At 39.0% G+C, this 288,358-nt stretch overlaps 2 protein-coding genes and 1 non-coding gene across 9 annotated transcripts; all 3 read right to left on the reverse strand.

Annotated features, from left to right (window-relative positions):
* Positions 1-14,422: 14,422 nt before the first annotated feature.
* TRNAT-AGU (transfer RNA threonine (anticodon AGU)) lies at positions 14,423-14,494 on the reverse strand. The gene has a single exon. It is a non-coding gene; the product is annotated as a tRNA-Thr (tRNA).
* Positions 14,495-16,571: 2,077 nt separating this feature from the next.
* On the reverse strand, positions 16,572-186,765 carry LOC131041905 (uncharacterized). Of its 7 annotated transcripts, none has more exons than XM_057975140.2 (14): positions 186,672-186,765; positions 186,349-186,451; positions 186,188-186,249; positions 186,040-186,090; positions 164,161-164,244; positions 97,142-97,216; positions 92,396-92,500; positions 92,002-92,109; positions 91,809-91,880; positions 91,601-91,651; positions 91,035-91,097; positions 90,687-90,811; positions 90,311-90,539; positions 16,572-17,351 (listed from the first exon to the last, which is right to left on the reverse strand). In XM_057975140.2, exons 2-14 carry the CDS (start codon positions 186,425-186,427, stop codon positions 16,650-16,652), a joined length of 1,806 nt encoding a protein of 601 aa, XP_057831123.2. In that variant the 5' UTR covers positions 186,428-186,451; positions 186,672-186,765; the 3' UTR covers positions 16,572-16,649. The 7 variants fall into 7 exon arrangements, with proteins under 7 accessions (XP_057831123.2, XP_057831122.2, XP_057831125.2 ...); XM_057975139.2 differs by lacking the exon at positions 186,672-186,765 and adding an exon at positions 186,534-186,665; XM_057975142.2 differs by lacking the exon at positions 164,161-164,244 and having other exon boundaries at positions 186,534-186,676.
* A 4,330-nt stretch (positions 186,766-191,095) lies between these two features.
* On the reverse strand, positions 191,096-191,521 carry LOC131856523 (uncharacterized mitochondrial protein AtMg00860-like). The gene has a single exon (XM_059208345.1). The coding sequence runs from the start codon at positions 191,519-191,521 to the stop codon at positions 191,096-191,098; it is 426 nt and encodes a 141-aa protein (XP_059064328.1).
* Between the last annotated feature and the right edge of the window lie 96,837 nt (positions 191,522-288,358).

Below are 288,358 nucleotides of genomic sequence, written 5' to 3' on the forward strand. Positions count from 1 at the left end.
TTTTTGATTAAATAAGAAACAAATAAAGGTGTTGACCTTGTTGCAATCAAATCCCTAGGAGAAGAATTACATAGGCCAAAAACATACCACTTAAAAAAACACAAGCCATTAACTAACCACTTATAGCACACAAACAACACTAGAAAAAATATCACATCAAGAGTGGGTTTAAACTTTCAACCACAACTCAAAGATGACTTTGGAAATGGGAGGAATAAAGACCTTTTCTCTGTCAACTAGCAACAGTCCAATAAATACTGTCATCTAAAATAGCATTACAATGGGAAGCATGTGGGGACACCCACACAATAGTCATGTCAACACATAGGGAGCAAAAAGGTTGACAAAGTGATAGGAAGGCATCCTCCATCAATGATAGGGGATGAACAAGACCAACCGGTAAAGTAGGTTGCAACCATAAGGTAGGAGGTTCCCCAACAATGTCCACATGGCCCAAGTCCACATGAGGCTCATCCTCATCCTATAAGGAGTCATCATCATCCTAGGAGTAATTATCAAACCTAGAAGCCTAGACAATCAATTTATTACCACTAGCATCCTTCCACCAAGTAGTATCACCTTAACTACACAAGAGAGAACAATCTTGTGTCCAAATGACCAACTGAGAAGCAATGATGACATAAAAAAGGGAGGTCTTCATAATTTGAGCACACAACCTATCCCTAACCATCAAAACCACATCCTCATGAAAAGGTTTGGAGTTGTCAATATCTACCAATATGAAAGAAAAATTAGAATGTCCCATGAAGTGGAATCATCAACCTCTAAGAAGTGACCAATAGAGTTGCTAATGACCTTGTAACAAGAAACCTCCCAAAATTGGAGGGGGAGATTAGGAATTCAGACCCACACCAAACACACATTGAGTGGTTCGGTGAGAAGTTTAAAGGAAGTAGTCAAAGATTTGACCGAGAGGGAGTGTACTCCCTAGCCCACAACTTATTCAAAATTGATTTTCTATCTTTAGAAAAAGCAATGAGAAAACCCTTAGCACGAGGGAAGAGCTCGATATTACTGGACACTAAGGGATTTTTATAATCTAAAACCTACCAGAGAACCGACACACCAAACCACAACATTGGTAAAAGTCCTTATTATCCACCACATCGTGGTTGTACACCACAATAGGGGAGGTTTTGGTGCAAATAAGACAGGTTTTCCCCTAGGAGGATCAACAACAACAACAATGATCACACAAGAAAATATTCAAACGCCAACAAAAAAAAAGGTTTTAGGGGGGCACCACCACCACCAACCCCAACAAAAGTATTAGGAGAGGATGTCCTTTTATAAAAAATAGGACCATGAGAATCAATAAGGGATGACTCAAACCCACCCACACACGCCCCCCCCCGCCTCCCCATTGGCAACTCCAAATGACTAGGGGGCATGAGTACTAGAACCCATGAATAGCACAATAGGAGGAAAAGACTCTTATATGCACTAAAACATTGCGATAAAGGTGGAAAGAACAAGAGACAACTGGTGTTCGGGATAGAGGAAGACCTATGTGGGAGGGTAAATTTTGAAACCAACCTATGCAGGAGGGAGGAAATCGTTGTCCTTGCTATAGGAAAGGTAAGATAGGTTCTTCGTTGTTGAAATTATTTTGAACATTTTTAATTGTAATCATCATTATGAATTTTGAATATAATATTAATTTCAAATTTGAATTTTAATTGTCTTTTATTAAGGAAAAACTAGGTTTTGAAGGGGTCCTCGAAACCCTTTACATAGGAGATTCTAAAAGAATTAGAATCAACAAAACTCAAAAGAGAAGTTGTCTTACAGATGAAGCATTAGATAAACAAACAACCAAAAGACAAGAGGCTCCCAAAGCCAGAAACAAAAACCAGCAGCCAACCCATCAAGAATTACATTTAGCTTTTCTCTTGTGGGAGCAAAGAGTCATATCAAAAGAGGGCAAAGAACGCTTAGCTTTCTTTCCTTGAATAGTGACCAAACCCTCCTCCACTTGTACAACCATACTATGCCAATCAATAGAACCACCCCCCACCTGAGAGGAAAAACCAGTAGGAGAAGCACCCACCAACATATTGACAGAATCTCTCCCAGCAGACGAGCCAATATCACCTGACATCGACGCAGGGAGTGGACGCCTGGGGCCTATTCCCCTGATCATTAGAGGACTCAGACAGAGTATTCGTCTAAAGCCTGCAAAGCCCATTAGCACTAGCAACCCCAGTAGAAAACTCCTGCACAACTGGAGAATCACGTTGGGAATCCAACACAACCTCTTGAGAAACCAAACAATGCTCAGTTTTTTTATGAATAGTGTAGTGCTGAACTGATGCCCCTTTCCACCACGAATCCACAAAAGATTTATTCTCAGAACCATAGTGAGAAGCCGCATGACCAGTTTTGAAGTATCTCCTGCATCTGAAAGGGATCCCCTCATAGTCTAATGGTTGAACCCAGCAACCCTTAGAAGTATTGAGCGAAATCTCAGCAGGCAACCCTTTAGAAATATCTATCTCAACCAAGATATGGGCAAAAGTGGAATGATAGATATGATTAGAATCATTATCAACCATCAAAAAATCCCCAAGCGCATCACCCACCTCCTCAAATAGAGGATCCACCCAAAAATGAAGGGGGAGATTAGGGAGCCGCACCCAGATTAGAATCTTATTAAACGTTTCCAAAGATGGATTGAAATCAACATGCCACGGTTTAATCATCAATACAAATTTATCTTCCCAACTAAAAAAAATATCACATAAAATCGTTCTTCTATCCTCTACATTCTCAAACTTAGCTATAAAAAATCCTTTACCCATAGGGTAAATATGTACCTTATCGGAAATGAGTGGCCCCCAATGCTCATAAATCCAAGCATGCAGATTAGGCAAACTGGGCCAAAAACCCTTGAACCTACAGATCACTCCACGAGAAGAGAGGATATAATCATTCAAATCTATCTCTCTCTCAGACTCCTTGGACAACTTAATCGACATGGAGCACAAGATCGAGACTTAGCTATAAAAAAGCCTTTTCCCATAGGGTAAATATGTACCTTATCGGAAATGAGCGGCCCCCAATGCTCATAAATCCAAGCATGCAGATTAGGCAAACTGGGCCAAAAACCCTTGAACCTACAGATCACTCCACGAGAAGAGAGGATATAATCATTCAAATCTCTCTCTCTCTCAGACTCCTCGGACAACTTAATCGACATGGAGCACAAGACCGAGACAAACCTCTCCCCAGACCGTCTTTGCACCTTATGACCAGGGGTGACAATGGAAGGGCTGGAAAAACAAACAACTGTATTTTCCCCTCCCCTGCAAGCCTCCAACAAATTTCGCAAACCATTTGCAACATTACCCCCCTTGGCAGCCACAACAAACACAATGCGTTTTTCATTGTCCACTGCAGGCACAAAAGGGGCCACCCCATCGCGCGAGATTCTTGCGGCAGCCGACCCAACAATAGCTGCACCATCCAGAGAAACCCTATCGGCAGTGGAAGCATCGTGAGCGGGAAGCATGATTTCTGTTTAATATTGGCTCATCAATGTTAAGAATCAAATGTATTCAACAAAAAGTTTGTTAGGAGGAGCAAATCAATTTCTCCATCAATAATTGTTAATATTCACTTCAAAATTCAAATGTTTAATGCAATCATGCAATGTGTTTAATTACAACTTTAGTTTAAACCTTAAAAATTTATTGTTCAATATATCTTTTTATAACTATTTTTTTAAGTACTACATGTATTTCAACACTAGCCAATGTTGCAATTCCTATGTTGTCACCTTGTCATCCCCAAAATTGGTCCCCCTGTCCCTTAACACATCCACTTGTCCCCTTTTCCCTAGTCAATAAAATTCGTGGAACTACGATTCAACTAATATTTTTTCTAGTAGGGTCACAAATATGATTTAGATAACTTTGTAGAATAATATTTGGTTTATCAAGGGAACAAAGGTTTGTGAATGTTATCAAAAGATATTGAAAGTTAGAAGGGAAAAATGTCAACATGGGAGTGGTGTAAAGAATCAAATAATATGCTAATTTTTGCACACTATCTCATCAATTTATAGCCATCACAATGGTTGTGGTATTTAGGGAGACAATTCAAAAGTTGAATAATAGTCCACAGGTGAGTGGGCACAACACTATATTTTCTAATCATATCTAGATTGATTTATTATCTTTTTTTGGTACCTAGCGATTTATAGCTTCTCTTACCAACCTCTATCTAATTCTAAGTGGTAGTCTATCTAATTGGGATCACGAGATCTCCATTTCCTCATTATCCTATATATAGGTGTTAGTTAGATTTTTTCTATATCATTCTATTTTTTTTTCTGTAAGAATTATGAAGGTTTCCCTTACCAATTGGTTTAGTCTTGTAATCAATGTTATATTTCATTTTTCTATTTTTTGTGCACTCATTCCATTATTTTACTTTTATATTTTGTTTTTGATAAATACATCAGCATTAAATAGGGCGCCGACCCTTTACAAAGCCAACAGGCTATCGAATTTAAACAGACCAAGCAAGGGTGCAACCCCAAACAAACAAGGTTAGATAGGCCAAACAAACCAACCTGTCAAACCATCAACAACCCAACCCAACTCAAGAGTGGGGAGAATCTAAAACTTGACGAAGGGGGGCTAAGGAAGGGGGGTAGATTTTCCCTTTCGCCTACAATAGACAACCGTCCGGGCAACACTATCATTAGGAATATTAAAAAAAAAATCAAGCGGGGGAGACCCCACAAAGTCATAGCCAGACTGCTGTTGTAGAACACCACCATACTGCTGTTGTAGAACACCACCATACTGCTGTTGTAGAACACCACCATATTGCTGCAAAAGAAGAACAAAATCGCCAGGAGAAGAGCGAAGATGAGGAGAAGGAGCAACGGATGTAGGAGCCAAGGGGATGGAAGAGTCTACAACAGTAGTAACATCAACAAAGGCATCATCAGCAGTAAGGGGCACCTCATCTCGAGAGGATTCAACCGAGACAGAGTCGGAAGCATTAATTGTCGAGTGATCTTCAGTAGCGTCCTTCCACCAAGTAGCAACGCCTCTGTGGTGAGAGATAGAGTAGTTTGAAGCTAAGTGGCCCGTTGAGAAGCACCTTCAACAGCGAAAGGGCAGGCCCTTATAATCCAGCGGTTGAGCCCATGGCCTATCCCCAACCATAAGAACTACATCCTTGGGGAGGGCCAGAGATATGTCAACATCAATTAATAGGCAAGCAAAGGTAGAATGACCCATGAAGATCGTGGCATCATCTACCTTCAAGAAGTTGCCAATGGAGTTATCGATGGGTCAAAGCAAGAAGGCTCCCAAAAATGAAGGGGGAGATTGGGGAGGCGGACCCAAACCAGATGAATAGAGAGAGAATCAATAAGGGGGTTGAAGGAAGAAGACCAAGGCTTAATAGAGAGAGAGTGATCCCCCCAAGACCACAAATTTCCCAGAACCAATCACGGTCAAGAGTAGAGGTAAAAGAAGCAATGAAAAAGCCTTTAGCACAAGGGAAAAGCTCAATGCCATGAGCAACTAAAGGCTTCCAAGAATCACTCACCCAATGATGAAGGTCTGGAAGAGAAGGCCAAAACCCAACAAATATGCAGACCAAAGCACTGCATTGGTAGAAATCGATATTCTCCATAACCTCCTAGCCACATACCACAACAAGGGAAGTCTTGGCACAAGGAAGAGGACGAACCCCCTTGGAAGGATGGGCAACAAATCTGGCCACACGAGAAAAGCTACGGTTCCCAACAAAAGAAGGTCTGGGCAGAGCATTAGCACCCGTAGGAGGGTCGTTAGGAGCACCAATAATTTGAGGAGAGTCCCTATTAATCTGAGCATCAGCAGCAGCAACAAGGGCATCCAAATCCAAAACCGGATCAGGGACGCCAGCCATGGGGGAACCAGCACAACCCACCACCAGGGGAGCATCACGCACAAACTGATCACCAGAACAGGGAGGGAAGGCAACGGTAAAGGGCACAGAGAAGCAGCCCCCACCACTACCCACAACAACAACGACACCACTAGCAACTGCACCATTCACAACAGTAGGGTCACGGGAGTCGTTTGAAAATGCTTGGGCAGGAGACATGACGGGAGAATATGTTTTCTAAACTTTTATATTTTGTTAATCTATAATATATTGATGTTATTATACTCTAAAAAAAAAAATTCATTTCATGTGTCGGTATATGTATGCATTTATTACACCTTATGGTATTAAAATTACTTAGTAGAATATTGATTCTTTTATAGGTAAATATCTTTAGATAATCCATGCTTCTATTTTTGGAGAATGAATTGTTACCTTCAGATCCTTACTATTTCTTTTACGTTTTTATTATAATTATTGTTACCTTCTATCTACTAAATTTATCAATTACTAGCCTTATTTCATTACATTTTTATAAATAATTTTACATTCATATAAAATATTATAATGATATTAGAGCTAATTTATACATAAACTAATTTTCTTTTTCGTTCTATAAAATTTGTTCTTTTAATGTTATGTTGGTAAGTTTCAGCATGAAGCTCCCAAATGGAAAATAGACCTCATCAGTGAGTCCAAAGCAGCCAAAAACTAAAAGATCACTTAATCATTTATGTTCAAATTTTAACTTGAGCAAGGAAGATATGTGTTGTAGAGGTTATGATTATGATAATCCACTATGTGAGGAAGCATCTCTTCTTGGTGCTACAATGCATTTGACCTATAGAGAGATGTCTTCTAATGTGTCCCCTAGATTTCCTCTTGTCCTGTCGTTATTACAAAATGTTGTTGCCTCATAGTTTGATGAGTCATTTGAGGATCGTTTGGTTGATCCTAAGATGGGTGGTTTTCCTTCTATGGAACCTTTTCTTGGTGTGGTTGTTCCTAATCCTTACTTTGATGCCCTTGTTTGTGTTGGTTGTTGCTTCTCACTTCAAATTTCATGTCTTGGTTGAAAAAAATGTTCCTTCTACAAAGAATGCTCCCATTGGAAGGTTCTCAAGCTCTCATCCGAATATAGTTTGTTTGTAGTTGGGCTTCAAGGCGATGGAGTGCCATTGGTTGGTTGTAGGTGGTTGCTATGCTTAACATGTTCTTCATTTTCTCATTCCAAAACCTTGAGGAGAGAAATTGAATTATGCTTGGTCGGACTTGGTTCTCTAGAAAATCTAGGATCTTTTTGAAAATATGAACTATTAGATTTGATGCATCCAAGGAAAAAATTGTCTAGGTCCCTATTTGGGTAAGGCTCCTAGTGCTTCCTCTCAAATACTGGCATGAAGAGATCTTTAAAGGTATTGCTAATGATCATGGTTCTTTTTCAGCCATAGACAAGGTAGGGAAAGACATGAAATGTTTAGTTTTTGCAAGATTTTGTGTTTGTGTTGAGATTGATAAGCTTCTAGCAAACATTATTAAGTTACATTTTGAGTTGGTTGTTTCAAAGTAAATCATTCGCTTTGAGACTTCGTCTTTGGTGTGCTCTTACTATCATAGAGTTGGACATTTTTCCCACTTATGCTAGGTTTACAAGGATACCCTTCCTTCTTCTAGGTAGATTTGTTTTGAAGGGAATGATTTAAGCCTCTCTGGCGTAAGCCCCACAAAAAATTCTAAGGGGTCACCCTAAGAGACAAGCAAGATGTTTTGAGCCCTTTGGTTCATGATTTCTCTTTGACTTCATAAGGGTTTGGATTTTGAGGTCTTAGGGGAGCCAAGCTACCATAACATCTAAATAAGAAACTTCAAGTAGAAGCAAGGATGATTGTGATTCAAAAATTGGTCATCTCGCATCCCTCATGAAAAGAAAGCTAAGGGAAATACTTGACACCCCAAGTACAACTTCTTTGCCTTCTATATTTTTCTCTACCTCCTCTTTCCGCAGGACTATTATTCATGTCTTTACTTCCCTATTGTTTTCTTCCCTCATAAGTATTTTGCCTTATTTCTCCTCCTTTTCTACAAGTATTGTGTGTAGGTGTTATCCCATTCTCCACCATTAATACCTTTAATCCATCCTTTGTACAAAACCCTTCAATTTTTTTCACCAACGTCTCTCTTACTATTGGTACACCTTGTTTAACCTTCACTACCTCCCTCATCCTCCCTTCTACCATGTCTATTATTGCTTTCACATCTCCCCAATCTATCGTGATGTTTCCCCTCTTCCCATATCTTCTTCCACTAACTCTAGTACTTCTAGCCTCCTCTTGTGCCAATCATCCACATAAGTTTTCTCTCAATCCCATCAAATGGTCTTGAAATAGCTTCCTGCTTCCATGCATCCACCTCACACTTTTTCTCTATTCTTTGCCTATCTTTCACCACCTCTCTCAATCTTTGACCCAAACCAATATGCAACACGACAAATTATAATTCAAACCCTTGATATGACTTCCCTTTTTACCTAAATGGAGAGCAAGATAATTATGTTAACAAAAGAAATAACATGAAACAATGGTTGTTCAAGCCTCCTAGATAACGAGCCAAAAAAATTAGCTCATTTTGATGCAAAGATGTGTGAATTTAATGTTGGGAAATGGTGTTAATAGTTTCAAAGCCAAAGGTATAAATGATGCCCTTAACATAAGAATCACAAACATAGGGACCAACTACAAACATACAAGCAACGACATAAAATTGCAAATTGTGGAACAAAACAATGAAATTACCAACTTGGAAGAAATTTAAGCTTAAAATGAGAAGGATTTGATAACTAATCTAGGAAAATAGCTAAAAGATCTCCAACATAAACTAAAGAACATATTCTCCTAGTGGACCTATGAAACAAGTATGTCAAACACAGTAGGACAAAATACAAAAGTTCATAAAAAGCTTTACAACTTTGTTTAGCTACATTGACAATTATTGTGACATGACAAGAAAAGGTTATAACTAACCTTACAAATTCAAACAATAAGATCATAAGATAACTTAAAGATTTGCTCCTCTCCTTCCTTGACCAAATTTTATCTATTGGAAATATTTTTGATAGGTTTGCTATTGTGGGTTTTCCTTTTTGTGTTTTGAATAAGGTTGATGTTGGACAATGGTGCTCTTCTCCTTGCCTACAAAAAAAAAATGATCCTAAGATTTTTTAATACGTTTTCTACTACTAGTTTGATTTATTGCATTCTAAATGAAGTTGAAGTTGGACAAAGCTTCTTAAGACTTGTCTATTTAACCTAATCCATTCAAAAATTCAAAAATATGCGCCTTGAAAAAAAGGCCTCCTACTCTTTTAAGTAAAAAGATTATGGCCACTAGATTTTTTAAATGATTGAGAACTATGAAGTGTTAAGAAGATGTGCTCCCAAAATTGATAAGAAAAATATATAAATTTAAGAAGTGTTAAGAAGATGTGCCATTTAAATTTGTAAATCATTTCGAAGTTTTTAACATTTAAATATTGGATTGAATTGATTCAGCTTGTTTAAATTTGTGGATTGACTTTAATTTAATTGATTCACGTTGATTTGAATTAAAAATATATATTTTTAATTTTTTTTTGAATATATATCATTTACATTTAAGAGTTAAAAGTTAATATTTATATCAAATTTTAATTCAATTAACATACTACCATATTACAATAAAACAATTTAAATGCATTTAAATTTAATATAATTTAAAAAAACATGTCCAAATTGTTATATTTTTTAATCACTATTGCAAATTAATATATAACCACAATAGCATTTGGTCTACATCTAGTTCAAACTCAACGTGTGGAAAGCATCCCATTGGAATTAGACCCTCTTGAAGTTGTGATCCCACACTTTAAAATATGTTGTAATGAGACGAATAGCAATGTTTGTGATTTCTAACTAGTGCACAAATAAGGTTAATGGAGGTATCAATCATCTCAAATACTATCTTGTAGACATTCCTATTTGCAATTCCAAGCCATGTCCTACAACTCTAGATGAGTAGAAATGAGAGATAATGGCCCTTCTTGCATCACTAGATGAAAAAAATTGTGAGTCAAAGCACAAGTAGCCATCACTCCTAATTTAGCAACTAAATTCAATGTAGATATGTAAGCCATTGTAGCCTATAATGGTAATCCATGCTTATGTGACACATTTACCTCATTAGCACAAGTAGAAATCAATCACAAGGGTTTTTTATACTTAGAGATATACCAAAAGAACAACCTTCATTGAAAGATGTAAGGTGGAACGAGGAGGCAAACAAAGAAGCAAACAACAATTTTTTGGTATTACAACAACTTTCCTTCAATATGGCAAGGTGTCCATACAGGAAGTACTTGGTGATAGTATTGACAATTGTAGAGAAAGGGTACAAGGCACCCTCTCCAAAAGAGTTAAAGTGGCATATTTCTCTAAAATCCTTTTGTAGATGTAGAACAAATTATGGAAGATTAAAATAAACAATGCTCAAAATTTGGATGTGCCATTTATTCAAATGAGTGGATAGATGGAAGGAATTGCACCTCGCCAATTTTTTAGTTGCTTAAAATAGCGAGTTCATTCTTTTGAAACCAGATGATGGCTTTAACAAAATAAAGAAAGCAAAAAATTTGGGCTTGATGTTGGAGGAGATTGTTTTAGAGGTGGGAATACAAAATGTTATCCAATTGTTACAAACAATGAAATGGCATATATGTAATAGCTGGAAGATTGCTTCAAGAGAGACATCCAACTCTTTTGTACCTGTTGTGTAACTAATTGCTTTGACCTTCCTCTAATTTTTTAAACTCATGTAATACATTTTATAATTGAATTTTACAACAAAAAACAAAGTGGTTTTTAAAGAAATTTAAGTATTTTTTTAAGTTGTTGAGTTTCCTTGAGTTTTTGTTAAGCCAAAAAATTTCAGCTTGCCAAATACTTTCCAAGTCCAAGTCTGCAAACTATGCCTTCTAACCATTCTCAAGATCTTTGAAACAACTTTCAAATACAGTTCAAAGTGGTTTTTAAAGAAATTTAAGTATTTTTTTAAGTTGTTGAGTTTCATTGAGTTTTTGTTAAGCCAAAAAATTTCAGCTTGCCAAATACTTTCCAAGTCCAAGCCTGCAAACTATGCCTTCTAACCATTCTCAAGATCTTTGAAACAACTTTCAAATACAGTTCATAAAAACAAACTCCTTTATATCACACATAATAAGACAAAAATGCCTCTAAAATGGTGCTTACTAATAGTGTAGTCTTCAAAGCAGATTGTAATCCTATTTTGCTTACATAAGAGGGAAAGCACCAATGGAAAAGAGTTTCCGAAGACGCCAAAGGATGCAACCAATTTGGGGAGGAATTTCTTACTCTTTGTGGCACTTTTGATTTAATCATTTGCAATGGTTTGATTAGATGGGCAAAGTCAATTAGTTTCACTTGCAACACTTACAATGGGACAAGTGTGGTTGACTATGCAATTTGCTCATATAACTTATGCGAGAAAAATGAAATTGTAATTGGTGAGTATCTATGGGATCTAAAATCAAATCATAGATTAATTTATTTAAGTCTTTTGTGGGTAGAAAAGAAACGGATGAGGCGAAAATTCAATGCTCTCGGCAACCACATTCAAAGGGCAAAATTCTTTTGACTCAAAGAAAATGGTAGAATCTTCATGGCTACGCTTGAGAGGCTTTTTAAGGAGGAGAAAATTCCATTTCATGGACTCAATAGTCACGAGTTAACAAATTTGATCCATGAAGCTCTTACAAAGTGCAAAAGAAAATAAAATAAAATTTGAGAACAGTTAATGCATTGTTTGATGAGAAATGCAAACTGGCCAAGAGAATTTTAAGAGAAAAAAAAAAAGATAGACATCAAATCTTACAAGCAAATTTTAAAAGAAAAATAAATAAATTGATTTTATGATCACAAGGAGAGAAGCGCTAATTTTTCTTGGCAAAAATAACACCAAGTTATTCTGAAAAGAACTTTAGCCAAGAAAGAAACAAACTGAAAATAATATCACAACTACTTAACGGTGGTTTGATTATTCAAAGCGACTTTATGAGCAAGATTTTGAGTTGGACCCCCTACCCTTGGTCAACATTACTACAAATCACACCATGCAAGAGATCGATATGGGTATTAAGAAGTTGGGTGTTGGTAAAGCTAAAGACTTGGTCAAGCTTCAAGCAGAGTATCTCAAGTGGGGCATGAAAACCCTTGCACCTCACATTATGAAAATCTTCAACATCATTCATCAAGGGTTCCCTAAAAATTGGACTAGTCTAGCTATACCTCTTTTAAAAGCATTGATGTCAATAACCTCTCCAATTATAGGACAGTAATTATTAATCATTTGTTTGCAAAATTATTTGGTAGCATGATAGAAAATTGAATCAGCAAATGGACAAAATAAAATCACAAACGTACAAAAAGTCAAGTTGGTTTTAGACCTAAACATTCCACAATTGACCGTGGTATTACTTTGAGACGCGTCATTGAAAAAATTTGGGAGAAAAAGGAAGAAGTGTTTTGTTGCTTTGTTGATTTCAAAAAAGCTTTTGAGATGGTCCCTAAGGATAATCTTTGGCACAATATGGAAGAACTTGGGATTCCTATGTATCTCAAAGCAGCTATTCATAGGCTACATGAGGAGGATAAAGTCAAAATCAGAACTTCAACGAACATTTCAAATAGCTTTAGGAGCAACATTGGGATCAAACAAGGGTGCCCTCTATCTCCTACCTTGTTTGACTTATATATTGATAAGCTTGAAGAGTCATTAAGCACGCAAAATGGCGAGGGTATTTAGTTGAGTGAATTTGTGATAAGGCTGCTCTTCAATATGGATGATCTCATTTTGATTGCTAAATCTACCCTTGGTTTGCAAGAGCATTTATTTGCTCGATTATTTTTGCAACATGGTGGGAATGCAAGTTAACATCGACAAAACAGAAGTCATGGTTTTCTCCAATAGAAGAAAACAAAATCAACATAAGTTTTACTCTAAAGGCAACATTCTTGAAGAAGTTAGAGATTACAAATATCTTGGAATTGACTTTAACAAAAAACTAAGTTGGGAAGGTTGCAAGAAGAAAAGAACTTTAGGAGGTTGGAAATCATTTTATGTTGTTCAAAATATATGCAGAGGGGCAAAGAGGTTGGAAATCATTTTATGTTGTTCAAAATATATGTAGAGGGGCAAAGCTATGGAATTGGAAAACCATCCAAACTCTTTTTTGTTGAGATATGGACCAGCTAGGACTCGAACCTAGGACCTTCCATATGCTGCTGGAGTGCTCTACCATTGAGCTACTGGCCCCTCTTGGACCAGTCCATTGTCGGTCCGGGTGTGGCTTACTTCCAACACCAACACCCCCCCTTAAGCCACACCTCTCGTGTGCTTGGGGCTCCTAGCCTGGACCTGGCTCTGATACCATGTTAATTTTGTGGATCATTATTAAAATTTATCTTGTTCTATGTATTATCTATCATTGAATTGTTGTATAAATCTGATCGTCTTCTTTTATGTTGCAGGAGAGGAGGAGCATTTTTTTATTTCAATGTCTATTCTCACACATTTCATTTGGTATATGTAGTGGGCTGGGTACGGTCAAGCGATGCCTTGACCGGCCATGTCTTTTGGACATAACCGATCAAGACATCACTTGATCGTGCCCCCTCGCGATAATACATGTTTGAATGAAAGACTTCATTTATCTCTAATTCAATCATTTATCTTACTGAGGCTATCATGCATTAACACTCCCTCTTAGCTAGGTAAGATAAATGTAAAAGGTATTGGGAGCAATATTCATAAATCGTATGATGCTTATCTTGGGACCATAGTTTCAAGATGTGAATTGCCTCTGTCGGCGATTCTATTCACAAACTCTTGAGTGGATTGCCTCAGTCGGCGATTCTATCCATAAGCTCTTGTGTGGATTGCCTCAGTCGGCGATTCTATCCACAAGCTCTTATGTGGATTGCCTCAGTCGGCGATTCTATCCATGAGCTCGTGTGGATTGCCTTTGTCGACGATTCTATCCACAATCTTGAGTTATTGTAAGATCGTCACCTTCCAATAACCTCAAAAATACAAGTGTAAATCATTTGGAAGTCGTCACTTCCTTATGATTTACACAGGGCCCATAAAATAATTATTAGTATTAATAATAATAATCAATATTTACAATTTTTACCTCATAAGTGCTTAATCTTGATTAGTAAGCTCCCTCTTAATCACAAGGTATCTTGAGTTTCTTCTAGAGAACATATTTTTCTGAACATACGTCTGAATTTCTAACTTCAACAAGGGACGCTTGTAGTTTATGTTTGAGAGGACAAATTCTTGCAATGTGACCATATTTGAGACTTTCAAGGAGATATCAATCTGATCTTAATCAGATCTTCCTTCAGGCGGTTAGGCTTTATAGAAGGAAACCTAGCTCTGATACCATGTTGAGACATGGACCAGCTAGGACTCGAACCTAGGACCTTCCATACACTACTGGAGTGCTCTACCACTGAGCTACTGGCCCCTCTTGGACCAGTCCATCATCGGTCCGGGTGTGGCTTATTTCCAACACCAACATTTTCGAGCTTTTAGTGCTACTGTTTGTCCTCTATGGGTGTGAAATATGGACCAACAATACCTCAATCTCACAATGAATGCAAATTGAAAGAATTCAAAAACATTTAATCACAAGCAAATTCAAAATTAAAAGTACAATTCCTAGTGATATCATGTTAAGTGAAACATGAGCTGCCCCTATTGAAGCAATTGCTATGGTATGCCTCATTAGCTATTTAAAAAGAATTGAGAAAATGGAAGAAGGTAGATGGCCTAAGGTTGTCTTTAATGACATATTGTGCAAAAGAAAGAAGATTTGGATATGCCAAAACATCAAATGGATGAGTAAATGGTACATTTATTTGAACGTGTGCCTGACAAATGACAGAGATAAAGGCCTTCGTTATGGATAGTTCTACAAGAGAATTTGGAGTATCGGGCTACGAAGAAAGAAACAATATTATATCAATGAGTTCAATCCCACATGTGATCATCTTCAAAAAGTTTACATAGGGGCTAATATCTCATGGAGAGCTAAAATTCTTATTGCTCAGCTTAGAACTAACTCTCATCAACTTTGTTGTGAGACAGAGTAGTAGAAAAGGCCAAAAGAGGCTTGGGAAGAAAGAGTTTGCACTTTTTGCACCTTTGGGAAAGTGGAAACTGAAAAGCATATAATCTTAGAGTGTGATACCCAAAAGACAGCAAGGATAAGTTTATTAACATCTTAACCGCTAGCTCATGGTATAATTTATTCAACAAGTATATTGAGAAGTTGGGAGCACTCATCATCAACTTGCATAGGCAAAGAACTAATCTACAAAAGTCAGTTTTGATTGGACAGGCTATCCTTAGCTTTATGGACATTAAAATTGTCTTCTTCTTCTTCAAAAAAAAAAAGAAAATTAATAGGTAGCTCTTAAAAGCTTCATTTATGCTGACTTAGCAAAATGTGTCAATTGGGCACATAAAAATAAGTTTTGTTAAATGAATTGACTGCATGTCAAGCCATGCATCTTTGTGAAATCATTTCTAATAACCGTACTTTCTACTGGCATCAGCTTTGGCATTTGAGTATGCCATCCTCCTAATTTTTGGAAAGGTAGTCACTGAAGGCAAATAATTTGCACTGCCTACTTTCTTTAATTCCCTAAGTTATCTTAAGGGAAATGTTGGGTATTGGTTATATTTAAATCGGTGTAATTTGAACTAAGTGAATCTTAGTTGTCCATATTCGTCTTCGCGCATCATATTGCATGTATGTTCTAGTGAGAACTTGCTCATCTACAATCTCCTACGTGTTATAAAATAACAAATGGCATTATACAATATTCAATTTGTTAAATAATGTGTGTTTAAGTTTGTAAGCAATTAGTTTATAGATTTTGTCTATGTCAAAGCTCTAGCTCAATCTGAAGTGCGAGAGTTTTCAGTCAAGTCAGATCCTGGTGAATCCTTACAAATTTGTGCAAGAGTTCAAAACATAAAATTAGAAAAACCATGGGTCGTGTACTTTGAATGTCAGGTACAGTAAAATTTTCATAGTTTTGAACAAATACACAAATGCATTAGTGAGTTGCTTAGAATTGGAGAAAACAAAATAATAAAAGTCTTGTATGGTGTACAACAAAAAGTGTTCTTATAATTATGACACCCATTGATAAAAATTAAAATGTTGCACTATTAACCAATCTATTAAACGTATGTGTTGCAATAGCAAAATTTTGCTGGATTTGGTGTTTGTGCATATTCTATGATGTCTTCAACAAAATATGAAACCTCAATGAAGCATCTGATATTTGAAAAACAGAATGGGCACTTCAAAACTGCTTCCGTTACAGAATCCATCAATGCAAACCTCAAAGATGATTTAGAACAGTCTCCAATTTCGTGCTCACTTTGAGCAGCAAATAAAATACAAGTAACAATTTTCAAATCATTTTAGGTGCACATTTTTCTAATACTATGGTTCAAGGTAATCAAAGAAAATTAGATGCTCACTTCAGAAGGCATCTCAATCATAGGGAGCATCAGACTTACCAAGAGAACCAAAAATCTAACTGAAAAATAAATATTAAATAAGAATTTCATATATGAAACAAGGCTAGAAAAATTGACCTTATCTAATTAAAATACATAATTCTCAATGCGCTTTGTAAAAAGAGATCTCTACAGCTATCATCAGGGAACCATGATGCAATGAGACTATTTTTCATACATTCATCATTATCTGAAGGCCATTTATCTTCAAGATGGAAACCGTATTGACTTGCGGCTGAAATGATGTATCCTTCATGCACTCGTCGAATTACATGGCAAAGAATGACAGCAGGTCTTAACATACCAATTTCCCCTGTAGAAACCAGCGCCTTAGCAGTTTCAAATAAGGGGATAATAGCATCCTCCACATAGACCACATCTGTTCCTATGATCACATCAAAACCTTGTGGACATAGACTTCTGGCTGCATCTATATGTGCCTTGTTTCCCCATTCTAATCTCTCACAAAGCAATTTGCTGGGACTCCAGTGTTGGGAATTTGCCTTTATGTTTTCAGTTAACAAATCCATCACTGCTAGATCACCGTCAGTAGCAACCACAAGTTTGGAAGATTTAGCTGCAACCATGGAGCAGATTCCAGCAGAACCACAACCTAACTCCAGAACATTTTTCCCTGAAAAAATATCTGGATTTGTGGCTAGCAGTGGTGACAACATACGAGCTGATTCCCAAAGCATAAAGCCTGTGGACTTGCATGTATGTTGATACTCTTTTGATAGACATTTCAAATTGTATGCTTGACCGCCAATCAAAATATCAAAAACCTAATAAATATTAAATAATAGAAAAAGTCAATTAGGACTTTACGGTAATGTCAAGGTAAGTTTCATAAATAAAGTTTATGAGATGTTTATCTTATCACTATTGCTCCATCCATTCAAGCATGTTAAACCCTAACTGCTAAATTAACTGTGTATATTAAATAATAGAAAAAGTCAATTAGGACTTTACGGTAATGTCAAGGTAAGTTTTATAAATAAATTTTATATGATGTTCATCTTATCACTATTGCTCCATCTATTCAAGCATGTTAAACCTAACTGATGAATTGAACAAAGTAAACTGTGCAGTAACTTCTAACCTAGATGTATGTATAAGGCTATTGTGTAATATTAACAGCGTGATTTCAATTAGACCAGCTAATAAAATGCTTATGATGCAATATTTTCATGAAGTGAAATCTATCATACTTATCAGTCTGAAACACTCCATGGTTGCCATCGTTTGTACAACCACCTTCTCTATATAGTACATAATATTTTACATTTTTCTGAAAACAATAAAGCTCCCTTAACTCATATTCTTCCATAAACAAAAAAACTCTCAACATATATGTATATCGACCTAGTGATCACCTATATTTCTCTGAAATATAGCTCATTCTACAGCTGTTAAGGCAAATTAACCAGTTTACTCTATTTTAGTGACATCCATTTGCAATTTCATGAACCATATATTTAGGGAAGTGCTCTGAGTCCAAAACGTGCTTGGAAACACAAGGCGTGTTTTGATCTATTAAGGTTACTATCTGTTTCTCGGATGTAGTATCATCCTAAAAATGTTGATCAAAATTATCTAGTCCATCTATTATTGGTGACAGACATTCTAGAATTTTACGAGCCATTTTTGGAGGAAAGTGCTCAGAAACCCATCTTTTTCAGCTTGTTTTAAAAAATAATTATATATTTTGAAGCAATAAATTTACCTCTCATATTGATAAATGCAAAGATTACAAGAACACTTCAAAAGGTCAGATATTAGATTCACAGAAATTCAGTAGAATGGAAAACAGATGTATACTATAATTATTAAAATTTAATAATTATGTTATACATAGCCATGTAAATATCAATGAACATTTTCCCAAGGTTGGTCTATTTTCTGCTTAACAGCATATATCTTTTGACATTGTACATAAGAATCATGAAGAGGAAGGAAAGCCCTTCAGTTCGTGAACAGCAATGCCAATCCAGTTTGTCATCTTGCTTCTGAGCAGGTCAAGAGAATTACACAGGTAAACCCAGAACACGATGGATGGAGCAGCTAGAAAATTCTCTTACACAGGGATGGGCTTCGGGGACAGGGAGACGGGGGGACGCAGGGATGGGCTTCGGGGACGGGGGGACAAAGGTAAAATGTTTTGGGGATAGGTTTCGGGGACGGGGGGACTTGGGCTTGGGAGGGGGAAACACGTTTCCGTGGAACACTGCCTGAGTTACACGTCATATATGTATACAGAAAATTAAGGTCCAACATATTTATAGCAAATCTTTATGTTAGGTGGAAAATGTGGCATAATTAAGGATTGACAAATTCACTATTATTGTTATAAAGTATTTTCAAATGTCAAAATGCTGGGCATGTAAACAGAAAAAATGCATTGAAGATGCTTCTGTTTGGATTGAAGAATTTAAGCATCCTTATATCCATCTTATCTCCCAACAATGGAGTGGGTGAAACTAAAAATTTGATTATTAAATTTCATTCCTGCCTCTCCCCCTTCCCTTCCTCCCTCATCCTCAGACCATCCTACCACTATCTCCCAACAAAATGGCCCAAACTGGAAAATGATGGGGGCCCTGAGTCCTGGGCTGTGAGGTGTTGGTGGAAAATGTTGAGATCCTAACAGGACCCCCATATCCTGGTTTTCTGATAGGCTTGGAGTCTCTGGAAAAACATAACTGAAGCTTATGACACAGAAATCTAGAAGAACCACATCAGACTCAATTCTTGGCATTGACTCCCAAATGTTGCCAAATTTTCTTTTAAAAGTTCCCTTCAAATCAGTCAGAATCAGACAATTAAATGTAATTGTTGTATGGAATCCGTTGCCTCATGAGATCTTTCTTTAAAGTTTGAATGGTTTAGAAATATTGGGAACAAAAGAGAACAGAAGAACTTATCCAAGTTGGCCTTGTCCTTGGTAGAAAATAATCTTCTGGATCAGAAAAATTAGCACACACCAGAGATAGGTAGATCAGTTCTGGAGGATATGATAAACAGAGGTGCAGGAGGCATCACTGTGATTGAAGGATGCATAATTTTCAATTTAAAAGATAGAAGGTTCTAGAAAGCAAAATTAGAACACCAAATCTTTATAAAATAATAATAAACCCCCAAGCTTAGATTTGCTTGGCTTTCAATTATCACCATCTCGAACTACAAGCATGCATGGAAGGATGTGTTAAGGGGACAATAGGACAGACAATTATGAGGCTGACGGATTATCTACTGAGGATTTCCTACTTTGGCTCACACCTCTTTTTTTGACAGGTGGTGCAGAGTTGGACACGTGGGTTTTTGTAGCTATTTAAGTGGGAAGTATTCTGTGCTAATATACTTCAGAAGAGTTATTGAAAGGTGAACACAGGCTACTGGGCGTGGGCATCTGTTCTTGTGTTCATGCTTCCTCTCTGTTTAGTTGCTGTCTCCTCTGCAAGACAATTTATGCTGGATTTGCATGGAACCAAGTCACAGTTGATCACACCTCCATCCCCAACAGCTAAAATATACAATGTTCTATCCACATCTTTGTTTGACAATAATACAAGGGACAGATGATTGTTTCCATTGCTAGATTTGTTTTAAACTTTTATGTATGTGTTATTCCATTGTATGCAGCTCACTCTCCCCACATTTACATGATATGGCACCTATTTTCAATAAGAATCCTATGTGCTACAAGCCTCCCACTTATGAAAAACTCCACAACACCCTTTTTGACCAAGAGAAATCAAACGCAGAGATATCTATTTCTCCTAATTAAAAGATTAGAGGAAAAGATGGATGTTCAATAATTATATATGAATGGATAGATACAAAGAACATGCCTTTATTGATCATTGTTTCTATACTGTCTGCCCTCAGTGACAAGCTGATTTGTTCTATAACTTCTGATTTTTTTTGGTTTGTTTGAGTTTGCAAATGCTTGGGGAGTTGTGAATAGTATTGACAAGTACCAATGAATAGAACACAAGAACTATATTGCTACTAACTATTTTAATTCAGCAATATGGAATCAAATACACACATGAATCTTCTATTTTATCACTGTCAACACTAAGAGACTTTAACAGCAAATAGATACATTGATCAATATCAGTCTTCGCATACCAAGAAATCGCTGTGCTAACCACTATATTGTCTTCAGAATACATCATCAGCAAAGTATACTCCTTCAAACCCCCTTCTTGGTCTTGTATGGCACTCCTAATGCTGGTACGGCACCCTCAGCTGCTGGCTCAGCTCACACAATGCTGATACAACAGATTTTACTCTACTACATCCTTATACAGTTCAGCTCTGCTTTGTTTATGACTGCTACATCACCCTCACTGAGAACACGGACCTGTATAGCAGCTTCCAGTCATGCATGGCACCCTAGCTGGAAGTCCGATATGGTACGGCATTCCAACATGTAGTTCTGGGCATGTATGGCAGCCTCGGTTTCACTGTGATGGCTGGAAATGTTCAACTTGCACAGCAGATCAGCCTCGCTGCTTCCCACTTCAATCCTCAGGCTCAAGCTCTCAAATCAAACCTTCCCTGGTTAACTACAATATTGATAAATGAATGTAACAGCTTCTCAACAATCTGATTTTACCTTAATGCACAAGCAAATCCCCAGACTGTCTTTCAACAGTGTGAAGATTGTCAGCGAAGAGGGATTTCATCCTCCAAGCCCTTGAGAAAACTCTCCAAATAATTTCATCAATTTCTTGTATTATCCAGCATGCCTGAAAGTGAGCTCTTGGAAATCTTTTACAATGCTCTCATAAGAGCTCATTCACTCATTTTACCAATGTGGGATAAATAAACATTACTCCCCATTTACATTTTATGTCTTCAATGTGTTATTAAATAAGGGGACCTTTAATATTTAAATATTTCCCACTTGACTATAGTCCTCGCATTAATAAAGTTAAATATTTATATTTACTTAAGAACATAACTTTATCAATGCATAAATAAATCATATCAATGATATTAAAATCTCCAATCGATATTGAGCATTTACCATTAACATGATACTGCCACTGATGACCCAGACCTAACTCAACTGACTTACTATAAATAGTAAGTATCCCAAAAACACATCAAAACATCTCAAAATTGCCTGCAACTAAAACTTAGGCCAAATATCCTCAAGGTCCCTTAAATGTCCTGGTTAGCCTATAGGACCATGGAAAAATAGACTAACGACAACATCATCATACGTGTGCTAGAAAGGGGACATTACAATTTCTTCTCCAGCAAGTCCATATATCTTGGGAGCTATTGATTGCACTTTTAAAGAGAAGAATGCAATCTACCAAGCAGATTTGTTGCATGTTGCTAAAGGAGAGGTTGGCCCATCACAGGCCATTATAGATGTTATTCCTGTATTGAAAGTTGGAGGTCTGGTGGTTCAACAGAGATACAGAGACATCTTTGTTGGAAGCCATTTTACTTTATGCAATAAACAATTTTTTGAGGGACATCTCAAAGCTTCCTTGCACTTCTCCCTACATTGCAAAAGGGAGGCAAATGCAAATATTCTTATGTAACCACTGACAACCATGAACCATGTATCAAGCCTATGCAAATGTTGCGCTACTAAAACCTTGTGCAACACTACCGATTTTGAATTCTTAAGAAATCACTTCAAGTGTGCACTGTGCTATGCAACATGGCAATTAGTGGTATGTGTTCAAAGTAGAGGATTCCTTGCTGTGAGTGCCAACAAAGCCAAGATTTATGCTGAGCATTGCATTTTCATTTCAAGTGAAATACATTACCAATATTTTGTAAACCATTGAAAGTGTCGTCTGTTTTGCAGACACATATTCAGGGAGAAATTAATTAGAAAACATTCCATGTGTTAGCGAATAAAAAAACTTGCAAACAACTGGAAATCTAAACCTACCCAACAGATGCAGGAAAAGTTACTTGTTAGTTATTATCGTCACAACATACCTTTACAAATGGCTGTACATGCCTTGAATCCAAAATCAGTATTACATTAAAAGATTTTAGAGAGACAACCATCTTCCAATTATATTGCAGGTTTCACCCTAAAAAGTGGCATAAATCAAATTGTATGTAGGATGGAAAAGTGTAACAGCCATAAATCACTTGAAATATCATCTGAATCAGCAATATGGTGGCTGAAATGAATGTCTTAGTAGCCTGAATAGTTGAAACCTCCTACAAAAAGCACAAAACAAGGAATTTCTCTCAAAATTTGTAAACCTATTGTAGGCATCTAAAAACGGTCAACGCATGCGGTGTCATGCTTTAACATGTTCGTGTGACCTTATTTTAGGGTTGTCGCAATTACTAACACTTCTTCTATGTCATGCATTCGATCTTTATCATTTGTCAACATTGTGTCATTCCTCTGCATTCTTTTCCTATTCGGTTCCAATTCTCGCAATTTGAATTAGGTATTGTCAATATCACTCTCAAATCTCAATCAATGATCGTGATCATCTTGTCATATCAATTGGGCATTGTTGTAACCCTAATCGGTGTCGATTAGGGTTTTGTCCTAATCTCTTGTCATTTGCAATATCAATCATCAATTATCAATGGATTTGAATCATTTTGGATCTTTGTCAATCTTCATCATAAATCATTATCAATCTCTTTGTCAATTTTGATCGATTAGTCATGGGTCTTTGTCAATCTTTTTGTCAAATCAATCTTCATCAAATCAACCTTTTTAAATCTTTGATTGATTCGTCATTGGTCTCAATCAGTCATCAAATCAACCTTTTTTTAAGCTCTTTCCCCTTGGTCTAATCTTCCATCAAGTTAGAAACCATAGGAGAACATAAATATTTTGTTATGTTCTTTGTATCTTCTACAATCAATCTCACCCAATCAATTTTGTCCAGGTCCTCTAGAAAATTGTCAAGGCAATGGGTTGCACAAGGGATCCAAAAGAGTGTTGAATGCTTCTCTTGGAACAATCTTCCAACCACCATGTATGCCATTGCATTGTCAGCAACAACTTGCGCAACATTTTGTATCCCCACCTCTAAACAACCTCCTCCAACATCAAGCTCAAAGTTTCTATGTTCTCTATTTTGTTGGAGGCATTAATAGACTTTAAAAAATCAGCTCACCATTTAAAGCCACTAAAAATTTAAGGATGTAGTTCTTTCCATTCATCCACCCATCTAAAATAGTTGTGCATCCAAATTTTTGCCACTTCTTTTGATCTTCCATTATTTTTTCTGCATCTTGAAACAACTTGCCACTTAACTCTGTTGGAGAGGGCGTCTTGTATACTCTTTCCCTACAAACATGGAATTATTGTCACAATGAAGGGATGGTTGTTGCAATACTAAAAAATGTGCATGTTTTATTTGCTTCTTTGTGTGTATTTCAGCTCATCTATTCTCGGAATGGGGTACCTATTCTTGATTGTCTTTTTGTTGAGAACCCTGTAATCTATGCACATATGCATTGTCCCATCTTTTTTCTTTACTAGGACCACTGCTGAAGCAAATGGACTTTTCCTAGGCCTAATGTGCCCCATCTCCAACAACTCCTTTATTGCCTTCTCGATCTCATCCTTATGCACCTTAGGATGATGATAGGGGGTAGTAATCACAAGATTCACCCCCTCCTCCAGTTCAATCACATGCTCTATTCCTCTCTCTGGAGGAACACCTGGTGGAATGCTTCCAAACACCTTTGTATGTTTGGATATGACCTCCTGAATGTCTGGATGGTACTCCTTAAGCTGTTGCTCTGTAGCTGTAGGCATGATCATACATTTTTCTGCCCACTCCGCCTAGTCATGACTAAACAAAAGTTCCATCCTCTTAAGTGAGACTAGTCTAAGTCACCCATCTGAAAATCCTCTAAGGACCACTTTCCAACCTTGGTGCTAAATCTCATTTCCAATTTTTCCAGATTGAAGGTGAACTCCACTAGAGATCTCATCCATTTCATGTCTAGGATAACATCATAATCTCCCATATCAACAACATAGAACTTGCCTACCATGTCATAGTCTCCCATCCACATATGAAGATTAGGAATCATCTGAGTACTGAGAATCTTCTGTCCATTATGTAATATTCCCCTTAATTTTTTCCACAATTACATTCAACACAACACTTGTTATGGTTAGGAAATGAAAACCAAATGCTACTGAAAGTAACCCTCCACTTTCTAATCACCGAGAGCCCAATCTGGGAGGGTGAGAGCATATAGTGTCGAGGGGATCGTTAGATGCCAATAACTGAAAATGATTACAATCTTTGGGCGGCAAGCCAGCCCCTTCCGCTTATACAGCGGGATAATGAAAACGATGCAATCACTTGGCAGTAAACCAACCAAGGACAAGCTAAAGAACTGAAGAATGCAATCACTCAACCGCTTGTTCAGCGGGAGGACTAGAAATGAAATTACAATCAACTCTACTGCTTATGCGGCGTGAGGACAGTATTACAATATTCAAAATAGGCGGCAAAGCCAACCTCTTCCACTTATGCAGTGGGACTAAGAGCAATAATCCAATTAGATAGTTGTTAGTACTACTAACCATCTTTACAATGCACAATATGGATTACAATTTAAGGGAAATCACTATTCCAAATGTGAGACTTTGCCAAGATCAAGAGGCAATGGAAAGCACAAATAAGAGAGAACAAAATGTTGATAGGAATAAACTGTATTCTATCAAGATGAAGATACTTATCAACTGGATCATCAATCGTTGTTCAATAGTTGTTCATACAATGAATATGAGCCTATATATAGGCAAGGCAAAATGGATATGTGAACACACAAACATGACATGTGGCTCAATAAGAAACAATAAAATATTCCACATGAGGTGGATCACCCACCGCAGGTGGAATTATCACTCCACAATAAGTGGATATGATAGAGTAGTAACAAGATCAACACCATAAAAAGTGGAAATTCTCCTACACACACTATCCCAATGTGGCACAAACACCCAAGTGTTTCATACCCAAACTACTATGAAATGCATTTCCTAAGTAAACTTAAGTAAGGTGTAATAAAATCCATGATGAATAATTATTTACACCAACACCCCCCTTAAATGCAACTTAGGGGAATGCACTTAAGTCTACAATGCAACTAAGCAATGCAATATAGGTCCCAGCTACTAGGCCATGTTAGGTACCCATGTACAAATGCAAATGCATGCAAACCAATACAATGAGATCTCTCAAAAAGCAGGGAAAGAGAGAAAAACCCAATGGGAAAAAACCCTCCCCCAAAAGAGAGATGAAAGCTATAGAAGAGAACTCTCATAGAAGTATGTGAGGAACAAAACCACATGTGAGGAAAAAGTCCCCCCCATATGAGAGAAGAAGAGAAGCTAGGTAGCCCCCCCCCTTAATGTGGAATCATCACTAATGATAGAAGCTCGATGATGTATGAAGAAACTGCTCCATGAACGTCAAACAACATTCCTCCCCTTAGGAAGAAACAAAACCAAAGGTGTACCATGAAGTCTCCCCAATCATGAAGGGAAGATGTATGAAAAAAACTCATGATGAATGGAATATCTAAAAACTGCTCAAGTGTCCCCATGTCGATGCTGAAAGATACCCCCTCCAAAGGTGGTAAACTGCTCCACACTGCTGAAAAAGGCACTCCAAGATCTAGTGGAGATGAAAGTAGAACACGTCCGAAAGACTCACATGTCTTCTCTAAACATAAAGAGACCTCCTCTAACTGTTGTACACAAGTATCCACAATCATGTCAACCTCGAAAGAATGATCATGTAGAGAATGAACAAGAGGGTCAGAGTGTTCCCTCGCAACAATCGAAGAAGGATCATCTCCATCAAAGAGAAGACAATTATCATCAATGACAAGATCTAGAGGCAATGAAAAGCACAAATAAGAGAGACAAAATAGATGATAGGATTCCACAAACCTGCAATGTTTGTCAAGTACTCATCCCAAGAAACTAAAGTTGGAAGACATGAAATATCTTGTTGCACTGAATCACAAGAAGGCAAAATTGTCGCACTATCTGCATCATCAGGTGCAATAGCTAATGTGATATCAATAGGAAGAGATGAAACACAAGGCTCAAGAACGGGGTCACATGTGAGAATCCCCAAGTTCAAGTACCCAAAGTTCTCCTCAAAATCTGAACCATCACAAGAAGTGTGATCATCATGTGAAGAATCATCATATGTGAAATCATTATCATCAACAAAATCTGAAAAGGAATATAACCGAGATGCATGATCAACCACCCCAGTTGCAATGATAGCTCTAGTCTCCAAGTCTCTAATGAAAACTAACTCAGGTGTGAACTCCACAATTCTCTTAGTTGCGCCATGTGTGATTTGATAGATGGAAAGGAGATTGTTTGTCAAATGGGGTACAAACAACACATCATTGAAGGAGTTATCCCCGATGGCAATAGATCCTTTCCCAATCACATCCATGTATGTATGATTGCCCATCAAAATCTACGGCATGGTGCAAGGCTCAAATGTAGACAACATAGACTGCGAAGATGCCATATGATGAGAAGCCCCTGAATCTAGAAGCCATCTCCCTGAATCATGACTTGTAATAGCACAAAGAGCTTTTCCTTTTCTTGTCCCAAAAGAGTGAGTCTTCCCACTTGTAGAAGCCATGGATGCTTGCCCTTTCCCTTTTGATTGTGAGGAAGTGGAAGTTGATGAATCATCCTTCTTGTAGACATTAGGCAAATCAATGTTATGCTTTTTGAGGATATGCGTGAGCTCATCAATCTTCTTAGAATGGCAACGACGCTCCTCATGACCAAACTTTTTACAATAGGCACAAGTAGGTCTCTCCCTCTTTGGTGAATTGTCCCTCTTGGAAGAGGATGAATCTCCTTGTTGTGGAGAAGGTGATGCTTTGTCCTTAGGCTTTGATTGCCATTTCTTCTTGTTTGGGTTGTGTTGTGACCATTTCACACATCGCCCCATTTAAATGGGGACCCCCCCTTTTTTTGCTCGTTGTTGCTCGCCTTTCGCTCTGCTTTTTAGGGTTTTGGTAGTTTGTCAATTGTCTGGATTTAGGGTCAAGCCTTAGGGTTTCTGTTTTGTCGTTTTCAGGCCAAAGTCCAGTCAGTCTTGAGAGTTTTTTTTGAGCTTCCTCTCGCAGGGTGCAATTTTGAATAAAGTGAATTCACCTGGGGCTAAGTGAGTTGGTCTATTTTCAATTGGATTTTTGAATGAAGAGTCTAAATTTGTCTAAGTATGAATGATGAAATTGTGAATTTTGTCCAATTGAGTGATTTTGACCAAATTTTGAAAATTTTGATATTTGACCCCGGGCATTGGAAATGACTTGTTTTTTGCCTTGTGAAGTGATTAAAATCCCGAAATCATGATATTTTGGCCTGTAGGAGCAAAATCGCTCCTGTCCCTCAGTGAAGGACCAGAGCTCGTTTCCAAAAATCTTACTGTCTTTGCAGGATCAAGATGATTTTTCAGTTGGAAGTAGTAAAGAGAGGCGTGATCTTCCTGTTGAATATAATTTGAAGAATTTCATGAGCACAGAAATGCCCCAGGAGTGAAAATCGCTCCTGTCCCTCAGTGGAGGACCGGAGCTCAAAATCAAACATCACCTTGTCCTTGCAGGATTTAAACAACTTGATGATTTGAAGAGGTCAAAGGAGATACATTTCATCAATTGAATATAATTTGGAAACGCGAACAAGAGGAAAAATGAACCAAAATGTAAAATCGCTCCTGTACCTCAGTCAGGGACCAGGGCGAAATTCAGTATAGCTCCCGTCCCTCTCCCAGTGACCAGAGCGAAATTCCTCATAAGGCAAAATTTGGGTAAAGATTGAGCAAGTTTTAGGTTTGAGGCAAGAAAGGAGGGTGAAATGAACCTGTTGAATACAAATTGAAGATTACAAGACATCAATAGGAGACTCAAATTGGCCTAGGCGCTCCTGTCCCTCAGTCAGGGACCAGAGCGATTTTTGCCTTAGGTCAATTCCCTACCAAGTTTGAATGAATTCTAAGCCATGAATGAATGAAAGGATGCATTACAAGACCGTTGAAGATAAATTTTGAAGTTAGCAAAGTGTGATGGAGCCTACAATTACAAATTCGCTCCTGTCCCTCAGCCAGGGACCAGGGCGATATGATGGTTATGTTGCCTTTCCTCTAAGTTTTAACCTCTCCAAGTCAAGGTGAAGGGTGGCAAGGACATTTTGAAGCGTCTCAATGAAGAACGAGGTATCAAAGGTCGCCAATATTGAAAGAATTGCACCGAATATCCTAGTTCGCTCCTGTCCCTCAGGCAGGGACCAGAGCGAAAGTGTTCAAATGAGGCCAAGTTTGGATTGCTATCCACATGTTGAATGTTTGAAAGGGAGTAAAGGACATCGTTTTGCACTTTGAAGACAATTACAAGTTAAGATGATGGAAAATTTTCATTATATACCCAAGTTCGCTCCTGTCCCTCAGTCAGGGACCAGAGCGAAATTTTCATGAAGGCCTAAATTTTGAAGGTTTATCAAGTATCAAGTGGCCAAGAGGGATCAAGGGACTTCATTTTACGCGATGAAAGCAATGGCAAGTTGATGAAAGCAAGCATGAGCCCAGGGCATTGAAGTTCGCTCCTGTCCCTCAGTCAGGGACCAGGGCGATATTTACTATATTTGCTAATTCATTCAAAATTCACGCCAAGTCAAGGTTGTACAAGGTTGCACAGGGTCTAGGGCGTTTTAAGAAGATGGTATGCAAAGGTTTCAAACATCAAAGGGTCATTAATTGAGCCAAGGAACCTATATCGCTCCTGTCCTTGAGCCAAGGACCAGGGCGATTTGCACAAGATCATTTATTTTCCTTCAAAATCAAGACAAGGCGAGGATACACAAGATCAAGGACATCTTTTGGGAAGCAATGAACAAAGAACAAAGTTTGAAAGATAGCAAATTTTGGCTAGAACTTCAGGATCGCTCCTGTCCCTCACCAAGGGACCAGGGCGATAATCCATTTAAGCATCAAAGTGCCTTGTAAAGACCAAGTGAAGTAAAAGTGGAATGAAGAAACAATGTTATTACTCGCCATATAGTGAAGATTGGAGATCGAACAAGCAAGATCAAGGAGAAAACACCAAAATCGCTCCTGTCCCTCTCCAAGGGACCAGGGCGATATCACCTCAAGAGGCACTAATTCGCACAAGCAAGTCAATCAAGCTTGAAATTCCTAGCAAAAATGCCAATTTCAACGTAAGGATGGAGATTTTGAACGTCAAAAACACGAGATTCCAGGCTAAAATGGTAGATCGCTCCTGTCCCTCAGTCAGGGACCAGGGCGATGAGGTTTGTACTTTTCCACCTTCAAATTTTGGCGCTAACAAACATTTTTTGAATTTTCATTAAATGCTAAAAATCGACAAAATTAAAAATTCAATTATATAGCATTTAAAAATTGCGCTTGGACATTAATTAATTGATTTTGCCTTTCAAAAAAAATCGAGTTTATTAATTAAAAAACGATGGCAATTAATTAATTAATTATTATTTTTAATGAAAAATGGAGCGCTTGGGTTTATTTTACAAAAGTCAGCCTTGTTTTTTTTTATTTAATTTTTGTTATTATTTGCTTTATTTCCAAGTCGGCCTAGAGGCAATTAAGGAGGTAAGCGCTTATATAAAGGGGGTGTGATATGGCATTTTAAAACATCATTCAATCATCCCTTTGCATGCGATTTGGAGAAGACAATTACAAGGTGCGAATTTCATCAAGGAGAGGTGCGAAATTCCATTCAAAGGGAGAAGTGCGAATTGTGTTTAGAGAGTGCGAATTTAGCAAAGGAAGGTGCGAGCATCATCAAAGGAGGTGCGAACCTTAGTTTCCATATTGAGCGAACTTGCCAAGGACATTGAAGATCACGTCAAAGACATCCGCAAGGGTGGCGAATTGATAAAGAGGACGTTCATTTGAAGGAGATCACGTCAAAGCCATCTAATTTCAAATTTTGCCTAGGCGATTTTCTTCATTTTGCATTTTAGTGTTAGCTCTCAAGTGAGGTATGGCGATGTGGTCCCTTGTTTTAAATTTTGAATTGTGATCGTCATTGCTTCAAGTTTTGAATTTTGAAATTTTGAATTTCAATAGCTTAATCGTTATTTAGGAAATGATAACTCAAAGACTTATCATGAAGTTTCCTAAAATTAATCTAATCTATGTTATGCATTGCAATATCTAGTTACTTATTATGAAATGTTGTGTAGGTATGGCGACCCCGAAGGCGGGAGCATCCACCAGTCGTCCAGTTCTCATGAAGGAAGATCAAAAGACCGAAGAAGTGGAGACCAAGATCGTGTCGAAGTGGAGCAACATTGGAGATACCAACTTGGGCAACTTCAGTACAAAGAAATTTCGAGAGGTCCCTTACATTGGCAAGCCATCACCTGTCGCCTGGAGGATAATTGAAAGTGGCATCATTAAGGCGGCCGGCTTCCCTCCAGCAGTACAGTGTCATGAGTTGATGATCGAGTGTGCTCGTCATTATGATCCTCAATCCAGAACGATCGTGTCCAAGGAAGGGAACACTTTAGCTTATCTTTCAGAGGAAGCTATAAGTGAGGCTTTCCATCTTCCAGAGCACAGAGATATGGTCTACAAGAGCATAGAAGGAGCCAGGTCAATGTATGAAGATGATCCAGATACTTGCCTAAGCATCATTAACAAGAACTGGTTACTCAAGAGTCGTCCTCGCCTGAGCAAGGTACCGAACACACCACACAGGATTGATTTCCAAGAGGAGTACAGAGATTTGATTACAATGCTCAACCGAGTCACAGGAGCCCCTCAGGCCTTCTACTTTGAGAAGTGGATGTTCTACTTCATTCAGGTGATAGTTTAGGGTAAAGGAACAATTCATTGGGCTAGAATGATTAGCCATTGCTTGGACGTACAGTTGAGGAGACTCAAAGCTACCAAGTCCTTCCACATGAGTTCATACGTCATCTATGCCTTGATCAGGAGCTTCGAGTATGCAGGACTACCTCACAGAGGAGTAATTGGAAGAGGACCCGGCAAGGTCAGAGTTTGTGATTCCTATGTTCACTTGCATCATCCGCCAGGAAGCAACTACAAGTTAGTTAATGATACCTTCACTATGAACATCACAAGGACGTTGCAAGGCGGAATTCACAACAGATTATCTCAGGATGCACAAGAACTAGTAAAGAGGTACGGTGCTTGGTTTATCCAATTTCCGAAGTTTACTTATATCAGAGTTCATGGATGTCCTTCACCTCCATACATGTTGCCGAGATATCCGACAGACAGAATAGTGTTACTTGAGGTAACAAGACAGTTGGCAGCTTATGTGAAGGCATTCAGACACAGACATGGAAATGGAGTTCCGGTACCTATCATATTGGGCAATTCAGTTGAGGTATGTCCTAATGCTTTAGCCATGGATGACGCAGAGAAGGAGTTAGCTTTGTATTCTTTTCCATTCTTTGCTTTGAGGGAAAGCTTTGATCCACATGGATATATGGAGGAGACAGTCGGTAGGAAGTTTAAGCATGAGTTTCAGATTGAAGATTTTATGATGAATCTCTTAGACGATCTTGAAGTGAAAAGAAAGATGCATTCTAGATTGCCTTTGGATTTCATCAGGAAATGCAAGATTTACAGAGTGGCCGACCAAGCTTAGGATAGTGGCAGACATCTCCAGTCATCCTATGATCAAGAAAGCAAATCAATAAGGTTAGATTGGAATGCGCCCGAGGTCGTGGATCTAGATGTTGTGATGGCTCCAGTCTTGTCTTGTACTCGCAAATGGGTTGATGTGCAGCATCAGAAGTTGAGAGAGCAAGGCATAGCTATGACTTTCACTTTGGAAGAGAAGCCAGCCGAAGGTGGAGCTAGTGTGAGCGAAGGTAATCCTAATCCCAGAAATGCAAGTGAGGGCAACCTTCGAAGTGCAAGTGAAGGCGATCTCCATCCAAGAGGCTCGAAGAGGAAAGAGAGACCTAGAAAGAGAGAATCTTCCAAGAAGAAACAAGAGGCCAGCCGAGATCGTTCATCCGGTACATCTTCTCGACAAGAGAAAAGGACACTTGAAGTGGAGGAGTCTATGGAGTCGATGGTTCAGAATGATAAAGAAGGACAGGTACCTCAAGGGTCGCCAAGTGGATCTCTCCAAGATTATGAGTTACATGAAGACAAGAATAATGACGAAGTAACATCTCCTCACAGAGAAGAAGAAATATTGCATAAGGAAATACAGGTCAAAGAGACAAGATCAGCTATCCCAGATTGGTTGAAGGAAAGATTAACCAAGGTGATCGTAATAGAGGACGAAGACAATGTGATTGATTTAGAGAGCCTTGTTGGGCATTCCCAGGAAGTGACAGAGAAGAGAAAGGCTACCAAGATGTCCAAGATGATTAGAGATGAGACTGGATCCAGAAAATTACGGATAGCTACACCGGCAGTAGACAAGTATGAAGGTGAGATCCTAGCAGAGGAATATGATGTAGAGACATTTGAGCTAGGTCCATCCACAGCCGAGCAGACACTAGATGATGCCACAGATTCCTTTGAGGCATTGAAGGACAAGCTTAGAGAAGAAATGGAGAAGAGTAGAAAGCTCGAGAGAGAGGTCGGTGCATGGAGAACATATTTCAGCCATCTCAATCAGCCTTTAGGACGTCAGGATCCAGCAAGATCACCTATACAGGCACTTCCCCTTCAATCAATTGGTGAGGCAGAGAGATTCAGGAGTATGGTCCAGCGTATGAGTACTTGGATGGATAAATCTCATACAGTTGCCGTAGAATTTGCAACAAGGATGATGAAGACTATTCATAGGGCTATTCAGGTTCTTGAGATCATCCACAATTTGATGATAACGGTAGCCGCTTTTGCTCATACCAAGGATGTTATCATTCCTGTCTTGAAAGTAATTAGACAAACATCGAGGAAGGTCTTAGCGCAGGAAAAGATTATGGATGGAGGACCTCACAGTTTACTTCAGTGGTCAACCTTACTCCAGATGAAGGAGGTTCTCTTCGAGGACATCAGTACTAGATGCAATCATGTTGAGGAGGTGATCAACCCAATCCAGGACAGAGTATTTGAGGTACTACGTACCATTCTTGGCAGGAGGATCGAAGTTGAGACAGATGTGGATTTGCAGGAATTGGAGGATAGGATTAAGGTCATCTTTTGCAAGGACGCCAATATCACGGATGAGCAACAGGACCAGATGTTTGCTACCATGCTCCTGATCGAAAAGACTAAGGAACTTGAACTTACATGGGACGCAGCACTTCTAGATGCATTTGATCAGGTCATCCACTTGGAAGAAAGAATGAAGAATCTTCCCGAGATTCCAATTGCTGAGATCGAGGGAATCATATCAGATTCATTGCATATGCTAAAAAGGAGCATTGGAAAGGGAATAAGATTCTAGAAGAGAGGTTGTTATAGATGACATGGCACCTTAATTGTCATTGGTCTATGTCTCCTAGATTTTCGTGCCAAATTTAATAATTGGCTATGCATTTAATGTTGTGCAATAAAAGGAGGCTATTTGTAACAAACCCTAATTAGGGTTTAGGTGTCATGATCTTGACCGTTGATTTGCTTTCGATCTGGACCATTCATTGTAATTGAGGATGCTATTTATACCCTCATTTCATTTCATTTTGATAATAGTTAGATGTGAGAAGAAGATTAGATTATTGATGTATTAGAGAGATTAGAGTTTAGAAGCAATTTACTTTTGTAGCAAGATTGAGTTTTGAAGAAAGAATTCAAACAATTGTTGTACATGATGACTTTGGAATCAATGAAATATTGAAGTTATGGTGTTTTGTTGCAATTCTCTTGGTTATCTTCATGGTTGTTCAATTTTCTTGAATCATTTCTCGATCAAAGTAGTGTGTTAATTCGAAGGACAAAATGTTGGACTTGATCTTTGGTAGGATTCGCTTTCCAAACCACTAGCTTCTTGCTGATTGTAGGAACGCCTTGCGTGGTCGACTGGAGAATACTCGAATCACTTAACCTTCAATCGTTATTGTATCTTGGATATGTACCTTCGTGGTAGTGTCTTTGATCTTTGATGTATTGAAAAAACCATTTGTTACCTTAGAAGATCGCATCAATTTCAATTGAGTTGTTATTTTATGGCAAAATTGAAGTTGGTTGAATCTTGCCAAGTCTTGTCCACATGAAGTCATTCTTAGGGTTAGACTAGATTAGACCTCTTGCAACCCTATCCTTTTGTTATTTTTTGGAAAGCTTGTTTAGTTTAGCAAAATCTTCGGCAACGTAAGGCCCCTTGAGGACACAGCAAATCACAACGACCACTGGTGCTTATCCACATGTAGAGACCCTACTTACAAGAACATTGGAGTCATCCTAACTGATCCTTCTTGCGAAATCTTCAGCAGTTAGCGACTTTATTCAAGAGAGGATAAGATGCCTTTGGGTATTTTATTCTGTGTATGATTGTGTACAAAATACATGTCAACAGGTTGTTCTTTCCTTGATTTCCTTTGTTCCCTTGATTTGCCACTAATGCTTGAGACTTAGAAGCCTTAAGAATGCCCATGCTTATCAACTTAGTTTGTTCCATCATCAACATTTCAGCGAAAGCATCAAATGTAGACATTGTGTAGCTTGAACCCATTGTCATCCTATGGGTTTGGAAACTAGAAACAAATGTTGCATATTCTTGTGGAAGTCTGCCCATCAAATTGAAGATCAATTGAGTATCCTTCTTATCAATGCCACAATCTTTGAGTTGTGCCCTCAACTCTTTTGCCTTAGCGACATAATCTTGTATAGTATCAAAGTTCTTGGGATCTAACATGGTGAGATCACTATCAATTTGATATCCCCTAATCTCATCAACTTGACCATACAAGTCTTGAAACTTTTGCCAAGCATCCTTGATTAGAGTACATTTCTCAATATGAAAAATGAGATCCTTTGATACATACTTTCTTAAGGTACCAATTGCCATGATATTTTTAGTGAGCCAATCTAAGTGACCAACAGGATCAGCCTTAGGATCGACGGGAGCAACAATAGTTCCATCAATATAATGAGTTAGTCCTTTTTCCATAAGTTTACTCCATGCATCAATTTTCCAAGTAGCATAATTATGAGGAGTTAAGAGAGGAAATTTAGGAGAACCCATAGCAGCAAAAAGGAAAAAACACAAGATAGAAAGAGGCACAAGAGACACCCCCTCAAATTACTCAATCAAGAACACCCCCCCCCCCCCCAAAAAAAAAAATCAAGATTTGGCACTTTATACTTAGTGCGTGTACAATGGGCCACTTGCAAAACAAGGCAAAGTGGACTTCCGATTTCAATTTTACAACTTCTCAAAAGGCGATATAAGAGACTTCAACAAATATTGCTAGTGATCTAAAACTGAGATCCAAGCAAAATACAAGTACTAAATAGGCCAAAAAATGACCAAATACTGAAAGTACAATTTCTACTCAAAATCACTGCAAACAAATGGCAGATTATGAAAGTAGACAAAACATTATGCACTTTCAAAAAAAACGGCACCTAAAAAGGAGTCCATATGAGCCCAAACGAAGCCTCCAAAGTTGTAAAAATCAGGATTTCAAAATTTTAATAAAACCTATATCCGAAAATCAGAAACCTCCTGCACCACTATACAGATCACGAAATTCTACCCCAAAACAAAAAAATTGCTTGAAAAAAGGAGTCCAGATGAGTGAGATATCGCTATTTGAAAATTGCCTGCAAAATTATAATTTCTAGAAAATTTTCGTCGCAGCTTCAAACTTCAAATGCCTCTAGATTTGGCCTCCGAAGTCCGATTTGGATGAAACAAAAGGCAAAACTGACTTTCTTGGACCTCCTCAATCCAATGGTAACCTCAGATTTGACCCATCAAGCTTCAATAATAACCTACAATAGAAAGCTCCAAAACACACAACCCCAAATAGCATCAAATTTCTCTCAATTGGCAAACCAATGACACTCTAATGGCTCTGATGCCATGTGAGATTTTGCCAAGATCAAGAGGCAATGGAAAGCACAAATAAGAGAGAACAAAATGTTGATAGGAATAAACTGTATTCTATCAAGATGAAAATACTGATCAACTGGATCATCAATCGTTGTTCAATAGTTGTTCATACAATGAATATGAGCCTGTATATATAGGCAAGGCAAAATGGATATGTGAGCACGCAAACATGACATGTGGCTCAATAAGAAACAATAAAATATTCCACATGAGGTGGATCACCTACCGAAGGTGGAATTATCACTCCACAATAAGTGGATATGATAGAGTAGTAACAAGATCAACACCATAAAAGGTGGAAATTCTCTTACACACACTATCCCAATGTGGCACAAACACCCAAGTGTCTCATATCCAAACTACTATGAAATGCATTTCCTAAGTAAACTTAAGGTGTAATAATATCCATGATGAATAATTATTTACACCAACACCAAAGATAGACGGCAAGGCCAACCTCTTTCACTTATGCAGTGGGACAAGAAAGAACAATAGAAACTGTTGTTAGTACTACTACCGGCATTACAATATGAATCATAGCATATAAGAGTAATGAACCAAGTGCAATAACATAACCAACAACTGCAAATGAAACCAAGTCCTTTCTCTTCACACACCCCAAAACCAACTCCAAAGACCAAAAACTCTAATTCTGATATACCCCCAACACGCTGAAAACACACAAACTAGCAACACCAATTCCCACACAAACACTCACAACTCACCCAATTCTTAATCAAATGACACAAAACTGATAGCAAATGATCACTAGGAGGTAGGCGATCATTCCTAGGACAACAAAACATGGCAAACCGACCCCAATAATTTATGCACGCATTCCAAAGCGCTCAGCCACATGGTACGGCCAGCTAAGGTACGATTTTGCAAAAATAAAATCCAAAACACCATTTTAAGCTCTATAAACTTGCAAAATGAATCGCCTAAACCATAAATAAAGATAGATGAAATACCCAGAACGAGGAGAATGACACACTGAGACCTGCGACCCAAAATCCACTTCAACACACTTCGCAACTAGCAACAAGAACACACTACAGCACTCCCAAAACTCAGAAATCTAATATATATATCTGCAACATTATCTTCAATCCACTCCTCTGAATGAAGAGCAATCTCTGGCTCGACTAGTTGTTGTATTGCAAGCAAGAAATCAAGCTATGCTAAGAGATAAGCGTTCCCCGAAGCTTTCACTCTGCATTTCGGCAACATTTCATTATTAAAATTCTTGGATACCAAAAACAAGAGCCCAACACTTTTATTTATAGACCTTGTGTCTCCAAATTCAAATTCACATTCCCTCCAAATGAATGCCAAACCCAAATGCACATTCACTTCACATTATTTTGAAATTACATTTCATTTCTCCTTTCTCCAAATCGACCTTCTCATAGGAGCAAATATACTTTATAAAAATCACAATAAAATCATAATGTGGCATCCAAGGTAGATAAGTGAAATATATTATAAAATTAACTTATTTCTTCATAAGGCGTCCATCTTGCCTTGTTAATATTTCACTTTATAAAGTATTTTTCCTCAACAATAAATCGCCCAATATATAATTAAGGAAATGAATTAGATATCAATATAACTTAAGCAATCCCTTCAAAATAAATCGTCCAACCTTTGCCTAAAGTTATAATTTAATTTAAAACACCATTTTTCATCAAATACTGAACCAGCCAAAACAAGCTCCAAGGATATGGGGAAACAAGCTGAGAGAATTGCCCTACCAGAAATAGTCACTGAACTAAGCTGAAGAATCCTTGCCAAGAATAGCACCAAAAAATGCTTGGAAGACCAACTCCTCAAATTGACCTGCCGGAAATAGCCATCTGAATAGGCCTATTGACATGCTGCTAAAAATGGTGCTTACTAAAAATAGTAAGTGTTTCCAAAGTGATTTTAACCACATTCTAAGCAGCCATCGCACTTACTAAAAATAGTAAGTCCGGAAAAAGTCACCCGATGCAAATGCATGTTGAACCATCTTGAAGCTCTCTGAAAACCCAAAAGGAATCCAGAATCCAAACTATCAAACTCCCACATACACCCCCTAAAAACACCAAAGAATCCTCCTAGAAAATGGGAAACCCTAATTTTGGCTCCCGACTAGCCTATGGGCCTCCGAAATAGGCTAATGGCCAACTGAACTAATCACTGCGGAGAAGAGGACATTACACATTAGCTACCATCACTCTGAGCCCCTCATGCTCCTCTATCAGAAGTCCTCGCTTCTTCACAAATCTTTCATCGATGAAATTGTGGGTGGCTCCTGTGTCTATCAGCAAAACCACTCGTTGCCCCTATATCACACCTCTTACCTTCAAGGTTATTGACAGTTCAATACTAGTAAGTTGTGCAATGGTCTTATCTTCTCCAACCTCCTCTGTCGTTGTATCTTCTTAATCACTACTTTCTGAATTTGACTGTTGTTCTGACTCTTCTGAAGCTGATTCTTTAGTAGAGAAATTGTCTAACTGTTTTGCCTTCGCTTTAACAGTACACTTATGCGAAGGGTCCCATGGCTCTCTGCAATGAAAACAAAGTTTCGTTCTTCTGAGCTCATTCAACTGATCACTGTCTAGTCTCCCTGTATCTGTTCATGGTAGGTGTGAGTCACTCTGTTTCTTGTCCTTCTCTTTTTTTTTGTGGGAAACTCTTAGATTGAAATTGGCTTTTTGAGCTAGAAGCCTCCATGTCGTTGGCCTTCTTAATGGCCTCCTGTAGCGTAGTGGATTGAGGGCCTTAATCCACCCTCTCAATGGATCAGCCAATCCATCCATAAAAAGCACCATGAGCCTCCTCTGTGATATATTTGTGACTAATACTGAGAGTCTTCGGAACTCTGAGATATAGTTCTCCAGTGGTCCCCATTGTTTCAACTGTGCCAACTCCTTGAAATGTAGTTTTGGATCCTTCCTATCAAATCTCTCTATCAATCGTTTTGTAAACTCAACGTAGGAAATGATTCGATCAACTATTGCATATGTGCAATGATACACCAGCTACTGCACAACCAACCCCTTACAATGAACAAACTAAACTTGTTGCAAGCATTGTTCACGCATTGTAGCAACAGTGTTCATGGCATTGTAGCGATTTTACTATTCATGACACTATAGCAAAAACAGTTTTCATGGCACTGTAGCAAAAACACTATTCACGACATTGTACCAAAATCAATATTTACTACATTGTAGCAAAATCACAAATTTGCTCTTCTCCATTATAAAATCCAATAAGCTCAATGTGTTTCCTAAGATGAAAACACCATTAATCCTCCTGACTGTGTCTTCCAACAACGAAGAGAATGCTAGCAAAGAGTGATTTCGTCCTCCAAGCCTGATAATCAGATTTCCAGGAAATCCAGCAGCATAACATTAATCTCCATCCAAGCATGCTAAATGGAAGCTCTTCCATCTCTTTTATAGTGTTCTCACAAGAGCCCATTCCTTCGTTTTGCCAATGTGGGATAAAACATAACTCTCTTTATGTAACTTATGTCTCCAATGTATTATAAAATAAAGGGCTCTTTTATTTAAATATTTTCCACAAACTATAGTCTATGCATTAATAAAGTTAAATATTTAATTTTAACTTTATAAAAAAGCTTTATTAATGCACAATAAATCATATCAATGATAAATAAATCTTCTTGTCAATTTTAAACAATTACCATCAACATGTCACTGCCACTGGATGTCCAGCCATGTCCAAAACGACTTACTATAAATAGTAAGTATGCCCAAAACCACTTGCAACTGAAACTGTCTAGGCCAAACGGCCTCTAAGTCCCTTTCATGTCTTGGTTAGCGTACAGGACCATGGGGAAATAAGCTAACGACGACATCATGCTATGAATGCTAGAAAGGGGGCATTACATGCGTCTCCTTGTTCCACTCTATAGCTTCCAATGAAGGTTGTGCTCCATGTACATTTCTAGGTACAAAAAAAACTTACAACCAAAGTTGCATGGACACAAATACGGTATTGGATACGGCTATTTTTTAAGACCCCTAATATGTATAAGGCTGGACACGTAATTCATAAAAAACACATACACATATATTTAACACAATTTTCTAAGTTATTCGAGGAGATTTTCATTACTTCAAAAGCAATATAGACACATAATTTCTACATAAATAATGATAAGTAGATTTAAAGTTTTACAATATGCAAAAATAGAAGAGTTGCATTGGAAGATAACCCAAAAAATGGGTCATTGAAATAGACAAACATTTCATTTGTCTTTTTCATTTGGTGTAGGTTTTATTAATACCATTTTTTTTTAAAAATGCATTAATGAAGTTTTTTAAAATTAAACTTAGGAAGATTTACGTCAATCTTGTTTAAAAATCAAATCACATTAGTATTTAGCATGGTTGGAAATCAAGTATTTTTGGGCATGCGTGGGTACAATTTCAATTTCAGAAATGGGAACAGATACGGGGAAACGCGTTCCCGGGGAGGGACAAAGGAGTTTCCGGCAACTTTGCTTACAACTAAGCTCTACTTAAGTTGGATGGGGTGGACATGCCACATATCAATTTCGACGTGTATCTGGGTTGTATCGGATACGTATCAATTTCAGAAATGGGAACAGATACGGGGAAACGCGTTCCTGAGGAGGGACAAAGGAGTTTCCGGCAACTTTGCTTACAACTAAGCTCTACTTAAGTTGGATGGGGTGGACATGCCACATATGAGTGAACTACAACTACTGCCCACAATGCATGTCATATCTATATTGGATTATGTTGGGAAATTAGGAGAAATCCTACTTCTATAGCTACTTGTGCCCTACTAGTTTCCAATTCCATTTCATCTCTATTGGGACCATTGCATATGGCTTGGAATCATGAATAGGAATGTTTGATAGATGGTATTTGAGGCAATTGATACATCCACTAAATTTCTTTGAACATCAGACACAAATCACAATCCCCACCACTAGTCCCATTACGACATTTCCAAGCAAGATACAACTTTTAAGAGGTTTAGTTCCAACCAAACTACTTTTACTTGCCAATTCCAAACCTAATGTTACGCTAGATGCCATTGTATATTAACTTGCAATATTGATTAAACAAAAAGAAAATGTTAAAAAAATACAACAATTTAAACATGATTTTTTTTAAATAATGTTAAATTTATATGCATTTGAAAAATTTAAAACATAATGCAGTAATATGGTAAATGAATTAACAAATTTGACAAAATAACATCTTTTAACCCTTAAGTATAAACCCTATATTAAAAATATGATTAAAAATTGATTCAAATTGGTGTAAATCATTTAGATTTTAATCAACAAACACATTTGCATAAATTGAATCAATTCAATGTAATAAAATATGTAAATTTTACATGCTTAAAAAATTAGGAATGATTTATAAATTTATATGCTTTAAAAAAACGAAAAAAATGATCTTGATACAAATCTGAAATTCCAAAATATTGTTCTTCAAATCCCCTAAAAAGGCATTCCAATTTCATGCAGAATGCTCTAATACTATTGTGTTTAAAATCAGCAAACGAGGATTTTAAATGCAAAAAATCATGTATTTTCTGAATCTAGCACGTGTTTTGTTGCACAACAAACTAATTAGTTTGACTCATTGATTTTTTGACAAGTTTTCATAAAACTCAACGTCAAAATGTTGCGAGTTAACAATGCAATTACTCAGCATCAAGAAAAACTCATGAGTACTTGATGACTAGCCAAGTTTGCAAACTATACTTAAAACAACCATGCTATAGCAACAACGAAATGAAAATTACTCCCTTCAATGACATAAAACACTTCTATGGCAGCATATGATGCAATGTGGTGGCTGAAAATGTTGATGGAAACAATCCTAGGGCTGGAAACTATGATCACCGCAATCTCTAGCATGTTTCCTTTGTAACATGATGACATGCTATTATCATTCATTCCCCTTATGTCTTATTGATAGTCTTCTGCAAAACTATCCAAATTTTTCAAGTTACTCCAAGCTTATATTGGGCTACTCTAATATTCATGTGAACTCCTTGAGATCTTTTTATGGTGCCCATAGCTTCTTCACTAGGAAGGATGTCTCCAACACTTCTTCCTTGACTCTCAATGATACTCATTGCTTGGTGGCAACCTTAGAACATCAAACACTATGTTATGCCAATCCATAATAGACCAAATACCATCATAGAATGATGTCTTACCTATCAATGAAGTTGTGATTTGGTGCTCCATCCTTTTAGTTATGACAAATCTTGGGGCTCCATCTTTATGCCCCAAAGCACTGCCTCTTTCTCTTCCAATTTGAATTTCAGATCCATAGTTTGATAGTTTAGGGTGAACTCTCCAAAAGAATACAACCATTGCACACCCAAAACCATAGCAATCTCTTATAATCTAACATAAAAAATCATTACATATTTTGTGTCCCTTAAGGTGTTGTCAAGTTTTTGTATCTTCTTGGTACAAAGATTGGTGAAGTCATATGCAACTATGGCATTAAACTCCTAAAATCCCATGTCTAGTCCTCTCCTAGATATTTTCAAATTCTCATCTTTGAAATCATGGGTGGCTCCACTCAATCAATATTGTAATCTTTTGCCCACACAAATGCCCACTAACTTTGAATGGATGATATTCAAATGCACTTAAAAGTGAGGCAAGAGTGTGTCCCAAAAATTCCTCTTCTTTGGTTCCAATCTTCTCTATCTCTTCAACTCTAGGCTCAAGATCCTCTCCTTTTGATTTTTCCTCCAATACTAGCTCTCTGTATTGAACCTGTCCACTACTAAGACATTGGCGACCAAGCTACCATGGTTCCTTGCAAAAGAAATACAACTTCTTCCCCGTAAGCTTATTCTTTGATTCCTCTTCCTTGCTTGTTCTTCATGGCACTCCTTTTATTGTGACACTTCCTTCTAAAATGGTTTCTTCCATGGTGCTAGAGATGGTACCTTGTGTTTAAATTTGTTCTTAGGGATCAAAATCTCCAAGATTAGAGCTCTCCTAATAGCCTCTAATAATGATGGTGGATCAAATACTTTAACCCAAAACCTCCGTAAAAAGGACCATGAGTCTCCTTTCTGAAACACTTAGAACCATAACCAACAATCTATGAAATTCTTCTACATAGCTGTCCATAATGCCACTCTATCTCAATTGAGCCAACTCTCTAAAATAGACCTTTGAATCCTTCATGTCAAACATGTCAATCAATCTCTCGCCGAACTCATCATAACTGCTAATCAAACTATACCCTTGAATAACCAATCCATGATACCACAACTTGTGTACTATGCCATCCTAATGAAGTGTAACAACTTTGATAGCTTCCTCCTCATTTATGGGGTCAAGTGAAAATTAGGTATCTAGCTTCTAGATCCAAGCATGGGCAATACTTCTATTTGAGCAATCAAAAGTAGGAAAGGTTAGCTTGTCCAATCTATTTTGTAGATCCTTATGAGGCTGATGTACATTTTCCTTCTCCCTCTTCTTCCCATGCTTTAACTTCACGTTGTAGAAATCATTGAGTGACATTTGGCCATAAAACTTTGGTCCAAGAGCTCCCTACTTTGCAAAATTATCTTCCTCCAAATTTGACTCCTTCCTCATGTGGACATCAAAATGTGTTGTATCAATCGCAAGAAAAACAGTTGCAACAACACTGAAACTACACTTACAAATTATACAAGCTTGAGGGAGTTGCACTTGCAACTTTGAAAGCTCATTCACAACCTCTAAGTGAGATTCTTCTTAAAGGCCAAAAGGGTTTCATCCTCTAACTCTTGAAACCAAAAGGTTTTCATCCTCTAATCTCCAATAAATCCAAGGGTCATCGTCCTTAGCTTTGATTACTTGAACACAAGTGCTCAAAACAAATTTTAGCAAAAATTTTCTATGTAGAATGAAACTTCTCTACAATGTATACATCCACTCTTTAAATCACTCAAATCTATTGTTGGTCATGAATCTAACCCAAAAAAGTGGATTAGGTCATGCAGGGCTCATAGGTCGATGATGAGTAGCCAATTGCATTAACAAAAGAATCGTCCTCTTCATCCTCCAAGGTCCAAGTACATGTGAATTTGTGCCCATAATTAAATAATGTTTTTTGCAAGGGAGAATCAAATATAGTGGTTGAAAGGCCATATTGAATCATTAATGATGATTTAGGCCATGCAAGGAGGTAAGTGGGAGTGAAGAGTGTTGGCCTGTTGTCATTGATGTAATCTAGTCTAGCATATATAGTTTTTGGTGTGGTCTGGTTGTTTGCTCTGGCATATGTTTTTGGTCCAGTTTTGCTCCATTAAATATGCAAAGTATGGACACTTGTTTTAGTATTTATCTCTCACAGTTTTGTGTTCCCCTAAGGCATCTTAGGTCCGGTCCCATCCAGAAATGTTGAAGGCATGCTCTACAAGGCAGTTTTGGCTCCGGTCCTATCCGAATATGAAGGCGTATTCTACAAGGTATTTTGGATTTAAGATGGTAGTCGACACCGTATGAAGCTATTTTGCAGTAGCATGTGTATCTCGGTCTCATCCCATCTCCGGTTGAGCCGACTTAATAGAGTTTTTGGTGCGGATATATAAACAACAGTTTTTGCAAGGTATGAGCAGAGTTGTTTTTAAGAACAACTAATGTGTACATATTGTATATGCGAAATTTTTTGCGCATGTGAATGTTGTTTAGGCAATAGATGTACAGTGGATGTAAAAGCATTTTGTGTACTTCAACAGAACTGTATCTCATGCATATGTCAAATGCAATTTTAGCAGTTCAATTTTGTATTCCGGCTATAAGCCTACTCCCCAGCAATGAGCCTTTTGTATTTGGGCAATGAGCCTTCCGAGCAATGGGCCCCATCAGCAGTGAGCCACCTTTGTACTATGTAACCAGTTACATATTGCACTATACTTGAGAGTTCATCCTCTCCGTGGTTTTTCCCATATTGGGTTTTCCACATATAAATCCGGTGTTATGTATTTTATGTTGATTTTTGTTTACGGTATTTAAATTACGTTATGTGATTGGTTAGTTAGAAGTTTTAATAAGTTCAAGGGAATACTGATTCACCCCTCCCCTCTCAATATTCTAGATATTCAACAAACAGTGCAAAAGACAAGAGTTTCGAAGTTTGAGGGTCATGGATACTTCATGACTCTTACCACTTGTTGAGGGTCAAGATTCAAAAGTGAGGCATATAGGATACCTTGGACAAAAGGATGGCCGAAACTTAAGCTCAGAAAGGAAACTTAGTGTAAGGATCAAGGAGTTGGGGCTTGGACAAAAAGCATGCAAACACAATAAAGTGCAAAACTCTGACATATCAAATCAACTATTTCCTATTTTCATACCTTAGCTCACAAAATGGGCTACTATTAGCTGCTACTGGAAATAATTAGAAAACGAGCATTACAATTCCTTCGTCCTCAAGATTGCTTGTCCTCAAACAATTTGGATACTCCAATAATTCTAGTCTCTCCCATACAACATCTTCAACTGATAAGTTATTCCTACAAACTTTTTGTGATACTCCTCAAATTCTTCACTCTAATATCTAACACTTCTTCAGGCATCAAAATCAACTTGCCCTCATCATCCAAGGGTAGGAGGTTTCTTGAAGGTACAAAATGCTGAAAAAGAGCCCTTTTGGACAAGAGAAATGGAAGACATTATGAATTCAACTATTTTATGGAAGTTCCAACTAGTAAGCCATTTCACCTATTCTCCTCAATATCTAGTAAGGTCCATAGCATCTGGGCTTGAGTTTTTCTGCCTCGTTTCTCTTTATGTAAGATTGCCTCTATGGCTGCAATCTCAAAAAAACCATATCACCTACCACAAAAGTTCTTTCTATACATCTCCAATCTGCGTATACCACTTAATTAATGCATATTGCTGATTTGAAACATAATTTCTCAAAGACCCCTTATCCACTTGTTCACTATCTCCGTTCATCCATCTATTTGTGGATAATAGCTAGTACTTGGACTAGGTTTACTACTTGTTAGGAGGAAAAGCTCCTACCAAAACTAAGGAACTAGCTATCCCTATCACTAATGATGTTCTTTTGGACAAGCAATGCAATCTATATATTTCTCTAAAAAACAAATCTGCCACTTGGGGTGCCCTATATTTTGAAGTGATAACAAAGAAATGTGCATACTTAGTCAAATTTATCAACAAAATAAATATTGGAAATGGTATAGCATAGAAATAATTTTGTAGATCAAACATAACTATATATAAAATAACACCAAATAATATATGTTGATTTCATATTGATTTTTGCATTACGTTTCATTGGCATATAAAGCCATTAATTGACCACGCAAGGCGAGTATGCAATCAACAAACTACTAGTGGTCTGGGTAATGGAGCTTCACCATCAATCATGCACATGTATCTTTCACTCATCTAAATACTCAAAGCAAATATATTCTAATTTTTTTTTGTTTTTTGATTATAAGCTTTCACAAAAGGAAATGAAGAAACAAGCAAATGCTCCAAAAATCAATAAGTCACCAACACTTCAATGATTTTATTAATTTCTGAAACATCGAGCAACAATTATTCATAGTCTTCTGATTGATCTCCTAATTTCTGCTTCTAGTGTCTATTTTTTCTAATCTAATTAGATAAAAATGAAATGAATTGAGCTTATATAGAGCTCTCAATTACAATGGATGGCCAAGATTAAATCAATATCAAGGGCCCAAATTTTGCCACCTAAACCCTAATTAGGGTTTCTTATTACAAAATACCTAACTTATTGCAAAGCATTAAATGACATTCAATGGGAATGACATCCATTTGGCACAAAATACAAGGAAAATCCTCCAATAGGAAAAATGATGCCACATAGGATCATAACAAACTTTCTTCTAGAATCTTGTTGCCCTTATACTTTTCTCTTTTTGCAAATTAAACGAATCTAGACCTCATAGATTCTATCTTGGTTATTCAGACTGCAGGCAGGTTCTTCAATTGCTCTTCCAGGTAGCTGACCTCATCAAGGCTTGGAGTGAAAGTCATTTCCCAATCTGGTCCAAAGTCTCTTGTCTTGCTGGTAGTACGGTGAATGAATGGATAGCATCTAGTTGCTTCTCAAAAGGTGCTCCATTTGGTTCAAAAAAGATAATCTTCACTTTCTCCATCAATTCTTTGACAACAATGTCAATTCCTTCATTCTTTCTTTTCTCAAGAATAATCTCAGCCACTTCCAAGATCTTATCATGTATTGAATTGATTGCTTGATCAACTTGTGTGCACCCACCATTGATGTCTTTAAATATGAGCCTCCTCATGCGAAGCAGGTTACTCCACAGCTGAAAATCTGGTGATTGCCCATCCTTCAATATCCCTTCACTTATCAATATTTGTCTAGGAGTAGCCTTCATTACTTGCAATATAGGGATGGTGAAGTCTCTTGTGTAGACAAAGGTGTTATATTCTACCTTGAGTATCTAAGTCGTCTCAAGAATCATCATGGCTCTATCAAATATCTTCACTAACTCCCTTATGAATGCCTTTGCCCTTCTAAATGTCTTGGTGATCCAAGCATCCATCAATCGTGTCGATGCCTTTAGCTTTTCAAAATCATCATCTGCATCCGGAGGAGGTCATGATGATAGTGAAGCTGACGGATCATGTTGCCTTAGTGGAACCTTGAGTTGTTGGAGGTAGCCTCTCAATATGTTGTTCTCTTTCTCTAACCTCTTTTCTACTTCCAGCTTGAGCATGTCATGAACTACCTTCACCGTATCATTCATATCTTCTAATGCTTGATCAGCGGTGGGAGGACCTAGATTGATGGTCTCCAAATCAAACTCTTCAGCTTTAATCTCCTCTTCGGGTTTATCTACCCTTGCAATGGCAATCTGTATTATCCTGGATCCCTCTTCGTCTCTTGTCATCTTTGACATCCTAGTGGTTGTCCTCTTCTCATGTTCTTGATTTCTATCTAGGTAGCTTCCTAGATCGAATGGATCATGTTCTTCTTCTACAATCACCTTCTTTGACAATCTTTCCCTTAGGCAAGTAGGTATAGCTGATCTCTCCTCTTCAACCTGTATCTCATTCAATTGTTGTCCTTCTCGTGGAGGGGATGTGACTTCCTATTCATCATCTTCAATGTTCACATATGTATCACTGCCCGCTTTGTCATTGACTGGCTTGGGTGAAGCTATCTTTTCCTGGACAACTTTTTGTTTCCCTTTATCTATATATTCTTTAGGCTCGTTCATAGCACTTGTCTTGACTATTTGATTCATCTCTACTTGGTGTACGGATGAAGTGCTAGAGGAAGGTCAAGGTGCTGAACTTGACTTTCTGTTTTTTCATCGGATGTTCTTCCTTATTAACTTCCTTTTGTTGGGATCCCTTGGAATGAGCTAATCGATTTGCACTCTCATTATGACTTTCACTTTCCATTTCATCATCAGAACATTTGATTTCTCCAATCATTTGAAATGTCACTTGGATGCCCTTATCTTGCAACACATATGTTTGTGTACCCATCGCTTGGTGTTGATCAAGATTGGCCTTATGAGTTCTCTCAAATCTGTAACCTCAACATCAACCCAATTGACCTTTACTTCCTTGTCCTTTTCTTTCTCATAGCCTGGCAAGAGGCGTCTTCCACTATCATGTGCTTGATCAGCAACATTGAAAATCTTAGTTGCTCAAATAATCTCAATAGGTTATCTTGAACACATTTTCCTTCTGATCTCCAAATCATCCGGTGCATTCATGAAATGATCTTCTAACTGCAACCAATGCCCATGCCTTTTTCCACTTGTCTTTCGGATGATGTCATGAGGATCAAAGTTATCTATTGGAATGTATGGTTGAAGGGAGAAAGAAATCAATTCTTCATCTATTTTCTCTGCTGCTTGCAAAGATGGACAAACCTCCAAAGACTTTCCTAACAAAATAGGAAAAGAAGTCTTTATTTTCAACTTGTTCTTTTGTACTTTATTGTATGCTATCAATTGTCTCACCAATTCAAGTAGTATTAGTTTGTCTGTGGGATATCTTGGTAGCATAAGAGGTGGGCAAGAGCATCCTTGAACTCTTATATAAGTGAATTTAGGAACCAAGCACAGAACTTCTCTACCAAAGCCTACACTTCTGGGGATAACCTCTGATTAATACCACCTTGCAATGTTCTTGTGATGTGCACAGTAAAGGCGTCATTTGCCCTCCTGAAATGTGTCTAATTGAGGTAATGTAATCGTGTGTATGAATCACATGCTCTTATTTGTTCTGATCTAGTACCAATCGGTACTCTGTATGTTAGTCCTACATACTGATAAGCCCAGGCGAGTGAGTATATGATGTATGAGCCCATGTAGAACGTTTTCGTTTGCTCAAGTCTCCTGAGTTGCAAATCAATTTTGTTACTGATGATTTTTGCCCAATTGACCCTCTCTTTTCCCAATGACATGATCTCCATGAAGTAGAACATCCAAACCTCGAAGTGGAAGGCCTGTGGGATCCTGAAGACTTGGCTAAGGAGTGTGATTAGATCACCAAATTCCTCCTTGAAGTCAACCCTGTGAAGCTTTCCTGGAAGCTTAGATATGTGTGGCCTGCTCTTCAATAGCCAATACTTGTTAACTATGTCTTGACATTTGTCTGGATCATCATCATAAACTATCTTTGCACCATCACTGCTCTTGTATATCATGTTCTTGAATTGAGGTCTATGAAAGGCCTCGCTGATTACTTCTTTGGAAAGGTAAGCAATCTCTCTTCCATCAGGTGTCACAATCACTCTCCTATTCAGATCATAGTGTCTGGCACATTCAACAATGAGTTCATTGCATTGTACTGCTAAAGGAAAGCCTGCCGCCTTCACAATGTCGCTATCCATCATCGTCCTGGCGTATCCCGTTGGTTTGGTGGTGTAGAGTGAGCTTTGAAACTTCATATCAATCTAGCCTAGATTGGGATCGCCTATATTGCCCCAATACGATGTGATCTTGGACTCCACAATGACATTCTTTGAATCTTCCTTGATGAGGGCTTGTCCTGCTCTGGCCATCTTGCACCTGTGAGAATTGACTAAGTTAGTTTTCATGAAATGACATTTGCTTGCAAATAAGAATTGATCAGTTAGGCTAGGAATCCTAATCTAGAATGATAAGCCTAAAACCATAGATTACATTAATCTTGGATTGAACATGCTCATCCTCAATAATAATTTCTTACAAAAGCTCTAAGATGATCAAAATGTATTAGAACAAAGCATTCTAAGACAAAATCGTGCGAAAGCAATACATAAGAAATTGGATGAGTCACAAGGATAGGCTTAGTTTTTCACAAGAATGACGAAATAAGCTTTATGCTAGACTTGCGAACTTGTTCTAAAGCAAACCGATATATCAATGTTTCTGCACTTAATCAAATAACCTCTATAGCTGAATGTACCTTTGATACCAGCCTCTGATTTTGTCAGATCGCTGATGTAGATTTGATAATCTCCCTCTAATTCGATTTTATACCAGGGCCTTAACTTCTGTGTCAAAACCACCAACTCATAAGGTAATTGGCTGTGATGTTGAATGGTCAAAAGGGTGACAATATTTGTGTCACTGATCTCTGAAATGAATTCGCTGTGATGCAACCCTTGAATACTGTCTGAGACACAAATCAATGCTCTTAATGAATGGGCATCAATAACCAAATCGCCAATAAGGTTGAGTTGCTGATTAAAATGTAGTCTCTTTGCTGTGGACAAGGTATGAATTCGCTGTCAAGAAGCTCGAATTCGCCACCTCCAAATGAAGTCACTGTGTGTATGCAAAAAAAATTGAGACTCACTGTACACCCTAAGTTGCTACCCATGGATAAGATGGTGTCGATAAAGTTGATGCATATGAGAATGAATTCGCTGTCTTCAAATGAGATCGCTGTGTGCATAATCAGAATTGCTTTCATTTACAAATTTATCACTGAATATCGCCTTATTACATGAATCTCTGTTTGAATGATGATTGCATATCAATCGCACCAATTCATAATGAAAATCATAGCCACAGATGGAGGAATTGCACTGATCACAAAGGCGGAAGCAATATCGATTCTAAGTGCTGATCAAATGCAATGATCAACACGAAATTATAGTTGCTTACAAGGGTTCGATACTCCATCACAGGCGATTTGGTGATTTCATTTAATGGACTGTATTAAAAATGATGAACATACTGGTTGCTTTCATTCAATGTAGTGTAATCATCATTTTCAAAAAGCGTTCTATTTTAAAAGGATGGTTTGTTTCCAATCGAAACATGTCTTCCATTAAATGCATATAAGGGGCCATTTTAAATGCATTACCATCAATCCTCAAAAGGTCTTCAGGTTTTGTAACTTCATTACATGAAATCGCTTAGTTCTTTTGCCTTTAATCAATTGCCTGATCAAATTGACTCAGCATCGTAGATATCAAATGCATTGTTATTATTCATAAGGCGCACCCCATTCATTAAATATTGTTTGATCAATCTTGGGGAAACAACATCAAACTTTGCATCCCAATTCACAATTATCATTAATAGCACAGCTTAGAACTTTAAAAACTTTTGATTCTTGATTATGACTAAGCTGGCCACATTGAATTTAATGATCCATATCGATTTTTACAACGTCATACGCAATAGATCTTAAATATTTTCATTTGTGCGACAACTCTTATCAAATGCCTTTCATTTAAATCACTCCTCAAACTTTAGAATTCGCATTGAATGTAGCGTGGGAGCTCAAGTGCCGACGTGGCATCATCAAATGTTCATAGTTCGCTCTTGCATTCATTTGCCCTTGTTCTTCATTCATCGCATTTACCAAATGATTCGCATCGTTCAGAGTTCAATGCATTGCTTCTCTTCTTGCCAAATCGAACTAGGCTTGATCATAAAAGACACTCTTGCCTGTAGATCATCACAATCAAAGACACGGTGTTTGTTATCGGGAAAAAGTGTATAATTTAGTAATGTTAATTATTGATAGTTAGTTAGCCGACGGGTAGGTAGTTGGAGTCGCGACGGTTGTGTCGCACCCCTTCGGCTGTCATATATTGTACCACCTCCGGGTGTTAGAAGAGATGGAAGATGTACGACAGATATAATATGAACATCCTTTGACATTAATGGAAAGCTTATTCGGGTACTTCTTTTGTATTTGCATTGTGCATTGCTGTTCGATTTCTGTATTCTTCCTGTTTACCCAGTGAGGTAAACATTTGGCGCCGTTGCCTAAACGAACTCGGAACGGAAGACACGGATGGCGCACAAACCCAATGGGCCTACCCGTTGGTGAAATAAACCCAGAAGTCGACGATGCCCAAACAAAACTCTATGTAGGAGAAGACACTGCGACGAGAGAATTTTCAATTCTACTCCAAGTAGCCATTCAGACCTACGTTCGACGAGAGGCGGCGGGAGCGGAAGTCCCACCAAGTGCCGTGTGGACAGCGTTGGAAGTGAGTCCGGAGGTAAATCGGTTGATGAACCATCTCCCCCGATTGCTAGCACAAGCATCGTTGGCACAACAAGCTCGCCTGGAGGAGATTGCCCGGGAAGAGCGACGTCAACAAATTTTGCAACAATACGAGGAACAGGAAGCAAAACGAGATGGCGCCAGGTCAGGGGCATTTGAATCGTGAGCCATACGGGGCGGAATAAAGAACACTTATTGTAATGATTATGTCATATTGTTGGCATAAACTTGTCTTCCACATTATGAATGAATAAAAGTGTTCTACTTTTTATGCCATTAAGTATATAGAAAGCTGTCTGGGAATTAATGCCCAATACATTGAATAAAGACAAAAATAAGCCACAATATATAGATGAACGTGCAGTAGCCCAACATGCCTTGATCCTTGAACAGCAAGCGGAAAGGCGACAGAGGTATAAGCGAAGAGAGGAGGAACGCTCCGAAGGGGACGGTGAGGCCAGCGGCCACCCACGGAGTCGGGAGGAGTTACTTGCGGAAACCCGCCGTAGGATAGAGTGTACCAAAACTCAGTTGAGGGATTTGAGGGACTTGCCACACACACCAGAGGCTAGGAAAACTCCAAGGAGTGGGGAGGAGGCAGGAGAGGGAGAAGACACCGGGGCTGCTAGGAGTGTCGGAGGGACACCGGGGCACGGCGGTCAAGCACCCCTTATAGGATCTGACCCATCCGGAGTAGGACAACAGCCACCAGTAGTAAAAAGACAAGGCATGGCACAAAAACAAAAACTTCCAAAGTTCCATGGGGATGGGAAAGAAGACCCTGTCCGCCACTGTCGCACTTGTGAAACAATTTGGGGAGCGAATGGTGTTACCGATGAGGACGAGTGGGTAACACAGTTTCCTGCAACCCTGAGGGGCGTAGCCATCGACTGGTTTTCGGATACGGATAAGGCTAAAATTGGCACATGGCCAGACTTGAAAAAGGAATTTCAAGCAGAGTTTCGTCTCCTAAGAGACGATAATGAGATCGTAGCCGAAATCTACGGCACGAAACAGAGAAAGGACGAGACTGTTCGAACCTACAGCCAGCGGCTCAAAGAGCTGCTAGGAAAGATGGAGAACCAGCCGGCAGACGGACTGAAAAAACGGTGGTTCGTGGAAGGTCTAAAGAAATCCCTTAGACGAAAAATGAAGATAGTACCTCCCTCTTCATATTCTGACGCCTATAACAGGGCAATGGATTTAGAAAGCGAACAGAAGACGTCCAAGAAGAAGAAAAATAAATCCTCGTCGGAGGATGATTCCTCTTCTGACAAAAGTGATAGCAGTGATGACGACTCTAATCAGAAGGTACGGGCTCTCCAGAAAGATATGGAGCGAATGATGAGAGAGATAAAGGCAACCAAAGGAAGCACAAGCAAGGGCGACGAAGGGGAGTTATGGTGCACGAACTGCCGTACCGACGGACACACTAAGGGGTCTTTTCCGAAAAAAGCATTTTGCGATATTTGCCAGATTGCCGGGCACCTTACCAAGGAGTGTCCGTACAATATGAGGACACGTAACCAACAGGTTCTCTTTACAGAACCATCTGCGTCAGCCGGCACGTCCCAGCCTGCGAGCAACAACGCCTCATCTGGCGGCTATCGAAACAACAGGCGAGGAAGAGGTAATAATAACAATACGAATAATAGAAGCCGAATCCAATACGACGCTAAAGGGCGGCCGATGATACAATGTCGAGCTTGCAATCACTGGGGGCATTTTGCCAGAGACTGTACAGTGGAGGAAGCACCACAAAAACTTTGCAAGTGGTGCAGTCCGGGGGACCATGATGATGGCAATTGTCCCAAATCTGGCGTGAACCTGTTGAATGTAGAAACGGAGGATGTACTCGCCATAACAAGGTCCAAGACGAAAGCAGCCACGTATCCAGATCACCGCACGGAAAAACGAAAGGCACTGGAGGCACGAGCGGAATTGGAGAAGGAGATGTCAACGAGCAAGGATGCACAGGGGCTTGCGGGTACTTCTCGCTCTGAAGGAGAAACAAACATTATAAACCAACTGTTACAGGTCGAGATACCCGTCAAAATGAAGGACCTCCTGGAAAGTATGCTGCACTTGCGAGCGACATTGTTGCAATCCACAATGATAACCCCAGTAGGCCAACCAATACATGGCAAGGACAACCTTGGCGAGACAGCGGCAGACCCATTAACCCTTACGATCAATAATGGTAGACACCCAGCAGTGGTGGAAATGGGTATATTGGGCACCATCCTGACCGACACAATTGTCGACGGCGGGTCGGGAGTAAATGTCTTGCCAGAGGAAACATGGAAAAAATTGGGTAAACCTACTCTCTGGCCGTCCACCTTTAATTTATTGGGAGCAGATCAACACGGCATCAAGCCGCTTGGCACACTCATGGCGCAACCAATGACGATCGGAACACAGCCGTTCGTCTTGAATTTTGTGGTCATCCCATTGAAGAAGAAGGGGTATGATGCCATCCTCGGCAGAGGCTGGTTGGTGGCGGCCAAAGCAAACCACAATTGGAAGAAGAACACCTTGTCCATGGAAAAGGCTGGCAGAAGGTATACCATTGACCTCAAAACTCAACTGGTCAGTGAAGAGTTGGCGTCAGAGTCAGAGTCCGACGGAGACAACGATATCGACGAAGGAAAAGATGGCAGGGAACCAGATGACGAAGGCATCTTAGGAATTCAAGCCTGTTCTGAGGATGAGACAGATTCTTTGAAAGGGCTCTTCCATTGGCAAATGGAAGACTATGAATTATTGTACGGGTGCAATATGTTGGGGATTGAAGGACCTGACATGAACGAGTTTCTGCCAGAATACGGACAATACAAGGAAGGGGATGTCCCTATGGATGATGCACCAGCGCACCAGTTTGACAAAAGTAAGCCCATAAGATACGAAGAATCCGCACTTCAAGTTACAAACCTTGGAGAAACTTCAGAACAGAAAAATATTCTGGTCGGCGACGACTGGAATCCGGTCTTAAAGACGGCGGCGTTCAAAATCTTCACAGAATACAAAGATGTGTTTGCTTGGATGTATAAGGACCTCAAGGGGGTACCACAAGAACTTTGTGTACATCGGATCCCTCTGGTTCCCGGAGCCGTGCCCGTACGGAAGAGGCCATATAGGATGAACAAAAATTATGCGGCCAGGGTAAATAACGAAATTGACCGCATGCTTGAATCAGGGATTATCTTCAAGGTCTAGATGAGTGAATGGGTATCACCCATTGTGATATCCTTGAAAAAGGAGGCCGATCAGATAAGAATCTGTGTAGACTTCAGGTGTTTGAATGCTGTCACAATTAAAGATCCATTTCCCATACCATTCACAGACACCATCCTCGAGGAAGTCGCGGGTCATGAAATCTATTCATTTATGGATGGATTCTCCGGATATAATCAAATTTCCATTGCAGAGGAGGACAAATTGAAGACCACCTTTGTCGTAGAAGATGGCATCTATGCATACAACCGGATGCCATTCGGGTTGTGCAACGCGCCAGCTACCTTTCAATGGATAATCCTCCATATTTTCGATAAAATGTCCGTAGGAAACTTCAAAGCATTCTTGGATGATTGGTCCATTTACAGCACGGAGGAGGCACATCTGGCCGCACTTGGCGAATGCATGGAGAGATGCTGACGAGCCCGCCTCGCCCTAAATCCCAAGAAATGCAGATTCATGGTGCCTCAGGGCAAGTTACTAGGGCACATCGTCTGCAAGGCTGGACTGAAGACGGACCCTGACAAAGTACGGGTCATTGTGGAGATGGAGGCGCCCGACGATGTCACTGGCATCAAGTCATTTCTTGGACACATCGGGTATTATAGGCGGTTTATTAAGAACTTTGCCCAAGTATCATACCCACTTGATAGGCTGACACGAAGGGGGGAGCCGTATGTCTGGGGGACGGCCCAAGAAGAGGCTTTTCAAGAGTTAAAGTCACGGTTGGTGGGTGCGCCAATCTTGACATACCCAGACTGGGACAAGGAGTTCCATGTACATGTCGACGCATCCAACTTCGCCATAGGGGCCACCCTGGCACAGGTTGGCAGCCACGGGCTGGACCACCCAGTGTATTTTGCAAGTCGACTCTTGTCAAACGCAGAGAGGAACTACAGCACGACGGAGAGAGAAGCCCTCGGCATGGTATACTCCGTCCAAAAATCCCGACATTACCTATTGGCGACACCATTCACATTTTATGTGGATCACCAAGCGTTGATGTATTTGGTGAACAAGCCAATAATCCAGGGGCGGATTAGTCGATGGCTGTTGCTGTTACAAGAACTTACGTTCAACATCATTGTCAGACCTGGCAGGAGCCATGTCATAGCCGACCAGCTATCACGGATCAAGTCTGGAGAGCCGGCCGAAGGCGTTAGCGAGGATTTTCCGGACGCCCATCTTTTCGGCATTGCCATCCTTCCTCCCTGGTACACGAGTGTGGGTGAATACCTATCAACGTCAAAATTTCCTAAGGAAATGTCAGCAGGCGAAAGACGGAAACTTGTACTAAGAAGCCGAACATTCCAACTTATAAATGGCCTTCTCTACAAAATGGGACCTGACCAGATCCTACGACGATGCGTCTTGGAAGAGGAAATCCCAGGAGTATTGAGAGAAGCCCATGAAGGGGCCGCTGGAGGACACATGGGACCGGATACGACAGCAAGGAAGGTCCTACTAGCGGGCTTATGGTGGCCGACACTGCATAATGACGCCAGAGAATGGGTGACAAGTTGTGATACATGTCAACGTGCTGGGCGACCGTTAAAGAGAGATTTCATGCCACTTAACCCGTCGCATGCTCAAGAGTTGTTCGAAAGATGGGGGTTAGACTTCGTTGGTCCATTGAAACCGAGTCGCGCCCGACGATGTAGATACATTGTCGTGGCGACAGAATATTTGACCAAATGGGTCGAAGCGAGGGCTTTGGCAGACAACTCCGCCGTCAGTACGGCGAAATTCATTTATGAACAGATTATCACCCGGTACGGAATACCTATTCAACTGACAAGTGATAGAGGGGGGCACTTTGTAAATCATATTATTCGACTACTGACAACCGAGTTCAAAATTTTTCATTCCCTATCAAGTCCGTACTATCCCAGGGCAAACGGTCAGGCTGAGGCGACCAACAAAATCATGGTGTCGGTAATTTATAAGTCCTGTGGGGTTGAAAAAGAAGACTGGGAGGAGCGTCTGCCGTCGATACTTTGGGCATACCGAACAACTTACAAAGTAACCACCGGGCAGACACCTTTCCAATTGATGTACGGCCAGGAGGCTGTGGTACCGGTGGAATTCATGGTGCCAAGTCTCAGAATCGCTATTGACAACAAGCTAGGCGACATGGAAAGCCTTCGAGAGAGACTATACGCCCTAAATAAGTTGGATGAAAGACGGACGATGGCACAATGGGTGACAGACGTGGCCCAGCAACGCAGGAAATATTGGCATGACCAACACATTCGGCGGGCGAGGTTCACGCCGGGCCAATTAGTCCTAAAGTACAACGGACGGAACGAGATTAAGCCCGGCAAGTTCAGAGTGAAGTGGCTAGGTCCTTACAGGATCCGAGAGGTCGCAGCGAATGGATCGGTCAAGCTCTCGACCCTCGACGGACAGGAAATTCCAGAGGGAGTCAACGGGTCAAAACTGAAAGTGTATCACCAGAGGCTGGAGGCGCGCAGGAGCAGCCCGACAGGAGGCGCGCAGTCGCAGTCAGATAATGAAAGAAAATGAAAAAAAAAAAAAAAAAATTTAGAAAATTTGGAAAAAAAATATATATATATATATAAAATGGGAAAAATATATATATATACGAAAATTTGAAAAAAAAAAAAAGTATATATAAAAGAAAAATTGAAAAAAAAATTGAAAAAAAAAAAAAAAAAAAAAAGAAAAACGAAGAAGAAAAAGACCACCATACGGTGGACACGTAGTGGCACCGACGGTGGAATCCACCGTGCGGTGGAAGCCACCGACGGTGGGAGCCACCGTGCGGTGGGAGCCATCGACGGTGGAAGCCACCGTGCGGTGGAAGCCGCGAAGGCCCGCGTGAACATAAAGCCGCCCAACCACAAAACGGAGGAAATAAAACACACCGAAGGGAAACAAGGATGCCGCGCATACCGAAGGGAAAAGCAAAGCAGCCGCTGAACCCCGCACCACCACACCACCACGCAACGCCGCACACCGCCGAGGAGAGGTAGAAGCTACCACGGCGAGGAAGGGAAAGAAGGAGATGCCGCGGGGGGGAATGAAGGAGGCACCGCGCTAAACCGCCGAAGGGAAAAGAAGACGCAGCCGAAGGGAAAGGAAGGGCAACGCACAAAACGTCGGGGATAGAAAAGCCACGCACCGCACGAAGGAACACCACCGCCAACCCCCGCCGAACAGTGCGAAAAGAAGGAAGCTACCGTGCGGTGGAAGGAAGGAAGTTGAATTTTGTGCGAACACCGTGCGGTCAATAAAAACGCACCGCACACAGGCATATCACTGTGTCTACCGCACGCCCAACACACAGGCAAATCACCTCCGCACAGTCTTAGCTGCCCGGAGGCAGTTAGCCGTTTTTTTTGCAACGCGACAGCTAAAATCAAGAATCAGTTACAGGGAAACTAATGGAGTCTGCAGGAAAGAGGAATTGGAAAAAACAGTTGCAGGATAGCAGCCATAGGAAGCCGGATGCACGTATTCTTCCTTCAGGTGTTCGAATAGCAGGTGGCACAATGGAAGCCAGGCCGAAGAAAAAGACACCACAGCAGCCCACTGCACGAGGGAAGAACACCTTCACTTCACAGAATATCACCTTTGAGGGATTGAATGGGGTGGAATGTCGGAAATGGTGGCAAGAAACGCCGGATGATAATTTGGTGAAGACAAGTCTTCGCAAAGCAGGGGTAGAATGGGCTATCCGGATGCCTGTGTTCGCCATTCGCGAGTACGTGGGAGCATTGCGATATATGGTTGATACCTTTGATAGCCACTCACGGACGAGCACATTTGAGTACCTTGGGAAGGATATCACCATATCCTTCAAACCTGCAGATTTCACGAGAGTATTTGGCATCCCAGGCATACATGGCAAGAAAGTGGACTTGAAGGCCAAGAAGATGACACGGGAAGAAAAGGAACATTGGATTACACGAGTGTCCCGAGACTTGACCCCAGCAGAGTTGGCGAGCATCGTAGACGCCACGAAGGGTCGTGGGATGCGTAGGTCCTTTGTCGCAGAGGGTCATTGGCGGTGCATTATGGACGTCATCAAAAGCAAGTTGACAGGGTCGGGTAGGGCATCAGACATCGCTCTACCACAGATCGTATTGATGAACGGGTTGATGAACGGCGTCGTATATGATTGGGCTACCTTGTTATCAGAGCGGATGTGCGCATTCTTGATGATGGAGCAGCGCACCTTTTACATGCCCCACTATGCCATTGGACTGTTCTTGGAGGCTACGCGAGAAGCAGTGCCAGAGGCGGAGTTGGAGGTACGGCCACAGGGACCTTTGGCGGAGGGTGAGCCTCCTATCATGCATTGGCGACACCTTGACATTGGCCACTCTTCCGCGAAGCGGAAAAGGATATTAGAGACCACCTCAGCAGAACCTGATAGTGGGCGAGAAATTTCTAGCAGTGCAGAGGATTCGGAGGATGAGGAGGATGAGGATGACAGTAGCAGTCGGGCCACAGACGAGGGGAGGATGGAGCCCGCCGGAGAGCGAGTGTTGTTTGCACCACCCACACTCCCACTTGGCACACTTGTGGGGTTGTCGGCGGGCAGTACTTCGATTCCGGCATTTGGGCAGAGCCGCACGCTCGTTACACTCGGGCCAATGCAGCCGGCCGCATCACCTTCCGCCATACCACCGCAGCAGGCTTGTGCACCAGCCGCAGGACCGACTCCCGCAGAGGCATGTACTGACAGCAGGGCGGAGTTGTGTGGTCCACCGCAGGGAGGCGTGGCAGGGGAGATGGTTGAGACGGAGCCTCAGGTGCGACTGGACGTTGTGGGATCCGAGGCAGTGGTGACGGTTGCTGCCTCCTTGTTGGAGGAGCCCATCGCAGGACATGGTTCCGAGGGGGAGAGAGGGTCGGAGGTGTTGAGTGCAGCTCCATCGGTGGCGGCTATGGGGAGTTGGCTGACCCGGAGATTCCAGATGACAGTGATGCCACCCATAGGAGCAGCTGTATTCTCACCTCGGCGAGAGCCTCCCACTGAGGTGGTGGATCTGGAGGATTCCTCGGCGGAGACGCAGGCACCAGCAGAGGGACAGGTGACTGGAGAGGGTGTTCCTACCGGCCCAGAGCAGGCGACTGCTACACTTGAGGGGGCGGGGGAGACACCATTGTGCCAGCAGGAGGCAGCAGGTGTGGTCCCTGAGGAGACTTTTGACTTACCACGTGGGCTTCCTGTACCTACATCGGGGCTGGATGGAGAGGATATTGAGGTTTACTTGGCAGATATGGTGACGAGGGGTCGGCGAGTGGTGGCCGTGGCTCAAACAAGAGCTCTGCAGCAGGTTGTGGAGGAATTAGAGCAAGTCCTCCAGTTTATGCGAGACGGTTGTCCCGCAGCTTTCACTTCATGTTTTGAGGCACGAGGGTGGCCAGTTATCCAGACGGATGCGATGTTGGAGGCTTGGAGTGTGCCTCAGCCCGTCGTGGAGAGTAGGGTGACGACTCTCGTCCGGGAGATTGAGCAGGTTTACCGGGAGGCCTACTATGCCTTCCGCCAGACGCAGCATGAGTCTGCGGTTCGCGAGGCTGCTCGAGTTGAGTTAGAGCAGGTCATGGCCAGACAACAAGCCTCGTGGGCAGCCGAGAGATCAGAGTTGGTAGCACAGCTTGAGACAGCCTGCGCAGAGAAGGTTGCGGTGGACACCCGTCTTTCGGAGGAGCAGAGTGCGCGGAGTCTCGTCCAGCAGGAGTTAGATGTTGCTCAGGCTCAGTTGGTTCGCATGACAGAGTCCGCCGATACCAAGGAGAAGGAGCTACTGGAGGCTGCGCTTATGGTGAAGACGGCCTTAGAGAAGGTGTTGGTGGCGGAGCGGGATGTGGCAGCACGCACCCAGCAGGTCTATGAGCTCCGCGCCCGCCTGGCGGCCCAGACACCCGCATCTCACCCTTCGACTTCAGGGACGCTTCCTCAGCCCCCTCCTTGACTTTATCTTGGTTGTATATCTATATTACATTGTCTCCATTTTGTTGTTAGTTGTCGGAGACGACTTCTTTTTTGGGGGGGATGATGTTATCGGGAAAAAGTGTATAATTTAGTAATGTTAATTATTGATAGTTAGTTAGCCGACGGGTAGGTAGTTGGAGTCACGACGGTTGTGTCGCACCCCTTCGGCTGTAATATATTGTACCACCTTCGGGTGTTGGAAGAGATGGAAGATGTACGACAGATATAATATGAACATCCTTTGACATTAATGGAAAGCTTATTCGGGTACTTCTTTTGTATTTGCATTGTGCATTGCTGTTCGATTTCTGTATTCTTCCTGTTTACCCAGTGAGGTAAACAGTGTTTTGGTCAAAGACAAGCTGTTTTCGCCTAAGACAAGGTGTTCTAGCTTAGAACGCCTTGTGTTCTAGCCTAGAACGGGGTGTTCTAGCCTAGATTGACTTAATAATGCAATTGTGTAAATGTTCTAAGTCAAAGGATAAGGCGGTTCTAGTCTTGGACAAGTAGTGATCTAGTCTAGGATGGGGTGTTAAGTCTACGACAGGGTGTTCTAGTCTAGGACGGGGTGTTCTAGCCTAGAACGACTTAACTCACTTTCATGCCTTAGCCAAATTTTTTGATTTTTCAAATTTTTGAAGGTGAGTCTCTCAAGCTCATTCATGTTGGGATATCTCAAAAGAGACATTGACACTTATTCAAAACTACAACAAAGCAAAAAAAGGGGGTCTCCATTTGTGATGGGGTGATGTGTGATTTGGTCACAATAGGACAAAACATTACAAGATTCTATCACAGCAATCCTTTTTGTGGCTTTGATGAAGCACTTCACCAATTCTCTTCGCTCACTCAAGAAACACCTAATTGATTCCATTAGTGGATCTCCTAACTATAAAACCTACAAAACTTTGTACAAATATGAGAGAACATAAAGTCTTCCCATCCTCCTTGCACAATTAGAGAACAACTTTCCACCAGAAATCCACATCTCCTCCAAGCATGTCAAAATCCCTCGTCTAGTGGTGCACATGAGAGAACAACTCTCCTCTAAGGGTCCACATCTCCTTCAAGTGTGTCAATATCCCTACTCCAATGCTATTGAAACAATCTCTCCTTTGTTGTACAAAAGAACCTCAACCAATGTATATACATTAATTGCACCCACAAGATCTTTCAAGATGTCACACAACCCTCACTCCATAAAGGGATGCAAATGTGCAATGGTGCTTCTCATGCAGTATATCATCTCTGAGCGAGAAGCTAACCCGAGATGAGAAAATTCCTCCATCCTTTGTTGCCTCCAACCTCCAATTGGACCCTTTGGATCCTAATCACCAAATACAACATTAATGGCTGAATGCATCATTAATAAATGCATAAAGTGCTTGTACATAGAGATGTTAGATTGGACCGATAATACATCCATTACAATAAAAAACTTTAATGTATTTGTAAAGGGTAGTGTACAGCTAGCCAAAGAGAGACAAATCCGCCCAAAATCTGCAAGTTATCTCCTCAATCCTTCCTGCTAAATCTCTCACAAATCTGCTATGTAATTCTGCTGCTCAGAAACTAAAGAATAAATCATTGTGAAGCCCAAATGTGATTCTTGAATGAAATCACCAAAAAATCCTCCAAATTGGATCTCTCACCAACATAGAAGATGTTCCTTGCAAGGATTTTCGTCCTCAAAATATCATAGGATGAACAAGGTTGTGATAAACCCTACTATATCACCTGATGTAAATTTATTAAATAATGTTAATATACTAATTGAAGAATATCAATCAATTTTAATATATTGAAATAGATCTGGTAGGGGACATTACAAATGCTATCAGAGCTATGATCCAGTCATCCTGTAGGGTAAAGATGAATCATTGAATCATTCTAGTCAATAAGAAGAAATCTAACAATACGTGTATTCGCGTGTATGCTTCGTGTTTGCAATTATCCATGCGTATGCCCCGTGTTTTGATTCATATTGGTAGAGGACTTAGTTTGAGAAAATTAAAATCGACATTGCTTGAGGACAAGCAAATTTGGGAGGGGTGGACTGTAATGTCCCCACTTCGAAATAGAATTTAATAATAAATGATAATAATAAAATTAAAACATTAAAAATTAAATTAAAATATAAAATAATATAATTAAATATGATTAATTAAAAATTAATTAAGTTAATGAAAAGTCAAAAGACATGAAAGGAAAAGTTGTCTCCCTCAACAATGAGATATAAAAGGGAGAAGAGAACCTCATTTGAGAGGGAGGATAAATTGGAAATGAGAAGTGCAGATCTGATTTAAATAATAAGTGCAGATCTGATTGCAAAAGGCTGTGTCCCTTTCAAAGGGTAGAAATAATGAAGAGTTGCACTCTTTCAAAGGGTGATAATGGTGAAAGGGTATGTCTCTTGCCAAAGGACATACATGATGAAGAGGTGTGACCTCTCCCTCAAATTGAGAGATATAAAGGTAAGGAATCAAAAGCATCTAGTGACATCACCATTGATCAGATCAGATCAGATTTGTTATCAAGTTACAGGCAGTAACATCCTTGTTCTTGGTGGTATGCATGGGGATGTGCTTAATATGTATGCTTAGTATATGAAGCCTGATAAAGCTATTATGCAGAATCTAGTAATAATATTGTTATAAACTACAATATGTATGACAATCATACTTAATATCACATATATTCATAATACATGAGAAGTTAGTGTACTTATAGTCTAAATCATGTTATTACTGTCAGTATTTAAGAAGATGGGGATGAGATGTTCCAAAGAGAGGCAATCTAAATCCAAGCAATAGGTTAAGTCCCAAGATAGGGCGGGGATCAGCAACCCATAAGCCTTGAGGGTATAGACCCAAGATAGATAAGGGCTTGGATCTGTAAACTTTGAGGGAACCTATTGTAGTTGGTCTCTAAGTGCTTTGGTAACATACGTAAACCTTTCTCCCTTAAAATTGAAGTAGTAGCAGGGTTTGATATCTATATTAATAATGATATTAATCATCTAATGAGGAAAATAGATAAGCACTTGTTAATAAATAATTGAAGAATATCAATCAATTTTAATATATTGAAATAGATCTGGTAGGGGACATTACAAATGGTATCCAAGCTACCATTTGTAATGTCCCCTACCAGATCTATTTCAATATTGGTGGCATACTCCAATATTCCATACTCCATTTAACCGGAGCAACCCATAATTGGTGGCATAACGGTCTCATTACCCTAGGACACAAAAATATCTCCACCTATAATGAGTTTACCCAGAAGCTCATCAGTCGGTTTGACCAGAAAGACTCTGAATGGTACTTCCAAGAGTTAACACACCTTAAGCAATTAGGAGCCATTGAAGACTATATAGACCAATTCCAAAACCTATCAGTAATGGTCCCCGGCCTATCCCAGAGAAGGCTTGAAAGACTCTATTAAAAATTTTGTAAAACCCTTGGAACCACAGAATTTAGTAAAGGCCATTAAGAAAACTAGGATGGTCGAATTTAGTGCCCCCAAGAACATCTCAACCAAAACACCACCAAAGGGACTGCCGGGAGAGGCCCTGCCGCTTTTGCGAGAAACCTTGGAGTTTGAATCACCGATGTAAGGAGAGAGGAACTCATGGAGAAAGGGTTATGTTTCAAATGCAAGGCCCCATGGGGGAAAGGCCATGAATGTAAAAGAGGACAGTTAAATAACACAGAGGAAATACAGGATGAGGAAAGACCCTATAAAAGGGCCAGGTTTGAAAGCAACGAACCAGGTACCTTGGCAGTCATCACTCAAGGAAATGAGAATAGATGCTTCAAACTCAAAGGGATTATCAAAGGACAAAAAGTAATCGCTTTGGTAGACACAGGAGCCTCACATGACTTCATTAGCAAACACTTAGCAGCAAAGAGAAGGTTAAAAACTCAAGAGTTTGGAGGGTTTGAAGTGATCATGGGCAACGGAGTCATAGACAGGTGCACTAAGATTATACCTCAATTGGAAGTCACCCTAGGGGGGCATACAATTAAGAGGGACTTCTTTCTGGTGAACCTAGAGAACGACGTCATTTTGTGGATGCCATGGATAAACTCATTGGGACGATTCAGCATGGATAGTCCAAATCGGGAGATATGCTTCCAACATGAAGGGAGAGAGATAACATTAAAAAGAATTCCCGATGGCTCTCCAAAGATGGTATCATGTAATAAAATGGAAAAAATCCTTAGGCATGATCAAGGAGAGTGGGTCGCCCAATGTATGGTCTTGGATAAATCTTCGACCGAAGGTCAAATCGTTCATCGTGATATACAACCCATCCTTAGGAGGCACAAAAAGGTCTTCAAAGACATTCCTCCGGGCTTACCCCCAAAAAGGGGATTTGAACACTCCATTGAATTAGAAGGAGCAAAACCTGTCATTACCACTCCTTACCGCCACCCCCACAAATTCAAAGAGGAGATTGAAAAAACCATAAAAGAATTATTAGAAATGGGACACATCCAACCAAGCAGCAGCCCCTTTGCTTCATCAGTGGTATTGGTCAAAAACAAAGATGGACAATGAGAATGTGCATAGATTATCGAGCCCTGAATAAAAAGACTATAAAAAATAGATACCCTATTCCGAGAATTGACGAACTAATGGATGAACTACATGGAGCAAGATATTTTTCTAAAATTGATCTAAGGTCAGGATACCATCAGATTAGAATGAGGGAAGAGGATATTCCCAAAACAGCATTCAAATGTCACTATGGACATTTCGAGTTTTTGGTCCTACCATTTGGTCTCACTAACACCCCAGCCACCTTCCAGTCATGTATGAATCATACATTCAAGCAACAATTGAGGAAATTTCTTCTAATATTCTTTGATGATATACTTATTTACAGCAGGACATGGGAAGAACGTCTCCGACACAATGAGGAGGTATTAAATATTCTTGAGTCTGAATCATTATATGCCAAAGTCTCCAAATGCGAATTTGGGATGAAAGAAATCATCTGCCTAGGACACAAAATTAGTGAGGTTGGAGTAAGTGTGGATGAAGAAAAGATCAAGGCCATCAAGGAATGGTCCACCCCTAGAACCTTAACACAATTAAGGGGATTTGTGGGACTATGCAACTACTATAGACGTTTTGTAAAAGGGTTCTCCAAGATTGCAGCACCCCTTACTGACCTAACCAAGAAAGGGGCCTTCACATAGAATGACCAAGCCCAACAAGATTTTGAACAACTTAAAATAACCATGAGCTCATGTCCAGTATTGGCCATTCCCGACTTCTCTATACCTTTTGAACTACAATGTGATGCATCCGGGGAGGGAATTGGGGCAGTCCTCATGCAAAAGAAACACCCCCTAGCTTTTGAGAGTCATAAACTTACCGAAGCGGAAAGACACTACTCTATTTATGATAAAGAAATGCTAGCCATAATGCACGCCTTGGCCAAATTTCGCCAATACCTCGTCTGTGGGAAGTTTGGTGTGAAAACCTATCATAACAATCTACGCTTCTTCTTGAGCCAAAAGGATCTTAATGATAGGCAACAAAAATGGGTGAGCAAAATACAAGCCTACGACTTTGATATAGAATATGTAAAAGGGGTGAATAATAGGGCAGCAGATGCATTATCCCAAAGAGCCCACCTCAATACCCTTACCAGCATCTCAAAGGACTGGAAGGAAGAAATCCTTAATGAATATGACCAAGATCCACAAGCAAAGGAAATCTTGGAGGGAAACCTTCCCAATGAAGATTTTAAAGTTAGGGGAGACCTCATCTTGTACAAGGGAAGGGTATACTTGACCCCTCATACCAAATTCAAAAGAAAAATCCTGAAAGAATTCCATGATAACCCCCTGGCAGGACATCAAGGATACTATAAAACTTATAAACACATTAGGGAAAAGTATGCATGGAAAGACCAAAAAGGAGATGTCCAAAAATATGTACAAGAGTGCCTAACTTGTCAACGCAATAAAACCGAACTCACCCACCCAGCTGGATTGCTTCAACCATTACCTATTCCCAATCAAAAGTGGGAGAGCATTTCTATGGATTTCATAACACGGTTGCCAAGGACACAAGGAAAGGATAGCATTTTTGTGGTGGTAGACAGACTCACAAAGTATGCCCATTTCCTTGCAGTCTCCACAGAATACAAAGCCTACCAAATAGCCGATCTATTCTTCAGGGAAATTTTCAGACTCCACGGACTCCCTCTGAATATTGTCAGTGACAGAGATAGCAAGTTTATTAGCCAATTTTGGCAGGAACTCTTCAGAATGGCAGGAACAGTCTTGACCCCTAGTACCAGTTACCATCCTCAAACTGATGGGCAAACTGAAATAGTGAACAAATGGATAGAGAGCTACCTAAGGAATTATGTTACAGGGCAACAAACCACTTGGGTCAAGTGGTTACACCCATAGTTGAAAAACTCGGACTCGACACGAACTCGGCAAACCAAAAATTTGGACTCGAACTCGGACTGGTGAAAGACTCGGCAAAAAAAAAGCCGCAGTTTTACAAAAAAACATAAAGAAATTAATGCATTTAGAGAACATAAGAGCCATAATTGAAACATTACACATGTCACATATTCATAGTTTCAAAGGTTCAACTCTAAAATGTATAATACCAAGATTTCTTCAATGCTAATTATGCTTTTATATGGAGCCTAATCAGACTCAGAGGTTAAATTTTCCCTACTTCCATCGGCGCAATTTCCCCCTATATTTTTCAACGGGGGTTTGGGGGCAGCGCCCCCAAGTTGGGGTCAAGGGGCAATGCCCCGCGAGGCAAAAAATACTTTTATTATTTTATAAAGGCGTCGGGTGTTATTTTTCTTTTATTTTTCACTCCCTCAGTTATGCCAAATGAAGGCAAATTTTTTTTTAAAAAACTCAATTTTAAAGCTTGCATGACTTTTTTTCTGGGTCGCGCGAGTCCATATGAAAGACTCGTGAGTCCATGCAAAAGACTCGCGCGAGTCCTTGCAAAAGACTTGCGAGTCTTTCAGATGGACTCGCCAGGGCTCGCCTCGCGAGTTCTTGGCGAGTTGACTCGTGGCTCCCATGGACTCGCGAGTCCGTGGCGAGTCCACGAGTTTTAAAACTATGGTTACACCTAGGAGAACATTGTTACAACACGACACACCACATGTCAATAGGGATGAGTCCTTTCCAAGCCTTGTATGGCTATGAGGCCACAAACTTTGGAGAGTTAATAACCCAAGAAAGCAAGGTACCAAGAGCACAGGATTTTGTTCAACAGAGTAGGGATATCATGAAGACCTTGAAAGAAAATTTACAACAAGCCCAAAATCAACAAAAGATCTATGCAGACAGGAAGCGTACAGAAAGGACGTTCAAGGACGGAGATTTGGTGTTTTTAAGGCTACAACCATATAAACAATCTTCCCTCAAGAAGAATGGGGCTGAAAAATTGAAACCCCGGTTCTATGGACCCTACAAGGTAATTCGAAGGATTGGGGAAGTAGCTTACGAAATAGAACTCTCAAAGAGAGTAAACTACATAACGTGTTCCATGTCTCCCAACTCAAAAAGGTTCTCGGGCAACACTTGGCTCCATGCAGTGAACTACCTCCCCTAGATGATGAAGGGAAACTCACTTTGTACCCTGAGATCATTCTGGACACACGGAAAAAAGAGCTTAGGAACCGAACCATTACCGAATACCTAACTAAATGGAGGAATCTCCCAAATGAGGATGCTACTTGGGAAAAAGAGGAGGATCTAAATATGCTTGAGGTCAAGCAAAATTGAGACGGAGGGACTGTGATAAACCCTACTATATCACCTGAAGTAAATTTATTAAATAATGTTAATATACTAATTGAAGAATATCAATCAATTTTAATATATTGAAATAGATCTGGTAAGGGACATTACAAAGCTCAACCAACAAATGTAATCTCAAAATATCAAATCCACACATATGCAAATGAGCTCAAAAAGTTTTTTATAGACCTCCAAAACCCCACACTCAACCAAGTGGTTACTTTTTTATTTATTAAAAAATCTCCTTATGTCTCCCAAAAGTTGGCACCCAATCCAATAAAGTCATTTTATTTAATATTTGTCACTTGCACTTTTAATTTATCACTTTGGAGCCCATATAGTCAATTATTAAATTAATAAAATAACAATAAAGTTAAATATTTAATTTAACTTTACAACTTAATTGTTATTTAAATTAAATACACTGGACCGCATTAAACCTGAAATATCAACATCCAATGCATCCACCAACATTCCCAAAATAGAAACACTGTCAACTGATCAAATCAGTGTCCAGCCTAACACTCACTAAAAATAGTATGGGAAAACTATCCAAAACCACTCTAGAAAAGGGCGTTATGCAAATCTCAACTGCTTGAACTCAATGAAACACCTATCACTACCAAAAGCTGGATCAAAGTATCATCATGAATCCCCTAAGCCTACAGGAACCCATTGAATAGGCTAATGGTCCACCATGAGTGTTTCGGAAGGGGACATGACAGCAAGATTGATCCTATGCTCTTCAAGAACTTTGGAGTTCTCCCCTTACCAATTGGCCTTCAGGAAAAATCAAATACTAGGCCAATTGTTCACAAATCAATTTTTCTTAAAATGGGAACATTACATACCTCTAGCTTTCTTTATATTCATGAAATTTGAGAGGTACGTTGCTTTTTGGATCTCTATTGGAAGTCTTTTATATTCAGCATAATAGGCAGTGATGTTTTCCTCCATTGAAATTTGAGTCTCTACCTTAGGATTTTCTTCCTCCCTTCGAAGAAAAGTGTCAAAGAGGTTTATCATCACTTTTGTTCTTGTTGATATCAGCTCCTAACGAGCTCATTTCATTGTTCTAAATAATACTATTATTCATATGCTTTATACTTCTATCTACAATTTATTTTCCTCTCATATGAGATATCTAATTCCTCGGTCACTAAGCAACATCAATCATCAAAATACCATGTAGAGTGACAAGATGGTATAACCTAGCTAAAAAAATTGAGAAATAAATTACAGATTTGAGTAGTTTTAACCAAATCTTGCAAAATCTAGAATTTTCTTCAACATTTACATGTCACATTGACCACCCAAATTTAACAAATGGAGCCAAAAAGATAAATTCCAAAACTTTTCTCATTCTTTAATGAGGTCTAAAATACACCAAAAATATGGTGTATCAATGGTAGGAACAACAGCAACAGCATTGAAACTAAACTAGTTAAATTTGCAAAATACTGCAAAGCATACAAACTTAAGGCAACTAAACTTGCAACTCTGAAAGCTCATTCGCAACCTTTATGTGAGATTGTCTGAAAGAACAAAGGGGTTTCATCCTTTGACTCTTAAAACTAAAAGGTTTTTGATCTCTTATAAACTAAAGGGTCTTCATCCTTAGATTCAATTGCTTGAACACAAGTGCTCGCAAAATTTTTTGGCAAGAGTTTTCTATGTCGAATAAAAGTTCTCTGCAATGAACACATTTACTCTTTAAATCACTCAAATCTACAGCTGGTCACGAATCCCACCCCAAAGAATGGCTTAGATCATTCAAGGCTCATAGGTTGTTGATGATTAACCAACTACATCAATGAAGCATGGCTGTCTTCATCCTCTAGCGTTGCAAGTACATGTGAATCCATGCCCTTCAAACGGTTTTTAGGCAAAACAATCAAATTAGGTAGTTACATGGCCACATCGAATCATTAATGGTGATCTAGGTCATGCAAGAAGGTAAGTGGGAGTGAATGATGCAAAAGAACTCCAATAGAGGATACCTCATAACTCTTACAACTTGTGTGGGAATCGGGATTTGAAAGTGAGGCATACCCAGTAACTTGGAAAAAGGTAGCCAAATTAGGGGATGGCCGATACTCAAGCTCCAAAAGGTAACTTAATGTAAGGATCAAGGAATCGGGGCTGGACAAAAGGCAAGCAAGCACGATAAAGTGCAAAACTCTAACATATCAAATTGACTATTTCCTATTTTCATACCTTAGCCCACCAGAAATAGGGAAGGGGCTAATATTACCTCTAGTTGGAAATAATTAGAAAAGGGGCCAGGTAAAATCATAAGATCTGGCATTTGTTGTTGATCTTGGCTCATGCTAACAATGGCAATATACCATATATCGGCATTCTCATCTAGGACATACCATATAAGTACCTTGGCCTTGACTTCCACAATAAACTCAATTGGGAAACATGTAAAGCGAAAAGGATTCAAGGGGGATGGAAAGCTTTATACTCATTGCAAAATAGATGTACAAGAGTTGAACTATGGGACTGGAAAACTAAGAAACACTCTTTGGCCTTCTTGTGGTTCCAGCAGTATTATACAGATGTGAGATTAGGGGTAGCAACACTTCAGCAAGAAAATGGAGATAGATAGAGAGATTGCAAAAACATCTAATCACAAACAACCTCAAGATTGAATCATCTGTCCCATACGAGATTTTCCTAGCAGTGTGTAATGTCCCCTTTCCAACACTATTCCTTTTGGTTGGCTTTTAGCCTATTCCGAAGGCTCATAGGCTAATCCAAGACAGAATTAGGGTTTCCATCTTTTGCGAGGTTTTCAGAGGGTTGTTTGCAAGAGTTTGATAGTTTTCTCTTTGGGTCTTTCTGGGTTTCCAAAGAGCTTCAAGATGGTGTGACATGCATTTCCATCTGAGGAGATTTTTGAACTTTCTATTTTTAGTAAGTTATGATGGGGTAGCAACACTTCAGCAAGAAAATGGAGACAAATAGAGAGATTACAAGAACAGCTAATCACAAACAGCCTCAAGATTAAATCATCTGTCCCGTACAAGATTGTCCTCGCAAAGTGTAATGTCCCCTTTCCAACACTAGTCCTTTCGGTTGACTTTTAGCCTATTCTGAAGGCCCGTAGGCTAATCAAAAGATAGAATTAGGGTTTCCATCTTCTTGGAGGTTTTCAGAGGGTTGTTTGCAAGAGCTTTGACAGTTTGCTCTCTAGATCTTTCTAGGTTTTCAAAGAGCTTTAGAATGGTGTGACATGCATTTCCATCAGAGGAGATTTATTTTTAGTAAGTTATGATGGCTACTCGAATTGTGCTTAAAAGGTGTTTGAACGAACTTACTATTTTTAGCATTATGCTATTTTTAGTAAGTACTATTTTTAGGAGTATGGTACAACTCTTGGTTTCTATTTCTTGCAATCCAATTTGAGGGGTGGTTTATTCAAGTTTCTTGGAGTTCGTTTCTAGAAGGTAATACCTAAAGTGATTTTATAATTTCAAGTTTCTTTTTGACCCCCACGCCTAGGCTCAATGACTTTTAAGTTGTTTTTAAAAGATGTTCTCATGTGGGCGCCCAAATTGGGAATTATTAATGAATTTTATTAAGTTATTTGTGCACATGAAAAGGGAAATAAAATAAAGTAAAACTTTTAATCCCACATGGCTTATAGAAGAGGGTCGATCCCTTTGAGAGCTATAAATCCAGGTTTGAGAGGCTCATTTGGGTATGCTATTATTTTGATAACAAAGTCCTGCTGAAATATTTTCAGAGACTCTTTCTTCAGGGTCGAGTGCTTCTAGCTTCTTCAAGTTTTGAGTTTGAAAAATAACTCCTCGCTGCTTGTGGTGCAACTTCATCCAAAGGTTATGAGGGTGTTCCAATGCAGATTTCAGTTTGGTGTGGATTTGATGTTTTCTAACTGGTGTGAGTGAGGTTTGCTTAGTTTTTGAAGTGTCAAAACCCTCTATGCTGATTTGAAGTTATAATTCTACCGGCTAGAGGTTTGATTATATTTTTGTGGGTACTGGCTTGTGCTTTTCCTTGGATCTGGATGCTCCTATGCCCAGGGTATCATGACTTTTGGTGGAGACATTGTTTTTTTCTGCTGGTCATACCATCTTGCTTGGGCTGCATTGGGATTTGTGCCATATTCGTGGTTGTCAGTTTGGGACTTTGAGTGGTTAGAAATTGGATGCTTAGCCCTTATGGTGTCTTCTCTTTCAGTTTGAGCTCATTCAGAGAAGAATCGAGGAAGTTATGAACATTTGAAGCTTTTCGATGTTGTTGGTTGGAAAAATCAACTTACAGCTGTTGCATATCAGAATGGTTATTGTTGTTCTAAACTTCTAATTTTAACTATAAATATCAATTTTGAGTTTAGGATTGATCTCTAATGTTTACCGCTACAACTGGTAAATTAAATACAGAAAATAATAATGTACATGACAATGCATGCCAAACCCGGCAGTAAAATATATCTTTATTTGCACATGCAATTATTACAGAGAAGAAGACCAGAGATGGTCGGCCAAGGATTGCAATAGACCCGACACTACCGTACCACTTCCTTGGCAGTACACGACATATTTAAAGGACCCGACGGTTGCCGAGAGGTACACAACCGTCAACCAACCGACACATAACTACCCGAGACTGACAACCCACTCAATACAATTAATTAATACCTTGTCGGATAACAAATATTATCAAACATAACAATAGGCAATTTATGCCGACAACATCATCCCCCCCAAAAGAAAAGGTCGTCTTCCAAACTACAAGCAAACATCAAGTAGTATTCGGGAAGACTAACGACAGACAATGACTTCGACTGGACAACCCCAACTTGTAGTGTACCTGTCAAATCAAATGGGGGTTTGGGGGCAGCGCCCCCAGCGGGGTCAAGGGGCAGTGCTTTAATCAAACTCCATGGCGCACATGTTTTTCGTGATTTTTTAAGACGTCAAAAACAATGCTGATGAAGCCAAAAAAGAGCTTTAACCAACATCTGCAACATGTCAAGAAGAAACCACTTTGCTGTATAGAACAATGGCATTGAGAGGATTGTACCATATATGACACGATGAGAACTCCACACGCACGCTGAGGTTGATGATGTAAGGCTGATTGGTGTTCCCGTATAGGATGCAACCACTGTCGTACGATGTGAATAAATGCTCTGGCCGTACAGTGTCGACAATAGCTTTGTCCGTACGAGATGAAGTATCCTCCGTATGGTGTGGGGGATATGATCTATCTGTACGTGACGGAATTGACGTACGGCAATAACTCCTTGGAACTTTGAAATGTGCATTGACAGTAAGGAACAATGCACTAGGTGCCGTACAGAATGAATGCACCTGTGATACCGTACGAGATGAATGAACTTGCCATGCCATACGCAATGAGCTAAAAGTCGTACAACACAAAGCAATGACTGTCATGAAGTCCGTACGATTATTCCACAATTATGTCGTACAGTTGGACATACAGTTCTGAGGTGATGTACATGGCAAGGAGAAAGTGGTCGTACGGTGGTGATTCTCTCTTGGCGGTTTCATGTCCGTACGGTGGTGATTTCCTCATGGCAGTTTGATGTTCGTAAGGTGATTCCCTCCTGGCAGTTTGATGTTCGTATAGTGGTAATTTCCTCCTGGCAGTTTGATGTGATGTCGTCTTGGTCTTTTCTTGCATTCATGTCTCCTTTCGTACGGACTCCTTCGTATGGGTTGAGCCTTATTCCCTTCGTCCAACCCCGGACCCTGCCAATGTACGGTTTGTTTGTGTGGCTTTTCTGAATTTCACCTCTGTACGGATTTGTAGTATGGAACTCTTCTAACTCCAAGCCTTTACTCCTTGTTTGGGTAGTATTTTGCAGGGTGTACGGATCCATTTGAGGTAAATGGTGTGCTTCCAAATTCCGTATGAATGATGTGCTTTCAACTTGTATAGCCTTCTCTCGTACAACCCCCCTATAGCATACAGATGATGTGCTTCATTATTCCTGCAAAAAAATTTCTCCTTCTCATACCGCCTAACCTCATACGATTCCTTCGATCCTGTTGGACTTTGCACTTCCTCAATTTACCCAATCTGTAGCATGTTACAGTCGAGGTGGAAGACTTCATAATCCTCCATCTGCCAGTGAAATAATCCATTAAGAGAACTCATCTCATCCTCAAAGTAATCTTCCAGTTCGAGCACCCCTTCATCGTCAGGTTTCATGCCTTTCCTCCCTCCATCCACACCTAACTCTCCACCCTTAGACTCAGAGTCTGAGAGTGCCAGTTCTTCACTCACCGCCTAGTTCCTCAAGTCAATGACTTGCTTCCTCCCGTCACTCTCGATCGAGAGTGTGTTTCGCTTCCAGTTATGATTCGCCTTGGCAGTAACCAAGCATCCCCTCCCGAGGAGTGCATCGTACACCTTCTTCTGTAACCAAATGACTACAAAGTCCAAGAAAAATTGTTGTGTCCCAATCATTACTTTTTGTGCCATCAATGTTCTCAACGGCTGGATGTTGTGTTGGTCGGCACCTACCAAGTGAAAGGTTGGCGGCCAAAGATTCGTCTTCCCCGGACATTTCCACGTGTCTTCTGGTAGTACGTTTACTCCCGAGCCTCCATAAACAATGGTGTTTGTCAACTTCTTCCCTATTATTTCCATCTCGATGACTGTCGGCTTCCTCCCGATGGTCACCGTCAGCAACATTGGATCACTAGACTCATCCCCTTCGGATGAGGGTTTTCCCATCAGTTCCTCCTCGTGTGGCTTACATTGTTTCTGGATGACTGTGTCATCACTGACTGTGTTGGCAATTGCCATTCTCAGTTGCATCATAGTTTGAAGAAGGTTTGCCACCTTGATGGGTACGGTTGTTTGTAGCACCTGTTAGACTATGTTCTTCTCTGACTCCCGCAATGACATACTTGCAGTTCCATTGGAAGTTACTCGTTCCTTCGCCAACACTTGTTCTACTTCGGCTTGTTCCTTTTCCATACCAGAGTTTGAATACATCGCCTTCTTTGTTTGAGCTCTCGTGATTGCTAAAACTGCATCCTCTTGTTCCTACATGTCCAACATATTAATACCCTTCTGATTCAGGCAATTGGTGTCTGCATGGTCACCTCGTCCACACCATTTGGACAATAAATGTATGTTGTCTTTCTTGTTATGGCAGTCTCTCGCAAAGTGTCCCCATTCACTACATTGTCCCTCGTTGATTTTCATAACTGCTTGGCGATACATTTTGTGATTTCGATGGGTTGGACTCTCCCTGTGTGAAGAGTACTTGTGTACTTCGCATCTTCAAATTGTACGGGCACTCCTTCATTGAATGCCCCAGAACTTGGCAAATCTCACAAAACATATTTCTAGGACAATTACCTTTTGTGTGCCCCTCACTTTTGCACTCAGTACACCATATTTCATTACCTTCTCTGTTGGTTCCTTTCTCAGCCTACAATTCTTTCATCATTCTCAAAATATCCCGTTGAAGGACTCGTACAGTTTTGGATTCTTCATCACTGCTACCTTCAGTGCTCTCATCATCATCGGTCTTCCTCTTCTCTCGAGAGGAGGTTTTGTTTTCACTCTCAATGTCCATTGCCCAATTGTAAGCATTGACGTATGAGGACAGAGGCACTACTTTTATCTTCTTGCACAATGAAGGTATCAATCCCTCCATGAACCACCTCTTCTTCAACCCGTCGGCTGGTTGGTTCTCCATCTTGTTCAACAATTCTTTGAGCCTACGGTTGTAAGCACGTACACTTTCATTTTTGCCTTGCTTGGTATTGTAGATCTCAGCCACAATCTCGTTGTCATCCCTCAGGAGTTTGAATTCCTCTTGAAAGGCCTTCTTCAAATTATTCCATGTTGTTTTGTGTTGGGCGTCAAGATCCATGTACCAATCAATTGCAATCCCCCGAAGGGTGGCTGGAAACACCTTCAACCAGTAATCCTGGTCATCTTGGCCATTTGCCTCCCAAATGGTTATGCATGTTTTGCAATGTCGATATGGGGTCCTTTGACCCATCTCCCGTGAACTTCGGCAGTTTCTGCTTCTCCTGGGTGTTCAACACTGTTTTCACTCGGAAGGTACGTGTGTATTCGCCTTGTGTGTCGGACCTGAGTGAACTGTTTTGACTGCTACGTTCTGGTGTTTTCCCTGCACTCTCGGCCACGCAGGAGTCCTCTACACATCCACCTTCAGCGTCCCCAAAACTCTTGAGTACTTCCAGGTGTGTCGGACCTAAGTGAACTGTTTCGACCGCTACGTTACGGTGCTTTCCTTGCACTCTTAGACACGCGCGCATCCTCTACACGTCCACCTCCAGCGTCCCAACACTCTGAGTACTTCCAGGTGTTGACTTGTCTTCGTGCTCCCTCCGGCCGAGGGTCGACAAATCACCTAATCGCTTGGTCTTGACCACCCTGTGGTCTCTTCTCACCTTTAATGGGATCTACGGACATGAATCACTCAAGGCTGACCCGATTTCTTTTAAGGCAACGGCGCCAAAATGTTTACCGCTACAACTGGTGAATTAAATACAAAAAATAATAATGTACATGACAATGCATGCCAAACCCGGCAGTAAAATATATCTTTATTTGCACATGCAATTATTACAGAGAAGAAGACCAGAGATGGTCGGCCAAGGATTACAATAGACCCGACTATACCATACCACTTCCTTGGCAGTACACGACATATTTAAAGGACCCGACGGTTGACGAGAGGTACACAACCGTCAACCAACCGACACATAACTACCCGAGACTGACAACCCACTCAATACAATTAATTAATACCTTGTCGGATCACAAATATTATCAAACATAACAATAGGCAATTTATGCCGACAACATCTAACTTCATGGATCTTAGTAGCAATGTTTTCTCATGATGCTTCATTGTTAGCTTTATTGTAAACCGTTATTATAGTAGTACTAAACTACGTTCTTTAAGTTTCAAATTTGAAGCTAACCTTGTTACCCACTAAATAAGTGGAAGTGGCTGGTTTACCACCAAATTCATATTCTATTACTTTCCAGCATTTGTTATTTACACTCCCACTGAATAAGTGGTCAAGTTTTGTTTTGTATTGTCCGCTGAAAAATGGAAGTGGCCAGTTATACCACTAAGTTGTATTCCTTTCATTTTTAGTATGTTTTCCGAGTTGTTATCAAATACTCCCGCTCAACAAGTGGTTGAGTTTGCTGGAATTTTCTTATGCTAACATTAACCGGTGCAATTCCTTGTGTTTAAAACTTGAAAAAATCAAGGGGATATTTCACAGAGGCGAGGGCTTTTCCGATTGAGGCATCAGCTATGTTCTGGTTGCTAAGTTATCTAAGAAGATTAGAAAACATGGAGATACATAAAAATGGCAACAGAAGAGAAACTAGAGAGAAGGAAGAGTACATGGATGAAGCAAAGCATTAAATGGATGAATAAGTGGGATATTAGCATAAGAGATTGCCTAAATAACAATAAGAAAATAAAAAAGTGCATGCAAGAAAAATTCAAAGAAAGCATGTGGAGAGGACAACTCAGGAGGAAAAAGGAATACTATATCAAACATTTCAATCCCACACATGACCATACACAAAAGAACTACATAGGAATGAAAATAAAATGGAAAGCAAAAATGTTAATTGCTTAGATAAGAACCAACTCACATCAAGTTAGATGCAAAACCAAAAGATGAATGATACCTAAAAAGGAGTGGGTAGATAGAAGATATATTGCACTCAAGGGGTGGTGGAGGCAGAATGGCATTACATCATGGAGTGTCCAGCCTACAAGGATATTCGGATCAACTATATCAAGACGCTAAAAGTAAACACATTGAGTAATATGTTTGTAGAAGAAAAGATAACAAGAGTTGCATATTTTTTAATCAAGTTACACAGTAGAAGATCTAGGATATGCAGAAGGAAAAGGAGTTTCAGTAGACACAATGTTTTGGGCTTTGCATGCTTTTTTCCTTTGCTAGCTACCCGTGGGTCCCATAAGCTGTTGGCCCCGTGGACGTTATTGAAAGCATCCATTTATTCGTTCATCTAAGTTTCTAACAGAACATTCTTTCCTCTTTCCCCTATTTCTTCCTTCTTTGATAAACCCAGAATTCTTTATCATTGGGTTGCGTGAAAACTAACTCTACAAGTTGGCAAGTTCTAAGCTCTTATACCACTCTAATGTCCCCAATCAAACAATCTTAGGCAATAGATGATTTTTCAACATGTGCAAATTGAAATATTTATCAAATGCCAAATGTAGATGCCAAACCCTAGCTGACCAATACAAAAACAATATTCCAGACCCTTGTAAATCAAATATACAATGCAAACAGCAAATTCAAACCCTTACAATGCTGAAATACAACTTCAAATCCAACATGAACAACAGGTCTGAATAGGTTGTGCCCAAATACATCAAGGATTATTGTTGTTGTGACTAGTATAAAACTCTAGGTTACCAAATACAATCAAAGATAATTATAACAGCAATAGGAAACCCTTGAAATTGCTTTTCATTCAATTCTAGTAGCTTGAAACAAAGTACAATGCTGATTTTAAAGTGTTGGAAACAATTTGCAGACTTACAACAATGATAAATTCCACTTATAGCACAAGTAAAACGACTGAAAATGTTGGTACTTGTTACTTGGTAGTACAGCTAACACAAGCCCCAAAACCCTTGAAAAATGATTTTTGTGACTGGTAAGAGGCTGCAACAGCTGGAAATTGTGATGGCGACTCTTCTCCAATTGTGGCACTCAAGATCTAGGGCTGTGAAGGCTAGTGCAGCAGTCCATGGAGCTGGAAAAGTCACTGTAGTGGTTATTATGAAACCAAAATGACTTTAACCAATACTAGTGGTGGTCCAGTTACCCTCAATAGCAAGGTAGGTGGCTGGAAATGACTGATGCAAATGATGATGGCACACTCTCAGAATGACCAAAAACACACAGAGCACAATGCCAGGGTTATGTATTTGCTCCCAAAAATGATGGCATGGGTCCTAATTGAGGGAAAACAACCTCCAAACAGTAGCAAGTGCACTAAACCTAAAAAGTGCAATAAATGTTAAGGGAAACTTCTCCATGATGTGGCAACCAACCTCCAAATAGTAGCAAGTGCATTAACCCTAAAAAGTGCAATTAATGTTAAGGGAAACTTCTTCTTGATGTGGCACTCTAGATTTAGAAGAGAAATGATGCTAGAAATAGCATCATATATTCTGAAAACCATCAATGAAACCCTTTAAAATCACAAACACTTAAATTTCCCTGCAAATCCGATCAATCCAAATCTGTAAATGACCAAAATCAGCTCAAATGCAACCCCTAGTTGAAATTGCCAACATTGGAGATGAGGGTTTTCGTCCTCAAATCTGGTAGTAAAAATCTAAGAGTGGTTTTTGTCCTCCAAGTTCTCCAATCAACCAAGGATTTTTGTACCTAGTTGAGAAATTGAAAACTTCCTTAAAAGATAGCTTTGCAAAAATGATGACAATAAATGATAATCAAATGAATCCAAGTGTCCAGACTCTACTTTGAGTAGCACATCAAAATGGGCCGATGAGTCCAAAGTATTTAAAAATACTTTTCATTTTTTTTAAGTATTTAGAAATATCTTTTATCTTAATATTTTTGTTTAAAGAACTTTTTATTTTGATAATAATATTAAAATATTACCCAAAATTAAAAATTACCAAGCCCAACTTAAAATACTACTAATTATTTTTTGTGCTTTATCCTTCAGCTTATAGGTATTACGAAGTAATTGGTAAATATTTGCTTAATATTAATAGAGATCAATAGATCTTTATATACAAGAAGGAAGACGATGTTTCCTTAGGAAACAATCGTGAAGAATAGAAACATTCTATTCTAGCTAAGAACTAAGTATTTACAGAATATTACAGTAGATAACCATTAACAATAAATAGAAACTATCTATTATCGTAATACCCTCCCTTAATGGTTAATCTATCCACTACACCAAGCTGTCCTCTGAATTGGACAAACTTATCTAGACCAAGTGGCTTGGTGAAAATGTTTGCAGTCTGATCCGTTGTAGGAACATACTGCAAGTCTATGATCCTGTCTTCAACCAGCTGCCGTATGTAATGACAATGAACATCTACATGCTTGGTTCGTTCATGGAAGACTGGATTCCGTGCTAACTTGATAACGCCATCGTTATAAACAAACAAGGTGGTCGGTCCTGCTAGCGACATCTGCATATCCCCAAGCATCCGACGAAGCCAGACAACTTCACAACCTGCCTTAACTGCCCCTCTGTATTCGGCCTCTGTAGAGGAGAGAGAAACAACCTGCTGCTTCTTACTGGTCCAACTAAACACATATCCAGAAGTTTACTTTTTATCGTCAACAGAGTCGGCCCAATCTGAATCTGTGAATCCACGGAGTCTAGGATTAGAACTCCGAGAGTAGAGAATTCCATAATCAGTAGTGCCCTTCACATAACGAAGCACACGCTTTGCGGCTATCCAATGATCAGCCTTGGGAGCTGTCATAAAGCATGAAATGTAGCTGACTGCAAAGCTAATATCAGGTCTAGTAGCAGAGAGGTAGATGAGACTACCTACTAGTTGCCTGTATGTAATATCATCAACGGGAGGAGAATCAGACTGGGCTGATAACTTCAGACCTTTCTCCATAGGTGTAGATGCAGTCTTGCAATACTGCATACGAAACTTGTCTAACAGAGCCCTAGCATATTTAGACTGAGAAATGAATATACGAGAAGGTTGCTGCCAAACCTCAACACCTAGGCAATAATGCATGAGCCCAAGGTCAGTCATGTCAAAAGACTGGCATAAACTCTGTTTGATTCCCTAAATCAAAGATGTCGAACTGTCGTTGATGATCAAATCATCCACATAAATGACCAAAAGGATGATATCACTGTCAGTAGTTTTGATGTACAAGTTTGAGTCTGAAGAACTCCTCTTGGAGCTTTGATCACTGAGGTACTTATCAATTTTCATGTACCATGCCCTAGGGGCCTGCTTCAAACCATAGAGAGCTTTCACCAGTCTAAGAACCTAGTGTTCTTTATCTACAACCTTGAAACCTGGAGGCTGCGTCATGTAGACCTCTTCTTGTAGGTCACCATTCAGGAAAGCACTCTTGGCATCCATCTGATGGTCCTTCCAGCCAAACTGTGCTGCCATGGCTAGGACTAATCTGATAGTGCTCATCTTTGTGGTAGAAGCAAAGGTCTCCTCATAATCAATGCCCTGACGCTGAGAAAAGCCCTTTGCAACTAAGCAAGCTTTGTACTTATCCAAAGTACCATCAGACTTGTATTTGATTTTGTAGAACCATTTGCAGCTAATGGGTTTCTTCCCTGGTGGAAGATCAGAAAGTTCCCAAGTGTGATTCTTCAACAGGCTTTGGTGTTCAGATTGCATAGCCTGTTCCCACTCTGGAATACCTTTGGCCTCGGAGTATATTTGAGGTTCAAACACACTGTGAATGTTGGCCATGAGAGCAAAATTAACTGTCCTTGCAGGTTTGCTCTTTTTCCGAGCAGTTCTCCCATCAATGAGTTCATCATCTCGAAGATCAGCAAGTGTCTTGGCCCACCATTTAGGTCGAAGAGGAGAAGGACCAACATTAGCATCAGGAGATGCTCTGTGATCAGGTTCCTCATTAGAAGAATACGGATCAAAATCAAGGTTATGCCTGCTTTGGCATTGTGTTATGCGCTCGCGCTAAAGCTTCTTCTCTGCAATCTCTACTCTATCCTTTGCTCTATATCTTATATTTTTGCAAAGCTTCTTTTTCTTCTTGCCTACAACATCAACTATTCACCTACTATCACATTTCACCTCAACTCCTTTCATTTGATGGTTATCTCATACACTTAGAGTTTTCCCTCCAAAAGATTGAATTTGAAAATTGATCTTCTCAGCCTTGGAGAAATCATGTCTGCAAGCAATTCGGATTATTTGTACATCCCTCTTAGACAAATAGTCGTCAATAATAAATATATCCTCTTTTTGTCCATCTACAATCATATTATATCTTTGAGATTAGGTTACTACATTTAGTAATCTTGGATCTGATATGCTTTCTCGAGCTTCATCGTGAGCTGTAATTGGTCCTCCATTAAATGCAGATTGCTTCATTCTTGACCTACCTTGATTTGATTGAAATCAACCTGTGATTCATTCTAATATCTTGTCGATAGATGTCTTCCTGATCTCCTCGAGCCACTCAACAGATCTTCTATTGCTTTTACATTAAATCTGGGTGATCCTGGAAGAGAAGCCGGAGGTGTATGTACAGGAATCACCGGGATAACTGGAGCTACTGGAGCTGTAGGAGCCCTCCCATCAAGTGGACCTAATGGAAGTCTAACTCCCAAATCATGAGCCTTCATAGGTTGGTCTGTTGAATCAAGAACAGGAGAGACAAGCACGAAGGGTCCTCGCCGCTCATCAAAGACCACATCACGACTATACAGGAGACGAGATGTCTCAATGTCGATCAAGCGGTAGGCTTTGTGAAGACTATTGTATCCAGTAAGCATAAGTCTCTAGCTCTTGGCATCCAACTTGGTGGGTGAAGCATCAGGGATCCAAACATAAGCAAGGGAGCCGAAAACCTTCAAATGACTGATTTTGGGCTTGCGACCTGACCAGGCCTCTTCCGGAGTCTTGCCTTTGACCACCACAGTGGGTGACTAGTTCAAAAGGTAGACTGCACTGTTAACTGCTTTGGAACATGTCTGCGGTTGAGCATGGATCTAGCCATCTCAGTGATTGTTCTGTTCCGACGTTCAACTACACTGTTCTGTTGGGGTGTGTGGGGTGTGGTTAACTGGCGCTTAATGCCATGAATATTACATAAGCTAGAGAATTCATTAGAACAAATTCCCCCCCATTATCTAATCTAAGAGCAATAATAGATTTTCGAGACTCTTTTTCAACTAGAGGTTTAAACTTCTGAAATACAGTAAACGCTTCTGATTTCTTTGCAAGAAAATAGACCCACATTTTTCTACTAAAATCATCAACAAACAACAGAAAATACCTGGACCCAAGAACAGAAGGAGTAGCCATAGGGCCGCAGATATCAACATGAACAAGCTGAAGTACCTGAGAAGCCCGCCATGAATCGCCACTTTTGAAGGGTGTGCGATGTTGCTTCCCAGCCTGGCATGCATCACAAACTCCAAGCTACTGAGTCTAAATCTCTGGCAATCCGAGGACAAGCGCATCCCGAGCAAGCTGAGCAAGATAGCGCACATTTAAGTGGCCATATCGTTGATGCCAAAGTGTACTGAGAGAAGACTGTCGAGCAGCCATAGCTAGGTCTTGAGAAACACCAGAATCTGCAAGTTTGAAAAGACCATGATCCTCAAGACCAACTGCAACAACTGACTGAGTCTCCCGATCAGTGATGGTGCACTGATGTGAACTGAAGGTGACATCCAACCGTGGAGAGTGTCGCAGCATCTGACTGACTGAGAGTAGATTGAGTTCCATCCCTGGAACGTGGAAGACATCAAGGAAAATGAGATTCCTCCCAACAGACTAAATCTGAATGTTGCCTTCGTCGACAACCGTGTATTCTTGCCCGCCACCAAATATAACAGAATCTAAATAAGGCTGGTAGTCGGTGAACCAGTCTCAACGGTGGGTGAAATGACGAGAGGAACCTAAATCAATATACCAGGCAAACGATTTGACATGATTTGCGGGTCTTTTAGCCATGAAGGCGTAAAAGGCAGATTCTGTCTGCTCAGTGTACTCTGGACTGTTCACTTTGGGCTGCGAACTAGATTGCTTAGCTTGGGCAGCTAAGTGCTTCCGACATTCAACCTTCATGTGACCATACTTGTGGCAGTAGTTGCATTGAATGTTCTTTTTCTTGGAGCCTTCTGATGCAGGAGCAGAGGGTTTCTACTGAGAAGACTGTTGAGAATGAGACTTGCCCTTATCCTTGTGAAAAGAATTAGCAGCAAAGGCTTGTTTTGTGGAGGTGGAGCTGGAACTACTACCGAACTGTTGTGTCCACCAATCTTGTTGAAGCAAAAGTGTGCAGAGATCTGTGAACTTCAGATCAACACCAGTAGAAGTGATGTTGAGAGTTTCGATAAAATGTGCGTAGGACTTGGGTAATCTTTTAAGGGTGATTACCACAATGTCCTCTTCCTCCATCTTCCGTCCAATGGCAAGCAACTGATCACGGATTTCCTGAATCCTATTCAGGTGATCTTGGAGCGATTTCCGCTCATCCATGACAATAGAAAACAGAGAGTTCTTGAGAAAGAAGGCCCTGCTTTTATCAAAAGTCTCATGTAGGGTTTTGAGATGCGCCCATATCTCGGCAACTGTTTTGCCAGATGGAATCTGAGGGAGCTGATCATCAACTACGGATAATTTGAGAAGCATCACTGCCTCCCAATTATGCTGGTCATATGCAACCTGATCAAGACCAGCTGTAGTCGGACGTTGAGTAGTACCCAAAACAACCTGATTGCTGCCGTGATATTCGAAGATGGTTAGCATCCGCTGCTTCCACGTGCTATAGTTCCGACCATTGAACTTCTGATTTCCCTCGAGCAGAATATTCGTCAGAGATGCCATGGCACGAATTTCAATGAAAAACTAAGAAGGCACATACTTCAAAGCAAAATGTCGAAGGACCCAGAAAAAATGAAGAGGCACCCAGAAGAGAGCTTGAAAAAACCAAAAAGAATATGCTGTCAGAATCTGGATCCACTGGCTCGAAAATCGAGGCACCTGAAAAAAATGGATGATAGCCCAGTTGAGCTCTCGAAAAACCCACTTGCAGGTTGTAGAAAAAATGGCGGGTCTGTATTGCGCTGAAAAATGCCGAAAACCCTCGCCAGACAAACGCAAACAGGAAGAATCCCGTTACACGGGATGAACACAATCCTTAACAACCTCAAAAAAAAAGAAGATTTCAAAAGAACGGAAAAAATTCTTCCGAAAATCTGCAGCAAAACCAAGAGGCCCGAAAAATCTCAGAAAAGAATTCACAAATTCTTTATTCAAGCTCTGATACCATATTACGAAGTAATTGGTTAATATTTGCTTAATATTAACAGAGATCAATAGATCTTTATATACAAGAAGAAAGACGATGTTTCATTAGGAAATGATCGTGAAGAATAGAAACATTCTATTCTAGCTAACAGCTAACTAAGTATTTACAGAATATTACAGTAGATAACCATTAACAATAAATAGAAACTATCTATTATCGTAATAATAGGAAATGGGAATAAGCTAAATATTATTCATGTCACTATTTCTATAAAGGGGACATGACACTAATTTGCCAATACTATATTATATTTGCACTGTCATCCAAACATCGTCCCTAGATTTTGATCCATAATCCCCTTGGCCTTGAAACTCATCCCCATGTCCTCCCTATAGAACACAGGTTTACTACTACGAGGCGGGGGTGAATCAGTAGTAAATGAATCTTAAACTTTTTAACCAATTGAATCCTTTTGCAAAATTGCTTTTAAACTGAAATTGAAATAACAACGCCAAGCAATCACACACGAAACAACTGCACAAGATTTGACATGGAAACCCAAGATGGGAAAAATCACGGTGAGCAATGCTGCTAGGATCTACTGTCCTAATCCAGCCTCACAGTTAAAATCAATTACAATCTTTAAGGGCACCAACCCTAAGGAGTCACCAAACCCCTATCTTAAGAGCACCAACTCTTTCAACACCCTAACTCCACAATCTGAGCACCAACTCAGAATCCTTATGGCACCAACCAAAAGGATATTACAAATGAAACTTATTATCTCTGTTTTGAATCTGCAAACCAAGATATTACAACTTTGAAGATACACACAGTTTACAATGTGTCACAAAATGAATGTTATTATTTTTCAAAAGTATTGTTGTGATTCACACACCACAGACAGTTATAACTTGCAAATAAGTGTATATTCTGAAAGATGTTATTCTTGAATATTCTGCAAGTTAAGTTCTGTAAACAGTTGTGATCAACAGTTATAGAATTCTGATACAAACTGAAACTATAAGCACACTGAATCTAAAAACTGATTTGTATATCAAGTATCTTCCAGTGTTTGCAAGATGTTAAATGTCTCTGTATATCTGCAAGATTATATTCTGAAAATAATAACCAAAAACTCTGAATTTCTTCAAGTCAAACTCAGAAAAAGATTGAAGATCTGAAATTTGTTGCCAACCTTCTGTAACCCTGTCTCTACACACTCAAAGTAGATATCAATCTGCAGTTTATAATTCTGTCACTGCCATAATCAAGAACTCAACACAAATCTGAATCAAGAAGGAAAAGAAACAATTTGAAATTATGATTTAGTCTCACCACCAAATCTGCAGAACATATACACATTTGAAAATCTATATCATTCTTACTTGCATCATCATCATTTTGTTTCAGGTTTTCCAAACTACAGTCCTTCCTTGTATCATGTCACTGCCACTTACAAATATCTTCAGAAGAACACGTAACTTCTTTTTTCCAACATATCACATGATAATTACCAAAGAATCACTTACAAATAGCCCACTCAAATCGTTTTAAAAAGCATCCAGCACAGTGATGGTTAAGGGTAAGTTATATGTAGTTAGACAAACTACCCACGGTAGTTATAACCAACTCAAAACTGACCTGTCTTCTCTTTCGCCTAAGAGCATAAAGCATGATTTATATTCAATGAAGTTTATTTAAAACAAGTATACAGTTTCAACTAAACAGGGATGGCAAAGATTATAGCAAAGATTAGTTGTAACTAGGTTACAACTAACATATAGTTACAGTTGCCAACAGCCGAATTCAACAGTATTAATGATAATTTGAAACCAACTCTCCAAATAAACATTATTATCAACAGAAGAATGATCACCACATGTGTGAAGAAGACATAACAGATCCGAGCGCAGTCTACACAGAAAATGGCAGAAGTGCAGAAATAACACACACAGGTAATACTAGAAGTGCAGAAGTTTAGTACAAATTTCTGCAATTTACAAACTGATAATATCATTCTGAATAAATATCTGTGTAATGATCTGAAGACATATGTATAGTCTGTAACATATTGACATCAATGACAAACTGTGACCAACACCCCCATCCCCCCATTCCAAAACTCCATAGAACATAGGTTCCAAGTCCTAACAATTCAATGCCCATAAATAATGGCAGTAGATCCCTATTTGTTAAATTCTCAGCTTGTCCTTAGTGGTAATAAGAAACCCATGGTGGTGATAATTCTTATAATTTTCACTGCCCATAATGAAGAGAGATTGAGTATCTAAAGGTTTGTCTCGTGAACAATACTGTCTAGCAAGGATATGTGACATGAAATATTGATTTACAATGGGATAAAAATCCATTTAAGGTGCTTGGTTAATTGTTATATGAGAGAGTAGTACATTCAGTGTATTTTTGGGTTAGAGGCTTCTAGTTTTTAATATTTATCATACCGTAGGAGTGTGATATAGCAATCTTGTTCTCTTGCTAATGTCTTAGAATAGGAAGAGAAAAGTTTTTGAGAAATCTTGATCCGAGAACCATAATCAGATATTAGAATATAGTTCAACTGAAGGCCAAGAATGTAATCTATTTACCTCACTGCAGTTGTTGATGTGGTTAGCATCCTTTCAATTTCAAACACTGGTTAGCTTTCATGGCTCAGTATCGGAAATCTTTTGAACGATTCCCATTAAGACAAGCCATTATTGAGTTTTAGTAAAACAAAACAGTTGTGTTTTGGCCTAGAGTAATCTCACCCAACATAGTTCAATTCTCAGCCCAAGGCACAGTTCAGTTTTCAACTCATCAGTCAGAACTCAGAAGTAGTGATGTACACCTGTGAAATTCCCGGTGGATTATCATTAAAATGGAAAATAAAAGATTAGGAACACGGTAGAAGTGAACAACAGTAGATTATTAGCTTTCCACATCTTAGTAAGATTCATCATTAAGAACTTAGAAGAATTCAGTTTTGTTCTAATAAAGAAATATTTTATTTTTGTTCTTTGCTATTTGCAAGATCCAAACAACACATGGAAGAGTGAAAAAACTCTCAAGAAAATACAAATGCATATTATTAACATTTTTTAATTCATACCTCATTAGCACTAGGAACACCTCCAAGCATTTCCATGCCAATGGTCTCAGAAAGATCAACCTCAACTACATCATCGGTCTCTTCCAAGGAGCTATGAACACCTGTTTGGTCATGTGCATCCCAGGTGATAGACTTATATTTGCTGTCTTCTTCTTTCTCCTTTTGAACATCTGACTGAAGAGGAGAGAGCCCAACATTGGAGGAGCAAAATGCTCCTTGAATCCAGCGCCTGAACATTGGTAGAAACAGTTTTAATCGGGACCTTATCAGAGAACAACATACACTATTTTGTTTTCCAAAACACAAAACGTGCACTCTTCTTTTACACTACTAAAGACTTGAATAAGAATTCAAGAATAGGTTATTATGAGACTACCGGTCCATCACCAATTCTCGTGAACGGTTCTCTATTCTTTTGCAGTGAACTTCAATTTTCTCAGATACAAACCCATTACTAGTAAAAAGGCTTGCCAAAGCTTCTTCAGAAAAGTAAAAAACACGCTGTTGAGAATAAAAAAAACATTAAGTTGTGAGGATACACAGACATAAGTGTACTTACACTTGAAGCAGAGCAATAATCAAATACTTAAAAGGTGACCAATTCCATCATATAATGACTAATATGTTCTCTAGTATGATATAAGAGGTATTTCTTCAAAAAGGAAAACAAAGATAATTCATTAGTAAATTGAATAAACTAGTGCATATAATATATGCTACATACAGTCCCATCCCCTCTAACATAGAAATTCTCACTGATCTTCTGTTCCTTGCTTGTCAACCTTTCCTGCACACAAAATAACGAAAATGGTATTAGACGAAAAATCGAAGGATTACAACCAGCATTAAACCAGGTTTTGGTGGCAGAGGGATTTGATGAAAGCTAGAGGGACCCCAATTTTAGGGTGTAGGATGCATGAAATGTAGAATAGAAACTCTTTAAAAAATGGAAATTATGGAAGAAAAAACATTTTGTTAATTGCAGTTTATAAATTATCTATTCACATCAAAATTAAATTACTAAACTCACTGAGATATGCAATTAACAAATAACACGGTAATTTAATCAATATCAAAATGTGAATCATTGTAATTCTGAGCTCAGAATATTCAGAAACTTTGTAACATTGATCCAAGAAAAAGAACCAGCTTCTTATAAAATTCATTGTGGTATGAATTTCAGGAGATCTATCGAGGATGCAAGATTTATAGAATTGCAGTCTCTGAAATGAATGTCGGCATTAAACATTGACAAAGCACTTAAAGGGTCAATGCATTGAGTCCACTAACCTGTGCAAGGTCTCCAATTGCATAGTCTCGGAAAAGTACATGTCCATTTGGCTGGTACTCAAAAGAAAAATAATGTAGCATGTTTAAAATAAAAGTTCTTTAAAAAGAAATAAGCCACAGATAAATCTTTACAGAAGTGCATTTGAATGGATGAGAATCAAGCATATGATAATCCTTAGGTGAAATTTTGAAGCAGAACCTAGCATACCTTTAAAACGCGCCTAATATTTTGCACTGCCTGAGACATTTTCTCTGGCAATACTGCAGATAGGACAAAAATCTGTAAAAAGAAGTTAAACTTGATGCACTGGATCAACAAACTAATACAAATACCGATGGAAAGAACGATGCCAACCAAAAGATTCTGGCATATTTAGTAAAATCCATAATGATCACAGTACCATTGTGACAATGTCAACTGAAGCTGGAGGAATTTCAACAGTGAGTTCATCTGCTGTGACATCGCACACAAATGCATGTACCTGCTCTTCTTTGTAATCTTTGTGTGCCTGCAATAATCAATAAAATTATAGTCTGAAAACATTCTATTCCAATGACTGAATACAATGACACGCATATCAATAATCACTGTACATCTTCTAAAGCCTCTTTTTTCAGCTTGAAGCTTTGCACATAAGAAAGAATGACACTATAGCTTGTGTACGAGGGGAAAAAAAATGTAAAAATTCTGTGGCAGATTTGAAACAGAGAAACAAAATAAATTCTGTAAAATATATTTACTGCTCCACCACATGAATTCACTTTGATAACAGGAAAAGGTTTAAAGAGCCTAACCTTCACCAAGTCAATGGCACGTGGAGAGAAATCACATGCATACACAAACAGATCAGGAAAGGATGATAGAAGAGGGAAGACGGTGTTTCCAGCTCCACATCCAACCTGCCATGGAAACACTTGAAATTCACTCAACCTAGATAAACACAAGTTTAAAATGTAGACTCATGTCCAACCTGCTAGCTAATTATGACAAGTTGTCCAGTATATAAATCAAATAATATGAAACTCACACCTATTGACAGGCAATGATGAAAATGAAAAATACTTTAGCCATTTTAATCACTGACTTAGCTGAAGACCAAATTTTCAAGTATTTGAGAAAGAGAATTCCAACTTAAGCCTTTGTATTTCCAATCTATTGAAGCATTTATTTCAGTAAGATGCTTAATCTCCATAGTACTCATCCAGTCAGATCTAGTATCTGAAAGTTCAATATTATGTACAAATTTATCTAGACAAAATTATTGCACGGACCAGTTATAAGATCTAAATAGGGAAGATTCAATAACTTATGTGATGATCAGGGAGAAACTTTATCATTTCTTCCAAAAGTTATCCTGAAGGTTGCATTTGAAAATAATATGATATTGCGTCAAAAGAAACTTAAGTTTTGAGTGATGGATGGTAGCATTCAATGAGAATACACTTCAAACACTCATAAACTGTATGAAAACCCAGCTTAAGTTATTCAACTTATGGGGTAGATGAGATATGCCAGAAAGTAGTTGTTCAACATTTCATTGGCGTCATCTAAGCTGTTTTGGGCTAGATCACTTTAGAATATGCCCATCCTTTTATTAAAACCCTGCGCTCTAATAGGCAAATTCGGAAGATCTACAAAGGAAGCTAATGTGGCAATATAATCTGGAGCATAATTTGGATAACAAGAGTTTCCTTTCTTTGGAAATGCCGATGATTCCAGTTTCATTGATGTTGCCTCTGGCTTAACCAGGGCAAAGTTTCTGTTATTAAAGCTGATATTATTGCCAAAACTTAAGCTATAACTAAGGCAGACATTCATGGAAAAGATTGAAATTGCTTTAGATGTGCATACTAAAGCTGAAATATTGACCTTGCTAACCTATGTCCACAGAGAACTAGAATGTGACCATTAGCTGCTTGATTACTAACCTTTTTTTTGAAACGGGTGAAAAGCTTGAAAACAATGTCAACTGAAAAACCACAAAATTATTAAAATAATATTGTAATATTGATATAATGGTCATCTTAGTCATTTAGTTAGTATTTAGAAACTTCCTTTTTTGTCTTTCATCTTTAGTTAGTTTTCAGAAGTTTCCTTTCTGTCTTTCGTGTTTCTATTCTCAATCATTTCCATTATGGAAAGATCCTCTTGCAATCTCCATTTAAGGAGTTTTTATCTCCTTTGTATATAACGAATTATCATTTCATGGTATCAAAGGGGGTTAAGTTTTTTGACAAAAAATTTTGACGAGTTTATCGAGAGATTTGGCAGAACCGATCCAGAGTCCAAACATTCACTTCTGAGAGCTAGCTCAGCTTTTCAAAGACTGACAATTATGGTACCCAATGTTTCAAGAGGAGGTTGGTAGTTTTGTTTATTGGAGGCCTCACTGAACCTCTTAGAGGCTTGGTCATAGCTTTCAATACTATGTTTTTACAGGTGGCTATTAAGAATGCCTTGGATCTTGAAACTTCAGCTGACGGGCAGATTTCAGCCCTCAGGACAGCAGAGACCAACACCTCCTAGTGCATCACAGCACCTTATGGACAGCCTTTGACAGGGAATTATGGGCAACCAAAAACCACCAATGTTGGGCAGTCGAATAAGTCACTGCAGCAAAGTTACCAAAACAAAAAATCTCCTAAATTAGCCAAGGAAATTAAAACAAGGAATGAATTTTGTAGAAAGAAATTTACTCCACATGTAAAGAGCCTCAGGAACGAGGCCATAAGTGTCTTCCGAGGGGACACGTGCATTATGTTTAAGTATTTTCAGATGAGAAAGAAGTGGAAGAATATGAAAAGTTAGGAAAAGGAAAGGTAGAAGTTACTGACAAGGATAAGGGCCCAATAGTACCCTTGCTACACTATTAGGTGCACCTTCGTATCATCCATTTAGAATCCAGGGATTGGTTAAAGGACATAATGTGACAGTATTGATGGATACTGGGGCATCCCACAACTTCATTCATGAGCTTCATAACACAGTAAGGGCTACCAACAAAGGGCTTTCAGGGATTTAAGATTACTATGGCAAATGAATTTGCAATACCATGCACCAGGCAAATTAAAGGATTGGACATTACATTGGGAACATACCAAATCACTACTGATTTCTATCTGGTAGGCATGGGTAAAACAAATATGGTTTTAGGGGTATCCGATTTAGACAACCATCAATCATGTTTTGTGACAACCTGGATGCCTTGCAAATTTCACAAAACTTGGTCCATCATCAATGGACCAAGCACATACAGGTTTGTGTGCACCACATTCAAGAGCTTAGCCATGGACAAATCATAGATCTTTAATACTTCCCATCTTTTGAGTAGATTGCCAACATCTTCATCAAACCCTTCACAAAAAGCAAATCGCTTCATATACGAGCATTGTTGGGGATGCAGGACACTACTTCAAGGAGGAATGCTTAATCCTTTCTTTGTCTCTCCTTTGAGGGGTCCTTTCTCTTTCTATTTGGGGGAGGGGGTTCTTCTTTTGGAGGCATCTATTTGTACATGGGTGCCTCATCAAACTTCATTTGCTGAAACCCATCTTTTCACCTACCTAAATTGTGTTTAAGAGGGGTGTCAGTGTAGGCCTTTTATTTCCCTTGGATATTATGTATTTCCTACACATTTCATTTAGCTTGTTTAATTGTAGTGAGCGGGTCATAGTAAAGGGTACATGGCATATTTATAAGTGTAACTCCTGCAAATTTTTAGATAGGAGTTACTTTTCTCATTAATTGGTCTTGCCTCCCTTCTTTCCTATATAAATGTATCCACTTCTGTAGCTTGTTATTTATTTATGCTTTTTAAGCTCTTGTAATGCTATTTAGCTTCTTAAATATTTGCATTTCTCTTGTGAGATCTAGCTTTATTTTGCTATTTGATTTCATATCACTAATAGAAAGTTTTTATTTGATCCATTTCTTAAACTTAGTTTTGGGTAGCTTCAATTCATTTTTGAATCTAACAATTAGGAGCAAGATGAATTTTGGAAGAAATTTGCCAAATCTTGTTCAAAGGAAAAATCTACAAAATAAAAATAACTATCATCAAAAATCTGGGCAAATTGCAATAGCACACAGCATATATAAAAGCTGTCTAGAGTTGATAAGAGTCATAAACAATGGACAAAAGCATGTATCCACGTGTATAAGCATTAAACAGCAACTAAAACCAAAAATAAATGCAAAATGACCTGAAGAAATCCAAAAAATGGAGGAAAACTCAATAAGATTGAGAGGTCTCCTTGTCAAGCAACTATTTAATGATCTGCTACAACAGTTTAATACCCTCCAATGGGTCTTCATTGACTTCTCTTGCACAAAACAGCAATGTCCACAACATACAAGCTCTCAAATGCTCTCAAACTTCCCAAAATCCTGCTTCAACTACCATGACCATTCTTGGAGGTTTTAACAAGAAAGAGTTACAGGATGAGTCAAGAGTAATCCCAAATATCCTTGTCCCTCAAAATAGACCCTTAAATTCTTAGACATATCCCGCGTCCTTTAGACTCCATTGAGTCTTTGTTGTTTTCTGCAACATGTTCAGCTGCAGGCAGAACCATCTCCGATGCCCAATTTTGTCAAAGACGGGTTTGAACACAGCCAAACTAGTGACACATGTTCCACCCTGGTCGAACCCATCACCACTGTCCTCTTTCTTTGTCAGGTCTAGTCACTCTGAGTAGTCCCGTTTCAGGGGCATCTTTTCCTCTATTTTTCTTTGGTGGTCATCTTCTACTACTCATTTTGGTGTCCATTTGCAGGAACGAACCTTCAAAATTGTTTGGCATAGGGTGTTAGCTCGAATAAGAACATTTAGGTTACCAAGTTAGCTGTAACTTAACTGATCTAATTTCAGATCATTGACCTAGTATCTGAAAGAGAAAATGTTTTATAGGTACAACCAAAAAATCATGGTTTTTACCAATTTGGTGGCTTTTGTTAATCTCATCACCTTTGATGTCACTCTCACATTTCAACAATCTTACAAGCATTAACCCACACTACGTATAGGACAAACTTTTGGCATCTTTCTTGGTTTATCTTTCCTTTCTTTTGTCCTTTGGGTGTTTTTCCTTCATATATTTTTAAATATAACTAAAAGTACTTTGCTTTACAATTCTGAAGGGAAAAGGGCATGTACAGGAAAGAACTCTAATAGCTTTTTTGTTGAAGTTTTACATAGCTCAAATAGGAGTAATTACCTGAATTTTTTTTAATTAGATTGTCAATTCCTTTAAGATCAATATTTTTTAAACGTACATAATTAAGTCATGTTTAGTTTTATTTTTCTTGACATTATATCATGAAGATGGTTCTGTATCACGAAAAAAATTCACCTCAATTTAATGGTTGTAGATAATATCCTTATACCTCATTAAAGAAGTACTTATATAGATATTTATTTACAAGCTATTGCTGAAGGCACTTAAATTTTCATTAAATAAATATGTAAGCACCAAAAGTGATGTGTTGGAAACCCCACCTCCCAAACATTGAGGATTAGAATAGAATAAGATGAATCTTACCTCCAAGACAGCATTGTTTCTAAACGTGGCCTCCATAGCCGCAGATCCAGGGGAATTTGACAACCTACAAAGTTCCTGGAAGAAAGACCATTCATATTTTTTCCATCGTCAAAACTTATTAAAATGTACTAGTAACTATTTACTGGGATAACTAATTAGCTCACAAATACATAACCAATCCCACTTTTTAATACTTCAGTGTAGAAAACAATAAATGGAGAACTAAAGCAAACTACACCAACTGCTTCAAACAAAATATTAATCAAAATTCAATTAAGGGTTCAAAATCCCAATCTTTTGAAATTTGTTGTGAAAAACAGCAAAAACCATTCAAAGGGTTGCAGTATTCATAAGACAGTAACCCGGATTTGAATTTCCATACAACAATAAAGCACCTATAACTCAGGAAATGTCAGAGATTTTGGAGTAATGACAGGTAGTAATTGGGACCCACGATGTTAAGGTGCATTGGATAATGGATAAATAAGTAATGGAGGACGTTGAGTTCACCTCACAATGTAGCATCTAAAACTCAGGACTGTATTATCCTGTTTAAAAAAATTTAAAATATAATAAACTATAGTTCACAGTTATATTAGTTTGCACAATTAACATAAATATGAAATTGACCAAGGAATTATAGTTTAATAGTTTATTCTCCAATCAGACATAATGCTTAGAATATAACTCAGAAAGACCAAATTAATAACGTCACAGTTGCTATTTTGCAGTGAGCTATTAAGTGGTTAAAATGTCTTTTTCTGTCCTTGGACTGCCTCAATATATGTCTGAAATTCGCCATTAATATGCCATAACCAGCTGCTGGTTAAAACGATATTTTAATTGAGATTCAAATTTAGAAAATTTGCACAATGACGATTTCCATGTGAAATCACTCAAATTGTGGGTTTTCATCCTCCAATTCTAGACCTAGAGGAATTTTGTCACTGGGTTAATTAAACCTGTAGTTTCATCCTCCATAAGGAGTAGACATCAAAATTTTAAAAAGTCTTCTCAGTATAATCCTCCTTGCCTGGTCTCTCTTAAATACCTTTTTCCTCCAATGGTCACAACTCTTTATGTGCCCCTTAAAATTATTAAATTAATCTTTAATTATAACTAGTAATATTATTTAGTCCTTGTCGAAATCACATTCTCTCTTTGTTTAGAGGATCCACTAATTATATTGCCAAGCCCTTGGTATAATTGTTACTTTAAATCATTTTCTTCAAAGTGTTGAGTGTACTCCCACAATTAATCTTGATTCTCAATTCTTGTTTTGTCTTTTCTTAATGCTGGAAGTCACATTTTCGTAGAGAATTTATCTTTTGTGTTAGGTTTAAAGCATATTTGATCAAGTTATGGATCTCATTGTTATTAATAGCAACCTGGTATGTATCTTGTGTGGACATAATTTAAATTTGAAGAGGGGACATTACTGTAATGCCCCCTTATGGTCAAACTTAGGAAGTTAAGACAATTATCTAATACTGATCAATTGCATGAGATTTCTTTCCTCAAAACTTATAAGAATCAATTGCAAGAGACTTCTTTCCTCTATAAGCTTAAATAATGCTTAAGGTAATAATAATAGAAGTTGATACCACTTCACAAATGAACTTACCAATCACTCAACTGGTTAAACAAAATGCACTCTTGTATGTAGAGCCCAGGAATAGTTGTGTTCGCAAACTTCCTATTCTCCCTATAACGATTCTTCTATCTCCTTCCAATAGTTCGATGTGCAGGCTGAGAGCAGACTCGGTTTCTTTATTATTTCCTCCTTCCTTGATTGATGTCCTGAATGAATGAAGGGCTGGTCTTCTTATATCTGTGTGCGTGAACGAGGGTTGCATTGGATAAGACATGTCTCATGTCTTTGGTAATCGCACCATTCATAATTCTAATTGCACCTCATGTAAGATAACTAATTCATGATTAGTTAACATTCCTTCTCCAACCACTACTAACTAACTGTTTGTTTATGAACATTTATCTTATGTGAACCGGGTATTAAGCTTCTTCAATCGCTGCATTAATAACCATAATCATTGCTTCCACAGATTACACTCCCTATATTGTTGATTCGCTGCACATAATGAATTGCTACAATGTTTCCATCGCATCTTTTCATGATGATCTCTTATGACATTAATTACAAGTTTGTTTTCTTATGTTAATCACCCATAATACTTTTTGAACGCTGCCTTAGAGATATGTTAATCTCTTAATACTTGATCGCTGACTTGTCATTATTGCTGAGATCGGTGCATATGGATGTATTTGCTGCATCTTAAATTGTTTTAATATGATTGGCCTGTCTTAATCTTTGGCTGGCTACAATGACATCTTCTGATTATGTAATTAAGTATGACTGTCATACATACTGCAGTCTATATTAATATTACTATTAAATTCTGCATAAGAAAATTATCCGGCTTCATATATTAACATACATATTAAGCACATCCCCCATGCATAACACCAAAAACAAAGATGTTACTGCCTGTAACTTAATAATAGCTCTGATCTGATCTGATCTGTCCTTCCCTCCCTGGATGTTTTGATTCCTTTCCTTCATATCTCTCAATGTAAGGGAGAGGTCACTCCTCTTCATCATGTATGCCCTTTGGCAAGAGACACACCCTTTCACCATTAGCACCCTTTGAAAGGGTGCAACTCTTCATTATTTCTGCCCTTTGAAAGGGACACAACCTTTCACAATCAGATCTGCACTTCTTATTTAAATCAGATCTGCTCTTCACCTTCCTAAATTATCCCCCTCAAATGAGGTTCTCTTCTCCCTTTTATATCTCATGCTTGAGGGAGTCACAAATTTTCAATTTTTGTCTTTTGACCATTCGTTAACTTTATTAAATTTTAATTATATTTAATTATATTCTTTTATATTTGAATTTATTTATTTTTTTATTCATTTGTATCTTAATTTTATTATTATTATTTATTATTAAATTTATTTCAAAGTGGGGACATTACAATTACAATCCATCCTTACCAAGGTTTCTTATCCTCAAGCAATCAGAAATTAGGATGTTGAAGATTTTCTGCACCCTCCCATGTTGCATCCGCTTTAGAAAGATCTTTCCATCAGATCAAATATTTTGGCATTGTAATTTGTTTTGTTCCTTAGCTTTATTTCTCTAAAAAATTTAATAGCTTTAGGAATCAAAATCGATTTCCCTTGATCATCTAGTGGGGTTAGCTCTACTAAAAGAATAATATGACTTCTTAATGCCCCTTACAAACAAGAGACATGAAATACATTATGAATCTTACTATTCTCTGGCAATTCTAGCTCATAAGCCACCTCCCCAATTCTTTGTTTGATTCTATAAGGGCCAAAGAACCTTGGTTTTAACTTCTTTGCTCCACTCCTTTTCAAGGAAGTATTAGAATATTGTAATGGTTCTTTAATGGTCATCTTAGTCATCTTAGTCGTCTTTAGTTAGTTTCTATTTTCAGCTTCAATTTACGATTGTTTCTTTTAGAAACATCGTCTCTTGTAAATTCTTTATATAGAGCTCTCGCTCTATTGTTTAATAACATAGAATATTTTAACATGGTATCAGAGCGGGCCAATGGGATTTCATAAAATTTGGCGAATTTTTTGAGAAAAAAAAATCCGTAACCTCTTCTTATCTGTAATGCCCCCTTTCTAGCACATGTTGTATGATGTTTTCATTAGCCTATTTCTCCATGGTCTCGTAGGCTAACCAAGACATTTTAGGGATCTTGAGGATATTTGGCCTAGACAATTTCAATTTCAGGCGATTCCGAGGTGTTTTGGTGTGGTTTTGGAATACTTACTATTTATAGTAAGTCAATTGGGCAACGTTAGGGTCATCAATTATCCATGGATAATATCCTATCAATGGTAATTGTTGATATCGACTAGAGATTTTAATAGTCGTTTGTGATTATTAATGTATTTATCAATAAAGTTAAGTTATAAAGTTAAAATTAAAATATTTAACTTTATTGATATGGGGACTTAAGTTAAAGGGAAAGTTATTTGAATATTAGAAGTTCTCCTTCATTAAAGGTCCTTGGAGACTTAAATATTAAAAGCGAAGTATTTCTATTTATCCCACATTGGCAGGAAAAGTGTGTGGGCTCTCTTAGGAATGTTATAAAAGACTCTTAAGAGTTCATTTTCAATATGCTTGGTTGTTGATGAATTGGATATTGTTTATGCTTTTGATTTTGAAGGAGTTGTTGCTTCTTCTTCTTGGTTTGTAAGGACGGAAACCCTTGCAGGCAACATCCTTCACGTTGTCAAAAGACACAATCTAGAGGATAACTTGGTGATTTCACACACAAATCATAGCGGAGCTTCAATGGTGCTGATATTTTCGGTTCTTTGGACAGCAAAGTGTTTGAGATCATTTGTGAGGGCTGATTGAGGAATTTTGCAAAGTTGATTGCATATTTGTGGGTTTGATCATTGTTGGTCATTCCCTCTAATGTTGGTTGTACATCTTCAAGGAGTTTGCAGAAGTTTATAACTGGTTTGTGGTGCCATTACACATTCATACTTCCAGCCGTCCACTTTGGAGTTCTTGGTATAGGCGGCTAGCGTTTGGAAAACCTCATTTGATGGTATTGTTGTTGCATGTATGTTATTTTCATTTACCAACAACTGGGTATGTTAGATATAAAATTGTAATCAATTTTCATCATCTAGATGTTTCTAGTATGCAATTGCATATTTTGGTTTAAGTTGCATGCATGTAATTTGAAGCTAGCATTCAGCATTAGTATATCTTGTTCCAATAATATCAAAAGCAAAAAATCAAGGGTTGTCATTACAGTGGTACCAAAGTAGAAAATCTTGCAATCCTGTGTTTGCATGTGTGATTTACAAATACCCACTTGCTTGCATGTCAATTTTAGGCAATTTTCGGAAGTAGGAAACACTTGCATGTCAGTTTGGAGGTGACCCAAGATCTTGCATGTCGTTTGCTATCAGTGCATGTCTTCTATTCAAACACCTAGATAGTTACATGACAGTTTAGATCAGTATTATGAAATGGGCTTCTTTTGCATGCCATTTTCGAGCAGTACAGATTTGTGGGTTTGATTGCTTGGCAATTTGATTAGTTCTAGAAGGTGGGTTTACATTGCATGTTAGATTTGAGATTACCCAGATATTTGCATGTCATTTTGGAGCCTTGCATGTTAGCGGGTTGGAGTTGCATGTCAATTTTAGGCAATTTTTGAAAGCAGGTAACTCTTGCATGTCAATTTGAAGCTATTTGGAGTAGTGGGTTCACATTGCATGTTAGTTTCTGGCAATTTTGAGCATGTTCTATGAGAGCTAGTGATAGGAAAAGGAGTTACCAAGAAAGATTAAGGAAAAGGGACGTTGACTAGTGGTTAACATCTAAAGATCATTATTATAACTTTCTTATCAGAGCAGCAATTTGTTTTGTATTATCATTTAGGAAGGTGAAGACTTTTGAAGAAGAATTGATGGAATTGAAACATAGATGTGAAAGACAGAATGAGGAGTAAAAACATGTGCAACAAAGTTATAGTGAGTGCTTGGATCACTTAAAGTACTTACGTGAGCATCCTGGTTGGTTTAGATCCATCTTCAAAAAGAAACCAGAAGTTATAAAAATGACATTTCCAGTGAAAAGATTCGGGATGTCAGTAACAACCAACTACAAAGACAAAATTTTTGCTTTTCTTTCAAAGAGGCTTGGGAGCCATAATCGCATATGCAAAGGAGAAATGGTTAAGGTGTTAGTAGAAGAAAAAGGCACATAAGGAAAGTTTGGGAAAGAAGAAATTGCTTCAGATGGGCTTGATGCTTGTAAAAATGAGGATGAAGTAGCTTCTTCATGTCCTCCTATCATAGATGGGTACAATGATGTTTAGGAAATCAAAAAAGAATCAATTGTTCCTCCAGGTAAAGATTGCATTTGTTTGTTTGTAGGTAACTTGGAGGTTAGACTTGACAAAACCGGTGAGATGATGTGATGAAGCCATGGTCCGATGGGTCCTCAAAGAGAACTGACCAGATCATGCAGCAAGAGTAACACAACAGAAACAACAACAAAACATAGATAAAATGCAGAATCAAATATCTGTATTGTTATATTATCATCATAGAACATTCGGTAATCATCCGGTTACATGCAGGCTAACATGCTAGTTTCAGGCTACATGCCAAATTACAATCCATCCGGACCTCCAAGAGGCATCTGAATTACAATTCCAGAGACTAGATACTCATAACCTTCCCACCACTTCCTAAGGATCACATATAACAATATATATACCCTCTGGAACACATCTAGGTCGGCCACAATAGATTACATTTACCAAGAAAGGAAAATGAAACGTGCAAATAGGTCGGCCCCAAGAATGAAAGGAAAATCCTTCGGAAAAGAACTACCAAGAAGCGTGGATCGAATGGAAGGTCAGCCAAGGACTCAAGAATATCGAGCAAGGCACCAAATAGATCCACAAGCCAAGAAATTGCTCCGCATGAGAAGAAATCACCAACTAGCTGTTAAGCTCAAAAACTACTCTGGGAACCAAGAACAACCAATCCGGAAGCGATAACTCACCGGGAAAGAATCCAAATGAACTGACAAACTGGAATGATGAACCAAAGCAAGCCTCGAAACCAAAAATCTGATCCGCAACGAAAAAGAACCATCTACCGGAACACACCGAAAGAACATAGAAACTAAAATACTGAACTGAACAAGAATAAAGCTAAAAGGAAATATTTTTGGGTGATGCAGGATTGCTCATAGAACGGGGATGCTCCTGCATCATGATGGTTTCTTTTGGTGACAGTATATGTGATCCTAATGCTATTCAACCTTCTCTATATGAAAAGTGCATGACACCAATCGGTGAGGAAGTTAAATTGGATGAGCCTATTTGTGTCTTGATACCAAATGATTATAATGATAGTTTTATGTTTGGGCCTAACCCTACCCCATATTCTAATCAGCAAGTTTGCAAAGAAGACATCATAGAGGCAATTGAATATGGGAGTCAAGTTCTTCAAGGCCAATCAAATAATTTATCATGTGAAGCAGATGGAGTCCATAAGCCTAGTAAGTCACATACATCGGAGAACCAATTGAAGGTCAATGAAGATAAGATTTTGGCGGCATTAACACATTTTGATAACACTCATAAGATGGTTGAAGATCTCCTTTGGAGGGTTCAACTTGAGATAAGACAAAAGGGATTTGAAGGAGAACCTTTTCATTTACAGGTAATGAGGGAAGCTATTAAAAAAATGAAATCAAATTATTCACATCTACTCTCAGATCAAGACCATCTCCTCAATCTCGTTGAAATATATTCTGATGCATTGAGAGGGAAAGAAGAAGAAGTTGACAATCTTACCTATGAGCTTATGAATACAAAGAATTCTTTGGAGACTACTCAAGTGGCCCTACAAGAAGCAGAAAATCAGATTGATAAGCTTTGTTTAGAGTTGAGCTTGGCACACTTTTCATCATCCAAATCAAAAATCAATCACCTATGGCAACCCCTACTAAAAGATGACCGAATAAAAAAATTTAGGAGATCATACAAATTGTTGAAGGAATCGATGCAATACGTAAGGATGAAATAAAATATGATGATTCCAACATTTCCTATCCTAAGGAGATACAATGTACTAATGAAGATCAGCAGGAACCACAAGAAGTTGAGCTCATGAAATTTGATGAACAATTTTCTCATGATGATATAAGTTGCAGCCATGAGAAAAATGCTTTAACAAGTTTTCCAGGTGTGTAATGTCCCCTTTTTAGCTCATTCCTATTCTTGAGTGATTAATAAAATATGAAGATTCCAACATTTCCTATCCTAAGGAGATACAATGTACTAATGAAGATCAGCAGGAACCACAAGAAGTTGAGCTCGTGAAATTTGATGAACAATTTTCTCATGATGATATAAGTTGCAGCCATGAGAAAAATGCTTTAACAAGTTTTGCAGGTGTGTAATGTCCCCTTTTTAGCTCATTCCTATTCTTGAGTGATTAGCCTATCATTCATGTTAATGATGATAGCTTCGGTCAAATAAATAATCATGTTATGAATAAGCATCGATTCGATTGAATGATCAAAATGGCTGATCATACATCGATCATCATTACCATTGTTCTTCTAGATATAGATCTGTGTTTATCGATCTGCATACTTTCATTGATCTTTACTATAATCAATAATGTGTATCGTTTTACTATAATTGATAATGTGTATCGATTTAATGATTCACCATTCTAACATACCGATTGGGAATCGGTTTGTTAAATGAATTATAAACTATCAATTAGGAATCGGTTTTGTTAATGAATTATAAACTACCGATTAGGAATCGGTTTTGTTAATGGATTATAAACTACCGATTATGAATAGGTATGATGTTTGCAATGATTAATGAATGAACATATCGATGGAGAGACATGTATGTGTGGAGACATGTCTATCCATCGATATGTCTCCTCACCCACATATATATATAATCCACGATAGATCCGTGAAAGGTTGTACAACAATCTATTAGTGCAAGCCTTTGAAGATCGATCTCATTCTCAACACTCACCAATTTTTGTGATATAATCAGCAGCACTTGAAGTATTATCAATACTTGGCAAATCAACATACTTTGTGGACATACTATCTTCCCCTTATACTTGCAACAACCTGCAAGATTCATAGGTTAGTGAGAGTATCATTTGTGAGACGATAAATTAAAAGCTACAAAGGCTATGATCCACGATCAAGACTTGCAGACCTTTCTATGGGCTGAGGCTTCTAGAACAACAGTATACATCCAGAACAGATGTCCTCATCGTGCTCTAAAGAACATGACCCCGGAAGAAGCCTTCACAGGATCCAAACCAGACATTAGTCACCTCAGAATCTTTGGAAGTCCCGTCTATGTTCATGTGCCCAAGGAAAAGCAATCAAAGTTGGAACCCTCCGGAAAGAAAGGCATGCTAGTCGGATACAGTGAATCCTCCAAGGCATTCAGGATTTACATCCCAAGTCAAAGGTACGTTGAGGTAAGTAGGGATGTTAAATTTGAAGAAGACATTGCTTTTAAGAAATCGAAAGGTTCTTGTGTTATTGATGAATCTAATGATAATCAAAATATAGACATTGATACTAACCCTGAGATTCAGAGGGAGCAAGTTGAACCTCCATCTCAAGATGATCATGATGATCCTCCAGAACCCATGAATCCCACTGATATTCCTAGTGACATTGTCGTTACCAAAAAGAGGCCACTTTGGGTAAGAAACACCATTCAAGAAGCTGAGAGATTTGCTGCTCCAAGTGGCACCTTCCGTGAAACTAAGAGACCTCAGGTATTTTCCAACTACGTTTCTTTAATGTGTAATCTCATTGAAACTGAACCTTGCAATGTTGAAGAAGCCTTAAGTCATCATGCCTGGAAGCTTGCTATGGATGAAGAATATCAGTCAATCATCAAGAATGATGTGTGGGACCTTGTGCCCAGACCCAAAGGTAAATCTATTGTTTCCTCTAAATGGTTATTTAAAATTAAACATAATGCTGATGGTAGTATTGAAAAATATAAGGCTAGATTTGTAGCACGTGGCTTTTCCCAAAAGGAAGGCATAGACTATGAAGAAACATTTGCTCCTGTTGCTAGATATACTTCCATTAGAACAATAATTGCTATTGCTGCCTCTAAGGGTTGGAAACTACATCAAATGGATGTTAAGACTGCCTTTCTCAATGGTGTCATTGAGGAAGAAGTCTATATTGAGCAACCTAAGGGATATGAGATTCAAGATAGATTAACCCATGTGTGCAGGTTAAAGAAAGCTCTGTATGGTCTTAAACAAGCTCCTCATACTTGGTATGAAAGAATTGATAAATATTTGCTAAGTCTAGGTTTTTGTAAAAATGATGCTGACCCTAACATTTACTTTAAAGTAGCCAATGATGAAATGCTAATTCTAGTTCTTTATGTGGATGACTTATTTCTTACTGGTAAAGATGAACTTATTATTAGATGCAAGAAAGAACTAGCTTCAGAATTTGAAATGAAAGATTTAGGTCTAATGCATTATTTTCTAGGTCTAGAAGTATGGCAAAGATCTAACGAAATCTTTCTAAGTCAAGGGAAGTATACTATTGACATTTTGAAAAGATTTAGAATGATGGATTGTAAACCAATGTCTACTCCTATGGAATCTAACTTAAAGAAGTTAAGTGTTTCTGCAGCTAACTCTGAATTTGCAGATCCATCCGAGTACCGACAGTTGATTGGATCACTGATGTATCTAGTTAACACTAGACCAGACATATATTTTGTTGTAAATGCTCTCAGCCAGTTCATGAGCTTGCCCAAGCATGTTCACCTTGTTGTAGCCAAGCATATCCTAAGATACTTGCGGGGCATAGTTGGTTTTGGGCTGAAGTATCCACTTAACACTCCAATAACCTTGGAAGGTTATTCTGATGTAGACTTGGCTGGAAGCGTCAAAGACAGGAAAAGCACCTCTGTATTTGTTTTAGCTTGGGTTCTGCAGTGATCTCTTGGGCTTGCAGAAAACAATCCTCAGTGGCATTGAGTACTGCTAAAGTTGAGTATATTGCAGCAAGTGTAGCATCCAAAGAAGCAGTGTGGCTTCGTAAGCTTCTTGCTGGGTTGTTTGGTCAGCCATGGGATCCTACAGTTATTCGCTGTGATAATCAGAGTTGTATTAAAATGTCTATCAATCCAGTGTTTCATGATAGGTCAAAACATGTGGAAACCCATTATCATTTTATTCGAGACATGGTGCAAAGAGGTGCTATTCAGCTGAAGTATGTCAGCACTGATGAGCAGGTTGCAGATATTCTTACCAAGCCTCTATCCAAAGTGAAGTTTGTGTACTTCAGGGATAGACTTGGTATTGTGGAAAATGAAACTCCGATTGAGAGGGAGTCTCAATTTCAGTGATACTTTGTATTGTATAAAACCACCCTCTGCGGGCAATGTAAGGTGATATTGTAAACTTCTCAGGGAGAAGTGTAATTGTTAAACCATCCTCTACAGGCAATGTAAGATGGTATTGTAACCTTTGACCATCCTCTGCGGACAATGTAAGATGGTAGAAAAGGATCCTCTCCACCCTCTGTGAGCAATACAAGGTGGATCCAATCTATGCTTGTGTGCAAGCTAGAAGATTATGATTATGATTCTATTCCCTAATTAAGAGGGAGTGTTGGTTGTAATTAGGGCTGGCGGATTCCAATTGCCTTGGGCAACATTGGAATCCGCCTCCTTCATATAGGGCCTGGCCCAATACCTTTCGGTGCACCTAAAAGGTTTCCACGCTTCACCCAAACTCACTCGCCTCCTTGATAGGGCCGACCCTATCTCACTTCACCTAAAAGGAATTAAAATAAATAAATATCTAAATGCAAAGAAGGCCGACATAAATAAAAAGCAATATGACTCCTATAAAGGTGGCATATACTTCTCAATATCCTCATTCAGTTTTAATGCACATGCAAAATATATTCGGTGAAGGCGAAATTCATAGAAGGGCAGTTGGTAATAGCGAACTCCAATAGAAGGTAGCATATCTTGAAATAGGAGGCAGCGAACTTCACCAGATGGCAGCAGATCTATAATAGAAGACAGCGAACCTATTTAGCAGCAGATTTCCAATTGAAGTGAGCGAACCCTTGAAGGACTTCATTGAAGGACTGTAATCTACTTAAGGTGCTGCTACCCTTGTTACACTCAGAAAATTCCGATGAGAAGGACTGCAAATCATAACCTCATTAGCAACCTAATTGTGAAGACTTCTATCTCTTCTTCTTTGTGACTGCAACCTCTATGCTCCAGATAAGTGTGTAATGTTCAGTTCATAATCATAATCAGATCTGAGGATCCTTTGGCTGGGTTTTTCCTCCTAGGAGGTTTTCCCAAGGTAACTGTGTTTTGTCCTTGTGCATTTCATTTCATTTTCTTATTATGCTTAAGTCTAGAAAACTATAAGTTAATTAACCTAGTTTAAACTAATTCTGATTTTTTTCTGAGTTTATTCAATCTGGAAGTACTAAAATTAACAGAAAAGACAACTCCATCATGTGAAGATGAATAAGGGAGAAACTGTCACATCATATTTTATGAGGATCACTGAATTGAGGGACCAATTTTCTACAATTGGCCATCCAATTGACAACAAGGAGTTAACGTTGATGGCTCTCAATGGACTCCCAACATCATGGGAATCATTTATTCAAGGAATAAGTGCACGTTCAAAGCTCCCCAAGTTTGATCAGTTGAAGACGGATTGCATTCAAGAAAAAACTAGATTGATAACCAGGGGGATCAACCAAAATATCACCAATGAACATATTCATGTGTTGAACTCTCACTCTCACAAGAAAGGGAAGAAGAGGAACTTCAAGAGGAAGAAGGACAGGGGAACCAATAGAAAAGGCTCTTCCAAGAAGAGGAGGGACATATCTCAAGTGCAGTGTTTCAAATGTGATAAGTATGGACATTATGCAATGAAGTGTCCAGATAGGCCAAAATAACAAGCCTCCATTGTTGAAGTTAAAAAAGCTAGCGTGGAGAATGAACCCGAGAAGTTTGTCTTCTATTCAGCCTTATCAAGCCAAGTCTCAACCTGTAATGTCCCCTTCTCAATAATGTGCTTTTAGTGGTCCATTGGCCTATTCCGGAGACCCATAGGCTGTGGAATGGAGAATTAGGGTTTCAAACGTTGTTGAGGCGAGAACTTGCTATTTTTAGTAAGTTAGGGTTTGGCTGTTTGGATAATGTTGTCTTACTGAGCTTTCCAAGCTCTGTCTCTGGGTGTGAAGATCAAGCTTTTCGGAGGAGTAAGTCATGACTTATTATTTTTATTAAGTGGCGGTATGGAGCATTTCTTTTTGGGTAGTGGACAAGGTCCTGATCCTGCAACAGTTCTGTGGTCTTCCTTACTCCGCTTCATTCTGTTTTTGTTGATGATCAGTATGGGAGTCATAAGTGATTTAATTAAATATTATTTCCTTGTTCTAAGGTTTAATATTTAAATATTTGTATTTACTGATTAAATGCATTGAGGATGACATAGGGAAAAATAATTATCTGTTATCAATGTGTTATTTTCCTAAGTTAATGGCGTAATTCTTGGTAGCGATTGGGGATGATAAAACATCTCAAGTTATATTGTTTTATGTTGCAAAATTGTCACCAAAGGTAAAGTTCGAACTTTGCCTAGGAAGAAGGGAAGTGGGCGACATGTTGGGTGAAGACTTGAAATGAAATGAAAGGAGTTTGAGTTGAGTTTGGGCGCCATTTGCATTTGAATTTGGGGAAGCATGAAGTTATAAATATGAGCCTTGGGCTCTCATTTTGGCATCTTGAAAAATTGCATCGTTATGCTGTCAGATTGGTGTATGAACTTGAAGCTTTGGAGTGTGGCTCCCTAGTATTACCAGTTTCGTACTTGAGACATAGTACCTAGCTGAGCGGTGTATTCTTGAGACATTTTCAGTGCGTATTTTCAGTATTTTGGAGTGTGGCGTGTTTTCTGGAGTTGCTGGTTTCCTGTGGCTGAAGCAAGTTTTCAATCATACCTCCCTGCCTGAGCATCTGGTCATTTTGGGTACTGGCTCAAACCTTCTTTATGCTATTGGTGATATATCTTGTAAGTTTGCAGCACCATATTTGGAGTTTTAGATTTTATATTGCAAATCGAAATTATCTAGCTAGGCGTGGGTTTTGGTGAGTGCATTGGGATGCATGTAGGGTGTTTTGGGGTGTTTGGTAGCTCTTCTTTGGTTTGTTGTTAGTTGCTGCTTATCTAGTGTTAGTTTGGGAGTGATTTGGGGTGAATTGAAGGAGATTTGAGTGAGATATGAGCAATTCAGTGAGTTTATGGGTTGTTGGTTATGCATTTTCAGCCTGTTGTTTTGTGTGTTGAGGTAGTTTGATGATCATTATCTCGTGTTCAACAATATACTTCTACTCTCTTTCCTCTCTATTGTAAGGTTAAGTAGAAGTACTACTAACCGTTATGGATTGTATTCTTATATCCTACTGAAAAGTGGAAAAGGCTGGCTTGCCGTCTATATCTGATATTTTGTAACTTAGTCCTCCAGCTGCATAAGCGGTTGAGTGATATTGGTTGTAATGATCCTCCCGCTGCATAAGCGGTCGAGTTGAGTTTGTTTTGTAATTCAGTCCTCCCGCTGAAATATTGCGGTAAAGTGATTTGTGTTGAAGTATTGTTCTCTTGGCTGGTTTACCACCAAGTTCCTTGCTTTCCCGCTCGATAAGTGGAAGGGGTCGGCTTGCCGCCCATTATTGTATTCAGTAATTCAGCAGATTATCTCTAACGATCCCCTGCTACTGTATACTCTCACCTTCCCAGTCTGGGCTCTCGATGATCAAAAAGTGTAGGGTTCCTTCCAGTTGTTTGGATTTCATTATTCTAACCTTAACGGGTGATTGGTGTGATTGTGATATTGCTCTGAAAAAATAAAAATAAAATAGTGGGAATATTACACAACTAGCCTCAACACCTAGGTGATTGATAGTGGAGCCTCGCGTCATATCACCGGATTCAGAGTACACCTAGACACTATGGTGGAGAATTCTGATGAGGAAGTAACCATTGGGGACAATTCTAACTACCCAGACAAAGGGATTGGAACCTGTACCATAAATCTGAAATCAGGCATATCTCTTCAGCTCACAAGAGTATTATTTGTGCCAGGGATAAAGAGAAATCTAGTCTCCATTTCTGCACTTGAAGACAAAGGGTATAGGATAACCTTTATGGAAGACAAAGTTCTAGCATGGCCAAAGAACTCCACAATCAAGAAGGCTCATACTATAGGAGTTAGACATGGATGCCTTTACAAACTATGCACTACTCTCTCTCAAGCCATAATTCATGAGACTTCAAATTCAAACGAGATTTGGCACAAAAGCTTAGGGCATCTCCATTTTCGTGCACTACCCTCCAAAGAGAAAATGGTAATTGGTTTGCCTAAGCTCAATCAAAATCATGAAGGAACATGCAAGGGTTGTGCCCTAGGAAAGAATACAAAAGGAACTTTCCACAATAGTAATAGCAAATCTAAAAATGTATTAGAACTAAGTCATTCTGATTTATGTGGACCCATGTCTGTAATCTCTATAGGACGATTCTTGTACTAAGAAATATTTGTAGATGACTTCTCTAGGAAAACTTGGATATATTTTCTTAAATGTAAAGAGTCTGAAGAAATCCTTATGAGGTTCAAGGAATTCAAAGCTCTTGTAGAAAACATGTTAGGGAAGAAAATCAAAACATTAAGGACAGACAATGGGAGCGAATATACTTCAGACATTTTTAAGGAGTTTTGTATAAATGTTGGGATTAGGAGGGAGTTTACTATACCTTATAATCCCCAACAAAATGGGGTGGCAGAAAGAAAGAATGGGACTATAGTAGAAGTTGCTAGAGCTATGATGTATGATCAAAACATAGAAACTTCGTTTTGGGCTGAAGCCTCTAGGACAGTTGTCTACATCCAAAATAGATGTCCTCATTCATTTCCAGACAACAAAACACCTGAAGAAGCATTCACTGGCATCAAACCTGATATAAGTCATCTAAGAATCTTTGGTTGTCCTGTCTACTTACATGTACCTAAAGAAAAGAGGTCTAAGTTAGAACCCTCAGGCAGGAAAGGAGTATTTGTAGCCTATAGTGAAACATCTAAAGCCTGTAGGATATACATACCTGGTCAAAGACTAATTGAACTCAGTAGAGATGTCATTTTTGAGGAAGACATTGCTTTCAGGAGATCCAAAAGCTCTCATGAGATAGAAGATCAAGATCCTCCTAAAAATATGGAAGAAGATCATGCTCCTGAGATTTAGAGGGAGACTCCTGAACAATTGAAAGTGAAGGTCAAATTGCTCCCTTAAATGAACCCAATAATGTAAACCGAAAGAAACCACTTTGGGCTAGGAAGATGATTCAGAAAGCCAAGAATTATATAGCACCAAAGGGAACCTTCAGGGAAAGCAAGAGACCTCACAGATTCTCTAGTTATGTTGCCTTGATGAGTGAGATCATAAATTCAAAACCATCTTGTGTTAAAGAAGCTCTCAATCATCAAGTGTGTAAAGATGCTATGTCAGTAGAGTATTAGTCCATTGTAAAAAATGATGTCTGGGGCATCGTACCAAGGCCTAAAGAAAAATATGTCATATCATCAAAATGGCTTTTCAAGATCAAACATGCTGCAAATGGTAGCATTGAAAAACACAAAGCCCGGTTTGTTGCCAGAGGTTTCTCTCAGAAAGAGAGAATTGATTATTAAGAGACTTTTGCCCCTATTAATTGAAACACTTCAGTCAGAGCCGTAATTGCTATTGCAGCATCAAAGGGATGGAAGATCGATCAAATGGATGTGAAGATTGCATTCCTAAATGGCACAATTGAGGAGGAAATCTATCTAGAGCAACCTAAAGGATTTGTTATACATAAGGCTGAATCACATGTTTGCGGATTGAAGAAGGCCTTGTATGGGCTCAAACAGGCCCCTAGAGCCTGTTATGAAAGGATTGATCACTACCTCATGGGATTAGGGTTTTCCAAGAATGATGCAAATCCAAACCTCTACTTTAAGGTAATTGATGGTGATATGTTAATTCTTATTTTATATGTTGATGACATGTTAATCACAGGAGAAGATTACCTAATTACCCAATGTAAAAAGGACTTAGCTTCAGAATTTGATATGAAGGATTTGGGTATCCTACATTACTTCCTTGGATTAGAAGTTTGGCAGCCGGCAGATGGCATCACTCTGAATCAAGGAAAGTATACTATTGACATTTTGAAGACATTTGGAATGATGGAGTGCAGACCCATGTCTACACCTATGGAAACAAATTTGCACAAATTGAAGGAAGCAGCAGTAGACTCAGAATTTGCAGATCCCACTCTCTAGAGACAGATAATTGGATCCTCGATGTATTTGGTCAACACTAGACCTAATATTTGTTATGCAGTGAATGCACTTAGCCAGTTTATGTGTGAACCAAAGAAGATACATCTTGTTGCAGCAAAAGACATTCTGAGATACCTTCGAGGTTCAATTGGATATGGTCTTAGGTACAAACATGTAGACCTAGATCTACATGGATACACTGACTCAGATTGGGCCGGAAGTGTGGTTGACAGAAAGAGCACATCAGGATGTTGCTTTAGTTTAGGATCGGCAATGATCTCATGGATCAGTAGAAAACAATCCTCAGTTGCACAGAGTTCTACAGAAGCTGAGTACATTGCAGCCTCCATGGGAGCAAGAGAAGCAGTGTGGCTTAGGAAATTGCTTGTAGGACTGTTTGGTCAGCCCTTGAATCCTACTGTCATCCATTGTGGCAACCAGAGTTGCATCAAGCTTTCTGTGAATCCAGTGTTTCATGATAGATCAAAACACATTGAGATTCCTTATCCCTATTTTAGAAACATGGTAGAAAGGAATGTGATCTAGTTGGAGTATATTAGTACAAGTGATCAGACAGCAGACATCCTCACCAAGCCACTCTCCAAGATAAAGGTTGAACACTTTCGGGATAAACTTGGTATGGTTGAAAATGTAAATTAAATTTGAGATTGAGTCTCTAATTATTTTTTTGTACTAATATTTAAAGTTGTTTAATGTGTACACTCTTTTATCGTCATGTGTGTGACTGGTGCAGGTACACCTACCTATGAAGGAATGAACCAAAGACAAGATGATTTTCTATTAGTCTAAGATGAATGTAATAAGACCCTATGGGTCCTTTTTTGTAATTCACTGTCCTAGGAGTGTGACAAGTTTGTCCATGTTTGGGTCAAATTGTCATCTAGGGTCTTGTAGAGCAAATTGAGCAAATAAGGGTCACAATGGTCTAATTTGAGGGATCAAGTGACCAAAGGTTTATTTGAATCATTTTTTATGTTTTAGAATCAAATATAATCATTTTGGGGGACTATGATAGTCAGGAGTCTAAGTTGGTTGAATAATACAAAAATTGTCATATTGTCAATTTGTTGTCATGACAATTTTGCACTTCTTGTAAATTGTGATTCTCCAACGGTCCGTTCAGTTTGAAAAATGGTTGGAGGAGGTTGTGTTCATTTGGGGTGACACCTTTAAGGACCCCAAACACTGAAAGATGTAAGTTGGTTGATGTTGGTTGATTTTGGTTGATTTGGAAAGGAAATTGAAGCATCAAAAGCTGTTGGAAACAAAAGGAACCGTCTAATTTTTGTTGATTGCATACTGCAGATGGATTGGCAAGAATGCTCGTGACATAGATCCTGAAACTAGATTGTTTTACCTTTGTTTTGCATTTGGTGTGAAGTCTTGAAGTGATCGCTGCCCCATTCTACAAGCAAATCTCTATCGGGTAGCCTAAAACCCTCAAACCCCTAGGGTTTGACTGCAATAATGGGTTTTGGCCTATCAATCCTTAACTGAACACTCTGCCATTATAGGAGATAATAGGCCACTGTATCATATGTCAATTCCTAAAGCCATTAAGAGGACACAACAGGGCAAAGAGGATGGAGAACTAACTCTAGGTCTGGCATCTCTATGTGACAAACCGGTTTGATGAGTGCAATGCATGAGAATTGAGTGGTAGAGCACTGGAAAGGGGTTTGAATGTGGTAGAAGAGTGCTTTGGAGGTTTACATAACATCTCATGGTCAGTGATGGTCACCAATTAGGAGAACCAAACAAGTTGTGGAAGGTGTCCAGTCAAATAGGTCTAATAGCCCTATTAGGTCTGTTAGTGTAGTATAGGTTGGGATATCTGCAAGTTGGTTTGGTACTGGAAGTGAGATGTTGTTGAGAACTCCCAAAAAGGTGTCTGAAAATATAATTTGTTCGCCTAGATCCTCAGGGTGTCAAAAGTTATCACCTGATTCCTTCAAATGGAGGCCTAATTGCAACTAGGTCTGTTTGTGGACAAGTCAAAATTGGTGTTTCGGTGGGTCTAAACCATGAAATCCTGTTTCATTTGTGTTAAGGTGTTGTGAGAACATCCCTCCAAGGGTTGTATTGAATTAGTCAAGTGCACAATTCAAACCCCTAAAGCCTAGTAGTAGCCCAGTCATGTATGTAAGGGTATGTGTAGTCACACAAGACTTGAGAATGTTTGTTGTTTGTAAGTGGACATATTGGAGCCTTTGAGTCTCCCAAGGTATTGTTTAGTGTCATTGAACCATTGCTTGACTTGGTGTTGTGTAAGGACCTTTTGGTAGTAGGGATTTGGTTGAATTTGTGATCCTTAGAGGTTGGTTGGTTCAAAGTTATCCTTCCAGTATGTTGCCTCCTCATCAGTAACTCCTTGACTTCATGGGCCCCCTGTGGACATTGTTGAAAGGTGACGACTTTTCAATAATGAACACTTGTATATGATTCATATTGTAAGGTGACGACTTTACAATGATCAATTTCACTATCATGATGGATATCATGTGACTTGATATCCGTGGAGATATCATGATAGTTAATATCTCTTATAGACATTATGGTAGATATCATGAGACTTGATGTCATTAAATAAACCATAATAACTCTACAAGAGATCATCATGGTGGATATTATGAGTCTTAATATCCGTGGATATGCCATGACCTGATATCCATTATGGTAGGCATCATGAGACATGATGCCAAGTGCACATACCATAAATATGGATATTTGTGAGATATGGTGAATATCATGTGACTTGATATTCTTGGTTATACCATATCTCTTGATATCACGATAAGGTATCTTTCTTTCTTCACAATTAATGGATCTATCGTGTTATACTCTTGGATAGATTTTATCCTCCCTAGCTAAGAGGATAAAATCTATTATCTTTACTATAATCGATAATGTGTATCGATTTAATGATTCATCATTCTAACCTACCGATTGGGAATCGGTTTTGTTAAATGAATTATAAACTATCGATTAGGAATCGGTTTTGTTAATGAATTATAAACTACCGATTAGGAATCGGTTTTGTTAATGGATTATAAACTACCGATTATGAATTGGTATGATGTTTGCAATGATTAATGAATGGACATATCGATGGAAAGACGTGTCTCCACACGTGTGGAGACATGTCTATCCATCGACATGTCTCCTCACCCATATATATATAATCCACGATAGATCCGTGAAAGGTTGTACAGCAATCTATTAGTGCAAGCCTTTGAAGATCGATCTCATTCTCAACACTCACCAATATTTGTGATATAATCAGCAGCACTTGAAGTATTATCAATACTTAGCAAATCAACATACTTTGTGGACATACTATCTTCCCCTTATACTTGCAACAACCTGCAAGATTCATAGGTTAGTGAGAGTATCATTTGTGAGACGATAAATTAAAAGATACCTCTATTTCTATCTACTAAGAAATCTAATCTACTTTAACAATTCTGACCCTCGTAGGCTAATAATTGTGGATAGAGAGTCTTCTAAGGCAAAGGCTTGGTTAATGGAGGTTCTTGTCTTCTCCAAAATTTGGTTTGTTCCAGTTTGGTCTTCGCTTGGCTCAGATTGGACTTCGTTTGGGCTCAATTTCATATACTTACTGTTTTAGTAAGTCAGTGGATGTTAGAGAAGGACCCTTACTATTTTTAGTAAGGCGGTTGGATGCGCAGTGGATGCAGTGGGTTACCTCCTAGAGCAGACAGAATTGAATTATATGCATTATTGTAGAGGTTATGGCATTTTTATTATTATTAAAGTTGTACTTTAATAATCATTTAAATATCTAATTGACTTTATTATGAGGGGGTTATTTAATGAATTATGAAGTCAATTATTTAAAGTGCATTTAAGTTATATTGGGGGCCCACTTTAAGAGATGATATACTAAATACTTTAAAAATATACTTTATTATAAGTGATAAAGTGTTATTCGAAAGGGAGATATAAGTGTTAATAAAGTATAGCTTATATTGTGCAGCAAATGGAGGGAAAAGTAAATGAATTTAAAGTGAAATTAGATGAGATGAATCCAAATGAAAATTAAATATTATATAAAAGCATTTGAAAAGGGATTTCATTCCATTCTATGAGCATTTGATAACTTGACATTTATGATTTCTTGGCATTTGGGGAAGGCAAACCCAAGGGTTTCTGCATTTCTGCAAATCAGGGCATTGGAGAACGTAGTATCTTCATTGTGATAGCTACCTGAGGTGGTGAAAGATCTTTTGAGGCTTGCTTTTGAGTTGGCTGTAACCAGCAGTCAAATTTGTGAATATTGGAGGTCATTTTTGGAATAAATTGGAGATGTCTCAAGGCTGCAATTAATTAATTCTGAGGACTGATAAGGGTGGCATACATAGAGGGCACAATTTCATCAAATATTGTGAAGTTTCATCAGCATCAAAGATTGCAGCATTGTTACAGAGCATATCGATTTGTACATCAGGTTCTTTATTGTTTATTTGCATTGTCATATCGATCTGCTAGTTGTTGTAGATGCACATTTTATCAGACTTGTGAGAGCATTTAGATTGTGAACCAAGAGTCTTGGCATTGAATATTGGATAGTTGAAATCATCATATGCGTTGTGCATTCCAACTTGTATTTGGTTTAGCATAAAATGAAGGTACTACAAGGTTGCATGCCATTTGTTTGTCAAAATGCTTAATTGTTACATATTGGTTATCTTAAGATGCATGAGAAGTGTTTGTTAAAATGTCCATTGGCTGTAGGTGCACATTTTACATGTCGAAGTCATATGTGTGCATTCAAAGACAAAAGGGATTACATTTGCATTTTAGCTCTTGGCCTAGAAGTTTCAGTAATCAATTGCAAACATTTAAACTTCATTTGAAACCATTCCAAGTAAGCAAAAACAATCTGAAAACAAAAGACAGCAAGATAGAGGTTTCGTGACAATTGTTTGACAATATTCTTTGAGGTCCAAATCAGCAATGAGGGATCAGATTTAGAAAGGGATATTACAAGGTGACTTTCATAATGACACTCTTCTTGGATCACCAACTGATAATAAATATGCAAATTTGGAAGAGTTGTGGCATACTCATATGACCCCATATGTTGAGAAGAATTGGGAAGAACGTCAAGAGTATAAACTCTTGAGATTGGAGGAAAAGGTCTCACAAGATGGTGCAGATTGCAATTATAAAAATGCTGATGCAAACAGTTTTCAAAGGAGAACACTTGATAAAACAACCAACATTGATGAGCAACCTATATTAGAAGAAGATTTGTTTGATCACCATGAGTACACTCAGGGAAAGCGCGAAGCACATGCTGATTTGGTAATGGTAAACAGCAGTCCTTATGTCTTTATTAGTGATGAGATGTCAGATATGAACTTTCAGATTGACTTGGGCTTCGATGTCTCTATTGCTTCAAGTTTCTTACAAGATTTTGCAGTGAAGTTAGCAGCTGATTGCAAACCAACCTTGAAGGAGAAAGGTTCATAACCCATTAGCAATTGTGATTCATATGTTGAGGGAAAGGAGAAGCAGATTTTGGAGATGACCAAATGAGGTATGAATCATTCCGATTTTCAGATTTCAATTTGGCATCACGGATGGGATTTCAGTTGCATGTTTATATCATCATTAGAGGCTTCTATGTGTTTGGATTTGGTGGTGCTAGCTTTGCTTTGGCAATTAAGTGGATGCAACCACATAACCAACACAATCAGATGGTGTTGAGAGCTTCAATGGATGATACATCAGAGATGGCAATGGTTGTAGGTGGACATAATGAGGTTGCAACGGCAGCCCATCTTCATGAGTTTATTCTATTTCGTTCCTTAGAGGATATGTTAACTGAAGGAGTTGATGTTGGTAAGTTGCTCTCACCAGGTATGTCTTTGGGTAATGAAGTTGCTATTCATGGTTTCATAAAGGCATATCTTTGTGACAACTTGGATTTGGTGAGATGTTTGGATTGGCAAAGGTGTATGAATGGACTATTTCATGAGAGCCAATTTTCAAAATGGAGATATCAGTTTCCAGCATTTGCATTGTTAAATACAACTGAGTATGTGGTTTAGCATCAAGAGGATTATACTTTCAATTTTGACCAATGGAGCATTGATGAGACACCAACATTTGGAATTTGGATGAGAGAAGCACCTTTCATCTTGAAGGTTTATAACAGCCTTATGGTTTAAATTCCATGGAGAAGTCAATTGCTTCATAGGATGATGTAGTATACTACTTACTGTTAATTTTAAATCAGACTGTAGGTTTAAATAGCAATATACACAATTTGTTCTTTACACAGAGATCACACTGGATTATGTTGTATATTTATTTAATGGTTTGAATTTACTGGATGCAGAAATTGTTATACGTATATGCATATAGTATATATTCCATGGACGATGCACCCCTAATGCCCCCGATCAAAGGAATTAAATACCTGTCCAAGGCAAGTGAATGGACATGACTCCAATCGGAGTAACACGTTTGAATCAAGGGGTGTGATTTAACCAACGACCCGATAGTTAACCAACCTTAATCATCCGTTACGAATAATAGATACTATCTAAGGATTTAGCAAATAAGAGATCGATAGAAATAATATAGCAATAAGCAATAAAAAAATAAGTAATATGTTTGTAATAATTTGACACAACAGACAGGTGGAAAGAGAACTCCTACTGCTATAATCATTAACACTCCCTCTTAGCTAGGTAAGTATCTTTCTAGATATACATGTCATGGAGTCTCTCAACATGACAACCACCATGGCTACTCCCATGTGTGAAAGAAATTAGTGCACAAGTGCCCATCACAGAGTCACTCAATGTGATGTTGTCATGGAGTCACTCAACATGACGTCCACCATGGCTACTCCCATGTGTGAAAAAAACACAAGTACAAAGGATTCATCATGGAGTCTCTCAAGGTGATGTTGTCATGGAGTCTCTCAACATGACATCCACCATGGCTACTCCCAAAGGGTGGATAGAAACAGATCTCCATCTCAGAGATGGACAAGGGCTTTCACCTCAAATTTCTCTATTTTAGAGAAAAAATGCATTATATCAAATAACACAAATCACTGATGTTGAGCCTCCCTCTTAGCAAGGGCTTCATTCTCCACAACTCCAAGCTTGTCTCAAAAATACATAAACTTCATTCTAGAAAGAGGCTTGGTGAGACTATCAGTCGTCTGATCATTAGTGCAAATATACTTCAGTTGAATAGCTTTCCTAAATACCATATCTCTGATGTAATAGTATTTGATTTCCACATGTTTTGTTCTGCCATGGAACACAGGATTGACAGATAGCTTCACACGGATTTGATTGTCACAGTAAATAACAATCGGCTCCAATGATTGTCCAAACAATCCTGCAAGGAGCTTTCGAAGCCACACTACTTCTCGAACTGCTACACATGCTGCGATATATTCGGCCTCCGCAGTGCTTAGTGCCACTAAAGACTGCTCCTGCTACACCAAGAAATCATCGCACATCCCAAGCTAAAGAAACCTCCAGAGGTTCTCTTCCTGTCAACTACACTCCCGGCCCAATTAGAATCAAAATAGCCTTGTAACTTTATATCTACACTGGAAGTATATCTCAAGCCATATCCAACTGTGCCACGCAAGTATCTCAAGATATGGTTTGCTGCAACTAGATGAATTTGCCTTGGTTCACACATGAACTGACTGAGGGCACTCATAGCATAGCAAATGTCTGGTCTAGTATTGACTAGATACATCAACGATCCAATCAACTGTCTATACATGGTGGGATCTACCAGATCTGAACTAGCTGCAGACTCGCTCAATTTCTTCAAATTTGTTTCCATTAGTGTAGACATAGATTTGCAATCCATCATACCAAATCGCTTCAAGATATCTATGGTGTATTTCCCTTGACTTAGAATAATCTCATTGGATCTGTGACATACCTCCAATCCTAGAAAGTAATATAAAAGACCTAAATCCTTCATCTCAAACTCAAAAACTAACTCCTTGCATTTGGCAATGAGATGTTCTTCCCCAGAAAGAAATAAGTCATCAACATAAAGAACCAATATTAGAGCCTCAGCATTAATTACCTTCAAGTAGAGATTTGAATCTGCATCATTCTTGGAGAATCCCAAGCTCATCAGGTATCGATCAATCCTCTCATACCAAGCACGAGGTCCCTCTTTAAGGTCGTACAATGCCTTCTTCAATTTGCAAACATGAGATTCCTTTCCATGAATCACAAACCCATCTGGTTGCTCAATGTACACTTCTTCTTCAATCACACCATAAAGAAATGTTGTCTTTACGTCCATTTGGTGTAGCTTCCATCCTTTAGCAGAAGCAATAGCAATAATAGTTTTGATGGATGCATAACAAGCAACAGGAGCAGATGTCTCCTCACAATCCATTCCCTCCTTTTGAGAGAATCCTCTAGCAACAAATCTTTCTTTGTACTTTTCAATCCTTCGATCAGCTGCATGCTTAATCTTGAAAAGCCACTTAGAAGATACAACTAATTTTCCTTCAAGTTTGGGTACAATGTTCCAAACATCATTCTTGATAACAGATTGATATTCAGCAGCCATAGCATATCTCCATACTTGCTGACTTGATCCTTCCTCAACACTGGAAGGCTCAGACTTAATGATGTGACTCATCAATGCTACATAGCCAGTAAATTTATGTGGTCTTTTCCTTTCTCTCAATGTGCCTCTAGGGACTGCAAACTTCTTTGCATCTTGCATAGTCTGTATAGCCCATAGAGGTCTTTTTCGACTTATAGCAATATCTCTTGGACCATCAGTAGGTTCCAAAGGCTCAACTCGATCAATAGCCTCTTCTGGTTCAGTAGACTCCCTTTGAATCTCAGGAGTATGATCAGCGTCCATGTCTTGAGGAGTCTCCCGGTCTTCATTATCTATCTCCATGTATAAACCTTTAGATCTTTTGAATGCAACATCTTCTTCAAAAGGGACATCCCTGCTGATCTCTATCTGTTTCTGTCCTAGAATGTAAATCCTGTAGGCTTTTGAAGATTCAATGTAACCCACAAATATTTCTTTCTTGCCAGATGGTTCTAACTTAGATCTCTTATCTTTAGGCACATGAATATAAAAAGGACAACCAAAGATTCTCAAGTGACTAACCTTAGGTTTCACATCTGTAAATGCTTCTTCAGTAGTCATATTTTCCAATATTCGATGAGGGCTCTGATTCTGAACATACACTGCAGTTTTGGATGCTTCTGCCCAAAGGAAGGTTTGTAAGTCTTAATCATGGATCATAGCTTTGGCTGCCTCAATTGTGGATCTTTTCTTCCTTTTCTGCAACTCCATTTTGTTGGGGATTGTAAGGAACACAAAACTCCCTCTTAATCCCTACCTCAATACAGAAGTTATGGAAGCCTCCAGAGGTGTATTCTCCTTTGCTATCAGATCTCGGAACCTTGATCCTTTTCCCGAACAAATTTTCTAGTTGAGCCTTAAATTGTTTGAATTTCTCAAGCACTTCTTCAGATTCCTTAGACTTCAAAAAATAAATGCAATTCTTTCTAGAGTAGTCATCAATGAAAATTACATAATACCAAAAACCACTCAAGGATGCCACAGACATTGCACCACACAAATTAGAATGAACAAGATCTAGGATACATGTTGATCTACTTTCACTACTATGAAAAGGACCCTTAGTATTCTTACCCATTGCACATCCTCTACAAGTACCATTATGCTCCTCACTGAGTTTCGAAAGGCCAGTAACCATCTTCTCCATGGATGGAAGAGCTCTGAAGTGAACATGAGCAAGTCTCCTATGCCATAGCTCACTTGAACTGGTGGAATCATGCATCAATGCCTGAATTGGACGAATGGAAAGTCTATATAGACTCTCTTGACGAACACCAATCGCTCGAATTGTTTTGATACTAGAGCTCTTCAACCAAGCAAGGACTTATCCCTCAGAAAATGTAACTTGATATCCTTTGTCTTCTAAAGATGAAATTGATACAGCATTCCTCTTGATTCCTGGCACGAACAAGACATCACTCAAATGAAAAGGGATGCCAGAATCTAGGTGAAGAGAGGTGTTTCCAGCGCCTTTTATTGAATAGCAAGCATCATTTGCGATTATCACTTGAAGTTGAGTTTCTCTTTCTACTAAATCTAAAGGATGTTCTCTATAACCTATAATGTGAGCTGAAGCGCCACTATCAATCAACCATGTGCTACTATCGGTTGGAACATTACTTGATAAGGCAGAGATGAATAGAAATCCACTTGAGTTATCTCTTGATTCCTTTAGAGGAGACACATCATGCACATCCGCAGTAGAGGCATGATGTTTTGAACTTGTTGGACAATCTTTAGCATAGTGACCATACTTGTCAAATCTGAACCACTGAATATGGGAGAGATCCTTCTTCTTCTTTGATTCAGGAGCAGCATCTGATTTCCTATTTCTATTCCTCTTGAAATTTCTTTTTCTCCCTTCTCTTCTTTTCCTCTTTGAAGTTTGAGCAGTAAGAACATAATTGTCTTCATTGTGAGAGCTACGACCAATACCTCTTGCTGCCAACCTGGATTCCTCTTGAATGCAATCTACTTTAAGGCGATCAAACTTTGGTAGCTTAGATCTTCCACTATTACTTCGGATAAAAGGCACCCAAGATTGAGGAAGACCGTTAAGTGCCAACATGACTAAGTCCCTATCTTCAACTATATCTCCAATGGCATATAGATGATCCTTCAATTCGGTAATCTTCATGAAGAAGGAGATGACCGAATCTTCTTTAGCCATCTTGATGTGATGAAGTTGTTGTCTTAAAGCAAGAGCTCTGCTGGTATTATTGATCTCATACAATCCCTCCAAAGTTTTGAGCATTTCTCTAACTGTCTTCAACTTGGAGATAATAGGCACAAGGTGATCCTTCATGAAATCAATCAATATCTTCTTGGCCTTCATGCCATTCTTCCTCCATTGTGTTTTCTCGGTCTCATCGGAAGGCTCGGACACCTCACTCTCCACAAACTCAAAAATATCGTTTTCTTCTAATGCAATAAGAACTCTAAACTTCTAAGAGGTGAAGTTAGAGGCACCATCAAGTCTATCTTCAACCTTGAGTCCATTCACCATATTCGATGTTAATATAGATTACCTAAGAAGAAGAGAAGGATGTTTTGCTGCTTAAACAATTCTGCTCACGATCTTACTTAAACCTACTCTGATACCATGTTAATTTTAAATCAGACCTGTAGGTTTAAACAGCAGTATGCACATTTTGTTCTTTACACAGAGATCACACTTGATTATGTTGTATATTTATTTAATGGTTTGAATTTACTGGATGCAGAAATTGTTATACGTATATGCACAGTATATATTCCACAAACGATGCACCCCAAATGCCCCCGATTGAAGGAATTAAATACCCGTCCAAGGCAAGTGAATGGACATGACTCCAATCAAAGTAACACGTCTGAATCAAGGGGTGTGATTTAACCAACGACCCAATAGTTAACCAACCTTAATCATTCGTTAGGAATAATAGATACTATCCAAGGATTTAGCAAATAAGAGAGATGTTGTTGAGAGTTAACCAATATTCATTATTTCTCAATTCTGTCTCAACCTGGGAGTTAACCATTGTATCCTCTGTGCAACCAACTGCTTTACTAAAAATAGTAAAGGTCCCTCTCTGACATCCATTGACTTACTATAAATAGTAAGTTCCTCAAAACCAAACCAAAGACCTCTAAATATCAATGCCTCATAACATATGAAGGGTCAGGGGATGAAAACACCAACAATTGTCCTCTGGAGTGCCAAAAAGAACTCCACAACAAGGTCCTCTAATCACCAATATTAGCCTACAAGGACCCAGTGATAGGCTAAATCCATTAACTCCGATGCACGCTCAAAATGGGGACATTACAGTTTTGTTTTTTTTTCCTCAAAAATGGTGTTGGGTTTTGCCTAATTTTATCCTCAAAACTCATGGGTACAGGTGTTCCTGTCTTAGGGTTTTTACCCTTTTTTTAAAAAAAAAGGATGCTTTGTAAACTTCAGTTTTTGGGTTTTGTGATTTTTTCCTCAAAAATCATGGCTTCTTGCACTCTACTTTGGGGTGTCATGCTCATCTACAAAAGTTTGAGGACAATTTGTGTTATCCAAAAGTTCTCCAGATTCTACGAGGGTCAGTGGCAAGCTCATCTCAGTAGCAGGCTCATGTCGTAAAACGTTCTAAGAAGAAGAGGGCAGCTTTCTTTGTTTTCCTCTGGGTAGTTAGAACAATGAACATTAAGGAAGGGTATTAGAATATTGTAATGTTTCTTTAATGGCCATCTTAGTCATCTTAGTTGTATTTAGTAAGTTTCTATTTTCAGCTTCAGTTTACGATTGTTTCTTTTAGAAACATTGTCTCTTGTAAATTCTTTATATAGAGCTCTCGCTCTATTGTTTAATAACACTGAATATTTAAACAGGAAGACCATATATAAGGTTGTGGTCTTAAGAAGATCATATTTCCTACTAGAAAGTTCTTTAAGTTCAATGTTGATCAGCATAAAACTTTTGTTGATTATGTGCTCTTTGCAGGTTCCTTGATGATCCTAAAATTTCCTAACTTTGCTTGACTAGTTCTTTTTCCCCCAACACTTGACTATAGAAGTTGACCAAATCCACAAAGTATAAAGCATCATAACCATATAAGGCCTTGAACAGTGTCATCCCAATGGACGTATAATAAGTAGTGTTGTGACAATGTTCCTCCTAACAAAGTTATTTTATCTTGGTTGTCTGATGCACTACAACATAATTTCTTAAAAATCCCTCCATCCATTTTGACTATTTCTATCTATCTATCGTTATAAGGGTGATAACTAGCACTTGGAGACAAAAGCCCTCCATCCATTTTGACTATTTCTATCTATCTATCGTTATAAGGGTGATAACTAGGACTTGGAGACAATGCAGTCCATGTTAAATGAAAGAACTCTAAGAACCTACTATCTCTATCACTTGCTATGTTTTTAGGCAACCCATGCAAGCAAAAAACCTCTCTAAAAAATAAATCAGCCATTTGAGGTGCTTAAACTTTAAACTATATAGATATGGCAAAGAAATGACCATATTTAGTAATTCTATCAACCACAACATATATACAGTTTTTACCTTGTGCTTAGGGAGTCTTGTAATAAAATCCATTGAGATACTTTCCCATTTTTGGTTCACAATCAATAAAGGCTGCAATAACCCTAGAAGAAAAACATGTTTGTTCTATTGGCAATGTTGGCAAATGTTGTCATTGATGTCAACTAGGTCAAGCAATTGCAGGTTGCAGAGGAGTTGGCAGGCAAAAAAGAGGTGGTTTCATGTGTTGGAGAAGTGTACACAAAGTGGTTTCATGCTCTACAAGTGCCTCACAATGTGTTTGAACCATCTCCATTAATGTGTGCAAGTTGCAGAATTGAAAAATGTCAAAAATCCTTCTTTCTGTAGATGTCAGCATGACAGGTTAATGGTCTTGGCGAAATGGTCTTGAAGAAGCAAATCAGGGATACCTCTGGACAGTCTTACCAAAGATCAGTTTTATCCTCTAAGTGTTCCAGACAGTTGGATGGGCGTGACTTTGGTCAATCTGGGAGATGCTTTTGGATGTTTTGTCTGTGATCATGTTGGTGAGACCCCTATGATGTCTGGCCGATCTGTGTGGTGATCCTGAATTTTCCTTGGTCAGTGTGATCGACGAGACTCTGGCCGATGAGTAGCTAAGTATCGTCATCAGGATAAAACTTGACCTCGGTAAGAGTCACACCGGTATGAGAGGTCAAGCCGATGGAAGAAATATGGAAAGACATTGGTGAGAATTTTACTCAGTCACCCCGAAGTACAGGTAAACAAACGAAGTAACATATCAAGGAGACATCTTCATGTTGCACCGATAGGAGATCCTGATGTCAAGAAAGAAATTGCAGCATCATCGAGAAGAGTTTGGCCAATGAAGTTCAACATCGGGAGGAGTTATGAAGTCAGAATGAGATCCAGAAGGTTGGCCCGAGTATACAAGTCACGCCGATTGAGAACACAAGTGAATACACATCGGGATGTGTCTGACCGATGTGCATAGCAAAGGAACCATAGGCATCAGAAGTCTATCGGGAAGTGTCTGGCCGATGGATGGTCGTCGAGGTGAGTTACAAAAGTGAAGTGAGACCTCAGCAGTCCGGCCGACAATTAAAGACATGTCGATAGAGCTACAAGGAGATCCAGTGGGTTGAGTCACCCTGATGCGATTAAGAAGACGAGCCAAGTGTTTTGCCCCCGAGGGGTGTGTGTGCATTCAGTGCATAACAGTACAGAGATATAGGAAATGTAACAGTACACGAAGATGCAAGTAAGAAGAACTCATATGCCTATATTCATTGATTCCAAAATGCCAGTAAATTCAAAACATAGTTTCCTTAAGCAATATCCACACACTGCAATAGAGACCCAAGTACATATATATAGGTGTCGGTACAGGTTGCCCGGTGCCAACTGTCGGCAACCGTCAGGTAACCACTGACCCCTAACACACTTAACATTCTAATTACGACATGACATAATTACCCGACAACATCAAGGAGATCGGCGAGACTTTTGACATTGGAATGAGTTCCTCAAATTGTCCCCGACCACATGAGTCAACCTGATAATGATAATGAAGTGATTGTCATCAATGTAACTCTCAACGATGACCGTGAGGAACGGAAATCCAAGAGACAGTGGAGACCGGAGAGAGTTTCCCCGAGGAGCAGACCTGCTAAAGCATAAGGTCATCGAGCGAATTGGCATGATCGCTAGTTGTCAAGCCAATGTGTATCCGCAATGCTGACCGACGGAGATGTTTTTGATGCCACATCTGCAACCCAATTGACACAAAGATCTACATGGCGGTTGACCAGACTTGACTGAGTGATTTGGATGATGTTTACGATGACATGTGGCTTCCTGGTGGTTGATGAGAAAATTTGTTTTGCAGAGGTCGACAAAGGTTAGAGAATTCGTACTGCCGCATCAGTTGCAGATGGTTGAAGGGCTCGAAGTGATCGGCAGAGGCAGAAACAAATCTGTTAGACAGATTGAGTTAACTAAATATAGCAACTCAGTACAGTGAACATCCAGGTAAGCAGAAAAGAGTCATTCAATGCAGGTGTTCAATCCAAGAAACAAAATCCAATCTGCTACAAACCAGATTGCAGAGAGACAAAAGAATTAATTTTTAAATGCAGATTTGAAGGGAAAAAACATTCTAGCGTATAGAGTTGTTTGTGCAAGGCAGTAAATGCGCTTGGACTGAGGTAGTTGGGGTATGCAGACAAAGATAGAGGGGAAAATTGAAAATCTCAAGTGGATGGTGTGAGTGAAAATAGATAAAAAAAGAAAACTTGTCGTGGCAGTAAGTGGGGTGAAGTTGTAGAAACAAGAAGTGAGAGAACTGAGAGAAGACCATAGATCAAAACCATGAATGTAGAGAGCCAAGGTAGACAACAGTGAACAGAGAGAAGAGAAGATTCAGCAAGGTGAAGCAGAGGCAAAGATAAGAAGAAAAATAAGAACAAAGACACGAAGGGCGGAGGATAAACATCAGAGGGGCAGAATCAACAAGAGTTACAAAACTCATTTGTAACAAGGATTTCCATAGAATTGATTTGTAATTCATTGTATATCTCTGAGTGGGTGCTCAACGCAGGGGCAGGTGCTCCTTTGAGTAGGTGCTCATAAAACTAGGGATTGGTGCTCTTTGGGTTTGTACCCTAAAACATATTGTATTCAGTTTTATTTGTGAGGTTGGATTGGAACAGTAGACTCTAGCAGCTATTCTCACCGAGGTTTTTCCCACATTGGGTTTTCCTCGTAAATCTTGTGTTGTGGATTGATTCTTGTGTGTGTGTGTGTGTTCTTACTTGCCTTGCATCCTTTATCCCTACACACTTAATTTAGAAGAGTTTTATAATACACTGATTCACCCCCCTCTCAGCGTCCATTTGTGTTCTTCAATAGGTATCAGAGCCCTAGGTTCCCTTAGTGAAAAGCTTTCTCTAGATTGGGTAGATCCTGTCTTGTGCACACAATGGCTAGAAATGAGTCCTCCTCCAAGGCACCTATGTTTGATGGTACCAACTATGCCTTCTGGAGTAGAAGAATGGAGACATATATGTCTTCCCTTGGGTTTGATGTATGGATGTCAGTAAAGAATGCATATACAGTTCCATCCACACCTCCTACTGATCTTGACGCTAAAAGGGAGTATGAAAACAATGCAAAAGCTAAGAATGTGATCTTAAGTGGCTTGTCTGATACAGAGTTCGTGAAAGTCATGCACTGCACATCAACAGAAGCAGCATGGGACAAACTACAAAGTGTATATGAAGGAGATACCAAAGTGAAAAAAGCCAAACTACAAAATCTGAGAGCTCAATTTGTAAACCTAAAAATGAAGGATGAGGAGAAAATAGCTGACTATCTGCAAAGAGTGTATGAAAATGTGAGTGCTATAAGAGGACTCAGAAAAGAAGTCAAAGATGATGTTATAGTCAAAAAGGTTCTTAGATCTCTCAATGCAAAGTATGACACCAAAGTCTTTGCCATTGAAGAAGCTAAGGATCTGACCACCTTCTCTATGGATGAACTATTTGGCTCTCTGTCAGCCTATGAGATGAGAACAATAAGTGCTAAATCCTCAAAGAAAGAGGTTGCTTTCAATACAACCAAGAAAGGGAAAGAACTGGCTACAAATGAGGAAATTAGATGAAAATGACTCTGATGCTATTGTGGCAAACTTTGTAAAAAATCTCAAAAGAGGTTCAAGGAAGTACAAAGGTAAGCTGCCTTTCAAATGTTTCAACTATGGCAAGATTGGACACTTTGCATCTAAGTGCCCTTATGGAGAAAAGGATGAAGATGAAAAGAAAAACATAAAGGCTTTTGGCAAGGAAAAGATGAAGAATTCTTATAAGCTAAGGAGAAGAAATTTCAAGAGAAAGAGCAGTCTTTACACATTTGAAGATGATGCCTCTGATGAAGAAAGTGTTTCTAAATATTGCTGCAGTGAAGGAGAAAGGGAAGTCAATCTCTTTATGGCACAAGATAAGTTGCATAATGAACATGTTGTTGATGAAGAAGCAAAGGAAGTTAAAGCTGAGGTAGATTTTGAAGGTGAACTTGTGAGTGCACTTGAAGAACTCTGGAAAGTGAGGAAAGAATACAAAAAGATTAAGTATGATGTTGCTGAAGAACAAGACAGACTAAACAAATGTCTTGAGGAATATGAGCAAAACATTTCAGGTCTGAGAACACAATTGGATGAAGCTAGAAGAATGTATGAAGTGACTAAGTCAGATCTAGAAAACAAAGAGAAAGATTATCAAAAGATGGAGGAAGAAATTATGAATCTCAGAAAGGAACTTAAAAAGTGCAAAGATGAACTCAAGGTGAAAATCAAGTATGAGGGCAGAACTGATACTTTGGATAAAATGTTGAGCAAACAAAACTACTCCAAAGACACAGAGGGTGTTGGATTTGAGGATGGTCAATGTTCTACAAGTAAGGACTCATTGAATAAAGAAATACAATTTGTCTCCTCAAGTGAAAATAGTAAAGAAACAAACCTTCACTGTCAGCAAGCCTACTGAGAATAAGACATATGTTGTTGTTACAAGGAACCAACATGCTAATCCTAAAGGAAAAGCCAAGATGAATGATGGAGGCTTCACTAGAGTCAAGAATACAAGAAAGAAGGGCTCAAGAAGACCGAACCATGTTGTTCCAAGGAGACCAATGAGAAACATCTTTAACAATAATTGGTATGTACCTCAATTCCAGGACTACTACTATAAATGCAATACTTATGGTCATTGAATTGCAGAATGTAGACTTATCCGTAGGTCCCCTCCCTATTATGAAAGTAGAAATCCTTTTGATTCTCTTAGAGATGTAAATGTTATTTGCTATCATTGCAATGGTGTTGATCATAGGAGTTATGAATGTAGGAGAAATGTATCTCAATCCTACAATAGTTTTTCAAATTCATCATTCAATGTAAATGTTAAATGCTATCATTGTCAAAACTTGGGACACATTGCAAAACACTGTAAGCTTAGGCCAGCCAAGCAAAAGAAGACAGTGTCAACATCTGAACCAAAAGTAAAACCAAAACAGAATGGGACCGCAGAAAAGAAGGAGAAATCAAATCAAGTCTGAGTAGAAAAACAAAAGGACAAGGCTGAGTCGAGTTTGATTGTTCAAACTGCCCTACATGCTGAAAGGAAAAACTTGTGGGTAGAAGACAATGGCTGCTCCAACCACATGACTGGTGACAAGAAGAAATTCATCAAATTAGAAGATTGGAATGGTGGGTCTGTGAAGTTTGGAGACAACTCATCAATCAAGATCAAGGGCAAAGGTACACTAAACATTGATGGCAAGCTGAAAGCTCATGACGTATATTATGTGGAAGGTCTGAAACACAATCTGCTAAGTGTAAGTCAAATGTGTGACAAAGGATACAAGTTTACATTGGACTCAAAAGGATGCCAAATCAAAAAAGAAAGAAATGGACAGCTTGTAGTTGAAGGTAAAAGGACAGATGGCAACGTATACAACCTTAAGGAGTGTTTTGAATCTCAATGCATGATGGGACAAGTTGATGAAAGCTTGTTGTCACATAGAAGACTAGGTCACATAAATTTTGATAATCTTGTTAAGGTCAGCAAGAGAGGATATGTAAGGCACATACCACAGCTTATCAAACCTGCAAGCACCTTTTGTGATAAATGTCAAAGAGGGAAGCTAACTAAAGTAAGCTTCAAGACTAAAGAATACTCAACTACAAGGCCACTAGAGCTTGTACATACAAATTTGTGTGGACCAACAAGAACAAGAGCCCCAAATGGAGAAAGATACTTCATGCTGCTCATAGATGATTTTTCAAGGATGACATGGGTCACCTTCCTGCAAGACAAGTCTCAAATCTGTGGAAGATTCAAAATCTTTAGGAAAATGGTTGAAAAGGAAAGTGGTTACAAGCTGAAATGTTTGAGATCAAACCGCGGAGGTGAGTTTACATCAAATGAATTTGAAGACTACTGTGAGAGGCATGGAATCAAAAGACAATATTCAGCCCCTAGGACACCACAACAAAATCGTGTTGTGGAAAGGAAGAATAGAGCAGTCAAAGAGATGGCAAGGATGATGTTAAATGAAGCTAATCTACTTGATGTCTTTTGGAAAGAGGCAGTACACACAACTGTATGCACCTTAAATAGAGTACAACTAAGGGTGAACAGCAATATGACCCCTTATGAACTATGGTATGATAGGAGACCTTCCATCAAGCATTTCAAGGTGTTTGGCAACAAATGCTTCATCAAAAGAGATAAAGATGGACTAGGTAATTTTGAATCGAGAAGTGATGAAGGTATCTTCTTAGGCTACACTACTCACAGCAAGGCTTTGCAAGTGTTTCAACAAGAGACTAAAGAAGGTAGTTGAAAGCATTCGTGTGAGAATTGATGAAGATCTACATAAAGGTAAACAAACAACAATAAATCAGATCGAAGAACCATATGTTGAAGATGAAGATCAATCTGAGAGTGAACATGAAGAAGAAGTACCAAGCAAAGCCCCAAACAGATATGTGCAAAAGAATCACCCTGAAAATCAAATAATTTGGAACAAGAATGAAGGTATGCAAGAAATAATGAGCAAGTAAACTTCTACCTTATGACTGAGATGGAACCCAAGACATATAATGAGGCCAGCAAGAGTGAAAAGTGGATGAACACAATGGAGGAAGAGCTACAGCAGATTGAAAAGAACAAAACGTGGGAATTGGTTCCTAGACCTGCTCACAAGAATGTCATTGGGACTGAATGGGTCTACAGGAACAAGATGAATGAAGAAGGCAAAGTGATAAGGAACAAGGCAAGGCTTGTATGCAAGGGATATGCTCAGGTGGAGGGCATAGATTTTGAGGAGACATTTGTGCCAGTTGCAAGACTTGAAGCAATCAGAATGTTCCTAGCATTCTTAGCCCATAAAGGATACAAAGTATATCAAATGGATATCAAATCTGCATTCTTAAATGGCAATCTTGAGGAAGAGGTCTACATTGAGCAACCTGAAGGTTTTCAACTTCATGAAGATGAGAACTTTATCAGCAGATTGAAGAAGGCACTATATGGATTAAAACGGGCTCCTAGAGCATGGTACTCAAGATTGGATAAATATCTCCATCGGCAAGGTTTCAGAAAGGGTAATGCTAATAGCAATTTATGCATTAAGGTGGACAGTGAGCACATGATCATAGTTTTGGTGTATGTAGATAACATCATATTTGGAAGCAATAGGGATGCTTTATGCAAAGAGTTTGCTGATCAAATGCAGTCTAAATTTGAGATGTCTTTGCTTGGTGAGCTGTCATACTTTCTTGGTTTGCAAATATCACAGCAGAATAAGGGCATATTCATTTTACAAACCAAGTATGCAAAGGACATGTTGAAGAAAATTCAAATGGAGGACAGCAAACCAGTTAGTACTCCCATGCTGACAGAATGCAAACTAAGCAAAGAGGATGAGTCACCTAGTGTAGATCAAACCTTGTATAGATCTATGATTGGAAGTTTATTGTATCTAACTACATCTAGGCCTAATATAGTTCAAGCAGTGTGCATGGTAGCTAAATTCCAAGCTGCTCCAAAGCAATCACATGTGAATGCAGTTAGAAGAATCTTCAAGTATTTGCAGGGAACACTTAGTTATGGCTTATGGTATCCAAAGAAAGGAGATTTCAATTTACAAGCCTATACTGATGTTGATTGGTGTTGACGTGTCTAAAGTCGCATTGCTGCAAACTCCATCCGGCCAACGCAGAATAGAATGTACTCGCTGAGTATCCTATCCTCTCTTGAGATAAGGAAATCCCTAATGTTGTTTCCCGCGTTTCATCAAAGGGGACGACCTCAAGGTTTCGATTGTCAGGTCTTGACTGCGGGATTACTCAGTGGTTTGATGTGTTCTTGCTGGAAACACAAGGGGACTTACAGTGATATGAATAATTGTTGGATGAGTTCCCTAAAACTTTAACAGTCTCGTTATCGATTGGTTTCAGTTGCATGATACTGTTTCAGCAGGACTGCGGATTCTTCTTGGTAAAAAAAAGGAAAAAGAGGGATAGGGAAAGAGAGGTACAGAAAGTCCAAATTATTTAACTAGGATAGCATATTCAGAAAACAGACAGACACCTCCAAATAACTAGACTAAACATTAACATCCATTTAAGCACAATACTTGTATCAATCTAGTGCAATCTTCAATGGAAAATTGAGTTTTCATGCTACTAAATACAACATCAGAACTTTAACATTCATTCAATCAGTATTCAATAACCGAACTACGCATATGAAAGGTTCAGATTAACCATGCAGAAGGAAAGACAATCAGCCATTCCCTAATGGTATGAACAGCGAGGATTCTATCAGATGTTTATCTAGAAAATGCTATAGAGAAATGAAAGAAACATAACTGAAAATTCTAAATTAATGAAGAAGGAGACCATGCACTCAAAAGGAAACTTGAAACAGTCTTAACTTTGCATTAAATCCTATAAATTTCGTCAGAGCTTCAGCAACAATCCATGAACTTCTTACAAAATGAGGGAAAACCAGTCCCCTTAAATAGGCTTCAAAAATGGATGAATGGCCAAGATCTAATCTAAACAAGTGGCCCAGATTCATCCTTTACAAAAGAGTACCCATACCCATAAATGGAGGGTAAATATCAGCAACTACCCCAAAGGGAGCAATAACTACCCAAAAAGGTAATTAAAACTTATCCAAAATAATCCAAAAAGGTGCACACACATAAAGTTTACATTTACAGTTGACTTGGAAGTCAAATATGACTCTTTGGCCAAAAAGTGCACTTTTCAAAATTCAAAAGGAAAAAGCACTTTAAGAAAGCACTTTCTCTTTTCCCGATTCACACCCTTTTTCCAGGATTTCATCCTCGCCATGCAAATATTCTTGCCAAAGGTACCGACCTACTGCACGTTCCTCACGAACATATTCCTGGAACCTGATGCACAATTGGAATAGCAAACTGAATGGAGGCATAGGAGGATGACGAATTTTATACTGCATGCCTTCAAGGTATTGGTCTACGTGCTTCAAACCATCTTTCCAGCTGGAATGATTACGCTCGAAGCACAACATGTCTGAATGGAATTCACCAGCAAAACTCAAGTCCCTAGTGGACTAGGTGATCCTATCCGTCCCCAGTCTTTCCTCCCAGTCCAGCTGTATCACATCATCAGGCAGGTCATTTTGCCACCCCGAAACCATTAATCGGAGGATTGTCTTGTCGAGTTCTTGCATGCCTTTCAGGATTGCCTCGCATGCATAGTGTTCCTTATCATTGATTTCTCGTGTCATTCTTCATGGTGATAGTCCAGTACCACTCTTTGAAAACGCCGATATCATGGGGGTGCAGGATGTCGGAGAGTGTAGGGATTTGTGCTTGGGTCCAAAAGAGAGCTCTTACAAGTGGAAGAGTTGTGGCAGCCACTTCATGAATTCTGAGGGATTCCCTTTTTACCTCTAATAGCCTGACCAGAGTGGTCTCTCGATGGTGGGCCATTTCTTTTACTTCTTCAAGGATTCGTTCTCCCCTTCCTTTGATGCCTTGTATCCATTCCTTGACGGCCTTTGCAGTATCCCATACATCTTCAAATTTTGTCGTGGTTCTCTATGCCAACGCCGTTTGGGGAATGTGGGATTCGGAAGCATTGTGTAATGGTTTCAGGAGTTGATCAATGTACCCCTCGGCCTGCTCAGCACAAGCTTGATACATGTTCTTTTCAGCTGTTATTTCTTCAAGTTGCCTAAGTATGTTCTGTACTGAATCCCTGAATTCCTCCTTTTCCTGTTCCTTAGTGGCTCGTCTGATGGGGATAGTCGTGATGCTATAATCAGCCAGTGTAATCTGATCTGCTGACTTGTCTGCAGGTGGGGTGGCAATGTGAAAAGTATGGTTCCTTTGCTCATCTTTGGTTATTCTGGAATATGCCTTGGGCTTTTTCTTCCCCTTGGCCTTAGCTTGGTCTATGCGTGAGAAGATGTCCTCCAAATCGATGGGCGGCTTGGTGGCGGCCTTGCGCTGAGCTCGAGCAATTAACCATTCTTGAGGTACAATCTGGGCTAATGCTATGGTTAAATTTGCACTCTGTTCTTTGATGTTCTCAGCCGTCTCATCACAAATTTGCAGTTGCTCCGTTACAGGAGGAGTAGAGGAAGTGTCAAGTTCCTTGCTCGCAGCCGAATTTTCTCCCACTTCACTGAACAATTGTCTGGTGGTTTCGTGTGATGGTTGTTCTTCAGTCTTTTCAGGCCCGCAGGTATCATTTGTCCTTTGCTCTCCTTCAACAGTGGAGTCATCCTTGATAGTATTATGGAGCAGCAATTCATGGCGGCTCTGTTGGGTGGGTTCATGCAATTCAATCCCCTGAGTGGATGGAATCTCTCCTTCCTCTATTTGGTTATCTGGTTATGCTGATTCAATGGCTCTTAGCTCGGGTTCTAGCATGTCGGGTGCAGGAGGATCATCAGCCCCAAATGCGTCAATATCACTCTGGGAAGGCGGAGCAGGTATATAATCTAGTTCAACTACAGCATCAGACGAACTAGGGTCCTTTGATGATGAAGTGACCTCTGGTCTCCTAATGGGGATCTTTTCCCTTCTTGTTCTTTTGGATGGCCGAGTTCCTCTGCTGGCCTTAGCCTTCTTCCTTTTCTCAGGCTTTTCAATCTCTTCCCTAGGTGCACTAGAAGTTCCCTCATCTTCAGAGGACTGAGAATCAAGGTTACCCATCAAGTGGTAAGTGAACTGGACTCCCTCATGTATTAGTCGCTCAATCTGTTGGTGCAACCATTGGTCAGTATATCTTCCTGGGGCTGCCATAACCGCCTCAAAATCAGTGATCGGGTCTTGTGACCAATTGATGCCTGGCAAAATATGCCTTACTGCCTCAAATTCCTGGACTTGCAGGCAATTTCCTGAATCTGTGAGTTGATCTAGGACCCGGCGGTATTCATAGAATTGCATTTGTTGCACACTCAGCTTTGAATATTCGCGCCTTCGGACCTCATAGTCATCAAAGCAGTTCTTCCAGTAATCTTCAACTGATTCTTTTGCTCTGTATCGCCTACCATAAGCCCTCTTTGCCAAATTGTCGTGATCGAAGCATTTCCTTGGAAAATGCTCTTGTAGGCCATAGGAGGCCAGCTCTGCAAAGGATTCCTCCGCTTGGGATGGGTTCTTTAGATGGACATCTCGGTTGCCTATAATCATGGGGAATGCGAATCCAGCCTGCTTCCTGTCCCTAAGTAAGCTGCCTGCCGGATGTGACTGCCTTGCGACCTCCACAAGAACTATCTTGTCAGTTGGGTACCGTGGAAGTCGGAAAGGGGCACCCTCAAAGCCAGCTATCCGGATGTAGGAGAACCTTGGGAATTAGATGAACCAGGCCCCATATCTCTGTACTAGAATAGTAGCTTGCTCTGAGAGCCTTATGTGTAATCCTCCCTGCATTAGCCTGACCAGGCGCATTGTGAAGGCGTCATTGACGCGCTCATATTGACCAACTGCATAGGCCAGGTTGTTCTTTTCTCTTTGAGCTACATCCTGATAGTATAGTTGTGGGTAACAATCGTATACTTTTACCTGATCAGGTCCATTCCCGATTTCACCTTTCATTATCAAACCTGGCAGTGGCTGGTTCCTAGCGAACATGTAGACCAAATAGGAGGTCATAGTGAAGTATTTCTTTGTCTCGAGTTCGATCAGCTGAGTGTGGATGTTGTCGCTTATGATCTGGGCCCAGTCAAACTTGGATTTCCCAGCGAAGACCTGCTCTGTGAAGTAAAACATCCATTCTTCAAAGTAATTGGATTGGGGAAGTCCCATAACCCTGCTGAACAATGTGACCATGTCCCCATGCTCGTTGTGAAAGTCGCTTCTAGGGGTCTTTTTCCCAATCCTGACACTTGGAGGTCTTCTCTCCTTGTACCACTCTTCATTTATCAGTGTTCTGCATCTGGCGGGATTCATATCATACGCCCCTTGTGCTTCATCTATAGTCGTGGTTGTGGGGTTGTTCGGGAAGGGAATGTCAAAAGCGTCGCCAATGGCTTCAGGAGTGAAGTTAGCAAGGACCATGTCCTCGAGGAGCACCAATTTGGAACCTGGTTGGTAATGTCGGGCAGCCTCTACTACTAACTCATAATTTTGCACTACAGGGAGAAATCCTACCGCTTGGGCGATGCCACTTTCCATCATCCGCCTAGGCCTACCATAGGCATTAGGTGAGAAGACCCGGTTTCTGAAATCTTGGATATCAATATGGCCCAAGTCAGTATCACGGACATTGTCCCAGACACTCTGAACTTTTGACTCTCTCAGTCCCCCCTTTCTGATACTGATAGTGATACTTCATCCTTTCGACTCTGCGAGGGATATCTGACTTGGATGCTCGCGATGTCTCGACTGCAGCAAGCGTCTTTGATGATTCTACCGCCGACTTAGGCATTTATCCTGCACAGTCGGACACGGATTACGAGGCGATATAAAGGAAGTAAAGTGGGTTAGATAAAGGATATGCCAGCACACAAGGATTAATTCAAAAACCGAATTGAAAGAACGGCATGACATCTTTAGCTAAAAGCTCGATTGATTTAAACATGAATATTTATGAAGCTTCTCGATTGCGAATTTATACTTAGGCATTTTAGGATTGAATTTCAAAATGGACAATGCTTGAGAAATTTCCTAAGTCTAAAAATGCGTTTTCTGGTCAATTCCTAGACTCTGTTTTCAATTGCTTTACATGACGTCTTATTAAACGGAAAAAGATACGGTTTTTTTTTTTAGAGTTAATCATTTTAATTCATTTTCGTACACATCTATATGATTTTGCAAATATTTCGAATGATTTCAAGAGAGGTGAAGCACACTTACCTGGCGAAAATGAATGGCGATTTTCGGAGAGTATGAGGGTTTTGGCGTTGCAAGGATTGAAAACTCGTGGTGCAACTTTACCTCATACTGCAATTTTCAAACCTCACGCGAATTTCGGCAGATCTACGCCCTTTGCAAACCATGGAAAACTCATGGCTTCGCCCAGCTCGCAACTTCGCCCTTCTGGAGGCTTGGAAATTTTAAAACTTCTAATACTTAGCGGCATTCGCGATTTTCGGCGATAGGAAGGGTTTTGCAAGTTTGCAAGCTTTTGCATTTTACCCTAACTTCGGCATTTCAACATGATTTGAAAACTTTAACATTATCTCTTGCAATTACCCTTCGGAATGCGATTTTCGGGGAATGGGGGGAGATTTCAAACTTTGGCACTTTCTCTTATCTCTCAAATCGCGTTTTCCGACATTGGGGCCACTTTTGCAAGTTTATACATTTTCGCACCTTACCTTCATATGCGAATTTCGGGGATTAGAGACATTTTGCCAACTTCGACATTTTGAAGCATTTTTCAAACCTTTCAACTTTTCGCGATTTTCGAGAATATGGAGGCTTTTGAAAATTTCAACACTTTAAGTGCTTTTGCAAACTTTGGCCTTTTTACCTTCTTTGCAAACTTCGGACTTTTTAGGCCTTTTGCCAATTTCGGCGTTTTTAGGAGTTTTGCAAATTTCGGACCTTTTAGGCCTTATGCCAATTTCGGCGTTTTTAGGAGTTTTGCAAATTTCGAACCTTTTAGGCCTTTTGCCAATTTCGGCGTTTTTAGGAGTTTTGCAAATTTCGGACCTTTTAGACCTTTTGCCAATTTTGGCGTTTTTAGGAGTTTTCCAAATTTCGGACCTTTTAGGCCTTTTGAAAACTTCGGACCTTTTTTAGGAGTTTTGCAAATTTCGGACCTTTTAGGCCTTTTGCCAATTTCGGCGTTTTTAGGAGTTTTGCAAATTTTATCATTTTGACAATTTACCCCCATATGGCGAATTTTGGGGTTTCTGCTCATTTTGCAAACTTTTAAAATCTACTGCGTTTTCACTAAAAAGTGCGAGTTTCGGCACTTGGGTGAGTTTTGTCAATTTTGGCACTTTGGGGCACTTTAAGGCTTTTGCCCCCTTTTTACCTTTCAGCTGGAGAAAATCACCATTCATACAAAATTACAAATCCTGCAAACTTCTAAAGCATCATGTAATCTCTCCCTTTTAGTGCAAATTTCAGGATACGGAGGAGGTTTTTCAAAAATTTACACCTCTGCACCCTCTTATCTCTCTTATATCCTTATGCGAAAATCGGCGTCTTTGGGTCCTCATGCGACCTTCAGACGCTTTATCCTTTACTTGGCGGATTTCGCCAGTCTCTATCATCCCACGCCTATCTAAGGCGATTTTACAAGCTCAGACAACCTCTTGGAATTCGTGCCCGAGGGCTCAACTAAACTCTTGGATTCACAGGCTCCTTCGTTCAGCATCATCATCTTATGGACTAATCACGGGCCCACTCAAAAGGACGCGAGACACTCTGCACGGAACTCAACAGGGCGAAACAAAAAGGCCCAAAAAAAGGAAAGGGGACCCTGTCGGCGATAGGGAGCGTGTGCAACGCACAACAATTGGGTAGGTTGTATAGATGACAGGAAGAACACCAATACTGGAGCTTTCTTCCTTGGTGATAGATTGGTTTCATGGCACAGCAAGAAGCAGGATTCTATCTCTCTATCCACAAGCAGAGTATATAGCTGCTGCCACATGTTGCTCACAAGTTTTGTGGATGTAACAGACTTTGAAGGATATTCAGATATCATTTTCAGATCCTATTGCCATTATGTGTGACAACTCAAGTACCATCAACATCTCAAAGAACCCTATTATGGATTCTAGGACAAAACACATTGCTATCAAGTATCATTTTCTCAGGGAAAAGGTTGTAGAGAAAGAAGTAAAGGTTGACTATGTTCCCACAAGTGAGCAGGTTGCAGACATCTTCACAAAGCCTCTACCCAAAGATACGTTTGAATATCTAAGACACAAGTTGGGCATAGTTCCACCTTATCCCAGTAATTAAGCATATTCTAAGGTCTATGGTTCAAAGGGAGCATACTGTTTCCATCCTTGAACCTCATACTTGTCTCAGGGGGAGTTCTGAAAAAAAATTTAAGCAGTATTGGCACTGCTTTTTATATTGTAATAATGGTTCATCCAGCTTAGCTCTACAATTCCACAGGTGGAGAATGCTTGGTTCCAACGAAGAGTGAAATTAGGCCCTTTGTCATTGTTGTCAAAGGGGGAGAAGAAGTCTCTGTGTGTTGACACCAATGCCAAAGGGGGAGACTGTTGGCAAATGTTGTCATTGATGTCAACTAGGTCAAACAGTTGCAGGTTGCAGAGGAATTGGTAGGCACAAAAGAGGTGGTTTCATGTGTTGGAGAAGTGTACACAAAGTGGTTTCATGCTCTACAAGTGCCTCGCAATGTGTTTGATCCATCGCCATTGATGTGTGCAACTTGCAGAATTGAAAAATGTCACAAAATCCTTCTTTCTATAGATGTTGGCATGATAGGTTAATGGTCTTGGCGAGATGGTCTTGAAGAAGCGAATCGGGGAGACCTCTGGATAGTCTTACCGAAGATCAGTTTTATCCAAAGTTGGATCGGCGTGACTCTGGCCGATCTAGGAGATGCTTTTGGATGTTTTGTTTGTGATCGTGTCGGTGAGACCCCTGTAATGTCCAGCTGATCTGTGTGGTGATCCTGAATTTTCCTTGGTCAGTGTGATTGGCAAGACTCTAGTCGATGAGTAGCTAAGTATCGTCGTCAAGCTGAATCTTGACCTCGGCAACAATCACATCGATGTGGGAGGTCAGGCCGATGAAAGAAATATGGAAAGGCATCGGTGAGAATTTTACTCAGTCAACCCGAAGTACAGGTAAACAAACGAAGTAACATATCGGGGAGACCTCTTAATGTTGCACCGATAGGAGATCCTGTTGTGAAGAAAGAAATCGCAGCATCATCGGGAAGAGTTTGGCTAATGAAGTTCGACATTGGCAAGAGTTATGAAGTCGGGATGAGATCCAGAAGGTTGGCCCGACTATACAAGTCACACCGATTGAGAACACAAGTGAATACATCGGGATGTGTCTACCCGATGTGGACAGCAAAGGAACCATAGGCATCAGAAGTCTATCGGGAAGTGTCTGGCTGATAGAGCTACAGGGAGATACATCGGGTTGAGTCACCCCAATGCGAGTAAGAAGACAAGCCGAGGAGATCGGCGAGACTTATGACATCGGAATGAGTTCCTCAAGTTGTCCCTGACCACATGAGTCAACCCGATAACGATAATGAAGTGACTGTCATTGGTGTAACTCTCAACGATGATTGTGAGGAAAGGAAATCCAAGAGACAGTGGAGATCAGAGAGAGTTTCCCCGAGGAGTAGACCTGCTAAAGCATAAGGTCATTGAGCGAATCGGCATGATCGCTTGTTGTCAGGCCGATGTGTATCCGCAATGCTGACCCACATAGATGTTTTTGATGCCACATCTGCAGCCCGATTGACACAGAGATCTACATGGCAGTTGACAAAACTTGACTGAGTGATCTAGACAATGTTTACGATGACATGTCGCTTCCTGGTGGTCGATGAGAAAATTTATTTTGCAGAGGACGACAAACGTTGGAGAATTCATAAATGGCGCATCAGTTGCAGATGATTAAAGGGCTCAAGGTGATCGATAGAGGCAGAATCAAATCTGTTAGACAGATTGAGTTAACTAAATATAGCAACTCAGTACAGTGAACATCCAAGTAAGCAGAAAAGAGTCATTCAATGCAGGTGTTCAATCCAAGAAAGAAAATCCAATCTGCCACAAACCAAATTGCAAAGAGACAAAAGAATTAATTTTTAAATGCAGATTTGAAGGGAAAAAACATTCTAGCGTATAGAGTTGTTTGTGCAAGGCAGTAAATGCGCTTGGACTAAGGTAGTTGGGGTATGCAGAAAGAGATAGAGGTGAAAACTGAAAATCTCAAGTGGATGGTGTGAGTGAAAATAGATAAAAAAAAGAAAAGTTGTCGCAGCAGTAAGTGGGGTGAAGTTGCAGAAACAAGAAGTGAGAGAACTGAGAGAAGACCAGAGATCAAAACCATGAACACAGAGAGCCAAGGTAGACAGCGGTGAACAGAGAGCAGAGAAGATTCGGCAAGGTGAAGCAGAGGCAAAGAGAAGAAAAATCAGAACAGAGACACAAAGGGCAGAGGATAAACATCAGAGAGGCAGAATCAGCAAGAGTTACAAAACTCATTTATAACAGGGATTGCCATAGAATTGATTTGTAATTCATTGTATATCTCTGAGTGGGTGCTCAGAGCAAGGGTAGGTGCTCCTTTGAGTAGGTGCTCATAAAACTAGGGATTGGTGCTCCTTGGGTTGGTGCCCTAAAACATATTGTATTCAATTTAATTTGTGAGGCTGGATTGGAACAGTAGACTCCAGCAGCTATTCTCACCGAGGTTTTTCCCACATTGGGTTTTCCTCGTAAATCTTGTGATGTGGATTGATTGTTGTGTGTGTACATGTGTTCTCACTTGCCTTGCATCCTTTATCCCTGCACACTTAATTTAGAAAAGTTTTATAATACACTGATTCACCCCCCTCTCAGTGTCCATTTGTGTTCTTCAGGCAAGTAAGGCATTCTTGGATGTACCTAAGAAAGTTTTCCTTGAAATCCTTCCATGAAAATCTCTCCCTAATTTGTTGATATGTATAAAAATAACGTTGATTCTATATCGGCGGTGTGTCATGTGCGGCGTTCAAAACTTTATCCTTCACCTTTGATTGTAGGGTGAGATAGATTATGTCTTTGTATAAGAAAAGTACATCTATTACCTTATACCTATGATCTTGGATTTTTCTTTAAGAATATCAATAGCAAAGGCATCCTTCCCATATTCTACTATTATATTAGACTTCCAATCAAGAGAAATGTCCAATAATGAGCATAAATGAGGCTTCCTTGATAAAGAATCGACAACAATTTATTCTTGCCTTTGACATATTCAATGTCAAAGTCTTAGGCTTGAGGCTTACTTACCCCCTTTTATTGTCTATCATTCAAATCTCTTTGGCTAAAACAAATTCAAGCTATTGTGATCTATTTTGACAACAAACTTTCCACGAACTAGATATTGCCTAAATTTGTCGAGAGAATGCATTATGGGCAACATCTCTTTATCATATAGATTAAATAGCTATTTTAAATGTCTTTTAGCTTTCTACTTTCAAAAGGTATTTGTTGCCCTTTTGCATTGACACTACTCCAATTCTCTCACCTGAGGTGAAGTGAGAAGTTTGGAAAAGCTACTACAAGAAATGGACTTACTACTTTCTTGAGTTTATCAAAGGCCAATTGAGTTGCTGTCCAAGCAAATGCTCCCCCTCTTGGTCAACTCTATCAACGTTATGGCTAAATGAGCAAATGCTTTGATAAATCTTCTATAGTAGCTATTTTAAGAACAATTAGTTATTTTCCGATTTTTCTCATAGGCTAATTGGTGAGCTAGGGAGAACTCCAAAGTTCTTGGAGAGCAGAAAATTACTCTAGTAGAGGTTTTGTTCGTGGTAGTAAATGCAGTTAGTATTGGTAAGTTCCTTTGTGCTTTCAAAATTAATTTCTAACCTTTTGGGAGCTCTCCAAATTTCTTGGAGAAGTGTTATTTTTTGGCAGTCACCCAATTGTTTCCCAATTGTTTCAAAACAATGTCCTAAGTCTTCAATGACATATTAATCAGGTCAAAATTCCATGTTTGTGTCATTTTGATACTTTCCACAAACTTGGGCAATTTATTGCAAGGTTGCAGGGAAACGTCTCCCCTACCCTCTGGTACACATCTCTGGTACTGGTTCGTGCATCTAGTACTGGAGGCGCCTATGGATTCTTTTGTTTGTTTGGGAGTCGTCAGCATGAGACAGAATGAGGTATCATGATGTCTCTTGGCCGGAAATAGCAGTCAACGCAAAAAAAGAGACTTTTTTAGGGCACAAAAACACATCTGGCGCTAAAACCGAACCATTTGGGAAGTCGCGAGAAGGGTTTTTTAAGTTTAAAAAACGCGGATTTTTTTTGCAAACTTTTCGGGCCTATTCATAGCCACACAGAGACATTTCGCAGAGTTTTTGGGCATGTTCACAATCATTTCGGGCCTGTTTTAAGCCGTGCGAAGGGTTTTTAACCTATTCTAAGCTGCGTGAAGGGGTACATGGCTTCCATTTTTTTTCTCTACCAAAAAAAGGTATTTCCGATTTTGATTTTCCTCTGTTTTTATCTTAGTGATTTCCATTTCGATTTTTTATTTTTATGGATGCATTTTTTTAAAAAAATTTAATCATTCCTGGTAAGTTTGTAACAGTCAACATTGTATGGCATTATATCCCAAAGCATGATCGATGATTATTAATATTGATTAATAATTTAATAGTTAATACAGTAGTACTTAATAATAATATTATACTACATATTTAATTAAATATGTATTATAATATTATTATTAAGTATTATTATATTAACTATTAAATTATTATAAATATGTAGTATAATACTATTATTAAGTATTACTGTATTAACTATTAAATTATTAATCATCAGGCATGCTTATTTAAAAATTAATATTTATATTATTCATCCTATTGTTTAATCGTAATATTGTTCACAAGTGATCTAAGGAACAACAGAGAAGAATGAGAATATCTAAATAATATTGTGTTAAATTTAATAAATTAATACTGTTGATTTCATTTCTTAATTGTTTTACCAATTTTAAATATACAATTACACTAGTTACCATTATACTTCCCAAATAAACTTACAACTGTAAAAATAAAAATAAGGGTAGGAGCAAACTACGTACTCTCTATTAGGTTTAGACAACGTCACAATCCTCTATAGTTCACATTATCAAACTAGAAAAACAGTAACAATAATCACAAAAAAAAGTAATTTATCAAAAATTAATAAATTATTACACAAAATTTGGAATAAACACTTAGAAGTATCATATTGATACACAAAGAAATTAAATTAAGAAATAAAATACCACAAATTTAACAATACAAAGATGAGAGAATTGGACCTAAGACAATCAAACTCAGAAATTACGCACAGAATCTAATATTCTTTTGTTTTAATTTTTTGTTCAGGTTCAAAATGTCAGGTGGAGGAAGACAAGGGTTGTACCCACTATGGAAGTATGTTGACCGTGTTCCGGGGCCAAAAGGATCAAGTGGAACATCCACTATCAAATGCAAACTTCGTGATTTGGGGTGTAAAGGTACCTACACGAGGGTGAAGGCTCATTTCCTCCACCTGCCATGTAATGGTGTTGAATTTTGTTAAAATGAGTCTAAAAGATATGATGCTTTGAGAGAACAAGAAAGGGCTGGTGGGAAAGTTGCTATGCGAAGCTCTCATGCTTCAACAACAGGGGCAACTACTGCAGCTTACAGTCATAATATAGAGTCAGAGGTGGATGTGATTCTAGATGTGTAGCAACTGAACAAGCTCACAAAAGACCACACATTGGCAGCTCAAACCCCATTGGAAGATTGTTTGATGTGTAAGGTCGAGAAGCAGTTGATGCAGCCATTGGACGATTCTTTTATGCAAATGGAATACCATTTAATATTGCTCGCTCTCCATTCTATGAAGAGATGGTTTGTGCTATCAATAATGCACCAACGAGCTATAAACCACCTGGGTATGAGAAGCTTCGCACTACTCTAGTTGATAAAGAAAAAAGTCGATTAGAGGAACAAATTGCACCATTGAAAAGAGTGTGGGCTCAAGAAGGATGTAATATTGTGATGGATGGGTGGACAAATGCTAGGAATCTACTTAATATCATGGTAACATGCAGCAAAGGGCCTTATTTTTTGAAGGCGATAGATTGTTCAAGGCAAGAAAAAAATGCAGAATTTCTTCATAACCAACTATGTGACAGCATTGAGGAGGTGGGGGCATCACATGTAGTCCAAGTTGTTACTAATGCTGCCCCTGTTTGTAAAGCAGCAGGCATGTTGGTGCAATAGAGGTACAGGCAGATATTTTGGACACCATGTTGTGTGCATTCATTGAATTATGCTCTCAAAGATATTGGCAAGTTCCAATGGATTTCACATCTCATAGAGAAGGGCAGAAAGGTACAAATGTTCATATGTAACCATCACCACACACAAGCCATTTATCATAAATTTGCCAAGGTGGAAATTCTCAAACCTATTGATACACATTTTGCTTCTTACTTCATTCTTCTTGACCACCTTTGTGAGGTCAAAGGTGTGTTCCACGGTTGTTAGTGATGCATGGGCAGCTTGGAAACAATCTACATCAGATATTGTAGTTGAGGTGAGAGCTATGGTCCTTGATGAGCATTTTTGGGCTGATGTTAAGTTTGTTGTGGACTTTATTATGCCCATATGTGAGGTGATAATTTGCAGATTCAAACAAGGCATGTTTGGGAGAGGTTTATGAAGCAATAGATTCCATGTGTGAAAGAGTAAAGAAGATAACCAATGCAAAAGATATTTCTCTATATCCTTTGATAGAGGAAAAGTTACATAGAAGGTGGAACAAACTTAACACACCTCTTCTATGTGTTGACTATGCCCTTAATCCTAAATGGTATGATATAAAAGTGACCAAAAAGAGGGCTCCACATCAAGATAGAGAGGTAATGAAAGGATTTTGGGCTGCGGTTGTAAAGATCTATGGCCGAGGTGAGGAAGCTTCAGTTATGAGGACTCAATGGAATAAGCTTCAGTCATTAAATAATTATTACTAGTTGTCTAAAGGTGAAAATTTTAAAAAGGCAACTTAGTGTAATTATTTATTAAAATCGTGTTTTAAGTTGTTGCTCAAGGGGAATGTCTAGGCACAAGGGGGTCTTTTTGCACATGATGGATTACTATTTATTTTGAAAAAAGAGTTTGTGGAGGAAAAAGGGAATTGTTACTTTTTATTTATTCATTTTTTCCCTCCAGAATGTTAAAAAAGGAGTTGAGGACACACTTGAGAGGTTAGCCATGTCATTAAATTTACTTCTACTACAGAGAGAGTCTGTATTCTTTTCTCATTTTCTTTGAGGGCGAAAACCCTCTTGAAAAAACTGCTTTTAGGGATAAATACCCCCTCCTCTCCACCCGCACCCCAGCTGGTTGAAGTGATTTCATCCAATAATCACCAATGAGCTGCAAAGTGAACTTTTTTCTAGTTGTGGTGCAAAATGGATACTTAGACATATCTCGATTTCATATTTTGGGATTGTTGATATTGTTTATATTTGCAGTGTTGTTGAACGATTTTTTTGGAGATTTGTTGCAAGTCGTACACCTTGCTTCCAGGCTGTACGATTTTGAGGAGCTCATTGTTGGGTATTATAATCCATTTTTCCCTGATATTTGAATAAGATTGCAAGTCCTATAGTGTTGAGGAAGAAAGTGAAGTTTTTATGGATTGTAACACTCCATATACTACTTGTACCTATCACTAAGGAGCATGTGAATAGGGGTGGTGTGAAAATCAGAGATTCACTAGTAAAATATGTTTATCTATTACTAAAGGAAAGAGATACATTTATAGGAATATAAAATACCGTAGATATTTAATATACCAACTAACTACCTACACACTATAGAAGACATTTAAGATGTCAACTAACTAGATACATTATTGACCATTAACAGAATAAAGAAATATTATTCTAACACCCTCCCTTAATGGTCAACCTATCAAAAACACCAAGTTGCCCCCTGAATTTTACAAACTTATCGGAGCTCAGAGACTTGGTGAGAATATCCGCAGTCTGATCCGCTATGGGAACATACTGCAACTTAATTGATCCGTCTTCTACCAGCTTGCGGATGTAGTAACAATGAAGTTCGACATGCTTAGTACGTTCATGGAAGATTGGATTTTTTGCCACTTTGAGCACCCCTTGATTATCAGTATACAAGGGAGAAGGACCTGCTTGTGGCATCACATGCAACCTTGACAGTTCCCGAGCATTCGGCTTCAGTCGAGGAAAGAGCCAAGGCCTGTTGCTTCTTGCTGCTCCAAGTGACAGCACTTGTACCCAAACTGTATACATACCCAGAAGTGGATTTTTTGTCATCCACTGATCCTTCCCAATAAGAATCAGTATAACCAATCAACTTTGGATCGTTGCACCTGCTATATAGAATGTCATAGTCTGAACTGCCTTTTACATATCGCAGCACTCGCTTCGCTACAATCCAATGGTCAGTTTTTGGGGCTGTCATGAAGCGAGAGATGTAGCTAACAACAAAATTGATGTCAAGTCTAGTGGCAATGAGAAAGATGAGGTTGCCTACTAGTTGTCTGAAGTTGATTTCATAAACTGTAGGTGAATCAGACTTGGCAGATAACTTCAGCCCTTTCTCCATAGGTGTGGAAGCAGGTTTACAATGCTGCATTCGAAAATTGTCAAGCAAATTGCGGGCATACTTGGACTATGAAATAAAGATATTGTCATCAGTCTGCCACACTTCAACACCTAAGCAATAATGGAGAAGCCCCAAATCTGTCATGTCAAAAGCTTGGCACAAGTCCTGTTTGATGGCTGTAATCAAATGTGTTGAATTGCCAGTAATGATCAAGTCACCCATGTAGACAACAAGAAAAAGAATATCATCACCGAAGAGTTTGACATAAGATTAGTGTCAACGGGACTGTGCTGAAAACCATGTTCAACCAAATACTGATCAATCTTGAAGTACCAAGCCCGAGGGGCTTGCTTCAGGCCATATAGGGCTTTTACCAATCTGCAAACCTGATGTTCCTTACCAGAAACCTTGAAGCCAGGAGGTTGAGTCATATAAATTTCTTCCTGCAACTCACCATTGAGGAATGCACTCTTAACATCTATCTGGTGAAGTTTCCATCCAAACTAAGTTGCAATGGCGAGAAGAAGATGAATGGTGCTCATCTTGGCAGTAGGAGCAAAAGTCTCCTCGTAGTCAATGCCCTCCCACTGTGTAAATCCCCGAGCAACCAATCTGGCCTTGTACTTATCCAAAGTACCATCTGCATGATACTTGAATTTATACGCCCATTTACAACTAATAGGTTTCTTCCCATGAGGCAAACCAGAAAGAACACAAGTGTTATTCTTTAGAAGACTATGGTATTCTGCCTCCATAGCCTTTTCCCACTCAGAAATCCCTTTAGCCTCGGAATATGTCTAGTGCTCATGGATGCTATGGATGTTGGCCATAAGTGCCAAGTTGACTGTATTCTGCTGCTTTCTCTTTCGGCGAGCTGATCTATCCTCGAGAAACTCATCATCACGAAGATCTCCTATTGTCTTGGCCCACCAATTAGGCCTGAGGGTAGAAGTACCAACATCTGGCATTGGAGGAACAACATCCCCTGGAGTTTCCGAAACAAAGTCATCTGGATGTGAATCCTGTGAAAAATCAAGTGGTGTTGGATCGGTAGATTCCTCATCTTCAGAGTCAGAATGCTTTGAAGCCCTCCCATCATGGGAACTAAGAGGAAGACGAACACCAACATTAGAAGTCTGCACAAACTGAGTCGCAGGACTAGGAGTAGTAGAAGGCATAAATGGACCAGTAGTCTCATCAACCACAACATCACGACTAAAAATGAGATGATCTGTCTCCACATCAATCAACCTGTAGGCCTTGTGGTTGTCATTGTAACCAGTAAACATAAGTGTTTGGCTCTTTGAATCCAGCTTAGCACGATTGGCGTCTGGAATCCATACATGAGCAGTAGAACCAAAGACCTTCAAATGGCCCACTTTAGGCTTGCCACCTGACCAGGCTTCTTCACGAATCATCTTCTTAATGGCATGTGTAGCTGACCGATCCAGGAGGTAGACTACAATGTGTTGACGTGGCTAAAATCGCATTGCTACTTCATCCGGTCAATGCAGAATAGAATGATCTCGCCGAGTATCCTATCCTCTCTTGAGATAAGGAAATCCCCAATGTTGGTTTAGTTGATCAATGGGGACGACCTCAAGGTTTCGATTGTTAGGTCTTGACTGCGGGATAACTCAGTGATTGATGTGATTTGCTGGGAGCACAAGGGGACTTACGTTTTGCAACAAGGTGGTCTGTATCTGACTCTCGGACTAGGAAATAAAAGAAAAAGAGAAGGGTTCAAGAAGCCTAAGGACAAGGATGATAACAGTTGATGCAGCGGGTAGACAGATTTCAATAAACCAGTTCTTGTTTCGCCAGAGACACCCTCGCAACTAGACAAGAACGGTGCAAGCTCCAAGGGATGAAGGATTTTCAGACCGGAGACGCACGTTTTAGGCACCCAATTCTGGCGCAACCTAAGACGAACACCTGCAATTGAACTAAGCACAATTTGGGTTCAAACTAACGATGCACGGTGACCTACAATCAGCAGACCCCCAAATGTATGAACTAGAAATGCATCAAATACCCCTCCACACTTCACCATTAAAATCCCTTCACTCTAAAATTAACCAGCTGAAAGAAACAATGCAAACAGACTAAAACAAAGACAACAAACACCATATTTCAATGTTCATATATTTGCTTCTACTGCCATTACAACAATTTTTGCAGCATCTCTATGTTATTCCTAAAATCTAACCTATTCTAACTCTAAAATCTAGCTAAAGAATTCTAACCCTTTACAAAAGAAAGGCCTCTACCTTTTATAGATTTTACATGTTGAACCGGTGGCCAGGATTGGCTGCATCCAAGGGCTGCAACCTGCCATCTAGAAGCTGGCAGCCTTAACCCATGCCCATTAAACTCTCAGTCATCCACCCAACCACTATCTCAACTACCTCCAACTGTCTGGATTCAATTTGAGTCTATCCGGTAGTTGGACATAACTGACCTGTGTCCCCTCTGTTTTAAAATATCTTGAGTGGGACCCACAGGCAGTCTTACATTAAAACAATTTCAGTTCTTAAAACTGAATTTCTGGAATTAAATCTAGCTGTGTATTTCTCAGGAATGAATACTTCGAGCATTCTATATGTTCTTCGATCTTTGGTCGCGGGTGAATCTCAACTTTGTGGTATGGGGCACGCTTCCCCATGCTCGGTTTAGATCTCGCGCTCATGCCGCGTGTTCCTGCATCTTCTTCTTCAGCCTTAAGCGCCTGGCTTTGTCGTTTCAGGCTTTCGCCTGGTTCTTTCCAACAACGTCCTGCAAACAATCAATTTTAACCCACATTAATCATTTGAAAAATTAACTAAATTAATTTGACAAATATTAAATTTTATTTACTGACGTCGAGCCTCTCTCATAATGAATTTTGGGCATTGGACACCTTTTGAGAGATTTCATTCTAAATGTTTTTCGCCTTCTCCTTCGAATTTTGTAGTCCCTTTTGTGAGATTTCATTCATTTAAGAAGACGATTTTGCATGGAGTTTAGACTTCTACTTGACCTCACTGGACTTGATGATTTTTGAGCTATCTGAAGGTTTTTTGCGTTATTTTCATTTTCGCTCAAATGCCTTTTCATGGCAATTTCAAGCTTCTTGGGAGGTTTGCGCAATTTTTGACTTTGTTTAAATATGCCCCCCCTTTGCCAATTTCAGGCTAAGGCTTTGCAAATTTCTCTAAAATGCCGAACTTCAGCCTTTGCTAATGATTCTCGAGGCTAAACATCTTAACTTTTCGGCCCACTGAGCCTTTTGGCGAATTTTAAACTCATTTATCCTTTTTCGGTTTGTAAACCGAATTTGAAAATTTATGATTTTCGGGTTTCATTGAGCTCTTTGGTTTAAAACAATATACCGCGCGAGTTTGATCTCCCCTTGCCTGATTTCGTAAACTTAAAAAAAAAGGGTTAATGGCGCGATTTCTATTGTTCATTTTCGGCTTGGAGGGACATTTTGTTAACTTAAGGCGCTTTCTTTTGCGGGCAAGTTGACCCTTTGTAATACGCAATTTTGGGGGAGAGAATGAATTTCGAGAGATTGAGGCGAACTTAACCCTTTGGTTTTCGGCCTAAAATGGAGAATGGCGCGATTATATTCTCTCCCAAGTTTTCGGCTTACTGAGACCCTTTGCGAGATTGTGAAGCTTCATCATTTTCGGCCTCAATGACCATTTCACAAAATTGAATCCTCCATAATTTCGGCCTATATACCTTGGAATACGCGTTTTTTGAAATTTTCGGCTTGGAGGTAGATTCGTGAGATTGCGAAGACCTTAAGTTTTCGGGCCAAAAGGAGATTCTGCATATTTTAAACGTGACTTTAGTTTTACTAGCCACTTTCGGGCTAAATGGATTTTCAAGCCGATATTCATTTTTTGTGACTTTCGGCCTATCTACGCGATTTGGCGACTTGGTTTTCGGGTTGAATGGTCGTTTTGTGAATTCGGCCTAGAGGGCGATTTTGAGATTTTCGGCTCATTTGCAAGCCTGAACTTTCCGGACCTACTCTCGCACCTCTCTCGGGGAGGGACATTTTCAGCCACTAAGGAAAAAATGTGGCAACTAGTTTGGATGATTTTCTCTTTGTTCGTTTTTCAAAATGCCTCTCTTCGTCATCAAATGCGGGCCTCTGGCTCAAAATGGACGAATTTGGCTTGGCGATTTTAGAGGAATGTATGCGAGCTCACCGTGAATGGTTTCAGATGCCCTCTGTTTGAATATCCTCTCCACACGCAAGCAGACCGAAGACAAAATGGGGGGTCCCCTATCCAAGACGGGGATTGGGTGCAAAATGCACAACACAATGTAAACTGCTTCAACCTAGTATTTCTCAGGAAAATTTCTATGCTCTATCATAGAATGATCCATTTCAGTAATGGTGCAATTCCTACGTTCAACAACACCATTCTGCTAAAGGGTGTATGGTGTGGTGAGTTGGCGCTTAATGCCATGTGTAGCACAAAATGTAGAGAAGTCGGTGGAACAAAACTACCCCCCATTATCTGACCTTAGAGTGATAATCTGAGAACCGGATTCTTTCTCAACTAAGGCCTTAAACTGCTGAAATGCACTAAACACATCTGATTTATTCTTGAGAAAATACACCCACATTTTCTGACTGAAATCATCAACAAATAATAAAAATTACCTGGACCCAGTAACAGATGGAGTGTTCATTGGCCCACATACATCAGCGTGAACCAATTGAAGGACCTTGGAGGCTCCCCAAGAATCGCCATCTGAGAATGGTGTCTGATGCTGCTTCCCAGCTTGACAGGCTCCACATACTCCATGATTTTGAGGTTGGATCTCAGGTAGACCAGCAACCAAACCCTCCCGAGATAACTGAGAGAGATAGTGCATGTTTAAGTGCCCATAACGCTGATGCCAAAGTGTTCTGATGGATGTGCTCCTAGCAGCCAGAGAGTGCTCCTGAGAATTGTCAGAATCAACAAGTCTATACAAACCATGATCCTCAAGTCCCATAGCGATTGTAGTACGAGTCTCCCTATCAACAATGTTGCAGGTGGACGAACTGAAGACAACGTCTAATTGAGGAGAATGCCTCATGATCTGACTAACAGAGAAGATTATGTTCCATGCCTGGAACATAGTAAACATCAGGAAAAATTAAATTTCTACCTCCTGAGTGAATCTGGACAGTGCCCTTACTAGCAACTGTGTACTCCTCTAAAGATTACTGAATCCGAGAATGGTTCAAATTTCGTGAACCAATCCCGACGATGAGTAAAATGCCGCAAAGCCCCTGAATCAATATACCAAGAAAAAGAGTGTATTGGATCTGCTATTCTCTTGGCCATATAAGCACAGAATGCAGATTCTTTCTGCTCAGAGTGCTCTACGACATTTGCCTTTTGTTGAGACCCTCCCTACTTCTTTTGTTCAAAAGCCAATCGAATTTGACACTCGGCCTTCATGTGACCAAACTTATGACAATAATTGCACTGAACATTCTTCTTCTTGTCCTGAGAAGAACCAGCGCCTTTCGACTAAGAAGATTGAGCCTTCCCATTGTTCTTAGCAAAAGATTTGGTAGAGAACGCTTGCTCGGTGGAGGTGGAACTGGTACTACTTCCAAACTGTTGTCGCCACCGATCTTGCTGTAAAAGCTTGTTAAAAAGATCGAGAAACTTCAAATCAACATCAGTGGAAGTGATATTGAGTGTTTTGATGAAATGCTCATAAGATTTGGGCAAACTCTTCAAAGTGATGATGATCATGTCCTCTTCCTCCATTGTGCAACCAATAGCCTCAAGTTGATCACGGATGTCCTTGATCTTTGTCAAGTGATCCTGCAGAGGTGTCCTCTCGTCCATCATAATCGAAAAGAGCATGTTCTTCATAAAGAATGCTCTGCTCTTGTTAGAGCTTTCATGAAGACTCTTCAAATGATCACATATCTCCTTCGCAATTTTTCCGAACGAACCCTGAGTAGCTACTCATCGGTGACGAAGAGTTTAATGAGCATGACTGCTTCCCAGTTGCACTCATCCCATTTGTCCTAATCTTTTCCGGCAATAGTTGGACATGAAGACGTGCCCAGCACAACTGCATCAAGACATCGGTATTCAAAAATTGTCAACATGCGCTGCTTCCAGGTGTTGTAGTTGCAGTCGTTGAATTTTTGGCTACTTTCAAGCATAATGTTTGTCAGAGATGTCATCACGTACCCCGAGGTCGGACTGGTGAAGGCACAAATTCCAATGCATGAAAACCAACAGATGAAAACCCTAGCACGGTTTTCAAGGCAAAAAAATATTCGGAAGACCCAGAAAAATTTGAAAGCAACCCAAAAGAGATCTCGACAAACCCACAAATAATCTGCAATCGAAAAAAGAAATTGCCTTAAAATAGAGGGTCAAAACCCTAGATGAATTTGCAAAAACCCTAGATGACCATTAAAGCTTAGAAAAATTGCAGAAAATCGAATGTCTGCAAACCCAAGCGCATGAAAAAAGTACTGAGGGTTCTTCAAACCCTAGGCAGCTTGAATAGCGATGCACAAATTAAAATCGCGAAACCCTAAGTGTGGAATAATACAGAGGTCGTCGCCACTAAACAAGTCTAAGCTCACAAATCGCAACGCCGAAAATTGTTGCGCAACACTCACAGGCACGGGTACAAAAAGAAAAAACACACAGATTGCACGAAAAATATCGCAGCAAAAGCTCACAATGAATCACAAGTAGAGGAGTCGTGAAAAATAAATCGCAATATATGCAGAGGTTAAGTCATGATTTTCGTTTGATATGGGCATAGTAAAAAAAGACGAGTCGAGCCACCAGAAAAACACAGAAGACGGGTGCCTAAAATTGTAGAACACAGAATGCAGGCAAAAAAAATCGCAACTTATAGGTGTTGAAACCAAAAACGCGAAAGAAAAAATCGCGTTTAAGCACCCACGCACAAGCCAAAAATTTGACAGAAAACCCTAGACGGGTTTTTGGAAAAATAACTGGAATAATCTTGAAAAAAAATCACTAATTAAAAATTAGGATTACAATTTTTTTTCAGAAAAATTCACCTGTGCTCTGATACCATGTGAAAATCAGAGATTCACTAGTAAAATATGCTTATCTCTTGCTTAAGGAAAGAGATACATTTATAGGCATATAAAATACTGTAGATATTTAATATGCCAACTAACTACCTACACACTACAGAAGACATTTAAGATGTCAACTAACTAAATACATTATTGACCATTAACAGAATAAAGAAATATTATTCTAACGGCTGGTAAAGCACCACAAGTTTCCAGAATGTTTCCGGTGTTATGGTGGTGCCCAACTCTCCCAACCTCTCTTCTATCACCTGTAATAACCCCGGTAAGACTGTTTAATTGCTTTTTCCTAATTTCAACACTTCCAACTTATATTAAGACAGCAATCTATCACTCTAGCAAATTCAGATTTCTTACATCAGAATTTCTAAACAAAATGGAAACTCAGATCACAATTGCAAAATACATTCCAAGAAATCAAAACTTTTAGACTTGACAAACAAAATTTCAATTTCAGACCTTGGTATTCAAAATTTGACTGTTGTTTTTTTTAAATCTTACACAATGCCCTGATCAGGCAGGCAATGATCATGGAAGATGATTTTATGCAGATTACACATATCTAGAACATCCATTTACAGCTTAGTGCTTTTCATTTAATCAAAAAGATAATGCACATGTACATAGATAATCGCACTGGGCTGGAGATCTCAGGTACATGTGTCTTCCAACTCTGTAGTGCTGATTACTTTGCTAGTGTCAAAGAAAAACAGCAAAGTAGGAAATTACGAACCATGGTTTCCAAAAACCCAATCATTGAGTGCGCAGGATCTCATGATCCAGGTCCCAACAATGAACTCCTCACATTGGTGCCTGGTAAAACTACAAGGCAATATCATCCAATTAATTCCATGCTAATTCCTGATGGAGGAATAGCTCCCAATGGCAAGGTAGGGGTCTCATCCTATCTGACCAATGCCTCCTAAGGATTCTGTCTCATAGGCAAATTATTTTGCAAATGGCAAGTGGAATATCTTCTCTGCTTTAAATTAAAACTTGTCCTTCCTTTACTATCTGATTGCACAGATTAAACCAATCAAGTCGGCCTCATTAAAATCACATTCTAGTTGGCAGCCAAAATACAAATTGTCAAGGTTGGCCACAAGAAAATATTTTATTTTTTATTATAATTAAATTAATAGAAAGTTCTATTATTATTGCATGTTAGTGTTAGAAAACACTTTTGTTTGTGTGTTGCAAGTCAGCTCAAGGGGTTGGGGACATGACATTACCTAGGCATTGGAATCTTTGAGTTTTCATGGTGTGTAACGTGTTTGGTGATGCACAAGATGTTGTACATGAAATAAACATTTACATATAAGTGACATTTATATATGAACATTTACTTATTTATATTTAAGTTATATTTCATGTATATAATTTTATGATGTTGGATTGGGTTTCAGGTCTTTAGGAGTTACAATGCAAATTCTAGTTTTGGAGGATCTTATAACTTTTTAGACAGTCTAATTTCAGTAATCATCAGTTTTCAGTGTACTCTCAGCTTATATTCAGTTATGTTATGACAGTTCGATAGCAACAATAGAGTCCCATCAAACCTGCGATCTGCCTTGTTTCATCTTCCAAAGGTATATTCATGTTGAGCATTTGAATACTTGTTTCTCTATGCAATTTGGTTCACTTCTTGGTTGTTGCAGCAGGCTTTATTTAAGATCAGCACTTTATTGATGAGCACACGATTATACTGAGAGTGGGGGGGGCGGGCGAGGGTGAATCAATATAATACAATTCTTTACTTTTTCAAGCTTAATATCATAAGCATGTCGATTGCACAATATCATACACATAAAATGCAACAATTACACAACAAAAGTAGAACAAACGATTTACGTGGAAACCATAACAAAATATTGCTTATATAAATACTTTTTCTTACAACTTTGTAGGCACCAGCCCACAAGTTACACTAATCCCCTCTGATGTAGGGGCATCCCCTTGGATTCAGTCTGGGGAAAACTTAGTTCCTATCACCACATGGACAAGTAGTTGGAAGGGTCATTAGGGAGATTAGTTTCAGCGGGAGAAGTTGAGAAGTTAAGGATGGTTAAGAATCGACAGTTAGAGTAGGAAAGATCGAGCAGAGCAATAAATGGGAAACCAGAGAATAAGGGCGGCAAGAGATGAAAGAGAAAAATGCCGACTGGAAAAGGCCAAGTTGGGCCGAAGTGGAAGAGGACAAATAGGGAAGGTGAAGGCCAATTGGAAGAATCGGAATAAAAGAGTGAGAAGAAGGAAACTGATTCCATGTGAATTCAACAGAAGGGAATCAAACGAAAGTGGAGAGAACAGCCATCATTGCGGAAGGATAACGTTGACAACAAGGCAGACGAAGGAGAGCAGATCAATGTCAGATAGAAGGATGTGAATGTGAAGAGAGAAACTTAGAGGCAGGAAGGAGGAAGGGGTTCAAGTGTATTGGAGAGTTGAGGAACCACAACGGAGCACGTAGAGAGGAAGACCATTGTATGGCCAATATTTGTAACAAAACGTTTAAGGTGGATGTAGTTAAAACTTCTTACTGTCAATAAGCATGCATTTGTAAGCAAAGAATATTTGCATGTCCATATTGTGTTAAGACATTTGACTTGTTAATGGAGGGTTCTTTGTGTGATGATACTATATTCTGTATTTCCTGAAGTTTCTGTCATTGAGAAGTTGTGGCTACAATAATGAATTATATGCACTTAAGTTTTCTGTTCTCTTTCTGAATATCAGATTGCTAGTGTTCTGGATTCAGTTCCTATCATTAATGTGTTCTGCTACAAAATCCAGTTAGTCTCTGTTCTATTCCTGACGCTGTATTGACAGGAAGTCTATGGAACTGGTTAATTTCCTGAACTTCCTATCATTATTGCCCTGTCATTTAATTGTAAGTTCCTGTGTGTTTGGTCATCTAATCTAGGCGTGCCATCACCCTCAATTTGTAGGCACCAACCCCCACTACTAAGCACCATCTTAGCGAGAGACACCAATCTCTCCTTTAGGATGCACCAACTTCCAAATTCTTTGATGAATGATATAGTTTTACTTCTTCACTCAAATCTGATCACAACTTCTGATTCAGAATAATGTAAGTCTTTCCTTTGTAAATCAGATCCACACACATACACCTTCCTTCACAAATTTTATTTAAATGATGCATACTCCTTTTTTTACAAAAACTGATCACATACATGGCAATGATTTCCTTCAAATCTGATAATAAAAAATATCAATGTCTTCCTTCTATATCTGCATATATCTTTTCTTTTGTCTCTGCACAATCTTCTTCTATATCAGATATTTACAAATCAGCTCAAAATTTCACCAAAATCTGTCTTAAATCCTTTATTGTAGTATATTCAATGCAATCAAAAAATTGCCCTTAAATCTGCATACATTTCTTCACAATCTTTATCCATTAAACCTTCATAAATCTTCTCCAAATTTCTTCAATATAAATCTGAAACACTCTTCATGTTTTCTGCTTTTACTTCTGCTCTAAATCAAATCATCTTCTATTCAATTTCCCTATTATTTGACTCATATCCCATCTCTCTTTTATACACTTCAAACCTCTTCATGAAGGGAGGCAAACTCCAATAGATGTATCTTTTACAAAAGGAAACAAATCTTTATAAAGCGCACATCACTGCTCTCTTCATGTCTTTTGCTTTTTGTCTTTATATGGAGTGCTTCACATTGGGTCAGCATCATTAAATGAGCATTATTTATATTTGAAAGCAATCTTAAATCTTGGCACTTAAGAAGTATGTCGACCCAAACAAACTAATGTTTAAATCTTTAGTTTAAACACTATCTTGGAGCTTTCTTCATGAGTAGTCGACCACCCCTTAAATATATTTACTGCCTCTTAATTACCATTATTCACTCTTTTCAGACTGATCGCTACTCTTTCTTTTCCTTTGATTATATGTTTGCTGAAATGGATGGAGTTAGCCTTCAATTATTAATCTTCAAATCTTCACTCCAAAAGCATCAAAGTTTAAATCTTTAATTTAAACCTTTAAGAGGATCGGTCATCACCTTAGAGGAGTCGGCCAAGATAGAAATTGGCCCAAATTAAATAAGCATCTTAAATTCCTCTATATATGAGGACAGCCACATTGAACTTTAATTCCCATTAGATCGGCCAGCGTAGTATTAATTTGTAAACCTTCAAATCATCTCAAGGAAGGAGATTCAATATTCTTTATCAACCTTATATCTCTGCTCCAGAAGTACCTTATAAAAATTGATCCAAATATGCTAATGTGAATTGCTCTAGTTATGCAACAATGTCTGCTCCAGAATTCCCTTCATCTTTGCTTTCATCAATGACATAACTGCTTTGACATCAATGACAACAATTTCCTACAATCTTTTATATTCATCAATGATAACAATAATGAAAATCTTCTTGACATCAATGACAACCTTTCCAACATTTATGTCAGCAGTCATACTTCCTCTTTGATGTTTATAACACATGTGAGCTAACTTTGTAATACCCTGGATGGTACCACTAGCAGGTTTCTTCCTTGCACTTTGATGTATTTTCTCACTGCACAAAATAAGTGAAAAGTACTTCATCTTTGATGTTTATAACACATGTGAGCTAACTTTGTAATACCCTGGACTAACTATCTTCACCTAATCATGAGACTATCTTCACCAGTTAGAAATAAATCATCAACATATAGAACCAGAATTAGCATTTCACCATAAAATACTTTAAAATAAATGTTAGGGTCAGCATCATTCTTATAAAATTCTAAACTGACTAAGTACTTATCAATTCTTTCATACCAAGCTCTAGGAGCTTGCTTGAGGCTGTGGAGAGTTTTCTTCAATCTGCACACATGAGATTCTCTATTATGAATCTAATAACCTTCAAATTGTTCAATATAGACTTCTTCCTCAATAACACCATTAAGGAAGGCAGTCTTTACATCGATCTGATGTAATTTCCGACCTTTGGCTACAGCAATAACTATAATAGTTCTAATGGAAGTATATCTAACAACAGGAGCAAATGTTTCTTCATAATCTATGCCTTCCTTTTGAGAAAAACAACGAGCTACAAATCTAGCTTTATATTTCTCTATACTACCATCAGTAGCATGTTTAATTTTAAACAACCATTTGGAAGAAACAACAGACTTACCTTTAGGTCTAGGCACAATATCCCAGACATCATTCTTGATGATGGATTGATACTCTTCGTCCATGGCTAACTTCCATGCTTGCTGGTTCATGGCTTCTTCCATGTTGGATGGTTCAGCCTCAATGATGTTGCAGCATAGTTGGAGAGCTTCTGAGGTCTCTTACTTTCTCTGAAAGTGCCACTAGGAGCTGCAAAATTTTCGGCATCTTGAATTGTGCTTCTAACCCAAAGAGGTCTTTTCTTGCTAACTGCAATGTCTCTAGGTCCATCAGTTGGAACAAGAGGCTCAGGAGGATCATCATGCTCAATAGGTTCAGGAGGTTCGATAGACTCCCTCTGAATCTCAGGGTTAGTATCACTATCCATATCATTGACTTCTTTATCAATATCAATAAGGGATCCTTTAGATTTCTTGAAAGCAATATTTTCTTCAAAGGTGACATCCCTACTTACCTCAATGTAACTTTGACCAGGAATGTAGATGCAAAATGCCTTGGAAGATTCACTATATCCAACAAGGATACCCTTCTTCCCGGAAGGCTCTAACTTAGTCCTCTTTTCCTTTGGCACATGAACATAGACAGTTTTTCCAAAGATCCTTAGGTGGCTGATATCTGGTTTGACTCCAGTGAAAGCTTCCTCGGGAGTTATGTTCTTCAGGAAACGGTGAGGGCATCTATTATGAATGTACACTGCAGTCTTGGATGCTTCAGCCCATAAGAAGGTCTGCAGGTCCTAATCGTGAATCATAGTTTTGGCAACTTCAACAATGGCTCTATTCTTTCGTTCAGCTACACCATTTTGCTGAGGATTGTAGGGAACGCAGAACTCCCTCTTAATTCTTGTTTCTACACAAAAGTCATTGAAGCTACTTGAGGTGTATTCACCTCCATTGTCAGATCTTAACACTTTAATCCTTTTACTAGACATATTTTCAGCTAGAGCTTTAAATTCTTTAAACCTACTTAACACTTCATCAGATTCTTTAGATTTTAAAAAGTAAATCTAAGTCTTTCTAGAAAAATCATCTATAAATGTAACATAGTATAGAAATCCGCTAGGTGAAGGAACAGACATGGGTCCACAAAAATCAGAATGAACAAGTGCTAATTTTTCCTTAGCTCTACTTTCACTTTTATGAAATGAACTTTTAGTGTTCTTCCCTAATGCACAACCTTTGCAACCATCATCATGAAATTGATTAAGTTTAAGCATACCTTTAACCATCTTTTCAAGTGAAGGAAGTGCCTGATAGTGAAGATGATCGAGCCTTCTATGTCATAGCTCGCTAGATTCAGGAGCTTCATGAATGAGTGCTCGAATGGGGTTAGCTGAAAGCTTATACAAACTATCATATCTATTTCCAATAACACGAGCAAATTTAATACTAGATTTCTTAGGCCATGCAAGTAATTTACCCTCAGAAAATGCTATTTGATAACCTTTATCTTCTAGAGCAAAAATAGAAATTAAATTCCTCTTAATTCCAGGGACAAATAAAATATCACTAAGATGCAAGGACATGCCAAATTCTAAATTTAAAGAAGTGCTACCAAAACCTCTTACTGAATATTGAGCATCATCACCAATTACCACATGAAGGTTGGACTCTTTCTCCATCAAGTCTGAGAGATGCTCTCGATATCCCGTGATGTGTCTAGATGCACCACTGTCTATCAACCAAGTGTTGCTATCGGTTGGCACATTGCTGGACAAGGTAGAAATGAAGAGGTAGACTTCATTATCCTCTGAGTTTGCAACTTCATTCAGGTTGGCCTCTCCTTGCATGGGCGGGTTCTGACATTCTTTAGCATAATGTTCAAACTTGTCGCATCTAAAGCAACGGACATGTGAAAGATCCCTTGGCTTCTTCCTTGAATCGTAAGCAGGGGGTTTGAAGTCTCTATCTCTTTTGAAGTTGTTCTTCTTCCAATGGCCTCCCTTTCTTCTAACATGTTGAAATGCAAGCACATGTTGATCTCCTCCATGAGAGCCTTTATGCATTTCTCTGGTAGCAAGGCGTGACTCCTCTTGAATGCAATCTGACCGGAGGCGATCGAAGGAAGGGAATTCAGCTCTTCCTCTTATGCTTTGAATAAAAGGATCCCAAGAGTTAGGAAGACCATTCAAAGCAATCATGACAATATCCTTGTCCACAACCTCACTTCCAATGGCACTGAGTTGGTCCTTCAATTCTGAAATCTTCATGAAGAAGGACATGACTGAATCTCCTTTGCTCATTTTGACTTGAAGATGTTGCTGCCTCAATGTAAGTGTCCGGCTGATGTTGTTGATCTCATATATCCCTTCTAGATGTTTAAACATCTCTCGAGCTATCTTCAATTTGGAGATGACTGGAACAAGATGATCCTTCACGGAATCAAGAAGGAACTTCTTTGCTTTGAGAGCATTCTTCTTGAATTGCTTTAGCTCTTCCAGATCTGAAGGTTCAGTCAGATCCATATCTTCCACAAACTGTAACAGCTCTAATTCTTCAAGAGCAAGGAGGACACGAACCTTCCATGATGTAAAATTGAGGGCACCTTCAAGTCTATCCTCTACTTTCAGACCTGTAACCATCTTGTAAAACTAAAACAGCAAACTGAAAGTGAAGGGCAACTAATAATCTGATTATTTTGAATGAACCTAAAGCTTTGATACCATGTTAATTTTAAGCAATTAGATTATAATCAGTCTGTGAATAAATAGTAACAGCAATAAAACACAAGACACAAGACACCAATACCCTGGGAAAACCTCCCTCTTGGAGGTGAAAAATCCAGCCTTAAATATGATATGTATTATCTCAAATGTAGGCAATTACAATATAGCGAACTTATCTCAGATCACTGTCCAAACAGCAAGTTGGCAGATCAATGAAGGATGCAGCTCTAATCAGCAGATGACTGAAGGAGATCAGCAGCAGATGTCTAAGGTAGGCTGGAGCATAATCGAACAAAGAGAGCCTTCAAGTTCGCTTGAAGATCTTGACAATTTCGCCTAGCAATAGCCTTGAATAAATTTGCGCGAGAGAAGGAGAGTTTGCCAATGTAGGAGAGCAGATAGTATTCGTGGTGAATCGATTGTGAAATGACTTCATTTTGTTGTTGGTTTTATATCAACCTTTTGTTGCCGGGAATAATCATTATGTTATGTTGTTATATTATGTTCATGTTGTCGTCGGTAATAATGAGTTACGGCAGCCAATTAAATAGCCGACGGGTAGGTAGTTAGAGTCGCGACGGTTGTGTCGCACCCCTTCGGCTGTTATATATTGCACTACCTTTCCTTCTTAGAGGATAATCATGATAGTCGTGTGAAATGTAATGTTATAAGCACGTGATGTACATGAACTGTTGAATTAATACAGAGACTGGTTATTTAATGTATTTCCATTATGTTCTGCGCATTTACTTTCTGCATTTAACCGTTTACCCGAGAGGGCAAACATTTGGCGCCGTTGCCTAGACGTACTCGGGAACGGAAGACGCGGACGGCGCACGGACACGATGGGCCTACCCGTCGGTGAGATGAACCCAGAGACCAACGACGCGCACACAGAACAAGAGGCGAAGGGTAAATTGAACCCTGTAATAATCTCGGCACAATGTTGATATAAATTGTGGTCGAAAGGGAAAAATAAAAATAATAAAAAGTTTTTTTTGTACATGGTGTGTGCTTGCTATGTACGGAGGTGATTTATGCCAAATATATTAAATAAAGACAAAAATAAAAAGATACAGAGTGACAAATGGTAAGTGGCACAAACCGCGTTGAATCTCAGACAGCAGATAGAACGAAGGCGTAGGCTAAGGCAGCTTGCCGAGAGACGACCAGTCGAGGGGTTGCCCGAAGGGAACCCAGGAGGTGTCACGGAGGTTGCGGAGGCAGAGATAGACGGAGAGAATTACACTGTCGTAGGGTTGCCCGAAGGGAACGGAGAAGGAGTCACGAAGGGTGCCGAAGGAGAACTCTACAGTTCGCCAGAATACCACCGTAGGGTAAGAAGTCGAGAAGAGTTGGTGGAACAAACAAGGCGAAGTCTAAACCTGATTGACGCTACCAAAGACTTGCTAAAGAATTTGTCCATTTCGGAGGACAACCGGAGGGAGACAGCGGAAGGTGACGGTACGACCGAAGGTGCCGAGGGAGCACAAGGGTACCGTACGAGAGGCAATTTGTTCGATTCGGTGTCAGCAACTTTTTCCGAAGGACCCACGAGTGGAGGTTCAATTGCAGGAGGCGGAGGATCGCCAGGTACAAGCACACAAGGAATTAGAGGAGCGAGACCCAACGGTGGGATGGCGAGTAAACAAAAATTGCCAAAGTTCACAGGGGAGGGCAAGGAAGACCCCTTACGGCACTGCCGTACATGTGAAACCATTTGGTCCGCCAACGGAGTAACAGACCAGGATGACTGGGTACAGCAGTTCCCAGCCACGTTACGAGGAGTTGCCATAGATTGGTACTCCGATGTGGACAAGCAAAAAGTAGCCACGTGGGCCAATCTACAGAAGGAATTCACGAGGGAGTTTCGGTTGCTCCGTGATGACAATGAAATTGTAACGGAGATATACAGTACCAAACAAGGTACCAGGGAGACAGTATGGGCATACAGTCGAAGGCTAAAAGAACTCTTGGGTAAAATGGAAAGCCAACCCGCAGATGGATTGAAGAAACGATGGTTCGTTGAAGGGTTGAAATCCTCCCTACGGAGGAAGATGAAAATTGTACCTCCGACGTCATATGACAACGCTTATAATAGGGCGATGGACCTGGAGAGTGAACACAAAACATCAAAGAAGAAGAAAAGTAATAAATCCTCATCCGAGGACGATGACTCTTCACAGGAAAGCAGCAGCGACGACGAGGCTAGCAAACAGGTGCAAGCGCTCCAGAAAGACATGGAGCGAATGAGAAAGGAATTCAAAATAATGAGAAGCACTGGTCCGAACGAAGGGGACAAAAGGTGCACTGAGTGCAAAGAGGAAGGGCACACAAAGGGTACTTGCCAAAAGAAGGCATTCTGCGAGATTTGCCAAGTGATGGGACACTCCACCAAGGAGTGTCCATACAACATGAAAACCCGAAGTACGCAAATGAACCAGGTGTTGTTCACGGAGCAGGCCACAACATCCGCACCAGTGGGTACCGGCCAACATACTAACACAACGGCATCATCTGGAGGATATCGGGACAACAGATGCAGCGGCGGAAGGAATAGCAACAATAACAATAGCGGAAGCCGTATCCAGTATGACGCCAAGGGCCGGCCAATTATCCAATGTAGGGCTTGTAATCCGTGGGGGCACTTCGCCCGTGATTGCACGAAGGAAGCCACCCCTCAGCACCTCTGCCGTTGGTGTGGGCCAGGCGACCATGAGGACGCAAATTGCCCACAGGTAGGGGTTAATCTCCTCAACATTGAGAAGGCTGAGAAGATTGGTGAGAAAGAAGTACTGGCGATCACCCGCGCCCAGACGAAAAAAGCCACATATCCCGACCCCCATACGGAGAAGGAGAGATTACGAGAGGCAAAGGCCAATATTGAACGTGAGATGACGACCGAACGATGGGACAACGAGGTGGCGAGTACATCATTCCGTACAGAAGCGGAAAATAACATCATTGGGCAAATCTTGCAGATAGAGGTGCCGATAAAGGTAAAAGACCTTCTAGACTCTATGCCACAATTGAGGACTGCCATCCTCACCAATGTGCAAAGCACCGCATTGTCGAGTGCACCACAGGTAGGGGTTCCCGCCACCGCATTGTCGAGTGCACCACAGGTAGGAGTTCTCGCCACCGCATCGTCGAGTGCACCACAAGTAGGGGTTCCCGCCACCGCATCGTCGAGTGCACCACAGCTAGGGGTTCCCGCCACCGCATCGTCGAGTGCACCACAGGTAGGGGTTCCCGCCACCGCTTCAAAGAGTACACCACAGGTGGAGGTTTCCGTCAGCCCTTCGACTGACCCGATGTTACTAGCCTTGAGCAGTGGTAGACACCCAGCTGTGGTAGAAATGGGTATCCGTGGGACCATTCTGAAGGACACCATTGTGGACGGGGTATCTGGGGTGAATGTACTACCAGAAGAAACATGGAAGCGGCTGGGGAAGCCCACCCTGTGGCCACCTACATTCAACCTGGTGGGAGCAGACCAACACGGCATTAAGCCACTCGGCCTGTTGATGGCCCAGCAAGTGACAATTGGTACGCAACCATTCTTGTTAGATTTCGTGGTTATTCCCTCGAAGAAGAAAGGCTATGAAGCCATCCTGGGGAGAGCGTGGTTGATCAACGCGAGGGTAAACCACAACTGGAAGAAAAATACACTTTCCATGGAGAAGGGAGGGCGGAAATATACCATTGACCTACACACCCAAGATGTCGGTGAAGAGCTCGCCTCTTCCAACTCGGACTCGGAGGACTCTAATAAAGGGGAAGGGGGTCCCGATGAAAGCAAGGGCAAGAACGCGATGGAGCCGAACAGTGAAGGGGTGCTCGAATTGGAGGGATGTTCTGAAGATGAGGTATGCTCACTTAACGGGCTCTTCCACTGGCAAATGGAGGATTACGAAATGTTCCAAAGCTACAGGCTCGAAGTAGAGGAACCAGAGCAACCAACAGAGGTGTACCTGCCGGAATACAAAGAATATTGGAAGGGAGACGCCCCAAACCCTGGCGACGTAGATAATCCGAAGAGTGTTGGCAACGATTGGAACCCTGTGTGGAAGACCGCAGTCTTCAAAATCTTTATTATTCTTCTTCTTCTTATGTACGGGAAGGAGACCGTGGTCCCTATAGAATTTGTGGTTCCAGGTCTTCGGATGGACATTGAAAATAGATTGGCCACCAACGGGTACAAATTGAAACCCTACCACGCGAAGCGCGCAGGGGACCTGAGAGGCCGAACGGACACCCGAGAGCCCGAAGGGGGACCCGAGAGGATGGAAGGGGACCTAAGAGGCCGGGCAGGCGACTCAAGAGGCACGGGACAAAAGCAGGAGACTTTTGGGCGAGGAAAACCGAGAAGGATGAAGGGTGATCCCAGAGACAGGGGACCCGAGCCGAAGACTCTCTAGACAACTTTAAAAAAAAAAAAAACCGTACAGCCGTACGAGACAGTTAACTGTACGGCAGGAAAAAATTGTGCAAAAAACACCACCGCACGGGGCCGTACGGCAGATGACCGTACGGCTGGAAGGAAAAAAAAAAAAAGATGTGAGGCCACCGGCTCCACCGAAGGTGGAACTACCATGCGGTGGAACCACTGATGGTGGGACCACCATACGATGGAACCACCGAAGGTGGGACCACTGTGCGGTGGAACCACCGAAGGTGGTCACACCGACGGTGGATGCCACCGAAGATGGATGCCATCATGCGGTGGTCAACCGCACACCCAGCACAAACCCCCGCAAAGCCGCACACAAAGCCGCGCCGCCGCTCCGTCGTCATGGTCCGCCGTACGGCGGAGGGGAAGGTGGCCGCACGATTGGGAAGGTGGCCGCACGATCGGAGGTGCCAGTGCTGTTGTTGACCGTACAGGGAGGTTGTATGGCCGGGGTGCCATCGAGGACATTACAGTGCCAAAAAAAAAAAAAGACGACGACGACCAGATTTAAAATGATTCGCTGGAGTTTGAAGCCAGGACACTGGAAATTCAGAGTGGAAAATAAGGGTTTTCCGCATCTTAAAATATCACAGAAATGCTGTGCGCCATGGACTTTTGTATGGTTCTGAGGGGCGCACCTGGGGCGCTGCCCCTCAACCCCGCTGGGGGCGTTGCCCCCAGACCCCCAGTTTATTTTTGAGCTACAGAATACCACGGGAAGTGTTGTGGTTGTCCGTACGGTGAGAAAGAAGCCTGCAGCTAAGCATTGGCGGGGAAGCCATAAGCCGTAGAGGGAGACGGATTTGGAGGTTGGGAACAAACAGAGTTTGAAGGAAGGCATTGCAGGTCCGCACAGTTGTATGACACCAGGGAGTTATTCAGTTCAGTTTTTAGCCTTTGGGGAGTGTGATAGAGGATTTGAGGTGTCTCCTAGCATTTGTGCCAGCGGATTGTGGCCACCTCCAGGCATGACTGGTACGCTTTGAGGAACTCGGAGTATGTCTCAGCTGGACGTGAGGTTGCCTTGGTGGATGCACAGAGGGCTCGAGAGGAGCTGACCACCAGGTTGGAGGCAATAGTTGCGTGAGACTTAGTTCAGCGTACCCAGGAGTTGGATGCCGAGAGAGTAGCACGGGTGGCTATCGAGGACAAATTGGCTAGGGAGACAGTATCATTTGAGTAGCAGTCGGTGGAAGCTGAGACTGAAAAACATGTTTTGCAGACAAGTTTGGGTTAGGCACAGGAGGACTGTGATGGCAAAGGAAGCAATATTGGTGAAATTCGCACTTGAGCATCGGATGGTAGCAGAAAAGGGTTTTCAGGCGAGGACGCAGCAAGTGTATAAGATCCGGGCCCGACTGGCGTCAGTAGTTCCTGCCGTTCATCTCTATTTTGTATTAAGTCGTTGGAGTCAACTTCTTTTCTTGGGGGGGATGATGTTGCCGGGAATAATCATTATGTTATGTTGTTATATTATGTTTATGTTGTTGTCGGTAATAATGAGTTACAGCGGCCAGTTAGTTAGCCGACGGGTAGGTAGTTGGAGTCGCGATGGTTGTGTCGTACCCCTTCGGCTGTTATATATTGCACTACCTTTCCTTCTTAGAGAATAATCATGATAGTCGTGTAAAATGTAATGTTATAAGCACGTGATGTACATGAACTGTTGAATTAATACAAAGACTGGTTATTTAATGTATTTCCATTATGTTCTGCACATTTACTTTCTGCATTTAACCATTTACCCGAGAGGGCAAACACCTTTTGGCGCCAAATATCCCCAAGTCGGCTTGCATGTTTATTTAATTATGTTACATTGTCATGGTGAATTCCTCACACTACACATTTGGGTCCAGCCCAGTAATTATATTTAATTGCCTTCCACGTTACATGCTTTTACATTTGGGTCCAGCCAAATAACACATTTACATGAGATAATCCATATGAATTTTAATTGTCATTGACAACATTAAAATTCGATAATCAAGTATCCGAACTAGCTAATTTTCAACTGTTCCTATCTTCGAAATCAAAATTTGTGTCTTCAGGTACAAAAAGCAAGGGAAAATCTCCAAACGGGGCGTTGATCCAGATGTTCCAAACAAACATGAAAAATCCATCCAAGTGTTCATGGCAAGAATAGAGAAGATCATGTCTCATGTCGGTTCGCAGTTTGTCGTCAATGGAGTTGATCATGTCCAAACTATCTTCAAGTCCGCCCAACATTGGCATGGAAGCTAGAAAGTCCACCCAACCTTGGAAGAACGTCCAAAGGCTCATGAAGTCCGCCTAGCACTTGATCAAAGAATCCAAGACATAAGAAAGTCCACCCTCCTTCAATAAAGTGGCAAGCCAACAACAAAGTCCGCCAAGGCTACACTCAACAAGGCCAAACAAAGGCCAACTCCGCCCAAGGTAGGAAGCAAAAATGGCACAAGTATGGGTAAAGCCCACCCAAGAGGAGTTGGAAACGTCCAACATAAGGGAAAATCCGCCCCTCCAACATTGTCTAATCAGCCAGCAACTCCACCATGCTTTGAATAGGAAATGGCTTAAGTCAAGTAAAGTTCGCCATGCTTTATATAGGAAATGGCTTAAGTCAAGTAAAGTCCGCCATGGCATACAAGCTGCCAAGTCTGCCCAAACATGGCATGGAATTCATGAAGTCCGCCATGCATAATGGCCTAACATTGCCAAAGTCCGCCATGCTATGAAGTGAAAATGGACAACTAATGTTGAAGTCCGCCAGAAAGAAGGAAGAAGTGGCTAGAGAAAAGATAAAAATGGAATGAAACACTTAAACTCCACCATAGATAAAGGTCTAACCAAGTTGGAAGATAAAAAAATGAACTCAACACAAAATATTTTTGAACATTTTTCCAACACTTAGAAAATTTCAAACTCAAGAAGAATCTAGAAGATTCCATGCCAACTCATTCATAAGAAGATTAAGTTTCCATTTTGGCAAAAATAAAAGAGTCTAGGTTCGATGAATCTAAGAGAAAAACATGAAGTTGCTAAAATAATCGAACTCTTCAACTACATATCAATTCAACTTGTCATTTTCAATTCATTCTCAAGTTTAAAGATTGAACTTCGATGGTGAATAGGTTTTCTCTCTCGAGGTTAAGAAAGATAGATTTTGAAGGAAGATTTTCGAAAGAGGAAGTAAATTTTCTGAGTAAGGAAGAAATTTACCAAGAATTTCCAGAAGTAAAGACAGATTTTTCGTCGAGAAATCCAGCCAAAAGTATAATTTCGAAGGTTCAAAATCTGAGTTTGACTGATTTCTTTCATCCTTCTTTTGTCTTAATCACTTTTCTCACAAAATTTGCCAAGTGTTAGGCCAAATTCTTCCATTTTCAGTATAATTTTTCACAGAAATTTAACCTTTTGACAAGCTAAAGGTTGAAAATTGGAGAAAAACGTCCAAAATCAGAGTTAAAACCTTAACTTTTCTTGAAAGTAATGTTAGATTTTTCATGTTTATTACAGGTTGATGTCCAATCGAGGAGGACTTTCAAGAAAATTCCAAATGAAGTTCGCTAACAAAGGGTTGCAGCCTCAATCAAAGATCAATTCCAAGTGGAAAAATGTTAAGAGACACCAACCTTGGGCACATTGGCTTAAAAGATTTCAAAAGGAGAATGTACGAGCACGATGGACACTTACCCACACCTATTGCTCGCCGAATGATGAGAAATGGTCTTGTCCAGGCATCTGGATTTCCGCCAGCTATGGAATGTGCTGAGTTAACAGTTGAGTGTGCTATACATTACAATGCTCAAGAAAGGCAAATCATTGCACCAGATGGGAGAGTATTGGCTCATCTCGGGGAGTTAGCCATTCAAGAGGCATTCGGAATTCCAAGTTACAACCGAACCTCATATAAAACTAAGGAAGAACCAAGAAACTTTATGAGAACCAGCTTGAGCTCTGCGCGACAAATGTCAATAAGTCGTGGTTGGAGAAGCCTCTTAATCAAGGTGATACAATGGCTCCTCCACTTTTGAATTCTTCACAGGAAGCAATCAAAGATTTTGAAGAAGAAAAGGTAACGAGAGGCCAAGGAGTGGATGGCGAGCAAAAGTGAAGAAGCAGCCACATTTGTGGAAAGATTAAAGTCAGCATATTGACAGGCCTCCTTTTTGCTCTCTAGGATTGCGAACATGGCAGAAGCGTGGGACGACCTTCATGATGTCCAAGACAGAATTATCCCGTACCTTAGAGTGCTGAAAGGAATTCCCAAGCAGGAATTGATTGATGGAAAAGTAATCGCAGCAAGAGCTGCATATGATTTCAACACTTGGTACTAGGCATTGGTTGCACGAAGTGAAGTCCTAGAAAGAGTGAAGGCCGATAGTATTAAGGCTGAGGAGCAGATTAGAGAAATTCAAAACAGAATTTTCCTTGTAGCTGCCGATCTACTTGAGAAAGAGACCATCTGAGAAAAATGATATGCAGCTGGAAAGTCTAAAACTCGGAACTCGGGAGATTTTCTTTGCCATCACTGGACCAGTCCTCAAGCAGAATTTGACTAAGGCATCGAATTTCTTGTCCATCTGGGATGCCTTCCAGAAGCAAGAGTTGGAATGGGAGATTGCTTTTGCCACGTGCAGATGACTTGGACGGATTGGAATTCAAGGTCAATATGCTACCACATGTTACGATGGAGGAGGTCAGCCCAATCGTGTCCAAGTTCATTGAACATACTGCCACTCAAGCAAATAAGGATGCACCTTCCTAGGAGATAGCTCCTTGCGCCACTTGTCCTTCATGCATTTGTTCTTGATGTTATTTTGGGAAACCCTAATTAGGGTTGTTATGGTTTTGATCTCGACCGTTGATCTTAGATTGATCTCAGCCTCTCATTGTTTTCCGGAACTCTATATAAACTCCTATTCTCTCATTTTGTTGTGTGGAGAGATTTATGAAATTGTTGCTACGAGCTACTTTGGTAATATAAGTTCATTTGCAATTTGCTTTGAAGCCTTATTATTATCACGTGGTTGCATATTTTCTTCAACATAGAATAGATTTGCTTACAAAGTTGTTAGATGAATGAAGGATTCGATAGTATAGATTGGTGAAACTATTGCTCATACTTTCTTTGAATGAATGATTTTGTTCAATGTGTAAAGTTGGCCTGAGCTTATTGTCGAGGATGCTTTAACTCTTACTTTGAAACATATTGTTCGTTGGATGGTATTATTCATAGTATAGAAATTTTTGGCACAACCCTAGAAGATTGCCCTTACTTTGTGTAGTTGTCCTTAGTGTGGCGAAGTAGAATATTGTTATTGGTTTCACCTAATCTTAAACATCTCTTGAGTTCTTAGGAGTAGCAAGAGTTTCTAAACCCTTATCCTTTCATCTTTTTTTTTAAGTCCAAAATTGAAAATCCAAAAGAGAGAGAGAGAGAGAGAAAGAGAGTGAGAGAGAGCATTTACAGTCAAATTCGTCTAAGTCCTAACTTGTGAATGATATTAGTTGAGTATAAGTCCCCCTTGTATTTCAGCATACATAACCAAGGAAGCTATCAAACATAAAGTCACATGTTCACACATATAAACCTTGGAGTCATCGTGTGGTCTTTCTTTGCAATCTTGGCACACGTAGTGATTTTGTTCAAGAGAGGGTAGAGTGTCCTTGACATTTTATTCTAATGTTCGGTGATTGATAAAATGTACACCAACAGGGCCTTATTAGAGTAATATTAGAATATTTCTTATTAATGTCACTTTATGTACTTTAGTAAGTTTAGCTAGTTTCTATTTTCAGTTTGTTTACGATTGTTTTGTTTAGAAACATTGTCATTGTAATTGTTTTAAATGGAGCTTTGCATCTCCATTGTGTAACCAATCACCATTTCATGGTATCAAAGCCATTTAGAATTTTTTGGCAAATCCTAAAACATAGTTTTTAGAAGTTTTTTTTTAGCCGATTTTTTAAAAACAAAAATCATGGTTTTTAAATTTGAAGTTTTTTCTAGTAAAAAATCACGAGTCTTTGCAAGAGGGTTTTCCTAATAAGATCACGCATGTTTGAAATGGTGGCTTTTCTTTGCATCATGTCTGTTTTTTTCAAAATCGAAGTTTTTCTGTGTTTTGCGATGCGATTTCACTACAATTTGTAGTTCCTATTTTCAGCATCACATTCTCTGCAAGTTCAACTAGATTCTGGTCACCTTTTTTCCATTAAATATCTACATTTTTTCTTTGCGCATGAAGGGTTTTCAAGTCATGAATCGTGGTGCCTTTCCTCTACAAGATTGCGACACTTTTTTGTTCTTTTTTCCCACGACTGCTACATTTGGCTTCTACTCGCAACCAATTTTATTTTGTGGCCTTCATTTTGCAAAATTGTGACAGGTTTTTGTGACGGATTTTCTTTTGTTCATGGTATGTCTTCTTCAGTTCAAGCGTGTAAGGTTTACACGTTTTTTTTGTTCAAAAATTGTGATTTTCTTTTATGCGGCCTGGAGTTTGCAAAATGTGTTTCTGCTTGAGTTTTTCAGGCTTCTACTCTAGCTAGGGTTTCCGACCTATCCTTTGCCCTACAGAATTTTTAAACGAATTTTTGGGTTGTGCAAAGCTACAACTAGGGTTTTTTGAGTATTTTTCCGCAATACACATGCATTTTTGGGTATTTTTTCTTGCGACCTAGGGTTTGCAGCAAATTTTATACACTCGTAGCCCTTCCATCTGCAAACTTAATCAAAATCAAAGTTTTTTTTTGACACGTGCCTTAAGATTCATACCTTAGGATCTATGCACCTTGGGATTTGTGCAAGTGCTATTGAGTTGACTGTTTTTTTTACCTTACAACGGCTTTTTTGTTTTTTGTGCATTGGACAGCCAACGAGATGGCATCTCTGACAAACATTATGCTAGAAAGCAGTCATAAGTTCAATGGCCGCAATTATAACATGTAGAAACAACGCATGCTAACTATCTTCAAATATCGGTGCCTTGATGAGGTTGTTCTAGGTACTACAACTCAACCTTCAACAGCAGGAAAAGATCAAGACAAATATGATGAGCACAATTGGGAAGCAGTCATGCTTATCAAATCATCCATCACGGATGATCAAATTCCTCAAGTCTTGTCTGGTACGACCGCTTCGAAAATCTGGCAACATTTGAAGGACCTTCATGAAACGTCCAACAAAAGTCGAGCATTCTTTTTGAAGAACGTGTTGTTTTCCATTATGATAGATGATAAGATGTCTCTATTGGAGCATCTTATGCAAATCAAGGATATATGTGATCAGCTAGAAGCTATTGGTCGCAAAATGGAGGAAGACATGGTGGTAATCACGCTCAAGAGTTTACCTTGATCCTATGAGCAATTTATTGAGATGCTCAATATTACTTCCACTAGTGTTGATCTCAAGTTTCTTGACCTCTGTAGTAAGCTTCTGCAATAGGATAGATGGAAACAGCAATTTGGCAGCAGCACTAGCACATCCTCCACTGAACAGGCATTCACTGCCAAATGTTGGAATCGTTTGTCGTTGCACCAAAAGCTCGAACTATCAACGCTTGATACAAATGCTCGATTTAACCCGATCCACAGGAGGCGATTAAGCCATGTCACAAGTCACCAAGAAGGTGCTAACCACCAAGTCAACAATCTCCCCCTCATCATCGACTGAGCCTTTAGCATCCACTGAAGGGAGACTCGAACCTGTGACCCAAGGCTTTGATTCCAATTGTTGGAATTGTTTGTCGTTGTGCCAAAAGCTCAAACTATCAATGCTTGATACAAACGCCAAATTTAACCCAATCCACAGGAGGCGGTTAAGCCATGTCATGAGTCCCCATGGAGGTGTCGACCACCAAGTCATCACCAAAGCAATATCATAGAAGAAAGAAGAATATCACATGCAACTGCTGTCACAAGTTTGGTCATATGAAGAAAGATTGCAAGAAACGATTAGCTTTTGAGCCAATCTAAACAGGGAGGGTCTTAGCAAAAGGCCTATGTTGCAGAGCATACTTTTATGGCCAAAAGACCAACTGGTCATGTCAAATCCCTAATTGGTACATTGACTCTAGAGCTTCTTGTCATTTCACGAATCGACAAGATTGGTTCTCAGAGTACATGCCTTTCAATGATTCCATGATTTTTGGAGTAGGAGAAGAGTTACCATTGTTGGCAAGGGCAACATTCACATTCAATCTAGAGGGAGAAAATTGTTATTTCTCAATGTATACTATGTTCCAGGCATGGAACTAAATCTTCTCTCAGTCAGTCAAAATATGCACCATCATTTGAAGCTAGATGTCATCTTCAGTGCACACAACTGTAGTATTGTTGACAAGGAAACGCGCACCACAGTTATTGTTGGCCTTGAGGATCATAGTCTTTATAGACTTGTTCACACTAGTGATTCTCAGGAGCATGCCATGGCAGCAAAAAGTTCTTCCATCAGCACTCTCTGGCATCAATAATATGGGCACCTGAATTTTCACTATCTCTCTCAATTAGCTCAGGAGGGTTTGATTGTTGGGTTACCTAAGATTCAATCACAAAGTCAAGGTGTTTGTGGAATTTGCCAAGCAAGAAAGTTGCATCAGACTCCTTTCTCACATGGCAACGCTTGGAGAGCCTCCAAGGTCTTGCAGCTCATCCATGCAGATGTCTATGGACCAACTAACACTGGATCAATCACTAGAGCCAAGTATTTTTTGTTATTCGTCGATGACTTCAGTAGAAAAATGTAGGTGTTTTTTCTTAAAAACAAGTCCAAAGTGTTTCCTGGATTTCAAAAGTTTAAGGCCTTAGTTGAAAAAGAGTCAGGGTGCCCCATCAAAACTCTAAGGTCAGATAATTGGGGGGGGAATTTTGTTCTACTGATTTCTCCAACTTCTATGCACACCATGGCATTAAGTGCCATCTTACCACACCCTACACTCCTTGGTAGAACAGTGTTGTTGAGCGAAGAAACCACACAATCGCTAAAATGGCTCAATCTATGCCTAAGAAATTTTGGGCTGAAGCAATCTATACTACAGTGTATCTTTTGAACTAGTCTCCCACACAGGACATTAAGAAGATGACCCTGGAAGAAGCTTGGTCTGGGAGGAAGCCCAAAATCAGCCACGTGAAAGTGTTTGGCTCTACTACTTATGTTTGGATTCTAGATGCAGAGAGATAAAAATTGGATTCCAAGAGCCAGAAATTGACATTCACGAGCTATAGTGACAACCATAAGGTCTATTGACTGATTGATTTAGACATTGATAGTCTCATATTCAATCGAGATGTTTTTGATGAAGGAGGAGGGCCTTTTCAGCTCTCTTCTCCTATTTTTTGTTTTAAAGATCAGCTTCTCAAGGCTAAGGACTTGGGTGTTCGACTTTCCTTAGCTCCACCTGAAGGGAGGGATTATGTTGATTCTGACACAGAGATTGTTGATTCTCCTTAGCAAGATCTTGTTCCACTAGATTTTCTTTAGGAAAACCTAGATCAGCATCCAAATGATTTTATTTCAGACACTCCTACCCATGTTGAGCATCCTGAGTTAGATACAAGTGATTCTACTCACTGGCCTAAATGGTGGGAAAAGACCATTGGTGTTGTTCGTGATGATGAACTTGTTGAGAGGAGATCTTCTAGAGGCAAGAGCAAAAAGAACAAAATGAATGTTGCTCTCATGGCAAATCTTCAGAATATTTATGAGCCTCAGACTTATTTTGAAGCACGAGGAAACCCTGAATGGGAGAAGGCTATGGAAGTTGAACATCATAGTCTTCTCAAGAATGCATGGGTTCTATTTGATCTTCCACCTAGGAAGAAACCCATTGGCTGCAAATGGGTCTATAAAGTCGAGTATAAGGCTGATGGAACTCTTGATAAGTACAAGGCTCGATTGGTGGCTAAAGGGTTCTCACAAAAAGAGGGCATCAACTATGAGGAGACATTTGCTCCCACAGCCAAGATGAGCACCATTTGGCTTGTTCTAGCCATTGCAACACAGTTTGCATGGAAGCTCCATCAAATGGATGTCAAGAGTGTCTTCCTCAATGGTGAATTGGAGGAAGAAGTCTATATGACGTGGCCTCAGAGTTTCAAGGTTGCCGGTAAAGAACACCATGTATGCAGACTGGTAAAAGCACTATATGGCCTCAAACGGGCTCCTCAGACAAGCTACATAAAATTTGATCAGTATTTGGTTGGACAAGGCTTTCAAAGGAGCCCTTCAGATCCCAACTTGTATGTTAAGAATACTGGTAGTGAGATTCTTCTTCTTGTCATCTATGTCAATGACCTGATCATTTCTGGTAGTGCAGCACATTTGATTGAGCAAATCAAATAGAATTTGTGCCAATCTTTTGATATAACAGATTTGGGACTTCTACATTACTATCTCAGTGTAGAGGTTTGGCAAAGTAATGGCAATATCTTTATTTCTTAGTCAAAGTATGCTAGAAGTTTGCTAGATAAGTTTAGGATGAATGATTGCAAACATTCATCTACACCTATGGAGAAAGGGCTGAAACTATTAGCCAAATCAAATTCACCTGTGGTGAATGAATCAACTTCCAAGCAACTAGTTGGCAATCTCATCTACCTCACAGCCATTAGACCTGATCTTAGTTATGTTGTGAGCTACATATCTCGCTTCATGACAGCCCCTAAGGCAGAACGTTGGGTTGTAGCGAAATGTGTACTAAGATATGTGAAGGCTACACCTGACTTTGGCATTCTAAACAGCAGAAGCAAAGATCCTTGGCTGATTGGTTTTACAAACTCAGATTGGGCAGGTTTTGTTGATGGCGGGAAGTCTACTTTTGAGTATGTCTTTAGTTTGGGCATGGGTGCAGTCACATGGACCAATAAGAAACAGCAAGCGATAGTTCTTTCCTCAACTAAAGTTGAATATCGGGGAACTGTCAAAGCAGCAGGTGAGACAGTTTGGCTTCGAAGGATGCATTCTGAAATGCAAATGTCTCAAGCAGGTCCTCCTCCCTTATTCTGTGACAATCAAGGGGTGTGGAAACTTGCCAAGAATCCAGTCTTCCATGAACGCACCAAATGTGTTGAGCTTCATTGTCACTTCATTCGACAACTTGTAGAAGATGGATATATTTAGTTGCAGTATGTTCCAACTAAGGATCAAGCTGCAGACATTCTCCCCAAGCTGAGCCTAGACAAGTTTGTAAAATTTAGGGGGCAACTTGGTGTAGTTGATAGAATGACCATTAAGAGAGGCTATTAGAGTAATATTAGAATATTTCTTATTTAATGGTCACTTAATGTACTTTAATAAGTTTAGCTAGTTTCTATTTTCAATTTCAGTTTACGATTGTTTCATTTAGAAACGTCATCTTTGTAATTGCTTTGAATGGAGCTTTGCATCTCCATTATTTAATCAATCGATTACCATTTCAGTCCTATACACTATATGCTCTCACCTTGCCCATCTCGAGAACTAGGTGATTAGAAAGTGTAAGGGCATTGCATTGTATCTCATTTTTTATTGAAAATTTAAAAAAAAAATATAGGGTAGTTATTCTAGACTATTACTCCAAAATTTCCAAAACTTTATCCAAATGTCGTAGATGTTTATTCCATGTTTTGTTGTAGATCAAAATATCGTCAAAGAATACTAAGACAAACTTCCTCAATTGATTTTTGAACACATGGTTCTTACATGATTGGAAGGTAGTAAGAGCATTAGTTAAACCAAAGGGCATAACTAAAAACTCAAATGTCCAAAATGACATCAAAAAGCAATTTTTTGTGCATCCTATTCTCTCACCTATATTTGATGATACCCAGGATCACAAATCAATTTTTGAAAAGTACACTACTCCATGCAATTCATCAATTAACTTATCAATTATAGAAATTGGATAATTGTTCTTTATAGTTTTCTTGTTTGAATCTCTTAAATCTATGCAAATTGGCATGGTTCCATCATTCCCTTTCACTAGGATGACTGGAGATGCAAAAGGACTAAAAATTGCCCTAATATGACCCATCTCCATAATCTCAATTGTTTTTTCAATTCCTCCTTAAATCTTCTTGCATGTCTATTAGGAGTAGTAATTATTGGTTTTACTCCAATTTCTCATTCAATTATATATTGAAATCCTCTATCAAATGGCAATCTTGGAAAAACGGCGTTGAAGACCATGCTATGCTTGTCCAAGAGTGTTTGTATGTCCACATGATAAGCTCTCTTATATGCAATAGCTGTAGAAGTTACTAAACATTGTACTGTACATGCTACTTGTCCATTCCTAAAACACCTCTCTATTTTATTTGTTGATACAACTTTAGAAGCTCCATTAGTCATGCCTTGTAGCACTACTTCTTTGCCTTCTAATTTGAAACTTAGCTCCATAGTTTGATAATTTTGAGTAAACTCTCTCAATGACTGTAGTCATTGTACTTCTTAAACCACATCAATTTCTCCTATGGCCACCACATAGAAGTCATCTCGCATCGTGTGTTTGCCAGGTGCAATCTCCAATTGTTGAATTCTCTTGGTACATGGAATGGTAAAACCATCAATCACTATAACATTGAATCCCTTAAAATCTTTAGTTTGCAACCCTCTTCTAGCAACCAACCCTTCATTAATACAATTGTGCGGTGCTTCACTACCAATTAGAACTGCAACTTTGTGTCCTTGCCAAACTCCCCATACTCTAAAAGGATGATATTTAGGAGCACCTGGTAATGTTGCAAATGCACTATTTGGATGTCTACCTTCCTCTTTTATCTCAAAACCAAGTTCACGTTCTTCAATTTTTGGCTCAGATTCTTCCTCCTCTAAATCCTCATCGAGAATTACTTATATGTAATGCACTTGACCTTTCTCATGCATTGGTGTCTAGGTTCCCATGGTTTTCTTTAAGAAAAACATAATTTGTTTCGACGGACCTCATTTTTGGTCACTTCATCAAAACTGCTCTTTAGTGGTAATGTCTTTTGTTGAGGAAACCCTTTTTGAAAAGGTTTTTTATTCTGCTCTATAGGAAGGGATTTCTAATCAAACTTATTCTTGGCCATTAAAGTTTCTCAATTCAAGCTCTTTTGAATCTTTGATAGCCTCCCTAAAGGTCAATGGATCAAATGCCTTAATTAAACCCTTGAGAGGTTTGGTTAACCCTTTAATAAAAAGGAAAATTAATCTTCATTCTATAACATCAAACAGCATTACCAATAATTGTTTGTATTCCTCCACATATTTCTGCATTGTTCCCTCTTGCTTTTATTGGGCCAACTCTCTAAAATGAACTTCTATTAAACTTTTCAATCAATATGTTACAAAACTCACCATATGTAGTTCAAAAGGTAGAAGTTGCAGCAGAGATTTATCAAGAACCTAATGTGATGCTTACAGAAGAAGCTGTGAAAATAGAAGAGTTGCTCGTGTCGAGTAAAGATGTAGCGGAGCTACCTAAGGATGTTGTAGTGACAGCGAGAGGTGATGAAGAGGACATTGCAAAAGTAGAGGTAACATTTGATTTTGCTACATTGTGTAAAGTTGATTGGAATATTCAGAAGATAGTGGATACAAAGAGTTGTCTAGTTGCAGACTTATATGGGGATATGGTATGTTAGCGTGTGCAAGCAGTAGAGGATAGTGTTGGTGAGATTTGGCAGAGGAGCACGATCTATGATGGATGGGAGTCCATGAGAAGGAAGAGGAGAAGAGAGAGCTATTGGTGGAGGAGGTCAGACTGCGATGGACATGAGTCCATGAGAGGGAAGAGGAGAAGAGAGCACCCTTGGTGGAGGAGGTCGGCGAGTATCCCAACTAAGTGTTGGAAGAGGCGAAGGAAGAAGACTTCTAATGAACTTGAAGCAGTAATGGAGTCTATTGTAGGTTGTTTACAACCTAAACAAATAGTTCAATTACTTAACCCCATTTTGTGAGCCTATGCTCACAAATTTCTTACTCGGTGTGTTTGGTGCAGGAGCACCCGGGCGGACAGGCTATCAGCACCACCCAAAAAAATTTCCAGTTAGTTTCTTTCAATTTTGGTTTGTCTTGTTTTGATTGGCTTCTCTCCATCAGTTGCAAAAATTCCATTTGAAGAGGAATCTACCAATGATCTTATGGCTACTGTCACACAACTTGTTGCATTTCATGTTAAGCACAATGCGGAACCAGAGGCAGTAGTTCAATCTCACAAATGCTGCTGTGGACGGATTATGGTTGCTTGGTAGTTACATATGTAAAATGTGAGAGCATAGACAAGGCTTGTGAACTGTTTGATAAAATGCCTCGTAAAGAATTAGCACATAGGAATGGTGCACAAACTATACGCCAAACTGCATCAAGGAAATATAACCACATATAGATTGCTGCATATATTAAATAAATTTATGGAAAAAGACTTAAGGAACTTTCAAACATAACCTAATTGGTGATTGAAAAGCCCTTCCACAACCCAAGTTAGCATCCTCCCTGCCTGAGCCAAAATGAAAGCTTCTGGCTAAAAGAAATGTGTTCCCATCAATTTGGACAGTTGTCTGTTTTCTCAACCTTTCGACTTCCCTATTTCAATTATTACACATTGAGAGGAAGGCAACTATATGAAAGGGCAGCCAATCGATTAGGAAGCCGATAAGCTAATCAAATACTGGTAGCAATGAATCAAGGGCAAAGAAATCGATTCCATTGAATATCGAACACAAAAAGGCATCGAAAGATAAACCATTTTGGCAGATTGTTAGAAGCCGATTTAAAAGGAAGGGCAGGCATTGATTGGACTAAAAATTGAGCAAACGGTGTTATCTTTGGAATTGGCAACACTTCGGCTTCCAAAAGAGAGGCATCGAAGAGGCTACGTGGAGAAAGCAGCTGAACAGAAGAAAGCAAGACCAATGAATGTGAAAGGGGCATCGAATGAAGATGAGAAGGCACTGAGGAAAGTTTAAAACGTCGAGGATTAAATGACATAAAAAGTAGAGAGTCGGCAAAGTAGAAGTGGGTAGGGGCTGCAACCAAGTAAGGCATTGCGGTTTGGAGTGTGTGGTCAAAGAGGACAGGAGCAGAGATTTGCACAAGGATGGCTGCACAGAGGAAGTGAGCATCAGACCAAATCAACAAAATATAAAGAAAGACCACCGTATAGCTGCTTAAGAGGAGAGTTGAGAAGTCAAGTGGGTGTGGGATTAAAAGAACAGAGGAATAAGAATGTATATGTGTGCATAGGGTGAAAGAGTTGTTTGCCTGTGAGTTGAGAGAGAGGCCAATGGAAGGCCCTGAATGAGGCAATTGATGTTTTAGGCTGCATATATATATTGTACATGTTTTTTGTATGGACAAACCCAAAACGAATCCAACCCCAAAAAAATTTAGTTGGATCCACAAACTTGAACCGGGATCCATACCGAAAACAACAGCTTAGTTGAAATGTGATAAAATTAGGTTTTAGAATACAAAAATATGATAAGCGTGGTTGTGTATATATAAATATGAGTAAGTGAGGTTAAGGAATATTCATATTTAAATATGAGGAGAAAGGTTAGTTATTGTTTAAATATGAATGAGGTTGTGGAGTGCTGAATTATGGATGAGTAAGGTTGGACGATACAGAAATATGGGTGACCCTGTGCAATATTGATCTATAGGTAACCGACATTGCAGATTATTGAATATAGGTGATTGTTTAAAATATGATAAGTAAACCTGTAGAAAATTGAAATATGATAAATGAGATTGGGAACATTTAAATATTCGAAGCAAGATTGTGCATATAAAAATATGGGAAGTGAGGTTGGGAAATATTCATATGTCAATATGATGAATGATGTTGGGGAAGGTTTATATATAAATGAGGTTGTGGAGTGCTTTATTATGGATGAGTGAGGTTGTGTTGTACTGAAATATGGATGAGTGAGATTGCTGGATACTCAGATATAGGTGAGTGAGATCGCTGAGCTTTGAAATATATGAAAGTAAATCAACAATTATATAAAACCTAAAATGAGAATGATGACTACTTACAAAGAAGTAGGGTCCCCATTCTTTGTCTAAATAATGTCGATCCTTAAAGAACTGCAATAAACACAAAAATCCATTTATATTAAAAGCTGAGCTTAATTTACTGTCTAAGTTGCATCATTGACTTAGCAAAATCGCAAACTAAACTTACTCTATTCTCGTGGCGTTTATAGAATATATCCCAGTATTTTTTCGCATCCTTTTCATATTTTTCTGCCAGAAAAAGAGGAGACTATGAAAAGTGAAAAATGGAGCAAATTAATACTAATGAAACATTATTATTATTACACCGATATGTAAATGAGTACAAACCTTTCCAGAAGGTGGAAATAACATCCGTGGGAGTGGAATAAATCTGTATTTTCTTATTTTCGCCCTCGCTGGAGGCCATGGTCGAGTAAATTTAAAACAAACCCTGATGCGATCACATTTAGAGTTAAATAAATCAAATCTTCAAGATTCATAGTTCTCCTTTAGTTTCTTTGTTTCTTTTTTACCTTTATAGCTCAAAATTAAACAACGATGAATGTCTGAATCAATTTGCAAAGTTTCAGAAGTTCAAATTGACGATATCAAAACTGCAAATTTTCAAGTCCAGAAAACAACTGGTCATATCACTTAGATAGGGCCATCACCTCTCAACTAGAAAGAGAGTGCGCGAGAGTTATTTGTAAAGGTGAAATTGTATATGCAGGTTTTTATGGGGGGTTTTAAATTATGTCGTTTCTTTTGAGTATTTATTTAAATTATAAATGGCGTAATCTGGTCTAAAGTTGAATTTGTTTTCTTAATTTTTTTTTGTTTGTCTTTATATATGATTTTTATTTTTATTTTTTTGGTAAATTGTTATTATGGGGTAGCACCCTTTTCATTAAAACACACCAAAACAAAAATAAGTATACACATTAGCAAAGGGAGAACAATCGGGTCTTAATATGTAAAGACGTAAACGCTTTAACTTCAATAAAAACACATAAATTCTTTAACTTCAAAATAAATCTATTTTTTCTTTAATAAATCTATTAGTTCTCTCAAATCATTCATTACTCACTTAATATCATTCAAATAAGGTCATTAAATATGCGAGTTCAATAATTGGAATAATCAAGTCTAAATCCAATAAATAGGTATGAAGTAGTATTCTTACAAAACTGAGTATCATTAGAAGACTTGGGCTTTCAAATGCCTTAAGCTAAAAATATACAAATACAAAATAATATACAAAAATGAGATAGATGCGTCCTTTGATCTTCAATCAATAAGCAATCTTTAGTTCAATCCTTAGAATGAAGACGAGAACAAGATTCAGGTGCTTTTTCCACCTAACCTTGAAGCATACGATTCCCTCGAATTCTTAGTCAAACAAGAATACCTGACCCTGCACGAATTGCTTAGCAAGAAGAATTCGACATGCAAGATGGAATCTTGGTGCATGCCTAGAATGATACATGCATTTTCTATTATTCTAACTCTTTTAAGAAACAAGCAAAATCAATACAAGGATATGGTAGAGAGTCATAAATACATCCATCTATTCCAATAGTCTGTAAGTTACTCGGCCAAGTATAATGTCATGCATAGCAATAAAGATAGTTTGGAAAAGCAAACTATACTCTCTAAACGCCATATTCGGCACCCGTCCCTGAATGTAAACTTTCCCCAAAACTCACAACAAGCACATTCAACCCTATATCATGCCTATTTCCTTTCAATTTACATCTTTAAATATATATGATATGCACTTTCTTTCACAAGCATTCATAGTTCAAATACAATCAAATCGTAGATTCAGTTTGCAAGTAACAATCAATCTTTTCAGTTTTAAATAAAGAAGGTGTAACACATGTATGCACATATTTGCATATATAAAAGAATATAAATATAAAAGTTATAAGTACATGTTCTTTAAATCTATGTTCCTAATATGGTCTAAGTATATTTTCAGCATGCGTTAACTCATTGTTTCAGTTATTCATCATCTATGTTTTGAGTTCTCCAATGGATAAAATCACATAATTCAAGTTTGGGTATGTTCCAATCACAGTATGGTATTTCCAGAATTTCAAGTTTAGGTATGTTCCAATTATAGTATGGTGTTTTCGGAATTTCAAGTTTAGGTATGTTACAATTACAGTATGGTGTTTCCAGAATTTCAAGTTTATATAAATATGTTATTGCATTGGAACTAACCAAATTTGCTCTACTTCTCATATGTTTGCTACAGGTTCTTTTGAATAATTTCCTAAGTTTGATCAGTTCGGCCTACCTTTGTATGTGATTCATGAGTCGATTGAGCAAATGACCTATCGGTTTGATATCAATTCTTCCTTACTCTTTCTTTACTGGTAATTTCTCACAAATTGGCTGAGAGTATCTTTCCCTCCTGCTCGCCTTGTGTGTTTATCATCTTCTTTTTTCTTCTTGGCTATGTGTTTTAAACAATGACTTATTTTCCTCTTATGCTGGCTCATGTTACCTTATTCCCTGACTTGGTGGGCTTTAACTCTTGGTTCATTAAATGTTTATTGTTTTTAAATCAGTTTTGATGGTCTGGGAGAGGCACGTCGCCCTCCATCTAAGGCTCATTACTCACCAATTGCAGTGGTGTAAGTTTTAAAGTGCCAATTTTGAATGAATTTCGGTTTACGCAGTCCCTTTATATTCGATCACATGTTGTTTTAAAAATGGTGTACATAACATGGTCGATGTTAATATTGACCCAATACATCAATGCAAAATAGTATAATATCAATGCATGTAATTTATTTCATGCAATTGATATTTGTCTATCATTGCATGGAATATATTACATGCAATTTGATGATCGATTAATAATATAATTTCATTTCATTATCCATCTGGTTCAATTTCAATTTCATTTCTATTTCAATCGCATCCATATAAATGAGAAATATATATCATTTTCCTAATTTTATAATTGCAACTAAACATAGATTAAAAAAAAAAGGTACGTGACATCCTTCCCCACTTGGAGCAGGCATTGTCTCGATGTCTTATTAAACATCAATAAGCAAATAGTATCTCAAATATCATGAAATAACAACCACACATCATATTCTCATCAAAACATAAACAAAAACAGTAGCATCCATGCTATCCAAGTTCACAACATGTGAATCAGAATCAGAGTATCATTGTATCATTGTATCTCATGCAATAAGAAAATACTAATCTATGAAAGTAAATGAGGAAATTGACGGTCAATCATCTCAGAATCCTCCCATGTAGCACTATTCTCAAAATACCGGTCCCACTGGACCTTATATTGAGTAAATTCTCTACTACGTAGCTTAACGCTATGCTGATCTAGGATTCAGATGGGCTCCACTAGCACCACCCATGCATCATGTACTTGTACAGATTGCCAATCAAGAATATGAGATGCATTGGGATGATATGGTTTCAACAAAGAAACATGGAAAACATTATGGATTTGAGCTAGAGCAGGTGGTAAAGATAATCTATAAGCAACTAGATTAATGACTTCCAGCACATCAAAGGGTCCCACATATCTGGATGCCATCTTTGATGATTTTCAAAATGAGATAGAGCTCTTACGAGGCTTAACCCTCAAAAAGATTTTATCTCCCGCAACAAACTGTCTGAAAGTCTTGTTTCTATCAACATAGCTTTTTTGTCTATTGGCTGCCTCCTTCAACCTACTTTTGATCAACTTCATCTACTCATACATTTCCTTGAGCATATCAGGACCAATGATGATCATATCTTTCATTTTGTCCCAACTAATGGGTGTGCGACACTTTCATCCATAGAGCGCCTCAAAAGGTGTCATCCCTAATGATGCATGAAATGAGTTGTTATAAGCAAACTCAACGAATGGCAAAAAATCCTCCCACCGATACTGTTGATCCATGCAGTACATCCGCGAAAGATTCTCCACTGTTTGGTCAGCTGTCTGAGGATGATATGTCAAATTGAAATTCAATCTAGTTTCCAAAGTTGCATTCAATGTTGTCCAAAACCTAGACGTCGTCCTGGTATCCCTATCTGATATAATGGTTTCTAGTACACCATGCAATCGTAATATCTCTTGCACAAATTTCTTCGCAAGAGTAAATGATCCATCCTTGAGATTCCCCGGTATGAAATATGCAACTTTTGTCAACTTATCAATAACTACGAAGATGGCATCATGCGTGTTCTTTCTCAAAGGTAATCCTTAGATAAAATCCATACTGATTACTTGTCACTTATACTCATGTATGCCATGTTGAAATAAAAGTCTTGTTGGATGAAAATGCTCAACTTTCACTCGTTGGCATTCCAAATATTGTGCCACATACTCTATCACACTTTTTCTGAGTTTAGGCCAAAAATACAAAGTCCTCAACTCAGCTACCATCTTCGTTACTCCAGGATGTCCTGAGTAAGGCATATTGTGCACCTCATGCAAGATCATCTTCCTTAAGTCTCCACCTTCAGGAATATTCATTCTCCTGTGGTATCTCAAAATGCCATCATGTTCCAACTCATATCCATCAAATCGATGATCTGAAGGATCTGCCTCCAAGGCTTGTTTGACCCTTAGGTAATAATCATCTTCAGGGAGATTTTGCAACACTTGTTGCATCAAATTTGACCTTGTCGTAACCATAGCAGATAGATGTCTTCTCCGGCTAAGAGCATCTGCTACTTTGTTTTCCTTTCCCTTGATACATTCAATACCAAAATCATACTCTCTTAGGAACTCAAGCCACCTTCTTTGTCTTGAATTAAGGTTAGGTTGTGTAAAGATGTACTTCAATCCTAAATGATCAGTCTTCAACTCAAATGCTTTCCTTAAGAGGTAATACCTCCACGTCTATAATGCATGAACAATAGCCCAAAGCTCTAAGTCATGTGGTGCATAATTCATTTCATATTGCTTCAGTTTCCTAGACTCAAAAGTAACCACTTTTCCTTATTGCATCAACATTGCCCCTAGACCTTCACCTAAGGCATTTGTAATCACTATGAAGTGTCCATTAGGATCCGGTATAGTCAAGACTAGTGTTGATGTCAACTTTAGCTTCAAAAGCTAAAATGCCTCTTCGCACTTCTCAGTCCATTCAAATATCTTTCCCTTCTTTCGAAAAGAAGTAATAGGTGTTGCTATCCTAGAAAATCCTTCCACATACTTCCTATAGTATCCTACAAGACCCATAAAACTTTTAACCTTTGTAACACTTTGAAGTGTTGGCCAATCTACAATTGCCTCTATCTTTATAGAATCAACATAAATTCCTTCAGCAGATATAGCATGGCCTAAATATTGCACCTTTTCCTGAAAGAAAGCACACTTCAAAAACATAGCAAAAAGCTTTTGATCTGTTAGCCATTGCAAGACTATTCTCAAGTGCTTCTTATGTTCCTCTTTGTTCTTGGAATAAATCAAAATATCATCAATGAATATAAGCACAAAATCATCCAAGTAATCTCGAAAGATACTATTCATAAGGTTCATGAACGGTGTTGGAGCATTTATTAGACCAAAAGGTACTACTATGAACTCGTAATGCCCATACCAAGTTTGAAATGTTGTCTTTGGGATATCCTCTTCCTTAATCCTAAACTAGTGGTATCATGATCTAAGGTCGATCTTAGAGAATATGGTAGCACCCTTCATTTGATCAAATAACTCATTTATCCTAGGAAAAGGATACTTGTTCTTAATGGTCACCTTGTTCAGCATCCTATAATCAATATATAATCTCAAGGTTCCATCCTTCTTCTTCACGAAGATTAGTGGAGCACCCCACGGAGATACACTTGGTCTTATAAAACCCTGCTTAAGCAACTCCTACAATTGAGCCTTAAGCTCATACAGTTCTGTGGTAGTCATTTTGTAAGGAGCCTTGGATTGTGACTCAGTTCCAGGTAAAAGTTCAATAGAGAAGTCAAATTCTCTCTTAGGTGGTAACTTTGAAGATCTTCCGGAAAAACATCTAAGAACTCTCTAAGAACTGGATAATCCTTAGGACTCTTCTTGGCATTATCCAAGTCACTTACAAGTATAAAAAAAAAAAAAAACATCCCTTCCTTTGAGCTTTCTTGAGTTGCATAGCTGAAACGTGTCTCAATTCAAGAGGCTTTCGAGACCCATGAACCTCAACCAGATTTCCATAATCATCTAAGCAACTAATGACTTTGTCCTCATAGTTTACTACAACTTTGTGCTCAGTTAACCAATTAATACCTAGGATCACATCATATGACCCTAATGGTTCTAAATAAATATTAACCTGAGTTTGGAAATTAAGAAGTTCTAAATCAATGCAAAATAGACATGAATTTACCCTCTTCTCTGCTTGATTTCCACACTGAACCATCCATGCATGTGACATATAACCAGGTCTACTAGGTAATTTATAAACTAATTTAGGATCAATAAAGCATTCAATAGCTCTTGTATCTATCTAAATAGAAACTGATTGACCAAAAAGCTTACTCGTCATCTGGATAGGTGAAGCTTGAAAGTTTGTCTAACAGTTGTCAACCGTTGCATAAATTTGATGTTGTGATGCTCCTTGTTGATTTCCTCCTCACTGAGTTGTAGAACATTGTGGACAATTAGAAGCATAATGATTTCCCCCACAATTATAGCATCTATCTCCAGGCCCTGAGTGTCCACCTGATGACCTGTTCCTGTTAAATTTTTGCCTGGTATTGGAATTAGAGAAGTTGGTGTTATTATTAACTTTCTTGTTTCCACCCTGATTTACTCCTTTTTCTTGAGGATTAGCTCCTCTTTTCAGATTCCTTATTTGTCGATTGTTGTTTCCCTTCTGATGATCATTTTTTTGGAAATTATTATTCCCAAAACCTGGTTTAGTATTCACAGTCTTCCTGAAATTCGCCAATTGTTGCAACTTTTGTTCTTGTTTAGTAGCTTTCTCAAAAACTTCATCCATAGTCAATGGATTGTGAATATCCACTTCAACTCCAATGTGAGTCCTCAAACCTAAGATGAACTTTCGAATGCATAATCGTTCATCCATCTAGTCATGTGGTACATACTATAGGAGATTAGTGAATTTCTCTCAGTATTATGTAGCTATCATACCATCCTGTGTCAGATTCTGAAACTCTATCATCTTCCTGTCGAAGAATAACTGAGGAAGCCACCTCTTCCTGAAAGACTACAAAAATAGTTTCCAAATGATATCACCAAGCTACAACTTCTTCTCAGATTTCTCATTGTCCCACCATGTCGTAGTTTCTCCAGTTAGTTGATAAGCACCCCATACTGCTTTAGTTTCATTCGACATGTTACGGAGTTCAAAATACTTCTCCATTTCAATTACCCAAGCTTCAGCGCCATCACTGATGGTCTTACCATCAAACTTGGGTGGGGCTATCTTTTTCAAATCTTTTTCCAGCTCCCCTTCAATCCTAGCTCGATGATCAAATTGTTCCTCACCCCTAGGAATTTCATTTCTAGGTTGCTCCTCCTGTCGAGGTTGTTCATTTTGAACCTCTCCAACCCTTTGAACTTCCTGTTCAATTCCATCCATCCTAGCATTCTGTTGATTCAAAAGATCAAGAATCTGAACAAGTCTTTCGTTCTCATTGCTTGATCCAGCTCCAGTGGTTTTAGAACTTATTGCAAATCAACAATTCCTACATCAAGGAATGTTTCTTTAGCCACTAATACATTTGGTCTATATTTCCGACAGAGGTTTCCGACGGAGAAGGTATATTGTGACCAAATTTGATTTTTTTTTGAAAAAATGCCCAAATTCGTCGGAATTCCAACAGTAATTTCACATTTGTTTTCAACGAAGAAGGCATTAGCAATGAATTTTTATTTTTTTTTTCAAAAAAGTGTCCGCGTTCGTTGAAATTTTGATGACAATGGGCATTACCTTAAAAAAAAAAGAGGGCAAGTCATTTGTGCATTCAATCTCGTGCAGGCTTCCATGTCGACTTCAACCCATGGCAAGATCAAACGACACACTCACCATTCGAGGTAGACTCTTCACCTTAATTTTGGATTTGCATAATGAGGAATTGTTGAATCTTCACCTTAATTCATTCATTGGATCTTCGGATTTGCATAATATTTGCATGAGGAATTTCGGATTTGCATAATATAGAGTAGGGAGAAAGGGAAAACAAATAGAGTAGGGATAAAATAATATATGCAGTAAATAACCCCTTGTTAATGGGGATGGAGCGATTAATCCCTTGACAAATCCAAGAAAGGGAATAGGTTGGTTTGTCCGGCCCCAAAGGCTGGTTCAAACTTAATTTGAAGTGTCAAGGGGACACCTTGTAATCTCATAAACTAGTTGCAGATTTAGGGATCATAGTGGAAATATGGTCGCATGGGGGACTTTAGTAGAAATATGGTTGAAGTTGCCTCAAAGAGATTAGCACCAGTAACTATCAATGAAGAAAAAGCACAAACACTATTTCCCGACTTACAGACTTGTCAACACTTGAGAATCAAATGAGTGCAGAATCTGCAGATAGAAGGTGATTGAATGATTCATATGAATTCTATTAGGAAGAAACTGTCATCTACTTAGAAAAAATAAAAAACATATTGAGGTAGTGGTGGCCTCTCAACTAACTCTAACAAGAAAGATAGAGCAGGGAGCAAGAGAAAACAAATTACTAGCACATATTCTAAGCATACATTATCAACGTGGTTAGTTTTCAGATCCATTTGACATGCTAAATTGATCAAATCTAGCAAATAAATGAAGTAACCACATATTACCCTTCCCTTTTCCATAAATTTACCCTAACCTCAAACACCAAATGTTAGCATAAATAAAGTGATTTTTGAAGTAAATAAGCTTGAAACAAATATTTTTAGATCATTCTTAAATCATGGAAGATGTAGACACTAGAAAAATACCAAAAACTCAATGAGACAATGAATCGACAACAACTTGATATATTAACCATGTAGTAGCAAATCACTGGCACTTGAGTCCACTGTCTTCATAAAATGTATCACGAAACAAAGAGGATAAAGAGCCGCAAAAATTGAAATAAACTATGCTAGAGGCCTCAAATCATCAATTTTCCAACCTTTAAAATATCTTGAAAACATCAACTTCTAGGAGGAAAACTCCTTAATTCTATGAAATAACTTGCCCAAAATTACCTAACCTCCAGGAAGTCCAGCCAACATGCAATTTGCTAACTTTTTTTATTCTAGTCCAATAACCCTAGAATAGTAAGTATGATATGCCAAATAAGAGAAAGTGAGTAATTACTAGCCCGAACTAGAGTGGACAACTCACACTTTCCTTTATACTTTGTATACATCGAAGTTGGATTTCATGTATGTAGAGGAAGAAGTTGAAATGCTTGTAGAAAGAAGGAAACTTTCTAATTTGGGTGCAACTCATTAATAGTATTTGGATGGGACCTTACTTAAATAAAGATAAGCTTGCTAGGTCATCACTTCAAATTAACTAAGAATCCATTATTTGCCATCTACTTGATCAAAATTTGAAACAAATCAATTCAGACTTGGATTTGTTGTGGAGGAAGCCTTCTTTTGCCTTTCCTTATACTCCTTATAATTATACAGATATTAGCCTAAATATATTTCATTTGGCCCATCTATCCATTTGATTCGAAAGTTAACTTTATTTAGTTTGGTAATGCAATTCTCTAAGGCTTTCACCACATTTGCAGCATGATATGTAGCCACAATTAACCCCATACATTCATTCAAGACTTGTTCATTAAATTTACTATTTGGCCCAAACTTCCCTTCCACCTTCTTATCCCATTTAGACAGAATAACTTATATAGTGTCCAACCAATCCTTATCTGATCTAAAGGGATGAGCCCCCAAATTGATTGTTACATATTCATCATAAGCCTAATGCTCAGTTAACATGGGATAATGACACTTTACCATCTTAGTTATTTTTCCTTCTGTGATTTCTAGCTTGAATATTAGCTCGTCTAGACTACTTTGAATGAAGCCATTATCTTCATATCTCAATACATCAGTTTCTTTGATTTTATTTTCACTCAATGTTTTAATTTCACTTCCTCACATCTTTCTCCCATTGATTAGCACAAGCCGACATTATTAATTCCAACTTACTGGCTTCATCATAAACATTATAGAACTTAGCAAAGAAGGTTCTGATGTGATTCATTTGCCCCATAACCCATGTATCCATAATTGTAGCTTTACCCTCCATAGCATACAAATATTCCATTTCTTTTTAGGAAGAAAAGTAGGCATCAGTATCCCTGGAACTTGAGAAGATCAAGGGGCATCAAGATCTTTAAAGAGTTGTTCATGTACTATGATACTAAATAGCATTCCTTTCTCGTTTATATTGCTATCATTTTCGCATCTTTACCTTTATAGTCTTAGTAGTTGCATCTAAAGTTGCTACTTCTCCCCATTTAGTTTATTTTCTAAATTTTACTCGAGTTCCCTAATGATCAAAAGGATCCATTTCTTAGTCATCCTCATTTGGTATTGGGATAGATATGTTTGCAACTATCTTTCCTTTTGCATAGTTTAAGATGGCATACAAGGTCATTGCCTTCTTTGGCTTCCTCGTGGCCTCAACCTCAACGATCATCTTTTGCAAACTTTCTTCAATACTCTCTTCTTTATCCTTTCAAAGTTGAATTATAGCCACTTAGGAACATCTAGATTCTCATCACTTTGGATGGATGGGTCCATGGTTACAACCTACTTTGGCCTTTGTTCTTCATCTTGTTGCTTGTGCACCTAAGTTTAAAATTTTGGAGGAGTCATCTTGGGGGTGGGGGCCTAGATAGATCCTCTTTTTCTTGTTCTCCATGCTTCTTTGACTCCATGTTTCTTCTCTCTTCATTTTGTTTGGCCTTAGGCTCTGAAAATAATTTTGATTGGTCTTCTATTGTCATGATAATTCTTGAGTTGTCTTGGTCCACACCCATTTCCGTTGCTTCTTGTGTTTGCACTTGGGTAGGATTAAACATAGGTGTATCATGCTAACTTGGGTTTCATGTTATGTATCATATTATGTTGTGTGCAGGGCTTCAAATTAGATTTGGTATGTGTTTGGGCATGAGGACAGTCTAATATCTCTATGTATCATACAGTAAAAGACAATAAGAGTGAAGAATTTGGTGGGAAGACCAAGTGATTGGTATTTTGAAGTGGTTGATGACATAGAGAGGGGTGAGGAGACCCTATGCAACCTTCAGAAGGGTTTGTGGATCAAAACCAAATGAAATAGATTAAATTTCTATGATTGTCCTAAGGGTATTAATTGTCACAGTCATAGTTTTAGTAGTGATATTGTTTTTGTTTTGACAGAGTTGTGTTTGTAAACCCAAGTGTGGACATGTAATGGAGTCATGAGATGTCTTAAGACTACATCAATACTTAACAACAACATAGTGTATAGGAATCTAAAATATGAAAGGACTACATATTGGAAGGAGACAATCATCCATACTTATTAGAAGCTTCTGCAACTCATGTAGACTCAAGGTGAGTTGCTAAATGACCATCAATGAGTGTGAACCCTGTCTTCACAAATTATGATCAGTTTCCATGATACTTGACCCTATCCTCATGTTGTTGGCTCAATTCATATTAGTTTTCCCAAGCCTAGAAGCTAATTAATGTATCCAAGGGTGTCTAGAATAATGGACTATATGATCATTGACTTTGTATGTTGAAACCATTATACATGCCCCTACCTCTATATCACACACATGAGTCAAGGATGAAGCAACATGTACTAGTGGATAAAGCAACATCCACCAATGTATCAAGAGCATAAAAATTATGAGGGTTTTGTAACGAGTATCCTTTGAGCTGATTTTCATAGGAAGGAGTTGGTCAATTAGAAGGAAAAGAGATTATACTATCTCATTGGGACAAATTGGTTGAGACTAAGTTCAACCCCGATAGGAAATTTAATGAATATGTTTTGAATGACTTCTTGGAATCGATTCTTTTAGCAGAACAAGAAACACAAATTGCCACAACCTTGGAAGACACCTTAAATAAATTAAAAGAAGCTTTAAGGATGAGAAAGTTTAGGATAAAGTGGGTAGATGGGCCCTATAAAGAATCATTAGATTATTTCTTGGTAAGCTATAGAGAATATAAGAAGAAGCATAAGCAATAAACTAATTTTTGAATTCAAATCCCAAAGTATATTCTTTATTCTTTCAAATATTCTTTCATTTAATTGGTTTGGTGGCTAAAAGTGATAAAATGGTGTTGGTGTAAATAAATATTCATTTTGGATATTATTACACTTTACTTAAGTTAACTTAGGATAATGCATCTCTTCGTAGTTTGGATTTGAGACACTTAGGGAAGTGTGCACATAGGGATAGAGCTTGTAGGAGAAATTCCACCTTTTGTGGTCTTATTTTGCTGTTACACTCCACATTCGGTGGGTCATCCACCTCTTGTGGAATATTATATTATTTCTCCTACCTACCCCTAGTATCTCTTACCTACCCTTCTTTCTCATTGAGCCACATGTCATAATTGTGTGCTCGTACATCCATATGGCCTTGCCTATATAAGCAGGCCTATATTCATTGTATTGGTTAATCCAGTTGATCATTTGCATATTGATGAGAATACAGTTTGTTCTTATCATTCTATTGTCTCTCTTTTTATGCTTTTCATTGTGCCCTTGATCTTGGCAAAATCCTACATGGTATCAGAGCTATTGGGGCTTCATTGATTAGTTTTTTGGAGACATTTTGGAGGCTTCTATTTTCAGATTTGGGGGTCTTCATTTTTTGGGGGTGTCGTACAGTGATTTGGACATCACCGTTGAATCCGGTAAGCCATTTCCATTAATTTTGACTATAAAGTCAACCTATTTTGGTGAGAAATTTTTTTTTCCCCATTTTGGCTATTATTGTACGGATTTCGAAAATTTTTAATTATTTTTTCAGAAAAAAAAAAAAAAAATCGGAAAAAAAGGCGAATTAAAAAAAATCAAAAAAACTTTTTTTTGGTTGTTTTGGGGGTCCGCAAACCCCCCCGTACTATGCAGTACCCCTCGTTGCAGGGTCGTACCTTTGTTGCAGGTGCTGTTGGAGCCGTCGCCGCGTACCTGCTCCCGCCGCCACCTCGCTCCGCACACCGCCTCACCTCCCGGCCCCGCTCTCCGGCTCCACCAGCTCCCGCCTCCGGCGATGCCGGCCGCCGCCCACACTCTTCGGCAGCTCCCTCCACCTCCAGCGACCTCGACTCCCGGCCTGCCGGAATATCCTTCTCCGGCGATGCCTTCTCTCCGCCGGCAACTCTAAACAGGTGGACTCGCGCCCGCCACTTGGAAGGAAGCCACTGGCCCGCGATCAACATCGTACACCTAGTCACATAGCCATGTCATCAGTCCGTACGGTACGACACCCAGTCAGTTGCACAGTCATTGCGCCCAGTCAGCAGTCTGTACGGTACGGACGCCCAGTCTGCAGGGAGGTGAAGTTTTCGTGATGGTCATACGACTGTCAAATTTAAGCTCATGAATTTCTGATGTCAGCGCCACATCAGCAGACTTTTGAAATTTTTTGACCCCCTCTCCATTGAGCTTTTCAGTTTTGCAGTCCAACTTTGAAAGGCCATATCTTGCTCATTTTTGCTCCTTTTTTGGTGCAATTTTTTTTGAAATGGGCTAAAATTTCATGATCTTCGCAGTGGTGTGGTTATTTTCTAGTTTTGGTGCATAGGTTTTTCGAAATTTTTGGATTCTCTCAGCTGTACCTGTCCAATCCTCAATTCTGCAACTTCAAAGGCCTCGTTTGAGCTCATACGACCTCCTTTTTAGGTGCCATTTTTTTTGAAAGTGCATGTTTTTTCGTCTACTTTCATAATCTATGATCAGATTTCAGATATTTTGAGTGGAAAGTGTACTTTCAGATATTGGTCATATTTGGCCTATTAGGTACTTGTAAATTGCTTGGATCTTAGTTAGATCTCTTGCATTATCAGTTTGAGACTCTTTTGGCCTTATTGAGGCAATTGTAAAATTGTAATCAGAAGTCCACTTTGCCATTTTTTGCAAGTGGCCCATTGTATACGCACTAAGTATAAAGTGCCAAATCATCACTTTTGGGGGGGGTTCTTTGATTGAGTGAATTTGGGGGGGTGTCTTGTGTGATTGTGCCTCTCTTTGTGCTCTTTCCATTTTTTGTTGCAATGAGTCCTCATAAATTTCCACCTTTAACTCCACATAATTATGCATCATGGAAAATTAAAGTATGGAGTAAATTAATGGAAAAGAGTCTCACACATTACATGGATGGAACAATAACAACACCACCTGATCCTAAGGCTGATCCAAATACTCAATTAGAATGGCTCACAAAGAATTGCATGGCTCTTGGAACTTTGCGCAAGTATGTCTCAGATGACCTCATCTTTCATATTGAGAAGTGTAAAACAATCAAAGAGGCTTGGGATATGTTTCAGAAATTGTATGGTCAAGTTGATGAAATTAGAGGCTATCAGATTGACAATGAGCTCACCAACTTGGATCCCAAGAGTTTTGATACAATCCAAGATTATGTCACCAAAGCAAACGAGCTAAGAGCAAAGCTTAAGGATTGTGGAATTGACAAAAGGATGCTCAGTTGATATTCAACTTGTTGGACAAGCTTGCACCAGAATATGCAGCATTTGTGTCTAGCTTCCAAACTCATCGTTTGACAGTGGGGAGTTCCTATGTTATGCCTTCATTTGATGCTTTCACATAAATGTTAATATTGGAACAATCTAAGTTGTTGAACATGGGACTTCCCAAGTCTTCAAAGTCCAAGGCTTTGGTGGCTAATCAAGGGAATCAAGGAAGTCGAGGCAAAGATTCCAACAAGAAGAAGAAGCACTCTAAGTCTAAGCCACAATAGGAAAAAGGACAATCATCCTCTCCATCACAAGGCAATTTTTCATCCTCTTCCAAGAAGGGGACACCACCTAAGAAGGATAAACCAACTTGTGCATATTGCAAGAAGTATGGTCATGATGAGCATCGATGCCATGCAAAGCAAGTTGATGAGTTAACTAATCTTCTTAAGAAAAACAACATCAACTTGCCATCCGCCTACACAAAGAAGGATTCATCTCCTTCCTCTTCCTCACAGTCTAAGGGAAAAGGGCAAGCATTTGTGGCTACAACAGGTTCTTCATAGCAATGGATACTTGACTCGGGTGCCTCATATCACATGGGTTCTACAAAGGAGCAGTTTTCTTCATTGGAGCCATCTAAGGTACCTCACATTTACATAGGTGATGATACACAAGTAGAGGTTGAAGGGAAAGGTTCAGTTGCAATGGATGATGGAACATTTGAGAATGTTCTCTATGTTCCTAACTTGTCTACCAACCTTCTCTCTATCTACCAAATCGCTCACTATGGGAATGGGAAAAAGGTTGAGTTTACACCAGATTCAGTTGTGGTAAAGGAACTTGATGATGATGCCTTGGTAGCAGTGGGACAAGTCAATGACAACTCAAGGCTTTATTCATTCTCCCACTTTGTGCCAAGTTCACCTTCTAGGGCCTTGCTTACTCATTCAAATTCAGAAAGTAAGCTATGGCATGAGCGGTTTGGTCACCTCAACTACCGCTATCTTCAGCAGCTCAGCACTAAAGACATGGTCACAGGTCTACCTTGAATCAGTTTTTCAGAGGGCATATGTTTAGGTTGTTCCATGGGCAAGCATCCCGAAGAGAAGTTTGATAAGGGGAAAGCTTGGAGAGCTTTGGAAGTTCTTCAACTTGTTCACAGTGATGTAGCAGGTCCATTTCCAACACCTTCATTTAGTAAGGCCCGCTATGTTCTCACCTTCATTGATGACTACTCCCGCTTCACTTGGGTCTACTTTCTCATTCATAAGAGTGAAGTATTTGACAGATTTCAGGACTTCAAGACTCGTGTGGAGAAGCAATCAGGGAAAGTGGTCAAGATTCTTTGCACAGATAATGGAAGGGATTATGTGAACAAAAGACTTGAGGATTTTTGTACATTTGAGGGGATTGATCTTTAGCATTCTGTTGCTTACACTCCACAGCAGAATGGGGTTGCAGAATGCAAGAGTAGAACTCTCAAAGAAATGGCTAGCTGTATGCTACATGCATGTTCTCTTGATCTCGCCTTTTGGGCATAGGCTATCAGTTGTGCCACACACATCCAGAATCGAGTTCCTCACAAAGCTTTGCAAGGTATTACTCCTTTTGAAGCTAGGGCTGGTAGGAAACTGATTGTGAGACATTTCAGATTCTTTGGGTGTCCAGCATGGGCTTGCATACCTCCGCAGAAATGCAAGGCATTGGAACCTCAGAGTCGGCCTTGCATATTTGTTGGATATCCTGAGGGTGTTAAGGCATATAGATTGATGGATCCTGAGACACATGAGGTGTTCATTGAGAGGAGTGTTCACTTTGAGGAAAGCTCTCCTAGCTTAGACTCTCTACCTCCTCCACCTTCCTCCATTGTGGATAGTGATGTTAGTGATTCAGATGATGAGACTCCTTCAACTCTGACTCGCAGGGTTACACCTCCGCAGGGTCCACTTGCAGTTGAGGAGCCTCGTTCTCCACCTCCACCTCGACCTCGTTGGGCTCGACAGACACTTGAGTCCGCGAGTTCTCTTTTTGGGGATCCTTCAGATACACGGAGAACTCGATCACAACATCAAGATCTTCCACATGCATTCATTGCTATCGCTTCCGATCCACAGACATTTAGGGAAGCATCAGGGGTTCCTGAGTGGGACCAAGCTATGGAGGAAGAGTATAGTTCCTTGATGAGGAACAACACATGGGATCTAGTCCATCTCCCTAAGGGGAGAAAGATGGTTCGATGTAAGTGGATCTATCACACCAAGTTTGCAGCAGATGGTAGTGTGGATAAGTATAAGGCTCGGCTTGTTGCGAAAGGTTTCTCTCAGGTTGCAGGTGTTGACTATACTGAGACCTTTGCACCCGTAGCCAAGATGAACTCCATTCGTTTGACACTTGCTATTACTGCAGCTCATGGTTGGGTTGTACATCAGATGGATGTGAAGAGTGCTTTTCTTCATGGTGATCTTGATGAGGAGATTTATATGGAGCAGCCACAGGGTTTCATCTAGGATACTTCCTTGGTTTGCAGACTAAGGAAATCTCTCTATGGCCTTAAGCAGGCCCCCAGGGCTTGGTACGCCAAGATGGATTCCTTTCTTCTCTCCGTAGGGTTCACTAGGTGTCATTCCGATCCGAATGTCTACATTTTGTGACAGGATGACTCTCACTTGATACTTGTGCTCTATGTTGATGACTTGATCATTACAGGGAGTACTTCATCCATCATTAGCAGGGTCAAATCTGCTTTGCATGATAGATTTGCTATGACTGACTTGGGTCTTTTGCACTACTTTCTCGGGATAGAGATTTCATAGTCACCTTCCGGGATTACACTATCGCAGCCCAAGTATGCTCTTGATCTACTTGCACGCTTTCATATGGCTGATTGTAAGCCTGCCTCGACTCCCTTTCTTTTAGGAGTCAAGCTTGAGGCTCAGTGTTCTACTCCACCAGTTGATGCCACTTTGTATCGTCAGCTTGTGGGTAGTCTCATCTACTTGACTCATACACGCCCTGATATTTCATTTGCAGTTGGCATGGTTTCCTGCTTCATGCAGGAACCACATGAGCTTCATTGGAAAGCCGCCAAATGCATCCTTCATTACATCCAGGGTACACATCACTATGGGATTCACTATGCAGCAGGCATAGGACTTCGCTTGGTTGGTTACACAGACTTCGATTGGGCTGGCGATCTTGATGATCGTAAGTCTACTTCTGGTTACAGTTTTCACCTTGGTTCGAGCCCCATTTGTTGGCAAACTAAGAAGCAACATGCTATTGCTCTCTCTTCGACTAAGGCTGAGTATCGAGGCGCTGTTAATGCAGCGACTGAGACCATTTGGCTCCAGTAGATCCTCACAGAGTTTGGATTCACCACTCCATGGCCGACAGTTCTACATTGCGACAATCAGAGTGCTATTGCCATCTCGAAGAACCCGGTTCAGCACCAGCGGACCAAACACATCGAGATTCATATGCACTATATCTGAGAGCTCATTCAGGAGCAGGTCATTGATTTGCAGTATTGTCCTACAATGGAGCAGGTTGCTGATATATTCACCAAACCTTTCACCGAGAGTAAGTTCCAGCAGTTGCGATCTCTCTTGGGGGTACAGGATGTGTCATTAGGGGGGGTCAGCTGACTTCTCCTTCCTCTCTTATGGGGGGGACTTTTTCCTCTTTGAGGTTTTGTCCTTCTTCTTTGAGAGTCTTTTGTACATTCATCTCTCTTTTGGGGGGGAGTTTTTTCCCACTGGGTTTTCTCCCTTTCTCCGTTTGTGAGAGATTGCATTGCATTGTTTTGCTTGCATTTGCATATTGTACATGGGTACCTATCATGGCCTAGTCATCAGGACCCATCTTGCATTGTTGACCTGAGTCTTCATTTCCCTAAGTTGCACTTAAGGGGGGGTGTTGGTGTAAATAAATATTCATTTTGGATATTATTACACTTTACTTAAGTTAACTTAGGATAATGCATCTCTTTGTAGTTTGGATTTGAGACACTTAGGGAAGTGTGCACATAGGGATAGAGCTTGTAGGAGAAATTCCACCTTTTGTGGTCTTATTTTGTTGTTACACTCCACATTCGGTGGGTCATCCACCTCTTGTGGAATATTATATTATTTCTCCTACCTACCCCTAGTATTTCTTACCTACCCTTGTTTCTCATTGAGCCACATGTCATAATTGTGTGCTCGTACATCCATATGGCCTTGCCTATATAAGCAGGCCTATATTCATTGTATTGGTTAATCCAGTTGATCATTTTCATATTGATGAGAATACAGTTTGTTCTTATCATTCTATTGTCTCTCTTTTTATGCTTTTCATTGTGCCCTTGATCTTGGCAAAATCCTACAAATGGAGACAAGACAAGTAAACTTTAGTTTTGATTTGGTGAACTCTACCTAACACAATAGTTGTGTCATCAACTTCACAATGATTTGTAGTTCAACACAAGGAATTATTCTTTAACCAAAAAATAGGATGTTTCTTCCAAGGCATAAGGAGTCAAAAGTCTCAATTCAACTAAAGGTCCAAAGTGCTCATTCTGAATAGTTTGAGTTACAACCATCAATTCCCAACACTTGACAACTCCATATTCTAAGTTCCTTCTGACTTATATTTCATTTTCATGAGTCAACTTATAGTTCTTAATTCAGTTATAGGATAGTATCTCGTGTGTTGGTTGTACCTCTTAGTTTGATAAGGTTTTGGGTGGATTTTAATCTCTAATTTTGAGGAAAAAGATTCCCTATAAATGTAATTTCAAAATTCATTTTGAGGGTTTAAGAATTGATTATTTAAGGTCCAAGTTTAGTAACACTACTTAGTTTGTTTTCTTTCAAAAGACATTTAGCAAGAGGCTATAGATTGAATACTTGTGCTTTGCTGGTATATTTTGAAGAATTAATGGAAATGAAGTTCATAGTTTGCAACAGTATTGGTAGTCTTTTTTTATTGCTTGGTATTCTTCTATTTCTTTCATTTCCCTTAGTCTTGAATAAATATTTACATTTACAGAACATCTTCTTTGTTATAATCAATTTGTGCATCTTTCATGATGATTGAGGTTAATAATGAACTTGTGAATAAATAGTAGTAGTTGTTCTAGAGCTTTCCTTGGTCTCATTTTCATGTTAGAATTGACAATTTTGGCATGATAAATTATTTACATACAACTTTATTTCTAGATTTTGTTGATAATGTGGGTTTAGGTAATACTGATGATTCATTTTCTTGTATCCTTGTTCTATCTTTTGTAATTTATTTTAACCTTTTAGCTTAGGCAGATTGAGAAATCGACATTTCAACTTGATTAGTGACAATCTCCCCTTGAACAAACCGGCCACATGAACACTTTGTTATCTTGTATCATTGTTACCTTGGGAGGTCTAGAATACCTTTAGTTTCTACTATTTTATAAGATAGATTAAGTGATGATAATTAGTCTATGCTGAGTGTGTCAAAAGACCCATCAACAAAAATGGCTCTAGAGGGAGGGAAAGATCAAGCTGGAGTGTATGCCATTGTTCTCTCTTGAGAAGTTCAAGAGGGTTCTAAGATTAACTCCCAACAAAGGAAAATTATTAGAGCTTGGACTCATCACTAGATCCAAAGGAAATAAAGGAAAATGACTGATGGTATGATGAAAGAATAAGTATCTGGCAGAATACTTAGAGGGGGGGGGGTGTGAATTAGTATACTGAAAAACTGATACAAACTCCCAAACTCAAAAATAAACTTATCAACAAATAACTCAGTCAAGATAATATCTCAAAGATTACCAACATCAACCAGTTTGACTATTATGACAACTTAACAGTAAACAACTTCAACTTGTAAACATAAAAAATGCTTAATCATATGTCAACATATTCATCTCTCAATGCTTCCAGTTATCATGGCTTATCAGAATAGTTAAGTAGTTAATCAAATCAACAAATAAGATCATAACGACAAAGGCATTCACCACTTGACACAAATATTTATACGTGGAAAATCCAAATAGGTAAAAACCACGGTGAGATGAGACTCACAAGGATAGCTATCTGAACTCTTCTGAAGTTTGCCCTGTTAGGATCCGAGCCTGTTAAAGCTTTTACAATAAGTCCTGTTGAGAACTGATTTTGTTAGGAATCACTCGGTTAAGGGATTTACAAATATGCCTTGATGAAAAGAACAATACCCTGCTAGGAGTAACCTCGCTAGAGGATTTGAGAATCCAAACTAATGGACCACCTTGTTAGAGCTCACCCAGTTAGGGGATTTCAATTTTTGTTGTAATTATTAGAAAACAATAGGTTTTCTTGATCTGTCTAAATAACACTACATATGCTTGATCAAATCCTTCTTAAGCTTCAATCTGCCTTTACTCAAACTGCAAATCCATCCACTGGTTAGGCAACCACACACTCAACTGGCTTCTGTCAATCTTGCCAACTTTACCAACTCTTAACAAAACAATGCCATCAACCTTAAATACAAATCAACTAGGTTGGTAACACAACAAAAACCTAATTCTCATCATCGAGATTACAAACAATTCGGTACAATCTTGCTCGTTAGAAATCATAACAATCTCTTCACATTAATCAAGAAAATTCCAACCGCTCCATGATCACCGCTTCATCGGACTTTGTAACTCATCACGCCCTATGTATTAGATGCAATCCACTTTGCTCCTTTCCAAGATAACAAATGCGCCAAATCAATCTAAACTTATCCTCATACAATGATCACATGTGTCTCCATCATTACCGCTCATCATTAGATCTTAAACCAACAAACTTGATCGGTTAGGGTTTAACAGAAAACAATCGGTAGGGTTTACCTGTTACATAACATAGAAAGGTTTAACCCTTTACATCGATTCAACTTACAAACTACCATATACCGGTTTACAACATCTTCCTCAAAGTTTATCATACCGGTTACAAGACAATAGAAATAACAACAATAACATCAACAATATCATGAATACCATTCACCGGTTCAATTGACATCAATGACAACATATCATTAATGCAATCTATATGCAAAATGCCAACAATCTAAAAATACCAACAATCTCCCCCTTTGGCATTGATGGCAATACAAATATCAACGCGTCTGATTGTTGTTATGATTGGTGAATAGGAATCTTGGTTTACATTACCAAGTATTCACCATGCTCTGTCTATCTTCAGTTTGTTGTTGGTTCACCTAATCAGACACACAATTCTTCTCCTTAATCACATAATTCTTCTCCCCCTTTGACAACAACACCAAATTGAAAGTAAAACATGTAATTCCAAATTCTCACTGTGCATCAACATACTGCAACTTGATGGTCCCCCTGTGGAATACATCCACTTCTTAAAATATCAATCCATGTAATATTCTGCAAGCAATTCAGGGACTGATGCAATCAACATCATGCTCAACTGACTTCCTAAAGAGGGACAACCCCCAACTAAATTCTAAGATACTCAAAAGTGGTCTTAGGCAGAGGTTTGGTAAAGATATCTGCAAGCTACTCCTGGGTAGAAACATGCTCTAAGATAACATCTTTACTTTGAACTTTTTCCCTCAAAAAGTGATACTTCAATTCAATGTGCTTAGTCCTTGCATGCAGAACAAGATTTTTAGAAATATTTATTGCACTTGTATTATCACACAAAATCTTTATAGGTTCTGAGATCTTAATCTTAAAACCTTCCAAAATGTGTCTCATCCAAATAGCTTGTGTGCAATTCATATAAGCTGCTACATACTCAGCTTCAACAATAGATTGTGAAGTACAACTCTGCTTCTTACTACTCCATGAAACTAGCCTTCCTCCTAGAAAGAATGCTCCATTGGTAGTACTCTTCTGATCATCAACATTTCCTGCCCAATCAGCATTAGTGTATGCCTTCAAATCAAAATTTCCTCCATATGGATACCATAACCCATAGTCAACTGTACCTTTCAGATATCTAAAAATTCTCCTGGTTGCTATCAGATGTGCTTATTTTGGATTTTTTTCTGAAATCTAGCAACTATATCAACTGCATGGGCAATATCCGGTCGACTGTGAACAACATAGTATAATTTTCCAATCATTGACCTGTATTCCTTTTCATCTATAGACTTAGATGCATCTTCCTTGGACAACTTACAACCTGTAACCATTGGAGTTCCAACTGGTTTATAGTCACCATGCCAAAAGTCTTCAAAACCTCTTTCACATACTTAGATTGACTAATGAAAATACCATTCTTCATCTGTTGTATCTACAAGCCTATGAAATTTTTTATTTCTCCTACTAATGACATCTCAAACTCATTCTTCATTTCATATGCAAAATTGTTGCTCATGATATCATTACCTCCAAATATAATGTCATCAACAGATACTTCACTGACCAGTATTTCATCTCCTTCAAACTTGAGATAAATGTTGTTGTCATCACTAGTTTTTGCAAAGCCTATCTTCATCAGATGTATATGAAGCCTTTCATACCATGCTCTGGGTGTCTTCTTTAATCCATATAAAGCTTTATGCAGTTTGCATACCATTTCTTCCTTATCTGTCAATGTATAATGATCAAGATGCTCTATATAAACCTCTTCTTCCAATATCCCATTAAAAAATGCAGACTTAACATCCATCTGGTATACCTTGAACTTCTTATGGGTTGCAAATGCAAGTAATGTTCAAACTCCTTCCAGTCTTGCTACTAGTGCAAAAGTTTCTCCATAATCTTCTCCTTCTTCTTGCACATAACCCTTGCAAACTAATCTTGCCTTGTTGCGAACTACAACACCATCTTCATTTAACTTGTTTATGAACACCCATTTAGTACCTATAACATTCTTGTTTATCGGTCGGGGTACCAGGGTCCAAGTTTTGTTCTTCTCAATTTGATCCAATTCCTCCTCCATTGCCTTAACCCAATAATCATCACCAAATGCCTCCTTAGCACTTCTTGGTTCAATGGTGGAGATCATGCAAGAGTTCTCTCTAATTCTCCTTCTAGTTAGTACTCCAACATCCTTATCCCCAATAATCTGCTCAGGACTGTGGTTCAGTCTCACATACCTAGGAATAACGTGATCATTCTCTTCAGGTTCAACTTCTTCATTGTCTTCTTCCTCTGAATTTATTTGTTCTAGTTGAACAAGTACATTAGGATTTGCTTTACCAGTTTCTGATTTAACAGTTTCAGGTTCCAAAAGAAAAATTCAAGGATCTTCATCCTTTCTCTCTGAACCAGTTCCTTCTGAAATTTCAGGATATTCATCTACACGAACATCAACACTCTCAACAATTCTCTGTGTCCGGTTGTTGAAGCATTTGTAGGCCTTACTCTTGGTGGAATAGCCAAGAAATGTGTCTTCATCACTCTTAGCTTCAAACTTGCTTATGTAATCACCTCTTTTAATAAAATATTTAATACCAAAGATTTTAAAATAACTAACATCAGGTGATCTTCCATACCAGTACTCATAAGGTGTTTTGTCCTTACCTCTTTTCACCAGAACTCGGTTCATTGTGTAGACCGCTGTACTTACAACTTATCTCCAAAATGTTTTTGCTACATTTCCTTGTATCAACATAGTTCTAGCTACTTCAACCACTGACTGATTGTTCCTCTCTGCTATACCATTCTGTTGTGGTGTCCTTGGTGCAGAAAGTTGTCGCTTGATACCATTCTCATCACAATACTTAGTGAATTCCTTAGAAGTAAGTTCACCACCTTGATATGTTCTCAAACATTTTATCTTTTTGCCACTCTCTTTCTCAACTAAGGCTCTGAATACCTTGAATTTACCAAAATCTTCATTCTTATCCTTCAAGAATGTGACCCACATCATCCTTGAACAATCATTAGTGAAGATCATGAAATATCTATCACCTGAAATGCTTCTAGTTCTTATTGGTCCACATATATTTGTATGAACCAAATCTAACAAGTGCTCTGCTGAGAAGGACTAGCTCTTGAAAGTTAAAGAATTCATCTTTCCTAACTGACATTCTTTACAAAGAGCATTAACCAGTTTGTCTATCTGAGGTAGACCTCTTAATGTCTTAGACTTGCTTACTTTAACAATGTTATCGAAGTTTATATGACAAAATCTCCTATGCCAAAGCCAACTATCATCTATTTTTGCAATCAAATAGTTGCTAACTTTAGGATTAAGATGAAATAGATTACCTCTGGTTTGTTTCCCGGTTACAATCAATTCACCTTTGTTGTCAAATATTTTGCACATACCATTTCTAAACTCTAGTGGGTACCCTCTATCATTAAGTTGTGCCACACTCAGAAGGTTGTGTTTTAGGCCTTCAACCCAATAGACAGCCAACACTACTCTTCCCATTAAGAGAAATAACTCCCTTGCCTTTAACCATATAGGGTCGGTCATTGCCAAATCTGACAACACCGTCATCAAATTCCTTCAAAGAAATAAATTTGCTCCGATCACTGGTCATGTGATGTGAACAACCACTATCAATGATCCAATCATCAGAGTTATCCATCTTGGACACTAGTGCCTTCTAATCTGATGTCTCTTCCTTAATAGCTACAAACACAATATCTTCACTAGCATCATCATCATATTCTTCATCAGTAATACCATTATCAATAGCACCAAGACAATCTATTTGCCATTACCCTTATATTTCTTGAATTTGTCTCTCTTGTATTCATTTTCACCATTAGGGCAATTAGCTGCTATATGATCAATCTTATTACAAGCAAAACATTTCAACGATAGCTTACCTTTGTATTTCCCAGTGCCTCTAGGTAGTTGTTTTGCCAACAATGCTTCAAGCTCCACTAAAATGTCTTCATCATCAACATCTCAGCTGGATCTAGATTCATAGCTATGGCCGGTATTTCTACTTCTTCTCACAGATGAGTTAGAGACAGAAGCTCTAAATGAAGATTCTAATTTTTGTACACTACCATCATAGCCATTTAGTTCAAAAGAAGTAAGTTTGCCAATGATAGAGTCAAGAGTTGCCTTTGTTTTATCAATGGATTTCAGCTCTTAAATAGCTGCAACTCAAATAGCATAGACTGGTAGAAGGGTTCTTAGTACCTTACTGATCACTATGGCATCTTCCACTTTCCCTCCTACACTCTTTATTTCACCAACTATCTCTTTTATCCTTTGACCATACTGTTGGATATTCTCAGTATTGGCAAATGCACACTCCAATGAGAAATTGTAGGTGATTGAAGGCTTTGTCATTGATGGCAACCTTTCAATCATATGACACCGGCAACAACAAATTCTACATCGGCACACAGAACACCAACAGTGAAAGAAAGGATACCGGCACCCAGGCCGACAGGAATTTTATTTGTAATATATTTTGTAATTAATTGTAAAATCATTGTAAGCCGACATGGCAAGTTGTAAGGTGACTCATATATATATGAGATCATTATAGAACATTTGGTAATGAAGGATAGGCGAAATAATACAGACCTAATATGCGAATTTTAGGTTAAGGTTTATGTATGCAGCAGAGCTAAAACCGGTACTCGATCTGGCATAGCAGATGCTATTTTGAAGCAATACAAGACATTGGATTATTATAATCCATTTTTGTAAGTCAGTGTGACTTCCTTTTGTAATTGAGTAGTGAGCTCTAGGCACTTGGCCTTCCTACATGTGCGGGCCCTTATTGTAGTAGTAATATTCCCTTATTGGCCAGTAAGTGAATATTGTGGGTCACAAATCCCACTGAGGTTTTTCCCACACTGGGTTTCCTCGTTAAACTACTATGTTATGGTGTGCTCTTCATGTGGTTATTGTTTTTCTTGTTTACTGCATTACTTTTGATTTATCGGTACACTGTATTGACATGCTTTACATGTTTTAAATCAAGTAAATTCATAAACCAGTTAGATACTGATTCACCCTCCCTCTCAGTATCTTTGGGAATCCTAACAATTGGTATCGGAGCTTGGTCCTCTATTCTCAAAAGTCTAACAGCTTGAGGAAGATCTTGACACCAGTAGAGATGGAAAACTTGAGAGAACAATTGGAAACAACTCTTTTAGACTATGATGCACAAAAGTTGAGGAATATCAAACTTGAAGATGATCTGAAGGTCGCTCAGGACATTATTCAAGCGCTTCAAGAAAATCTTACCATTGCAAGATATAAGAGAAGAGAACTTTGTGAAAAGATGCAGAATGAGAATGATGAAAAGGAAACTCTTAATGATCTAGTAAACAAGCTAAGACAAGAGATCAGTACAACACTGAATGAGATGCAGGATATGACTATGAGATTTTGTAAGGAAATTGAAGATAGGAAGAAGAATGAAGAAGACTTGGCTAGAAGACTAAATGATGCTGGAAATGAGAACACAAGACTTAGTCATGAAAATGATATGTTGAAGATAGATTTAATGCACACACAAAATGACAGAACTGAACTCACAAGACAGAAAGGAATCTTGGAAAGTGAACTAACTACTGCAAATAATCACAAAGAAAAATTCAAGAAAAGTTCAGAAGAACTTGGTGACATGCTGAAGAATCAAAAACCTAATGGTGTTACAAATGGGCTTGGCTTTGAAGTTGGTGAAAGCTCCGGTACTGCAAACAATCATGATCATAGCAAACCGATAAGACAACCTACTGCTTACAAATTTAATGGCAAATGCTTTAACTGTAACAAGTATGGTCATAGAGCAAATCAATGTAGATCTAGAAATTATCAGAACACTAATACACCCACCGATCAATGTTCTAAATGCAACAAAGTTGGTCATAATTCAAAAAATTGTAGAATGAATGTAAAATGTTATGTTTGTGGAAGATTTGGACATTTATCTAATCAATGCAGAACACATACCGACATAGGATATGGGAAAGCTATTCAGAAAAAACAATGTGACTTGTTATGCCTGTAACAAGATTGGACACATTGCTGAATTTTGTAAAAGCAAGACCTCACTGGCAAATAACAAAGGTCCTAGTTTGAAAGGTAAAGAAAGGTTGAAGAGGTAAAGCAAGAATTCTCAAAATAATGGATTAGAAAGTCAGATCAGAATGTTGATGTGAATACTCCTCCACCGGCAGAACAGAGTAACACTCCACCGACAGGAGACTCTTCATCTAACTAAAGGAAAATCCTTTGAGGGTTTAGCAACTAAATGAGAAACATGCTATTATTCCCTCTGTTGATGGTAAGAAGTTGAAATTACTTCTATACTGGCAGATAAGTTAAGTCATTACTTAATCGGCAAGCATTAAATGTGGTAGTTGAAGATAATGACATTATAAAGCAAGTGTTTTGGCTCCATTTTTATTCACTGAGCATTCAAACTTTCAAGAGTGCTAAAATTTCCGAGTGAAGGCACCCTTAGTGAAACAATTCATCAAGCAATCATTCCTTAAGGCAGATAAAGGTATTTATAACCATGGCTTCTTCATCTACTCCTGAATTCATTACAAACCCTACTATTGTTGAGGTAGTTAAGCACCCTAGACCCGTCTTCAAACTGGTTCCCAAAATTGCTAAGAAAGATGATAACATTGGTGCATTCTCTAAAATCCCTAAGGGAGTAGTTTATGCTGAAGACCCTAGAATGTATATACATTGTCATATAGAGGAATTGGGTGATGATGAAATCAAAAACATGTATAAATCTATAATTTGTGATGAATCTGGAAATGTCAAAACTAAACACAAGATAATAGAAACCCTAGGTTTTACTAAAATTCTTAGTATCCCAGATTTTCCCAAGGATATCATAAGAATTGTGCTAAGCAGGGTTCATGGTGAATTCTTTTGGTTGGACTCTATTCACAAGATTACTAAGGAAGTTGTCAAAGCTGTAACAGGGTTACCTTCCACCGGTAACAGACCTGACAAAACCAAGAGAGTCTCAAATGACACAGTGATAGACCTAACTGGTGCAACATTTGATAAGAGATCACTAAGGGTAAATGATGTAACAAATATCAATGTTAAATTTATCAGTATGATCTTAGGCTACAAAACTACACATGCAAATAGGTTAAACTCAATCTCTAGCCTATGCATTAAAAGTGCCTATGATATGGTAAAAGATAATGCAAGAATAGATGTGTGTGAATGGCTTAAAGATGACCTAATTGATAATTTGGGAAAGATAAAGAAAGACAAAAAGGGAACATTCAGATTTGGAAACCTACTTGTTTGTCTGATGTTGTACATAACCAAACAAGTACCCAGTATTGGTATTAGAAATTTTGGTTTGATATACCGGTAGGCAAACAATTGTTAGATTTACTGAACAACATGGGAGAGAAGAGGGAAAAGAACATAAATGAGTATTTTCAGGCATTGAAGGCCTGAATGAAAACTAGAGTTAGATTGTCACAAGCAATTGTGGACAAATATAAGGATGAAATTTGTTTTGTAATAAAGAAGGATGAAATTTGGATGGAGGCTGTTATTACTAGAACCATCTGGGTAACTGAAATGGGGTATGAAACTGATGACAACATAATAGAAACTTATGCAAAAGCCCTCCTAGAAGCTCCAAAGGAACCTGAAGAAAAAGTTTTTGGCAGTGCTGAAACAATAGAAAGCCAAATTCAATCAAGAAAAAGGGTTAAGAAGGTTGAGGCAACTGTTAGAAAAGGAACCCGATAGGCAAAAGCTATCAAGGAAGATATATTAAGACAAACCGGTATTAAGGAGAGTGAACTGGAAGAACTTCAACTGGAAGTTCATTTGTCACCGCTTGCAACTTCCTCTGAGAGTGACATACCGGCTAAATTCAAAAGAGTTGAAAGAAAGAGAAAAACTTCACTGATACCCTCACCTTCTGCTAGAAAAACAAGACAGAAGCAACAAGCAGTGAGGCCCCTAGCAAACAAACTGACTCCAAAGAAAAAAAAGATGACCCCTAAGAAGAAGACTCAACAAACTATTGTTCCCATTGATAAACTTCTCAATGAAATAATAGAGTATGGAAAGCTGAAAAACATTAACAAATTATATGACACACTATCGACTGATGACAAGGAGAAAGTAGAGAACAATGTAATCTTACGGTTAGATATTTACAAGAATTTTTTTGTGCAAGTTGTTGATGAAATACTGACAGATTTGTATAATAGACTAGAAGCTAGAAGGTTAGCTATTGTTGAGCTTGATAAGAAAATAAAGATTGAAAAACTACTTGTTGTACATCCCTTCAACTCACCTGAAGAGATAGATCAATTGATCTTTGAGGCTAACCGGTCAGTATTTTCAATTGCTCACCGACATGTAGCACTAATGGTAGGTAGAGCGAATGAGGTAACAAAAGAAACAACTGATGCATGGGATAAATTCTTTGTAGAGAAGGAGAAGCAGGAAGAGTATAAAAGCCCTAAACCCATCAAGGTATATCAAAAGGATAAGGGAAAAGGTAAGGTTGGTGGACCACCTAGTATAAAAATAATAGACAACTTATCCCCACCGCCTCTAGATACTCCACCGGTAGTTACTACTGACAATCAACCGGCTACTGAGAGTATGGACACACCACATGAGGATACAAATCCTGATTCTGAGGTGTTATATACAATGAACATTGACACTCAGAAAGTCAATATTGTGGTGGATAAAGAATCAACTGGGAAATCAGATGTGGCAACAGAGCCACCGACAGAAAACATTATAGTGACCCCAGACACTGAAAAGGCAAAGACCACAGATGTACATAATGATTCATCTACTGAGCCATCGACAATAGGTAACACAAAAGAAAAACTGGTAGTGGATAACATTGAGAAACAGCCAGAGCAACAGACTCCCCTCACAGGAACAGGTTCATGTAGAGACAGTGCCATCGGCAACAACTGAGAAACCCAAACCTTTGCTTAGAGAAATGCAAACACAAAGTGACCTACCAGAGGTCACTACAAGCAAAGAAGTTACTCACACCAGAGGAATACAAAATTTAGACCAACAAATGTGACAGAAGTTCTATTGGATTTAATCAAGAAAATAACAAAGTGCAGTGCACAAGCTTACAAAGCTATTGATGATACAATCCCAATTTTGAAAATGGTAGCACCCAAGTGTAATGTGGATAATAAAGATTCTTTAAATCAACTTGACACATTGTCTAAGTATATTACTGACAACATTGTGACAGTTGAACAAATAAATGAGGAAGCATTCAAAGAGAAATTTGAGAAAGAAAAACATAAATTCTTTGAAGAGGAAATAAAGAAGTGCATGAGACAATTTGACACTCTTTTACTGGCACTATGTAAAACACTAAAAGAATTTAAAAAGTTGTACAAAGATACATGTAAAACAAACTTTTTGATAGTAGATATAGATAAGAAGATCAGTATGGTACAAGAAGAAATAAATAAATTAGCTGACAATTTCATTAATTCATTTGAACCATTATCAGTTTTTGAGTAGAAAATAACAGGTTTTGAGGAGGAACTTCAGAAATTTGAAAGAGAGAAGGAAAGAATAAAAGGAAAGGCAAAAGATCTGAAATGGAGACTTAGTCCAAAATTGTACTACCTCGCCTCCTTGAGAAAAGAGATATCTGAGGTATTGGTTCAAGGACATAAGACACTGGAACAACAAATGCAACACCTCACCGGTACAATTCAGAGGACAGAGGCCGCATTAAAGGATAGTGAACGGTTCACTGAGAGCCTGAATCTGGTATTGGCAGACCTTTTTCAGATTGTAACCAACCAGTTACAGGGATGAAGCTGGAAACCACACTCAATTGACACTTTGACAACCTTTATCAATGATGCCAAAGGGGGAGTAGTGGTAATGAGAAAAATGATTAGCAAAGAAAAATGATTAGCACAGAAAAATGATTAGCAAAAGACACCATCAGCTCAAGGGAAGCACATATGTTTGGCACACAGTTTTTGGTAAGACAATTTTGGAAGATTCTTTTTGGATGACACTTTTTTGGATTTTTCTCGTGAGTGTTGCCATCAATGCCAAAGGGGGAGATTGTTGGCAAATGCACACTCCAATGAGAAATTGTAGGTGATTGAAGGTTTTGTCATTTATGGCAACCTTGCAATCATATGACACCGGCAATGTCAAACTCTACACCGACACACAAAATATCGATAGTGAAAGAAAGGATACCGACACCCAGGCCGACAGGAATTTTATTTGTAATATATTTTGTAATTAATTGTAAAATCATTGTAAGCCGACATGGCAAGTTGTAAGATGACTCATATATGTATGAGATCATTATAGAACATTTGGTAATAAAGGATAGGTGAAATAATGCAGACCTAATATGCGAATTTTAGGTTAAGGGTTTATGTATGCAACAGAGCTAAAACCGGTACTGGATCTGGCATAGCAGATGCTATTTTGAAGCAGTACAAGACATTGGATTATTATAATCCATTTTTGTAAGTCAATGTGACTTCCTTTTGTAATTGAGCAGTGAGCTCTAGACACTTGGCCTTTCTGCATGTGCAAGCCCCTATTGTAGCAGTAATATTCCCTTATTGGCCAGTAAGTAAATATTGTGCGTCACAAATCCCACCGAGGTTTTTCCCACACCAGGTTTCCTCGTTAAACTATTGTATTATGGTGTTCTCTTCATGTGGTTATCATTTTTCTTATTTACTGCATTACTTTTGATTTACCGTTACACTGTATTGACATGTTTTAAATCAAGTAAATTCATAAACTGGTTAGATACTGATTCACCCTCCCTCTCAGTATCTTTGGGAATCCTAACACTCACCTTCAGACATTCTCATATCATCAAAATTTCCTCTTAAACTCTCCTCTTTACAAATCTTAACATGTTCATCACCACTATAAATCTCTTCAAGTTTTTTCCATACTTCAGATGCAGTTTCAAGGCCATGAACATCTACATATTCAGCATAAGACTGGGAACTGGTAATAACCTCTAATTCTTGATGATTTTATTGTTGTTCTTTCTTCTGATCATCAGTCAGAGTTCCAATATACTTAGTTTCTATATGATCCCAATATTGACTACCCAGACTCTTAATGTAAATCTTCATTCTGTCAGTCCATATCCTATAGTTATCTTTGTTGAACTTCGGACCTTCTTTCTTCATCATGATCTACAAGATCTTTTCCTCAAGCTGTTAGGCTTTAGGTTAAGAAGGACCTGAGACGCTTTGATACCAATTGATGGTATGATGAAAGAATAAGTATCTGATAGAATACTGAGAGGGGGGGGGGGGGGTGAATTAATATACTAAAAAAATGATACAAACTCCCAAACTCAAAAATCAACTTATCAACAAATAACTCGGTCAAGATAATATCTCAGAGATTACCAACATCAACCAACATTAACCGGTTTGACTGTTATGACAACTTAACAGTAAACAACTTCAATCTTGTAAACATAAAAAATGCTTAATCATATGCCAACATATTCATCTCTCAATGCTTCAAGCTATCATGCCTTATCATAATAGTTAAGTAGTTAATCAAATCAACAAATAAGATCATAACCACAAAATCATTCCCCACTTGACACAAATATTTATACGTGGGAAACCCAAATAGGTAAAAACCACGGTGAGATGAGACTCGCAAGGATAGCTATCTGAACTCTTCTGAAGTTTGCCCTATTAGCAGCCAAGCCCGTTAAATCTTTTACAATAAGTCCTGTTAAGAATTGATTTTGTTAGGAATTGCCCGGTTAAGGGATTTACAAATATGCCTTGATGAAAAGCCCAATACTCTATTAGGAGTAACCTCGCTGGAGGATTTGAGAATCCAAACTAATGGACCACCTTGTTAGAGGATTTAGAAAGTAACCAAGCTTGTTAGAGCTTACCCAGTTAGGGGATTTCAATTTTTGCTATAATTTTCAAAAAACAATAGGTTTTCTTGATCTGTCTAAATAGCACTACATCTGCTTGATTAGATCCTTCTTAAGCTTCAATATGCCTTTACTCAAACTGCAAATCCATCCACCGATTAGGCAACCACACACTCAACTAGTTTCTGCCAATCTTGCCAATTTTTCCAACTCTTAACAAAACAATATCATCGACCTTAAATACAAATCAACTAGGTCGGTAACACAACAAAAACCTAATTCTCATCATCGAGATTACAAACAAGTCAGTACAATCTTGACCGTTAGAAATCATAACAATCTCTTCACATTAATCAAGAAAATTCCAACCACTCCATGATCACCGCTTCACCGAACTTTGTAACTCATCACGTGCTATGCATTAGATGCAATCCAGTTTGCTCCTTTCCAAGACAACAAACGTGCCAAATCAATCTGAACTTATCCTCATACAATGATCACACATGTCTCCATCATTACCGCTCATCATTAGAACTTAAACCAACAAACTTGATCGGTTAGGGTTTAACAGAAAACAACTGGTAGGGTTTACCAGTTACATAACATAGAAAGGTTTAACCCTTTACAATGGTTCAACTTACAAACTACCATATACCAGTTTACAACATCTTCCTTAAAGTTTATCATATCGGTTACAAGGCAATAGCAATAAAAACAATAACATTAGCAATATCATGATTACCATTCACTGGTTCAATTGACATCAATGACAACATATCATTAATGCAATCTATATGCAAAACACCAACAATCTAAAAATGCCAACAATGACAGCCCCATATTCATCTTCACAATCAACACCCATTATCCAAACAATATCCAAATTTATCATGGTCCCTTTGGTGAATAAAAATCATAGTTATCTTAGTTGTCCAAACAACATGAACACTTAGTTATCTTGCATCATTGTGACACAACAAGGAGACCTTGGGAGGTCTCAAATACCTTTAGTTTCTATCTCTTTCATATTAATTTTCCCAAGCCTAGAAGCCAATTAATGTATCCAAGGGTGTCTAGAAGAATGGACTGTATGATCATTGACTTTGTATGTTGAAACCATTATACATGACCCTACCTCTACATCACACACATGAGTCAAGGATGATAGTGTGGTGTGCAAACATCCTATATGGATAGGACACAAGAACCTGTAGCAGATAGTGCTAGGTGAAATGTATTTAATATATTAGACTTACATGGACATATGAGGAAGTTTGGGCGTGTGATGATGCCATGAAAGGTTTGGTATCCCTATGTATCAGACTAATAAAACCAGTGAAAGACAAAAAAAATGCATTGAGAAGGGAAAAGGTTGAATTGCCTAATGTTTGGTGTTGAAGTGATGTGTGGGGACCCTGTCAAGTCAAATACCTTGTTGTACTTTCAAAGGATGGAAAAAGAATCAGCATTTTATTTACTGTCCTAATAGACCATCCATCATAACAATGACTACCAATGATGTGTGTGTTGAAAACAAAGTTCTAGAGGAAGGATCTTTCTATTGTAATACCAAGTGAGTGTTCATAGACCTTTTGTAGGGTCCTCCAAGCCTAGAGTAAGGAGTTTTAAGCCTAGATACATTGATTTGGCCTTGTGGCCATCAATGAGTGTTGACCGAATAGGATAAGTCTTGAGACTGACAATTTTGGAAGTGTGGCATTGTCAAGAGCCAACACTTAGGTGTGAAACCCATCTTCACGTATTATGATTAGTTGCCATGATACTTGACCCTATCCTCATGGTGTTGGCTCATTTCATATTAGTTTCCCCAAGCCTAGAAGCCAAGTAATGTATCCATGGGTGTCTAGAAGAATGGACTATATGAACATTGACTTTGTATGTTGAAACCATTATACATGCCCCTCCATTGAGGGTATTGATGAAGATTGGGATCATAATAGTGTGTTTTGTTGAAGAAACATGATGTGAGAAGTTTGGTGCAGAGGCAAGGGTAGAACTCAGTATTTCATATTAGGACAACAACCACATCGATTAGGCAAGTCAAATAAGGTTTCTCCAATGTTTAGGATACACAAGGGCAACATTAGTCATGTAAGTATGCATGATCATGGGAATGGATAGTTACTTTCCTTTTAGACTAATTTGGATAGTATTGAGAGGATCCTATAAGGATGACTATCACCATACTCTCGATGACTTCACAACATTGATAATGAATTCACATTAGACACTCATGGATTACCCCAATTAGACATTAGTCAACTTAAGATATGATACAAGGATTGCATACCACAAAGCGATAGCATATCATCTGCTCTAAATCACCACAAAGCCATTAGATATGTTTTGAGATGAAAAAGAAGAGTTAAATGGTTTTGGTTCAATTTGCATAATTTCTATGTTCAAGTAATTTAATTTGGTATATTATACTGAAACGTGATTTCATAACTAACATTTCAACTTCTATATAACTAGTTCTATAGCCCTATTTTTTTGCCTATGAAGAAAGACCATGTCAGACAATATCAGCGAACAACAAAATAAGGAGACAATTGCTAGATTGTGGTCTAACTTGAAAAGAAAAGGTGATGGAAAATGTTATTTTCCCTACAAAATTTGTAAGGGGTTAAAGACTAGAAGACTTCTAATCAAAACAACTAAGAAACATTGTAGGTTGCATGGTCACATTGAAGGGGGACATGATTATCATCCATTGGTAAGTTTTTCATTATATAATTTTAACAATTTATATACATAATAAATCACTTGATGATGAGATCATGATCATGGTTTATTTATGTTTATCAATTTTATATAGGTCGAGCACCCCAGAGCATTTGATATGGATTAACACAACATGGAGAATATGGTTTTCGAAGTGGAGGAACATGGAGGTGTGAATATCGAAGATGAAGATAATGATCCCATGGAAGATGACGATCATGAGCCACAAAACACATTTGAAGATGATGGTACAAATACATTGATCCATGACACATTTAGTACTGGCACAACTGATCATGATGATGAAGATGACCTTGATGTTGTTCATGATTTACCTCTACTTAAGAAGGCATCTGAGGCCCTTTACGAAGGCTCCCAGACAACTCTTCTCTTCGTTGTATTGTTGTTGGTGAACTTGAAGGTTATGAATGGTTTATCCAACATAACAATCTCACGTATGTTAAGGTATGCCATATATGTCATTATACTTAATAAATGGTGAATCATGTATCATTAATATTCTTTATATTAACAAATTATATTTTTTTGTTGTAGATTGATAGGTGAGTTTTTGTTACCACCATCAAATATTCTACCTCGCTCATACCAATAATTATCTGCCATTATGAAAGATATTGGAATGAAGTATCAAGCAATAGATGCTTGTCCCAATGATCATATTATATATCACAAACAACATGAATTTCGAATTGAATTCCCTGAATATCATATCAGTAGATATCGAATAGATCAAATAACAAAAAGGGCGCCTCGCAAGGTTCTTCGTTATATTCCCATTATTCTACGTTTGCAATGATTATTCAAGTGCACTAGCTTGGAACAATTAATGGATTAACATGCACGCAATAGAAGTCGAGATGATATTATTTGAATGCCTGTAGATGGTTAAGCATTTATGGACATAGAGGAAAAGTGGCCACACTTTAAAGAAGAACCTCGTAATCTCAGGCTTTCATTGACAACAGACAATGTCAATCCATTTGGAGAGCTGAGATCTATTTACTCAGTGTGTCTTTTTTTTGTTATCAACAATAACATTCCTCCATGGATGTCAATAAAGAGGGAGCACATAATGTTGGCAATGATTGTTCTAGGTATTTTATCATTTAATAGTCGTCTACATTTAATTATAATATTGCAGTAAAATGGTCATAATAATTATGTAATGTGTAGTCACATAAATCTGTCCACTTAATTAAATGAATGTTTACTATTTATTTGATTATTTAACCACCAATAATCAGTTAATTAAATTAATATTTAATTGATTTGATCCTCAACCTCTTCTTCTATTAACTAAATAAATTATTCAATTTATTTAAATTAATTCATTAAGCAACACTCTAAATCAATTAAATTAATAAAACACATTTATTTAATTTAACCTCCTTTCCTCACTTAAATAAATAATAAAACATTTATTTAAATCCCTAAACCCCCCCCCCCCCCCCCCCCACCACTTGCATTCTCCTACAAATGCAAGTTGCACCTATTTAGTTGAAATAATAATTTATATTTTAATTAAAATTCTATTTTCTCTCACCCACCAAACCCACTATACTCTTCTAACCCATTCTAGATTCTTCTAAAACATTCCTAATTAGCCTAATCACCCTCCCTAATTATTGTCATATTCCTAAGCAACTTGGAGTCACTTCTTAAAGCCTCAAAGTCTTTGAAAGACATTAAAGGCTTTATGTCTTCAACAAGCTAACCCCCAAAGTCTTCCAAACCATTAATGGTTCTTACATAACCATTTATGGCTCTTACATAACCATTAATGGTTAAACTCAACTCACCCACATGGTTAGAGACTTTCCCTCTAACTAAACCCTCATTTGACTCATGGGTCTCTTCAAGCATTTATTGCTTTGACCATGGTTATCCTTACTAACTCTTGTACAAGAGTTTATCCATTGGATAAAGGCATTATTCATTGGATAAAGGCTTTGTTCATTCAACTCAAGCCTAACCTTACATCCCAAGATAACCTTCAAGTCACTTCAAGCATTTAATGTTTCTTCCCTCTCCTCTCAATCCATCTCATGTTGACATTTGTCATCTTGGGATTGGGTTGAAAGCCCTCACATGGATCATAAATGCATCAATCCTGACCCTTGTTGAGATTACTCAATCTCAACCATCCATTGCCCTATTTTTTCTATAAATAGAGCCCATTCCTTCTTAATCCAGATCCATAAATCTTCTATGCATCAAACTTATACCAAATTTGAGAGAGCATCTAGGAGCACTTTTCTTTGTTATTTTGGATAAAATTAACATAGATTAATTAGAGGCTTTCTCATATTTAGCTTGCATTTACATAATTAGTTATTTTTCATAATCTTTAATCTCTATAAGACATCCATAATAGTGCAAAAAGTTGAGGGCTACACTCATCTAGAACTTGGAGAGGAGAGGAACAAGGGAGGAGCAGCTATGAGCATGTTGGAAAGCATTTGGGAGGGTTTAGTGTTACGTTTTTGTGTGCTTTCTATAATTTGTTTAGTATCTCTCTTGATATGTATGTTTAGGATTGTAGTTTCATTCATCTTTCATTTCTGATTGATACTACTAACACTAATGTTTGAATCTTGTGTGTTTCTAACATCCTTTTTGCAGAGCTTCATTTGGTGATCCCGACGTGAATCGAACACGCAACCCTCTGATTAAAACAAACTAACTTTTTTTGTGAAAATTGCCAAATTGACACACACAGGTTGCGCTTTAGCGTTATTGAACGCGTTTTAGCGTGTTTGATAGTTGAGGATTTAGCGCTTTTGTCAGAGTTTTGATGCTTCTGTCAGAGAAGTAACGCCTTTGTCTGAGTTATAACTCTATTGTTGGTTAAATAGCACTATTGTAACTCTTTTAGCGCGGTTGTTCTCTTTGTTTGACAAAGATTTCATTTTGTTTGACAGTTTTAATTAGCGCTTTTGTCCATCTTGTAGCGTTGTTGTTGTTATTTTAGCGCCTTTGTCAGTTTTTCAGCGCGTCTGTATTAAAGTAGTGCTTCTGTGTTTACACAGAGTAGCGCTTTTGTAATAGATAGTTGAAAAAAAAATTGTGTAACCGAAAAAAATCAAAATTTTAGGCTTGTAGAAGCCCACCAAAAACCCTCTTTTTCACAAACTGTTTTGTTTTTTGTGCAAGTTTTGCTAACTTCTTGTTTTGCAGGATTCAAGGAGTTGGGGATTAGAAAGTTTATTTCATTTTTTCCTTCTTTCTGAGTGTTACTTTTAAAGTTGGATTAAAAAGAATTCACTTTCCCTTTTGGAGTAAAATCAACTTCATCTTTCCTTTTGGACTAAAATAAACAAAATTTTCAATTTGGGCTTAAAAGGAATTTCATTTTGCAAAATTAAAAAGAACCACAAATCAAACAAACAAAATTTGCTTTCTTTTGCAAGTTAGGAACAAATTTTTCATTTTGGTGCTTAAAACAAACAAACGACTTTCATTTTCTTGCAAGGTTAAAAAATTCACAATCAACTTTTTATTTTACAAGTTAAAAAGAACAAACAACTTGTTCATTTTGTTTCCAAAAACCGCTTTTACTTTAAGCAACATGCTTTCAATTTTGTTGACCAGGATTTTCAATTTCCTAGTTAGAATGGCTTGTGAAGTTAAAAAGAACACCATGGTTGTTGGAGAAAAATCTCCAAATAGCATAAAGATCATATTGATATAAACCAGTTAAAAAGAACAAGTGTTTTCAGTGCTTGGCACACTTGTGCAAAAATCTGTAGAGTGGTCTCATTTCTAACATAGACTATCCTCTCCCTTGGCTCTCATGGTCCTAGGTGCAAGAGAAAAGTGTTAGTAACACTCCAAATTTTATATTTTTAAGAGAGGCCTGCCAAGAGACATATCACTCTTGGTAAAAACCTTGTGCGGTAAATCCTTTGAGCCTCTATAGAAATCAAGTGAGAGCGAAAGCTGTAGCCTTGGGTGTAGTTATTCCTACAGTGTAACTTGTCGAAAGGACATATGGGCCCCACCACAAGTTACAAGGCTCTTAAGTGAGTCACTACAAAATTAACTTACATCCAAAAACATCAAACATTACAAACACCTTTTATTATAGAAGCCCACCCGTTCAATTGAAAAGTTCAGTGCAAGAGCATAGATGGTTTTGCTCCCAAGATACTCACCATACATATTTCCTTGAGTAGAAACAAGGCTTTTTGAAAGGCTACTTGTAGCTTGATGAAAGTGGTGACTCCCCCATCATAGGGATCATCTATCTATTATGCTTGCGCAAGACTTAGTATATCACATCCTTACCTGCCACGACGGGATTCATAAGGTATGTAGTACCAAAGTCAAAGAAATATCAAGATGTGGTCTAAAAATATTGCAACTGGCCATTGACCTTAGCGATAAAAAGTGTTTGAGTTGTCTTCGTCTTGTGTTGGTAAACAGATTTGTCTCCCTTTATTTGTTTAATCTTTATGCATTATGGGTCGATGAAAAAAAGACAAATTTTCTACCAAACAGTTGGAAAATCATTATATTGATTAACCTCTGAATTAAGATAAAACTCCCTCTAATAAATATTCAATCAACTCCAAATTACACACAATCAATAGAATATTTTTCACCAGAAAGCACTAAAAGGTAATTGCATCCACCAGTCAATACAAAATGAATGCAAGCACTGACTAATATATAACTCTTTACATAAAGCCAACAGACTTCACATGTACACTAAAACAAAATGAAAAGCTCTTAAAGATGAAATTTGCCAATAGTTTTATGCACATATAGAAAGTATAACAACCCCTTCTTTGAAACAGATTTTCACAGAAATCAAACTTCAAATATCAAACATGCAGATTTGAAATCGAAGATAACTATTAACAAGATTTTCATTCATTGATGATCATTCACTTTCTGCATACACAAAGTGTTTAGCCAATTTTAAAGACAGTCTTTTCAAAAACTTAGTGAACCCCAACAAAGTCATTCTGAAACATATACATAGGTTGCCAAACCAATAGTTTTTAAACCAAAGTTAAATTAACTCGAATGAGTTAATAGAAAACTACCCTAACTGCATAACTGAAATTTAAATGGACTAGACTCGTTGGCAAACAACTGCCAGCAGTGCTAGTCATGTCGTCTTCTCTGCCTCGGTGTGATCTCTTAGGTTGGTGTTTTGGACGGACACCATCACTGCCTTTGCTGCACTCCACTCTCGATGCACCTTCAAAAATTCCTGAATTACAGTTACACGTGGCAAACTGATGTGAATTACTCTCTGTTTCCAGAGCTCCTTCTTTCCCTTTACCATCTGCACTTTGTCCCTATGTGAGTCCAGGTGATCAAGACAAACTGTGAGGATTGATTCTACTTTGGAAATCCTCATAAAATCTCCCATGACCAAGGATTTTTCCACCTTGATTTGCTTAATGTGGCTACTAAACTGGTTAATCATCTTTGCAGTATCTTCCAGAGTTTGGTTGTCTTCTTTAAGCAATTGGACATCCACACAGTGGAGATCCTTCTGCATGGTCGTCCTTAAGGCTATTAATTCACCATGAAAACTGGCTGATTCACTATGGCCCTATTCAATAATCTGATTATGTCACTCATTGCTCTCTTTGCAAATAAACATTACGTCTTCATTTAACCCTGGCACTTGCCTTTCAGCAAGAAAATTCATCAGGCCATAACGCTGAATGTTGCACATCTATTTTGAAATCACTGCCCATTTAGCCTTCTCTTTCTGCCATGAGATTAAATTAGAATCCAATTCTTTGGTAACTACATTAGCATCTTTAAAAATTTGGACTAAATCCATTATGTAATTGGTCCCTTGATGCATGATCGAGGTGAGCCATTCTGAGAAGACCTCAACGATCATCCTATTTCGCTGAACTTCATCAAAGAATTTCTGATTACCAGGTGATTTCAGGGTAAATGATCCTGAACTTTGAGACAACGGTAATGGGCTATTCTGCAGTGCATGAATATACTGAGCCATTTGCATTAAATTCTGCTTTAACTCAACCTTGTCTCTTTCGTCCTTCCAAGTACGAGAGATAATTCGTTTGGTTGAAGTCTCCAGATGTTTCACATCCACGGCTCTGGTTCTGACCCCCAAATCAACTCGTTCAATAGCATAGTCTGCTTCTGAAACAGTAACATCATCTTTGTCGGTTGTGGGTTTGGAAATCTCTGCAGTCCAATGCTTCGTATTTTCATCGAAACCAATCATAACCTCCATTTTTAGCTTTTTGGGCTTCATGGACTTTCCCAGACACTTACTCACAACATCCTCCATTGATACCGAAATAGGGACCACGTTCCTCTTCCTGGTAATTGATTCACTCAACCACTTGGGTGCCAGAGTCAGTTCCTTAGATGGCATGGGTGGAGATCCTGCTGAGGGTGGCAGTGTGGCACTGTCTACATGAGACCAGATATCAAGTGTCCCTGAATCCTGGAAGGTAGTATCTACGCCAGTTGAAACCTTGTCTGTATCAGAAACAAGGGATGCCATATTGTACAGTGTTTCCTCTGCGTCCAAATAAGGAATGAGATGAGGAGCTGACAACTGAAAGCTCTTCTTGGACCTTGACCTGGTAACCCGACCCCCAATAGAAAGTTTAGCCTCAATGTCAATTTTCTCTTCTTTAATCTTCGCCTTCCTTTTTCCTACAACAGAAACAGGAGTGTTAGTTAAAATAGGAGTTTTGCTTGCAGTATTCCTCTTCCCACTTTTGCTTCTTGAATTGATTGCTCATGTCGGATGAAATCGGCAACTCCTAAGCCAATTTCCTGTCCTGCGAATTACGTTGAAGGTGCGTGTCTGAATACTATCCTCCATCTTTTTGCTCCAATCCACCTCTAGAAGTGGTTCCTTATGTACCCACTTCATAAACTCAGAATCAAGTATATCTTCATCATCAGTGGTGACACCTAAAGCATCCAATGGCAATTTCATGTCATGAATTTGTTTCAAGGTTAACCTGGACTAACTCCTTTTCCTTACTTCGAATTCATCCTGGCAACCCTCCCAATAATCCTCCAACTAAGGAACATGTTGATCAGGCACCATCTTCTTCACATATTGAGCAATGAAACCTTTACTATCAAAATTATCTCTTTTCACAAAGGTCTTCAAATAAAATCTTTTAAATTCTAGCTCAAGATTCAGCGCATCAAAGATAGACCTACAACTGTAATGGCCTAAATCAATGGGGAAAATGCCACTTGTGTCGGAGTCCTCACCATAATCCTTTGCGACATAGGCAAGCTGCCTGGAAATTTTGATCAAAATACAAGAGTCTGAAACATACCTGGGTAGCCTAAAGGGTTCACCTTTAAAACCTCCAACCCTTAGGTAAGTGAAGTGACTAAACTGTGTAAAGAAACTGTCGTAGATGTTAACAAGTTCAACAACTTCTGCAGACATCCTTCTATGCAAGTTACCTTGTAATTCAAAGGTCAACCTCCCAACGAAAATATCATTCCAATGGAGATAATCATCAACATGCCCTTTTAAAGTCAAATTAGGATGATACTCATAAATTCTTATGCCTTGAACCCATTTTGCATGGGACAATCTAGACCATTCTCTCACACAGGCAAACATATATAACAGGTAGGAAGACATATAAAAGTTAGACATCCCAAGATAATTACTCAAAACTTCGTGTAATCTTTCCGCGATAACAGTTCCCCAGTCGATGAACCAATTTTTATCTAGAGTGACCGAGATGAAGAAATACATCCAGTCCTCCCAAAAGAAAGAGTGGGAATTACCCTTTACTCTGCTCAACAATATTATCAAGTCTTGGATTTTAGGAATTAAATGCTCGCGGGTTAGAGGCCTTGGTAGCCTTGAGCCTTCTTTTTGGAATCTTAGAAGCCAATTCCGTGCAATAACAGTTCTGTAATACTGTTTTTCTCAAAGAAAATTCCATAGGATTTCCCAATCGTCCAATCTTCATAGGGTTCTTGGTGTGGGATACCCATGGCTGCCATTACCGTCTATCTATCAATGGATAACAAAACCTCACCATTGTTTTTCCTTATCTATCTATTACCCTTGTCATAATGGTTTATACATTCTAAAACTAATTTAGGGCAAAGAGCATCTGTGGGAAATGCAGCTACTTCTAATAATCCGCTCTGTGCAATATCTCTCATCATAGGATCTGCGGTTGGGTTCCTTACTCTTTCTAGAAAAACATCTAAATCCAGTTGAACTAATGTTGTGTCACCTAGTTCCGGTAAAGAGGTTACAAGGGAAGACGAGTTCACTAATTTGGGAAAAGTAGGCCTCATATTTAGCTCGTGATTTTCCCCAATTACCCTAGGCAAAGAAGGAAAGGGAAAATAGAAACAAACATCTAACAAAATACCCAGATCTTTTAAAGCAAACTACAACAATTGAGAAAGTTGTTGAACATACCTTCCTCTGACATTTGCAAATCCCTATTGCAGTCTATTTCTCCCGCTCCAAAAACTTCTTCTCAAAACATTCCAAAGAAAATGATAATCTCGACGTGACAACTACTTAGTTTTAAAGCCGAGAAAATCTTACCCATCATTACCAAAAATTGTCTTCATTACTCTTCGTTCATGTGACCTTACTTTGAAATGATTGCACTGGAGCATGCTTTAAATGCTAAGTCACTTCACTTCTGACACTACAGATCTTCACACATACTTGCTATAAATGATAGATTTCAAATCATTGAAGAAAGAATATTCCTCCCCTCTACGACCGTTTATCATATCCTGAAAGTCCGCCCCGTCACCTCGTGACAAGTCACATGTCTTCCAAGAAGCCTATACATCAAACTCTAAACTTTGCGAAACAATCGCGACACAACATTAACATGAAAAATATTGAACCTTGAACCTTGAACCTAAAAGGTTCAAGTTCAAGGTTCAAAGAATGCAAAATGTCAACAAGGACAAGTAAAGACTTAAAACTGCACGGTAGAACAAGACATTCAAAATAACGCCCGTTGAACTTTGAACCTTGAACCAAAAGGTTCAAGTTCAAGGTTCATGTTCAACGCAGTGAAACTTAAATGATATAACAATGACCGAGTTACATGAGGAAGGTAAAGGAAATGACTTGACCAACGGATTAGACAGACATTACTTCAAACAAGGACACATATGGAATGGAAATTTCTCTATGGGCCCAATAGTGGCTCTGCATGGGGACTGGAACTTGTAAAGTACCAAGCAATGAATCTCAAAATCTCTGGTTTCACAAAACAATTTACTCCAAGGTTCGACTCACAACAAAAACTGACACACCTAGACTAACACAATAAAAATGTATGTACAAACTGATAGGGGATGCCTGTTTAAAATTGATACAATTTTAAGTCTTGCCCATTATAAGATAGGGGTAGTTCAAAACCATCATGGTAAGAAAGTTTAAAAGAATTGGGTCCCTTTACCTCATGAATCACATAAGGCCCCTTCCACAGTGACTCAAATTTGCCATGAGCACCTTTCAACTCTCTCCTTTTATCCCATAATAACACTAGGTCCCCTTTCATGAACTTCCTGGGCCTTGCTTTCTGATCAAAAATCTTTTTAATCCTCATCTGATGTTTTGTAATCTTGTCAACTAGCTTTTCCCTTTCTTCTTCAATCTTGGTTAAGTACATAATTCATTTTTCAAGAGAGCTCTGAAAAAATGCATCTTCTATCACTGTCTGCAGTTTAGAAGCTGCTAATTCTAAAGGAAGAGAGAGTTGTGTGCCAATACCATATACCAGCTCAAATGGTGACATTCCCATGGCCCATTTTGGTGAAGTTCGATATGCCCATATTGCTTCATGCAACTTCTTATGCCAATCCCTGAAATTCTCACTGACCAACTTTCTCATGATGTTGATTAAATTCTTGTTACTTGATTCTGCCTGACCATTACCCTGCGGATAATAATTAGAGGCATGTGCCAAAGAAATTTCATGATCATAGCAAAATAAGATTAACTCAGATGAAGATAAATTTGATGCATTATCTGTGACTATTTTCTGAGGGACTCCAAACCCGACAAGAATATTATCCTTAAGGAACGTACACACAATCTCTGAAGTGGTTTTTTTTACAGGGATAGCTTCCACCCACTTAGTGAAATAATCTGTTGCTGTTAAAATGTGAGTGTGCCCCGCACTAGAAATGGGGTTCAAAGGAACAATGAAATCTAATCCCCACTATTTAAACGGTTCTTCAATTACCACGGGTCTCAAAGGCAAGGCGACTAATTGGGGTTTACTCGTAAACAACTTGCACTTCTCACACCTCGCCACCTAGGCGTATGCATCCTTGAACATTCCCGGCCAATAGTAACAGTTCCTCAGGATTTTGTATGTAGTAACTGTAGAGGAGAAATGACCCCTGCATGCTTCATTATGAAAAGTTTTCAATAGAGCTTCTTGGTGCGGTTTATCCACACATCGGAGGAAACTGCCATCTAAGCCTTTCTTGTACAATATGTTATTCGAGATGACGTACTTTGCAGCTTTCAACCTCAGATTTCTTTTTTCCCTAGGAGAAAGATGATCTGGACAGTCTCCATACATAAGATAATATGCAACATTGGTGAACCAAGAATCATGATGGCTGACGAACAGGGTTAAAGGTAGACTGTCCTCTTCTTTAAACTCATTCTTTGCTATCAATTTACAAAGGCCCCGTCCTCTAACTAGTTTAGTGGGCTTGATGTCCAAATTGAATTCTTGAATCTTGGAGACCCAAGATGCTCTATTGTTGATGCCAACATCCTGTTGAGTTAAAACAACTTTTATTGCAGAATTGGGAACAAAAACAATTGCATGTGAATGAAGTATGTAATACCTGAATTGCTTCACAACTTTTACCACCGCATAGGCATGCTTCTCTATCTGTGAGTATTTTAACTCATGCTTCTTCAGGGGAATAATCATGAAGGAAATTGGCACCTCTTCATTATCCTCACCCTTCTGTACCAAAATCCCGGACATAGTATGCTTTGATGCATAACAATAAATAATAAAGTCCTTATTAAAGTCTGGAATTACCAGGGTAGGCACATGCACGATTGCCCTTTTAATCTCTTCAAAAGCCTTTTTGCCAGCTTCATTCCACTTAAAGGCTACCTTTTCACTCATCATATTCACAATGTATTTAGTAGTTTCAGCAAAATCAGGAATAAAACACCTTAGGAAGTTCACCTGTCCAAAGAAGGACCTTACTCCATTTCTATTTGAAGGGAGACTAAGCTGTTGTATTGTTTTTACCCTTTGTGGATCAACCTTTACTCCCTCTTGTGAAACGATATGTCCCAAAAATTTTCCTTTCATGACACCAAAAATAGACTTTTTAGGATTTAAAGATACCCCATGCTCCCTACATCTCACCAGAACTTTTCTCAAATCCTGCACATGATGCTTCCTTTTCCTAGAGAAAACAATCAAATCATCTAAATACACCACAAGAATCTTATCCCTCAAATGCCCGAAGGAAAGATCCATCGCCCTTTGAAACGTTGCCCCTGCATTAATCAACCCAAAAGGCATTCTGTTATACGCAAAGGTACCCCAGGGGGTTATAAAGGCTGTCTTGTGTTGATCCTGCTCCGCAACACTAATTTGATTATACCCAGAGAAGCTGTCCAACATGGACATCATCTCAGACCCTGAAATAGTTTGTAAAATATGATCCATTGCAGGCAGGGGGTAATTGTCTTTCAAACTTGCTTGGTTTAAGTTTCTAAAATCAACATAGATTCGTATCTCACCGTTTTTCTTCCGAACAAGAACTATGTTTGCAATCTAGATAGAGTGATGCAGAGGATAAATAATTCGGGCCTTCAACATCTTGTCAACCTCATGAAAATTGCTTCTACTACCTTTGGATTAAAATTCCTTAACTTCTGCCGAAAAGGATTGACACATGGTTTCAAAGGAATTTGATGTTGGAACTTACCATCCCTGAAATTCTTCAAATCATCATAACTCCATGCAAAAACATCTTTAAACTCAACCAAAAAATTGACAAACCTCCTTTTCTCCACTTCAAAACAACATTTTCCCAAATTAACAAATTTAGGATCCTCATTGGTACCAATGTTAATTTGCTCATACTCACCAGAGCTTTGAATTACCGGGGGTTCTTTATCCTTTTGCTTAACATATCCATCTTTCCTGTCGAAAAGGCATTCAAGAGAAACTAAACCCTTTGGGATTTTATTTCCTTTTAATTGCAACATTCCATCATGTAGTTCTTCTAGTGTATTGGGAGAAAACTCTTTACAACTTGCCTTTGATCCCTCATAAAACAAGGATGTAAAAATGTTAGCACATTGAAGAAAGTTCTGAATCTATTTATCATTTTCAAACACTTGCCAGGATTCAGAATTATCAGGCACACTGGGTCTATAAACTAGTTCAACCCTGTAAGTGTCGGTTGTGAAATCCGGGTGTGGTACTAACAAGGCTGCAGATACCGCCAAAGAATCAACCTTCGAGTTAAACTCCCTAGGAATGACTTCAATTGAAAAAGCATCGAAGGCTTCGATCTCATCCCAAACATGATTTCTATAATGTCTTAGCCTCTCATTTTTCACCGCAAATAAACCCCTCACTTGTTTAACAATAATTTCAACATCACCTCTTACCCTCAACATTTTGATCTGCAATCGCCTCGCTTCAGCCAGACCTAATAACAAAGCCTCATATTCGACCGTATTATTCATGTTTTATAATTCCATTTTAAAAGAATAAGGAATGACCTTTCCCTGAGGAGGCATCAGTACGACCCCGACCCCCGATCCAGAAGATGAACAACTTCCATCAAATTCCATAAACCAGAGTTCATCAAAAATACCTGAATCTATTACCATACTCTCATCTTGAGGATCAGTCGATATCATGTAATTACCAAAGCCACAATCTTGATACAAAATCTGGGCTTTCGGATCATCTGAAGGAAAGACTGTGTATTTAGCTTTTGTTTCGGGGTGCAAAATAACTCTTTGTTTTCCAACTGTGATCATTGCTTGAGACCAATCCATCCTAATTTCCCCTCCCATGTCTTTACAAAAGGTGCGACTCAACAACATGCCATAGCTAGCAGGGATGTCAACCACTAGGATTGTCAACTTGATTCTCTTTGCAGGGTGTGCCACTAAAGCGACTTGCGCATCCTTAATCTACCCTAATAAAGGAACCTGCTTGGAGTCCATGGAGTAACATTTGCCAAAGGTCTTTGTTAGGGTTAAACCTAAAACTTTTTCTATGGCTGAGGGCATGACATTGTCAGATGGTCCCGAATCTATTATACAATTACTCAACTTGTGCCCATTAATATATAAGGACATGTCGAAAGGTTCGGGTTTATTTTCAAAATTGGGTTCAAGCAAATCAGCTTGTAGAGGAATATTCTCTGATGAGCCTTCAGGAATTACTAAAGCAGGACTGACATTATCCTATGCTTGAGAATCAATACTCATGGGTGTTTGGGTTTCACTTGCTAAGGCATGGGCATCATTCCCTTTGACAAATTCAACCAATCTATCTAGCTCCTTCGGGTTTAATTTCAAATACTCAGCCGAAGTAATCTGAACACAAGATGTCTTGCAAAACTTAATGATATCAAAAGGGTTAGTAAAAGAATCAGAACTTGAAGAAGAAACCTCTTGAACAACTTTTGATATACCTCCATGACGGGTCAAAATTTCCTTTCCTTTCACAGTGTTGTGGACGGGCGTTACAACATCTTGAGATTTCAAATTCTGTTGAGTTCTTGTAAGAATTGCATATGAGGAATCCTCCAAAGAGACCAAGATGTTTCCTCCCCTTTCTGAGTCGGAGACATATTCCATATAATGAATTTCAGAGTCGCCAGACATACTTTGGGAACTTCCTTCATCAGCTTCTAAGATTGTTTCTCCTTTACTGATCATTTGGGCAAAACGAACCATCTCTGGACACGAAGAACCATCATGTTTGTCAGTTAAATGAAACACACGAGTTTGCCTTGAGGGGTGGTGCTTCAATAGCATGTCTTTATTGTACAGAGGGTAGTTGTAATTGTCTTCCTCCACCTCCTCCCTGTTGATTAGGATATCTCCTAGGAATGTCTTGATATGGTTGGGGATAGGAAGTACTTGCTTTAGGAGTTTGCCTCTTTAGGGCAATTACATCATTCATTAATCGTTGGATAACAGGATCTGAGGAAGTAGTGGGTTGGGCATTAGATGTTTGTACTTCTCTTTTCCATTTGCCCGCAGTGATCAAATCATCCTCTAATTCAACTGTGAGAGTTTTAGTGGCATTCAAATCTGCAGCCCTTTGCCTACGAATCAAGAAACTTATTTTAGAGGGCATAAAATTAATAAAAAATCATTTGAGATTATCATTTGAAGGTTTTTTGGTTAACCGGAATCTTGTGTAGGATCTTATCAAATCTCGCTACAAAATCCCTCATGGATTCAGGAAGCTCCTTTTTTAACTGGGATAACTGAGCTAGGAGGGAGTGTTCATCTTCGCCTATCTTAAATCTAGCTTCAAATCTTGTCTTCAGATCCTGTCAGGTCGTTATCACACTATTCGGCAAGTGATAAAACCAATTAGCTGCCACTCCTGTCAATGTCTGGATAAATAGCCTGATAGCCACATCTTCATGTTGAACCACTATTACTCCACAGGCTATACTGAAAGCATTCAGGTGCTCATTAATAGTGACCATCCCATCCCCGCTAAATTTGGGCAAATGATCCCTAGTAGCTTTTGGCAAGGGGTTAAGGTTCAAACTTAAATTCAATGGGCCTACGGCTGCCCCCCACAGATTATTTGCCACCATCGGGAGTATGATATTAAGAGGGGTCAGATTAAATGAAATTGGTAAGGCAACACTGTGCAGGACCAATGCTTGACAAACTGGAGATGCAGGTGATGACGGCAATGGGGATGGAGGTCTACTTCTTTCCCTTCATTGAGATGAGAAGGTAGGTTGGAAAGAACACCCCCCCCCCCCTTCTTTGGGATCTAGTATAAGGCCTGGAGTCTAGTGTGGAACAATCAGGGTAATAAACGTCTGGGAATCTGGAATTAATTATCAGGGATGTGAATAAAGAAAACCATAGGAACAACTACCCTTTCAAAGACTAACACAGGCTGATTTGCTTGTCTTTCAATTTCGCTAAGAAGAGCACTTACTCTGTCATATTCTGCTCGACTTCTTCTATGCCTCCAGGCTAGAGTATCTAGCTCAGAGGTAATGTTACTTTGCTCCTCTTGTACCCAATTTAAATTTGGTTGTAAAATAGGCAAAAACCCTTCATGGGACAATACTATTTATGAAGAACAAAGCGTAACTCTAATGATGACCTTGTTTTAAAAACAATTGTTCTTATCCCTCCCGAACAGAGTCACCAAAAATCTGTTGGTAAACAGATTTGTCTCCCTTTATTTGTTTAATATTTATGCATTATGGGTTGAGGAAAGAAAGACAAATTTTCTACCAAACAGTTGGAAAATCATTATATTGATTAACCTCTGAATTAAGGTACAACTCCTTCTAATAAATATTCAATCAGCTCCAAATTACACACAATCAATAGAATGTTTTCACCAGAAATCACTAAAAGGTAATTGCATCCACCAGTCAATATAAAATAAATGCAAGCACTGATTCATATATAACTCTTTACATAAAGCCAACAGACTTCACATGTACACTAAAACAAAATGAAAAGCTCTTAAAGATGAAATTTGCCAATAGTTTTCTGCACATATAGAAAGTATAACAACCCCTTCTTTGAAACAAATTTTCACAGAAATCAAACTTCAAATATCAAACACACAGATTTGAAATCGAAGATAACTATTAACAAGTTTTTCATTCATTGATGATCATCCACTTTCTCCATACACAAAGTGTTTAGCCAATTTTAAAGATAGTCTTTTCAAAAACTTAGTGAACCCCAATAAAGTCATTGCAAAACATATATATAGGTCGCCAGACCAAAAGTTTTTAAACCAAAGTAAAATTAACTTGAATGAGTTAATAGAAAACTACCCTAACTGCATAACCAAAATTTAAATGGACTAGACTCGCTGGCAAACAACTACCAGCAGTGCTAGTCATGTTGTCTGCTCCATCTTAGTGTGATCGCTCAGGTTGGTGTTTTGGACAGACACCATCACCGCCTTTGCTGCACTCCACTCTCGATGCACCTTCAAAAATTCCTAAATTGCAGTTACATGTGGCAAACCGATGTGAATTACTCTCTGCTTCCAGAGCTCCTTCTTTCTCTTTACCATCTGCACTATGTCCCCGTGTGAGTCCAGGTGATCAAGACAAACTATGAGCATTGATTCTACTTTGTAAATCCTCATAAAATCTCCCACAGCCAAGGATTTTTCCACCTTGATTTGTTTAAAGTGACTGCTAAACAAGTTAATCATCTCTGTAGTATCTTCCAGAGTTTGGCTATCTTCTTTGAGCAATTGGACATCCACACAGCGGAGATCCTTCTGCATGGTCATCCTTAAGGCTATTAATTCACCATGCAAACTGGCTGATTCACTATGGCCCTGTTCAATAATCTGATTACGCCACTCAATGCTCTCTTTACAAATAAACTTTACGTCTTCATTTAACCCTGGCACTTGCTTTCAACAAGAAAATTCATCAGGCCATAACGCTGAATGTCACGCATCTGTTTTGAAATCACTGCCCATTTAGCCTTCTCTTTCTGCCACAGGATTAAATTAGAATCCAATTCTTTGGTAACTACATTAACATCTTTAAAAATTTGGACTAAATCCGTTATGTAATTGGTCCCTTGATGCATGATCGAGGTGAGCCATTCTGAGAAGACCTCAGCGATCATCCTATTTCGCTGAACTTCATCAAAGAATTTCTGATTACCAGGTGATTTCAAGGTAAATGACCCTGAACTTTGGGACAAAAGTTATGGGCTATTTTGCAGTGCATGAATATACTGAGCCATTTGCATTAAATTCTGCTTTAACTCAGCCTTGTCTCTTTTTTCCTTCCAAGTACGAGAGATAATTCATTTGGTTGAAGTCTCCAGATGTTTCACATCCACAACTTTGGTTCTGACCCCCAAATCAACTCGTTCAATAGCATAGTCTACTTCTGAAACAGTAACATCATCTTTGTCGACTGTGGGTTTGGCAATGTCTACAGTCCAATGCATCGTATTTTCATTGAAACCAATCATAGCCTCCATTTTTAGCTTTTTGGGCTTCGTGGACTTTCCTGGACATTTACTCATAGCATCCTTCATTGATACCAAAATAGGGACCACGTTCCTCTTCCTAGTAATTGATTCACTCAACCACTTGGGTGCCAGAGTCAGTTCCTTAGATGGCATGGGTGGAGATCCTGCTGAGGGTGGCGGTGTGGCACTGTCTACATGAGACTGGATATCAAGCGTCCCTGAATCCTAGAAGGCAGTATCTACGCCAGTTGAAACCTTGTCTGTATCAGAAACAGGGGATGCCATATTGCACAGTGTTTCCTCTGCATCCAAATCAAGAATGAGATGAGGAGCCGACAACTGAAAACTCTTCTTGGACCTTGACCTGGTAACCCGACCCCCAATAGAAAGTTCAGCCTCAATGTCAATTTTCTCTTCTTTAGTCTTTGCCTACCTTTTTCTTGCAACAAAAATGAGAGTGTTAGTTAAAATAGGAGTTTTGCTTTAGGTATTCCTCTTCCCACTTTTGCTTCTTGAATTGGTTGCTCGTGTCGGATGAAATCAGCAACTCCTAAGCCAATTTCCTATCCTACGAATTACATTGAAGGTGCATGTCTGAATACTATACTCCATCTTTTTTCTCTAATCCACCTTTGGAAGAGGTTCCTTATGTACCCGCTTCATAAACTCAGAATCAAGTATATCTTCATCATCAGTGGTGACACCTGAAGCATCCAATGGCAATTTCATGTCATGAATTTGTTTCAAGGTTAACTGGACCAACTCCTTTTCCTTACTTCAAATTCATCCTGGAAACCCTCCCAATAATCCTCCAACTGAAGAACATGCTGATCAGGCACCATCTTCTTCACATATTGAGCAATGAAACCTTTACTATCAAAATTATCTATTTTCACAAAGGTCTTCAAATGAAATCTTTTAAATTCTAGCTCAAGATTCAGCGCATCAGAGACAGACCTACAACTGTAATGGCCTAAATCAATGGGGAAAATCCCACTTGTGTCGGAGTCTTCACCATAATCCTTTGCGACATAGGCAAGCTGCCTAAAAATTTTGATCAAAATACAGGAGTCTGAAACATACCTGGGTAGCCTAAAAGGTTCACCTTTAAAACCTCCAGCCCTTAGGTAAGTGAAGTGACTAAACTGTGTAAAGAAACTGCCATAGATGTTAACAAGTTCAACAGCTTCTGTTGACATCCTTCTATGCAAGTTACCTTGTAATTCAAAGGTCAACCTCCCAGTGAAAATATCATTCCAACAGAGATAATCATCAACATGCCCTTTTAAATTCAAATTAGGATGATACTCATAAATTCTTATGCCTTGAACCCATTTTTCATGGGACAATCCAGACCATTCTCTCACACAGGCAAGCATATATAACAGGTAGGAAGACATATAAATGTTAGACATCCCAAGATAATTACTCAAACCTTCGTGTAACCTTTCCGCGATAATAGTTCCCCGGTCAATGGACCGATTTTTATCCATAGTGACCTGGATGAAGAAATACATCCAGTCATCCCAAAAGAAAGAGTGGGAATTACCCTTTACTCTGCTCAACAATATTACCAAGTCTCAGATTGTGGGAATTAAATGCTTGCGGGTTAGAGTCCTCGACAACCTTAAGCCTCCTTTTTGAAATCTTAGAAGCCAATTCCGTGCAATAACAGTTTTGTAATACTGCTTTTTCTTAGAGAAAATTCCATAGGATTTCCCAATCATCCAATCTTCATAGGGTTCTCGGTGTGGGATATCCATGGCTGCCATTACTGTCTATCTATCAATGGATAACAAAACCTCACCATTGTTTTTCCTTATGAATCTATTACCCTTTTCATAATGATTCATACATTCTAAAACTAATTCAGGGCAAGGAACAGCTGTGGGAAATGTGGCTGCTTCTAATAATCCGCTCTGTGCAATATCTCTCATCATAGGATCTGCGGCTGGGTTGCTTACTCTTTCTAGAAAAATATCTAAATCCACTTGAACTAATGTTGTGTCACCTAGTTCTGGTAAAGAGCTTACAAGGGAAGACGAGTTCACTAATTTGGGCAAAGTAGGCCTCATGTTTAGCTCATGATTTTCCCCAATTACCCCAGGTAAAGAAGGAAAGAGAAAACGGAAACAAACAACTAACAAAATACCCTGATCTTTTAAAGCAAACTGCAACAATTGAGAAAGTTGTTGAGCATACCTTCCTCTGACATCTGCAAATCCCTATCGCAGTCTATTTCTCCCACTCCAAAAAATTCTTCTCAAAACTTTCCAAAGAAAATGAGAATCTCGACATGACAACTACTTAGTTTTAAAGCCGAGAAAATCATACCCATCATTACCAAAAACTGTCTTCATTACTCTTCTTTCATGTGACCTTACTTTTAAATGATTGCACTGGAGCATGCTTTAAATGCTAAGTCACTTCACTTTTGACACTACGGATCTTCACACATACTTTCTATAAATGACAGATTTCAAATCATTGAAGAAAGAATATTCCTCCCCTTTGCGGTTGTTTATCATATCCTGAAAGTCCGTGCTGTCACCTTGTGGCAAGTCACATGTCTTCCAAGAAGCCTATACATCAAACTCTGAACTTTGCAAAACAATTGTGACACAACATTAACATGACAAATCTTGAACCTTGAACCTTGAACCTAAAAGGTTCAAGTTCAAGGTTCAAAGAATGCAAAATGCCGACAAGGACTAGTAAAGACTTAAAACTGCATTGAAGAACAAGACATTCAAAACAATGCCCATTGAACTTTGAACCTTGAACCAAAAGGTTCAAGTTAAAGGTTCAAGTTCAACATAGTGAAACTTAAACGACATAAAAATGGCCGAGTTACATGAGGAAGGTAAAGGAAATGACTTGACCAACGGATTAGACGGGCATTACTTCAAACAAGGACACATATGGAATGGAAATTTCTCTATGGGCCCAACATTGTGTCAGACCAGTAATAATTTGAGCCAACTTCAGGGTTTGGGAAACATAAAATACATTTATAAAAAGGGTCTATAGAGTTCACGATTGGGTTGATCTAGACCCACACCTATTTTTCCCTTTTTTTGAAAAGGGGCAAGGTTATTGTTCTTGTGTGCTTGTTGTGTTTTCTTGTCAAATAAATTCAAATTTTTTTTTAAAACAAGTATTCATCCAAGACAATCCACCTCAAACATTGATAAACAAAGCAAACATCAAAACGTGAAACAAAGTATCAATTTGTATGACCATCACTCACATTTTGAGAAAAGGGAGTCTTCATCAAAAGACTACATTGAAAAAGAGACAATTAAGTTCTAAAGCTCTTATGAAAAGAAGGAACTTTTTCTAAATCAATAGATAATTTTTTCTCTCACATAGAGCCTTCTTGCGCCATATGCACTTATATATTCAAGGCAAATCCAACGAATTTGACAAGGCGCCTTTGAAAAATAGAGCTTTTACTCAGTATAGAGCTTTGGAATATCACAAAAACAAAGGAGGCAAGATCAAACCTGCTTTCTTTCCAAAAAATTGTATCACCTACAACGAAGCTCGAGGAGAACCACCAACTCTTGAGAGAGAGGAAGAAGTAGAAACGCCCTTTGTAACAAAAAGTTTTTATTGAGGTATATATTCTATCCATTTTCACCTTCACACATCACAAAACCATTCAACTCTCAAAATACAAAAAGGTCTTGTCCTAATTTCTTTTAGATACTACTTAAATCAAACCAACAAATCACTTTTAGGGTGTCTCTACATCTAGGATCAATCATCCTAAGAGGCATTTCTACACAGATTAAAACTAGTTTATGAGTGCATCCTCTCATTACTAGGTAGCTTGGTTTGTAACACATTTCAAACCTTGCTATACCTTATCACATCAAAATTGTTGAAAACACAAGAGGAATTCATAAAGAAATTTGTTAACATCCAACCTTCAATGTTAGAGATCCATCTTCTAAACATTTCACAAACACTTATCTTTCATCAAAAATTTCATCACAATCTCATAAACCTCAAATCTTTCAAAGACATGGCTCAAACAAGAACAATGAGAAACCAACAACCAGAGATTGAAGACATGGAAGAAAATCTCAACAATTTCCATGAGGCCGTTGGAGGAGGCACAAACAATGAAGATCCTAACACTTCAACTCCCAAAGATATAGAAAGAGAACAACACAATCCCAAGTTCAATAGACTCTTTGATGAAATCCTTAGAAACAACACAGATGCTCATTTTCTGAGACTTGCTCAAGAGGGTGCCAAACTACCCTCTGACTTTGATATCGCACAAATACGACAAACATATGAACAACATAGCCATAACGATGGTGGAAGAGGTAGATATTACTTCCGCTATGACCTTAATCATCAAGGGAATCTTCCACCACCTCCTCCTTCAGAAATAGACATGTTGAGACAACAAGTAGAAAATCTCGCTCAACAACTCAATAGTGGTGTGAAGACTACTCGGTTCTCACTTGATGATATTTGTCCCTATCCTTTTGATAGGAACATGCTTATGCACCTTTTCCGCGAGGGCTTGAAACACCCAAGTTTGAAAAGTATAGGGGCAAAGGAGACCCTAGAGATCATGTGCGATAATTTCACTCAGCGTGTTTAGAGGTGGCCTATGAGGACACCTATCTAATGTGCCTTTTTCCTCAGAGTTTGGGAGGCACAACCACACAATGGTTTTCTCGATTACCAGTTGGCATTAGAACAGTTGAGGAACTAGTTCAAAAATTCATCACTCATCATGCACATAACATAGAACAAGATGTTACCATGGAAGATTTATGCAACACCAAACAAAAACAAGGGGAGTTGTTCTCAGCTTTCCTGCAACAATGGAGGCAAATGTCTAGCAGACATTTTCTTCATTTTCCTGAATAAGAACTAGTGGAAATATTCATTTCCAACTTGAATGACGAGATGGAATTCCATTTAGACATGAAGGGTACAAAATCCTTTGAAGAAATGATCACTCAAGGATTAAAATGTGAACAATCCCTTCTCAAAAAGGGACTTATCAAAATCTGCAATGAACCTAAAGATGGTCCTCGACCATGTTATAATAGTTATAAACCCAATTTTTGGAACAAGAACAAGAACGTTATCAATCACAAGATAGTGGATGCACAAATAGTTAAAATTGCACAACCTGTGGTCAGGTTTGCAGGACAAATTCCCACTGCTAAAAACAACACCATCACTCATCCACAAAATCAAGGTCGCAATGTGCCACAAGAAGAACCAAAACAAAGGAAACAAAACTACAAACCAAAGTGCACATACACACCCTTAGGGGAACCCATCAAAACAATATTGCGACAATTGGTCTCTTCCAATCTTGTGACCTTACCAAAAAAATCTAACTATGAACCTCAGGTCAAACCTCCATGGTGGCGCGATAATGAACATTGTGAATTTCACTAGGGAAAAGGGCATAAAACAAGCAATTACCATCGACTGAAAGATCTTGTTCAAGATATTATTGACAGAGGAGAAATTGAAATAGGACATGAACCTAAAACATCCAATGATGACCATATAATGTTCAAGAATCCACTTCCATCACATGATCAAAGGGGTCCTTCCACCTCTAGGCAAAACACAAATACTACAACTAATTATACACAAGCTGAATATAATTATACTGTGAGTCACTTCTATGACGCTAATGAACAAGTTGCAATCCTCACCATCAAATATTCAAATCCTGCATGCAATGTTGTTATGCGTCGTAACAAAATCACCATTCGAGCAACACCACAAGGAACGACACCCCTTCCCAAGCAATATAATCTTGTGGAACAATTGGATAAAACACCCACACTCATATCCATATGAGAGCTTTTGCACTTATCCCCTTCACACAAAACAATCTTGGATCAAGCTCTCCAAGAAGCGTCAGTCCCCGCCAACCTCAACACAGATCAATTTCAAGCCATGGTTTTTAGTTAAAGTCATCACCATGGCTCACTTTTTCTGAAAGTGACAACGCTTCATTCCAACAACCACATAATGCATCCCTTCACATTGAAGGATTTGTAAACCAACACAAAATCAGGCGAGTCTTGATTGACAATGGAGTCAACTTGAATATATTCACCTTGCAATTGGTCATAGCATTGGGGTATGCGGTAGAATCAGTGGATGCCAATAAAAAGATAACCATTAAGGCCTATGATGATGTAGAGCATTCTTACAAAGGAGATGTTTTATTACCTATCAGAGTGGGGCCAGTGGTGAAGCATATCGTCTGCCAAGTTCTAGACCTTCCTTTGCCATATAATCTCTTGTTAGGAAGACCTTGGATACATGCCATGCAAGCTGTTCCATCTACCTATCATCAATGTATCAAGTTTCCCCATAACGATGTAGAAATCACAATCCTTGGTGATGCAAATCCATTTGCGTATTGTAACAATATTAACTATCAGCCAGAGATTACCGTACCTAATAACAGAGAAGCTATCCCTTCCACATCATATGTTAATCTAACTTCTCTTTCTAGCTCAATCACCCCTATGCCAAAGTAAGAGAAGTTGAAAATGAAAATGGTTGAGGAAGGTCCCAAAGAATATAATCTTAGCCAACTCTTTTGTGTTGGGAAATTACCCACCTCCCCTAGAACTAATGGCAAGCCTCATAAGTTGCTTCAACCACCACTGGCCAAGAAAGCATGCACTTTGGCACAATTCATCCCTAGTAAAAGTCAGGAAGAGGAAACCATGGATGAGGACCTGACATAATGGATCTACAAAGACCCTATCAAAACAGAAAGCCCAAAGGCTAAGCTTCCCACCGATAAATATGGAAAATGCCTCACTATCATGCAAAGAATGGGCTATGATGGCTAGAGTGCTTTGGGGCATTGCAAACAAGGACGACACAAGCCCTTACAACTTGAGTTGAAACCCAAAGATAAAATTGGAGTAGGTTTTCAAAAGGAATCTCTTCCTAAGCTTGGATTCAAAGGAAAACCCAGCAAACCCGTGTATCAACCAGTTACTCAAAGGAGGCCATCCTTGATTATTTTTGTGGTAGCAACAACACCAACCGCACCCACAAAACTGATAATCCCATTAGTAGCATCAAAGCCATCAGTATCATCAACACCACCAATAATCCCATTAGAAGCATCAAAGCCATCAACAACATCAACAACGCCAATAATCCCATTAGTAGCAGCAACATCAACAAAATCGATAGTCCCAACAACACCATCAACAACACCAATAACCCCATCAGCAGCACTAGCAATCCCACCTCCAAAAGTGCCTAAACCCATGACCAATACACTCTTCATTTCAAAAGACATCAGAACATGGTACAGTAATTGAATGCTAGAGAGTGATTCAAAGACCGACTCGCATGAGTGGGAATGGGATTCAGTGAATCTAAATACTTTAGACGAGGAAGACACATCACCTCCACCACCTCATAAAGATATCCCAGTTTTTGGAGAGGCATGGATTAAAACCTTTTGGGTTCCCTAGAAAGAAGCAACTTCCATAGACCCTACGTCAAATCCTACACTAGAATTTGACAAGGAGAGTACCATCGACGAACTTCACTCCTCTATATTAACCCTCATTGACGCCTCCTTTGAACTCAACTTAATCGATGAAGTCATGCCTATCATCCACCCCGAACTCATCGACTAGAACCAACCAAATCCCACATGCCTTCATCACTTCCAAAATGATGAGGCACTCATAGACTTTTTAGAAATATGGGATCACATACCAAGCGGGGATCATAAAGCTGGATTCGCCATCAAACTTAACAATGCAACATACTTTGGGGCAGATGCCAAACCTTTCAGCTACAAAAATATCACAATAAAACATGGATCTTCTAGTGAAAACCATAGAGTGGCACTTGTTGATCCCAAAAAAGTAAAAATAAAGAGCGTATCCAAAGGTGAAAACCTCTCCGAGGCGCTCTAGTGCAAATCAGGAGAGATTGACGATCCTAATCGAAGAAACAAAAGAATTTAATGTGGGGACCCCTGAGACTCCTCAACAAATACATTTGGCATCTCTACTAACTCCAGAGGAATGGTCAAAATTTATGGAATTCTTCCAACAACGTGAAATCAACTTCGCATGGTCCTATGCAGACATGCCTAGATTAGATCTTGATTTGGTCATGCATCACCTAACTATGGCAGAAGGAGCTAAACTTGTTAAACAAAAGCTCAGAAAGATGCACCCACAAATTGTTGTTCTTGTCAAAGCAGAACTCAAAAAGCTCTTAGATGTTGGTTTTATCAGACCAATCGATTATGTAGATTGGATCTCCAATATTGTACCTGTTGATAAACCTAATGGGGGCATATGTATCTGTACCAACTTCAGAGATTTGAACAAGGAATTCCCTAAAGATGACTTCCCCAAACATCGACATGTTGATCTCACAGCGGGTCATGCAATGCTTTCTCTTATGGATGGCTTTTCAGGGTACAACCAGATCAAGATTGCTTCAGAGGATCAACATAAAACTGCTTTCACATGCCCATGGGGAACCTATTGTTGGAATGTGATGCCATTTGGTCTAAAGAATGTAGGGGCAACCTATCAAAGAGCTATGATTACCATATTTCATGATATGATGCACACCATAATGGAAGATTATGTCGATGATTTACTAGCTAAATCATTAACAAGAGAGGGTCATCTGGCAATACTGGGTCAAATCTTTGACATATTAGAGCAATATCATGTCCGTCTTAATCCAAATAAATGTGTCTTTGGAGTAATCTCAGGGAAGCTCCTAGGATACATTGTCTCAAGCAAAGGCATTAAAGTAGATCCGAAAAAAGTCAAAGCAATCATGAATATGCCACCTCCAAAGAATGTCAGTCAGTTAAGGCCACTACAAGGGAGGCTACAATCAATTCAAAGATTCATTGCACAATTGGCTGATAAGTGTCATCCCTTCACGCATCTATTACACAAGAATATCTATTTTCAATGGGATACAAAGTGCTAGCAAGTGTTCTAAATGCTTAAAAACTACCCGATGAATACACTGTTGCTAATCCTATAAGATCCATGCAGGCCTCTATTGCTATATATTTCAGCTACAAATATGACATTAGGAGTACTGTTGGTACAACACAATTCATAAGGAAAATAATATGTTGTATACTATATCTCTCACACATTGGTAGGCTATGAACTCAATTACACACCTATTGAGAAAGCTTGCCTAGCAGTTATTTTGGCAGCCACCAAATTGAAGCACTACATGTTAACACACAAGGTACAACTCATTGCCAAAATAGATCCACTCAAATACCTACTCAGCAAAGCAGCATTGACAGGCTACTTGGCCAAATGGGTTATGATCTTGAGTGAATTTGATATAGAGTATATGGACCGCAAGGCTATCGAGTGGCAAGTTATTGCAGATCAGTTGGTTGATTCACCCCTCGTAGGTGACCATCCTCTTGTTTCCAACTTTCTATATGAAGAGATCTTCATGATCACAACTACACAACCTTGGAAGCTATACTTTGATAGCTCATATACTAGACATGGCTCAGGGGTAGGTATTATTTTTATCACACCTCAAGGTGACAACATCCCAAAATCATATATGCTCACTTTCCCATGCACCAATAATATAGTAGAATATGAGGCCTTGATCACAAGGCTCAGATTGGCTATACAATGGCATCTAAAAGAGCTAAAGGTATATGGAGATTCCCAACTAGTCATCTGACAAGTCACCAATGAGTACCAAACTAAGGATGATAAGATCATGCCATATAAAAGGATGGTGGATAGTTACAAAGAATCATTTACAACTATCACATTTGAGCAAGTACCCAGAGATCAAAACCGAGCTTCCGACACAATGGCTACAATTGCATCTCTCTTAGATCTTCCGCAAAATTCAACACGCTACGAGTTCTTGGTAGAACAACTTTGGATCCCCGCATATGATATCCCCAAAACTGAAATGATATGTCACCTAGTCAGTTCCGAATCCCCATGGTACGATGAGTTCTTCACTTACCTCCGCGATCATACACTTCCTCCCAACCAATCCAATAACCAACAAAAAAACCTTCATCCGCCAAACTGCTCGATACACCATCATTGTTGAAACCCTATACAGGCGAAGTCATGATGGTACTCTCCTTCGATGTTTGGAACAAGATGAGATAACAAAGGCCTTGGAAGAGGTACATGAAGGAATTTGTGGGGCTCACTCAAGCGATCCTTCCTTAGCAAAGAAAATCATACACGCTGGATACTATTGGCCCACCATGGAAAAGGACTCCTACTATTTTATTAGAAAATGCAAGAAGTGCCAAGTTCACGGAGACCTGATACATGCACCAACACAGGAATTGCAACCAATCACAACACCATGGCCCTTTTGTCAATGGGAACTTGACCTTGTGGGTAAAATCCATCCACCTTCATCCAATGGCCATAAATTTATCATTACCACCACCAAATACTTCACAAAGTGGATCGAAGCCGTTCCACTTACCCAAGTCACCGGCAAGCAGATCGCCTCATTCATCCTTAATTAGATCATCTGCTAGTATGGTGTACCCATGTCCATCATCACAGATAATGACCTCCCTTTAAAAAATCAGGATGCCTGTGAGCTCTGTGAGAAGTTTCACATCGAACACTGTTTTTCCACCCCTATTACCTACAAGGCAATGGTCAAGCTGAAGCATCAAACAAGAATATATTGAGGATCCTTAAAAAGACAGTCAATGACACTGGTCGTGATTGACACATTCGATTAAATCCAACACTATGGGCATATCGAACTAGCATTCAAACCCCTACAGGCGCAACTCCCTACTCACTGGTCTATGGAGCAGAAGTCATTTTGCCTATTGAGGTTGAATTACCATCTCTACGGGTCTCCTTGCACAATCTAATAGATGATGAAGCATACCGAGTCTCACGTCTTCAAGACTTAGAACTGCTTGATGAAAGATGACAAGCTGCATACAACCATCTAAGAGCCTATCAACGATGCATGAGCAAAAGCTACAATCATCGGGTTAAACCTCATACATTTGAGGTAGGTAATCTTTTTCTTAGAGAGAATCCTCGTAACCAACCAAACAAAGAACATCAGGGCAAGTTTGAATCCAACTGGCTGGGTCCATATGTTATTACTGCTATATTCGGGTCTGGGGCATATCAGTTGGCAACTTTAGAAGGAGAACCACTAGCAGATTCGATCAACAACATGTACCTCAAATGATTTCATAAATAAGTTGTGCAAAGCATTAAGCTCCTCCACTATATCAGAAAATACCAAAAACATTCAGAAAATGTCTTGAAGAAAATACAAAAAAATCAAGAAAATAGTAAAGAAAAATCATTCATCCAAATAGTGAAAACTACTACGGTGGCACCTTGGCTAAGTACAATGGTGAAAACCTAGCAAATAGGTGCCACTCGTAAAATTTATGGCTCCTGATGCCCTCCTAAATGACACAAGGTTAGTGAATGATCAACAACACAAAAAGACACAAAACCGTTAGATTGTCAGTGTTAGTCAATCAAAAACTAATCTAAAAAGGCATACCAAGAGAGATGCTAAAAACATGCTAATATATCTAACTAAAGAAGCAAAGATAACGAGGCATCTCCAAATGCCTCTTAGCATGGTTTTAGTTCCTTTCTCCCTTGTTCCTCTCCTCTCCAAGTTCCAAAATAGTGTAGCTCTCAGCAGCTTTTTGCACTATGGATGCTTATGGAGGATTGAGATTGTAATATTGTGCTTCGAGTATGAAATGAGAAGCTAATGCTATGCTATTGATGCTAAAATGATATATTTTAACCAAAATAACAAGGTATTAGATGATTATGCTAAAAATGCTCTCTAAAATGTCTATAACTTAGATGCATACAAGTTTTCAAGATCTGGAGTATGAAGAAATGGGCTCTATTTATAGGGAAAATGGAGCAATGGATGGTTGAGATTGAAAGATTCAATCAAGGGTTGAGTTGGAAAGTTGGGGATCCATGTGCACAATTGGCACCAATGAAATGGTGACAAGTGTCAACATAGGGTTGGGTTGAGAAAAGGGGTTGGAGGCATTAAAGGCCCGAGAAGACCTCATGGTTATCTAAAGGCTAAGGGTCAAGTCTAAATTAAGCTTACCCACTGGATTAAGAGTTAATCCAAGGATAAACCTTTGTGCAAATGTTTAAGAGATAATCATGGTCAAAGCATTAATGGCCTGATGAGACCTTTGGGTTGGGTAGAGGTTGAGTCAAAACAAATGTTTTAACCATGTGGGAGGGTTTGAGTTAACCATTAATGGTTATTGGAGACTTTGGGGATTAAGTGGTTGAAGGTTGAAAGCCTTTAAAGGTTATCAAAGACTTTGAGCCATTTAGTGGTTGAAGACTTGAAGCCTTTAATGGTTATCAAAGACTTTGAGGTTTTGAGAAGTGACTTCCCTTTGCTTAGGGATGTGACAAAGTTTAGAGGATGGATTAGGCTAATTAGGAAGGGTTTAGAAGAATCTAGAAGGGGATTAGATTTTGCAAGTGGATTTGGTGGGTGAGGGAAAATAGGATTTTATTAAAAAAAATAAAAATAAAAATTCATTTATTTCAATAAATGAGTGCAAGTTGCATTTGTAGGAAAATGCAAGTGGGGTGGGGATAATGATTTAAATAAATGTTTTATTTAATTTATTTAAAAGAGAAAAAGGGGATTTTAATTAAATAAATAGATTTTATTTATTTAATTGATTGTGAATTTGATTTTAATGAATTATTTAAAATAAATTGAATAATTTATTTAATTAATAGAAGAATGTTTAAGGATGAATTAATTAAATATTAATTTAATTAATTGATGGCTAGTGGATTTTTAATCAAATAAATAGCGAATATTTATTTAATTAAGCTGGACAGATTTGTGGGCATGACGCTGCTACACATTTGGGCTTGGGAGCACCTACCAGTGACTCGACCGGTGAGTCTGAGATTCCGTGCGGTGGATCAGCCGTACATGTTTATGTACAGTGGTATGATGAGTCAGCCCCACTTGGGGAAGTTAGAGTGGTGGCGGCGGATGTTGGATGATCTGGATGCAGTGATATGGTGGCCATACTTGGAGTGTGAGCCATGGGATGATGACGCAGAGGCACTGCCGTATGTGTTTATGACTCGATTCTTCATTGGGAGGACCTCGTACCATGTGGAGAGACAGGTTCCTGGGAGAGTGATGAGGCAGTTCGGACGGCAGCAGGGACTGCCTAGTGGATCCAGAGAGTATGCACGGGTGATTCGGGAGAGGTATGCATGGGGTCCAGTGTTACCTTATGATCAAGCACTAGCAGAGTTTCAGACACTGCAGGCGAGACCATGGGACCTATGACCGAGGGTCGTTGATGCAGAGTTACAGATGAGTACACGCAGTATTGGGCGACGCACCCGATCCTACAGATATCGGACCCAGCAGAGCCGATCCCAGCATTTGAGGATGAGAGGGGACGGAGACGGGGGAGGGCAGGAGGTCGAGGAGATGGAGGAGGAGGAGGTGGAGGTGGTGGTGGAGGTGGTGGAGGAGGAGATGGAGGAGGAGGAGGTGGAGGTGGTGGAGGAGGAGATGGAGGAGGTGGTGGAGGAGGAGATGGAGGAGGTGGAGGAGGATTGGGGACGCGGAGTCAGCGGAGAGGGAGAGGTGGACTGCCTCTACAGATCTCATAGGGACCATTGATTCCGAGAGGAGTGCAACTGAGTGGGAGGGGGATGGAGAGGGAGATCCCGATGGACAGAGGGGAGGGGACTTCTGGAGAGGGAGGTGTAGGGGAGGCAGCTATGGACACCGGGGAGGGAGCCACTGGAGATCTGCGGGACCACATTATAGTACGCTTGCAGACGTGGATAGAGGATTTGGAGGCAGAGGTGGCAGCCAGGGATGTGCAACTATTTGCACGCGAGTCAGAGCTGACGGTGGTGTTGCGGGAGAGGGATACTGCAGTGGAGAGATTGGCGGAGCTGTAGGAGAGAGTCCGGGCTGGAGTAGGAGCACAAGGGCCTACAGGGGAGGTTATGAGGCAGTATGGGCGAGCACAGGCTGAGATAGAGTACTGGTGAGGTTTATATGAGCAGGTGGTGCCACTCAGTCAGCGAGTTCTTAGTTATACCCAGATGCGGCAGATGAGATTAGAGCGATCACAGAGGATGCAGAGCAGTGGGGGAGTGATGGGTCCTTTGAGGTGGGAGAGATCAGGAGATGCAGGAGGGAGTGGGGGTTCGATGAGGCCTCCACGGAGAGATGGATCAGGTGGTGCAGGCACCAGTGGTGGAGCAGAGGGAGGTGTTGGGACAACATCAGGCCAGAGCGGCATTTGAGAGAGCATTCATGCATATATGTATTTGTACCTTTGTTTATTTTTTGGACTGTATCTTGGATGGCACTTGGTATCCGATTTTGTAGACTTCATTGTACTCTGATTTATGAGATGATATATATGAGGAGATCCTATTTTGTGATGATATGCATTTGATTATGTATGGATGTTTATGCAGGATGATGAGTGATTGCTTTAGATGGATATGTGTACATGTATGCATTGATGAGATGTTCCTTATATGCATGTTTTGATGATGATACTGACATATGAATGCAGGTTTATATATGTATGATTTGTTTGATTTTGGATGCAGATGCTTTTTATGTATGTAATGTCATGATGATGATGTATGCTTATGATGATGATGTATGCTTATGATGATGATGAACAGGATTTTGGTGTTTCCTATTGCAATATAATGACGAGATGATTTATGTGATGATGTTAATGCAATGGTCGAATGAATGATATTTATGGATGAATATGCATCTAGATGTTTGTTAAAATAAATGCAATATGGATAAACAAAATGTAAAGTGCAAATGTTTATATGGTAATGTGTTACATGAATGCAATATGGATAAACAAAATGTAAAGTACAAATGTTTATATGGTAATGTGTTAGATGAATGCAATATGGATAAGCAAAATGTAAAGTACAAATGTTTATATGATAATGTGTTAGATGAATGCAATATGGATAATGGCTATAAGATGTTTAAGAACCAATGTTTTGTAAACAAATGGATTGGTGTTTTAAATGCTTTAAATATGTTTTAAGTACAAATGATAATGGGATGATACTATAACTAATGTTTTAATAACTACACCTTAATGCAATTAAAAAGATGATAATGAATGTAATGCGAATGAATCCTAAAATGAGCATAATAAGATACTTAGTTAATGGATGAATGAATGCACTTTTTTCACTAAATGGATAAATGAATGTATACCATAATAAATGATAAAAGATGATAAGATGATAATGGATAATTGACACTAAACGAATGCCTAACAAATTATTTAAAACAATCAAAGATAATTTAATCCCATGAATAAATCTACTTATTTATGATTGATGCAATGATACAAAATGATTAATGAAAACTAAATGTCAAAAAAAATGAACTATATGCAAAGTTTTTAAAAATGACATGAATGTTTAATGCAAGATGCAACTAAATGTTTTAATGCAAGGTGCAAATAAATGTGAGGATGATATGATCATGAGGAATGAAAGGTTTGTAAGACTTAGCATGATGCATTGATGATGTATCAGAGTACTCGATCATGATTGTATCCAAGACCAGCCTAATTTTCACATTTTGCATATAAAGCCTATATATGAATGAGCGAACGGATGGGTGATATGCAACGGAATGCAATATATAAACAGATGAGATGAAATGACTATCCATAGTGCTCTATTTTCATCATTGAGCTTTAAAATGTTGGAAGAGAATACAAGCATCTTGACATAATGATTCAAGATGACCTGAGTATTCCTTTCATGGATTTTATATAGCAAGTTAATACAAACGACTTGACATAAGGGTCAAGCCGACCAGAGTATTGTTTGCGGAACAGACAAGGATTACCTCCTTTCATGCATGACTTGGATCGTCCTCCTTGATCTTAGGCTGATCATATCCTGAGACAAGTGCATACTGTACTAAGAGATAAAAACCTTTATCCAGTTTGGATGAGGTAGGAGGAACCAAAGGAAGAGCATTGTACCTGCAAACAAACAATATATACATAAAGAATAAAGAATAAGGATCCTTGGTAATGATTCATGCCCATATGGTCGAGGTATACGCTATAGTCAGCAAGCCGTAGTGATCTATGACTGCATTTTGCATAAGACTACGTAGCTTGGTGAACTTCCCACGTAGACACTATTAGTACATGCCCCAGAACTTCATCGGAAATAATGCGTAAACAAAACAAAACGATGCTGAAAGATCCTGATACAGATAAACGAATGATTGTACTCACAAATCAACCAAGTATTTGATGGCTTAACATAATTTTCTTGTCAAAGAAAACATCACTTTGTCTTTGTTTTGGTAAGGAAGGATGCATCCTTGTTAAAAGACAGTTTTTGAGTGTTTGATGTTGATGGTGTGGTCGATTGATAAATGGTCATCGTGTGAGTATTTTGTCAATGTTTGTCTTGGTATCTGCATGGATGAGTATGTACAAGGTGTTGTCATGTTTTTGTGTGATTTTTGATGTTTTTCGATGTTTTTGGATTTTGAATTGTTTTTTGAATGTTTTTGGTATTTTTGCGAGATATTTTTGAATGTTTTTGGATTTTTGATGATTGTTTTAATGAAGAACTTAATGAATCATAAGACAATGTAGAATCCACTTCCATCAATAGTTTAAGGGCATTGCCCCCAGTTTAGACATGACTTATGAAAAAGCTGGACGCAAAATGCCTGCAGTACTTTCTTGGATTTTGTAGATTTATAACAAGCCATGGTTGATGGATGGATGGATGTATGTATGAAGTAGATGTAATCGCAACAAGTCTGAAAGACAATGGAGCCATAGCTTTTACGAGTGGCACCTGTTTGCCAGGTTTTCACCATCGTACTTACCCAAGGTGCCACCGGAGTGGTTGTTCACCGTTTGGATGTATGATTTTTCTTTACTTTTTTGAATGTTTTTGTATTTTTTTCAGGACATTTTTCTGAATGTTTTTGGTATTTTCTGGTATGCAAGGGAGTCTGATGCTCTGTACAGATTAGGTATAAAACCGTTTTAGGTGCATGCTGTTGATTGGATCTGCAAGCGGTTCTCCTTCTGATGTAGCCAACTGATATGCCCTGGACCCGAACACAGCAGTGACAACATATGGGCCTAGCCAGTTTGATTCAAACTTGCCCTGATGTTCTTTGTTTGGTTGGTTGCGAGGATTCTCTCGTAGAACAAGATCTCCTACCTCAAATGTATGAGGTCTAACTTGATGATTGTAGCTTCTGCTCATGCGTTACTGATAGGCTTTGAGATGGTTGTATGCAGCTTGTCGCTTTTCATCAAGTAACTCTAAGTCCTGAAGACTAGACACTCTATATGCTTTGTCATCTATCAGATTATGCAAGGAAACCCGTAATGATGGTATCTCAACCTCAATAGGCAAGATAGCTTCTGCACCATAGACCAATGAATAAGGAGTTGCACCTGTAGGGGTTCGAATGCTAGTTTGATATGCCCATAGCTCTGGATTTAGTTGAACATGCCAATCACGGCTGACATTATTGACTGTCTTCTTGAGGATTCTTAATATGTTCTTATTTGATGCTTCGGCCTGACCATTGCCTTGTGGGTAATAGGGGGTGGAAAAGCGGTGTTGGATATGAAACTTCTCACAAAGTTCACGGACATCCTGATTTTTGAAAGGAAGACCATTATCTGTGACGATGGACATAGGTACACCATACCGGTAGATGATGTAGTTGAGGATGAATGAGGCGATCTGCTTGCCGGTAACTTGGGTAAGTGGAACAGCTTCGATCCACTTTGTAAAATATTCGGTGGCAGTAATAATGAATTTATGGCTGTTGGATGAAGATGGATGGATTTTACCCACAAGGTCAAGACCCCATTGACAAAAAGGCCATGGTGTTGTGATTGGTTGCAGTTCCTGAGCTGGTGCATGTATCAGGTCACCATGAACTTGACATTTCTTGCATTTTCTGACAAAGTAGTAGGAATCCTTTTCCATAGATGGCCAGTAGTATCCATTGCGCAGGAGTTTCTTGGCTAGTGACGGACCACTTGAATGAGTCCCGCAAATTCCTTCATGTACTTCTTCCAAAGCCTTTGTTATCTCATCTTGTTCCAGACATCAAAGGAGAGTACCATCAAGACCGCGTCGGTATAGGGTTTCGACAATAATGGTATATCGAGCAGTTTGGCGAATGAAGGTTTTTCGTTGGTTATTCGATTGGTTAAGAGGAAGGGTGTGATCGCGGAGATAGGTGTAGAACTCACCGTACCATGGGGATTCAGAACTGACCAGGCAACATATCATTTCAGATTCGGGGATATCATAAGCGGGAATCCAAAGCTGTTCTACCAAGAACTCGTAGCGTGTTGAATTCTGTGGAAGATCTAGGAGAGATGCGATGGTAGCCATAGCGTCAGCAGCTCGATTCTGATCTCTTGGTATCTGCTCAAAAGTGATAGTAGTAAATGATGTCTTTAGAGTGTCCACCATTTGCTTATATGGCATGAGTTTATCATCCTTGGTTTGATACTCATCGGTTGCTTGTCGAATGACTAGTTGGGAGTCGCCATATACTTGTAGTTCTTGTAATTTCCATTGTATGGCTAACCTGAGTCCTATGATCAAGGCCTCATACTCGGCTATATTGTTTGTGCATGGAAATGTGAGCCTGTAAGACTTCGGGATGCTAGCACCTTGAGGTGTGATAAACAGAATGCCTGCCCCCGAGCCGTGCCTAGTGTATGAACCATCAAAATATAGTTTCCATGGTTGTGCTGTTGTGATCATGAATATCTCCTCATCTGGAAAATTGGAAATAAGAGGATGATCGCTTGTGAGTGGTGCATCAGCCAACTGATCTGCAATAACCTGCCCTTTGATAGCTTTACGATCTACATACTCGATGTCAAATTCACTTAGAATCATCACCCATTTGGCCAAGCGACCTGTCAATGCTGCTTTATTGAGTAAATACTTGAGTGGATCAATCTTTGCAATGAGCTGTACCTTATGTGTCAACAAATAGTGCCTCATTTTAGTAGCTGCTAAGATTACTGCTAAGCAAGCTCGCTCAATAGGTGTGTAATTGAGTTCATAGCCCACCAATGTGCGAGAGATGTAGTATACAACACACTCTTTGCCTTCTGCATTATGTTGTGCCAGTAGTACACCCAATGCTGTACTTGTTGCTGAGATATAGAGTAATAATGGTCTACTTGGATCTGGTGGCATCAGCAATGGTGGATTCATAAGATAGTCTTTAAGTGTTTGAAATGCTTGCTGGCATCGGGCATCCCACTGAAAACGGATATTCTTGTGTAGCAGATGTGTAAATGGGTGACACTTATCAGCCAATTGTGCGATGAATCTTCGAATGGATTGAAGGCGTCCTTGTAATGTCCTTAGCTGACTGATATTCTTTGGTGGTGGCATGTCCATGATTGCCTTAACTTTTGCTGGATCAACCTCAATGCCTTTGCTTGATATAATGTATCCTAGAAGCTTCTCGGAGGTCACTCCAAAGACACATTTCTTGGGGTTGAGTCGAACATGGTATTGTTCCAGTCTATCAAAGATTTTATCTAAGACGTGGAGATGTCCTTCTCTGGTGAGTGATTTTGCTAGTAAGTCATCCACATAATCTTCCATCATGGTCTGCATCATGTCATGGAAGATGGTGGTCATTGCTCTCTGATAGGTTGCTTCTGCATTCTTGAGACCGAAAGGCATTACATTCCAGCAATATGTAACCCATGGACAGGTGAAGGCTGTCTTATGCTGATCTTCTGGTGCGATCTTTATCTGATTGTATCCTGAAAAGCCATCCATGAGTGAAAGCATGGCATGTCCTACTGTCAGATCCACTATGATGTCGATATTTGGAAGAGAGCTGTCATCCTTAGGACATGCCTTATTCAGATCTCTGAAGTCAGTACAAATGCGGATGCCCCCGTTTGGTTTGCCGACAGGCACAATATTGGAGATCCACTCTGCATAATCAATTGGTCTAATGAAACCAACATCTAGGAGTTTCTTGAGTTCTGTTTTGACTAGTACTGCAATCTGAGGATGCATCTTACGAAGCTTTTGCTTGATAGGTTTGGCTCCTTTTGCTACAGTAAGGTGATGCATGACTAAATCAGGATCAAGTCTAGGCATGTCTGCATATGACCATGCGAAGTTGATCTGACGCTTCTGGAAGAACTCTATAAATTTAGGATGTTCCTCTGGAGTGAGAAGAGATGCCAGATGTATGATATGAGGATTGTCAGGAGTCCCCACATTGTACTCTTTGGTTTCCTCGATGAGAATTGTTGATTGTTCCTGTTGTGTACTATCAGGTAGAATGTCAAACCCTTCATCCTCAGGCGCCTTAGAGAGGTTTTCACCGTTGGATACGCTCTTTCTTTTTACTTTTGTCGGATCAAACAGTGCCACAGTGTGGTTTTCACTGGAAGATCCATGTTTTATTGTTATATTTTTGCAGCTGAAAGGTTTGGCATCCGCCCCGAAGTATGCTGCGCTATTAAGTTCAATGGCGAATCCAGCTTTGTGATCCCCGCTTGGTAGGTTATCCCTTAATTCCAAAAAGTCAATGATAGCCTCATCGTTTTGGAAGAAGTCAAGACATGGGGGATTTGGTTGGTTCCATTCGATGAGTTCAAGGTGGATAATGGGCATTACTTCATTGACTAGGTTAAGTTCGTTAGAGGTATCAGTGAGGGTTAAGACGTTATGGTGAAGGTCATTGATGGTACTCTCCCTGTCAGAATCAGGCGTAGGATGAGACGTAGGGTCTGTGGAAGATGTTTCCAGCTCAGGAACCCAAGTGGTCTTTATCTGTGCTTCTCTGTAAACAGGGATGTCTTTGCGTGGTGGAGGCGGTGATGCGTCTTCCTCATCTAAAGTGTTAAGCTGTACCGAATCAAATTCCCACTCATGTGAGTCGGTCTCTGAATCACTTTCCAGCATCCGATTACTATACCATACTGGGATGTCTTTTGAGTTAAATACTGCAGGTGTGATTGGTTGATGTACCTTTGTAATGATCGATGATGTAGGGCGGTTGATGGAGATTAAAGAATTTGATACGGGAAGTATTGGTAGTATTGACTCAGTGGTTTCTGCTGGAACTGCTGGTGCCATAGATGCTGTTGCGGGTTCCGATACAGTTGCTGCTGTTAATGGTACTGCTAATGGGAGTATTGGTTCGATTGGTGGAATGATTGGTATTGGAGATAGTTGTGTTGGGGTTGTGAGCCTCAGTGGGGCAGTTGGGATGGTGCTTGAGGGTGCTTTGATTATGAAAGGCGTCCGCTTTGCAGTAGGTGGACAAAATGGTTTGTTGGGTTTTCCTTTGAACTTGAGTTTAGGAAAGATCTCTTTTTCAAAGCCTAGGCCTGTATTACCTTTGGGCTTGAATTCTGGTAGTAGAGGTTCATGTCGTCCTTGTTTGCAATATCCCAAGGCACTCTGACCATCATACCCCATTCGTTGCATAATGAGGAGACCTTTGCCATACTATTCCGTAGGAAGTGTAACTCGCGGTATGTCAGTGGTGATGGGATCCTTATAGATCCATTCCGCCAGGTCCTCATCTTGTGTTTCTTCTTCTTGACTCTTTCCAAGAATGAAAGGCGTCAAAGCACATGCTGGTATGTTTAGTGGTTGCTAGAGTACCTGCTGTGGTTTACCATGAGTTCTAGGAGAAGTGGGCATTTGTCCTACACAAAAGAGTTGACTCAAGTTGTATTCCCCAGGACCCTCCTCTGCGATCTTCATCTTAAGCTTTTCTTGCTTGGGTATAGTGGTGTTTGACCGGGCAAGAGAGGCGGGACTGATATATGATGTGGAAGAAATGGCTTCTCTATTATTAGGAATGGTAATCTCTGGTTGATGGTTGATATTATGGCAATATGCAAAGGGGTTTGCATCACCCAGGATTGTGATCTCTACACCGTTATGTGGGAACTTGATACATTGATGGTAGGTAGATGGAACAACTTGCATGGCATGTATCCAAGGTCTTCCTAATAATAGATTGTATGGCAGAGGAAGGTCCAGAACCTGACAAATGATGTGCTTTACCATGGGGCCCACTCGGATTGGTAGTACCACAGCTCCTTTGGATGAACGCTCCGCATCATCATAGGCTTTGATTGTGATCTTCTGACGAGGATCCACTGATTCTACTGCATATCCCAATGCTATGACCAACTATAGTGTGCAAATATTCAGGCCGACTCCATTATCGATCAAGACTCGCTTGATCCTATGCTGGTTAATGAATCCTTCGATGTGGAGTGAGGCATTATGAGGTTGTTGGAAGGAAGAGTTGTCACTTTCGGAAAAAGTGAGACAAGGTGATGACTTGAGACTTCCAACCATGGCTTGAAATTGGTCTGTATTCAGATTTGCAGGGACTGACGCCTCTTGGAGTGCTTGATCCAAGATAGTTTTATGAGAGGGCGATAGGCGCAAAAGCTCTAAAATGGATATAAGCACAGGGGTTTTGTCTAATTGTTCCACAAGATTATACTGCTTTGGGATGGAGGTGGTGCCTTGTGGAGCTGCCTTGATGGTAACTTTGCCGTGACGTGTAACAACATTGCAATTTGAGTTGGGATTTTTGAAGGTGATGGTTGTAACTTGTTCATTGGCATCATACAAATGATTGACAGTGTAATTATACGCAGCTTGCGTATAATCAGTGGTGTCAGGACCTCGTCTGGAAGTGGAAGGACCCCTTTGATCTTGTGATGGAAGTGGATTTTTGAACATCAGATGATCATTATTTGTTGTTTTTGGGTCATGTCCTTCAATTTCAATTTCTCCTCGATCAATAAGATCCTGAATGAGATCTTTCAATCGGTGACAATTACTTGTCTTGTGCCCTCTTCCTTGATGGAATTCACAGTGTTCAGTATCTCTCCACCATGCCGGTTTGACCTGAGGCTCATAGTTTGATAGTTGAGGTAAAGTGACCAAATTTTGAGAAATGAGTTGTCGCAATACTGTTTCAATGGGTTCCCCTAAGGGAGTGTATGTGCGTTTCTATTTTTGCTGACGAGGTCTAGGTTCATCATGAGATGTAATGCGACTTTGATTAGAAGGAACATTTGTGTTGTTTTGAGGTGGAGGATTTTGTCCTGCAAACCGAACCATAGGTTGTGCATTTTGGATAGTTCGGGCATCCACAACCCCATCATTGATGACATTCTTGTTTTTATTCCAGAAGCTTGGTTTATCGTTGTTGAAGCGTGGGCGAGGACCATCTTTTGGTTCATTAAAGATTTTGATGAGTCCTTTCTTGATAAGTGCCCTTTCATATTTCAAACCCTTGGTGATCATATCATTAAAAAAGTTTGTGTCTTTGACATCCAGGTGAAATTCCATTTCTTCGTTTAAGTTGGAAATGAATATTTCCACTAGTTCTCGTTCAGGTAACTGAAGAGAACGTCTGCTAGACATTTGACGCCATCGTTGCAGGAATACTAAGAATTGTTCACCTGGTTTTTGTTTGGTGTTGCACAGATCAGCCATGGTGATGTCGCATTCAATGTTATGAGAGTAATGAGCTAGGAACTTCTGGATGAGTTCCTCAAATGTTCTAATGCCACCTGGTAGTCGAGAAAACCATGATGTGGTTGTTCCTCCCAAGCTTTGGGGAAAAAGGCGCATTAGGTAGGTGTCTTCATATGCCACTTCAAGACAAGCGGAATGAAATTCTCGGACATGATCGCGAGGATCCCCCTTTCCTCTATATTTTTCAAATTTGGGTGTTTCGAATCCTCGAGGAAATGGTGGCATGTAAAGATTCCTATCAAAAGGATAGGGACAGATGTCATTGAGTGAGAATTGGTTAGTCTTGACACCACTATGAAACTGTTGGGTGAGATTCTCGACTTGTTGCCACAACATCTCCATTTCATTTGGAGGAGGAGGTGGTGGGTTACCTCGAGGAATGTTATATCTGATGGGATCTCTATCTCTTTCTTCTTCATGGCGACTTTGTCTTTCTGATGCTTGTCTTAATTGGGCAAGATCAAAGTCAGATGGGAGTTTTGCTCCTTCTCGAGCGAGTCTTAAGAAGTGAGCATCCGCATTGCTCCTGAGTATTTCGTCAAACAATCTGTTAAAGAGAGGGTTATGCTGAGCCCTTTCTATCATTGCAGGAGTGGGAGTACTTGGGTTTTCGTCATCTGCATTTCCTCCAAGTGCTTCTTGAAATTCATTGAGATTTTCCTCTTCTTCTTCTTCCCTTTCTATTTCTCGTTGCCTGGACTGTGATCGGGTTTGGGCCATTTTGTTTATAAGCTTTTTTGTTGAAGTTGTGTGAAAATGATGATGAGTTTTTGATGAAATGAGAGATTGATGGTTGGTGAATTGTGTTGCATGTGTATCTCTAGCACTTTTAAGGTGGATGTAACCGAAATTCTTTCTTTGACTTGCTTGCTTGTTTGATAAGATTGGATGTGATAAGGTGTAGAGAAATCTGAGATGTGTTACAAATTTAACTACCTAGTAATGAGAGGATTCACTCATGAACTAGTTTTAACCTGCGTAGATGTGTCTCTTAGGATGAGTTTATCCTAGATGTAGAAACACTCTAAAAAGTGATATAATGTGTTTGATTTCAAGCAATATCTAAAAGAGAACTTGGGACAAGAACCTCTTAATGTTTTGAGAGTTGGGGATGGATTGATGATGAAGTGATGATATATGAGTGAGATGATGGATGAAAATGTTTTCAACTTCAATAAAAACTTTGTGTTACAAATGGGACAAAGTCTATCTCTTCCCTTTCGGGTGTTGGTGGTATTTCTCGAGCTGTGTTGTAGGTGATACAGATGTTTGGGAAGAAGTTTGGATTAATCTTTCCTCCTTGATTTTTGTGATAACTCAGAGCTCTATATTGCATAAAAGCTCTTTGGTTCAATGATTCTGAATCAAATTCGTTTGTTTTGCCTTGAAGGTAGAGACGCATACGATGTAGAAAGACTCTATGTGAGACAAAGATTTGTCAATTGATATAGAAGAACTTCCTTCTTTTGATTAAAGCCTTTGAGCTTAATGGTCTTCTTTTCAAGTTGATATTCTGATGACACTTCTTCTTTCGCAAGATGTGAAGAATGGTCATAAAGTTTTTGACTCTTTGTTTGCACTTTGTTTTTGATGTTTTTGGTTGTTTTGACAGATGTTTGGTTGGATGAATACTTTGTTTTTGGGAAGTGATTTTCTGATTTTTTTCTTTGACAAGAAAACAAAGCAAGCACACAAACACAAGAATGTTGCCTCAAAGGCACAAATGAGTGTGGGTCTAGATTAACCCAATCCTTGGACTTGTATATGATCCTTCCTTTAGATGTATTTCCAAAGCCTGAAGTCGGCTCAATTTGCACTAGGTCTTTAAAACGAACACACTTCAAACACTTTTTATCCCTAAGGTCAAATGGCCAGTTGTGATAAATTTAGCCCACATCTTGATATTTCTTCGACTTTGGTACTACATACCTTATGAATCCCGCCGTGGCAGGTAAGGATGTGATATACTAAGTCTTGCACGAGCATAACAAATAGATGATCCCTATGATGGGGGAGTCACCACTTTCATCAAGCCACAAGTGACTTTTCAAAAAGCTATGTTTCTACTCAAGGAAATATGTATGGTGAGTATCTTGGGAGCAAAACCATCTATGCTCTTGCACTAAATTATATCGCAAATATTCTCAATCAATAGAATGGGTGGGCTACTACTTAAAGGTGTTTAGTCATGTTCGATGTTTTTGGACATAAGTTCATTCTGCAGTGACTCACTTAAGAGCCTTGTAACTGGTGGTGGGGCCCATTTGTCCTTTCGGCCAGTTACACTGTAGGAACAGCTATACCCAAGGCTACAGCTTTCACTCTCACCTGATTTCTATAGCGGCTTGAAGGATTTACCGCGCGAGGTCGTTCCCAAGAGTGATGTGTCTCTTGGCAGGCCTCTCTTAAAAAGATAAAATTTTGAGTGTTACTAACACTTTTCTCTTGCACCTAGGACCACGAAAGCCAAGGGAGAGGATAGTGTGTGTCAGAGGTAGGACCACTCGACCGACTTTTTGCACAAGCGTGCCAAACACGAAATTCACTTGTTCTTTTTAATCTATCATTTGCAAATGTGATCTAACTATTTGGAGATGTTGCTCCAACAGCCATGGTGTTCGTTTTAACTTCAAAGGCAATGTGTTTTGTAATCTAGAATTCGAAAATCCTGGTCAACTTAACGAAAAACACGTTTTGCTTGAAGTAAATCGCTTGCAAGAATTGGAACAAGTGGATTGTAAGTTTTTAATTTTGCACCAAAATTTGAAGTGTGGCTTGTAAATTCTTTAGTTTTGATGCAAGAAAAGAAACTTTGTGTGTTGATTTTAAGCACCAAAATAAGGATGAATCCTAACTAGAAAGCAATACAATTTTGTGTTTTTCAAGTTTTTAAGCACCAAAGGACAAATTTGTGATTTTTATGGTGAATTTTTAACCTGCATGAACAAAAACATGTTAGTAAAATCGATGTTCAAGGGGGGCTTCCACTAGCCTAAAAATTTCCATGTTTGTGGTTACAAGGCGATTCAGACGACATTCTGTTGCAATAGCGCTAGTCTGCGTTTTAACAGAAGCGCTATTTCACACAGAAGCGCTGAAATAACAAAACTGACATAGAGTCAAAAGCGCTAAAAGATCATCAGTAGCGCTAGAAGAAGAACAGAAGCGCTAGAATAGTGGCAAAAGCGCTGAAACTTTTACAATAGCGCTATTGTAAGGGCAATAGCGCTAAAAGAAAAAGTGCCAATAGCGCTAGAACGTGTTCAATAGCGCTAAAGCGCAACCTGTGTGACACTTTCAACAATCAAACATGTTAGTTATAAAAAAAATGAGATGTTTTTGGTGGTTCGATTCACGTCGGGTTCACCAAATGATGCCCTCCTAAATGACACAAGGTTAGTGAATGATCAACAACACAAAAAGACACAAAACCGTTAGATTGTCAGTGTTAGTCAATCAAAAACTAATCTAAAAAGGCATACCAAGAGAGATGCTAAAAACATGCTAATATATCTAACTAAAGAAGCAAAGATAACGAGGCATCTCCAAATGCCTCTTAGCATGGTTTTAGTTCCTTTCTCCCTTGTTCCTCTCCTCTCCAAGTTCCAAAATAGTGTAGCTCTCAGCAGCTTTTTGCACTATGGATGCTTATGGAGGATTGAGATTGTAATATTGTGCTTCGAGTATGAAATGAGAAGCTAATGCTATGCTATTGATGCTAAAATGATATATTTTAACCAAAATAACAAGGTATTAGATGATTATGCTAAAAATGCTCTCTAAAATGTCTATAGCTTAGATGCATACAAGTTTTCAAGATCTGGAGTATGAAGAAATGGGCTCTATTTATAGGGAAAATGGAGCAATAGATGGTTGAGATTGAAAGATTCAATCAAGGGTTGAGCTGGAAAGTTGGGGATCCATGTGCACAATTGGCACCAATGAAATGGTGACAAGTGTCAACATAGGGTTGGGTTGAGAAAAGGGGTTGGAGGCATTAAAGGCCTGAGAAGACCTCATGGTTATCTAAAGGCTAAGGGTCAAGTCTAAATTAAGCTTACCCACTGGATTAAGAGTTAATCCAAGGATAAACCTTTGTGCAAATGTTTAAGAGATAATCATGGTCAAAGCATTAATGGCCTGATGAGACCTTTGGGTTGGGTAGAGGTTGAGTCAAAACAAATGTTTTAACCATGTGGGAGGGTTTGAGTTAACCATTAATGGTTATTGGAGACTTTGGGGATTAAGTGGTTGAAGGTTGAAAGCCTTTAAAGGTTATCAAAGACTTTGAGCCATTTAGTGGTTGAAGACTTGAAGCCTTTAATGGTTATCAAAGACTTTGAGGTTTTGAGAAGTGACTTCCCTTTGCTTAGGGATGTGACAAAGTTTAGAGGATGGATTAGGCTAATTAGGAAGGGTTTAGAAGAATCTAGAAGGGGATTAGATTTTGCAAGTGGATTTGGTGGGTGAGGGAAAATAGGATTTTATTAAAAAAAATAAAAATAAAAATTTATTTATTTCAATAAATGAGTGCAAGTTGCATTTGTAGGAAAATGCAAGTGGGGTGGGGATAATGATTTAAATAAATGTTTTATTTAATTTATTTAAAAGAGAAAAAGGGGATTTTAATTAAATAAATAGATTTTATTTATTTAATTGATTGTGAATTTGATTTTAATGAATTATTTAAAATAAATTGAATAATTTATTTACTTAATAGAAGAATGTTTAGGGACGAATTAATTAAATATTAATTTAATTAATTGATGGCTAGTGGATTTTTAATCAAATAAATAGCGAATATTTATTTAATTAAGCTGGACAGATTTGTGTGACTACAGCTCCATTGTCTTTCAGACTGATTGCGATCACATCCATTGCATCCATTCATCTATTATTCAAAATGTGGCTTGTTATTGGTCTGCAATCAGGGTTATTACTTCACGTGTCCTGCATCCCGCTTTCAGAGCAACATTTAAACTCGGGGCAATACTCTTAACCTACTGATGGAAGTGGATTGTACATTACTTGTGATTCATTGAGTTCCTCATTCAAAACTATCTGGAAATAATACCAAAAACATTCGTAAAATTTATAAAATACCAAAAACATTTGCAACATTCAAAAAATCCAAAAACATGACAAAAGCATCAAAATTACTCAAAAACATTACAAAATATATTATTCCTTGTACATACACATCATAAAAGACACAACACAAACATTTTGAGCTACTCAAATGATGACCACTTACCAAATCAACCAACCAATCAAAACATCTACACACAATTGTCTTCACAAGGATGCATCCTTCCTCAAAGACAAGACCTAGTAACATTTTCTTTGACAAGAAAATTATGTTTAAGCTGATAAGTACTTGGTCGGTTTGTTATTTATTTATTTATTCATATCAGGTTCCTACGCTACTCCAGGATATCCACAAGTGATTAGAGTAAACCGGGATGGATCCTGATATTTTTTTCTTTGTTTGTTGTCTGCAGATTAATCCAATGAAGTTTTGGGGCATGTACTAATGGTGTCTACGTGGGAAGTTCACTAAGCTACATGATCATATGCAAAAATACAGTCATGGATCACTATGCCTTACTGACTATAGCATATACCTTGACCATTTGCAGATGAACCATAATGGAGGGTAACTTTTCCTTGTCTGTGATGCTTGCTTACAGGTAAAATGCTCAAACTTGGTTCCTTCTACCTCGGTCAAGAATGATACTACCATGCTCGATGAGGAAAATAAAGCACTATAAATAATCTATGGATTGTCATTTCATCTCATCTGTTTATATTGCATTCCGTTGCATCTCACCCATCCATTTTCTCATTCATTATTCATATCTATTGTTTGCATGCAAGTAATTCAGGCTTCTATGAGAAAGAACCTAATATAGTTATTCTCAGGTACAAAATCATGACGGAGTTCTCTTATACATCATCTCACATTTTCATTCCACATCTACACATTATCACAACTTGCATTCATATATCATGAAAGGCATGGCATTATCATTTAGTTGCATAAAATGCATTCAGTTCATTATCATTTAGTTGCATTTAGATTCATTTACATATGCATTTAAGTGCATTGATTTATTCATCACAATTAGTGCATTTAAAACATTAAGTGCATTTGTCCTGATTTACTTGCATTTCGTCATTTCATTTAGTTGCATTAAGTGCATTTAACTTCATTTAAATCCCTTTCAAATCATTTCATTCATCTATCTTCATTTTAGTTACATATTAGTCATTAGTGTATATTTACTGTATGCGGGAAAAGTGGGTTGATAACACTTAATATGTGAAAATATTGTTAGAAACTAGTCCACACACACACACAGGACTTCTTGGTGCAAGCTATGGAGTAATAACGTATTACTCAGCTTCCCAAGGAGGGTCCCATGGTTCTCTATCTCACAATGTCCCTCAAACCAATGTTTTGCTCTCAGATTACTGAGCAAAATGGTTCAGGGATGGCAAATGCAAGAACGAGGGATGCTCTGATAGATTTTTAGTATGAGATGTATTCTAAGCTATGTCTGATTCTAGAAATGCAATAAACTAGATGATAAGATGACAGGGTTAGTATGAATACTATCCTAACATACTATATTCAGTCTATGATTGAACTAAAATGATAAAGAAAGTAATCTAAACATGCATATTTAGTCTAATTCCTGATCTAAAAGAGGCTAAATGATGAGCATATATGAAATGAGAAAGCTTGAAAGAATTTGAGCATAAGTGTAATGCTTCAAATTTGAAAGATGATTTTTGTAGAATGGAGGAATGAGAGCTCTATTTATAGCAAAAACAGGGCAATGGATGGTCAAGATTGAAAGGTTTAATCAAGGGCCAAGTTTGAAAGTTGGGGATCCATGTGCACAATTGGCACCAATAAAATGGTGACAAGTGTCAACATAGGATTGGGTTGAGAGAAGGGGTTGGAGGAATTAAAGGCCTGAGAAGACCTCATGGTTATCTAAAGGCTAAGGGTCAAGTCTAAGTTAGGATTACCCATTGGATTAAGAATTAATCCAAGGATAAACCTTTGTGCAAATGTTTAAGAGATAATCATGGTCAAAGCATTAATGGCCTGATGAAACCTTTGGGTTGGGTAGAGGTTGAGTCAAAACAAATGTTTTAACCATGTAGGAGGGTTTGAGTTAACCATTAATGGTTATTGGAGACTTTGGGGATTAAGTGGTTGAAGGTTGAAAGCCTTCAATGGTTATCAAAGACTTTGAGCCATTAGTGGTTGAAGGTTGAAAGCCTTTAATGGTTTTCAAAGACTTTGAGCCATTTGAGAAGTGACTTCCCTTTGCTTAGGGATGTGACAAAGTTTAGAGGAGGGTTAGGTTAATTAGAAGTGATTAGAAGATTCTAGAAGGGATTAGAAAGGGGTTTGGGATTTTGCAAGTGGATGGAGGGATAATAGGATTTAATTGAAATAAAGTATTTTATTCAATTTGGTTGCAATTAAATAAATTTGATTTATTCAATTTGGGATAACTATTTAATTAAATTTGAATTTAATTAAAAGTGGATAGGGGGGATTTAATTGAATAAAATGATTTATTCATTAAATGGATATAGTGAATTTAATTTAAATAAATTGAGTAATTTACTTAATTAAATAGAGGAATGTGGATAATTTAATTAAATTGGATTTAATCAAATAGAGAAATGAACATAAAATATTCATTTAGGAATATGGTCATTTTTATACGTCTACATTTTGCCCCTCTTTGAAGTGACGTGTGTGCACATGTTATTTCAAAGAAAATGATGCTTTATCATGATTTATGATCAATGCAATTTTGTGTCGCTCTTTTGATTTGCAAGTCGTGCCCCAGATTCGATGTGATGCCCCAGATTCGATATTTGATGGTGATGCCCCCTCGGGAGATGAATCAATATTTTGAAAAAAATAATTTTTTTTGATTTTAATTTGATGAGTTGCGTATGATGTGTATGATTTCGTGCATGTAAAATGTGTGTGAATTGATTCATCTCCCGATAAGTTACAAATGTTATGGTATAGGGGAGACCGCGACCATATCACAGGTCCATTGGGCTAACCCTAATTTCATTTTCCTCCTATAAAAGGGGAAAAGGGCTTGATTGAGACTCATTTGTGCTTTGTTGACTTTGGAGAAAGAGAATTTGCTCTGGAGAGAAAATGCCTATTCCCTATCACAGACACCGTTTTGAGTGCGTTCGGAGGTATCGGAGGCCTGCAGCGCGTGGACCACCAGTAAGTCAACGTTTTTGACCCTTTTTTGATTTTTGATTTTGTCGTTTTTAGGCATTTTTTGATTTTCAAAGTTCGGGTTTTACGTTTTAGCGCGTCTAGGGTCCATAGTAGCGCATACAAAGTTTAGAGTAGCGCATCAAGCTGAATTTTAGGGGTCGCGTCCGAAAGAAATAGGATAGCGCATAAAACAAATAGGTTAGCGCGTGCATATAGAATAGCACATGGAAAGTGTCGGGTAGCGCGTCGCGTCAACAGGTTAGCGTGTAGGGGTGACCTAGCACATAGGGGCCGCAAGGGTTCACATAGGGAAGGGGGTTTAGCGCATAGGACTAACCTAGCGCATAGGGCTAAACGGGTAGCGCCTAGGAGGGATAGATTAGCGCATAGGAAGAGTCTAGCGCATGGGGTGGGTTAGGTAGTGCATGGGGTGAAAATTTTAGCGCGTAGACAGAGTTTAGCGCATAGGTTAGATAGGATAACGCGCAGGAGAGGCAGCCTAGCGCGTGGGGGTGTTTTAGCGCATTGAATATCTGTTTTAGCGCATCTGAAAATTTTTGCAGTATTGGCCGATTTGAAAATTTGTTTTGTTTGCCTGTCGTGTTTTGATGAATTTATCCAATATGAGTGTTTGTATAACTTGTTTTGATTTGCGATTTTCCAAGTTATGTATAGATATCAATGTGTTTTGTTAATCAGAATATGATGTATTTGCGTGTTCTGTTTCAAATTCAATGTGTGTGAAGCCTGAGTTGTATTACAAGTCGATATGGGTTGGAAACTTGAGTTGTTTTACAAGCTGATATGGGTGGGAAACTTGAGTTGTTTTACAAGTTTATGTGATTGTGGAGACTTGAGTTGTGTTACAAGTTTTGATATGGTTTTTGAGAACTTGAGTTGTGTTACAAGTTGATATGAAATGATAGGATTTTGAACTTTGATAGAGATGAGCAAATGGTTTCATGTTGTTGATGTAAATTTGATTTTGATATCTTTGTTTTGATGTGGAAACTGATATTGGATATGTTTTGTTTGTTGACAGGAGCGATTGGGTGTGGTACAGTCGAGGGAGAGATTCCCGAGACCGTGGACATTGATACCGCGGTTGTCGCAGGCAGATTTGGACATTATTGAGAGATGTGGATTGAACTCTCTCTTGGATATGCCTCGGTTCACTGTGAACCGGGGGCTTTTGACAGCTTTGGCAGAGAGGTGGCATAGCGACACGAACACCTTTCATTTTGCCACTAGAGAGATGACAGTGACACCGGAGGATTGTTACTGGATTTTGCGCATCCCTGTAGTAGGGGCACTACTTCCCTATGAGTAGTCAGAGGAGGGTGGCACAGAGGCACTGCACTGCATATTCCAGGATGATACAGTTTGTGGTTATGAGATCCCCTGGCAGGAGTTTTTGGATTTGGATTATGCACCGCTGCCATCTGTACTGGTAGGATTTATTGGGGGATTCCTTTGTCCTGATCGCAGGTCAAAGGGATTCTCGGTGGGATGGGGGTTAGTGTTGGAGGAGATGGTCACACAGGGCTGGAGGTTTGCATGGGGGTCAATGATGCTGGCTCATTTATACTGGAGTCTGCATGAGGTAGTATACCTCAGTTACGACAGTTTATCAGCTGGCGTGACCCTATTATAGGTATGGTGCTGGGAGCACATTCCAGCAGCGAGGCCACTGGCAGACAGGGACAGGCCCGTAGGTGCAGCATATGCCTACGGATACAGAAGTCTAGTTGTCCAGCGTAAGCTGGGCAAACTAGAGCATTGGAGAAGGGTTTTTGATGACATAGATACGGTCACCTGGCGACCGTATACAGGCTGTGAGGTATGGGCAGAGGATGGGCTGGAGATGCCCTTTGTAATTATGACCAGATATCTGATTGGGAGGACCCCGTTCATCATTGAGCGGTTTGTGGTGACCCGAGTTTTGAGGCAGTTCAGGCGCCAGCAGGGTATTCCTCAAGGAGCGTGCCTGTATGCACGGCGCCAGCAGGATGTGGCCGATTGGGGGCCGACTATTGATAGTGCCGTGGCAGTGGAGGAGTTTGTGGGGTTGGCCGAGCAGATTTGGGACTATGCCCCAGAGATCCAGGATGCAAGGATGAAAGACGAGTTCGCTCGATTGTTTGCTGCGCGGGCGGTGGCTAGGATCTCGGATCCGGAGGAGATGAGGCCATCGTTTGATTCAGATGAGGAGGGAGACGGGGGAGATGATGGAGATGATGGGGAGGATGGAGGAGGAGGAGGAGTTAGAGGAGCCAGAGGGAGGCGGGGAGGTAGAGGCGTGGAGAGAGCGGTGCGGCAGGGGAGGATAGACAGGGGGAGAGGTGGATTGGCTATCGGAGCTGGGAGAGAGGGGAGAGTGGGGGAGGTGCTAGCTGCAGTGGGGGGTGAGGAGGAGCTGAGTAGACCAGCACAGAGGAGGAGGACGGATGTACTCCCACCTCCAGTACCGAGGACAGGCCGCGTGGGAGGGGTTCCTCCAGCACAGGGACCGCTGCGAGTTCGAGTGCCAGGTCATGTGGAGGATGCGCAGATCCAGACCTTGCAGATTACCGTTCAGCAGCTGTAGGCGCAGATTTTGACCTATCAGTGGCAGATTTCTCAATTGACCGCTGAGAGAGATACCGAGATAGAACGGTGAGGACGAGTGGAGGAGGTGGTGTCCAGCATGCAGAGAGCAGCGGCGGGTGGTCCCATGAGAGACACCCTAAGAGAGATGGCGCTGAGAGCCCAGGAGGCAGAGTACTATAGGCGGCATTATGAGGCGGTAGTACCCAGGGATCGGCGAGTGGAGAGTTTTGCTCAGTCGAGATCCAGCCGATCTCGAGCTACTGGGTCACGATCGGAGAGCCGAGGTGTCATTGGTCCACCGAGACAGGACCCTCCTGGAGATCCAGGGGCGGGTGCATTTGGAGCGAGACCATCTCCGTCAGGAGATAGTCATACTTGAGAGACATGGTCTCTATTGTATTTTTGGATCATTGTTATTCTTTGTACTAGACACAGTGTTTGGACACATTTTGTAGATGTTGATCATTTTTGAGATATATATACGGCACCATTTTTGATCATGTGATGTGTTTATATGGATGCATGTTATGTGGGTTATTTTATGTGATGATGCAATATATGATGTAATGCATGATGCAGGATGTATGTTTTTTATATGTTGTGAGATGTATCTTGAAAATGAGATGTATGTTTTAATATGCTGCTAAATGTATCGTGATATGTAAATGATGTTAAATGATATGCAAACTACTTGTAAAATGATATGCAATAATGATATGCAACTAATTGTTTTTGGAGCATCCCTCATTCTGTATTTGCCATCCGATATGACCATTTGTTTGCTTTCTTTGTAGATATCATCATTGAGCATTGATTTGTTTAGGATATGTTGAAAATTTATACAAGCATAATGGTATAATTGAACCATAATGACCTGAGAAAAATTTACATGATTTTTGATTTTACAAGATAGCACAAGCGTCAAGGTATAATTGAACCAGGACGACCTGAGTGCGTATTGCGTAAACAGACAAGATTTGATCATTTGTATGCGTGAAGTGGAATCAGGCCTTCACTGATATTCGATGTATCACGTCTCGAGGCATGTATTCACACAGTACAAGTGATCGCCTCCCAGACAGAAGACTAAGAAAATATTGGAAGTTCCCCTTGACCTCTAGCTGTGAAGCATTTAGTGAGACAAGGAAGAGAATCCAATAATTCAAAAAAAGTTCAAAAAATGCAAAACTAGTTAAGATTTTATGCTATAGTGCAACATTCAGTACTTTAGAAAATCATCCATCCTTGTTATTTTTGATTTGTTTGGTTTTGTTTGGCGATGAAGCGTAGTTGTTTGTTGGATGTCATGCTGTTGAGTTTTGCATCTAGTCTTGATGTCTTGAGTTTTTGCAATATTATTTACATGCCCCTAGCTGAGTGTGCCTCTTGATGTGAATATATACAGTGATTCCAAGCCATGGTGGATTAGTGGTAAGAGGATATATATAGACAAATCAGGATAGTGACTATGCTAAGTATGTCCTGAATGGATATTTGCTAAGTGTCAGGCAACGGCTGATAGTGTTTGTATGGATAAAATGGTATGGATATAGATGGAGGAGCCATTCTTTCACAATAGCGCCTGTTGACCAGGTTTTCACCCTTTGTTTTTATTGTACTTTGTTTTTGCTTTATTTGGATTTTTTGATTTTTTTTGCTTATTTTGGCTTTTTCCGTGCACTAGGCCACTTAAGTATAGTACCTTTTCAAATGGATGCTGTTAGTTGGTTCGTCGAGCACATCTCCTTCAGAATTTGTTAGCTGATAGGCACCTGATCCATAAACTGATATGATAACATAGGGACCCAACTAGTTAGGCTCAAATTTCCCTTTCTTTTCTCGATCTTGCTGATTTCTTGGATTTTCTTTAAGGACTAGGTCACCAACCTTGAAGTTGCGGGGAATGACTTTGTGATTGTAGCTCCTGCACATGCGTTGCTGATATGCTTTGAGATGAGTATAAGCATGTTGGCGTCTTTCATCTAATAGCTCAAGTTCTTGCAGGCGGTTAACTCGATACTCTTCATCTGGGATTAAGCCTTTCAAAGAGACTCTGAGAGATGGGATCTCTACCTCCAGGGGTAAAATAGCCTCTGATCCATATACCAATGAGTATGGTGTTGCTCCGGTAGGTGTGCGAATGCTGGTCCTGTATGCCCAAAGTGCTGGATTGAGTTGTACATGCCAATCTTTGCCTGCATCATTCACTATTTTCTTGAGGATTTTCAGTATTGTCTTGTTAGATGCTTCCGCTTGACCATTTCCCTGTGGGTAATATGGTGTAGAGAACCTATGTTGGATTTTGAATTTCTCACATAGTTCTTGGACATCTTGATTCTTGAAGGGCCGTCCATTATCTGTGATGATTGAACTTGGAATACCATATCTGCAGATCAGATAATTGAAGATAAAAGAGGCAATTTGTTTCCCAGTCATTATGGTCATGGGAACTGCTTCTATCCATTTGGTAAAGTAATCTGTTGCTGTTATAATGAACTTGTGTCCATTTGATGATGAAGGATGAATTTTGCCAACGAGGTCCAGTCCCCATTGACAAAAGGGCCAGGATGTTGTAAATGGCTGCAGTTCTTGTGCTGGTGCATGTATCAGATTACCATGAATTTGGCATTTAGGACATTTCTTGGCAAAGTGATATGAGTCTTTCTCCATTGTAGGCCAGTAGTATCCCATCCTTAGAAGATTTTTAGCAAGAGTAGTGCCACTTGAATGTGTGCCACAAATACTTTCGTGAAGCTCGTGTAAAGCAGAATCGGAATCATTACGATCAAGACAACGAAGAAGAGTACCATCGAGACCTCGATGATATAAAGTATCAGCGGTAAGGGTGTAACAGGAAGCTTGTCGGATAAAGTTACGTTTTTGGTTATGAGATTGGTCAATGGGTAAGATATTGTGTTTGAGGTAGTCATATATGGGTCCATATAACGGAGAATCTGAACCAGTCAAGGCATAGATAACCTGGGATTCAGAATGGTCATAGGCGGGGGAGAATAGTTGCTCTACCAGGAACTCATAACGACTCTGTTGCTCTGGAATTTGTAGTAATGAAGCGATAGTAGCCATTGCATCAGCTGCCTTGTTGTTCAACCTTGGTATTTGCTCGAAAGTGATGTGTATAAAATACTGTTTGAAATCATCCACCATTCGCTTGTAGGGTAGTAGCTTGTCATCCTTTGTCTGATAGTTATTGTTGATTTGATGAACGACCAGTTGCGAGTCCCCATAGACTTTTAACTCTGCGATTTTCCATTCTACGGCCATTTTGATGCCTATAACCAATGCCTCATATTCAGCCACATTATTGGTGCAAGGAAACATGAGCCTATATGATCTTGGTATAGTGTGTCCTTCAGGAGTGATGAATAGAATGCCGGCCCCTGAACCATGTTGTCTATAGGATCCGCCAAAGTATAGGGTCCAGTGTTTGGTAGAAAGAGTAAGAACATCCCTGTCCGGAAATTCGACCTCCATGGTTTGTTTTCCTGGGAGTGGTGCTTCAGCCAAGTGATCTGCAATTGCTTGTTCTTTGATTGCTCATCTTTCTGTGTACTGGATGTCAAATTCGCTGAGAATCATGACCCATTTAGCCAATAGGCCTGTAAGAGCCACCTTGCTGAGTAGATATTTGAGAGGATCAATTTTTGCGACCAACTTGATGGTGTGTGCTAGCATATAATGTCGGAATTTCTGAGATGCGAAGACCACTGTTAGGCAAGCCTTTTCAATGAATGTATAGTTGAGTTCATAGCCATTCAATGTTCTACTAATGTAATATATGGCGCGTTCCTTTCCTTGTTGATCCTCTTGTGCCAATAGTGCCCCCAGTGATATATCTGTTGTTGAGATATATAAGATAAGAGGCTTTCCTGCAACTGGTGGGACCAGAACTGGTGGATTCATCAGGTATTGTTTGATTTGGTAAAAAGATTCTGCACACTTGGCCTCCCATTTGAATGGTACATTTTTGTGTAGTAAATGGTTAAATGGTAGACTTTTATCTGCTAGCTGAGCGATGAATCGCCTGATTGATTGAAGTCATCCTTGCAGAGATCTGAGTTGGCTGATATTCTTTGGTGGTGGCATGTCCATGATGGCTTGTACCTTTGCAAGATCTACTTCAATACCTTTAGCTGAGACAATGTAGCCTAGTAACTTGCCTGATGTAACCCCGAAGACACACTTCTTAGGGTTAAGCCTGACTTGGAATTTCTCCAATCCATCAAAAATATTTGTTAGGATGCCAAGATGTTTTGCTCTGGTGAAGGATTTAGTTAATAAGTCATCCACATAGTCTTCCATAAATGTGTGCATCATGCCATGGAATATTGTGGTCATTGCTCTTTGATAAGTGGCCCCTGCATTCTTTAAGCCAAAAGGCATAACATTCCAACAATACATTCTCCAGGGACAGGTGAATGCTGTTTTATCCTGATCTTTAGGAGCTATTTTGATTTGATTATAGCCTGAGAAACCGTCCATTAGTGAGAGCATTGCATGGCCTGCTATGAGATCTACGATTATGTCGATACTTGACAGAGGAAAGTCATCCTTTGGGCAAGCTTTGTTGATGTCTCTGAAATCAGTGCATATTCTGATACTACCATCTGGTTTTGATACTGGAACGATGTTGGAAATCCATTCTGCATAGTCAATGGGTCGAATGAATCCAACATCCAATAATTTCTTTAGTTCAGTTTTGACCATAAGTGCTACCTGTGGATTCATCTTTCTTAGTTTTTTCTTGACTGGCTTAACTCCCGTAGAAATGGACAAGTGGTGCATGATTAAGTGTGGATCTGCTCCGGGCATATCAGCATATGACCAAGCAAATTTGATTTGCTGTCCTTTAAAGAAGATGATAAATGCTGATCTTTCTTCTTCTGTGAGAGATTCTGCAAGGTGTATGTTTCTGGTGGCTTCTGTTGTACCAATGTTGATTGATTGAGTGGGCTCAATCAAAATGGGCGATCGCTCATGAAAGTGCTCAGGAAGAGTGTCAAGTCTCCCATCGTTAGGTGCCTTAAAAAGGTTTTCACCCTCAGATGCATCCTTTATTTTTACTTTTTTGTGATCTAGAGCTGCCATTAACTGGTTTTCAGCATTAGATCCTTTATTTGGTTCATTTTTGCGACTGAGAGGCTTGGCACTCTCTGATTGACAGATATCGTTATTTTGTTCACTGGTAGAGCTTGTTTCGGGATTTACGGTACATAAGTAATGGATAATAGACTCATCATTGGGGAAAATTGGTATATCATGTATTTTAGGTTCATCCCAGTCGATGAGATCAGGGAAGACAAGTGGTAAGGAATCGTTAGGTGGATCGAGTTCGGCCACTGTGAGTGTTAGGACAGAGTTTTCATCGTGTTTGTTCTTGGTTTTAAAGAAGTTCAGGATTTTGTCGAGGTCTTCGATGGTATTATCCTCTAAATATACTTGCTCATAATGTTCCTGTTCATTTTCCTCGACATCATAGATATTCTGTGGTCCAAATTCAAGAGGTCTATCTTTTGTGTTATGTTCTTCTTGGGAGATAGATATAGAATTAGTATCACTAGGGATATCTGTAGTAGCATTGGAGCAGGTACCCCATTCATATTCATTGGAATCAGTCTCATAGGCATCATCCCAGATTCTATCTGTGCTGTAAACTGGTATGTTGTAGGGTGAAAACAAATCTTTGATGATGGATACCATTTTGGTGGTTTGTGTTGATTCTGTGTCAGATTCGTCCTCTATTTTCTGAATTTGTTCATAGACTGTGCTTCCTCGGGGAGGAATAACGGTATTTGGAGATGACCTGATTTGTTCTTGAGATACGGGTGTCTGAATATGAGCTACAACCGCAGATAGGGCCTTCTTATGACTTAGAAGCTTTTCCTGATGTAACTTCTGATCTTGATGTTCCCGTGCCATGTGGATTGTTTCTGCTGATTCAAAAAGTGCTTCCTGCTAGGATTCTTCTTTGTACTTCTTCTTTTCCTTCCATTGAGGTTTTGTAGTTGTGTGTGGCGGCTGTTTCAATAGGAATGTGAGTTTAGAACCCAATCCTGCTTTGTTTCTACTAGGTTGTGAAGGAAGATCTATGGGTTCAGTGACTCCTTCTTTACGTTTCCCAATAAATCCTTTACCGCCATATCCCATTTGCTTCATGATTAAGTAGCCTTTTCCATACAGGTGTGTTGGTAGAACAATGTCCAAGGCGGCTGCTCTATGATCGTCTTTCTCATCTTTGTATAACCAGCTAAGAACATCTTTGTCTTTGGATTCATGTGCGAGGGTACCTAATTGGATGAAGGTACCATCAAATTTAGTGATGGGCTGAGTAGCCAGTTGTGTTGATGTAGTAGGCAAACCATGCGATCTAGGCGATGTTGGCAATTTGGCCAAACATAAAGGCTCCCAAGAGTATTCTCCCATACCTTGGTCTTTGATTTGCATTTTCTGCTTGAAGTCTCCCCATAAGGAGTTAGGTTTTGCTGTTTGTAGATCTGATGTCAAGGATCGCTGCTTTTCTCTATTATGAGGAACCAAACTGTCTTGGGCTGCCCCCATTGCGTTGCAATGTTGAAATGGATTGTGATCAGCAGATATGGAGATTTCTTGTCCATCATAAGGAAACTTGACACACTGGTGATACGTAGAAGGTACTGCTTGCATTTCATGTATCCAGGGTCGTCCTAACAAAATATTGTAGGTTAGATCAATATCTAAGACTTGACAAATAGTATCCTTTTGTACTGGTCCTACTTGAATAGGTAATATCACTGTTCCTTTAGAGGACCTCTCTTCATCATCATATGCTTTTATGGTAATCTTTTTGCAAGGATCAATAGATTCTTCTGAGAAGCCTAATGCACGGATAAGCTTTAAAGTACATATATTAAGTCCGGCTCCTCCATCTATTAAGACTCTCTTTACTCGGTGTTTGCAAACAATGACTTCAATATGGAGAGGAGTATTATGTGGATGCGTCAAGGAAGCATCGTCATGTTCTGAGAAGGTGAGGTGATGAGGTCCTGTCATATGGGCAACCATGGCTTGAAATCTGTTCGTATCCAAATTTTGAGGTACATTAGTTCCCAATAGCGCTTGTTCTAATATGTCTTTGTGCTTTGGTGATAGTTTCAATAATTCCAGGATAGATATCTAAGCTGGAGTCTTACGTAGTTGACTAACCAAGTCATATTGGATTTTTGGTGTGGTAGTTGTAGGTGCCGTATGTCCCTTCAAGACATATTTCTGAGTTCGGGTTGTTACATTGACAGATTCATGATCACGTTGATCTCGGATGGTGATGACATTTACTTGGTGATCTTCAGCTGATATGTGGTTGATGGTGTTGTTGTAGATGTGATTAATACGAGCTCCGCATGTATCATCTGAAGTTGATGCTCCATCTTTGTTGTAATTTGGGAGAGGATTTTTGAAGGCTCCATGATCACCATTTGTTTTGAGACCATCGACCGTTAAGTCACCTCGATCAATCATGTCCTGTACTATGTGTTTCAATCTCATGCACTCATTTGTTCTATGACCCTTGTTGCGATGGAAATCACAATAGTGCGAATCATTCCACCAAGGTGGTTTGATTGGGGGTTCATAATTGTTGATTGGAGGCAAAGACAAAATCTTGTTTGCCAAAAGTTCTCTGAATGCAGATTCTAATGATTGTCCCAGTGGTGTGAAGATACGCTTTTGGAAATTGTTTGTGTTGCGTGAATTGGTGTTAGGTCCTGGATTCATGTTTTTGCTTTGAGTATCGTTGGTGTTGTTTGTGTTGAGCTGTCCTTGATCAGTGTTTGGTGCATATGTGTTAGCATTTGGTGCAACATTTTTAAGATTTTTCGTGTTCTGAGGATTTCCAGATAATGCAAGCACTGGTTGTTTAGATTTGGGATCATATGATTCGTTGTTGCCTTCATTTTTGTTTCGAGTCCAAAATCGAGATTTGTCAAGGTTGGTGTTGTTCTGGTTATGGTAGTTTGATGAGTTTGTTCCTTCCTTGTAGAATTTGAGTGTGCCCTTTTTGACACATGCTTCTTCCACTTGAATGCCATTCTCGATTAATTTAGCGAAAGATGGTATGCATTGAAGTTTTAGTCTGTAACTCATCTCGCCGTTCAAGTTATCGATGAATACTTCCATTTTCTCCTTTTCAGAAATATCTCGAGGATATCTGGAGACCATGCGTCGCCAGCGTTGAAGGAATACCATGAATGTTTCGTTGTTCTTTTGTTTGGTATTGCAAACATCTAGCATGGTTATGGCATGTTGGATGTTGTAGGAATAGTGGGTTATAAATTTGTTAACCAACTCATCAAATGATCTGACCGGTGGCGAGATTTTGGATAACCATTCCATGGTTTGCCCTCCCAAGCTTCTGGGGAATAACCTCATCAAATAGGTGTCATCATGAGCAAATTCAAGGCTCAGTGTGCAAAATTCCCGAACATGATCTTGGGGATCACTTTTCCCATCATATTTATCAAATTTGGGAACGTCTGAGTTTGGAGGAAAAGGCACCATGTTCAAGCTTCTGTCAAATGGATAAGGATAGATTTCGTTTAAAGAGTACTGCACTGTTGTCCCTTGTTGCATATCCTGTATTTGCCTTTGCAACATTTGCATTTGTTGAGTAAGGGCTGCCAAAGGTATATTGTCTTGTCGAGGAAAAAGTTCTTGCCTTGTATTGGTTCTGAGCTGAAAAGGTGTGGTAAATGGTATATGTTGCTCTGGTGTTTCTAGCTCAGGTATACGCATTTCTGGTATGCGTTGTTCTGGAATGTGTTGCTCAAAGTTATGTTGTTCAGGTATGCGAGTTTCTTCTTCTCTGTGTTGTTCTTGATATGCATATTGTCGAGATCCGGTTTGAAAAATGTTTGGGTCGAAATCTTCAGGAAGTTTAACGCCTTTGCTTGTAAGCATCAACATATATTTTTCTTTGTCATTTTCCATGAGTTTTTCGACAAGTTTTTGGAAGGAAGGGTTTTCTTGACATTCCCGAAGAAGGGCTTCAGTAATTTCAGGTTCTTCTACTGGTGGAACTTCAAAAGGATTTGATAATCTGCAATTCATACTTGATTCTGCGCGTGTCTTGCTTTGTTTGTCTCGTTGAGAGCGAGTAACAGACATTTTAGTAAAAACTTTTAGTGATGAAAGGGACAAAAGCCTCTTCGATGTGTTGCTCGAGTGTTGGTGGTTCTGGTCGAGATGTGTTATATGTGATGCACTCGTTGGGCAAGAATGCTGGATTGATCTTTCCTCCACGGTTTATGGTTTGATTAAAAGCAGACTTTTGACAGTATGCTCTTGTTTTCAAAGGTTCTTTGTCAAATTCGCTAGATTTGTTTTGGATATAACGTTTGACGTGATGAAGGAATACCCGATGAGATTTGAAGAGTTGACGATTGATGTATAAAAACTTATTTCTCTTGATGAATTTGGAAAAACTAGGTTGTTGTTTCTTCAACGTGATGTTACGATAAAGGTTCTTTCTTCTCAGAATAAGGGGATTAGTCATGCATGAGTGATCAATGGTTTCCTTTGATTGGTTTGGATTCAGTTGATTCTTGTTTTGAAAAATTTCAAATCTTACTTTATCAGAGTGAAGCTTTAGATGTCCCTTCACGACAAAGCGTGTCAAATGATGTGGATAAAAAGCTTCCCGATCTGGAAACTGGATTTGACAATTTGAAAATTCTTAAACAAGTGTTTTGAGATAAAAATCCGTAAGATGGTAAAGGATTCTGTTGATACTGATGATGAAATTTTTGGATTATGATAGGAGAGACGTCCTCTATTGTGTGATTTATTTAAGATTCTGACAACTTTGTTTGACACAAATTTTACTTGAGAAATAGTTTGACTGATTTTTTTGTTACTCTGTTTTGATGAAAAATGGCTTTTGATGAAAAAGGCTTCTGAAAATGTTTTTGAAATTTCAAAATTTGTCTCGGTTTTTGCCCTCTGTTTTTCGGCCTTGGATCACGCGCTAGAACAGAGTCTACATGCGCTACTGAATTTACTTGATGCGCTAAAATAATAAGCACACGCGCTAAGCTGCCCCTAGACACGCGCTAAAGTTTGGACTTTCTGAAAATGACGGTCTAACAGTTGAAAAAGTTTATGCGCTATCCTGGACTTTCGACGCGCTAACTGTTCGACTGCATGCGCTAATTTTTGTATGCTACACGCTAAGCTGTTGCTTTCACGCGCCAAAGTTTGGATTTGTTGAAAATTATTGTGAAATTTGTTTGAAAAAGCTACGCGCTACACTGGGCCTGTCACGCGCTAACTTCTAAATTTTATGCGCTAATTCTTGGTTCCTACGCGCTAAGCTGTTGCTGCCACGTGCTAGACTGTTTTTCGGATGCGCTAAAGGAATTTATACTGTTTTGCCTTATGATAAAAACGCTACTGTTTTGGACTAACACGCTAACTTGAGGTTTGGATGCGCTAACAAATGCACTCCATGCGCTACAAAATTACTCTTATGCGCTAAACTGCGTTGATTTTTCTGTTGTTTCGGTTTTTGTTGATTTTGAAAGTTTTTGTGGATTTTTCAAGCTTGATGGATGATTTTCTAAGCACAGCACGAAAAGTACAACCATTTTGCTTAATCTAACAAAAAGTGTATGTTCTTGCGAGGATGTGTTCAAATCCCCAATGTTTTAACAGGTTTGGATACAATTAAGACACTTCAGAAAGACTCTTTAGTCAAGGGTCATAAATAACATCATAGCCCACTAGTCTCGATACTCCGTAAGCTCAAACAGCTGTGTCATCCCCTAGAGGGCGCCCGTTTTTTTGCCTTTTGCCAGACATTAACCCAAAGTGAATCGCTTCATAGTTGAGTAGTTATCTTGGGAGATATATGGTGAGTAATCTTGGGGGTGGATTCTTCCCCACCCTTGCACTATGATGTTATAAATGTCTGGTTACTGACTCAGCTCAAAGTTTCTATTGTTATGGTTCATAATTAGGCTTCCCGTTCGACCGCCAGTGATAAACTCCCTAAGGAGGCTTCCCAACCTTTAGAACAAAGGCTTTACATATCTCGAGGATACTGGGGGAAGGCTAATCACTGCGCGCAACCGTTGAAAAGGACTTTCGTCGCTTTCCACATTTGATTATAGTGGGTTGGAATTCTTGGCGTCAAAGCCGTTCCCCACTTAGGTCGTTCCCTTCACACCGGCCATAAATGGCTTTAAGAGTTGATTGCAACTCCTCGGGAAGGCAGACCTGCTAAAGGTTTTAATGCTTGAATTACTGAAAGCTGTAAGAGTGGTCTGAATTTTTGATCACCCAGTTAAGGGGAGAGCATATTCCCTCCACTTTCGAGACAAAGCAATCAAATTGTTTATTTTATCCTTTCAAACCAGTGATTTGCTAAAATCTATGTGGAGATGTTGCTCCACAAAAACATGGTGTTCATTTTACCTTAAAAGAATGATTTTCTGATCTATGAAAAGGAAATGGTCAACAAAGCAAATTTTTGATTTTGTGGTCAGTAAAAGAAATTGGTTAAAAGAAATGGCATCCGCTCCACCTGCAAGAAATTTGTTAGAGTCCTGCAAGCAAACCAGAAAAGGAAAATGTTAAAGAATTTGGGGGACTTCCACAAGTCTAAAAACTTCAGTTCGGTTACAATAATTTTTTTTTTTTTTTTTGGTCTGTGATGCGCTACAAAATGGACTGCACACGCTACAATAAAAACTAGATGCGCTAAACTGATATTCCTTGGCACTATACTATTGCTTGGATGCGCTACTCTGTGAGTTGGAAGTGCTGCTCTTTTTTTTCTTTCTTTCTTTCCTGCGTTGAGACCTGTAGGAAAATGAAAAATTGGATGCGCTAACGTTTGAGCTTCACGCGCTGTATGATGAACTATAAGCGCTGAACTATGGATCGGATACACTATGTTGTTTATTTCATGCGCTACTCTGTGTTTTGCCCGCGTCGAGACCTACAGGAAAATGTTAGAGGGGTTATGCGCTAAAGAAAGGTCTTTACGCGCTGCAGTATAGCCTTTACGTGCTAAACAGTGAGCAGGATGTGCTAGACTGTTAATCAGATGCGCTAGGGAATGTTTCCCACGCGCTGATTCCTGTTTCCCGCAGACCTACAAAAGTGATTAATTTGAAAAACCGATTTGTTATTTGGGGTCGGGCCCCACGGTGGGCGCCAGAAATGTATGCGGGAAAAGTGGGCTGATAACACTTAATATGTGAAAATATTGTTAGAAACTAGTCCACACACACACAGGACTTCTTGGTGCAAGCTATGGAGTAATAACGTATTACTCAGCTTCCCAAGGAGGGTCCCATGGTTCTCTATCTCACAATGTCCCTCAAACCAATGTTTTGCTCTCAGATTACTGAGCAAAATGGTTCAGGGATGGCAAATGCAAGAACGGGGGATGCTCTGATAGATTTTTAGTATGAGATGTATTCTAAGCTATGTCTGATTCTAGAAATGCAATAAACTAGATGATAAGATGACAGGGTTAGTATGAATACTATCCTAACATACTATATTTAGTCTACGATTGAACTAAAATGATAAAGAAAGTAATCTAAACATGCATATTTAGTCTAATTCCTGATCTAAAAGAGGCTAAATGATGAGCATATATGAAATGAGAAAGCTTGAAAGAATTTGAGCATAAGTGTAATTCTTCAAATTTGAAAGATGATTTTTGTAGAATGGAGGAATGAGAGCTCTATTTATAGCAAAAACAGGGCAATGGATGGTCAAGATTGAAAGGTTTAATCAAGGGCCAAGTTTGAAAGTTGGGGATCCATGTGCACAATTGGCACCAATAAAATGGTGACAAGTGTCAACATAGGATTGGGTTGAGAGAAGGGGTTGGAGGAATTAAAGGCCTGAGAAGACCTCATGGTTATCTAAAGGCTAAGGGTCAAGTCTAAGTTAGGATTACCCATTGGATTAAGAATTAATCCAAGGATAAACCTTTGTGCAAATGTTTAAGAGATAATCATGGTCAAAGCATTAATGGCCTGATGAGACCTTTGGGTTGGGTAGAGGTTGAGTCAAAACAAATGTTTTAACCATGTAGGAGGGTTTGAGTTAACCATTAATGGTTATTGGAGACTTTGGGGATTAAGTGGTTGAAGGTTGAAAGCCTTCAATGGTTATCAAAGACTTTGAGCCATTAGTGGTTGAAGGTTGAAAGCCTTTAATGGTTTTCAAAGACTTTGAGCCATTTGAGAAGTGACTTCCCTTTGCTTAGGGATGTGACAAAGTTTAGAGGAGGGTTAGGTTAATTAGAAGTGATTAGAAGATTCTAGAAGGGATTAGAAAGGGGTTTGGGATTTTGCAAGTGGATGGAGGGATAATAGGATTTAATTGAAATAAAGTATTTTATTCAATTTGGTTGCAATTAAATAAATTTGATTTATTCAATTTGGGATAACTATTTAATTAAATTTGAATTTAATTAAAAGTGGATAGGGGGGATTTAATTGAATAAAATGATTTATTCATTAAATGGATATAGTGAATTTAATTTAAATAAATTGAGTAATTTACTTAATTAAATAGAGGAATGTGGATAATTTAATTAAATTGGATTTAATCAAATAGAGAAATGAACATAAAATATTCATTTAGGAATATGGTCATTTTTATACGTCTACATTTACTATCATCTAGTTGCATCTCAATCATTAAGTTGCATTCATCTAAATCATACACAATCATTCATCATCATTTAGTTGCTTAATTCATTTATCCTCATCTACTTACATTTTATCAGGAACATTCATTCTAATTTAGTAAATTCCTTTAATCATTCAATATGCATTCATGTCATTATCATTGACGTTTCATTTAGACTCATGTAGTAGGTGCATTTTAACCCATTTAGTTTCATCTAGATTCATTAAGATGCATTCATTATTTTGTTAATTTCATTAAGGTGTATTTATTCGTTATCATTTAGTGGCATTCATGTAAATCATTGAAGTACATTTATTTATTAGGTGCATTCATCTAAGACACATAGATAACATTTGTATAAACATTTGTTTATCCATTTAAGTGCATTCATCTAGTTGCATACATAAACATTTGCATACACATTTGATTCACTCAGATTCATCTTAAAAATATGCATCGTTTACTCATATCATCAACATAAGCAAGTATTATCTATCACAAATCTCATTATTCATTATCTCATCTCCTCATTTAGCATACATTATCATCATTTGCATCATATTAATAACATTTGCAAAAGCATCATCCATTCTCTACCTGCATCCACATGATTAGAAAAATCATCCATAGCATGCATATAGAAATCATATCATCAACATGTACATATAAAA

Source organism: Cryptomeria japonica, chromosome 1 (assembly GCF_030272615.1).
Source record: "Cryptomeria japonica chromosome 1, Sugi_1.0, whole genome shotgun sequence".
NCBI classification, from domain to species: domain Eukaryota; kingdom Viridiplantae; phylum Streptophyta; class Pinopsida; order Cupressales; family Cupressaceae; genus Cryptomeria; species Cryptomeria japonica.

Excerpts from the sequence above, each read along its gene's own strand:
- LOC131856523 (XM_059208345.1), bottom strand. The coding sequence starts at position 191,521 with ATGAACCTTATGAATAGTATCTTTCGAGATTACTTGGATGATTTTGTG.
- LOC131041905 (XM_057975140.2), bottom strand. The coding sequence starts at position 186,427 with ATGGCCTCCAGCGAGGGCGAAAATAAGAAAATACAGATTTATTCCACT. Across the intron at positions 186,091-186,187 it reads ATAAACGCCACGAGAATAGA|TTCTTTAAGGATCGACATTA; the intron begins GTAAGTTTAGTT and ends TGTTTATTGCAG. Across the intron at positions 92,110-92,395 it reads GTGCCATTGACTTGGTGAAG|GCACACAAAGATTACAAAGA; the intron begins GTTAGGCTCTTT and ends TGATTATTGCAG.